The 259021-nt window shown below is 33.0% G+C and overlaps 14 protein-coding genes and 2 long non-coding RNA genes across 22 annotated transcripts; 9 read left to right on the plus strand and 7 right to left on the minus strand.

The window, feature by feature from the left end:
• Positions 1-4094: 4094 nt before the first annotated feature.
• LOC149895729 (uncharacterized) lies at positions 4095-14943 on the plus strand. Its single transcript, XM_090118633.1, has 6 exons — positions 4095-4447; positions 5590-5739; positions 12248-12410; positions 13183-13361; positions 14050-14125; positions 14412-14943. Exons 1-6 carry the CDS (start codon positions 4193-4195, stop codon positions 14672-14674), a joined length of 1086 nt encoding a protein of 361 aa, XP_089974759.1. The 5' UTR covers positions 4095-4192; the 3' UTR covers positions 14675-14943.
• LOC149895730 (uncharacterized) lies at positions 9745-10905 on the minus strand. The gene has a single exon (XM_090118443.1). It carries the CDS (start codon positions 10903-10905, stop codon positions 9745-9747), a length of 1161 nt encoding a protein of 386 aa, XP_089974569.1.
• An 896-nt stretch (positions 14944-15839) lies between the features above and the next one.
• Positions 15840-20967, plus strand: LOC149895731 (HMG box-containing protein 4). 3 transcript variants are annotated; one of them, XM_090118548.1, is made up of 8 exons: positions 15840-15939; positions 16015-16267; positions 16628-16776; positions 17069-17190; positions 17444-17546; positions 18614-18705; positions 19401-19538; positions 19939-20967. In XM_090118548.1, the coding sequence occupies exons 1-8, from the start codon at positions 15930-15932 to the stop codon at positions 20101-20103; spliced, it is 1032 nt and encodes a 343-aa protein (XP_089974674.1). In that variant the 5' UTR covers positions 15840-15929; the 3' UTR covers positions 20104-20967. The 3 variants fall into 3 exon arrangements, with proteins under 3 accessions (XP_089974674.1, XP_089974676.1, XP_089974675.1); XM_090118549.1 differs by having other exon boundaries at positions 15870-15939; positions 16024-16267; XM_090118550.1 differs by lacking the exon at positions 19939-20967 and having other exon boundaries at positions 19059-19437.
• Positions 20968-26275: 5308 nt separating this feature from the next.
• Positions 26276-66617, minus strand: egg (SET domain bifurcated histone lysine methyltransferase eggless). The gene is made up of 35 exons (XM_090118612.1): positions 64414-66617; positions 63541-63692; positions 63209-63271; positions 62621-62705; positions 61985-62062; positions 61544-61710; positions 60889-60924; positions 59840-59912; positions 52492-52691; positions 51891-52045; positions 50780-50895; positions 50449-50588; positions 50004-50036; positions 49275-49385; positions 48844-48876; positions 48061-48231; positions 47079-47193; positions 46671-46788; positions 46010-46209; positions 45232-45422; positions 44563-44649; positions 43928-44029; positions 42098-42246; positions 41352-41547; positions 37247-37414; positions 36532-36668; positions 33488-33551; positions 32899-33012; positions 32309-32425; positions 31201-31331; positions 30104-30231; positions 29637-29703; positions 28924-29008; positions 28073-28279; positions 26276-26418 (listed from the first exon to the last, which is right to left on the minus strand). Exons 1-34 carry the CDS (start codon positions 66416-66418, stop codon positions 28073-28075), a joined length of 5994 nt encoding a protein of 1997 aa, XP_089974738.1. The 5' UTR covers positions 66419-66617; the 3' UTR covers positions 26276-26418.
• An 8013-nt stretch (positions 66618-74630) lies between these two features.
• LOC149895733 (uncharacterized) lies at positions 74631-75586 on the minus strand. The gene is made up of 4 exons (XM_090118455.1): positions 75575-75586; positions 75003-75235; positions 74816-74877; positions 74631-74741 (listed from the first exon to the last, which is right to left on the minus strand). Exons 1-4 carry the CDS (start codon positions 75584-75586, stop codon positions 74701-74703), a joined length of 348 nt encoding a protein of 115 aa, XP_089974581.1. The 3' UTR covers positions 74631-74700.
• Positions 75587-75937: 351 nt separating this feature from the next.
• LOC149895734 (uncharacterized) lies at positions 75938-81789 on the plus strand. 3 transcript variants are annotated; one of them, XM_090118623.1, is made up of 7 exons: positions 75938-76352; positions 77258-77339; positions 78464-78496; positions 78935-79038; positions 80303-80418; positions 80675-80748; positions 81658-81789. In XM_090118623.1, exons 1-6 carry the CDS (start codon positions 76235-76237, stop codon positions 80723-80725), a joined length of 504 nt encoding a protein of 167 aa, XP_089974749.1. In that variant the 5' UTR covers positions 75938-76234; the 3' UTR covers positions 80726-80748; positions 81658-81789. The 3 variants fall into 3 exon arrangements, with proteins under 3 accessions (XP_089974749.1, XP_089974750.1, XP_089974751.1); XM_090118624.1 differs by having other exon boundaries at positions 78467-78496; XM_090118625.1 differs by lacking the exon at positions 78464-78496.
• Positions 81790-82295: 506 nt separating this feature from the next.
• Positions 82296-83288, plus strand: LOC149895735 (uncharacterized). The gene is made up of 2 exons (XR_016458453.1): positions 82296-82572; positions 83091-83288. It is a non-coding gene; the product is annotated as an uncharacterized LOC149895735 (long non-coding RNA).
• A 5837-nt stretch (positions 83289-89125) lies between these two features.
• Positions 89126-89849, minus strand: LOC149895736 (uncharacterized). The gene is made up of 2 exons (XR_016458424.1): positions 89614-89849; positions 89126-89310 (listed from the first exon to the last, which is right to left on the minus strand). It is a non-coding gene; the product is annotated as an uncharacterized LOC149895736 (long non-coding RNA).
• Positions 89850-100304: 10455 nt separating this feature from the next.
• LOC149895737 (transmembrane protein 145-like) lies at positions 100305-117076 on the minus strand. The gene is made up of 15 exons (XM_090118668.1): positions 116960-117076; positions 116192-116341; positions 115677-115813; positions 114963-115281; positions 114402-114587; positions 113618-113702; positions 113090-113311; positions 112349-112521; positions 112040-112171; positions 111824-111911; positions 111506-111579; positions 111276-111350; positions 101841-101932; positions 101152-101636; positions 100305-100808 (listed from the first exon to the last, which is right to left on the minus strand). Exons 1-15 carry the CDS (start codon positions 117053-117055, stop codon positions 100660-100662), a joined length of 2463 nt encoding a protein of 820 aa, XP_089974794.1. The 5' UTR covers positions 117056-117076; the 3' UTR covers positions 100305-100659.
• A 4965-nt stretch (positions 117077-122041) lies between these two features.
• Positions 122042-136211, minus strand: Snx6 (sorting nexin 6). Its single transcript, XM_090118636.1, has 11 exons — positions 136033-136211; positions 135530-135655; positions 134598-134768; positions 134004-134125; positions 132765-132933; positions 131364-131523; positions 129937-130052; positions 125373-125482; positions 124723-124795; positions 122294-122403; positions 122042-122157 (listed from the first exon to the last, which is right to left on the minus strand). The coding sequence occupies exons 1-11, from the start codon at positions 136036-136038 to the stop codon at positions 122064-122066; spliced, it is 1257 nt and encodes a 418-aa protein (XP_089974762.1). The 5' UTR covers positions 136039-136211; the 3' UTR covers positions 122042-122063.
• Positions 136212-136720: 509 nt separating this feature from the next.
• Positions 136721-205901, plus strand: Nf1 (neurofibromin 1). The gene is made up of 67 exons (XM_090118437.1): positions 136721-136851; positions 138432-138575; positions 139956-140142; positions 140995-141116; positions 141456-141555; positions 141785-141885; positions 143002-143151; positions 145807-145906; positions 147985-148127; positions 148708-148901; positions 149448-149556; positions 150062-150205; positions 150596-150789; positions 158792-158975; positions 159353-159539; positions 159860-159901; positions 160409-160508; positions 163053-163179; positions 163529-163628; positions 164111-164174; positions 165138-165309; positions 168571-168722; positions 169407-169515; positions 170311-170417; positions 171267-171383; positions 172124-172278; positions 172889-173046; positions 173400-173543; positions 174262-174428; positions 174766-174901; positions 175474-175564; positions 175674-175848; positions 176249-176432; positions 177103-177155; positions 177780-177980; positions 178463-178585; positions 179587-179725; positions 180075-180239; positions 180734-180835; positions 181747-181884; positions 182379-182562; positions 182902-183008; positions 183460-183536; positions 183780-183973; positions 185206-185309; positions 186104-186154; positions 186590-186676; positions 187560-187731; positions 188545-188683; positions 189354-189536; positions 190623-190702; positions 191281-191414; positions 191884-192024; positions 192615-192694; positions 193939-194114; positions 194755-194867; positions 195545-195641; positions 196008-196078; positions 198145-198225; positions 198598-198693; positions 200023-200146; positions 200478-200553; positions 200654-200741; positions 201878-201976; positions 203470-203599; positions 204838-204896; positions 205369-205901. Exons 1-66 carry the CDS (start codon positions 136792-136794, stop codon positions 204882-204884), a joined length of 8271 nt encoding a protein of 2756 aa, XP_089974563.1. The 5' UTR covers positions 136721-136791; the 3' UTR covers positions 204885-204896; positions 205369-205901.
• A 5026-nt stretch (positions 205902-210927) lies between these two features.
• On the minus strand, positions 210928-216300 carry Sgt1 (suppressor of G2 allele of skp1). Its single transcript, XM_090118580.1, has 6 exons — positions 216104-216300; positions 215100-215216; positions 214229-214430; positions 213812-213897; positions 213344-213448; positions 210928-211879 (listed from the first exon to the last, which is right to left on the minus strand). Exons 1-6 carry the CDS (start codon positions 216134-216136, stop codon positions 211772-211774), a joined length of 651 nt encoding a protein of 216 aa, XP_089974706.1. The 5' UTR covers positions 216137-216300; the 3' UTR covers positions 210928-211771.
• Positions 216301-217228: 928 nt separating this feature from the next.
• NitFhit (ntrilase and fragile histidine triad fusion protein NitFhit) lies at positions 217229-222410 on the plus strand. The gene is made up of 10 exons (XM_090118581.1): positions 217229-217392; positions 218002-218160; positions 218533-218728; positions 219065-219197; positions 219430-219642; positions 220016-220213; positions 220638-220752; positions 221155-221232; positions 221616-221701; positions 222261-222410. The coding sequence occupies exons 1-10, from the start codon at positions 217282-217284 to the stop codon at positions 222367-222369; spliced, it is 1398 nt and encodes a 465-aa protein (XP_089974707.1). The 5' UTR covers positions 217229-217281; the 3' UTR covers positions 222370-222410.
• Positions 222411-229105: 6695 nt separating this feature from the next.
• On the plus strand, positions 229106-245332 carry LOC149895742 (carcinine transporter-like). Its single transcript, XM_090118554.1, has 13 exons — positions 229106-229190; positions 233346-233502; positions 234394-234598; positions 235140-235323; positions 236143-236272; positions 236760-236888; positions 237448-237640; positions 237983-238088; positions 238532-238779; positions 239094-239173; positions 239487-239662; positions 240150-240322; positions 245235-245332. Exons 2-13 carry the CDS (start codon positions 233427-233429, stop codon positions 245269-245271), a joined length of 1737 nt encoding a protein of 578 aa, XP_089974680.1. The 5' UTR covers positions 229106-229190; positions 233346-233426; the 3' UTR covers positions 245272-245332.
• A 3911-nt stretch (positions 245333-249243) lies between these two features.
• On the plus strand, positions 249244-253227 carry LOC149895743 (uncharacterized). Its single transcript, XM_090118436.1, has 8 exons — positions 249244-249535; positions 249729-251396; positions 251471-251587; positions 252202-252297; positions 252396-252431; positions 252523-252603; positions 252868-252979; positions 253144-253227. The coding sequence occupies exons 1-8, from the start codon at positions 249244-249246 to the stop codon at positions 253178-253180; spliced, it is 2439 nt and encodes an 812-aa protein (XP_089974562.1). The 3' UTR covers positions 253181-253227.
• Positions 253228-254713: 1486 nt separating this feature from the next.
• Vsp37A (Vacuolar protein sorting 37A) lies at positions 254714-256913 on the plus strand. Of its 3 annotated transcripts, XM_090118535.1 has the most exons (5): positions 254714-254761; positions 254848-254942; positions 255102-255586; positions 256014-256320; positions 256404-256913. In XM_090118535.1, exons 3-5 carry the CDS (start codon positions 255113-255115, stop codon positions 256526-256528), a joined length of 906 nt encoding a protein of 301 aa, XP_089974661.1. In that variant the 5' UTR covers positions 254714-254761; positions 254848-254942; positions 255102-255112; the 3' UTR covers positions 256529-256913. The 3 variants fall into 3 exon arrangements, with proteins under 3 accessions (XP_089974661.1, XP_089974662.1, XP_089974659.1); XM_090118536.1 differs by lacking the exon at positions 254848-254942; XM_090118533.1 differs by having other exon boundaries at positions 254720-254942.
• The last annotated feature ends 2108 nt before the right edge of the window (positions 256914-259021 follow it).

The raw sequence follows: 259021 nt of genomic DNA on the forward strand, positions 1-259021 counted from the left end.
GTAATGAATAAGTACTTTTATTTTTTATGTAGTTTGGTGAACCATGGAAATATAAAAAAATAGATTAAAAAAAATATTATTAATTACTTACCTACTATCACAGACTAATAATAATATACTACGTATACAACTATGTACTATGTTTATTGTGGACCGCCTCCTTGGTACAGTGGTTAACGCATGAGCGTAACACCGAAGGGTCCTGGGTTCGATTCCCGGTGCAGACGAAGAAAAAAAAATGTCTCGGTCTGGCAGGATACACAAGGTTGATTACCTACTTGTTCCTAAAGAAAATCGATCAGTGAAACAGATGTATAATGCATCTGCCCCTTACCCCAATAGGGGACATGGGACTTCACACATGTTTATTGTACGTCAATGCTTTAGAAGCTTAATTCCATTTCCAGATAGTCTATTTTTTTTAAATCAATGACTAGCATTACCAATACAAAAATAATATTATAATATTAACTCTTATAACAAATCTGAATATTCTAGTTCTTTGTAATATATTTTTACATGTTTTTATTATTCAATTTATAAATGTATATAGGTTTGTGCACATCTCTATCGGTTTAAACTAGTTGATCATCAATCATCATAATTAATAATTATAATTTATCTATTTATGGGTCTACTCTATATCGTTAAAGTTGTAATAACTAATAACAATATTGATATACTTACGTCCATTCCTTGTCTTACAAAGTAATTTAGATACAATTAATTGATAAGTAAGTATGTACATATTTAAATATATAAAATAGTTGTGCATTGTATTTGTTTGTTGTAAGTACATAATATAATGTTTCAAATATTCTCTTCTTTCATTCTACTTATGTTTTTTTCAAGAATGATTTTATTTTAAAAATTGTGCCTGATCTACCATGCTTTAATAAAGTAAAATTTAATCTTATATATAAAAATGAATCGCAAAATGTGTTGGTAAGCGCATAACTCGAGAACGGCTGAACCGATTTCGATAATTCTTTTTTTATTATATTCCTTGAAGTACGAGGATGGTTCTTATGTAGAAAAAACGTAAATATTATGTACCACGGGCGAAGCCGGGGCGGACCGCTAGTGTCATATAATTTTGCGATGCTAGCGCCAATGTAGTTCAGTGGTTCATTCTTATACATTTACGGCTAACGTACAGTTTTCAAGAAGTCTCCATTAAATATTTTTAAGTTGTTCTACACTTACATTCTCCTTGATCGAGATAATTAATGGCGAAAATTCAAACCGAGACTATTTGAACCATAGAGTCATTCAGATAGGCCTCGAGGCAGTCAGTCGGATGCGACGTTACTTAAACTTGTATACGTGTAGTATATTTTTAAGTACGACTTCAAAAATGTGTGCGACGTTACTTAAACTTGTATACGTGTAGTATATTATTATTAGTCTGTGGTTAAACCGTACTTGGTCTTCGTCCTAAAATTCGCAAGTCAAATAAAGAATAAAACCATTTTTAGCTTAAACACAGATAAAATATTACGTTCTATAACTAATTTAATTAAATAATTTTAAATATTTATCCTCTTTTTATTTATTTTATCTTGACTTACCTTTTTTATTTCATTGAGTTGATAACCTTACCCCGTTTGTCTGGAAGAGATGACTACTAAGTGATAAGGTCGCCAAATACACTATACTGTTTTTAATTTATTTTGTTGTATATGCACACTCAAATGCTATGCCAAACACAGACTGATTCTAATTGTTATTTATATCTTTTTCTACTTTCAAAAATTCATATTTTTTTTTAAAGTTTTATTTTAATCAAATTATATTTTTGTTACGAAATAAGTAAGTAGTTAGGTACTTACTTGTATATTTTTTGAAAAATATAATCTAGGTAAGTATATAAATAATTACGTAATTAGTGTTAATTATCACACACTGCAGCTTATATTGTTATGTAATTTAAATAACATTATATAATTATGTTTCCAAATATAAGTAATAAAATATAAATAAATATATAATTGTTTTATGAAAGGATTCTGATTGAAATTGCTTCATTAATATTATGTATCATCATCACTACATAGTATAAAACAAAGTCGCTTTCTCTGTCCCTATGTCCCTATGTATGCTTAAATCTTTAAAACTACGCAACAGATTTTGATGCGGTTTTTTTTAATAGATAGAGTGATTCAAGAGGAAGGTTTTAGTATATAATTTATTATGTTTTAGACAAAGCGGGCAAAGCCGCGAGCGGAAAGTTAGTAGGTAATCATTTGGCCAAGCCACAGAATAATAACTATGTAGTAGCTATAGCCAAGCTTATACAATCACAGTATACAATATATTATTATTATATCTACCTAGTTACATACAAAAAAAACAATTAATCTATTTTAAACCTATGTATTATTTTAGGAACGAAATAATATAAAGCTGAATATGTATAGCTAATTGCTTGTTTGGTCGTGTTAATCTCACGAACATTTGAAAACCCGAATCATTTTCGATTTACGAACACAAGCACCCGGCTTTAAATGTTGCAATAGCATAATAAAGACAGTTATATAATATAATCTGTGGTGTAGATAATAAATTTCCAAGCAGAAACAAACTGCCAATAAATTGATAAAGTCTCTGTTAACAAACCCGTGATTAATATAATAAGCAGTTAAGCTCGGGGTTATCGAATATCAAGAAACAGCAGTATGTATTTATTACTGAATATAAGTGGTTGCGTTCATTCAAAGATCAATAGTGTATCTATATTAATAACTTCACGCTACGTAGGCCCTTGTCTGCAGTGGCATTCAATATAATAATATTATAATATGTTCGTATCAAATCGATAATATCACAAAGCCTAGTGTTTAATAAACTTATACAGACATAATATTAATTATCATGAGATTTTAATTGACGTCGAATGTCGATACATGTCGACTTGTATAGCTTTATGATAACATGATGATAATCACGATAATACCACATAATACTATCTTGCGTTTACTATACAAGAAAAACCTAACCTAAATTTAAGTATATTTCGGTAATATACTTAAATTTAACGAAGATAAAAGCCATTTTTCAAAAAATATTTATTAACTGTGCCGAAACAGCTCGCAGGTGTCATGGCGTAGGCGTGACGTCACTCTTTAGTAAATACGTAATTATTTGTACGCATTGCGAAGAAAATTAAAAAAAATATTTATTTAATATGTGTCATAGAAACGAATTTCAAAGTTTATAAGTGGTGTGCAGTATTGCAGTGTGAATCCACATAAAAATAATGCTCAAAAATGTGTTAGTAATTATTTCAAGCGAGAAAATAATGAGAAATGATTGTATAAAGTTGGCGCGGAGAACCCCGAACAAAGTATTCCTGAATTCGCAATTATATTTCTGTTCTGAGTCGATAAAGCATACGCGAAACAATAGAAAATAAATAAAAATGCGTATTCTCAACATATTTATAACAACAAAACACATCTGACGTGAGTTGTTTACTTAAGCGTGACGTCACGCGTGTTTTAGTCAAAACGACAAAATGTCAACTACAGTATTTCAATGTTTTATTTTATTGATAATCTCATTAATCTTATTGTTTTTAAGATTTCTAAGTCACTATACATATTTAATTTATTTATTATACATTTTCCCTTAAAAAGACTAATACGATCATATTTTATCGATACTTTCGTCATGCCTAATTGAATGGATAAAATGCAAAGTAAAGAAAACACATAAAGTAACAGTTGGTGTTGTGTTAAAATTTATTTTTATTTTCAAAGACTTTGTATGGGCCAATAATATTATAAAATTTATTAGGTTAGAGACGTAATAAAGTCATTGTACTGCAAAAATAACAAATGTGTAAACATACTTTCAAGTTTCTACTAACTACATTATAATAATTTGTAACCCTCTTTTCTTTAAAAATTTTTCAAAGTATCGAAAATGAGCTGTTTCCAACATTTACAACTAAGGCTAAGCTATGAGGCGTGAGGGAAAATGTTTTAAATTCCTTATAATTTCACGTTAATCCATGGGAAAAAAATTCATTGAATGCACCTAAAAATATCATGTCACAAAATGTGTCACAATGACAGATTCCTTTTTTGACATTGACAAAACCTAATCTAAATGATCAATGATGAAATCAAGTCCGTAAAAATAGAGATTTCCATATTTTATAAGTTAAAATAAGTACAAGAATGAAATCATGGCTGATCGGCTGCGGAAGATCGCACAACAAGTCAAAGACAAGGTTCAGTTTGCACAAGTAAACGTTAGTAGCCGTGAAAAAGTCGATCAATTAATAACTAAATATGCCCCGGCGGAACGCGTAGCAGCTATTGCCGAAAAATTCAAACAAGAAACTTTAATGTCCAAAGCGAGAGAGATTGTGTCTAAGTATGAGAAATTTACGGGTATTGAAGAAATTATGGCTATCCAGAACACAGTGGTCGAAGCGCAGGTTAGTTCTCTAATTAATCGATGTATGATCTCATCATAGTACATACTACATATAGCTGTTATAATGCCAAGTGGAAAATATAAAAGCAAATCTATAATACAGCCCATACATATATCAATACAATAATTATTATTACTTCATAAATGAGTTTAATATTTATTTATGAACATTAACTTAAGTTTAAAGATTATCCATTCAAAAAAAATTATGATCGCGTATTTATACAGATAGAAATATTAAAGACTAAAGGTAAACCTTTAACAGTGTTAAATATATTCTATTCAAAATGAATAGCATGCTTTTCTGATTGTGTTCTTGATAACATTGTTAGTGTCATATATTTAGTCAATTATTTACATGTTTAATTAATTACTTTGGCAAAATATTTGCAGTGTCAGTATATATTTATCCACAATAAAACATGTGTATAATTTGGCACTTGTAGCATGATCAATATTAAAATAATCAGAATAATTAGCTTTTTGCACTTTCATAGATCTTATTCAATAAATTAATATTGTAATGTCTGTTTTTATTCACATTTTTATTACTTAATTATAAAAAAAATTAATATATTAATTGCATCTCATTATTTTAAGTATAGATAGATAAGAAGATTAAGTATAGATAGATCCACTGAATTAATTTATGTTTAATATATACTTGGGAAATCTTAATTATTACAAACTAACTTTCCACCTGCAGCTTCGCCCGTGCAGTTAAAGAAAAACCCGCATAGTTCCCGTTCCCGTGGGATTTCTGGGATAAAACCTATCCTATTTCCCGGAAAAAAGTAGCCTATGTCCTTTCTCGGGTATCAAAATAGCCAAATTTCATGCAAATTGGTTCAGTAGTTTAGGCGTGATTGAGTAACAGACAGACAGACAGAGTTACTTTCGCATTTATAATATCAGTATGGATTAAACAAATTGTACCCTCAGCAAACATTGTTTCAAAAGAGGTCCCCTTCTACTTATCAATCTATTCAGTGAAAATCGTTTCCTATTAATTTCTATTGAATATAAACAAATAATAGAATTTCTATAGTTTTTGAAACAATATAGATCCACATGTTAGTAACAATAAGTTGATAAAAATCCGTCAAGTATTTTCTGAGTTTGGTTGCAAACTTTTTCTTCCAGGAGCGATTCATCGGAGCCCAAGACAGACGCAGGGAGCTCGGCCGAGAGCTAGCCACGATAGAAGCCAGGTTGAAAGAGCTACATGCTGAAATGCAAAACACTATGAAGGGGGACGAGAAATACTTACAATTGTGTACGGAAGAACATAAGGTGAATTAAGAATAATTATTTACTAATTTCAGGACAATTTTCACACACGGCACGATCTGATCCCATACTAAGCTTTCGCTTGTGTTATAGAAACCAGGTGGCTGATAAACATACATATATAATTTTAAATAAATACATATATAGATAATTAACACCCAGACACAGAGCAAATATATGTTCATCACAAAAATATTTGCCCTGGGTGGGAATCGAACCCACAACCTCTGGCTTGGAAGGCAGGGTCACTACCAACTAAGCCAACCAGTCAGTCAATGTGTATTGTATTAATTACAAGCTCTACAGCCGGAAGCCCCAAAAAAAGCAAATTAACTTTAAACTAATTTAATTAAGGATAAACTTATATGCCTATGTCCGTGTGACCGTTATGGAAATTATATAATGGAGAAAATTAAAATGACATCTACTTGGATGCTTGGACTCAGGGAAGTGATCCCACATTCTATTCCCATGCTAATGGCATCCTCAGCGTTTTAGTATGAAGGCAGGGCAATTAATGTAATGTTATGTTTATCAATATCAGTAATGTAATATCTTTGTATGCTATGTCGAGATTATGATCATGCCAGTTTAAATTATTGTAAAAAAGTTCTTTGCAATTTATTCATGGGTAACAAATTCTTGGCTAAAACATTAGTAACAACTATAATCTGTAGAACTTTAACGGTCTTACTAATAAAATGTTACCCATTCGCTTTGCAATGGATTAGTTATTTCAATATCCTGTCTTGTTTTTATGATTGACGTTTCATGTGAGCAAGAGCAGGACAAAGCTATGGTAGAAAATGGTAGAAATTTATCCATTGTTTAATGAAATGAAATGAAATGAAATGAAATGAAATGAAATGAAATGATTTATTTGTATGAATTGTGGTTACAAAGCAAAGTTATAATAAATTTCACGTCCGCACAATTCGCCAACAATTGGCATACAAATATTTAAATTTTATAATCTAAACTAATTCACGTGAGTTATTATTTAAGCAATATATTATTTACCTTAGTTCATTTTACATTATAAATTATAATATAGCAATTTGACAATTTGATTATTCCATTCTATTACATTATACATAATTGATTTCTTACGTCAATTTTGTCAAGCTAGGTTAACATTTTTATTGTTTCGGTAATTATAATCTAAAAAATTCGTTTAAGGAATATAAACAGTGATTTATAAGCCACGCTTTTAATTTTTTGTGCATTAAATTTTTTGGTAGTTCCCTTATATGTTTTGGTATATGGTTAAAAATCTTTACACACATTACACTTGCATTCTTTTGGTAGAGTGCTGAACGGCAGTTAGGCATCATTAAACGTGTGGGATCTCTTAGTCCCAGTATAGAATGGTCTTTCATGCTTTTAAAAAGTTCACTATGTTTTTTGACAAATATACAAATTTCCAAAACGTATAATCCCGTGAGTGTTAAAAGATGGTGCTTTTTGAATAATGGTCGACAAGATTCTAAGGGACCAATATTGCACATAGCCCTTATGCACCTCTTCTGTGCCAAGAATACATTTGCCACGTCCGTCGAGTTGCCCCAGAATATAATTCCATACCGTATCACAGATGTAACGTATCCGTAATATGCGGTAAGCGCAGCATTAAAGGAAACTGTTTTTCGTAGTCTTCTTAATGCGTAGACGAACTTATTTATTTTTCCGGTAATCATGTCACAATGTGCTTTCCAGTTGCAATTTTGATCTACATTTAACCCTAGGAACTTTATGTAATGTGTTTGTTCGATAGTATGGAATTTGTCCGTTACATTAAGAGGTGTATGTCGAGCTTTATAATTTGAAAATTGAATAAATTTTGTTTTAGTCATATTAGCCGATAGATTATTATCATTAAACCATGTCAATACTAATTCTAAATTTTTATTAATTGTCATGTTATAATTTATCTCTTTGTGATCGTCAGAATAAATTATTGAAATGTCATCTGCAAACAATATACACTTTTGGTCCATAATGTCAGGTAGGTCATTTATGTAAATTAAAAATAATAAAGGCCCCAATATGCTGCCCTGTGGCACACCGAAACTATTAGGTAAATAGGGGGACTTGTATGTAGTGAACTCTAGCTTGGTATTTATTTTATTTATTTCAACACTCTGTTGTCTCTGAAACAAATAATCATGAATCCATTCAAGAGCAGGACCTCTAATGCCATACTTCTCACATTTATATATAAGTAGTTTGTGGTCCACAAAGTCAAAAGCTTTTGACATGTCAAAGAAGATTGATGCAACAGGAATTTTATTATTAATGCATCTCGTTACTTCCTCAATTAAATAGAACGTAGCCAATGCAGTAGATTTATTTGCTTGAAACCCTGTTTGTTCTTTTTTAATTATATTATATTTGTTTAAAAAATTTATGAGTCTGGCACTCATAGCTTTTTCCAGAATTTTTGAAAAAATGGATATAAGTGTAATCGGGCGGTAATTTTTTATATCCGTTTTGCTGCCTTTTTTGTAGAATGGCTTAACAATAGATACCTTCAGGTTTTCAGGGAAGACGCCTTGCGAGAATGATTTATTAATTAAATTAGCCAATACATAAGAAATGCTGTGTTTACATTCTTTAAGTATGCTTGTATCTATTGAGTCATAACCTACAGCCTTTGTATTCCTAAGAGAATTTATGATTTTAATAATCTCTTGCTCTGTGCATGGTGAGAGAAATATGCTGCTATTTATTGAATTTATTTTATATTTGTAATTACTTGATTGATGAATGGAATTAGTTATTTTACTTGAATTATTATATGTCAAATTAGTAAAGAAATTATTAAATGTCATAGCAATTTCTAATGGATCTGTTATATCAACGTCATTGTGTGAGATTAGGTCAATACAGTTGCTATCAGACATATTATGCGTCCCTCTGTTCTTTATCAAGTCCCATGTAGCTTTTGTTTTGTTTTTGGAATTTAATATTAATCTATTATTTATTATTCTTTTTGAGCAGTCTATACAAGATCGGAGTATCTTATTGTATTTTTGAAATTCTAACTTTTTTTGAAAAGACTTTGATTTATAATGAATAAATCTTAGTTGTCTTTTCCTTGCACATGCTATTCTAATGCCTTTTGATATCCATTTCATGTGACTGAGAGTATTCGATATCTTTTTTCTGTACAAAGGGAAACATAAATTATATAGTAGGCAGAAAAACTCATGAAATATTTTGAAAGCTACGTTAGCATTTACTTCATTTAAAACATCGGTCCAATAAATAGAATTTAAATGCATGTCAAATTTCCTTATATTCTCCTGGCAATAATCTCTTCGTGTTACGAACCAATACGATGGTTTAGGGCTAGCTTGCTTTGGAAGATTTACTAGTTGACATGTTTCATGATCTGAGAGAAATACTTTCAGTACCTTACCTTCTACTCGCGGTATATTTGTTGCTATTATATCTAGACATGCCAGTTTACGAGTGGGTTGATTAATAATTATATTAATGTTGAAATTTTTAAGTAAGTTTTTAAACCATTTTGAAGACTGATTTTCTTTCATTATGTCAATATTAAAGTCTCCAGCCAATATGATATTTTTATTTTTGTTTGCGGTTAATTTATGGAGGAAAAGTTCAAATTTTTCGAAAAATTTTGATATGTTTGAGTTAGGTGTCCTATATATACAAACCACAAAGCAATTCATGCTTCGTATCTCAACAGCACAACATTCAAATATTTTTTCTACTGTATATTCGACACAGTAGTCAATAGTCTTGCAATCAAGGGACTTGTCTACTAAAATACAACAACCTCCACGCCTTTCTTGTGATCTACAGAAAGATGAAGCAAGATAAAAATTTCCTAGAATGAGATTGCATTCCTCTCCTTTTTTGATAAAAGTTTCGGTGAGACACAATATACTAATGTTTTCTTCAATTTCTGCCAAGCACAACTCAAGCCACTCTATTTTATTTAGTATGCCTGCAATGTTTTGGTGCAAAAGATATTTACCATCATATACTTTTTGCTCGAAAAAACCCAGTCTCTTTAACATAATTTTCTGCGTCAATGGTTTGCGTAGCTTTATCGCTAGTATTATTAACATATGGTAACGAATTGTCAGCTTGGGTAGATGTATCTTTAAAATATTTATTTTTAAAGTTGGTAACTGTACTATTGAATTGAATTTTATTAGTTGATTTTAATTTTTTTAACCAGTCTTTACAAACCAAAAATTCGTTACTGTAATGTTGGAATTCTAGTTCTGTATTAATTTTATAACAAATTCTATTAAGGTAATTACTATGAGAGTTACAATAATTGTCATTAAAGTTCAAGAATTTGCAGTTCGGGTATTTTAAACATATTTGTCTTAAATAATTGTTAATAAGATTTTCATTTAAATATCTGTTTTTAACAACATTAAGTATAATTACACTAGTGTCCTTTAAATATCGGAGTATAGCCGCAGTTTCGGCCATAAAGTGGAAAGGGTTCTCGTCGTGTTCTCCTAAACTTAAAATAAATTTATCCGTCGGTCTTGTTTTTATATTGTAACATGGTGCTGTTATGTTTTCCGTGTGGGCAAAAGGTTTAGTCATCGATGAAATTTCATATTTTGCTGTTAAGTTAAATGTGGAACGGTGAAGTCGAACAGCCATGCCTACACATTGTTGGCCGCCGAAAATAAAAAGACGTTCTTTAGATTTATTTTCCATTATTCTATTGTTAGTGCTCGTATCTGGTTTTTGCAAAGCTGTTAAATTTTTTGACTGATTGTTTAAGGTTAATTCTAAAGGGTTTTCTTTATCAAAATCGATTCTTCGTTTAACTTTTAAGATATTTAGCGATGAAAAAGTAGTGGTCCTCTTTTTAGTTTTTTGATCTGTGTATAACTTATTAAATACGGAAATTTTTCTTTCTAGCTCGTTTATTTTTTTCTTTAGGCTGTTATTTTCTAAAATAAGTTGGTCTATTTCGCTATTCGCGCTGTCTAATAAGGTCTGTAAACTAGTAATTTTTTCCTTTAATTCGTCTAATTCAAAGTTCATTGTAGAAAGATCCGGTAAACTTTTTGAATCATCGTTGTAGGTAGGTGAATTAGACTCTAAACAAATATCATTCAAACTCCGATTAATATTGCGTTTGCGAAATGTAACATATTGTGATTCCATGATTATTTTTTCTTATCAGAAAAATTGCAAATATAAAATTTTAAAATTAAAAATTATAATGATGTCTTGAGGAACTGGTAGGATTCGATCTCCAGACCTTACGGTTGCGAATATTTCAGTTGTTCACTTACTGTACAGAGCTATCAGTGCTTATTAGTTACTCTCGAATTGTTAGTATAGTTTATACTTTACGATGTTGATTCATGACATAAGTGAGTCATCTTCTTTTGTTCTGACAGCTGTTGATAGTTGATACACTTGAACACTGTTAACGGTTTTTATATTGACAAAACAAAAATAATACTTTTTTGCCACTTATTATCACTGCAATGATTAATTACTTAGATTCTATGTTTATTCACAATAGTTTATGTATATTTTGCCGATAGAAACTTCACTGGTATTTTGAATAATCTTTGTATCAAGGCACGATTTAAAATTTTTATATATTATCACAGGAACTGTTTTACTAATTATCGAGATAACATTTACACTGGTATTTTATACGTATAGATATATTTTGAAGCACTTTTCACTCGTATTATTTAACTAGAACTATTTTTAATTTAATTAATTACCGGAGCTCACTGATTTAACTTTTTATTATATATATATTTATGTAATTTGTTTTCCACACAATCTTGTTATCGCACAAATACAAATAATATTCTTTATTAAACTCATATCTTCCATATCACTGAATATACATACATAAATAAATATTGAAAGATTCGTCTTGATAACACAAATATTCTTAGATAGGTGACAAACAAATACATTTTGACAAATGTGTGATGCATTAATTTTTTTAGTACTAATGCAATATGGATATAATATTATAGGATGTACCCTAATGATTTAAAAATGGTATATCATGTTAATAAATACACAACATATTAAAATTATCCCTGCTCCTGCTGGTCTTTGATAAATGGGTTATATAACACCCAAAGAATTTTTCAAATCGGACCTGTAGTTCGTGAGATTAGCGCGTTCAAAGAAACAACCCGCGCGGCTTCGCCCACTATGTAGAAAACCTAAAAAAAATGATATTGTCTTCCTCTATCTAATAAAAGAAAAACTTCATCAATATCCGGTACATAGTTTTAAAGATTTAATTTACTTTTGTATGATATTAGGTTTTTAAACAGTCATATTGTATCTTATAAATTTATAAAGAATAGAAAAAATTCGATTACGAGGCGGGACTCGAACCCGCATACTTTCACGCCAATCCGGGACGGATGTTTGACCAACTCGGCCACTCGTGACCCGCCAGAGAGATCGACTTTATTCTATTCTTTCAGTTTTATGTGTCTAAGGGTATATTCAATTTTTTCAGCTTATAATCCAAGAGCGTGCAGCTCGAACTCTCTTCTCAGACGCGGAGAGAGAGGAGAGAGAGTTGTTCGCGACGATGTCAGCGGCTGTGAAACTGGGACATGAGAGAGAGAGGGCTCACGCTGAGAGAAATAAGTATTGGTACATTGTGGCGTCGATTTTCGGTGAGTTTCAGAGTTTGTGATGTTATGTATATTTAAATAGGCTAAACTGTACTTTATAGGGCTTCGAGTTCAGAGTCGTAAATTGTTTTGTGGTTAGCTATTGTCCTATGGAGCCTAAATGTGTAATTAAATTTGCGAGCGGAGCGTCTCGAATTGTTTTACGTGAAATGAATCGCCAAATTTGCCACACTCAAAACATTAAAATAATATGCGTAACAAAATAAAAATGGCGTAACTATCTATAGTAATTTTACGATTTTTAAAAATTCTTGAGTCAAAAACTAAAAGTTTCCGTCAAATGAAATTTAGGTTCCATAGGACAATATAGCTAACCACAAAATTTACGACTCTCAACTCGACGCCCTATAAAGCACAGTTTTACCTTTAAATGTTTTAAATATAAATAGCTGTAAGTATGTCCTTTTATTGTGTGATAGATAAAATTGAATTGACCTGAGATGAATTACTAAGCATTATTATGTTGTTATTTAGCAGTACTGTGTGATTAAACAAATCGTTGTTATCGTTAATTGATTTTATCGAGATTTTCGGTGACTTAATGACTAAATGTCGATTTCAATGAATAATAGATTTTAGTCTAGCTAAAAAATCATACAATACGGAAATATGCCTTCATCATGTTGCGTATTGACGAATAGGTGTTGAAAGTATGGATGCTAAATATCTACCATTTTTTTAATTTTTATTTCTAAAATAGATCTTTCACGTATCTACATGTGGATTTTTGACATTTCCTTTTTTTTCTCCACAGGCACAGTGCTCGGCATAGCCGGTTCGACCATCAACAACAGACTCAAAATGGCGGAATTCCGCGACATGATGGAACAACAAATGGCGCGCAGTGCGAGCGTGCTCTACACTATAGCGGGGGGAGGCACAGCTAGTAGAGCTGATATAAGCGAGGCTATGAAGACGGAGTTCGCTTATCAGGTGTGGATCTACGAAGATTATTGTGAAATAGTGCGGTTTAGTGTGAAAAAGTGGTTAAGACGGGTTTTTGCGTATTAGATGTGATCACATCTAAAGGAATCGAAGGATCCTTCGAGCTGGTTTTTGTGAAAAAGTGTGATTAAATCATTGAGTTACTATGTACTACGTACTAGAGAGGACATCGCTACTACACAATTTGTTACACGAGTTAGAGTCAATCGTTTCAAACCAATATTTATTGAAGTGAAACTTCTTTATCGGGGTTGGACAAAAATTTAGTGTAACATTTTTGCGTTACGTTACGCCGTACGCGTGACATTTTTGCGTTACGCCGTACGCGTGACATTTTTGCGTTACGCCGTACGCGTGACATTTTTAAGGTCATAAAGAAGTTTCACTTCTTACGTGTGTACTCTAGTACACGCATACATTTTTTTTGTTACATAGATTGGTTTTAATTTATAAGTAATAAGAGGCTGAATATCTACAAAATGTATGACTCACTCCCCCCCCCCCTTGCCGCCGCGCTTGTCGCACAGATTTTGTTCGTGGTGTCCTCTCTATAATAATACCTCAATGGATTAAATCAGGCTTTTGCGTATTAAGTGTGTTCCTCTGAGAAGAATTAAGTAATTAATTAGGGAATTAGGTAATTTTTACAATTTTGACATTCTTGTATTTGTTACAGGAACAACTCGCACACAATTTAACGTTAATGCAGGATAATATAAATAATCTAGTCAGCAAGCAATCTTCGTTAATAGGTGAGATATCTTACTTTAATTTTTAGTGTTAAAAAATTGTAAGATGCTTTCCAAAATTTTAATACATCATTAAATTATAACTTTTATTTTAATCCTTTACTTATAAATGCTCGTGATTCCACAAGAGGTTTAAAATCTAGCTTCTTATCTTAACTTCTAAGTTTTCTGAAAGTTCAAAATAAAACCTAACAAAAATTCATATGATAGGAGAAAAAAACCTTTATTATTGCTTATAAAGAAATGTTTACCTGTTAATTTTTTAATTATTTATTATCTTTCTACACAGATCACATAAACCATCAGGAGCACGTGTTCGAAACGCAAATACGCGATCTAAAAAGGTTGGTAGTGGCCTCCGCGCAAACTAGCGCGAAATCTGACGCGGAAATTGCGAAAGCATTATCTGTGGTACATCAAGATTTGGACGAAGCGGATAAAGAGCGGGAAAAACCACCGGTCGTTTTAGAATCGAATCAAATTCTAACCGCCATTGGTGTCATAATGTGCGTAGTTGTCATTTTCGGTAACATTTTTGGGCGCGTAAGTTGATTTTTTAATCGAGAAAAATCAAGGCGATCGTTTATTTTTATTGACAATTGGCGATTCGGAATTATATTGTATTACTTTGTGATATTCTTATTGGGCGTATTTTTAACGTAACTTGATAATTTATACCGATAAATGCAGTCTATACGTGGGATTATTGAAAAAATATTAACAAGACAATACATAGATAAAAATTGAAAATACATACTAAGTCTTAAGCCATGGGGATTTCTTGTACTTATATAATAATAATTATACCACCTTCAAATATTTTTTATGTGTTAAAAATTTACCGTTTCTTTTTCAATAACTCTTACAGACTGACTAAAGTAACAGTCCACTTTTTATGTTATCTGTACTCCACTAATATGTAAATAGGTAAAATATTTATACTTGCAACTTTATAAAATGGGTTATTTTTATATTTATGTGTAAGGATACGGCTTCTGTTTTTTTACTGATTTAGCACAATAAATTATTAATCGTTTTATGTGTGTTTCCTTTTATGATTAGCAACCTAACTTAATGTAGAATGTATTTTAAATAATTTGATGAATTTTAAGAACATGTAGCTAGTTAGGGGGTGTATTTTCATACTAATTGTGATATTATAGCAGTTCTATTTGTTTTTTCTGTTCTGTGTTTGTATAATATTTTTAATGTTGGTAGACTTGATAATCTTCAAGTCTACCAACATTAAAAATATAATCTTCGTGCAATTATTTTTAAAACTATCTATTGAAAACTAATTTAAGGGTAGCCACAGTTATTTCTCATGGGAGTTATATATTTCACGGTAGTATTATTCTATTTATAGCACCCTATCACTAGCCTCCTAAATATCTCCAGAGTCCAGTCATAAAAATCCTTGTCAGATAATCACATGTTGATATAAAATTGAATATTTTGTGCTTTAAATAATATCCTTTCTAACCACAGACTAACGATAGCCTAGATATTGTAATTTAAATACTTTTTAGTTTCAACCTTATTTTCTACTTTATTTTTTTATTACCATAATATTTAAAAAATATACATCTTGTCCACATCTTGTCCTTTGTTATTGACAGTTGACAGACGTCAGACACTATTAAAAAAAATTGACGCCGCCAAGATTGACATTTGCCGCGCAGCTTGGTTGAAAAATGAAAACTGAGGAAATCAAATAAAATCATAATAAAACGTGAATAACACCTAGTGTAGCGTAATTAAAAGTATTATTATAATTCTAGACCTTCACTGATCTTATATTACCATCATGCAAGACGGTATGTACACATTCAGTTAATAACAACGCTAATAACCAATGTTTATTTAATTAATAACAACTACGCATTTTAAAGATCTCGAAGTAACTGGTGTATCGCGAAGCGGGCGAGTAAGGAAGAAGAGTTCTAAATTAATGGACTTTGAGTCCCCTGATGATATCGAAACGCGGTTCCGTCGCCAGACACCAGTTAAATCGTACGCTGGTTTTCGACAAGAGGTCGAGCAGCCAGAGTATCAGGAACCGCCTCCAAAGCCGATGGAAGAAGCTGGTACCGCGTCAGGCAGCGAGTCTGATTACTATGAGAATACCGGCGAAAATGCGGACAGGTATTTTAACCTAGTTTGATGTTTTTCGACTTGTTTGGGGTGTAATTAGTATGTTAGCTTCTTATTTTCGTTGTGTCTTTGCCATTCATTATGAACTGTACTGTATTATCTATTTCTATGTATATTAATATGTACAATTCATAATTGAATTACTTCATGTTGACAACAATATGGTATTGAATGTTTTCTGTGATAGAAAATTCTTACAGTTATAAATTGTGATTTAATTTTCACATTTTTTTCAACTACTTGTTTATTATCTATAAATACCAACTCCAAATACAATTATAGATTGTCACACAATTATTTCTGCCAATACTACTAATTTAATTAATTAAATCACTCATTTTTTCGTTTCAGTATGGAAACAGACAGTTCAGGCTCTGAGGAAGGGTCTACTCGCACACCGGCCAACTCGCTATACATGATGGAGAAAAGCACTAAGAAAAAACTTATTGTTAAAGATGGCAAGGTGGTCGGTCGAGCTAAAGCACAGAGAAAGGATAAGGGTAAGATATTACTTTATTTTATAAACTGTGCCCCGCGGTTTCGCCCGTATTGCTCCGCTCCTGTTGGTATTAGGGTGATGATATATAGCCTGTAACCTTCCTCGATAAATGGGCTTTCTAACACCGAAAGAATTTTTCAAATCGGCCCAGTAGTTCCTGAGATAAGCGCGTTCAAACAAATAAACTCTTTAGGCGATTTATATAGGCTAAATCATCACACTAGACCAACAGGAGTGGAGCAATGCGGGTGAAACCGCAGAGCGCAGCTAGTTAATTATAAAATTATTTTCAGGCAAAACCCGTATAACTGCATACATGATGTGGGCAAAGGAAGCTAGAAATGAATTACTAAGAAAACACCCTGATATGGACTTTTCGGCTATATCTAAACGCTTGGGAGAAATGTGGGCTAATGTAAGTAACAAATTTAATAATGTTGTTCCGTTTTGTTTGTGTCTCAGTTGCATTTGGTAGTACTACATTCATGTTGATTTCTATGTAACGATGCAAACCTATTACGCATTATAGATTGATATTTCATTGATTCTTGTTATTATTGTACATGATTTTTATAATTTTCAATACTTTTAAAATCAATGAGAAGAATTTTTTATTCAAGGATTTATGAAAATATCCAATATATTATATAGAATTGTATTAATTTCAGGTAAATTACAATGAAAGATATTTATGGAAGCGCAAAGCCAAGAGATTTGCAATGCTAAAGGTACAAGAAACTCAAGGAACAAATAAAATTATTTCCAATCCTGGTATGTTTCCTTCAGATTATATTTTAAACTAAACATTTACCCAAATATGTTAAAAACTAAACTTTTTCTATTTTTTGACAAAAACAGATTATTTTAAAAACTAACATATTTCTATCTCCTATTAGCTTGTAAGTGTTGATTTTATTAAAATTAATTTGTTCTAAATATTCAATATATTAAATAATTTGAGTTTGACATTCACACCTTGACTTATAAACGCCACTTACATCTCCACTTTATACCCCCACTAACTTATATGTACTTACACTTTGAATTGTACCTACACTTACACCTTGGCCACGGACACCGGCGGCGCGACCGACGGCGCGACGGGCGGCGCGGCAATTCGCGCGGCGCGGTAAGCACGCCACGGGCAGTTGCGTTCGCCGCCGCGACCAGTGTAGACGAGGAGACGAGATGGCTTTATCAAAGGTAGCTCGACGTTGTTTGGAGAGTAGCAGCTTTTTTGCTCAAGATTTAATGTTTGGAAGATATAGTGGAGTACACGAATTAAATAGAAATCGTGTTACAGACGGAGAATTCCACCAAAAATATGAAAAATATAGGCATGATGAAAAACTATGTTGCGGGTGGCTAGACTTCCAAATAGCTGGTCTAGCTAGAATTTCTGCAATAAAAGCTTCCGTCTCCATTTTCGCGAAAAAAAAACAAACTATTTTAAATTAAGTTCGCTCCGGGAGTAGTCGCCGCGTCTGCCGCTCGACTCCGTGGCCTGCGCCGTAATAACTCATACATTTGTTTCGGTCGCTAGTCGTGCCGCGCGATTCGCTCGGGGAAATTCGCCGGTCGTCTCGCTGGTCGCCGCTGCGCGTGGCATGCCCAGTACATTTCCATACATTTGATTCATTCGCAAGACGCGCCGCCAGTCGCGCCGCGCGAATTTTCGCTATAGCGAATTGTCCGTGGCCAGCACGTTACACTTATACCTTCACTAACACTTAATTGTACCTAAACTTTTCCATCACTTAATTACTTTGACTTACACCACTAACTTACACTTTGTCTTTACTTATACTTACACTAACTTACGCTTACATGTTTCCCAGTGGTTCGTCCGTCCCCAAGTGCGGGCCCTGGTCGTCCTGCGGGAAGGCAGAAGCAAATAGTTGCTGTAACACCACCACAACAAGCTCTTGTGGTAAGTTAAATTGTATTATTGACGTGACAACGTCTTATAATTCGATAAAGCCGGCTGCACGCACGAAAAAACATGACTCATGCGGCGTTACCTCGTTCTGAGGCGTTCCATGTAAGGCTTGAAGTGCAAGCGAGAGCGCGGAACGAGTGACAAAGAAGCACAATCGGATGTTGTCACGTTCAACTATCGTCAGTAAACCGACTTTACAAACAAGCCATCTTTTTTTTAACATTTTTTGTGTTCCAACATAAAATACAAACAAAAAATAAAAGTTCCCATCGGGATACCGCTCTAGTTTGAATAGGCCATAAATGAATTAATGCGTGTTTTTTTAGTTATTTTTATTATTTTAGCCGGTAAGCGCAAACACGAATGTAACGAGCAGTGGCATGTACCGAGTGATCTTTTCAGGCGCTCTCGACCTAGCCTCTAGTTCTTTTACTAATACACCTACACTTTTATTGAAGTGAAACTTCTTTATGGGGGTTGGAAAAAAATTAGGTGTAACATTTTTTCGTTACGCGTGACATTTTTCCGTTACGCGTCATCTTTTTCTTATCCCTACCACTCGTGATTCGACGTATTTCTGTAAAGTTGCATATAGTAAATTATTTTTGAAAAATAAAGTCATAAAGAAGTTTCACTTCTTACGTGCGTACACTAGTACACGCACACATTTTTTTTTATTATTTTAGCCGGTAAGCGCAAACACGAATGTATCAAGTAGCGGCATGTACCGAGTGACTGGCTCAGGCGCTTTAGATGTAGCCGCGCATCTGCGGCTATTGGGAGAGAGCCTCGCTATCATCGGTGAACGGTTGAAGGAGCATGAGGTAGGAAAATAGGGGAAAAATTGAGGAAATTGGAGAAAATACAGTGTAAAAAGTGTTAATAATGAACCTAGTCCAAGTGTATTGCAATTTTTTTTTATTTTTTATTTGATTTGCCAACAGATGTACATCTTTTACATAATATACTTTGAGTATGTGACATAATTAGCATACATGCATATCAATTACAGTTAAATACAACATGCATACATTTGAGTTATTTCTAATTATAGTTAAATCAATCAATAAATGTGATGACAGTTGACTGGTAGTCAGTGGATCATTTATGCATTGATGATTTTATGTCCAATAAATATCATATATTTTTCATACCCCTCCCTACATGAGTAAGGCAGAACATGACTTGCCGGGACAGTTAATGTATAAATATGTTCTTCCATAGGGCCAGATAGCCGTCTCCGGGTCTGTATCCGTACTATTGGATACGTTACTATGTTCGCTGGCTCCATTGTTGGCGGTCACCCGCGCGGTGCCCGCCATAGCGCCCCCGGCCCGCCTGCTGCAGGACACGCTGCACAACATCGCGTACATCATGCCGGGCCTGTGAGCGGCCCGCCGGCCCGCCTGCTGCAGGACACGCTGCACAACATCGCGTACATCATGCCGGGCCTGTGAGCGGCCCGCCGGCCCGCCTGCTGCAGGACACGCTGCACAACATCGCGTACATCATGCCGGGCCTGTGAGCGGCCCGCCGGCCCGCCTGCTGCAGGACACGCTGCACAACATCGCGTACATCATGCCGGGCCTGTGAGCGGCCCGCCGGCCCGCCTGCTGCAGGACACGCTGCACAACATCGCGTACATCATGCCGGGCCTGTGAGCGGCCCGCCGGCCCGCCTGCTGCAGGACACGCTGCACAACATCGCGTACATCATGCCGGGCCTGTGAGCGGCCCGCCGGCCCGCCTGCTGCAGGACACGCTGCACAACATCGCGTACATCATGCCGGGCCTGTGAGCGGCCCGCCGGCCCGCCTGCTGCAGGACACGCTGCACAACATCGCGTACATCATGCCGGGCCTGTGAGCGGCCCGCCGGCCCGCCTGCTGCAGGACACGCTGCACAACATCGCGTACATCATGCCGGGCCTGTGAGCGGCCCGCCGGCCCGCCAAATGACCCCAAACCGCGTACCCTGCGCCAAGTGAAAAGTGATGTCTTTTCACCCCGCAACAAGTGAATACGCGTCATGTGACCACAATATTAGTGACCCTCTGCCAATGTTTGTGTTTTGTGACCCCACACCAAATGATACGTGTTACGTGACCCCTTTCCCTGTGCGTTTGACCCCCTGTAAAGTGACACGGACGTGTGATATTCTTGAGAAAGATTTCGTTCTGGTGCGTTGACGACGTGACAACTAGGCAAAGAATCATCTGATAATGTTGTAATAAATTTGTCAAAATTGTTGTTTATGTACTTTTATTTTGAATTCTATTCATCCCTCAATCATTAGATTAATATTATATTTAACAAAATGGTGTAAAAATACATACACCAATAAATGACTTAGAAATAAATTATTGAAGTCTACATACTACAATATCGAGCACCTGTGACATCATGATCTATTTGTGTACTTATGTCACATTTCTTTTGTTTGTTTTATATGACTACAATTTTTATAACTTATCCATAAAAAAAGTGGACACAGGATTAATTAATTACCTATAGGTACTTGTTGTGTTTATAATGAAATATGACAAAAAAACGTTTTTTATTTCACTAACAGCCTCCTTACATTTTTCCTTGAGTATTAACACATCCATTCTAAATCTAATTTGTTTTAAATTCAATGATAATTATCTTTAAAAGCAATCCTCAATCAAAAACTTCTCTAATCGCTATATGAAGCATTTGAAGACATATTAATTATTTATTTACTGAAATTGCTTATTTTACACATGCATTCATAATATTACTCATTGATAAATGTAGGTAAATAAATAACAGGTAAGGTAAGGACTAAGGAATAAAACACAATACTAAGTATATTTACAAAATTTATTCATTCATAATCCTTATTAATTAGGAGCCTTATTAAATACTAGCCGCTCCGCGCGGTTGCACCCCCGTGGATCCTCTCCCGTTGGTCGTAGCGTGATGGTATATTATAGCCTATAGCCTTCCTCGATAAATGAGCTATCTAACACCGAAAGAATTTTTCAAATCTGACCAGTAGTTCCCGAGATTAGCGCGTTCAAACAAACAAACAAATTCTTCAGCTTTATAATATTAGTATAGAATATAGATAATAAATAGCAAAAGATCCCACTGTTAGATTCTTCTGGTCACTATTGGTCACTATCTATACATCTACATTATATTTGATGAAAATACAGCCATTACAAATAACGATTTACAATCTGTCCATGTTCACAAGCATCTGATAACAAAAAAGTCATATTAAATCCTCATTACAAAAACATTTCTGTCTGATTAATAAAAATAACGTAAGAAAATACCTTTCAAGGCAGTATGGTTAAGACTGCATAGTTGCATCATGAGCGGCCAGAACAACAAGTTTCAGCATTTTGAACATCAAAGAAACATTGCAAACATATTGCAAACAACTTTCTTAATCAAATTCCTCACCTCTCATGACGTCAGACGTAAACATGATAAATCGATTCAAGTTTACGTCATGAGTATTTAATCGATTTGAATATGTATTTTTAAAGTAATATATTGTATTGTTTCTATGCATTGGATTAAAGTTTTGATTGAAATTAAACTTAAACCTTAAACTTAAACATTGTAGGTAGGTATTTTGAAATGATTTAAATTTCAATGTAGAAAGGCAAACTTTCTGTTACAATTTCATTCAACTTCAATAAAATCTAAAAAAGTGAATCTTCAGTCAATCATTTTCTTCACATGATGAGCCAAAATTTTCAGCCTCAGTAAAAAAAATATCTTGATCCCTAACCGATTATGAAGTTGATTAGTTTGAGGACAATATGAAAAAATCAATAAGAACAGCAATAAAGCCGAATGAGCGATATCCAATGTAATCAACTTCAGGTTAAGCTTATAATATTCTTCTAATATTTTATATGAGTTCAGACTTCAGAGTTGTGCTGCAAAATCGATAGTTGAATTTATTACTGGCTATGCTTTAGCATCCGTTTTCTTTTCACACAGACCGGATCGTATAAGCTTGGAGTCGGTCGAAGTCAGAGATTTTAACACAAACAGCTATAACCGCTCCTGTTTCACCGGTTAACCAGAAGCATCAATTAAAAAAATGAGATGTCATTTGACTTGCGACTTAGGTACCATAGCTTAGGTAAAAATTACGCTGGTGTAACACATTTTGCAGTCATTGTAAAGTTATAAACAGACGTTCGAATTTGGTACGGACCGCACCGTGACCTTGGTGCGCTCCGGACCATATTCGATCATGTGTACAGTGGTCCGCCGGACATAATTATTATTATTGACGGTACGGTTGGTTCGATGGCTTTTTCATCCGAACTTGGTGCGGACCGTACCAAATTCGCGCGTGTGGACGGGCGATCGCACCGGACAGCGCATTAATCATAGACTATATACTTATTACAGCTAGTCATAGTTCTACCGCCAAACAAAACGGACGTCGGTCGATCGTTATCAATGGCGATGGCGTCGGATGACGTGGCTAATAGTGAAAAAAGATTAATAATATAAATTTTAGAACTCTACAAAGATTTATGATATGACTGCATATGTCTGAATGAATCCCTGTCTTTTAAATATAATTTTGCCCATTCTTTTCTCTTCGTTTTCTTCTTTTCAATGGTTGTAACTTGTACTTGTACTTGTACCAAAAGAAGCCTTGAACTGAGGTCTACAGGTGAAAAAAATACAACATTCTAACCACGAATTTATTACGAGAAATAGATTTTCAAGGAATTCGGTTTGACTTTTAATGAGATTACTATGATCAATGCTCGAAATATTCACAAAAAAAGGAGATTAATTTGTATTAATTTGATATTATTGAATTGTCTTATAAATCTAAGATATTTTTTTTGTTCAGTTAATTTATTACATATAAAGATTATGTACCCACATATAATAATATATTGAAATATCGACTATAACTAACGACTAAAACATAAACAAAAACTTGGTAATAGATAGATGATATATATAATTTTGTTTACTAGGGACAACCCTGACATTGTTTGAAAATCTATATCTCGTAATAACTTCGTGGCTAGAATGTGGTATTTTTGTCACATGTAGAACTCAGTTCAAGGTTTCTTTTGGTACTAAACAGAGCTTCTACTAACGCCTGCATATAATATAAAAAAATAAAAACGAAAATCAGTAAAAATTACAATACTTTCGCCTCTATCGACAATATCGAAAATTTCAAAAAGGGATAATTTGCGCCTTTAATCACTTCATATATGTATTAGCAACGTAATAAATTATCTAGTCACTAGTGTATCTATTTTTTTATACGAATTTATTTAGCTCAGTCGGCCGCGAAAATTCCAATATTTTAAATGTTTTTTTAAAAATCGTAAATTTAATCATAATTTTTAAACAAAGAATATTTTCTTTGTGCGGCAATGCCTGGACGGATAGCCAGCCGAAACCAATTGAATATTGAAACTGTAAAGGCGAAGCTGCAAATTAATTAAATGTAATTTTAAATTATCGTGCAAAGATTTTTATACATTCGCTTTAGAAAATGAAGAGCTATTAATAGCTGTTTCTTCCAACAGCAAATATAAATGCCAAAAATAAATTTTCTCTATTTTACATTGCTGTTTTAATTATCTCCCGTAAAAAATAACTAAAACTCGTATTTTTGATGCTGTTAACCCTTAAATCCTGGCATCTTAAATACTGGCAACCCTAGGTGCGGTGCGGTCGTGTGGCGCACAGTGCGCATAGAAATGAATATTACGTACATAATTGCTGCTTGCGGTCAGCCGGACGGCTACCCGCATAGTGCGTATACGCTCTTACTGTTAATGTTAAAGGAGATTGCCCAAGTGACTATGGCACTTGGTATCGCAATCAAACTTATTGTGTCAAGATGAAATATAGCTCAATTTAAAGCTTGATGTTAGTACTTTTAGAAACGATTAAAGTTTTTGTGTAAATAAGCCGCAGTTCACGACAATAAAAATAAAACAATAGTTTTAGTCAACGCTTCAAAAAAATACTTTATCTTATCGAGTTTAAACTAACGATGAACGTTAAGTTTTACATTTATTACATAGGTAATATTTTAATTTACAAGACAAATGTGAAAAGTAAATCGTAATAAACATTATTTCATATTAAATAACGTCGAACAATGCGTCGAACACAGAGCAAGTAATATAGTAGTCGAACACATTCATTCAACTATGACATCAGACATATGACGCAGCCCGCAGGACGCTTGCAAGAGAGATAGATATATTATGTGTCAAAACAAAAACTTTTATTTCTATTTATTCGGTATAATTACGACTTAATAGTGATAAATATGATCATTATAAATACAAATAGGAATTAACAATATAACGAACACGTGACACAACTAGTATTTTACCGATTCCATACGTAGTCATACATGTTTCAAAAGAATAACTTTTACTATTATTTCAATTTATCCGCTATAATTAAGACTTAATATTGATACATATGATCATTATAAATACAAATAGGAATTAACAATATCACGAATACGTGGTACAACTAAAATTTTACCGATACCACCCGTGGTCATTCTCCTTTGACATTAATCTTAAATTTAACTAAATTCGGGTGCAACCAAGCCTTATGATTATTGCCTTGATATAATTCATAGAGATATTTCATGGGTATATTATGAACTGATATGTTGTAAAATAATTTAAAATGATAGGAAATGGCAAGGAATAAAACACAGACAATATTTTTAATTCGATTTATTCAAAAATTCGACTAAATGCTATTATGAGACACCAGTCCAGTAAATGTACAAATTTTAGTCTTATTAAATATTAAACTAATTCATATACATATTAACGTCAAGCTGTGGAATTTAAATAGACTGTAACAAGTTCTACATGAAAATAATAAAATTATTTTTATATTTATGAACGTAAGATCGTAAAACAAATGTATGAAAATAGGCTAAGAATTTCAATATTTTCCACAATAATTATTTTACTAGATTCGACAATAACGTATTCATTTCAAATACACTTTGACATGATATAAGATATATAACATAATAAATTATACTATGTTTTTGTTTATTTTTCAGAACTTTGTTTAACACACTTAATTAAAAAACATTACAATTATTAACTAATCGAGTTTTAAAAACGATAATGTTTAGAGTTATCGTTTTTATTACTATTTAATTGTATATGTTACCGGCCAAACCCGATTTTAGGACAAACTAGTTTGGCCTAGGCTAAACTAGTTTGTCCTGAAATCGGGTTGGGCCGGTAACATATAAAAAGGAAATCAATTGCCATAAATCATAATTTATCCATTCTTTTAATCAAGACACATGGTAGTTTGATTTGAAACGAGTATTCGTAGCAACTAAGGTGTAGGGCAACACTTTGAAAAAAGCATGAATACAATTTTTAAATTAAAATTACACTGTTACTGAACTATTTGACAAAAATTGGTTAAATTTAACAACAAATTAAATGTATGAGAATTCTTGATTTTAACTGTTTAAAAGGCTTTAATCAAGGTGATAATAAAATAATACAACAGATTTTTCAGAACCAAAACTTGAAATACAATTGAAAGCGTTTAACAATTTATATAATACAAGTGTAATAAACGAAAGAAAATTCGAGCTGTATCTGTATTATATTTCTATTTTCTATAACTAAATGAAGTAATAGTTTATGATGATTGACAGCTTCGAGATTCTGAAAAAGAAATATTTAAAATGAGTATTTCTTAGGCCGAGATTCACAGATCGCACTTTAACTTTACTTTGATGGAAAGATCTACTTTCACAGAAAAATATATTTCTTAGTCGTGTCAAGCTCATCTTTACTTTCCGAAAACTATACTTTACTTAGTAAAGGCTAAGGAGTCGATAATCATGACTTTGGTCTCAAAGTAAACTTTACATGACTATGCGTATAAATCATGTAGGCCTTCATTTTAAACTAATTTCCTAGAACAGAAACGCATTTTAATATGGTTGGGTTATAGCTCGAAACGTCATGTCGATTTGAGTGACATTTTTTTTGTTGATTTGTTGATCGTTGCATTGCTTCGTTTGTCTTTTATCATTATAATATTTTTCTGACGAATTTTGCTGTGGCTACCGGTTTTTGATATTTCTACAACAATCTTCCCGACCCTGGCTTGTTATAACGGATTTGAAACTGCTACCTGACTGACAATTATTATTGCAAATCCACGTAATACCTACATTGTGTTTTATTTTTTCTAATCAATTAATTTTTTATATAAAATAATAATGTTATTATTATATATGGAAATATAACTTAATTCAATTATATGTTCTCAAAAACATAAATTATGCGTATAATGTAACAGTCACACGTCTTTCCCTGTACTTTACTTTGAGGCCGTACTTTTCTAAGGAAAGTCAAGCAATTGTCTCTGAAATTAAATATGTTGAAAGTAAACTTCGGTCATACAAAGTTTACTTTGTGAAGACTCTTTTGCGGTAAAGTAAAGTCACGACTGTGAATCTGGGCCTTAGTAACAAAACAGTATATTATTGCAAACTTTCAATAAATGTTGACGCGTCGCCTGGTGTTAAGCGATACACGCCGCCCATAAGCATCCACTCCACTGGGAAGTGGATGTGTTGCTGTCCTCAAAGGGATTTGGAAGGAGTTAGGTAGAAAGGGCGAGGATGGGAGGGAATGAGGATAGGGAAGGAGAGGATGGGTAGGGGATGGGAAGGGATGTGGGCCTCCGTACCCTTCACTTACCGTACGGAACGCGACAGTAAACTGTCACTATGGCGCCGATATTCTATGAGGGTGTGGTACCTTCCCCGGTGCGAGCGTGGCCCAATTCGTGCCGAAGCATGCTCGACTCCCACTGGTTAAAAATACTTAACAGATTTTGATGTTTTTTTAAATAGTGATTCAAGAGGCAGGTTTTAGTATATAATTTATTAGGTATAATTGTGTTAATGATGATTTTAAATATGTATGTTGAATTTGAATTGTGTAATAGGGATGATATGTGTTCTTTCCGTCTGTTATTTGTTGTTGTGTGCTAGTGACATGTGTTGTTTCTGTTGAAATTGATATTTATTGATTTATGGCATTCAAATGCTTTATATGATGATCGAATTTTTTCTATTCTTTATAAATTTATATGTGTTGTTTTTGATGATGACATGTGTTGTTTACGGTTATGAAATGTGTTATTTCTGGTCATAATTTGTGTTGTTTCTTGTGATGAGGTGTTGTTTTTTGTGATAATGTGTTGTGTTGTTATTGGTTATGATTTGTGTTGTGTCTAATGACCATTTATGTTGTTTGTTGGTTTTTCTGTTTATGTCTTGTGTAGTGTCTCCTGTCAACTTACCTACAACAACCGTCCCCTACAGTTCGGCTCGCCACAATGACAGTACAACACTTTCCCGGGAACCGAACCCACGTCATAGTTGTAGTTCCAAGTCAGCTCCTTGCCGGCGCGTATGTGTGTTAGTGCAAAGAACGCGACCCACGGAAAGCGTGGATCGTGCGTGTCTACGAACACGTTTTGAACGAACACGTTCGGACAACAGGAGTGCTGTAATGAGAGAATATATGAAAATAATGGTGATTTATAACCGACTTCAAAAAAAAGGAGGAGGTTATCAATTCGGCCGGTATGTTTTTTATGTATGGACACCGTTTACACCGAGGTTTCTGAACCGATTTATGTGATTCTTTTTTTGTTTGATGCGGAATCGTTTCGAATTGATCCCATAAATATTTGATTCGGGTAGGCCCAGTATTTATTTTATGAGCATTTTTGTCTGATCTCGGAATGTGGCCATAGGAACTCAGTAAATAATTGACTCAACTTTATCGAGTTTGAGCTCGTTTGATTCGTGTTGGAAAAATACACTAATTTGTTGTAGTGAGTTCAGACTGCAGATAATAAAAAAGAAGACAGCAATATTTTTATTTAAAATAAAAAATGTAACCTTATTAAAAAAATCCTTTAAACAACCATCTACATTTATTGTAAAACAAAAATATCTGATTTATCCCTACTTGGATTGTTTGCGTTAATCTCAGGAACTACTGGTCCGATTTGAAAAATTCTTTCGGTGTTAGATAGCCCATTTATCGAGGAAGGTTATAGGCTATATATCATCACGCTACGGGCAACAGGAGCGGAGCAATGCGGGAAACCGCGCGGCACAGCTAGTATATTATAATACTTACATTAAGATACCGTCCAATATTGCCCTGCACCTTAGCGTCCATGATATAGCACGCTTCGTCTTCGCCGTATAAAGTGCGAACCGATCTGCGAAATTATTATATTGAAATTGATATTTTTGGTTTTATGGCATTCAAATGCTTTATAAATATAAATTTTATATTTATAATGAATAATATAAATTTTACAATATAAAACAAAGATATATTTACAATATTTATATTTATTTATTTATTTACTCTTTATTGTACAAGCGCCTTATAAAATAAAAGTACAACAAAACCGTTCAAAATGTACAAATGGCGGCCTTATGGCTCTAAGCCATCTCTGCCAGGCAACCTTCAGGTAAAGGACAGAGCATAATATACTAAAGGCTAGGAAGACAAGTAACTAATTAATTTAGGGCTGATTTTTCAATCCTTCGTTAATACTTATTCGTCGAATAATGTATAAAACTACCGTTTTAAAAACGTAAACTGTCAAATACGGGCAATTGCCCGTATTTGACAGTTTACGTGACATTTTAATATTATCGTGCAATACTTTATTGGACGGATAAGTTTTAACTAAGGATTGAAAAATCACCCCTTAAAATAATAAATTCGAAGAAAAAATAAATAAATAAAGCACAAAGTCACACATAATTTATAAATACAACAATAATATCATAGGGATAAGTTGAAAAATTACCAAATAATGTATGTAATATACTCACTTATATTTAGATAGAAATTCGTTCCCTCCCATACCAGCAGTGGCCGTGAACTGAGAAGGTTCGCGAACTAAAAATTTAATAATTATATTTTAGAAATTAAGTCTAGTTTTGCTTATTAATAAGGTTTTAATGTAAATTGTAATAGTCCTACTAATATTATAAATGCGAAAGTTTGTGAGGATGTATGTGTGTGTATATGCTACAGTCAAACCCCTGAACCAGTCAATATCCTTATTGACGGTAATTAAGACTGGTTTTATGGGCAAAATAAGTTAATAAGGTTATTGACCGACACCCTTAGTCAATAACCTTATTGACTGATTTAAAGAGCAGACATTCAGTCAATATAGGTTTTAAACAACGTACTGAATAGATTTTAACACTTAAATCTTTCTGTAATGGGCAAGTAAAACTCGCTATTGTTTTACTTGCCTTGAATTAAATCTTAAATCAAGAAATAACCTCACCATCTTCATCATCACTAATGGTGATACAATCATCACCGCTCTTCTTTTCTCTGTCTTTGTCCGCTTCTGTCTCTTGTTTCTCTTTCTCTTTCTCTTCTTTATTCTTTGTCCTTTTCCTTAAGCGCTTGCTGTAAAATTATATTTTATTAAAAAATATATGCATATAAAGTTAAGATAGCAACACAAAAAAATGCCTATTTGAACCAGTAATTTCTGAAATTAGAGCGCACTGCACTGAAAAAATATTTTTAATGGCAGAGCAACATGTCTCAACAAAAAAAAAAATAAAACTTATTCAGCATTATTCATAGTGAGAATAGAAAAAAATAAAGATGAATTAGGAGCCGCCTCTTTTTCAGATCAATTTAAAATTATCGCAAAAAACACACTATTAAATATTACAACACAATATTAGCACAGATAAAAAAAACTTGAAGAATTCTTTTTTCTTTCTTGAAGTCAAATTCAAATTACATTTATTTGTCAGTTTTATAATCAAAACTAGCTTTTGCCCGCAGCTTCGCCTGTGCGGCGTAGAAAAGACGAATTTTCATGATACTAACTTTCATCCCCTATTTTACCCCTTTAGGGGATGAATTTTCTAAAATCCTTTCTTACCTGCATGCCAAATTTCAGCCCGATACGTCCATTGGTTTGGGCTGTGCGTTGATAGATCACTATATCAGTCACCTTTTAGTTTTATATATATACTAGCGGCCCGCCCCGGCTTCGCCCGTGGTACATATGAAAAATAGATGTTGGCCGATTCTCAGACTTACCCGATATGCACAGAAAATTTCATGAGAATCGGTCCACCCGTTTCGGAGGAGTATGCAGACTAACATTGTGACACGAGAATTTTATATATAAGATAGACTAGAGGTCCGCCCCGGCTTCGCCCGTGGCACATATTTCGCAATAAAAGGTAGCCTATGTCCTTTCTCGGATATCAAAATATCTCCAAACCAAATTTCATGAAAATTGGTTCAGTAGTTTAGGCGTGATTGAGTAACAGACAGACAGATAAGAGTTACTTTCGCATTTATAATATTAAGTATGGATATATTGAATATATAGAAAAATAATATTATACTCACTTAAACTTCATAACCCCACTCCCAATATAACTCGGCACGAATTCATCGTCGTCTTTCTCAGTACCCTTTTCTTCTTCCGTCGTAGACGACTCTTCTGTCTCACTCTCGTCTGATGTCTTTTCACTCTCTTTCTGTTTAAATTCATTAAGAATACATGTATAAAATAATAATAGTTTAAAAAAAACTAAAAAACACGCTTTTTATAGAAAACCGAAGTAAAAAATAGAAATTTTTTTTATCAAATTAGTGTATTGTCATCGGTCCTCAATAAATCTACAAAGTTTGAACGAAATCTGGCCGTTTAAAGTGGGTCAAAATCGCGCCCAAAGAAGTCGGTTACAAACAAACATACAGGTGAAGCTAATATAAAGCGTGTAAAAATGTGTGCGTGTACTAGTGTACACACGTAAGAAGTGAAACTTCTTTATGACTTTATTTTTCAGAAAATAATTTACTATATGCAACTTTACAGAAATACGTTGAATCACGCGTGGTAGGGATAAGAAAAAGATGGCGCGTAACGCAAAAATGTCACGTGTAACGAAAAAATGTTACACTAAATTTTTTCCAACCCCGATAAAGAAGTTTCACTTCAAAAGTTTTTTTTTTAACAATATAACACACAATAAACAACTAGACTCACGATAACAAAAATTGTCTGTAGCAAAACTCTGCCTACGCGAATTAGGCAGAGTTTTCTAATGAGCGATACAATGAACTTTGAACATTACTACCACGAAATAAGGTGTTATTTTCAATAAATGTTTTGTACAACGACATTCTGGACGAGCTTTTAACCATTTTTCTAATGAGTGGTGATTTATTTCAAAGAATTTATGATATACAATTTTTGGTTAAAAGATATTATTAATTTGACTAAAAGATATTAATTTTTATTATAAACATGTCGCATAAATCTTTTAATAATTTCTCTTTTAGGTCAAACTCAAACTCAAAAAAAGGGCGAAATGATAATATTTAAAAGCTCGATTAATCTTAATTTTTTTTAACATTACATACGTTTTTATCTGACAATACATTTTTTTATCCTGGCTAAAACGAGGAAAGCCGGGGGTAAAACCGATTTAATTATAAATTATTATATTACCTTATCCAATTGTTTAATAGACTCCGGTATATCTTCTTCATATCCCTCCTTCATTTGTTCCACTACTTCTATATAGTCGAGTTCTGCCAAATATTCGTCACCTTCATTGAGACCGTCCTGTTTTTAAAAAAATATGTTAAAACGATATTAATATAAAATTTAATAAAGCGAAATAAATGACGTGTTGTAAATAACAAAATTATTAAAGCAATAATTTTTGTAAATAAAATTTATGCTCCTAAGATAAGACGGGAAAATTCTTTCGAATGTTCAAATATGATTCGAAATAACTCAACTCATTTTGAAAATTATTTTTTCAGCAGATAGTTATAGTGATCTTGAGTCACTTATTTTTGATAAGATTATCGTTTCTTAGAAAAAAATTAAATAAGTATATAGGTTACTCGAAAAAGCTTGATCGAAAGATAAATCACATTGTTATCAAAATAATGTTTAAAAAATCAATACCGAAAAAGTATAATGTGTAAAATCCCCAACAAAATATTATAACTCATTATAATTGACCAAAATCTTACATTAACATTAATAATAAGGTTTAAATTTAACTTCAGAATTATTTTTTTACTTACCAAATTAGCAGTAGCATCGGTGAGCAAATTTCCCGCGTAGATACACAAAAATGCCCCTTTGGGCACATCGTTTAGGGCACGAATGCCCCAACCTCTATTCATCGTCTTAAATACCTGGAAAATTATTAATTTAGTATTACATAATAGTAATCTAAAATAAATAAATAAATAATCTATACTAATATTATAAAGCTGAAGAGTTTGTTTGTTAGAACGCGCTAATCTCGGGAACTACTGGTACGATTTGAAAAATTCTTTCGGTGTTATATAGCCCATTTATCGAGGAAGGCTATATATCATCACGCTAAGACCAACAGGCGAAACCGCGAGGCGTAGCTAGTACTTAATAATATTCTTAAATACCTGTGAAAATATTGAAGTGAAACTTCTTTAGGCGCGTTGAGAGTAAAATTTCAAGGTCATGGCAATACCGTCACGTCATGTAGAAAGGCGACGACTTTGGTATCTTTGAATCTTGCCAACTAAGTTTCACTTCTAACACGTATGCTCGGTACACACGCTCTTTTTTAAAAATCTTCTATGTTTATTTATTATTATTATATTTTTTGTATAAAAAAATTATACCCACTTGTAATTTTAGTTGTAAAGGATGTTGTGCGACTCTGTTCAAACATGTAGACTTGCATTTGCACCTGGAAATAAAAAAGAAAAAGAAAAATTAATTTATAAGTACCATTAACAAAAATAATAAGGATTTTTTCATAAAATAATCTATACAAATAAAAATGTGTGCGTGTACAAATGTACACACGTAAGAAGTGAAACTTCTTTATGACCTTATTTTTCGAAAAATAATTTACTATATGCAACTTTACAGAAATACGTCGAATCACGGGTGGTAGGGATAAGAAAAAGATGGCGCGTAACGAAAAAATGTCACGCGTAACGAAAAAATGTTACACTAAATTTTTTTCCAACCCCGATAAAGAAGTTTCACTTCAATAAAATTGTAGTTTGTAATGTTAAAATAACCGCTTTGTACTAAATTCATAAGAATATCGGATACACGGTAGAGATAAAGTACGATAACATGGCGCGCCCCTCCAAATTATCGGTCAATTAGGGAAAGCTGGCATGTTCACAGTACTCACACTTATGCAATTTCACTTACAGTATGTTCAAAAATAAATGCGACTCTAGTTTCATTTTAGACTTGAATTGTAAAATGGGTGCGTTGTAGATATGTATATGCAAATATAATTACTTATGAAAGCTCTCATAATTTACCTGTAAAATTATAATTTAAAAGTAAATCAATTGATGAAGTTAATTATTTATTCTAATAATAATCAATTGGATAAAAGTATTAATAATCATTCAATTATCAAATAATAATTAAATTCCTGACTTTGGTCGAGTAAAGATATCTAAGAAATGTTATATTTGTAGTAAGTACGTAATACCTACCAATACGCGCTAACAAATATGTGTTACATGTTTATTGTATAATTTTCACACTATTGGTTTTAAACTCAAACTCAAACATTTATACAATTTTATTAGACTTCTTCTAGAAGCACTTTTGAATCGTCATAACAGTTTAACAGTTTTAACATTTACCACCAATTCAGAAAGCAGTATCTATAGAGAAGAAGAAGAATCTATTTAATCATAATCGTAATCTTCTACTTCACTGTAACTTTCATCGCTCGAAGAACTCGATGTTTCGTTGTCGGAATTTCTTAATGTTATTATAAATGAGTCAGTGTAATTATCTACTTTTGGTTCTAATTGAATATATTTTTCCTCATGTTCTCGCGTCTTTCTCCAAACTTCACTAAACATATCCAGACTAATAGCATTTGCTTCCTTTCTAAATAATTCTTACATAGTTTTCAAGTTAAAGTTCACATTTTGTGATGCTACTTTCCCGTTAATTATGCCCCATAGTAACTCTATTGGGTTGAGATCTTTGAGGATTGCATCAAGTAGGTAAAAATTGTGTATAGTTTGGCTTATTTTTTTTAATAATGTGATAACTCTGATTATTAATTATGTAGTTATTTAATTTTTGAAAAAAAAAATGCCGATTTTAGTCAAAATTTATATTTTTCTAACAAGATCCTTATCATCCAAATTTCCACCTTGGTGAGAAAAATTGACATTTCTAATGAAAATGAACAAAAAATTAAATGATTTTATTAAATACTGTAAAATAGTCTATAATTCTTCCATTTACTGTATCACAAAATTCTTCATAGATTTTTAGATATTCGTACTACACCAATTACATCACCCTGTATTTATAAACAATTGCAAAATATGACACATACATAGGCCGGGAGATACTGACACAAAATTTCGGGTCATTTGTAACAGAATGGCGGTTCTACAGAGGTCTTATTACGCAATGACTAAAAGAAAAATGATGGTCAGAACTCAGAACTCTGGTACCGGCGGACTAGTCGCGTGGGCGTTAGTCGAACTCGTCGGATAAATAGCGAAAGTCAAACGATTTACAAATCGTTTGACTTTTCCGCGGTATGGCGACCATTTGGAATCGTCCGAAAAGTATCGCATGGCAATTTTAGTAAATGGCTGCACGACGATGGTTACCTGTGCAAAAGTGAGCTCGGCACAAATGGTTGAATTGTTTTTTTTTTAAATCAACGCATTCACGTCGGTATGGCGGACTGTAAGTCACATCGTAACTGTATGGCATGACACTACCGCCTACATCTTTTTTAAGGGCTATCGGTAAATTCTAAAATTTTTGTGTTACAAATCGTTGGACTTTCGCTATTTATCCGACGAGTGTGACTAACGCCCACGCGACTAGTCCGCCGGCACCAGCGTTCTGACCATCATTTTTCTTTTTGTCATTGCGTACTAAGACCCCTCTAGACCGCCATCCTGTTACAAATGGCCCGAAATTTTGTGTCAGTATCTCCCGGCCTAACATGTGCAATGTGTAAATGTGTTGACGTTCCAGCTCTTCTTAATATACCTGTACTGTTTCAATGTGTGTAGTGACATCCTTACGAAGGAGTTTGTATGTAGTTGTACGTATTCGTCTTTAGTACTTTACGTCCAGATTTGTTGGTCAACTAATCATAAGTTGCCGAGCGCCCAAGACAACGCACGTATCGTTTTCATAGAATACGTCAGTGCAGCGCCATTACTAACAATAATGAGCGATTAGAGCGTGACTAGTCGAGCAACAAATCCGTGGATTTGTTTTTGTTTGACGGCCGTCTCATTACGCACACATGCGTTGTGAATCTTGGTGGTGCATTGTAAATACTTTCACAAATACTTTCAAACGTTTTGAATTTTGGAGGGGCGCGCCATGTTATCGTAGTTTATCTCTACATATATCAAAGTAGTAATTTTAACAATTTTTGTCTGTCTGTTTGTTCCGCATAATCTCTGGGATGGTTAGACATTGACAGATAGCTGATGTAATAAGTTGTAACTTAGGCTACTTTTGTTATTTCCACAGGGTCATTAGGGTTTAAAACGAAATAAATAAAATGAAATTGAGTACTTTATAGGTTGCAAACAAAATCAAATTTCGTTTTTACGTAATATAATTACCTATTTTTACATTCTTATTATTCAGAAATATAATTTTTCACAGTACAGCCAAACAAACAAACAAACAACCCTCACCTGGAGTTACACTCGTATATACCAGACGGCAATTGTTCCGGCAATCTCTTGTACACGTAGCCAACTTTTTTCACATCGAGGCCAATTGTTCTAGCACCTTCTAGAGTCATTTTCCAACACGCGCATTTGCTTTTATCCTGCAATTTATTAAATATTATATATTATACTAGCGGTTCGCCCCGGCTTCGCCCGTGGTACCTACATGTTTACGTTTTTTTTTATAAAAACTATCCTATCTCTCAAGTTGGATCGAACTGCACATGGTGTGCGAATTTTATTATAATCGGTTAAGTGGTTTAGGAGTCCATTGAGGACAAATATTGTGACACGAGTTTTATATAAATTAAAAGATAAAACAATAATGGGTAAAAAAAATAATAGTGCTACTAATCACTGCATAGTATTAAACAAAGTCGCTTTCTCTGTCCCTATATATGCTTAAATCTTTAAAACTACGCAACGGATTTTGATACGGTTTTTTTAATATATAGAGTGATTCAAAAGGAAGGGTTTAGTATATAATTTACAAGTGGTCCGCCCCGGCTTCGCCCGTGGTACCTACATGTTTAAACTATCCTATCTCTCAAGTTGGATCGAACTGCACATGGTGTGCGAATTTTATTATAATCGGTTAAGTGGTTTAGGAGTCCATTGAGGACAAACATTGTGACACGAGATTTATATGTATATACATTAAGATTATGTGTTGTCTCACCGCACAATCATCCTCACAGTCACATCCGCACAAGAACTCCGGGTCCAAATTCAGTGGGACCCCAGCGGTGGGGGTCCGCTCTGTATTGTACGAACAGAACTCCGGTAGTGACTCGTCGTAGTAGTTCACACACGGCACGGGTACGTTTTCTTTGCCGTGGGATAGATCCTGGAATAAGTGTTTTCCACTGTTTTACATTTACAGTCTTACTAATAAAAAGAGTGTGTGTAGTGTGTACGTATGTACACGCGTTAGAAGTTATACTTCTTTCTTTCTTTCTTTATTCTTTATTGTACATAATATACCAAACATAAATAAGCTATTCTATAATTACAATTAAGATACAATGAAAACACACGGCACATACGTACTAAAAGGCGGCCTTATTGCTTAAAAGCAATCTCTTCCAGGCAACCCTGATTGGTAAGGAATGTATGCTAGAACGCGACTTGGCGCAAATTCAATTAATAAATTAAGCATTAAAATATAATTAATAAAAACAATATATACAATAATAACAATAAAAATAAAATAAAATAAGTATATAAATTAACTAATATACTTACGTAAATATAATAAACTACTTACATATTTTATAAATATACATACACATAATAATACATAACCTACTAAATACACTACATACAACACGAAAAAAATAAACACTATAATATAATCTAAAATACTTCTTTTAGGCCAGTAGAAATCGACACTAAAAAACCCTAAATTCGCAAAGCACGATGTAGATTTGAATTTTTGGTATGTTGTTTGGATCAGTTAGGGTGATGTAAATCCCAATTTGCAACTTCGAAAAAGTTGTGCTCGCTGCGCACCACGTGATAAACTGCGAAAATTTTGGACTTTTTTCACTTTTTGCTCTAAAAGTCATAAACTATGCGTTTCCGACAAGTATGATTCAGTACATAAATTAAGGTTATTAAATTTGCAACAATTTAAGCCTAACCGCAGCTCTCTAAACCTTATAACGACTAAACTGTGGCCATTCGAAGATGGTTCATTTTTCCGGAAATATTGAAATTTTTAGTTTTGCTCCCGTTTGAACCAAAATATTGGCAAAAACCGCTCGTTCTATGAGAAAGTCGTATAATAAAGTTGTAGTGCATTTAATTTTCTTTCATTAGAGCATAGAACAAAGTCTGTGAGACAAAATAGTTCACTCACAATATCTGAAAAACAAAAAGAAGGTAGAAATAGATTTTTAAAGAATTGAAACTGAGGGCATATAAAATCATAAAAAGGATAATACTTTTTCATTTGCAGGATAGGTAATTAACAAAATTACAAAGATAATTAAATTTGCAACAATTTAAGCCTAACCGTAGCTCTCTAAACCTTATAACAACTAAGCTGTGGCCTTTCAAAGATAGTCAGTTTTTCCCGAAATTTTCAAATTTTTAGTTTTGCTCCCGTTTGAACCAAAATATTGGCAAAACCGCTCGTTCTATGAGAAGGTCATAAAATAAAGTTGTAGAAAATTTAATTTTGTTAATTACCTATCCTGCAAATGAAAAAGTATTATCCTTTTTATGATTTTATATGCCCTCAGTTTCAATTCTTTAAAAATCTATTTCTACCTTCTTTTTGTTTTTCAGATATTGTGAGTGAACTATTTGTCTCACAGTCTTTGTTCTATGCTCTAATGAAAGAAAATTAAATGCACTACAACTTTATTATACGACTTTCTCATAGAACGAGCGGTTTTTGCCAATATTTTGGTTCAAACGGGAGCAAAACTAAAAATTTGAAATTTTCGGGAAAAACTGACTATCTTTGAAAGGCCACAGCTTAGTTGTTATAAGGTTTAGAGAGCTGCGGTTTGGCTTAAATTGTTGCAAATTTAATTAGCTTTGTAATTTTGTTAATAACCTATACTGCAAATGAAAAAGTATTATCCTTTTTATGATTTTATATGCCCTCTGTTTCAATTCTTTAAAAATCTATTTCTACCTTCTTTTTGTTTTTCAGATATTGTGAGTGAACTATTTGTCTCACAGACTTTGTTCTATGCTCTAATGAAAGAAAATTAAATGCACTACAACTTTATTATACGACCTTCTCATAGAACGAGCGGTTTTTGCCAATATTTTGCTCAAACAGGAGCAAAACTAAAAATTTCAATATTTCGGGAAAAATGAACCATCTTCGAATGGCCACAGTTTAGTCGCTATAAGATTTAGAGAGCTTTAATTAGACTTAAATTGTTGCAAATTTAATAACCTTAATTTATGTACTGAATGATACTTGTCGGAAACGCATAGTTTATGACTTTTAGAGCAACAAGCAATTATTATTAAAAAAACAAAATACCCGACTGCACACGCATACATATTTTTTTAAAGGGAAATTTAGAAAAAATATTATTATGTCTTTATCCCGTGGGACTTTTAGGATAAAATGTATCCTATGACACTCCCGTAATCAAGACAAATCTAACGATACCTCATACATCAAAACCCATCAAGCCGTTTAGGCTACAGGTGGTCACAAAGGAAAAGACATACATACATACTTACATACACTCGAAAAACATTACCCTCCTTCTTTGGCAGACGGGTAAAAAGTGAAAAAAGTCCAAAATTTTCGCAGTTTATTATTTGCGTATAATCTTTTTTCCTACTTTCCCAAATTTTGTAATTTTGTTAATTACCTATCCTGCAAATGAAAAAGTATTATTCTTTTTATGATTTTATATGCTCTCAGTTTCAATTCTTTAAAAATCTATTTCTACCTTCTTTTTGTTTTTCAGATATTGTGTGTGAAATATTTGTCTCACAGACTTTGTTCTATGTTCTTATGAAAGAAAATTAAATGCACTACAACTTTATTATACGAACTTCTCATAGAACGAGCGGTTTTTGCCAATATTTTGCTTCAAACGGGAGCAAAACTAAAAATTTCAATATTTCGGGAAAAATGAACCATCTTCGAATGGCCACAGTTTAGTCGTTATAAGGTTTAGAGAGCTGCGGTTAGGCTTAAATTGTTGCAAATTTCATAACCTTAATTTATGTATTGAATCATACTTGTCGGAAACGCATAGTTTATGACTTTTAGACCAAAAAGTGAAAAAAGTCCAAAATTTTCGCAGTTTATCACGTGGTGCGCAGCGAGCACAACTTTTTCGAAGTTGCAAATTGGGATTTACATCACCCTAACTGATCCAAACAACATACCAAAAATTCAAATCTACATCGTGCTTTGCGAATTTAATGTTAATTTCCACTGGCCTATTTGGCGTATAGAAAAAATACAAGAATATACAACTTGAACATAGTTATCAATTTTCATTCCAACTAGAACTAACTTCATGCTGTTAAGTTTAGGTGCCGGTGTGCGCGCGCATCGTAAAAATTCACTCCTCATCATTTTTCTCCATCGCGCCAAAAGAAGTATAACTTCAATAAAATGTTACCCATTCGCTATGCAATGGATAAGTTATTGTAATAACTTGTCTTGTTTTTATGATTGACGTTTCATGTGAGCAAGAGCAGGACACAGCTATGGTAGAAAATGGTAGAAATTGATCCATTGTTTAACTTTTTATTAGTAAAGAGCTAGGCTACTAGGCTGTTAGAAATTAATAAGTCTTTTAAACGCGATTTATTCAATACTAGCTGTGCTCCGCGGTTTCACCCGCATTGCTCCGCTCCTGTTGGTCTTAGCATGATGATATATAGCTTATAGCCTTCCTCGATGAATGGGCTATCTAACACCGAAAGAATTTTTCAAATCGGACCAGTAGTTCCTGAGATTAGTGCGTTCAAACAAACAAACTCTTCAGCTTTATAATATTCACAATTTTTAAACTACCCACAATTTTTATTAATTAGTCATTTATAAATTTCCCAAACTACCCATCTTCGATATAAGACACTTATCTATCTCCAAAATTCACAAAATCTCAAACTACCCACTGTTTTCGTAATTAGACGTATATAAATTTCGCAATTTTCCCAAACTGCCCACCTGCTTCGATATACGACACTTATCTATCTCCAAAATTCACAATTTCCCAAACTACTCACATATTTTTCGAAAACATACCAAACTACCCACATTTTTTTCGAAAACATCCCCATCTCACCTTCTTCGATATAAGACACTTATTAATCACGAACTCCGCCAGGCAGTGCGTGTTCGGGTTGAAGTCGAACAGATCCACGCCCATATCGGAGCCGACCGCGCGCAGGTACTTGTGCAGCTCGCGCATGTTGCGGACGCGCCGCCCGCACGGGGCTCGGTACATTACAGACTTGTTGCCCTTCCAGCGGACTATTTGCCTGTGTATTTGGAGAATATTCATTAAAAGAAAGAATAAGAAAAAAAATTGGTTGTTTTTGAAGTAGGTTTACGATCGAGTTGTTTACGTGATAACGTCTTATTGGTGGCAGCGCTCGAGATGAGACGGGAGATCGGTCCGTCTCTCTCTCGTTATACCTGCGATCGCGCTCGTGAGGTTTTGGTGTGACACAAGTTTCTGAACATGTCACCCGACTAAAACGATTTTAAAAACGTTATCACGTCAAAAAAAATATTATGCCAAAAGCCAAAAAACAAACAAATATATAACAAAACGAAATACAAAGCCTTTGGTATTTTGCTGTGCCTTCACCAGCACAGCACTGATTTTCAGTGGGCCCGTAAAAGGTGAAACAAATTAAAACAGTAAAAAAGACGCTGTGAACTATGTTTATACTCTGGTTATATGTAAAAACGTTTAGATATTTTTCATCAGTTAACGATGTCGTGAGATGACGATTCAAAAGTGATTTTATAAGAAGTCTAATTGAATAAATAAATGTTTTTAGTTTGAGTTTATCGACAACAAACCTCTCCCAGCCGCTCAGCAGAGGTTTTGCCAGCGGGTTGTATGTGCGCAAATCTCGTAAGGCCAATACGTCACGGCGTTTGCACGACACACTGCATGTATGAGAGCTCGTTATGCGGTACGGACGGACCGCGTTCTTGGGTGTGTAGTACTGGAAAAAATATATTATAGAAAGTTAAAACTATGAAGATGTCGAAAAAAATATAAAATATTAGCTTTCCACCCGCGGCTTCGCCCGCGCAGTCAAAGAATACGCATAGTTCCCGTTCCCGTGGGATTTCCGGGATAAAACCTACCCTATGTGTTAATCCAAGTTACCTTCTATATGTGTGATAAATTTCATTGTAATCGGTTCAGTAGTATTTGCGTGAAAGAGTAACAAACATCCATACATCCATACTTACAAACTTTCGCCTTTATAATAGTAGTAGGATAGAAAGTTAAAACTATGAAGATGTCGAAAAAAATATAAAATACTAGCTATCCACCCGCGGCTTCGCCCACGCAGTCAAAGAAAAACCCGCATAGTTCCCGTTCCCATGGGATTTCCGGGATAAAACCTATCCTATGTCTCGGGGTAAAAAGTAGCCTATGTCCTTTCTCGGATATCAAAATATCTCTATACCAAATTTCATGCAAATTGGTTCAGTAGTTAAGGCGTGATTGAGTAACAGACAGACAGACAGAGTTACTTTCGCATTTATAATATTAAGTATGGACTAATGTGTGTTACAGAAGATACAAAATGGAAACTTTACATGTAATTTTTACGAAATACAGGATGTCCCAAATATGATCAATGGAACTAGTCCGGGATACATCGCCCATTTTTGCAAGTGATTACTATCAAGCTAATTTTTCGTGAGTAGCTTTATTTTGATGAGATGCCCAATAATTTCATGTACGAAACTCTCGATTGTGGTAGCTTACAGAGGTAACAAGGATAAAAATTTTTGAGTTCACGGTTCTCAAATATTTATTATGCAATTTGTAGGACAATATGTCTGTTGAATTCTATAAGTATTAAATAAGTGAAAATAAAAAAATCAGCTGGTTAGTAATCATTTATGATGACTTCGTTATCGATACACATTGGAAAGGGGGACTCTTTGATCAAACCATAGATTTTGTAGGACAAATATTTTTTCGAATAATTTAGATAATTATCTTGAGATTGAACAAAAAAAAACATTCAGTTAGTAATTAATATTTGAGAACCATCAAATCAAAATATTTTATCCTTGTTTCCTCTGCTAGCTACCACAATCGAGAGTTTCGTACATGAAAATATTGGGCATCTCATCAAAATAAAGCTACTCACGAAAAATTAGCTTGATAGTAATCACTTGCAAAAATGGGCGATGGATCCCGGACTAAACATATCTATACTAATATTATAAAGCTCGTTTTCGTTCGTCGCGCGTTGACGGCGCCGTGCCGTGTACATGTGGACACGCCCTTAGATAGTCCATTCATCGAGGAAGGCTATAGGCTATATATCATCACGCTAAGACCAACAGGAGTGGAGCAATGCGGGCGAAACCGCGGAGCACAGCTAGTTATAAAAAGAAATTCAGAAGATAATAAATGTCGAAAAGAATATAAAATACCCTTTATGTGTATCACGAAAGATAAAAAATCACGTTTAAAACTTTACATGTAATTTTTACGAAATACAATATGTCCCAAATATGATTAATGGAACATTTATAAGGCGCTGTTTACGTTAAAAATTATATTTCGATAACTTTCATTATTTATTTTAATGTGTATTTATATATCTAGCCTATAATATGTTTAGTTTTAGATAGAGCGAAGAAATAATAACTCACCACAACTCGACTTGTGAAATTGTCCAATTTCGAAGAAACAGGCGGTGCTTGTGAAGGTTGTGTTGTTGATTTCTTCGCTACGGCACGTTGGCGACGAATCTCCTATTTTAAGAAATGGTCAAGCGTGAGACATGTTTCTTTTTGTTTATCTCAATTCTAACGATGTATTATTTCAATTATCTATTGACATTATGCAGCATGCTACTTTTTGAATTTGATATTTTGGTTTAATGGCATTAAAATATAATTTTTTTAAGAAAATAATTAATGCCAAAGATCTACCATCGTTACAATATTGTTATCATTGAAATAATGTTTCATATTCGTTGAGATAGTTAATTTTTATATCAGTAGATGGCGCGGTGTGTCCCTTAGACACATACAACTGAAAGAATAGAATAAATTCGATCGCTCTGGCGGGATGAGGCGTCGCCCCAGCATGTCGGAATACGCGGGTTCGAATCCCGGCTAGTGATCAAAATTTATTCTATTTTTTTATTTATATGCTACTTTTTTATTGAAATTGACATTCAAACGTTGAAAACTGAATAATATATAGCTATTTAATTGTGAAAAGCTTTAAATAATTAAACATCGTTCAATAAACTCACAAATAAACAAACTCATATACATACCTCGTTAATAACTTCTTTTTGTTGCGCCAAATCATTTGACTTCATCTGTTCGTCTGACCTCGTGTACTCTACGTATGGTATGTTGGTCTGGAACAAAAAATAGTATTTAATTTATATACTACATACTAGGTATGTATACTTACGTAAAATTATAAACATCGTTAGATACTGCTTACGATTTATCGCTTGATTTTTCGGTAGATTATGACCTGTCGTAGGGAAAGAACAAAAAACGGCCTTATTTACACACTATTTTTACGTCCGGAGGCAGCTACCAGCCTAAAGAATTATATAAGCAGCTTTTGACCTCGATGAAAAGCCGCAAAATCAGCAAGCCCTTCAATTATTTCATGGCTAAACAGACTCTATAGGCATTTTTTCACCCTGTGGACTATTTTGTCAAAGAAATTGCAAAAAAGCAAATTTTTCCAAGAAAACTGACTTGGTAAGGTAAGACTAAGGTAGTGGCCATTTTTTAGTGCCATTTTTGTGTCCGGAGACAGTCAAAAGCCTAAAGAACTGTATAGGCTACTCTTCACTGCTGTGAAACTTCGCAAAATCAACAAATAACAACTCTATATACATTTTCTTACCCTGGGAGCAAACAACTTTGGCATAGAAACTGAGCAAATTTTTCCAAGAAAACTGACTTTTTAGTCATATTCTTACCCTAGAATGCGCCTGCGCTCGGGGCAAAGCCCTAGTCCTGTGCCTTTCAGCCGCTTGCTGCTCCAAGAACAGCGGCTCCAAACGATTCGACCCTCGATATATCCACTCCAACCTGTCCTGAAGGTCTTTACCGAATTGCACTAGGACAAGAGAAGCGTCCACTTTCAGCACTTTCGATGGACACCATTTACCTGAAATATTGTTAAAATTTATGAATATTTCGTTTCGTTGTTCGTATACACTGTTTGTTAGTTTTTTTTTTTCTTATTTTGAACAGTTCAGACATTTGTGCGCGTTTTCGCCTGATAAGAAACAAGTGTTTTTCCAATACGTCTAAGACGTTAAATTTGTAAAAAAAATATCGATTTTGTTGGGCAAAACACATGATGTAATATAATGTAAATAATGATTTCGTCGAGCTAGAGAACACTTTTGTCAAAAAAATATTGAAAAATACATATCTTTTAAATAGATAATTATTTATTACGTAATCTACACTTACACAACTTATAATTTGGTTATTTTAGTGATTATTTAAATTCAACGGAAAGCCTAACTTATTCTACGAAATTTGCTATGACTATATGTTATAACTCCTGGGTTCGATTCCCGGTGGAGACGAAGAAAACAAATGTCTCGGTCTGGCAGGACACAGAAGGCTGATCACCTACTTGTCCCTAAAGAAAATCGACCAGTGAAACAGATGTATAATATTATTATATCTGCCCCTTACCCCACTAGGGGACATGGGACTACACTTATATGCTAAAATAAATACCTCTCCACTCAGTCTTAATAGACTGTCCAGCGTGTAATCTGACCATCGGTCTTTCCGGATAATCCTTCAGATATTTCCGAACGAATTCCTTAGACGCGGTATACACTTCCTCCCAAACTAGGGACGAACATTCGCACACGAGCCGCGTGTTCGCGTGTTTAGCGTACTGGGCGTAACCGTGGTCGAAGAATATTAGATATCTGTGGAATAAGGGATAAAAACAACCAAATATAATAAAAAAGGAAAAATATCTAGTCATTTTTGGTAGGAAAAAACATTTTTTTTGCCAAAAAACGAAAAATATCTAGGTAACTGTGGGAAAATATAGGGAACCACTATTGCACTAAAAAATATAAAACTAAGGTGAGAGGTATCGCTAAAGCGGTAATAAGGCAACCCAGAATAAACATTAATTTATAAAGGATTAATTAAATATATTATGTGTCATATTTAGAACTGTAGATAAAATTTATATCAAAAATATTTTTACGGATTATTGAAGTGAAACTTCTTTAGGCGCGTTGAGAGTAAAATTTCAAGGTCTCCATACTCCATAGTGAGGCGACGATTTTGGTACCTTTGAATCTTGCAAAGGAAGTTTCACTTCTGACACGTGTGCTTGGCACACACGCTCTTTTTTGTTCTAATCCTTCTTACTTACCTATAATTATTAACAGGATTAGGTATTTCGGCGATCACGCCTGCATAGTAACAGTCGTTTTTCTTTTGCCGTTTCTGCTTTTGATTCGTGTCTTGGAACAGTGCTATTACTCGAGTACCTAAAAGATAAAATAAAATTAATAAAAAAAGTTTTTTTAAACAAAATTAAAAGCGATCAATAACGATTTGTTCTTTTTTACAATAATAGTTCAATTTATTTACATAATAGTAGAATATAATTTTTAAAGAGCAACTATGGAGTTTCTTGCCAGTTCTTCACCATAGAAACTGCTTTCTGAATCGGGGGTAAATGTTAACAATATGTAAGAACGATTCAAAAGTGCTTCTAGAAGAAGTCTAATTGAATAAATATATTTGAGTTTGAGTTGGATATATTATAATAACTTACCAATAGTCATTCTTGCATTAGCCGGTTCGTAATATGCTAAGCACTGAGCGGTGAGATTTTTGTATAAATTCCGCGGCGCTTCGAATTTCACACGACAGTTCGTGTATACGTTCGACTGGTAAAGAAAAAATAATAATATATAGAAATTAATATTATTTAATATCGAAAAGACTGTTAATCTTTTAATTTGGTATAAATATAAGTTTTAAATGTATTAATCTACATTCTAATTTCTACATCAATATTATAACAGAAGGGAATTAATGTTTGTAAATATTTACTTAAGACAAATATGAAATAATCCATAATATAATATTATAAATGCGAAAGTAACTCTGTCTGTCTGTCTGTTACTCAATCACGCCTAAACTACTAAACCAATTTGCATGAAATTTGGTATAGAGATATTTTGATACCCGAGAAAGGACATAGGCTACTTTTGATTGCGAAATATGTACCACGGGTGAAGCCGGGGCGGACCGCTAGTAATATGTATAATAAAGTGAATCGTTTTTACTTAAATCACCTTCGTAATTGAATGTCTTGCTATCAGCACGTCTTACCTCTTCCTAACACTATTTATTAGAAAACTTCTAACCTATTTTTCTTTCTAAGGGCTGATTTTTCAATTCGTGGATAAAATTTATTCGTCGAATAACGTTTTAAACTACCATTTCAAAAATGTATTCTTATTGCCCGTATATTTTGACAGTTTACGTGACATTTTAATATTATCGTGTAATACTTTATTGGACGGGTAAGTTTTATCCAAGGATTGAAAAATCGGCCCTAAAGAAACTTACAAAACAAAGTTTCTTGCTAATTTCACCTACAAAGTACCCCCTCTCCTATAAAATACACTATTTACTTAAAACATCCATTTGACGTAATTTTCTTAATAAACTTACTAACCATCGAGTTTTTACCCTTTACCTCGATAAATATCTATACAAACCCCCCTCTTTTACCCATAGTTACTTACCGAAGCGCACCCCACTTCAATAATAACCGCTTTGCCCCAAGAGCGCAATTCCTTCCTCTTCGCGTATACATCCATCCCGGGACGCAATACAGCTCGGACAATGTTCCCGGGCGGGGGCAAGTCTGCCGGGGCAACTTCCGCTGATAGTTTTACCACGGATATGTCCGTGTTCTGGAATGTTGAAAAGCTCCATTATGTTCATTGTGTTATAAAGGAAGAAAGGAAAAAATTATTCCTTTTTTCTTCTAATTAAGATTCATCCACCCACAACATTCATACGTAATATACATTCAAAACAAAACACACAATGGGCAGCGTTGGCCCAACAAATGATCGTCGATGTTTGCCGCCATTACGGCGATTATGAATAAACATACAATGACGGCCGATCATAGACATTTATGCCCTCTACACTATCGGGGTCCACTACTACTAACAGGGTCCATAAAATAATAATTTACGATAAAAATAATACAATACAAAAAAAAAATGTTCTAGAATCGACTTCCATAGGAAACTACACCAAAATATTTTATATTAAATTCGACACATTCCAACAATCAAAATCTATATTATTTTTTAAATGGCATATGCTATATTTATTGTTTTTTCTTTTGAATAAACTTAAGCAATATAAATGCGAGCGGCTAGTTAAATATTTCAGAATAAGTATTATATATCACAATTAAGTTATTTTTAAAAACAAACGCATGAAAGAAGTTTTCATTCATCAAGACAAACAAAAAATATTAAAGGTAAGTTATCATTTGAATTAATACTTACATCATCTTCAGATTTATCTGCTGAAGCATCATCCTGAAACGTTTAAATTTGTTGTTGATAAACTTTGAAACAAAATTCATAATTTCTCTTTAACAATATATTAGTGATCATATAAAGAAAATATTTTAGTTGTACACTATAATTTTTATTATTGAATCTTTATTGCTTAAGAAAACTTATTAGGTCACATTGAAGTGATCAATATAAATAAACCAATGTAGTACTATAAACACAGACTCACAATCTATGTCGTCCAAAATATCTAAACGCCGAATTTAGAACCTTATTTCGTGTCAGTAATGTTCAAAGTCTATTGTATTGCACATTAATAAACTCTGCCTAAAACAAGTAGGCAACGTGTGGCAGAGTTTAGCTGCGGACAATTTGATTGTGTGTATAGTTGTTTATTCTTAAATGAAATAAAAACTAACTTTCTGTCCTTGCGTTTCTCCAGTAATCGATGTATATCGAAGCGGTATGGCCGCGCGTTTCGACGACGATTCGCTACTTGAAGACATACGACGTTTTAAATTACGTGATACCTGATACAAAAAAATAAAAATATATTGGAGGTAAGTATATTGAAATATGATTTTTTTAAATCTGACGAAAAATAATCAGATAAAATTAAGCTTAGAATATAAATACATATAATAGACAGTTACAAAGACAAATATAAAAATAAAACTAGTTGGAATTCCAAATTTTTGCGGAATTTAGAAGATATGGTAGTATGAAGTCTATAAGTTGTATTTTCAGTTTTTATCATTATGTAAGTATAGGTAAATGTTAGCATGTCAAATATTTAAAACATTTTTTATGATCTATATTAGATAAAACACTGAAGATTGAGAACAACCATATTCAATTTTACAGTTTTAAAATAATATGTACATTATTAAATTAGTTTTATTTACGAACCACATATAGACACTTGTAAATTAAGGGCCGATTTTTCAATGCTGGGATAAAACTTATTCGTCGAATAATGTATAAAACTACCATTTTAAAAACGTATTCTAATTGCCCGTATTTGACAGTTTAGGTGACATTTTAATATTATCGTGTAATACTTTATTGGACGGATAAGTTTTATCCAAGCATTAAAAAATCGGCCCTAAAACATCTAACTTTAATTACATTAATAAAAAATAACATACCTCTTGATTAGGCAAAGTCTCCAAGGTAGCATACTGAAAGGAAAATATATCAAATATATTATATAAATGCTTTGGCTTTTTTTAAAGACATTTTTAAGTAATAGATATTATCTAGCTATCCTTAAAGTAGTAAAATAGGTTGGTAGGAGAGTAGAAAGTAGTTAGTAGGAGAAAGTAGTTAAAAGTAGTATTTTCCCTGAAACTGCGAAGTGTCTACATTAAACTGGGCAGGCAATTCCTGTATTTCCGGTTGGAATGTGGCGTATGATTCATTTTTTAATTTACGTTATGAAGTAGTAAGTTATGTAGGTAGTTAGTAGCTAAGTAGTATAAAAAACAGTAGGACAGTAGGATAGTAGGAAAATACGAGGTAGAAAGTAGTTAGGAAGAAATAGTTAGTAGGATGTAGTAAAGTAGTACTTTGGTAGTAAAGTAGTATACTCACGGTGCTCTGCGGAGTGTCGAATATACACAAAGCTGGTAATTCCTGTATTTCCGGTTGGAATGTGGTGTATAATTCATTTCTTAGCTTGTCTGTAGACGCTTGACATTCTTTTAGCATGGCGTCTACTTGCATGCCTTCGCCTGTGAAATAATTTTTAAAATTAAGTTAGGTTACTTATAAAACGATCCTCTGGATCGTATAATTGTTTATCTAAATCTACAAAGTGTAAAATTTTCATCAAAATTGGACCAGTCATTTACGACCAACATATAAACATACAGACGAACCTAAAAATATTTCTATTATAATAAATAATGTAGTATTTTCTTACTTTCCAAATCAGCCATTTGCTTCTTCAACTCATCGACGGTATCGAGCAAACGGGAATCCATTTTGAATTTATCCCACGTTGCGTTGATCATATCTGCTAATTGTTCTTCTAATAATCTGAAAAAAAAAACAAAATACGTGCGTGTACTAGTGTACACACGTAAGAAGTGAAACTTCTTTATGACCATATTTTTCAAAAAATAATTTACTATATGCACCTTTAAGTACAGAAATACGTCAATCACGCGTGGTAGGGATAAAAACAAGATGGCACGTAACGGAAAAATGTTACACTAAATTTTTTTCCAACCCCGATAAAGAAGTTTCACTTCAATTAATTGTCTGTAAAGTCGGTTTACTGACGATAGTTGAACGTGACAACGTCCGATTGTGCTTCTTTGTCGCTCGTTCCGCGCTCTCGCTTGCACTTCAAGCCTTACACGGAACGCCTCAGAGCGAGGTAACGCCGCATGAGTCATGTTTTTTCGTGCGTGCAGCCGGCTTTATCGAATTATAAGACGTTGTCACGTCAAAAAGCAAATGCCATCCTCGTGAACGGCTGAACCGATTCCGATATTTTTTAGTGTGAAGTGTTCGTTATTGTCAGGGGAAGGACTTATTCAAAGAAAAACTCAAGATTTTTTTTATATAAAATTAAGAAAATGCTTATTGCACCACCGAACCGATTTCGGTGAAATTTAGTAGATATATATACGTAGTTTGAAGAATGAAAAGCACATACGATAGGTTTTATCCCAGAAATCCCACAGGAACGGGAACTATGCGGGATTATCTTTGAAAACACGGGCGGAAACTTAAACTTAATTATATACATACTAGCTTTCCACCCGCGGCTTCGCCCGCACAATCAAAGAAAAACCCGCATAGTTCCCGATCCCGTGGGATTTCCGGGATAAAAACTATCCTATTTCCCGAGGTAAAAAGTAGCCTCGTATGTCCTTTCTCGGGTATCAAAATATCTCTATACCAAATTTCATGCAAATTGGTTCAGTAGTTAAGGCGTGATTGAGTAACAGTCAGACAGACAGAGTTACTTTCGCATTTATAATATTAGTATGGATTTATATTAGATAAACATAATTCATACTAACTTAGCGCCTTTTTCCCCCACCAGCTCGGTTTCCACACCCTCAGGGTCCACTTCATCATCAGAATCCGAGTCCAACACTTCGATAGGATCCTTGCAGTCTTTCCCCAAATCTAGGGATAGGAGGTCTTCGAAATTGCGTATGCCTTCGATTAGTTTCTGTAAAAAAATATGTTTGAATTCAGAAAAATAGTAATTTATTTATCATTTAGTGGAATTTTATGAGATCAGCATTTGAATTCATTTTTTTTGTTCCAAAAAAAATTGGTACATTCAAATACTATTCTTAAAAAAAATCTTCAAGTTTAATAACTTGCCTAGGCAAATTCTTAAATATCATAGCTGGATATCATTTAGGAAGTTAATTAACGGTGCCATTTAATAAAGTGCCCTGGCTATCAATGATTTAACCAATACTATCTATACATATAATATAAATCTGACGAGTTTGTTTGAACGCGCTTATCTCTGGAACTACTGAGCCGATTTCAAAAATTCTTTCACCATTGGATACGTTCGTGATCCCCGAGTGCTATAGGCTATGTATGTACCACGGGCAAAACCAAGACGAAATGCTAGTATTTAATATAAATACATATACTTACAGCATTTCGCATCACTACAACATCAGCACAAGTAGCACACACATAAAATCGATTCTTCTTTGCCTCATAGAAACTCATAGTGCTGTTATCAGCCACATAGTATACATTTGTATTGTTCGGACACGATTCGTTGACGCACTTCTTTTTGCGTGCGCAGTCGGTTATTTCGTCCGATACTACTTCTGTTTCTAGAGCAATGTCTGTGAAATTAATTGTTTTTGATTTAAACCCTCGTCTGTCGGAACACAGATCTGAGCCAAAAATTTTGTACCCGTTGTCTGTCGTGGCACAGATCTGTGCCAAATCATCGCCGGTTGGAAATTAGCTCATTGTAACGCAAATATAGTTCAAATCTGCATAAACGACTATTTATTTGATAGCTTATGAATTACTGAATATTTAAAGTCCATCACTTAATAATTTGACCGATAAATATTCGAAATATAACAGTAATTATGTCATACTTTAGTCGAGTAACTTTTAAATTTTAAAGTTTTAAAAAATGTAAAATTTTGCGGAAAGTTGATAAACGGTAAGTATTTATTGTTCTTTTTATTATTATTCACTATATATCCTAATGTTTATGTGCCGAAATAATGAAAATTACCAATAATTATACCACAAATAATGGCTCCAAATATGTATCTACCATTTCACTGTACGTTGCTTAGTTTTTGACCCCTGGTTAATCGTATTTTATTTTTAATATTTTATTTGTTTTTTACATCATTTTACAAGAAATTTTATGAAGATTTTTATAATATAATTCAAAATTTGATACTGTGTTCCATTTTAAAGATATTTCGTTTTCAATTCAGAACCGACAATAATTTCCCCGTAAAATTCGCGTACAGGATGTTCGCATATTGTATGAAATTGAAAAATTTAATTGTTCGTCTTCATACATATGTTTCGTTTATATTGATGGGTATCGTTTTTGTGGTATTTATTGTCCTCAGGTTTAATACGATATAATCAACTATACAAATTATAGTCCGTAACCTCTATGGAATTCCTTTAATTTTAGTATATTATGGTTAAAAGTGTATATTATATGCTGGAAAAATAGTAAAAAAAACCTACATCGGGAACAATGGTTTTCACTATGACCTATATATAGGACAAAGTGACTATGTTACTATGTAATTTGTGTAGGACAAACTGGAAAAGAAATTTAACACATTAATTGTACAACATATTCTTACCTTAATACAAATGCAACATATTATTTTTTATTGGGGAACCATATTATGTTTCTGAAAAAATAAAAAACCGGCCAAGTGCGAGTCGGACTCGCGCACCGAGGGCTTCGTACAAACTTATTTTTTTAATTATGCTGTAGGTATCTTTTAATTCATATTTTAGAATTCTTTATCTGTGCTATAAGACGTTGCTATTGTAAGTTTTTATAACCTTGCAAATGTCGAAAATTACGAAAATTTGCAGCATAAACGGTTGTATCTTTTGATTGCGTTGGCATATATTATGTTTGATTCTGTTTTTATTTTGTTTTTCTGTCGTCTCACAATTTCAAAATGAACGACAACACGGGAGTTGTCATTTTTGAAACCCAGATAGTCCAAAGATGTTTTTACACATATTTTGGGGTTATTTCTTTAAAACTGGAAGAATGTTTTTTTATAGTTTTGAACCTCAATACGATTCGCGCTTCAAGGACTCCGAACAAACCTACTTTTTATTATGTTTTAACTTCTAGTGTTTTTAGTGAATTTTTCTTTATCTGTGCTGTAAAACCTTGCTTTTAACCAAGTCCACTTAACTTTTGACCCGTAGGTTTTGATTCCCTTGCTAGTAGTTGCGGTTTTCAGAATATGCCGCATATGAATATTATTTCTTCTGATTGCGTCTTAAATCTTATATCTCCATACCAATTTGCATGAAATTTGGTATGGAGATATTTTGATACCCGAGAAAGGACATAGGCTACCTTTTATTGCGAAATATGTACCACGGGCGAAGCCGGGGCGGACCTCTAGTATGTATATAAAAATGAATCGCAAAATGTGTTGGTAAGCGCATAACTCGAGAACGGCTGAACCGATTTCGATAATTCTTTTTTTATTATATTCCTTGAAGTACGAGGATGGTTCTTATGTAGAGAAAACGTAAATATGTACCACGGGCGAAGCCGGGGCGGACCGCTAGTCTTAAATAAATTGTACATTTTGCTACTGAAAAAGGACTAATTTTTTCAAGCGTATAGATCTAATAAAAGGGGTTATAACATTGTTTAAATTTTTCAAGTATATATAACTTTGACTGTAGAAATGTAGTATAATAAATTATTTGTTGTAATAAATTTGCGCCTTCAATAATCTGTGGTCACTTTTCATGTAATGGCAACATTTTGTTTTGTACTTCCTCTTCTCTGCGGACATTGCTCGTGTAACACGTATATTTTTCATCTTAATAAAGTTTTTCTTGTAAAACGTGCACCTGGGTTTTTATTGACTATACCAACAAGATAACAACAGGTTATGGGCCCAGGCTACGAAACAAAATATAGTCAATCAGTATAAAAACCTACGAAGAAAAAGTAACAATAATTGTACCGGTCACGCCACGTGTTCTGAAGTGTAAAGATTCGTGGTAAAGTTCTTTCAACAACAATATCAGTATGTCGTCAAACACATTGGCATTAATTGAGAAATTAACAGGCCGCGATAATTACGCCACATGGCGTTTTGCTGTCCAAACATATCTTCAACACGAAGAACTGTGGGACTGCATTGTGGATGATCAGACATTGGACAAGAGAAAAGATACAAAAGCAAGATCAAAGATCATTCTTTTAGTTGATCCGGTAAATTATGTGCACATACAAGAAGCTAAAACTGCGAAAGAAGTCTGGGAAAATTTGTCTCGTGTCTTCGATGACTCCGGGCTGACACGGCGAGTTGGTCTTCTACGTGACTTATGTAACACAACGCTTGAGGGATGTCCGAACGTTGAGGAATACGTGAGTAAAATTATGACTACTGCTCATAAATTAAGAAATATTGGTTTTCAAGTAGATGATGAGTGGCTCGGCACCATGCTGCTTTCCGGTCTACCTGAAACTTATAAACCAATGATTATAGCTATAGAAAGTTCAGGCATGAAAATTTCATCAGACTCCGTCAAATCAAAATTATTACAGGATGTCAAACAATCAAATAGTGATAGAGCTTTTGCTTCAAGTCAGAGATTTAATAATAAATGTAAAAGAAATTCTAAAGGCCCCCGCAGCTATACATGCAACAAATATGGTCATAAAAGTCCTGAGTGTAAATCAAATACAGTAAATAATGATCGGAAGATTTCTTATAAACCGACTAGCAGGTCATCATATGCTGCTGTATTTATAGCATCTTCTGAGTGCTCTGATTACTGGTATATTGATTCTGGCGCTTCTGCACATATGACAAAACATAAAAACTTATTCATAGAGGAATATACTTCAAATATTAAATCAATTAAAGTTGCAAACAACAAAACACTACCTGTTCAAAGCTCAGGAAAAATTAGCTTGAGTGTTTTTAACGATAGAGGCCATGAAAATGAAATAATATTTACAAATGTTTTATATGTACCTGAACTCACTACAAACCTGCTTTCTGTCAGTCAAATTGTTAACAATGGTGGCCAAGTAAGATTTAATAAGAATGGTTGTGCTATACTGAACAATAAAAATGTTATCATAGCTACAGCAAATTTGATTAATAATATGTATCGCCTAAATATGCCTGGTGGCTATGCATGCATATCTGATGTAATCAAGCAAGATACTTACCTGTGGCACCAGAGAATGGGTCAGTTGAACTTTCAGACGATGAAAAATATATGTGTTGCACTGAGTAATGTCCGCAGACCAACAGCTGTCCGAAGATCAACAGCTGTCCGTAGACCAACAGCTGTCCGCAGACCAACATCTGTCCGAAGACCAACAGATGTCCGTAGATCAACAGCTGTCCGCAGACCAACAGCTGTCCGAAGATCAACAGCTGTCCGTAGACCAACAGCTGTCCGCAGACAAACATCTGTCCGAAGACCAACAGATGTCCGTAGATCAACAGCTGTCCGCAGATCAACAGCTGTCCGTAGACCAACAGCTGTCCGCAGATCAACAGCTGTCCGTAGACCAACAGCTGTCCGAAGACCAACAGCTGTCCGCAGATCAACAGCTGTCCGTAGACCAACAGCTGTCCGTAGACCAACAGCTGTCCGTAGACCAACAGCTGTCCGTAGACCAATTACAGCTGTCCGCAGACCAACAGTTGTCCAAACGTACACAGCTGAGTACCTGGTTAATCGCTCTCCGACAAGATCGCTATCTTATAAAACACCAGAAGAGATGTGTACTGGATACAGATTTATAGCGTCTAATACAAGAAAATCAATTAAAAGCAGAGACGCTATATTCTTAGAATCAACAGTGAAAAGAGATTATGTGCCTATTGAATCAGCCACAAATAAAAGTTTAAATAAAACTCAGAATGTAGAAGAAATTGAATATGACTCGTCGGATGATAATATATCTGTTTAAATATTAAAAATAAAAGTGAAAGCTCTTACCTGTGCTATGGAGATCAACCAGATTATGAAGTTCTTATAATTATGAAAAAGCAATTAATTCTGTTGATGCTGCTAAATGGATAAAGTCAATTAACGAAGAACTTTATTCTCATCAACAAAATAACACATGGACTTTAGTGGATAAAACCCCTGATATGAAAATAATTGGTTGTAAATGGGTATTTCGCATTAAAGAGGAAACTACAGGTCCACGACTTAAGTCAAGGCTTTGTGCCAAAGGATATTCACAGACAAAAGGTATCGATTACCAGGAAACATTCTCTCCGACAGTCAGGTATGATTCCATACGTATTTTACTTTCAGAATCTGTCCAACAGAATCTTCAGATAATACAGCTAGATGTTAAAACAGCATTCCTGTATGGTGAGCTTGAAGAAGACATATACATGACCATACCAGAGGGCTTAACCTATGATGCAAACAAGGTATGTAAGCTTAATAAATCTTTATATGGCTTAAAGCAGGCTTCCAGATGCTGGAACTCTAAATTTGATACTGTTTTAAAGAAATTTGGACTAGTAAATAGTAAAGCTGATCAATGTGTGTATATTGGCACTATCAATGGAGAAAAATGTTACCTATGTCTGTATGTTGATGATGGATTATTATTTTCAAAAGATGAATCAACATTAAAGGAGTTGATTAATGATTTACAATCAATATTTGAAATTAAAACTTGCTCACTCAGAAACTTTGTGGGTATGGAAATAGAGAAAAGTGACAAGTATATTTTCATACATCAGTCAAGTTATATTGAAAAGTTATTAAACAAATTTAATTTATATAATTGTAATCCCAACAGCATTCCAGTTGATCCACATTTAAAACTAGAAAAAGGAGAAGGGGAAAATGAAAAGAACATTCCATATCGAGAGGCGGTTGGTTCATTGATGCATCTAGCTACAGTAAGCCGACCTGACATTTCATATGCTGTGAGTTTGGTAAGCCGTTTTTTAAATTCTTATGACAAAGACCATTGGAGCGCTGTTAAGAAAATCTTTAAATATTTAAAAGAGACTAAAGATTACGGTCTATGTTACACTCCAATGTCTGAACCTAACACAATCATTGGCTATAGTGATGCCGATTATGCAAACGACCCCAGCACTAGACGTTCAGTCACGGGATATGTCTTTATGAGGAATGGAGGAGCAGTCACATGGGCTTCTCAAAGGCAGCAGACAGTTGCCCTCTCCACTACCGAGGCTGAATTCATGGCAGCCTGCGCTGCGACCAAAGAGGCTATGTGGGTTAAGCAATTGTTATGTGATATAGGTGAATTTAATCAAAAATCAGTATGTTTGAACTTAGACAACCAAAGCGCCATAAGTGTAATAAAAAACATAAACTTTCATAAAAGATGTAAGCATATAGATATTAAATTTCATTTTATTAAAGAGAAATATTATAGTAAAGTTATAGATTTAAACTATGTATGTAGCGATGAGCAACTTGCTGATATCTTTACCAAACCACTGTCTAAAGTAAAATTTAGTTATCTGAGAGACAAAATTGGAATTCAATATTGTAACCAGTAACACTTGATTATTTATATTGTATAAGCCAATGTAAACTTTGTTTATTTTTATTAATTTCATGTATTTCTGTGTATAAAAGGTAAAACTGTTTCTGTAAACTGTCTGTTAGAATTCTAACAAATATCAAGTGTTAAGTTATTAGTTTTCTTTTTGAAAATGTTAAGTTGTTTCTTTTATTTGTTTTGTATGAAGTTAAGATTGTTGAGTATTGTAGCAAACGTTAAATGAGAGCTATGCAGTAAATGTAAACTTTTGTGTACCGTGTAATAATTATAATGTGTTTGTTTTTAACAGTAAAAGTTAAATTTCTGTAAAATTGTAAAATTGTTGCATTCTGAAGGCATTAATTTAGGAGGAGTGTTGTAATAAATTTGCGCCTTCAATAATCTGTGGTCACTTTTCATGTAATGGCAACATTTTGTTTTGTACTTCCTCTTCTCTGCGGACATTGCTCGTGTAACACGTATATTTTTCATCTTAATAAAGTTTTTCTTGTAAAACGTGCACCTGGGTTTTTATTGACTATACCAACAAGATAACAACATTATTTATTATTTTATACAACAGAAAAAAATAAAGGCCATTACGCTATTTACTTTTTCAAGAATAGTTTATTTATTTATTTTAGTTACACATAGTTTTACAAGATAAAAAGTTATCTGCTTTAAAAGGTTTCTTTAGAATAAATAAGATGTATTTCACATTTTCTGTTTATTCAAAAATTATTACAATATTTCTATAAATTATTAAAATAATAGATTATTCTACTTTCAATAACCTAACTTTCAATTTAAAAAAAAAAGACGGGTTGGACTGGGGGAGTGCCGGCAGAAGTGAAAACTTGATTATTAACGTTGAGCATGTTTGATATCCATCCGTCTTACGCTTTTTCGATCAGGTCACGTGTCCTGACGCGAGTTTAAGATTTTATACCCAACGCCGCTATAGAAGTTTTCACTTCAAAAATCTTCTACGCCTACTTGTACACTCATTCGCACGCACGCACACATACGTCTTCCTACAAACACACGCACGCATGATATTGTTCATTCATTCGTTATTTATTGTTAAACAATATAGATCGCTACCTAGCGATAAGGCCACCGTTTTTATATATTTTCCTGTTATTCTATGTATATTTATTTCTTTTGTGTGCAATAAAGTATTAAATAAATAAATAAAACTTATTGTCAGCAATTTATTTTTCTACTTACCTTGATCTTCCAAACCGATAGGTTCTTCATCATCGGAATCCAAGTTGAAAACTTCGAGGCTTGGCATTTTTGTCTAAGAACAATATAACAAAATACAGTACATACATACATTATTAGAAAACACACATTTAATAAAAAAATACATTTATTAGAAAATTTAAGTCACGTGTCTGTATGGGGCGGATCTACTTCTTTATTAGAAAATATACTATTAGACTACAGGCCCATGTTGAAAAAGTTATGGGTCATTTGAACCACCAGGTGACCTACCTAGAACAATAGAAGAGCATAAAATAATAATATTCAGCACTCACTTGTAAACTGTCCAACTGAGTGTAGATGAGAATTCGAAAGTAGATTTTTTCCCCTTGTCTCCATGATTTTTGTACGGCGTTGCGGAATAATGGATTAAAAGCAGTACATATTGAAATAGTATGACACAGATGTCGTACAAAATCAAATGACCAAATTTACCCCAGCAATTGTCGGAAAATAAAAATAAATTCCGACTTTGTGGACCACCATTTTTGTAGGTACGGCACTATGCGTTTTCTTATTATTTTTAATGGATCTATCGGTGGTAAAGAGTGCCGTACAAAAATTTATGACCAAAATTTACCGAGTCTACCTGTACTTTCGAATTCTCATCTGCACTCAGTTGGACAGTTTACAAGTGACGTCATAGTGCTGAATCTTATTATTTTATGCTCTTATATCGTTCTAGATAGGTCACCTGGTGGTTCAAATGACCCAAAACTTTTTCAACATAGGCCTGTAGTCTATATATCTTTTAACATTACACCTTTTTTTAATTGACTTTTCACTAAAGACCAGAACTACCTTTTAGAACGCTATAAATTTTCAATCGAGAGAAACTAGCTAAACAAATTTCTTTGGCTTTTTTTTTACGATAAAATTATCGGAGCCTCTATAAAAGTTATAGCCCTGTATAAAATAATTGTGACTGGCTAACATTGCAACTGGCAACTGAACTTGAGACTTACGAAATAAGCAGTGATAAATTAATATTTCTATAAGAAAATACTCACTGTTTTTATAGAAACTTCACTGGTATTAAGTCGAGCCTGTAAAGACAAAAAAAATACTATGGAAAACTGCATTTTTATATTATTATTTTTAAACTAATAATTAAAGATATCTAACAAAAATAAAGCGGAAATATTCATCAATGTGTTGATTTTATGTAATAAATAATCTATACTTATTCTTATAATCACTACATAGTATAAAACAAAGTCGCTTTCTCTGTCCCTATGTCCCTTTGTATGCTTAAATCTTTAAAACTACGCAACGGATTTTAGCCGCGGGCGGTAAGCTAGTGTTCTATATAATAAAAATGAAACTCTGGTAAGCGCAAAACTCGAGAACAGTTGAACCGATTTCGTTAATTCTTTTTTCCTTGAAGTACGAGGATGGTTCTTATGGAGAGAAAATGTAAACATGTACCACAGGCGAAGCCGGGGCGGACCGCTAGTGTACAATAAAAATAAAATTATTTTAGGGCTGATTTTTCAATCCTTGGTTAAAACTTATTCGTCGAATAATGTATAAAACTACCCTTTTAAAAACGTATTCTAATTACCCGTATTTGACAGTTTACGTGACATTTTGATATTATCGTGTAATACTTTATTGGACGGATAAGTTTTATCCAAGCATTGAAAAATCGGCCCTTATACTCACAGGTTTTGCAGGTGGCATCTTCGGTATCCCACTAATAACGACTTCCCCCTCTTTACTAGTAATTGCAACACTGGTGGCCGAACTAGTCATGGAGATCACGTCAATGTTACCAGGTATGTTCACTGATGTCACGTTTTGTGTGTCCGTCTGTTTGGTTTTGGGGGTATCTGAAAATGGGTATTTTATATTTCTTCTGCATGCATGTGAAAAGTAATATTTGATAGATTTTTTATTATTAGGAAGAATTTGTTATTCAGAATTTCATGGTTTAGGAATTACTTTTAATGAATAATTATATTTTAATTTTTGAATTTGTAAACAGACATTTTTTGTCAAAATTTATTATTACTTTTCTTTTGTTTTATTCATAAACTAGTTCCGAGTTTATATTTAATTCAAACCTTAATTACTAAACTTCTTGTAAATGACAAAATTACGTACCATCTTCCGACGAACTACCCTCTAAATCGACAAGGGTCACTGATTCTAAATTTTCTGTCTTTTCATCAGTTTTAGACTCTGAAAAAATAAATCCAGTTAATTAATATGTATACGTAACTTATAAAAGAAATAGAGCGTGTAAGCCGAGCGCACGTGTCAGAAGTGAAACTTCTTTGGCCAGATTCAAAGATAACAAAACCATCGCGTTACTCCATGACGTAACGGTATTGACATTAATTTATTTATAACACTTTATTGCACAAACTAAATTATGACAAAAATAACATTAATACAAAACGAAAGGCATCGATTGTACAAGAGCCGGCCTTATTGCTAAGCAACAATCTCTATCAGGCAACCTGATGGGAAAGGAAACAAAAAATACTTTTTCGTGCGTTTTGGAGGAGTATGGTAACTAACATTGTGACACGGGAATTTTATACATTAGTTTTTTAAAAAGCCGTGTGTCACTCGTGGACTGCCGCGGTAAAGCTATTGCATGCTATGCCTTCAAGCCACACCTCCGCGCCCGTCCCCGTGGGGAGCGTGAGGTTTTTTCGTTACGGAATTTCTCTATTCGGTCCCCGCGCTCAAGGCCCGCGACAGAAGCTATGCAATAGCTTAAAAAAGCCATACCTGTATTAGTTTTACTATCATCATCTGTATCAGTGTCTGATAGTTTGAATATTTCGATATCTGCATTCTCTTGGACTGTGACATCCTAAAAAAAATTATATATTAACACAAAATTAATGTGTTTATTAGAATCTAGCACGGATTTTAACATGATCAAGTGAATAAAACTGAAAAAAATTTGGTATTCATGTTACGGTAGTGCGTTACCCGCGTGGCTCCACTCCTGTTGGTCGTAGCGTGATGATATAAAGCCTATAGCCTTCCTCGATAAATGGGCTATATAAATGGGCGAAATAATTTTGCAAATCGGAGCAGTAGTTTCTGAGATTAGCGCGTTCAAACAAACAAACTTTTCAGCTTTATAATATGTATTAGTAGTATAGATAATGTTTTAAAAATGCTGTAGCCTGCTTGTGAATAATAAACAATTGTTAAATTCACCAATTACAAACAAAATTGAACATACGAACATATTTCTATGTTTTTAATATTATTGAATAATAGTCAAATAATTCATAGTCAAGAAGAATAAAGAAATCACAAAATAGCACTATTTCAAGAAAAATATGCTAATGTCGACTTTCTTACCATTTTAGTACTATCATCAGGCTGATTCTTATCAGTTTCATCATTTTGTTCAATTTCTTGGGTCTGAAAGAAAAAAATAAGTTCAATATAATACATATAAGTTATAATTATAACTAATCTTGAAACTGGAGCTATACACTTACACACATATATTTTTGAAGTGAAACTACTTTAGGCGCGTCATGGCAATAACGTCACATCATGGATTAAGGCGACGATTTTGGTATCTTTGAATCTTGTCAAAGAAGTTTCACTTCTGACACGTGTGTTTAGCGCACACACTCTTTTTTTAAAACAACTAAATAGAAAAAGGTACATTATATAAATCTAACCTGGTCTGTACATTCTCCTGTTTCCTTGTTCAATTCAAATGTATTTTCTTCCTCATCATTATTTTCTTCCGTTATTGTATCTTTTTGTCCGTCACTTTCAAATTTGGTATTGGAATCTTCAGACTGCTCCGCTGTCATTTGATTACTACTTTCTGAAAGGTTAATTAAATTATTATTAAAATACTAGCGGTCCGCCCCGGCTTCGCCCGTGGTACATAAAAATAGATGTTGGCCGATTCTCAGACTTACCCGATATGCACAGAAAATTTCATGAGAATCGGTCCACCCGTTTCGGAGGAGTGTGCAGACTAACATTGTGACACGAGAATTTTATATATGTATAAGATTAAGTTTATAATCTAAACGAAAAAGTATGCCCTGCAGTTCATTAGCTTACTGCTTATGTACTTTTTGAGAAAAAAATAACAATTACAACTATTTTAGCAGAACCACAAGGGAATGTATGATATCAAAAAGGAATATTTGCATGCTGCTGGCAAAAATATTCCGTTTCGTAACAGGTTGAAGAGTAGTTCTATGCTAAATAGAGTATAGAACTCAAAAATATTTTTTTAATTCAAATCTTGCATCTGTTGAATCAAACAAACAAATAAACTGTATTTCTAGGGCCGATTTTTCAATGCTTGGATAAAACTTATCCGTCCAATAAAGTATTACATGATAATATTAAAATGTCACGTAAACTGTCAAATACGGGCAATTAAAATACGTTTTTAAAAAGGTAGTTTTATGCATTATTTGACAAATAAGTTTTATCCAAGCATTGAAAAATCGGCCCTAATGCACTAAGTTCACACATTCACATACTATATGCAGGTTAAATTTTTAAACAAAAAATTACAAAGAACATACCATCATCAGGATCAAACTCGTCTTCATCATCACCATCATCATCATCTTCACCGTCTTCATCATCATCCATCGTTCTAGAAGATTCCGCTAGCAGTCCAAGGCTATCTGACGTGTCCTGTACATTATTTTGTCCATCATCTGTTTGTATAGGATCTTGTTTAGATGTTGACGGTTGACATTCTTCTAGTAGAGATTTAGACTCCGGAACTGTATTTTCATTATTTGTTTTATGTTCTTTTGTTGGTTCTTCTAGTAAAGGTTTAGAAGGTTCCGGAACTGTATTTTCATTATTTGTTTTATGTTCTTTTGTTGGTTCTTCTACTAAAGGCTTAGAATGTTCCGGAGCATCTACATTTTCAACATTTGTTACATGTTCTTTTGATGTTGATGGCAAACATTCTTCCATGTGTGAAGATGTTTTGGATAATTGTTCAGTATTGCTTAGTTTCTCTATATCAGGTATTTTATTTTCTGGATCTTGTAGGAGTATGTCACTATTTGAATTGGATTCCATATTTTCGACTTTTTTAGTATCTTGCTGTGGAGATATTGTATTTTTGAAACCATCAGATACAATTTCAAGTTCTTTTGGTTTCTCTTCATCTATAGTTTTAGGTTCATTAATATCATCATCCTCAGTTTTTAATACGGTCTCATTATTTAGCAATTCCTCATTTACAGGTGATTTAGATACTAATTCACTATCTATTGGTTCAACAATCATTTCTTTGTCTTCAATAACACTTTCTATTTGATTAGTTTCTTTTTCTGCTTCTACGGTAATTGCATCTTCTGCTTTTTCCTGTGGTAAATTATCAAGTTCTTTTTCTATACTATCCTCATTTAAATCATTAACTTTTTCCTCGCAAACTACTTCTTTTACATCAATTTTTTCATCTACATTTAGCTGTTCCGTTTCTATTTCTTCAATAAGTTCAGTTTCCATTATAGTAGGTATATTATCATCATTTTTAACTGTAGCATCTTGTTCAAGACCTTTATCATCTTGAGCAGGTTCTATTTCTTCGATAATTTTATCAATATCAGTTGTTTCACCCTCAAAATCTTTTAACGTCTGCTCTATACCACTTATGGCATTTTGCAATTCTTCTTCTTCAGTTAGTTTAGCTTCCTCAAGAGCTGATGGAGTGGGAACATCTTCCAGTTCACTGCCATCATCTAAATCAATAACATCATCTGCTTCTGTCTCCGAGTCCACATTAAAAGGAATCATATTGACTAGTTCTTTATCTAACTGCTTTTCCTCATCATCCAGTGATTTTAATAGCAAATCACCTAGATTATCTTTATTTGAAATAGTTTCACTTTCCGTCTTAGGATCAGTGTCTGGAACTTTAGGCCCAACATCAACTTCATTTTTATCTGTTGTTGTTTTAATGTCTTTTATTTCCTCTGTTGGTTCATCACTCGTTGAAATAGTATCTTTTTCTAGTATTTCATCATCCAGATCATCGGGCATCATTTTCCAGCTTTCAGTAAATTCTTCATCATCACTGAATTCAATTATTTCTTGTGTAGGTATTTCTAACATAGCATTTGGGTCTTTCAAACTCTGTTTGTTTGTTGGCGATGAATTTAAACTATCCTCCAAGAGTTCCTCCTCTTTATTACTTAATTCCGCGATTTCATGGTCAATATCTTTTAATAGTTCATTCTCATCTACTTCACCATCTACCAATGTTTTATCTTTTTCTTCATCTTCATCATCCCATTTTAACACAATGTCATCATCAACATCACTACTTACAGATGATTTACTTTTCTCATCACATAATTGATCTTTTAACACGTCTGATTTGTCGGTTTGTTTAGCTTCATCACCCGGATTATTGGCTCTATCACTAGTGGCTGCTATTGCCGGCGTAACATTTGTGACTGGCTGGTTTGAAACTTTTTCTGCTTTATTCTCTTCACCAGCGTCTCCAGATGGTGATAGACCTTCTTTATCACAAGAATGAGAGTCTATTTTATCTGTAGAACTCATTATTGTAGTACTATACGATTTGTTATTATTAAATTTTGTTCTATTATTGAAGTACAACGGTTTATTTCAGTTAAAAACGTTACGGTTATCAGGCATTATGAAGAAAACAGTCACATATAGTGAATTTAGAGATATTTGCTTTAACAAAGTTACCGATAAAATAATTTAAAGTTATTATTTGGAACAAATGCTGAAGCTGCAAGCTGCACTCGTTTTTGCAAATGACATACGACAATTGACAATAAACAGTTGACAGAAACGCCTATCAAAACTGACTTATTTTGATAAACGTAGTATTGCCATTTTAGTTATTTTAGTAAAAAATATGAATTCAATTTGTTTTAATTCTTTGAAAAAGGAATTAATAAAAAGACCCTTAGATCATTAAGTTACTTAATGATCTAAGAAAAGACCACATTTAAATGAGTACCGCATATTGCATAAAGCGCAAATGAACTACGTACGAAGTGGACATCAACATTTTTTGTTCAATGTGAGGCATATAATAATTCTATGATTATAATATTATATATTATATAATATTATATATTATATAATATTATAATCATAGAAATCTAAATAACAAGACACTAGAAGTCGTAAGCGTGCGTGACCTTGTCGCCACTCAGGTGATTTTCACATCACCAGTGCATTCGTCACTGTTCAGTTGCTCTGGAGACGTATGAGTGTATACATGGTGTGTTTCAGCAATTCCCATTGCGGAAATTCTTCCACAAGTTGTAATTATACTTATAAAGGAATAATATTTTATCGGAAAATATTTTTTTTTAGAAATAATGCCGTTTTTCCATAAAATTGTAGAATATTTACAAGTATTACGAGTGTCACCATAGTAATCGAAATAACAATGAATGACACAGTCGACCATTCTTATTATCACGTTTGGGAGTATTCAGAGAGAAAGCTTGAAACTTATAAGCGCTTATCGGCGCTTGTCATGTTCATATATTTTCCTGCGCGGGTTGACAGCACTGACAGGAAAATATATGAACATGACAAGCGCCGATAAGCGCTTATAAGTTTCAAGCTTTCTTTCTGAATACGCCCTTTGTTCGTATTTGAGCAAAAAGTCTCATATACTTAGGGATGTTATTCTAAAATAAACCGTACATTCGTGCGTTAGGATACATATTCAAAAGCTTAATTTAATAGATAAGTTAGTTTTCACTAAAATCAAGCTGTCCAATAAAAGGCATAGTTTACTTGTGTGTACTGTTTAGCTTTCGGTTTGAATGTGTTGATTTTGGCGACAGCGGTTTTCATACGAATTATGACATTATAGCACTTCTATGTGTCTTGTTATTTAGATTTCTATGATTATAATTCTTCTTCTTCTTCTTCTTCTTCTTTTTAGCAAATGGCAACTCCCGATCCCAGTGAGGACGGATTCTGCCAATGTCAAGTTTTGAACGGATGGCCGAGACGGATGGTCAGTTTAAGTTAAGACGATACACAAAAAAAAATCCACTGGTTGGCGGGCGGAGTCTAATAGCTCGCTATCGCGAACGCGGGTGTGCGCGAAGTCATTCTTGCATACTCGCCGCGCTGCCGCTGGCCGACTCGGGACAAACATCTATGGAGTCGTCATACAGTTATAATATTGTTATACATATATTTAATTGTTGATTTATTGGTTTTATTTTCTTGCTTATAAACACAAAATTATCTTCTTTTTAACAACTACTTAGACATTATTAATAATTATTAATTATTATTATTTCGTAATGTTTACTTTATTACAAAATAATACAGGTTATAAATAATCTTTAAAATAACAAAAAATATTGTTACTCTGAAAAAATGAAATGGTACCTAATTACGCGGACTACTGAATTGATTTAGATAGAATTTGATGCTGACGTAGATATTACATCATGCCCAGAAATGAAAGGTACTATTTCTGAAAGAAGTTATAAACCCTAATTCTTCTCAGTCAAAGTCAAGAGTGGAAGATATCGCTAATACAGTAAAACTGATGCGAAACTTTGGATGTTAATTTGTATATTTTTTTGTTAGTTGTTACTTAATCACGTCAAGACTACATTACCAATTTTGATAAAATATAGCTAATTGCCTGGATTTACACATAGGATACTTTTTATCCGAACTGAACACTTCTGTGGGATAAAACAGGATTCACGATATAACCTAATTCCACGCGGGCAAAGCCGCGGTCGGAATGATATTTTTTTAAATAAAAAAATTGTTTAAAAAAAACACAAAATATATTGACGCATGTATTTATTTTTTGCACTCTATTACATATAATTGTAATTATTCATTACAAATAATCAAAATAAAATAGCTAGAACAAAGTTAGGCCCTGGTAGGATAGGTAGGCAGGTACAGCAATGTGAGACGAACACTGGCTTATTTATATCAATAATAATGTATTATAAACATTAAATTAAGTTTACTTTCTTACAACAAAAATACATAATATTAGCTAATGTGAAAACGAATCAACCAATCATCCCACAACAATGAAATGTGCACACAAATATTCATCCAAATCTGTTCATGTGATTAGGAGGAGTGACTGCAGCGCCATCCTCCGGGCCCAATTGTGTTTCCAGATCACCCAGGAACTCAATTTAATATACTTACACAAAATTTTTCGAAATGAAAACTCACATTACTATGTAAATATGAATATAAACCGGTTTTAGTACTAAGCAATTTCCAATAAATTTGAAATAAATATCAACATCAAATTCTTTATAGGGTCAACCGGGGCAAATGCAACTAAAAAATAACAAGTTTCAAGTTTGATCGGTTGCAGTTATCTCCTTTTATATTTGGTCATTTATTTGACCCATTTATTGTTTTTTGTATTTATTCAAGATTATTTTAAACCCATCAAGCAATACAGTAGTCTTATAAATAACTGGTAGTGAGAATATTTCCTAAAATTGGTAGAAAAAGTTACATTAACCCCTAGTTGGGGGTAAATGCAACTAACTGCCATAGCTCTTCTTCTATTTCATATAAAACAACGAATATAGAATATATTTATGAGATTTCATGTTATTCATAGGATTTTGAACTGGATTACCGTGTAGCAAGGACGAGTTTTCAGGAAAAATCTTATTTTTCTAAATGTGGGGCAAATGCAACTATTTGTTAGAGAATTAGTGTGGGGAATGCAAAAAACTTATTCATCGATATATATATATATATATATATATATATACAATAACGTTATCTATACAATAACGTTGCGATCGTAGATGGCGCCGCATTATTTAGAGGAAAATCTCATGTACCTACTTTGATTTACCACTTTAAATCGCAACAAAAAAAAATTACAGTGTACTACCTACTAAGTCAATTTTAGTTTTTGGTCAGAACAAATAATATTCTTTGTGTTAAATATTGTTAAAAACGTAAACCAAACAAAATACGTTTATTAGTTAATCAACCGTTAACTAAAAATTACTTGAACAATCACAGAACTATCTGGTTAGGGAGCCAGGTGCAAATTTGGTTAACTATTTCCTCTCAAGAGATAATTCGTCAGACGCATCAGAGTATAGTATTATAAAGCCTCGTGAACGTCAGCTGGCGCTCGGTTGGGGGGGTGAGTGGTTGTAGCCTCCCACGCACATAGGAAAAAAAATACATTCATTCATTCATTTCCTCTCAGCTAAAAATTTGTCAAATTGTAGCTAACCCAATATCTCAACGAAAAAAAATAGTCAGCTGGTTACAACATGGTGTATTATACGTCAGCTGGTGTCTCGAACATGAAAGTTAAATTTAAAGAAAAATTTATTTTCCGTTATTTCCTCTCAAACAAAAATTTACCTGATGATAGCTTATATGTAACTGTGGATAAATATATATGTCAGCTGGCTGTATCTTGGTGGAAAAACCGTCAGCTGATACGGGAGGCTACAACCGCTCTTCCCCCCAACCGAGCTCCAGCTGACGTTCACGAGGCTTCATAATACTATACTTTGATGCATTTTACTAATTACCGCTTGAGAGGAACTTGGTCGTAAAATCTGCTGCTGGCTCCCGGACCAATCCTACCTATCGTTTTTAGTTACTTATAGTCTTTAACCACGCTTTATCTAATTTTAATTTTACTTATGAACCCGTCTCTGGGTCGATATCGAAGAAATAATCGATGGTTCTTCTTTAATTAATCATAAAGAAAGTATATTTTGACTACCAAGAAGGATACATAATAAAAATATCGACACTGTCACATCACTAGTGTTTTTAGTTTCATACAAAAATATAAGGGGCTATTGTAACTAACCTCACAGTTGCAATAACCCCACAGTGAAATTTTCATGAGGCAATTGTAACTGCATCAATAACACAAAATAGAGTCAACTAACGCATTAAAAATATAAATGAAATATGCTTAACGGCTTGTGATAATCGTGTCCAATCAAAAACACCTGCAAAAAATCACTCCTAAACAATTTTTTTGTCTGTAAAACTCGACACCTGTTTTTACGCACACCAACTTCAAAATAGCGGTTTGACAAAATGGCCTATAAATCAAATAGTTTTCATCGTAGTGGCACCATCTATTACTTGTAAGATTTATTAGTCGTTGAGTTATTGAATCATAGGTGGCGATATATTACAACAACTCTAATAAATTAGTTATGATAACTAGTTGCCATAGCCCCATAGTTGCATTTGCCCCGGTTGACTACAACATACTTATCTACCACCTACTAAGAAATTCTTGAAATTTTTTCGTTTTTTTTTTTAAATATGTAGGAGCTTGTTATGTGCGGGTGTAATAAAAGATGAAATAACTACGCAAAGGTTATATTTCTTTAACTACATATATTTATTCGGTATGTAATTAATATTCGACCTATGCGACCAACCCGCGTCCCGACAAGCCCTTAACTAACTGTGCATAACGCACAAACTGTTTATATACGAGTTACCGTGTGAACCTATGGTGTGAACTTTCTTAGTAGGTATTACACTTGAAATTCGGTAACTCGTAAATTGGCTTGTCGTCGCTACATCATTCCCCCCTTAAATGTTTTGTTGTCAATAAATGTTTTTATTATTTATTATTATTATTAAAATAAAAAAGGTATACAGGTAAAAAAATCTTACAATAAAATTAAACAATAAACAAAGGGGTAAGTATATATAAAGTGTCGCTATATAAGATTACAAAATGTTTACAATATAAAGTATAAAAAATGTTCACAATATAAATCAATCATAACGTATACAAGTGGTTACAGTTAACACCTAATTTCGTTAAACTATTTATGTTATTACAAAAACTTGGTTGGGTCTTCTAAGTGGCGTGCGATAATTGTAACACGTCATCTAACACTTAGTAACATTAACATTTCAAATCCCAATACGTTCTTTACACTTGTATCGTTTAATATTGCAAAGGCTACTACTAAACACTCAAAAGCCATAAATCAAAAGTACTTAAATTTCTAAGTAGTAAACATTTCAATCAAAACTCAACACAAACATAAATTTGAAATACCATACTTAAAACGTTAAACAATGAACTCGTTTCAAAATTACTTAAGTTTATTATTTATTAAATACGATGTGTTGATTACTAAGTATTTATTATACATTTCTATTAAGTCTTATGAATACTTATAATCATCGTAATTCTAATAAATTTAAAATAGTTGAAACAATTAGAAATACAATACTATTACCTAAATCGTACTGGTAATCGTATAGCTCTTCCACTACGCGTGGTATGTGTATTAGGCAATTCGCTACTTGGAAATTGTAATGGAACCTCAGTATCTGCCCCAGATGTCGTATCACTATCATCATTCAAATAATATGCAGGTTTTAGACGGTCTACTGATATTCTAACTTTCCTGCCAGTCATTTGAATGTAAAATACCTTTTCCTCTCGACTCAACACACGATAAGGACCGTCGTATGTTGGTTGTAAAGGCTTACGTACTGCGTCGTTTCTTACAAAAACATAATCGCACTTTTCTAAATCGGGGTGTATAAATATGTTCCGTCTTTCATTCTGCCTAATAGCTACTGACTGATATTTCCTAATAGAGTCTCGTAATTTACTTACATACTCAAGACTGCTATCTATTTCTAAACTCGATTTTTTATCGTAATAATCACCTGGTAATCGTAAAGTTGTTCCGTACGTAATTTCTGCTGCGCTTATGCCGGTATCACTTCTTACTGCTGTTCTAAGTCCTAGCAACACAGTTGGTAATTCCGTAACCCAAGATGATGATATATTGCATAAACGAGCCGTTAATGCCGCTTTAAGCGACCTATGCCAACGCTCTACCGCCCCGTTACTCTGTGGGTGGTAAGGTGTCGTACGCAACTTATTAATACCTAATAACTTCATTAGTGTAGCAAATAATTGACTTTCGAATTGGCGTCCTTGATCGCTTGTTAGCTTTTTCGGACAACCGAAACGAGAGATCCATCCTTCATATATTACACGCGAAATCGTTTCAGCAGTTATATATCTCGTAGGAAAACATTCTGGCCATCGCGTCCCCCTATCACTATGGTTAGGCAATACGTCCTAAAACCTTCGGGTGAAGTGGGGAAAGGTCCAATTAAATCAACATGAATATGTTCAAACCTATCGCACTGCGGAAACGATCCTTAACCTGACATTGTATGTCGATTAACCTTTGATCGTTGACATTCAATGCATGTTTTAACTTTTAACCCATTGGCCAACGTGACGAATCATATTTGGCCAATAAAAACGATTTTCAATCAATCTGCGTGTAGTCCTTATTCAGGGATGACTTAAATTATGTACACTATCAAAAGCAATACGTCGAAATTTATCAGTCAAATAGGGTCTAATTTTATCATTATCTAAATTACAATAAATAAATATACCGCTTTCAGGTAACATAATTTTCTTTAACCTATTATTAGCGTCTTTCGAATTAGATAATTGTAACATATAAGAATCTTGTTGTTGATTCTAAGCAAGTTCTGCGTAATCTATTACAGTGGGACAACTTATTGTTGCGACTCGTGATAACGAATCCGCAACGACATTATCTTTCCCACTTACGTGCCTCAAATCCGTTGTGAACTCACTAATGAATATCAAGTGTCATGTACGTCTGGGTAACTCTTTCTCGCTATTTAATTTAGAAAACGCGTAAATTAACGGTTTGTGATCCGTATATACACCGTTAACTGTCGTCCTTCGACCATATTCCGAAAATGACGAATAGCCAAGTAAATTGCTAATAACTCCCTATATACGTACTATACTTGCGTTCAATCTTAGATAGATTCTTAGAAAAATAACCTACATGAGTATCCGATGCGTCCGTCATAAGTGCGAGCGATGCATCGGCCCTAGGGTGCTAAAAAAATCTGCACTTTATAAACAAAAACATAAGTTGAGTTACCTTGGCGATAATAAATAACCATTTATACGGTCGCCGTAAACTAAGATCTAAAGTCATTAACTTAGTACCAAATGTCTTAATTACACTAAACTACACTTTATAATCACTACACAGTACACTCACTCGCGGATTGGTTATTTTTCGACACTGGTAAAATTATTAAAAGTCGGCTCTCCTGCTGCTTCTGCCACGCACAAGGTTGACGATAGTATAATCTGGCGATATGCTTAAAGCAGTAATGAAAAAGCATAGCCAATTGGGATTTTTCTGTTTTGATATCCCTGCACGATCGCGACTTCGGGATGCGGAGCGATGCGTGCGATTTCCGTACTTTCGACCGCTAAACGATTTGTCTCTCGAGCCTGCACATTCCAGCTGGTTTACCCGCTGCTTTAATTGTGCTAACTGCTCGAGAAGGTTTAATTGTACCGACGAAACTGCTCTAACTGGAACTGCCGGATTCATTTTGAATTAAATTTTAAACAAACGATATCTATACAATTCACTATATGTTCACTAAACGTCGGGAGTCACCAATGTAGGGGCTTGTTATGTGCGGGTGTAATAAAAGATGAAATAACTACGCAAAGGTTATATTTCTTTAACTACATATATTTATTCGGTATGTAATTAATATTCGACCTATGCGACCAACCCGCGTCCCGACAAGCCCTTAACTAACTGTGCATAACGCACAAACTGTTTATATACGAGTTACCGTGTGAACCTATGGTGTGAACTTTCTTAGTAGGTATTACACTTGAAATTCGGTAACTCGTAAATTGGCTTGTCGTCGCTACAAATATAATACTACTCCAACGAGCTCTTGTTCCATAATTCCATATTACGTCCACCATACTTCCACTAAGTTCACCATGATTTTTTATTTCTTTGCACTTTGTTGCTTTTTGCTAAAAATGGAATCATGCGATAAAACCAGTAGAGCGTTGATAACATACATTTTTGACTGAATAAAGGTACTTACGAAGGAGTGGGTTCACATTGTGAACAATCAGTGGGTTTATTTTCCTTCTGGATTCCGGATTTCTGAAAAGATTATTTATGCTATAAATGAAAAATCTTACACATTCGTTATGTACTTAAAACAGGGGTACATATCAAACAACGTCTATAATAAAATTATCATCAAATTTAAAATAAAACTAACTTACTTCATTAATTTGTTCCAATTGTAAGCATTCTTTTTCCTCCAACCTTTAAGTTTCTTCTTCTTATTTTCTTTATTGTCCCCATTTGTCTCATTTTGTCTTATCGTGTTGTCACCCTTTTTTACGATTGCGCAAGCGACACAAGTTCCCCGTGTGACGGCCGTAGCGGGAATGACTCGTGCAGCGATCGGGTAGGAAGGTGCAGGGCGGCTCTCGCTATATTGGCTGGTCAGGCGCTAATTTCAAGTATTTCTTGTTTATTTCAAAACCATCGCATATTTCAAAATTCTAACACGGTAGACGTATAGGTTGTATATTTTATAGTTAATATCCAAAAAGTCGTAACTTTACGTTTGTTATTTTGAAGATGCCAGAGATTTAAAAAAAATAACAATGAGAACTTTGTATTTTTTTTCTATCGAGAAAATATCATGGAATCATGTTTCTAAAACGGTAGACGTATTGTGTTACTATTGAACTTTCTTGTCAAGAATTTTCATCACGACAACTTTAATAATATAAAAATTACGAAGGTTTAAAAAGGGCCGTAAATGTTAGAAAAATTAATTCATCACCTTAATGCTCATGTTAAGCATACTCTGTGCTAAGGAAAAATCACGATTGAGATGGTTCAGTTTTGTTTACTCATAGATTTCTTACATGGAGCTGTATAACCTGACAAAGAACAAATATTAGTTATATACAACACAACACATCACAAAAGCATAACATAAAATAGATATAGGTACTTGGATGGGTTTCAAAATTTTAGATTGTTAAAATTGATAAATTTTGATAGGATATTGACAAATGAGGTAGGGACAAGACAAAGTAAACACTTAAAATTAGTAGGGAGGGGAACATCTGGGGGGAGGAGATTATAATCCTATGTGCTTTGATTTCGTTGTCAGTTTGACTTTTGTCTTTTGAACTTTTGAGTTTTGACACATGTAATATTTTGTTTGAAGAAACGAGACCGATTTCACTTTTAAAAAGTTCAAAATTAATAGAAAATTCATATCCACGATATTGTAGTGAACGTAGTTTGCAACCAAGCTCGATTGAATAGTTCTCCCTAGTGCATTTACGCCTTAATATTTTATTTGCTTCAATGTGAATTGTCGAACGTACAACGTTTTATGGTTTTGCAGTAAAATTTGCTTACCAAGTGTAATAACATACGTTGCATAATAATTATTAGAGAATATAGACTAGTGTGCTTAGTAACTCGTAAAATGAACAGCTATTTGTCGCCCCGGTGGATGGTAGGCGCCGCAGTTGTCGGTCTTGTCGGAGCAGCAGGCATGTTTTTATATGAACAGGTCTACGCAGAGAAAAGGAGAGCTATGTTAGGTAAGTGTTAGAAAACATTAATTTATTAGATTACAATTGGTGTTGTTTATCTCCAGAGTATATAACTTATTGTGTTTGTATTTAAAATATTGTTTATGTGAATGTTTTAGAAATATTATAGGAAATAAAGTGTTAAGGTTTAATTATTATAAAGAGAATCATACTAGTATTTGTGATAACTATTTCATTAACACATATATTTTTTTGTGCTTGTTCTTTAATTGTTTTTATGTGAAGTTATCATCTTGTATCTACAACTAGCTTACCGCCCGCGGCTTCGCCCGCTTTGTCTAAAACCTAATAAATTATATACTAAAACCTTCCTCTTGAATCACTCTATCTATTAAAAAAAACCGCATCAAAATCCGTTGCGTAGTTTTAAAGATTTAAAAAGGGACATAGGGACAGAGAAAGCGACTTTGTTTTATACTGTGTAGTGATAGTGATTACAATTTACATTACAAAGATGTTAGTAAATTTTAATGATTAAGGATGAGACAGCATTTAACACAAAGGATAATATATGTAATCTCTTTCTGTAAATACTGCTTTGTCTATTAGTAACAAATTATGCACACTTTTTTTTAAACTTTGGGAAGTGCATTTACACATCCCCCTCTACAGTTTTACTGCTTGAGGGGATATGTGGGACTCGCAGGATTATACACACCTAATCTATATGTGTTTGTTTTGATTTTATAAGTTTATAGTGTGTGTTTATCGTGTACAAAACTAATTTTACAATTTGAACCATTAGTTCCTAGGATTAGCATGTTCAAACAAAATCAAAAAATTCCTCAGCTTAATAAAGAATAGATTGTAACGTTACAGTAACCACCAAGTAACCTGATATATCTTCTACATTTTTCTGTAATAAATTAATTGTATTGGCATTTCTTTTTCAGTCAGTGAAGTAGCAAGATTGGATAAACAAGTATCAAGCATGAGGGCTGAATTGGAAGCACTTAGGGAACTACAGAAAGAGACGTAAGTACTTGAATTAAATGATTTATTTTATTTGTGCAAGTGTACCCATGAACGAACATGCATGCAGATTGACTATGTCTATAGCTCATTTGTTATTTGGACCACTGATGACCTATATTACTGTAAAGTTTCATCCAAATCCGTCCAGTAGTTATTGATGAATTAACTATTAACAAATATACATATGTGCATCCATTCTCACAAACTTTTGCATTTATGATATACATATAGGATGTATTTCTCAATTATTATTGATAATGGTAAATACATAAGAATAGTTTTATTTATTTACCTCTACATGGACATGTTTAAAGATGAGTTTTTAAGAATCAAGAAATAATTATGTATGCTATTTCATATATCGTAATAAAATAATTAATCAATAATTGGAAAAAAACACTCAAAATCCTTAATATGATTATATGATATACCTACCTGTAGTAAAGCAAATAATCCATACTAATATTATAAATGCGAAAGTAACTCTGTCTGTCTGTCTGTTACTCAATCACGCCTTAACTACTGAACCAATTTGCATGAAATTTGGTATAGAGATATTTTGATACCCGAGAAAGGACATAGGCTACTTTTTACCCCGGGAAATAGGATAGGTTTTATCCCGGAAATCGCACGGGAACGGGAACTATGCGGGTTTTTCTTTGACTGCGCGGGCGAAGCTGCGGGTGGAAAGCTAGTATATGATATGTTTGACCTTCAGTATCAGTTTTTATTATTGTATTTCCAAGTTACTTATATATATTTTTATCACCATTTTGAATTTATTACATTATTGCGTTTGTATTTGAAAAATTATAAAGAGTGAAAAATTGTTAATGTGGCCAGATTCAAACCTTTTTTTCAAATATTTTAATTTTAATGCAATCCATATTTTGTTAAAGTCTTTTAAACTGTGTAAGTATCTTTAAAAGTAGATTAAAAATATTCCTTGCTAGTAATAATTGACCTGTAACACTTAGTATCCTTATTACAGACTTTAATATTGCACTTTAAAAATTTCTCGACATTTTTGTTGCTAGTAATTATATGGTATAAATCAAAGCAATATTTATTTCATTGTCTATTAAAAAATATATTAAATGAATAAAAAACTCCTGTTGTTAAAGAAGGAACAAAAATTTAGAAGCTATGCCAGCTAGGTAATTTTATTTTGTTGATAATACAGAAATATTATATGGAAATTGTAATGATTGTGATACTTCAAAACAGTGTCTTAAACATGTTAAAATATATATCTGCTTAAGAAAAATAATTTTAGATTGTCGTAAATAACAGTAGTTCTCAAATTAAAATAATTTCCAAATTTATTGTACTGCTAAAAGTAGACATATTCAAGTTTCTGTACTTTTATAATTGGAACGGGATTTGAATATAAAACAATAAACAATTATGAAATTCCTTCCAACATAAAAAAATAAATTATAACATCTCACTACTCAACAGTGAAATATATTTTACAATAAACAAGAAATAGTAGATAGCAATTTTAATAGCAAAGAATTTACATATGATTAAAAATACACAAAAACTAGCGATTTTTGTCCTTCTTGTACGGCGGGAGTTTTACACTATTCCAGGCAAGCGCGCCGCGCGAAACTAAAAGCGCGCGTACGGCGCGAAGTGACGCCGGCCGGTGACGTCACCGATTCGGAATATTTCACCGATTGTCACTCTTTGGCAGGTTTGTTTTATCTTTTCTAACAATGAAAACTCGAAAAGTGGTAAGTTACTATTAGGTGGGTGCTATAAGCTATTAGTCATATTTACTTCTGGGGTCGTATTATGACCTCTTATTTCCAGATAGACTACGCCATGAATTGAACTGACTTGCAAAATCATATTATGATCGCAATAACCAGCCAGGGTTAATTATGGTATTATATGAATTTGCCAGTCAGTTCAATTCACGACGTAAACTGACTGGGAATAAGAGGTCATAATACGGCCCGATTTGTCTTTTTTACTAACGTTACTTGAATCATGCCATCTCACTTTGACGTCTAATCGTGTGTGCCACAGTGCCGTTTTTTAATGTCGAATGTTGTGATGGTAACCAATCTACTTATAATCCTTTTTAATTTTACTAAATGCTTATAATATCCTTGGTTTTATACAAATTTAAAAGGTAGTTGAATTGTGTGTTGATTGTTGGTGATGTATGTGCATTGTGCATACTAGGTACGCATCCGACTAAAAAAATATCTCACTATCCGAATTCCGATCAACTGTTTTTGCGTGAATGAGTGGAAATTATACATCATTACATACTTGAAAACGTTCATGTTAATAATATACTAGCATTCCTCCCGCGGCTTCGCCTGCTTTATCAAAAACTAGCTGTGCCGCGCTGTTTCACCCGCATTACTCCGCTCCTGTTGGTCTTAGCATGATGATATATAGCCTATATTACTCGTGGATAATGTAGCTTTCGAATGGTGAAAGAATTTTTAAAATCGGCCCAGTAGTTTATGAGCCTATTCATTATAATCAAACAAACAAACAAAGTTTTCCTCTTTATAATATTAGTGTAGACTAATAAATTATATTATGTATACTAAAACGTATAGTACCTATTGGATTATCTGTGCTAAAAACTTCCTTGAAAATCACTATCTATATAAAAAAAACGCATCATAATCCGTTGCGTAGTCAAAGATCTAAGTATACAAGACGGAAAACGATCTTGTTTTTTTTCTAAATTATTAGTGACTAGCGGTCCGCCCCGGCTTCGCCCGTGGTACATATTTATGTTTTCTCTACATAAGAACCATCCTCGTACTTCAAGGAATATAATAAAAAAAGAACTATCGAAATCGGTCCACCCGTTCACACGTGATGCTGTGACAATGCGAAACGGGTTTCATTTTTAATTTTTATATGTATTACATATATAGAATATAGATAGTAGGAAATAAATTAAGATATGCTTTTAATTGATATTCTAGGTACTGATATCGAATTTGACAGCGAAGAATTCTACGACGTGCCTTCAGATGAAGAAGACACATTGAAAGAGTCGCTTAAGAACGGTCACCTTACTTCATCCGAAAGCTTGGAACAGGTATTTACATATATAGATTTTTATCATTATAAATAACCAGTTTCATATAAGTTAAATTATTAAAAATACATGGAAATAATAACAGCTAAACAAAGATTCTGTTCCGTTTACGTTTTCTGTCAGTTAAAGCGACAAAAACTTGTAAAAATTTTAAAAATTTCGAAAGAATTTTGTCCCACTGTTTTTTTTTTTTCATTTTAAAATACTGGTCTAAGTCTAGTTTATAGAACGTTAATGTTATGATATTATTTTCCAGGATCCAACGCTGACCGCACCAGTGAAACTACCGAGAAATGAGAGTACATAGCTGATATAGGGATTATTTTAATGGTAAGATTATATTATTTACCCAGCAATCATCTATACTAATATTATAAAACTGAAGAGTTTGTTTGTTTGTTTGAACACGCTAATCTAAAGAAATACTGGTCCGATTTGAAAAATTCTTTCGGTGTTTGATAGCCCATTCATCGAGGAAGGCTATAGGCTATATATCATAACTCTAAGACCAACAGGAGCGAGGCAATGCGGGTGAAACCGCGGAGCGCAGCTAGCATGTTATAGGATTAGATAATGTTTTGTACTAGCTGTGCCCCACGGATTTACCCGCATTTCTCCGCTCCCGTTGGTCTTGCTCGATAAATGGGCTATCTAACACCGAAATAATTTTTCAAATCGGGCCAGTATTTCCTGAGATTAGCGTGTTCAAACAAACAAACAAACTCTTCAGCTTTATAATTAGTATAGATTATAGATTTGTGTCCAAGGATTAATTTCAATGTAATGAAATAAGAAAAAAATTAAGAAGGTTAAACTAAATTTAAATCAATAGGTATTTTCCCACAGGTCACTTCTATAAAAAATAATCAGTTTGAATCTCTCGTTTAAAGGTTATTTTATAAATACAGTACAGTTTAATCAAATTTAATGTTACCTTATACAAACGGAATAAATCTAATGCTTTGATGAAGTTTTTGCAGCAAGTAACGCTACTTACATTATTGACATTTATCTCTTCTCTTTCTATGTCTTTTTGAAGTGAAACTTCTTTAGGCGTGTCGAGAGTAAAAATTTCAAATACCGACACGTCATGAAGAAAGGCGACGATTTTGATATCTTTCAATGTTATAAAATTTTAATATCTTAATTTTTTTTTTCAATCTCACAAAAGAAGTTTCACTTCTGACACGTGTGCTCGGTTCACACGCTCTTTTTTATAACTAAATCTCTTTGTTTCAGATATGTTAGTCATCTGTAGTTATATTGGGAAGGTGTAGACTAGGTATTCGTGTCGAATGGAATATTGAAAAAATAATGACGAAAATAATGGCTTTAAACATGTACTTGTATATTATGTTACTAGATTTCCTATTCGACGACGACGACGCGGTTGGCGCAGTGGTAAAGTAACTGCCTACTGAGCCGACGGTCCCGGGTTCGATCCCCGGTCAGGGCAAATATTTGTGTGATGAACTCAATTATTTGTTCTTGGGTCTGGGTATTATCTATATATGTATTTATTAAATATATTTATCGTCGCCTAGTACTCACAACACAAGCCTTAATTGAGCTTACTGTGGGACTAGGTCGATTTGTGTAATAATGTCCTATAATATTTATTTATTTAAATCTTGCATAGAACCCACGGCCTCCGGGGAAGAGGCCGTGGGTTATGTCGGATTTCTAACGACCAAAACCCGTTGTTCCGTCAACCCGCATCAAAGACAGGGCCACGGGTATAGGTAAATTAGGGAAAGCTGGCATGTTCACAGTACTCACACTTATGCAATTTCACTTACAGTATGTTCAAAAATAAATGCGACTCTAGTTTCATTTTAGACTTGAATTGTTAAATGGGTGCGTTGTAGATATAATATATATAAGGTCAGGTGGGGTAAGTGAAACTCAGGGGGAACTGAAACGCTCATTCATAACTATAAAACTAATAAGTGTATCGATACTTCGCTCTTAGTTGGTAAAACAGAATGGCGATGTGGTTTTATTGATAAAACATAGATGTCGCTATCATCATTTTCTACACCAATACACAAAAAAGAATTTTTTCAACTGTCAGTTGTCAAAACACGAGTTGGAGGAGTGATGTTTTCGGTTTTCGTAAAAGTTTTAAAAGAAGTGTTTTAAATGTACCTAATGGTAAGTACTGAGTAAAAAGTATGTACTTTCTAGTCCAATGATTATATTTCGATAAATCCTACGGATAATTGAGTTTTGGCTTTGGTAAAAACTAAACCTAAAAAAGTGTCAAGTGGGGTAAGTGAAACCTAATACACGGGGAAAGAGAAACGTATGTTTCACTTCCCCCGTATCAGAAATCACAAACATTTTTACGTGATTAAAAATGTTGGTGATCATAAATTTACTGTTTGTGTCTAAATGATATTTTTATTTGTTATTAATTGCTTTAATTGCTTAATAACGTAAACCTTAAAATTGGCTTGCATTTTAGTATAAAATTGGGTAACAAATTTGGTGATCATTTAATATTTTTGAACAAAATTTTTTCTTAATTTGGTGATCAGTTAAAAATTATGCCTTTTTGATAAATTTTGATAGATCAAAAATAGGAAGGTATTTTTTGGCAAATTGTAAAAATTACGCTTAACAATCGGAGATCGGTTTTATTGTACTCACATTATATTATCTTTTTTCAGGTTACTAAAAGATGCCTCGAAATTATATACGTAAAACGAACAAAGCTGCCTACTCTACAGAGCAACTTCAAGAGGCATTTTAACTTCTATGTGAAAAACATGCAACAACTGAATTATTTCATAGCTTTATTAATGTGCCTGATGCTTGTTTCCGTAATTGTAAGCAAACTTTTAAGTCAGTAAAGAAATTTATTTTTATTTTGTTTTTCATTTCACTACCTATAATTTCTGTTTTAAATTTTATACAAATGTTTGAGACATCTGACCATGGTAACTATGTTTCACTTACCCCAAAATACCTTTTTTGTTTTCTTTTCTAAAACTAAGCCTTATATTGATTGTAGAATATAGACATTAGAGAAACAAACTCTGAATTGTTGCCTTAGTCAGGTAATCGTTGCATAAATACAACATTTAAGTATATTTCTGACGTTTGTTTCACTTACCCCTTTCCAGGGGCAAGTGAAACAAAACCATAGTCTGTAGATATTGATTGTTTTCTCGCTTATGGTAAGACTAAAGAGCTGTTTGTCATAACTCCATGAATCATTGGCTAACGGAGAGTACTGTGCAAGAAATGCTACTGAAATTGATTGTCGCATTACTGCGTCAGATGCCGTTACGTTAAAATACAAGTAAAGTATGTTTCACTTCCCCCACTTGACCTTATATGCAAATATAATTACTTATGAAAGCTCTCATAATTTACCTGTAAAATTATAATTTAAAAGTAAATCAATTGATGAAGTTAATTATTTATTCTAATAATAATCAATTGGATAAAAGTATTAATAATCATTCAATTATCAAATAATAATTAAATTCCTGACTTTGGTCGAGTAAAGATAATATCTAAGAAATATTATATTTGTAGTAAGTACGTAATACCTACCAATACGCGCTAACAAATATGTGTTACATGTTTATTGTATAATTTTCACACTATTGGTTTTAAACTCAAACTCAAACATTTATACAATAAACAATTAGACTTCTTCTAGAAGCACTTTTGAATCGTCATAACAGTTTAACAGTTTTAACAATTAGGTACCACCAATTCAGAAAGCAGTATCTATAGAGAAGAAGAAGAATCTATTTAATCATAATCGTAATCTTCTACTTCACTGTAACTTTCATCGCTCGAAGAACTCGATGTTTCGTTGTCGGAATTTCTTAATGTTATTATAAATGAGTCAGTGTAATTATTATCTACTTTTGGTTCTAATTGAATATATTTTTCCTCATGTTCTCGCGTCTTTCTCCAAACGTCACTAAACATATCCAGACTAATAGCATTTGCTTCCTTTCTAAATAATTCTTCCACAGTTTTCAAGTTAAAGTTCACATTTTGTGATGCTACTTTCCCTTTAATTATGCCCCATAGTAACTCTATTGGGTTGAGTTCTGGATGGTATGGGGGAAGGCGCAATACACTATGTCCATGATCTTTGAGGATTGCATCAAGTAGGTAAAAATTGTGTATAGTTTGGCTTATTTTTTTTAATAATGTGATAACTCTGATTATTAATTAGTAATTTGATTTTTGAAAAAAAAAATGCCGATTTTAGTCAAAATTTATATTTTTCTAACAAGATCCTTATCATCCAAATTTCCACCTTGGTGAGAAAAATTGACATTTCTAATGAAAATGAACAAAAAATTAAATGATTTTATTAAATACTGTAAAATAGTCTATAATTCTTCCATTTACTGTATCACAAAATTCTTCATAGATTTTTAGATATTCGTACTACACCAATTACATCACCCTGTATTTATAAACAATTGCAAAATATGACACATACATAGGCCGGGAGATACTGACACAAAATTTCGGGTCATTTGTAACAGAATGGCGGTTCTACAGAGGTCTTATTACGCAATGACTAAAAGAAAAATGATGGTCAGAACTCAGAACGCTGGTACCGGCGGACTAGTCGCGTGGGCGTTAGTCGAACTCGTCGGATAAATAGCGAAAGTCAAACGATTTGTAACACAAAAATTTTAGAATTCACCGATAGCCCATAAAAAAGATGTAGGCGGTAGTGTCATGCCATACTTTTCCGGTGTAACTTACAGCCCCCCATACCGACGCGATGCGTTGATTAAAAAAAAAACAATTCAAACATTTGTACCAGGCTAACTTTTGCACAGGTAATCATCATCGTGCAGACATTTACGAAAATCACCATGCCATACTTTTCGGACGATTCCAAATGGCCACCATACCGCCGAAAATCTGCAATAAAAATTTTTTTTCGCCAAACAATTTGTACCAGTATTGCATTTGGATTTTTGGAGAGTATTTGATAAAATGTGACCATTATTATATTTGCCATACTTCTAGTAGGGGGAAAAAGTGCTGCCATACTTGAAAATTAATTTATTCGTCACGTTTCAAAAATACGATATATATATAATAAAAATATTTTTTTACAGTATGGGATCATTATATTCTGTTTGTTTGTATACAATTCTACCTAGAAAAAAATATCGCAGATTGCAAACATGGGGCGGATGATTGTAAGACTTAAGCCAAGACGTAAAAAAAAAATGAAAAGAATTGGCGATTTGTACCAGTACGGCATTTTTGGAAAGTATATGATGCAACGTGACCATTATTATATTTGCCATACTTTTAATAGAGGGAAAAATTAGTGCCATACTGCTACAAATCGTTCAAACTACGAATAAAATCTTACAATAAGAAAAAAATCTTATACACATTCGCCACCTCCCACAGGTATGGCATTATCACACTTCTATTTATAATCATTCAGGAGTTGTTGAAAAAAAAAATGTAGGGTGGTACAAATCGTTTGGCGAGAAAAAAAAATTCAAAAATTTGCAGATTTTCCGCGGTATGTCGACCATTTGGAATAAAAGTATGGCATGGCGATTTTAGTAAATGGCTGCACGACGATGGTTACCTGTGCAAAAGTGAGCCCGGTACAAATGGTTGAATTGTTTTTTTTTTAATCAACGCATTCACGTCGGTATGGCGGACTGTAAGTCACATCGTAACTGTATGGCATGACACTACCGCCTACATCTTTTTTAAGGGCTATCGGTAAATTCTAAAATTTTTGTGTTACAAATCGTTGGACTTTCGCTATTTATCCGACGAGTGTGACTAACGCCCACGCGACTAGTCCGCCGGTACCAGCGTTCTGACCATCATTTTTCTTTTTGTCATTGCGTACTAAGACCCCTCTAGACCGCCATCCTGTTACAAATGACCCGAAATTTTGTGTCAGTATCTCCCGGCCTAACATGTGCAATGTGTAAATGTGTTGACGTTCCAGCTCTTCTTAATATACCTATATAGGTAGAATTCGTCCGTGACCACTAGATTTCCTACCTTACTTTATCTTATCTGGATAAATATAATTTTTACTTTAATAAATACTTTGTCTGGATGAAAATACTGGACCAGGCCAAGACCCACTCGCGGCTATAGAGCCTCAGATGATGATGAGAAATGGTTTCGTAAATATATCTTCTAATATTAACGATTTATACTAGCCTTTCGTATAAAAACGTAATATGTAGATGCCCGCGGCTTTGTCTACGATTTAGATAAATCTCATATGAGAAAAAAGTATTTATATAATTTCAATCTTGAATAAACAGAATGACGGACATGCCGGGAATAAAAAAAAGTTAAATAAATCTTGGTATTAATTAAAATCATTTGAAAAAATACAATTCCCTTGTAATCCACACTTCGTGTACTTATTTTTATAGGTTATCTTTGTAAGGCTTGTTGTATGAATTGGGATATTAAAAAAATTGGTGCCATTTTGAAAATATTTATTTCTAATACTAGTTACTTGTGTCTTTTTTTAGTATACATTTTTAATGAACTATATTGTAATTCTATGATTTCATATGCCTATGCCTGAAATGTCAGTTTGACAGTTAAGAAACACTTATAGATATCTTCCTTATTTATGTATTTTCACCATAAATAGTCAAGTACAGTAGGCGCGCGATAATCCGGCGCTCGCCAATCCGGCACGCTCAGTAGTCCGGTACTTCGGGACTCAGAGAGCCCGCTCTATAATCCGGCATTTTACATAGCTGAACGCCGGATTACTGAACGAAAACGTCACAAATGATGAACCTAATATGTAATTTTAATACTTATTTAATTAATATTTTAATTAATTTATGTATTTTTTTTATAATAAATTCAACTTACGTATTTTAAACTGAACTTAAATATGAAGTCTTATTTCCTATACTAATTCGATAATCCGGCATTTCCGACAATCCGGCATAGAGGAAAAATTGCCGGTGCCGGATTAGCAAGCGCCTACTGTATTGTTCCTCTCTTTAGTTTTTATATACAATTATAATTATTGTTATCTCCAAATAAATCTTTATTCTTATAATAATTACAGTTGAATTACTATAAATGTTCTGAATATATCAGACAGAAGCATACATTTCTCTCGCATTCCAAACTAGCATTTTTAAGGTATCTTCACTTAAATAATGTTAAATTTAATCACAAAGCCTGATTTGCTAACAAATCCATTTTACGTTAGAAACATTAACTATTATAAATATTTTTTAAATAATACCCATAGTGTACCATTATGGTTTTCATTTTATTGTACACTATGTGAAATTGCAATGAAAGAAAATCTAATAGGGCAATAGGCTATCCACACGTCTGCCGAACGACGTGACAAACAACGAACACATAGGGACGGCGCTATACAGAAAAGCGAGAAGGAAATAAGTACATCTCTTTTCTTCGTTTAGTGCTGTCCGTATGTGTTCGTTGTTTGTCACGTTGTTCGGCAGACGTGTGGATGGCCTATAAAGAAAGAAAGAAAGAAAAATTGCCAATAACATGCAATGGCATTTAAAAATACCTCTAAATATGCGAACATCTTCTTTTATTTCTTAAAAATAACACCATTATATGCATAATTCTATATTCTATACTTATTGGTATATACTAAACCAATTTTATAATAATCATCCAAAGATGTAGTGTTTTTATCTAATACAATTTATATGTATGTTCATCGCCTTTATGATAAAATGATGAGGCTCAAAAACATTAAATCTTACAGTTTTATTAATTTATCAAATTCTGAAGATTAGCAAAATATGAACTTGGGAATGTCCGACGAATTTTCGTAGGTAGTATAACTATTAGTTTTTACTATTTTTTTAACTTTAGTAGTAGCTCTCTAGGTTCTTTAAATATTATTGGAATAAACCATAAATTCTTATCCTTTTAATAACATGGATATAATTGTATAATATTCTAAATTACCCTTAAGTTATGCTCAAAATTAAATATGTACGCTCAAATTGTAAATTCCATGATATTCATGTCGGAAAAGATTCCATCATTTATAATAACTAGGTACACAATCCTATAAAAAAACTTAAAACTGTCAAGTTTGTTTGTTAAATTCACAGAACAATAAAAACAAATAGAAGTGCGATAATGTCATAATTAGTATGAAAACCAGTGTCGCCAAACCCACACATTTAAACCGATAGTTATACAGTACACTACAAGTAAACTATGCCTTTGATTGGACAGCTTAATTTGAGTAAAAACTGACTTAGGTTATAAATTCAGCATTTCAATATGTACCCTAACGCACCATGTTACGGTTTATTTTAGTATAACATCTCTAGGTATATTAGCTGTTTTGTTTCTCATTGCACAGAAATTCCAAATTCGAAAAACATTCAGCTACTCCACAACAGAGGGCGTTAGTTTTCGATAGATATAACTTTGAACCTCAACACATAGAGATAAGGTTGAAATTTGTGTCACTCAACATTAATGACATTAACTTGATATTTATCTGATGCTATGCCCTGAGGGATGTCAGCCTTGTTATCGATATCCAGATATCGATAATTCACAAATAAATATTTTTTGTGTATTTTTTTTCTTTCTTATTATACGAGTATAGTATAATGTGTCACATTTTGGAGTATGTTTATTACTACTAAGTACGTCTTTTTATATTATTATTATTAAATAAAAAACGGAATAGAATAGTATTAATCTATATTTACAAAATACAAACAGAAAATATGCATTATTTTAAATCTTGGAACTGCCGTAGGTTTGCTGTATCGATGGCCTTTGTTAGACTGCTTAGTGCTGTTCGGCATTCAGTTAACTCGTCACGTTGCATTTATCCATTTCTCTTTTAAATTAGCCTCTTTGGGAAATCTGTAAATAAATTGGACTAATGAAAGCTAAGGAAAAATAAAATAAAATTTAATATTTATAATGTTTGTCTTTTCTAAAGTATCGATACTGTCGATATGCGCCACAAGCATCACTAAAGCGACATTCGTTTGTTTATTGCAATAATATTCCAGAAATTCTTGTTTGCTGTTCATTCTATAATAGTACTAATTTCTTACGGATTAAGGTTCATTTTGACTAGATATTTGTATACAATTTTGACAAATTACAAGCGAAGATATAACATAAAATATTATATGTAAAATAAATAAAAATAAGACTTACCGATGGTATGAAATGCCTCCATTGCTGATATTATTTCGTCTGCTATCATTTTTGCACTCTTATACCGAACAACACGTCCTAATTAATGAATAAATACGGAAAAAAGGTTTGACAGCTGACAACCGACTCGAATATTTTTCTGCGCACAACTGAGAGCAAGTTAGGTGATCTTACCTTACAAGTGACACGTGGGCCACGCCCACATCACACTTCTATCTACTTTACTGTTCTGTGGTTAAATTCTTGTCGAAAAAACGTTACAGCAAAATCAACCTTATTATTTTAGCATTACTTATATTGTAGAGCCATTTTTATAGGCAACATTTGACAGTTCAACAAAATTCAACAACGTAACCTAGTAACCACGACATAGAATAACATGATATTTCGTTTTGTTAGAACTGCACATTTGTTTAACTTTTTTCAATTACGATTACATATTTATAATAATAATGACCGATAGAAGTAATTTTAGGACTTGATTTTACTGATAAACCATTCTAAACATAATGAACAATTTCTGATTTAAAGAACTGACGTCGCTACAATTTTGTGTCAATAAACCTTTTTTCTTTTTAAATACCAGAGACGTTACTCTAAAAATCGAAATCTGACATCTAGAATCGAATGCATTGATTACTTGGGAATAAAAATTATCATAAATTATTGACATGTGTTTCAAGTTCGATTGACAAATGTTTCAAGTCCGTATCGATTAATTCACTTTAATCGATGTTTTTAAGCAGGTTACCACCCTATGAAGATAAAATTGATAGACGTCAAATGTTGCCTATTAAATTGGCTCTACTATAAGTGCATTCACAAAATTTTATATTCACCTAAACTGGTCAATGCAATCCAAAATAAATTCAACCTTATTCCCACGAATTAAAGTTGGATTTCCAATTTTTTGTTGCTTATAGTGTATCTTATGTTATTATTAATGATGGACGACGAAAAGAAACAAAAATATTCCATGTATAGTTATGTCTATTGAGCCGATTTTTCAATTCTTGGTTAAAATTTATCCGTCCAATAAAGTATTACACGAACATATTAAAATGTCACCTGTAAACTGTCAAATACGGACACTTACAATACATTTTTGAGTTGGTTGTTTTTATACGTTATTCGATGAATAAGTTTTAACCAAGGATTGAAAAATCAGCCCTTACTCGAATATTATTAGTGTGTAGCCATGGTTAAAAATCATGTAATTTTTTCATCCTATATTTATGACTCGTCCAGAAAAATTTTCTATTCCCATACTTTAAAAAGTACAATTTATAAAATGATTTTAATTAATCTTTTCATTAATTTACTTTCAATTGTATATCTCCGAAATTGTAAGACAATCTAATAATTATAAACATAATTTATTAATTTATTAAATGTGTATGAAATTCAATCGAGATCCAATATTTTTATTTATTATATAACACACTAGCTTTCTGCCCGCGGCTGCGCCCGCTTTGTGTAAAACCAAATAAATTTTATACTAAAACCTTCCTTCGAGAATCACTCTATCTATTAAACAAACCGCATCAAAATCCGTTGCATAGTTTTAAAGATCTCAGCATACAGATGGCGGAAAAAGATACAACGTAGTTTTATACTATGTAGTGATTTATTAACACCTTTGGTGCGATATTGTCTTACGATCTGCGATTAAAGACTGACATGGACGCAGGACCATTCGGCATACGTAGTATTAACGAATAATACTTAATAATATTTCATATGGGATCGACCACAGACATAGATAGACTACGCAAGTACCGCGATCTGTATGAAAACCAAGCGTGTCATATTTTTTGTACTGACCTTGACGCGTTATGACGTCACGAGCGCTTTTTAGTGATGGATGTAGTGTATGTGAGTGAAAGAGACGGAAGTATTATGTCATCTCTTGCGCACGTGCAACGGTGACACCGCTTACACAGCGCAGTTGGCTGCAGGCGGTCGGAGTGAGAGGTCGTGTGCGTCTAAGAGCCGATAATAGGGAAGAACATTCACTACATTTTTGGCGACGAGGTAAATCGGGAATAAATGTAAGTAATTTTTTTTTGATAATAAAAAAAAAATTACAAAACAAAAAAAAAAAGGGAGGAAATAGGTGTGCTGTGATAACTATTGAACTAATTATATCCACAGTCAAGTTACATCGAAGGGAATATTAAAGTTAATAATAATATACACACATACCTATTTTCATTATGATATTTTGTGCCGCTTACATAAAAAAAAAATATCCGCACAAAGTAGATAAATAACATGTGCGTGCCTTTCGAGAGGCCTCCGGCCTCCGCGCCGTAGAAAACGAAGGTTTCGTTTACATAAAGATTTAGCAAAACCTCTTAAATAATTGTAGCCAGAAGGATAAAGTAGGTGTTGTAAATTGTTTCTCGTATATATAACTACACTGATACCAATGCATACGCGGGCTGTCTTTATTGCTCGAGCGTATGGTGCCTGTTTGATAAATACACTGTACAGTGTACGGGTATACAGCTAGCGTCGTCCAGTATATGTACTCACGTAGTCATGCATAGGACTGTAACTGCGTTATGCGAGACTAAATGTGATATTTTGTTTAGTCGAGGCTGTAGATTATTATTTTGGGACATTTGTTTACATATAAATTTATTGATACTGATATGTAAAAACCTGCTTAAAGGATTGGTTAAACATGATTAAATGAGCTAAGAAGGTTCGATTCCCGATCAGCTCAGAATAGATTTGTCTGGTTACAAAAATATAATTATACCAAATACCCACTTATATCTTATTTAATTACTCGATGTGAAGTTGCATGAGTATTATTTAAGATTATTCATTATTGCATAAAGAAGTAATTAATGGTTATCATGCAAGGAACGTAAGTTTCCTGGACAGGCTAATACAGTAACATTATGGAAGTTCATGTAAGTTGATGTATGTGTTTCGATGGTGATGTGGACCACGACAAGGGATTTCTAAAGTTGCTTGTTGTTAAGCTATAATGTTACAAGATGAAGCCTGACAAAAAAAAATGTTGTGTGGTTTTATGAAACCACGGTAAAAGTGAAACTGTTCGAACGGTTCCGAACACTGCTTTATACCTACTCGGCAGCCGACCGTCACGCGACATGCGCTACACAGACCAAAAGTTTGAGACGATGTAATAAAAGTTTCACTTTAAAAAGGGTAACGCCCGTGTACGTTATTTGAAATGTGTTACCAGATGATGCCTGGTAGTACAGGAAAAAAAAACGGGTGATGCCTGTGTGTACTTTGTACTGTGTTACCAGATAATGCCTGGTGGTCAAGAAAAATCGGGTGACGCCCGTGTGTATTTTATAATGTTATACCAGATGATGCCTGGTGGTACAAAAACAAAAATCGGGTGACACCCGTGTGTATTTTATAATGTTATACCAGATGATGCCTGGTGGTACAAAAACAAAAATCGGGTGAAGCCCATGTGTATTTTGTAATGTTATACCAGATGATGATGCCCGGTAGTGCAAAATCAAAAATCGGGTGACGCCCGTGTGTACTTTGTAATTTTATACCAAATGATGCCTGGTAGTCGTAATATAATTACAATACAGGTGATGCCTGTAGTGATGTGATACGGGTGATGCTCGTATAAAATGTTTATATTTTGGGTGATGCCCATATTGCGAATTCATGCACTTAAATACGCTATCTTAAAAAAAAAAAAGTGATAGTTCGTCACCATTTCACAGTGAAGTATTGTTCGTAAGATAGATTGTATCTTCGAAAATACTTACGGTTAGTATTGATATCCAAATAAAAAATGGAATAATACAATTTTTAAGAGCATACAGTAAATACTAAAATATTTACAGTAGCTTTTATTATTCTTATCTAAAAGTGACTTAATATTTTCATAATTTCATAGCAGATTTTGTTAAACAACGAAAGAATAATCATAATGATAACAATACCTAAAATATCTGCGATAGGTATTGCACATTTAACCGACAACTATAAAGTTAGACAGTGATAATATAATAATCATAAACAGGGTAAGGTAATAAAACAATGAATATTCGAAAACAAAAATAAATGGAATGAGAGACATACAGAGTAGTCTCAATATTCATTATTTCAAACTACCCACCTGGCAGACGTTGTTATGCTCTTTCGCCTTTTATCGGTTCTTTAAACGAATTGGAACATGAATATTATCCGAATTGGTCGAGCCGATACGCCGCGCGCCGAGGTTTGAGTTTTACACTTAGCAACATATTTGGCTATTCATTTTTAATGTATATACTATGTGGCGTTGTAGGTGAGGTGGAAACAAAAAAATAATAATAAGAACTAGATACTCACCATACAGTCGACAATTAATTAAGTTAATTAATAAAATAAAATATAAATATCAGTAACAATAAGGGTCGTGGTGTGCCTAGGTCCAAACCCTCCGGTAGGGCTCTTACTGATATAGGTGGACGTAAGATGGAGTGCGCGTCTCGTTGCGAAGGCTAGGCGGTAGGGTGTCTTAGGGGTTGGTCGCTGAATTCCTTCAACAGGAATTAAGGAGCCGAAGCAAGCAAGACGTAGAAGGATTTCCTCAGCGGCAATCGTAGCAATGTCGTAGTACTACTGAAGATGGGTCTTAAGCGGTATGTAGCAGCGTATGAGGTTCCTTATCGGAACGTGGCAAGGACGCGACAATTCCCTGCGCGGGAACGTTGCGGGTATGTAGAAGCTTTCTAAACGGAACGTAGCAGTAGCATAACACCACTCCCTCAGCGGAAATGTAGCACCCCGGTTTGGGGTTAGGTATAACACACTGTTAATCATTACATGTTGGAACGTTGAAAACGACTTTTACGTAATTTATACAATAATATACCGTGAAAGACAATAGTTGGACAATAGACAGTTGGCATAAAATATGAATCGTTAATTGTTAATAACTAGCAAACCTGGCGAAGTCCGTTTCGCACCAGAGACACCTTTACTTGTTATAAACCTCACGGAGCCCGAGACCTTTCCAACGAGTGCAAAGCCGTGGAAATCGGTTCGTGCGTTCTGGAGTTGTAGCGTCAGGAAGGAAAACCCGACTTATTTTTATATAGTAGATGTAGATTACTTTGATAGATAGTGTATAGTGACAAACAACCTGTCAAATATACACTTAAAATTTTTAGATAGATAATAAAGGTCAATTTCAAGACGAACATTTAATGTAAAATAAAAATGGATCATAACCACATCATACCGCAAATATTGGTAAATGTAAGAACCATGGTAAAATCATACACCATGTGCATCTAGTTATTACTATATTAATAACGACTGTTTTTAATTTAAAAACACCAATTTTATAATAGACGAGAAAACACTAGAAACACCAATTACTACTAAAACTTAACGCTTTATGTGTTTTAAAGTGAAAAACATCACTTCTACTAGAGATAAATACTAAATAAATTCTGCGCGATGTTATTGCGCACGAATTCATAAACGCTATGAGCTTGGCAGATGACAGCACTTCAAAGGCGATGTCAAATTGGCGATGACAGATGACATACTAGGGACGCGCTCTTGCTAGTGAGGTGAAAGATCCATCGATATTCGGTAAGGTGACCCTATTTTATAGAGATATATAGGATTCATAGACAGCTTTCTTCATCCAACGCTGTGTGTTTTAGAAAGACACATAATACATCTTTTAAGAGCTCATCTTTTGAACATTAAATATCGCACCTAATGCATTAACACCGCTGCGAAAAAATAATGGATATCGTACTAGATTGAATAAAAGATTATCAATTAAGAAATACGTTAAAGATTTCTTGTCAAAGCAAAAAAAAAAAAAAAAAAAAATGTATTATCGCGAAAAGGTCACCATTCGTGCCTTAGTCAGAATATAAATTCCAAGTATCAATCTCTACAATATTGAGGTGGTATAGTGGTATTGATTTCGAAATGCAAAATTGAATATTGTAAATTCAAGTTAATTAATTTATGCAAATACTTATATAGTTATAGGTAACAAAGTTTTTATTGATTGTTACAGTTAAATTTGTATTACTGATTGTTACAGTTAACATTGTACAGTTAAAAAAAAATATGTATCCAACTACTTATTTTCAGACCATTAATGTGTGATTAATGTCTAGCCATTATTATTGTCATTAAGTTATCTTTTTCTTTTTCAAGTGGCTATTAAGTTGTCAGTAATACAAATACAAATGTTATCATAAGTAACAAATAAAAAAAGTCATCAACAAAATGATACATTTTGATTCGTTTTAGGTTCGTTACACTAATTGAATTTTAAATACCTATGTGTTATTAATGTAATAATCATACAATGAACAACACCGCGTGTGTGTTGAGGTTACAATAAGAAGTATAAAAAAAAAAGTAATACATTATTAATCACGCTTTACTAAATATTCATTATTGTATTGTCAATAAATTGTTGTAATATTGTCACTGAAGTTAAATCTGTACGGTTTGGGTAGGTCATAAGCGAATCGAAAAGAATCGGTTGCATACAGTCATACGAACATACAGGTGAAGCTAAAAGCGGTTCAACAGAAGTCAATGGCACAGTATAGTATGATATTGTACTGTTGCAGAGCAAGCTCCACTAAGACTATAATTCTGTCAGAGTGGTTTATACCCGAAAGTTGGTATTTAAATAATTGATAACTATGAACCTTAACATTGTAATACTATGTATCTGTATGAATTAAATATTTTTAATGCGCTATAAAAAAGGCTGCCACTTTCTAGCCTCTAAACTATCACCCAAAAATATATCATAAATCGCTTTATTGCGATATGAAAGAGAGACGGACAAACGAATAATTAATAAACAAATCTTCCCTGTGCCTAAGGATCATATGATAAGTTGTTGTTGCTTAAATAAGAATAAATAATGAACCAATTAATGTTTGGTTAAAATTTTGCCGTATAATATTTATTATATTATTTAGGGTACAGATATATACATATTATATTACATTCCGATTTTATTAGGTATATTGAATTAAAATCGGAACATATATTGTTTTAGTAACGAAGTACATATACAGAATATAGATATTAAATAATAACCGAGCATTTAAGTATGTACCCAGTCTATAGGCATTGGTAATAATTGGTAAATTGGTAATAATTCGGTTTGCAGCTATCGTTTATTAATAATTTTAATATGTGGGAAAACAGTGGTTACTTAGATGGTGCAGATGCCGGTGCAGGTAAAGTGAATTAAATTATGCGTCAGAAGAAGCAGCATTCACCTCTTCTAAATGACCTGGAGTGCAGGTCATGATAAATAGTGAGTGAAACATATCAACAAGGTAGTGCAATAGTCATGTAAGGAAAAAATAAAACAGGTTAAGTACAGTACAGGTACAGTACAGGTACAGTACAGGTACAGTACAGGTACAGTACAGGTACAGTTAGTCAAAAGTATAGTTAAGTTACAGAAGGAACATAGTTTAAACATTATACCTTACATATACATTAAGTTACTGAAAACGATTTCGTCCCATTGGTCAATAAATAAATAATGACTTAATAAACTTAAATATAAGTATACAACTTATTCATGATAGATTGTCGTATACTTAAATAAATTGTCATTATTGTTATTATAAATACCTATGTAAGATGTTACATTTATATGATTTTGAAGGAGCGACTATATGCCTATATATTCTTGCCGGCTCTTCTCTGTTGAGGCGGCTTTCCGAACCAGTGGTAAATTCATATTTTGTCCTTATACTGACGATTTTAAAACGTTTCTGGACGAGGTCTGGTTGATGAATGAAGGTTTGAGTTTGAAAAAATTATTAATTAATATCGATTTGAATACATATATTGTAAAAATTATTATAATTTTGAATATACATATACTTAATGGAAAAAAAAAAGAAAAAAAATGAGAAGGAGAGATGTTGCATATATAGATAGAATTATATTACTAGGCCAGGTGACACATTCTACTCTATCGCTGGTATGGAGCGGACGTGTCCCTGAGTTGTGTTTACTAACTGATACTGGTGCTTAGGTATAGACTAGAATAGAAGCATACATATAACATACCCGAATAGAACATAATATTTTATTTAATAAAATTAATTGAAAAAATTAAAAATTTCTAAAATAAAGGAGGGATGTAGTGTATGTGAGTGAAAGAGACGGAAGTATTATGTCATCTCTTGCGCACGTGCAACGGTGACACCGCTTACACGGCGCAGTTGGCTGCAGGCGGTCGGAGTGAGAGGTCGTGTGCGTCTAAGAGCCGATAATAGGGAAGAACATTCACTACAATGGTAATTTCATTTTACGCTAAATCGATTAGGACGCCTCTCGCGCGGCGATTCTAGTATCTGGTCTATGTGTGGGCGTCCTATCCCATCGAAGTAAATCGAAAGAAATCAGATCAAACTAGATCTATGTCTAAGAGGTAATTAAATAAATGAATCGTAATCGATTACTAAATCGATTCAAGACAGAAAAATGATAATTACCATAGACAGAGGAATGATAAAATAAATTTATAAACCTTTTAATATTCTAACAAGTAAACTAATGTGTTTTAGCTTTTTCTTACATATGCCCATTGAGTTACCGTGTACTACGTACTAGAGAGGCCATCGAAAGAAAGTAATGAAACTGTCAATCAATCAATCTTTATGTCCCGTTGCATCAATCCATTTTTCTTTTATGTTCGGGTTACTTGGAAAACTGAAAAAACAAACATAGTCTAAGCAATAAGGAGTTTTCTTAAAAAACTCCCAAGATGACACTTTAACTAATGGCGTCCATGTCATAATATTTATTTTTAGTACCTTTGTATTAAAATACTTAAAAGTTCTAGGTCAAGTCGTATTAAATGACAAAAAAAATCTATGCCTTTTTTTCTGAAAAATTGCTCCTTCAAATTATCATTTTTCTGTTCGATTATAAAATCGATTAGAATCGAGAACTGTTGCATCAAATGAACATCACTAACCACAAAATTGGACAGAAAAATGAGAAGACGCTATTCATTGCTTGTTATCATACGACTCGATCTTTACCGTGCCAAGTAAAAGCCGCAATGTATTCCGAATCATTTCGTATGATTTGGTATCCGTGTTTGTCACGATCGTTTTCCACAAATATTCTTTATTTGATTTTAAAATAAATAGTGCATATTCTGATTAGAAAATTACTTACCGGTGGAAGGAAACATCTCTGCTAACTCGGCCACTCACAGCTGTGGAGTTTCTACAGTTTATAACGGCGTAATTCGGCATTTTACTTTATTCAGCTTCACGTCTTTCCTTGGCGAACTGCAAGCGCGGACTGAGTGTAGGCCAGCGTCAAGTAAGTTTCATAATCTTAGTTTGGACACGGGAAGTACATACACTCGCTTAGTCTATCTTGATACATGTCTGTGGGATCGACACTCTGAATTGTCTATAGAACATAAAATTTGATAGTTGATTGTATGAAAAGATGTCTGGGGGTAATTTTAAAATATTCCATACTCTCTTGAAGAATATAAACCTATATGAATTACAATAGCTTGACGTAATATATTAAGCATTAGAGTGGGCTAGATAATAATAATTAATAATAACCAGAATTTACTTTGTAAATGATGAATTAATGCGCATATATGCGTCTCTTTCTAATACTAATCAATGACGTATCTACATTGTAAACAAATTTGTTTACTACAGTGTCAAAACTTTATTATGTAAAGGCTATGATGTAATTAATACACAAGAAACACGGAAACTAATAGTAAAACAATGATACTGTTTTCTCTTTCTATCGCTTAGAAATAATATTCATAAGAGCGAGAAAGTATGCTTGCTTTGACTATTTTATAAGAACTAACAAATTATCTTCCATATGTTTTCTCGCTCTTGTGAATATATTTTATAAGTATTAGAAAGAGACAGATATACGAAATGGTATCCAGCTTACTCGAAGCTATAATAAAATATCGACATTCCTAAATTGAACTTAATATATGGGCTTAAAGCCACCATGTAATCTGTATTGATAATAATAATAATACATAATATATGAATATATTTTTGTTTGAATAGATTTGTACAATGTATACTTTATTAATTCACTGTATGTTTTAAATAAACTTTAAATTACAATTACTTTTTACAACCAAAAAACTCCTTTGATAAAAATATTAGAAAAATAATTTAAATACTGGCAAATAAAAGTGGTCAAATGTTGCCATATTGAGAAATGGATAACAACTTTTGGGGAAATAATTGAAATTTGAAGTTTATTTAAAACATTAATATTATGTTAAATATGACAATGTAGTGGGGATATAATGTGTTTTTTGATTGTAAATTATTTGGGACATCATGGTTTTATTTTTGTTGAAATAGAAAACAAATAAGAAATAAATGTTTTGCGAAAATTTATGTTGTTTCTTTTTATAGATAGGCTCATTAACTTACGTTATTTAAATACTTACTACTTATTACTTATATCTAAAAGTATCGATCATATTTTCGCTGGCAACTCTATTGATATATTATTATGTTCAGACACATTTTCATTGATAAAATATCTATTTAATGGGGTTGGTTTGCGAGTGAAGGTAGGTAGGAAAATTAAATAAAACAAACATCTCATCAGACATCAAGTTATTATTTATTGCCATGACTAGAATATCACACGTGTTAAACTTAAAATTAACATTAAAAACAATTAGCATAATGTACAAAATTATACTACAAGACTAGTAGTTAGTTATAATTTAAAATCATTCAATAAACTTATGCTATTAACATTGACTTTCACTTAACAAAATACATATTTGATTTGAGACTCCATTTATTATTCCATTAATTATTTACTTTACTTAAAAGAAAACCATCTTATAAAACCGTGAAAATTAATATTCGATCACAGAAAAATATTTCAATAAAAACTAAAACTACCAATAACATAAGATAAAAGAATTCTGAGGTACAGTCTTTTAATTGTGACTTAAATTATTACAATAATTAATTTAACTAAAAACCAAACATGGCAACACTATCCCTTGGACACGGTAAACAAATCTTCAGGCCTATTGTATGTTTGTTTGCGGCCTTCATGTATCGTACTGATGAGACCAGCAGTTGATTGCATTGTCCGTACTGATTTCTTACCGTTTGGTAGGGAAATTGGCGGTAAGTGTTGTTCTGAAATAATAAAACAAATATTTGTTAATTTTTAATATTATTATTTATTTTTACTAAACAGTAAGTAGAACAGGTAATAATTGGCTTAATTAAGCAGCACAATTTTACTACAGTAAAAGCAATGATGAAAATTCAAGATGGTGTTTTCTTGTGTATGATTTTGGATGAGTATTTTTACATTCACCGGACTTTAATCGCGATTAATACATTTTGTAGGTATCAATTTTGTCATGCCAAGTGGCCGAATCAACGTGATAAATAATAATATAAGAAATAAATCCGTTATAAAAATTTTAATTTCTGAATAATCATGTCTATTTTCAGGAGTTAGTAACAAAAATACCTTCATTATTTTTCAATTGCATAGCAACAACACTCGGCCCCTTAGCCAACGACCAAGATGGTACATCCCGTTTTATAGGTTCCAAAATATTCCTCTTAGACCTCATAACATTGGGCAAATCTCCCAAACCATTTACCCCATTACTGGGTAAATCGCTATCAGGCAACACCGAGCTGTCATTAATTGACAGTTCATTTTCCCGCGCTTGTAAGCTGTCATCTTTTATGTTGCCATTCTGTCGACCATTTTGTATTTTTGACATTTGATTTTCGACCGTAAATATTTCTTTTTCGTCCCTTATTTGTGGATTAATATCGTCTGAATTGTTTGTTTCCGTGCTTGCTTGTTGGATGATTCCATTGCGGGATTTAATTGAATTTATTCGTTTAGGAATGCCATTTAGTTTTGGTGTTCCGTTTTCTGACAGAGACGGTGCGGTTGCCATGTACTGGTTGTACATATTGCCTATTAACTCTTCTGTTCTTCTGAAAAATATTTATAGTGAATTAATTGCTTCATTTTGTTAAAAATTAAAGTCGCAATTTTTTTAAAAAGACATTGTTGTTACAAAAATAATCTATTGCAAAATTCTAAATGTGATTTTATGATGGATTTGTTGTAACTTTTTTGTGCACAAAAGAATAGATTAAAATTACACTCAAGTAAATGTTTTTTTTTCGTAATATTACCTTGTTAGTGGAATAATAACAGTCTGAGCAGCCCCTGTACTAGGGTGGTAGGCATTTGGACCGAATCCATCCAATGCTGGATTGCCAGTTACCTGTCAAAAAATACTTAAAATTAACATTCCTAAAATTATTGCTTATTTTTTCAGATTTTTTGTGTATAGTGAGATTTTAATTTCAGTTTTCAGTTAGTAGGTACATATTGATTTGTTACATAATATTCTAAACGTAAGTAGGTAAACCACAGAACAGTAAAGTAGATAGAAGTGTGATGTGGGCGTGGCCCACGTGTCACTGGTAAGGTAAGATCACCTAACTTGCTCTCAGTTGTGCGCAGAAAAATATTCGAGTCGGTTGTCAGCTGTCAAACCTTTTTTCCATATTTATTCATTAATTAGGACGTGTTGTTCGGTATTAGCATAGACTAATACACTCAAGAAGACTTACAATCGCCATAGTAAAAAACGTAACTCGTTTCTCAGTTCCCAATTTTGTCGATAGATGTCACTCACAGTAGCATTTGGCATTTTTATAAGCTTTTTTATACGTTTAAGAACTAGATGTCTCCTTAGAGCATTAAGTCGGTTTAATGAAGCTAAGAGATGTCGCTACAAAAAAAATCAATGTGCCAAATAGTATCTTGACGTAAAATATAATACGCAAAAAACGTAAACTATAACGTAAAATATAATACGTAAAATATAATACGCAAAAAAATATTTTTATTTAAATGTTATTTTTTGCTCTGAATCGCACAAGCGAAATGTTTTCGCTACAGAGCATATATACAACTTTCCGCCATCAATAATCGGGGCCTTTACGGCCGGCCGGTCGAGTAGACTAGTCTCTCCCTTTTTCGATTGAGGAAATCCACCTCCCTACCTCCACATCATTTTGTTTTAGTTTTAAAGCTTCGATATTGTATACAATTCATATTCAAATTGTTGTAAAATAGTCACACTTTTTTAAGTTGGTTGAATACACTAAAATACTTATAAGGATCGTACCTACTAATAAAAGTAACAAAATGAATTTTTAAAGTTATCTTCTGGAATCAATTTCAATAAAAATATAAAAAAATAATACTATCAAGTATAAAGATGATCTATAAAATGGATTGCGCTATGTTTACGTGATCTTTTGTTTCGCGAAGGACTGAAAATTTCTCTTAACCTCTTATTGGATTCCGTATTTAGGCATTTGATATTCGTATTGGAGTTTAGGTATACGATAAATTTAATTTAAAATTAAAGATATATTAATTGTTAAATGAATGAGCACAACTTTATTATAATTATTTATGGGAGTTCACTGCACCAGCGCTCCTTAGGATGGACCGCCTATTTTTGTCACTTCGTTCATCGCTGTTCGAGAGTGACTTCGTGACCACCATGGACTTAGATCATTAAGTAATCGATAACACTCGCAGGTGTTTCCCCTTTTGTCGAGGTATAAGATTATTCGAATCGAAAAATCTTATGCTTATGATTACAAACACTCTGCGTTTTCCTAGGCTAAAACATCGAAAGGACGTCTGCGAGTGCTCCGCTAAAAATGCCGTTTTGCACTGTCAAGCCTTGCAGAAGCAATTCAAACATGTCGAATATTAAAAAAGATGGAATAACCTTTCATTTGTGTATATTTTTTTAACGTACATTTTGTAATTAAATGCAATTTCTAATAATCGTCGATGTATCGATTAGCGATATGATCAAGACAAATAATCGAGTCGTTTACTCGATCATTGATGCGGCCCCACGAGACTATCATGGAAAGAAAATATACAAATTTAATCTTTATGAACTAAGAGATAAAGTTGAATTTAAAACCCGATAATGAACCGCATTCCTTACGAGTCTATCTTTTAGCCCCTTGACCACCGAGCGGCCCGATCGGACCACGGCCCACGACACAATAGATTTTCTATTGTGTCTGTGATTCCGGGGGCTGAGGCATTAAAGAAATACAAATTTAATCTTTATGATCTAAGTTATAAAGTTGAATTTAGAACGCGATATTGAACCGCACTCCCCACGAGACAACTTGAAATGAAATACAAATTTAATCTTTATGAACTTAGGGATAGAGTTGAATTTAAAAACTCGTCGCTTAAAAGGTCATAAATTTTTACGACTTTCGTGACACAAATTATTTTTGTGAATGTGTGATTGTGTTTCAATAGTGTGAGTTACCTTCCCCGCACCAAAATCAGCAGAAAGTTTAGTTAGAACATTTGCCAGCGTACTCCATCCATTACTTAATGATCTAAGACCATGGACCACGTTGCTATGAACTGTTTTTGTCAAAGAATTACTCGAACAATTAGAGCATAAATTTCAACGTAAGATGTATAGGTGCCCGTAGCTGTATTGATGAGTCTCGTACTTAAAAACCGATAGATGCTGGTTCAAATCATTGCCGTACATCTTTTTTTTTTCTTTTCCCGTATTTTATGGTCATATAAATAATACTTTTTACAAGGGAATAATTAAGAAGAAAAAAGATATAGACATTTTTTTAACAGAAAATAAAGAATTTAAATAATATATATTACTAGCGGTCCGCCCCGGCTTCGCCCGTGGTACATATTTACGTTTTCTCTACATAAAAACCATCCTCGTACTTCAAGGAATATACTTAATAAAAAAAGAATTATCGAAATCGGTTCAGCCGTTCTCGAGTTATGCGCTTACCAACACATTTTGCGATTCATTTTTATATATAAGAAGACTTGCAGTCCGCCACGGCTTCGCCCGTGGTACATATTCACGTTTTCTCTACATAAGAACCATCCTCGAACTTCAAGGAATATTATAAAAAAAGAATTAACGAAATCGGTTAATCCGTTCTCAAGTTATGCGCTTACCAACACATTTTGGGATTCATTTTTATATTATAAAGATATACACTACTCTGATCACTATGTCGAATGTTTGTAGTGGGTGTCGAAATCTTATTAAAGGTACTCTCTTCCTTAAGATGCTCCACAATCCTATATAAGTTACCTACTCTATGATGCTCCACCACCGCGTTGCTATGAACTGTATTTATCAAAGAAATACTCGAACAATTAGGAGAATGACCACGGGTGGTATCGGTAAAATTTTAGTTGTGCCACGTATTCGTGATATTGTTAATTCCTATTTGTATTTATAATGATCATATGTATCAATATTAAGTCTTAACCTCCTGAGACCCAGGATTTTTTTTTCTTTCTTTTTTAATAAAAATTAGCTGTATCTGTTCTAATGCAATTATAGATATTAAAAAAAATGTAAAAAAAAATCTTTCGTGGAAAACTTGGATTTTCCTTATGTCATATATATAGTACAGGGGGTCCCAGTTCCAAGTGTAATAAGTTTATGAAAATGAAGAAAAACTACATGTTTTTTTAGTTATTATATATTTTTAAACTTGAATCTAAATATTTATTATTCTATCCATTGTTCTGTGTCTATTTTTTGTACCTTTGTTCAAAGATAGGTATTTTTAAGGGTGAGAAACGACCAGTTCAAGTATTTTGCACCTGCGTGGCGGTGTACTTATATTGCCACGTCCACCCCTAGGTCTTATTTCTAATCCATCCTCTCGGTCAGCCTCCTCTAATGCTTGGTCCACGTCATGTGCGTCCCCGAGATGGTCTGCCAACAACTGAAGATGACATAACATAGTGACGATTCTGTTCTGACATGACTCATACTCATTGGACGAATGGAAGAAGAATCATTTTCTGGTATTTGGGCGGCTTCATCGGTATCATTTGGGGCATTATCTTCATCTCTAACATTTATTTATTCAATTAGATTTCTTCTAAAAGCACTTTTGAATCGTCATAACAGTATTAACATTTACCACCGATTCGGAAAGCAGTATATATGTAGAAGAACCGGCAAGAAACTCCATAGGTCCATCATATAGGTCAATATTTTACTCATCTAGGTGTTGGTAGATCTCAGTATCTTATAATTCTTGAAAATTATAATAAAATCTGTAACATAAACTAAAGAATGTCATATAGGTAATACATGGGGCCCTTGTAACCAATACCAATTTGGCAAGAATTGAGACCAAATGTCTTACCAGTATGACATAAAAGAAAACATTCATTTTTTTCACAAGTTTTAGATTTATCTTACAAAATAACTATTGCGGTTGCAGAAATAATATCTATTGTATTTAGATATACAAAGTTATACTGCAATATACTAATGGTTCCACTAGAAATGTAAGATTACTGACCACGTGTTTGCCGTCGCACAGCCATCGTCAACTTCGAAATGAGAATACTTCAAATCACTGTCACTTATAAAACCAAAAACCGTTTAGTATAGTGGATGACATACCACTACATCGATTTGAGGTATTATTCCCGCTTATACGCAAAAGATGGCGTTGAAATATTATTTTGTTGTTTATGTAATATATATATGACCGCAGGCCCCAGGAGGTTAATTATACCGGATAAATTGAAATAATAGTAAAAGTTATTCTTTTGAAACATGTATGACCACGTATGGAATCGGTAAAATACTAGTTGTGTCACGTGTTCGTGATATTGTTAATTCCTATTTGTATTTATAATGATCATCATTTATCACTATTAAGTCGTAATTATACCGAATAAATAGAAATAAAAGTAAAAGTTTCTGTTTTGACACATATATCTATCTCTCTTGCAAGCGTCCTGCGTCATATGTCATAGTTGAATGAATGTGTTCGACGCATTGTTCGCAATGATTGTTCGACGTTATTTATTGCACGCCTCATAAGCGAAGCGTTGAGGTGGGTACTACTGTCGCTTCGCGCAAAACATCTGATTTTTCAAACTTAAAATGTCTTTATGTATCATACATTGCACTTGTAAGATAATACATACACACACATATTAAGAAAAAACACTATTTTTAACGTTCATGATATTTTTGATGTCATTTTTGTTATTTAAACTAGTTAAAAAACAGTTTAAAAAAGTTCTGTCTTGGACGTCCGTGTGTCTGTATGTGCGGATCCTTTTTCTTGTTAACACGATAGCGACCGAAATACTTTACTAATCGAATCTTTTTTTTTCTCTTACGCTTGAGTATGCTCAGGAATAGAACCCTTTCATTTTTCAGGGTCTGATTCGATGTGGTTTAATTGTTATTAAATAAACAAAAAAAAACTCGGCTGTTTTTTTTTTTTTTTTTTTGAAGTGAATTTTTATATTTTTATTGAAATTGATTCCAGAAGATTACTGGGAACTTTAAAAATTCATTTTGTTACTTTTATTAGTAGGTACGATCCTTATAAGTATTTTAGTGTATTCAACCAACTTAAAAAAGTGTGACTATTTTACAACAATTTGAATATGAATTGTATTATTGTATACAATATCGAAGCTTTTTAAGAAATGTATAAAATACTTTTTTAAGAATTATTATCATACATAATATTATGTTACCGGCAATATATTAAAACCGGCATTGTATGCAATTCTTAGTAAATGTATGTTATTCCGAGAAACAGTCGGAATGAAATAAATTAAATTCGTCACATTACCTACTTATATCTTTAAATCTGAACTTTTCCTAAGTAGCAAACACATTTGCAAATGTGGGTGGTTTTTGGGGTAGCTATTAACCAATATGAGGTCAAAACTAAAATCCAAGATGGCGCCGACGAAAATTTGAAATCTTTTCGTCATGGGTGTCATTTTCATGGTTTTTGGGGTAGCTATTAACGAATATGAGGTCAAAACTATAATCCAAGATGGCGCTGATGAAAATTTGACTTTTTTTCGTGATGGGTGTCATTTTCATGGTTTTTGGGGTAGCTATTAACGAATATGAGGTCAAAACTAAAATCCAAGATGGCGCCGACAAAAAATTTACATCTTTTCGTCATGGGTGTCATTTTCATGGTTTTTGGGGTAGCTATTAAACAATATGAGGTCAAAATTAAAATTCAAGATGGCGCCGACGAAAATTTTACACATTTTCGTCATGGGTGTCATTTTCATGGTTATTGGGGTAGCTATTAACCAATATGAGGTCAAAACTAAAATCCAAGATGGCGCCGACGAAAATTTTACATATTTTCGTCATGGGTGTCATTTTCATGGTTATTGGGGTATCTATTAACCAATATGAGGTCAAAACTAAAATTCAATATGGCGCCGACGAAAATTTTACATCTTTTTTCTCTTACGCTTGAGTATGCTCAGGAATAGAACCCTTTCATTTTTCAGGGTCTGATTCGATGTGGTTTAATTGTTATTAAATAAACAAAAATAATAATTAATAAATAATTATTAAAAAAAAATTATGAGGCGTGCACTTTTGGATTTTCCAAACTATTTTGAATTATAATGTTTATTACGATTTACTTTTCACATTTGTCTTGTAAATTAAAATATTACCTATGTAATAAATGTAAAACTTAACGTTCATCGTTAGTATAAACTCGATAAAGTATTTTTTTGAAGCGTTGAATAAAACTATTGTTTTATTTTTATTGTTGTGAACTGCGGCTTATTTACATAAAAACTTTAATCGTTTCTAAAAGTACTAACATCAAGCTTTAAATTGAGCTATATTTCATCTTGACACAATAAGTTTGATTGCGATACCAAGTGCCATAGTCACTTGGGCAATCTCCTTTCAATGTAAGACGTATAAGTGCCTGTAGCTGTGTTGACTGAGTCTCGTACTTTAAAATCGATAGATGCTGGTTCAAATCATCGCTGTTCATGCACATTTTTTTTTCTTTTCCCGTATTTTAAGGGTCATATAAATAATACTGTTTACAAGAGAATACTTAAGAAGAAAAAAGATAAGACATTTTTTTTAACAGAAAATAAAGAATATATATAACTAATATATATTATATACACTACTCTGATCACTATGTTGAATGTTTGTAGTGGGTGTCGAAATCTCATTAAAGGTACTCACTTCCTTAAGATGCTCCACCACCGCGTTGCTATGAACTGTATTTAGCAAAGAAATACTCGAACAATTAGAGCATAAATTTCAATGTAAGACGTATAAGTGCCTGTAGCTGTGTTGACTGAGTCTCGTACTTTAAAATCGATAGATGCTGGTTCAAATCATCGCTGTACATCCACATTTTTTTTTCTTTTCCCGTATTTTATGGTCATATAAATAATACTGTTTACAAGGGAATACTTAAGAAGAAAAAAGATATAGACATTTTTTTAACAGAAAATAAAGAATATATATAATATAATTATATTATATACACTACTCTGATCACTATGTCGAATGTTTGTAGTGGGTGTCGAAATCGTAATAGAGGTACTCACTTCCTTAGATGCTCCCTAAAAACTAAAATAATAATTCAAAAACACCGGAGTTTTTAAAACAACGCCCTCTAGATGTAATAATTGAAAATCGATAGTTTGCTATTTCCTTAGTTCTAAAATTGGTCACTAGGTGGCGCTTTTAAAACTGCAAATTAAATAATAAGCTCAAATGAGAGCGCCATCTAGCAATAAGCTGAAATTACGGGGTACGATCTCTAGTATGACAATCATCAGTCCTCTTTAGATTCTATTAGTCCATGGTATTAGAGTGCAAAAATGATAGCAGACGAAATAATATCAGCAATGGAGGCATTTCATACCATCGGTAAGTCTTATTTTTATTTATTTTAATTATATTTTATGTTATAACTTCGCTTGTCGTAATTTGTCAAAATTGTATACAAATATCTAGTCAAAATGAACCTTATTCCGTAAGAAATTAGTACTATTATAGATTGAACAGCAAACAAGACTTTCTGGAATATTATTGCAATAAACAAACGAATGTGGCTTTAGTGATGCTTGTGGCGCATATCGACAGTATCGATACTTTAGAAAAGACAAACGTTATAAATATTAAATTTTATTTTATTTTTCCTTAGCTTTCATTTGTCCAATTTATTTATAGATTTCCCAAAGAGGCTAATTTAAAATAGAAATGGATAAATGCAACGTGACGAGTTAACTGGATGCCGAACAGCAAGCACTAAGCGGTCTAACAAAGGCCACCGATACAGCAAACCTACGGCAGTTCCAAGATTTAAAATAATGCATATTTTCTGTTTGTATTTTGTAAATATAGATTAATACTATTCTATTCCGTTTTTTATTTAATAACTAGCGACCCGCCCCGGCTTCGCACGGGTGCAATGCTGATACTAAATACACTACAGAAAAACTTTTAACGTTGTAGGTATATAAAAACATAGCGGCCCGGCCGGCCGGTACCGCCGCAAACGGTACGTCCCGCAATTTTTAAATCTGTAATATCTTCGTAAATATTCACTTAAATCATACGGTGTAAAGGGCCATATAGATCTATATTAAATGAACAATGTATTCAAGGTATTTAATTGGTTAAGGATTAATGCTGTATTGGTTAAAATCGCTTCGAAAATTAGCCATTATTTGTCGTAAAAAGTAAATGACAAAAAAAAGTTATTGTGGGTTATCCATAAGAGATAGACATATGCCATCGCGGACTTTTCTGTAGACCTTTTCAATGTGTACAATACTTAGTACATTATTTTGATAAAACTCGTAGGGTTCAGCCTGCGTTTGCAATGTAAGCGGAAGAAATGTAATTATTTACGACATCACATTAGAAACCTCAAAAATAACAGTACTTCTCCACTATTTAATGGATGTTATTATACATATAAACCTTCCTCTTGAATCACTCTATCTATTAAAAAAGACCGCATCAAAATCCGTTGCGTAGTTTCAAAGATCTAAGCGTACAAAGGGACATAGGGACATAGGGAAATAGGGACAGAGAATGCGACTTTGTTTTATACTATGTAGTGATAATAATATAAAAAGACGTACTTAGTAGTAATAAACATACTCCAAAATGTGACACATTATACTATACTCATATAAAAGAAAGAAAATAAAAATACACAAAAAATATTTATTTGTGAATTATCGATAACAAGGCTGACATCCCTCAGGGCATAGCATCAGATAAATATCAAGTTAATGTCATTAATGTTGAGTGACACAAATTTCAACCTTATCTCTATGTGTTGAGGTTCAAAGTTATATTTATCGAAAACTAACGCCCTCTGTTGTGGAGTAGCTGAATGTTTTCGAATTTGGAATTTCTGTGCAATGAGAAACAAAACAGCTAATATACCTAGGGATGTTATACTAAAATAAACCGTAACATGGTGCGTTAGGGTACATATTGAAATGCTGAATTTATAACCTAAGTCAGTTTTTACTCAAATTAAGCTGTCCAATCAAAGGCATAGTTTACTTGTAGTGTACTGTATAACTCTCGGTTTAAATGTGTGGGTTTGGCGACACTGGTTTTCATACTAATTATGACATTATCGCACTTCTATATGTTTTTACTGTTCTGTGAGGTAAACAAAGGTTCCAAAAGCAATTAAAATTTATACATCAATTACCTCCATTACTCCTATTTGAGTCGTTCGCACGTGATACGGAAAGTTCTTATTCGCAAATACTGGTAAGGTGAGCAGCTAAAAAGTAAAATAAAATTTGAGAATAAAAAATATTATCGAAGTAAAAAAATATTGAGTACCTACAACGCCATCTAGTTTCTAACTTAGGAAATAAAAGTAAGTTGAAAAGTTTCGAAAGAGATAATAATTTAATCTTCTTTATACGTACTTACCAAAAACATAACGTGGCCACAAAACGTAATAAATAAAAGCACAGCAGTTACCACACTTTCCCGAACCCATTTGTCTGAAAATTAGATAGATTGACAGAATATTCAAGGAATATGTAAAAAAAATTAATTACCTACCAATAAACCATGATTCATAGCAATATCAAATAAAATACAGCATAAGCAATAATATTGATATAGCTAGTTATTCTAACTCAACTTTAGCCATTTTCTATAGAAATTTGACTTGATAAGTTACTTAATCTAAGTTTCAATTTCCTTGTCAGTATAATATATTATTGGAGTATATTTTGTACATACCTATATAAGAATTAGCCGTTAGAATAAACAGCGGTCCTGCATAAAACCACAACGTGCCACAGATGAAAAATGGACAGTAGAACATATTCTGAAATATATAATATTTTATACTTATAAATAGTCAATTTAAATATAATATTAATAACTATGTCCTAGGCGAGAATAAGATGTATATATATTTGGAAGGCTTAAAAAATAACTGTTAAATATTTTTACCTTCTCTGGGTATTTCCGAACAGTGAAATATGTAGAGTAGGCGAAAGCACACCAGCCTGATATACGAAGAACTATTAAACCATAACCCGCCGGACTTTCGTAAAGATATAAAACCTCACCCGGGTCAAACGCCTGAAAATGAAAAATTATGAAATATGGTGCATGTAATGATGTATTCGTGAAGATTTAAAACACCTAAGTATAAAAGTTAAAAATGGACACATAAAAAATTAAAGGCTACGCGATTTTTACCAAACGAATGTCAAAAATTAATGGTAAACCCTCCTTAGTCTATGAACCAACACTTACCTTAGCCTGATATATAAACAACACAACATATGTGAGTATATAACAACACATAAATACTGTGAGTTTTACAGTAAAACCCACTTTGAGTCGACCACGAGTTATTGTATATCCTTTTGCTAATAATATCAGAAGAAGGAGGTATGTCATCTCTGATATTCCACATAGGAATTGACCTGAAATATACGAGATAATATTTTAGCAGCATAGTTGTACGATAAATAAACTCACAATTATTGCGCTCAAAAATAGTTCCAAGCAAAAACTCTGCCTATGCGTGTTAGGTAGAGTTTTGTAATGAGGGATACGATAGACTTTGAACTTTATTGCCACGAAATAAGGTGTTAAATTGAATGAAAGTTTAATACAACGCCTCTCAGACATTACGACCTTTTAATAGACTTTTGTGAGTTGAGTTGTTTATAGTAAGTCAATGCTTCTGAATACTAAGTCAATTCAAAATAAGTACATAAATTGGTGGATTTTACAACCGATTCCATGTCAGACAAAAACTAATAGTAACCTAACACATTTTTTATGAGACTCATTGAATAAAGTTGTTACACAAAATTTTATTTAATAGAACTATGATTATGATATACATAGTTATATGGAGCATATGGCGGATAAGTTTAGTGCAGGTGCCACATAATCTAAAAGGAGTGAATAGAAGCGAACTTAATAGTACTCTACACTCTACTACACTAGTATCTAAAAAATACTCATCTACTCAATTCAACTCACCAAAAATCTTAGCATTAGGCGCCCCCACACCATTACTAGCGTATCGTATATTAGCCAACGCTTGCATCAACACACCACAGTGTTGTGCCACTATCGATATCAAGAACAGCTTGTACGTCGAGTGCAGCAGGTGTCGAGATCGCAGCTCGACACTGCACATCACTACTGCGATCATCACTATTATGTACGCGAAGGTGTACGATAGAAGGATTGGGAGGACGTCTGTTTTGGAAATGATAGTAAATATAATTATAATGAAGCAAACAAAAAATTGTTTGGTCGAAACAGTAATTGCTCAAATTAAATAAATATTTTAGTATCATGTCGTATCATATAATTATTAGTATTATTTGTATACGAAGTATATTATTATTAGTCTGTGGTATTATGTAAGAATAAATTTGTGCCAAATGAAGATATTTTTGGGATTTAAACCACGCAACAACAGAAATAATGTTAATTTTACCGAAGTAATATTATTACTTAAATACAAGAGGTAAGTAAGTATTGAATAGATTTCATACTCACAAAACTCATCAGCTGAAAAATGTTTGTGCCAGAAATCACCGTCCGGTCCGTTGGTCATTAGAAATTTGTATCTTACATCCAAACCCTGGAAGGTTCATTTTTTTTACATTAATTGTTTGTTTGTCTTTCTGTCATGGCGTAACTGAATTATCTACTATATAAAAATAAGTCGGGTTTTCCTTCCTGACGATAACTACAGAACGCACCAACCGATTTCCACAGTTTTGCATTCGTTGGAAAGGTCTCGGGCTCCGTGAGGTTTATAGCAAAGAAAAGGTGTCTCTGATGGCGAAACGGAGTTCGCCCGGTTTGCTAGTTTTATAATTATGATAATATTGATTTTTATGTTGTGATCGTTAGGCTTAGGAGGCTCTAGAGATCTAGAAGTCTATGGGCATTTCCATTGACTATGGACATTAGTGGGCGATGCTGCGGACTGACTGCGGAGAAATATTTCATACAAATATTTATGTGTAAGAGATACCTACGAACTTCACCAGATAATATTATAGGATAATCTAGTAACCCAAAATTATTTATCCGTAGTACCTTACATAACCACACAAATTTTTTAAAGAAATATTTGCATACAATACAATACAAATATTCTTTATTTAACACACACACATGTACAGAAGATAAGAAAAAGAAAAGAGAAAACATATAAGATAGGTAAGGCGGCCTTATCGCTTTCAAACGATCTCTGCCAGGCAACCTTTATAGATGAATAGAATGAGATACGTGGTGTTTAAATTAAATAAAATTCATACATTTTTAAGTTTACCTTAGGACTATCACAATTACTTATAGCGATAAACCACCATCTTTCTCTAGCGGAGCGAAATCGTCTAGAGTTGTGACATGACACTATCATCCTCTCCGTCTCGCTGAACCCATTTTGATAGGACTCTGAATTTAGCCGACGACGCCGGTAGCGCTCATATAACTCTATGGATCGTTTTATTTTGTGCTGCAATTAAATAAATATATAGCATTTTAGAATTATAGCGTATAATTACCTTGGCAAGAGTGATTCAAAGTATTTCAACAAATTGTTGTAGGTAACTAACTAAGTATGTAAAAGTAAATTACAAAAAGAATTCTCTGTTCGCTGAGTAATCTGTCTTCTAATTCCTTATAACTTCTTAATTTTAATAACCAAATTTCTGCCTTTACAAAAAGTTCGCAGAAATCGTTCCAGACAAAATATTTTATTTTCGAAAAATATTAAAAAAAAACGAATAAAAATGATGTGCGTATAATTTTTTTAATTATTTTCATACAGATAATAGCAACACTGAAACACAATGTTACCCTATGAATAATAATTTATTTAAATACTTACACCGCTATGATTATAATTATTATCAAACAGAATCTCCACATCTTTCAAGTTCTCTGAAAGGCTACTATTTTTTTCAGGACCTATATTCTCCCATAATTCCTTTTCTGGTATTTCTGTAGTAGAATTAAAGTAATCTGGTATCAATTCGTACCATGTGGTAGAATTAGTAGATTTAGTGGTAGCTTCCATGGTTGTTTTTGTTGGTGTTATGGTAGTTTTTAGAAACTGGTCGTAGTACGCTGGATCAGATGGTAGATCGTTTTTATTTGGATTTGTTTTTGGTTTTGCTGTAGTTTTTGCTTTGGGTTTGGGAGAAGTACTGAAAACAATAGGATTTACCAATTATTTAAAATTAACTAACTAAGTACATATTGTTTGCAAAATCTGAAGAAAAAAATACCAATTCGTACAGGCATGAAAACTATTCAACTAAACTATTAAGTATTAACTATAACACTAGCCACTATAGCCACTAGCCAGTAGCCAGTCTAGTAGCTACTAGCCAGCTAGTTAGCTTAGATAGTAGGTAACGAGGTACTTGAATTTGATATTTTAGTTCTATAGTATTCAAATGCTTTTACATACATAGTTAAATATAATTTTTTAAAGAATAAAAAATATGTATCTAATTATATAGGTATTTTGTTTAAAAATTTATAGTACACCTACTTACCTAAGGTACTTTACTTTTTTCTTCTTACCTAAGGTACTTACCTTTTTGCTGCTGGCAGTTCCTTATTAGCTCTAGTGACTATACAGCCAGAATATTCAGTATCTGGATACCAGTGGGATAACTTGACCATCTGGTTTTGTCCCCCCTTGTTGAGTATTGCTTCGCGGTCTTTGCAAGTCTGTGAATTTTTTTATTAGAATAACATTATTTTTGAAATATTTGGATTTGAAATAAAATATTGCATATAAATACACAAGCAATTGAAACTAAATATTTCCAAGGTACGTCTAGACATAAAGTACTTATATATAGACAAAGCAGAATAAACCAAATGAGAAGAAATTTTTGTTACAACTAATGCAGATCGTAACTACTATAAATATAATAGATATCAGAATATCAATAATCAGAATAATATCAGATACTTGATAAGCTTTTCTGCGATTAAGAACCAAACAGATACTTTTTGTAATGCTTTACAAAATTAAAAACACAATATCTAATAATTACATTTACTTCCTTTATCCTAATAATATAATGCATAATAAATACACACCATGCTACTATGATACACAGCGGGCCACTGCGTCTCGTCGTCATAATACAGCAGCAAGTTTGGAGTCCCCATGTCCCTCTCAAACTCTATGAGATATTCGAACTGGCCCTCTAGTGAGAGAAAACAGAAACGGGCTAGGAACGCCCAGTTCTGGAAAACAATATTTTGTCTATGTTTACTTAAAAAAATTTCAAGAATAGAAAAAATCGAGGCGGGTTTCGAATACGCGCCTTTCGCCAAACCGGGGCGACGATATTATAATAGAGCGGTTGCTTTAGTCGCCCTAAACGCAAAATTTTCAGCAAAATACAAATTGTAAGTGTTGTAAACTTCTTTATTAAACGAGTTTTATTTTACTGACTCATTAATAATTTTTTTTTATTTTGTAATTATCATAACGCCGAAGTAGAGTCCATGGAAAATTAAGTACAGCGCTGACTAATCTGTAATCTCGCTCTATCAAGATCAAAAAGAGTTGGTACTGAGTTCATACTACAATTTTCTATAATATATATTAAATTACTAGCTTTCCTCGCGTCCTTGCTAGCTTTGTAGAAAACGTGAGTAGGTAAAACCTATGTTACTCTATAGTTTCATCCAAATCGGTGGTAAATGTTAAAATATTATGTTATTACGATTCAAAAGTGCTTCTAGAAGAAGTCTAATTGAATAAATAAATATTTGAGTTTGAATGCATCTTTCGTTAAACGGTCACACACATCCTCATAAACTGTCGTATTTATAATATTAGTAGGATAGGATGTTTACCTCTTTTGTGTTGATTCTTCCCTCCACCCACTTCCCGACAACGCTCCCTAGCGACGCAATCAGGATATTTATAAATAAGCATTTCTTTAGCGTCATATTGATCTAATAATTCCCTGGTTTCTGTAATGGGTGATATTAAAATGAAAGAGAATAATTTGGGAAAACTTAGCTGTATTCAAAAATTATATTTACTTACTACATATTTTATTAGTTAAATAGGAAGTTAATTCAATAATTTTGTGTTAACATTTTTTCTGTCAACTATGTATGAGTACATATAATAATCGAATACTTTTCTAGACAAGAAATATAATATCCTAATACCTACTGTATACGTAGTATATTATTATTAGTCTGTGCTACTACCTTATATTATGTTTGGTCTTTGGTGCTATTTTTCTACCAAATGTTGTCTGGAAGAAACGATATTACGCTTTAATGTTATTCCCTAAGGTTATTCCGTCTACATGATATGAAAATACATAATATATTGTACATCTATTAGAGCTCGTTAAGCAGTTATCATTAAAAATCTTAATCTAAGTAACTTAAGTAGCTTATACTGTCGCAGTATATATTTTAGAATAAATTAATTCAACTTTTAGATACTCACAAGATGCAGGATTATTATACCTTTATAGATATTTATGAAAACAAAACTTATCCATCACTCATTTTAACTATAAAATCGAACAAAGGAGGTCCCATATTCACAAATATTTTAATATTTCGCGTTCGGCTTATTTTGATTCGTATTTGTTTGGGCGCACCGTTGCCTAGGTTACGGGTAGCGTGCATGCTATCTTTATATTTAGTTGCGTTCAATCGTTCAATGCACTCTTTCTACGTTTTATATTTTATAAGAAAGACTATTGACATGGTTTTGTAAATTATATTTATTTTTTGGTTAGAAATTGTAATGTCGTGGAATTGTAATGTTAGATTATTTCATCTATACGCACGCACATTCACACACATTTTGCACACACACACAATCTGTCTGAACTTTTGCATTTCAAAATTCATTTGAAGACTTACGGGTACCTACTTAATATTGTATGAAACACACTTTCATTGTCGTAAGATTTCAAATAGTGATCGTATCTTACTCAATGTTTAAAATTTATTATCATATCAATATTATGATAATTAAATTAAAAACGAAATAACCATTCTACATGTTACCTATATTATGATAACAATAGACTACAAGCCCGCATAGGACAAAAATATGGGTCAAATGAACCACCAGGGGACATATCTAGAACGATAGCAGAGCAAAAAATAATAAGATTCATCACTATGCCGTCACTTGTAAGCTGTCCAACTGAGTGCAGATGAGAATTGAAAAGTACAGGTAGACTCGGTAAATTTTGGTCATATATTTTTGTACGGCATTGTTAACCATCGATAGATCCATTAAAAATAATAAGAAACCGCTCAGTGCCGTACAAAAATGGTGGTCCACCAAGTCGGAATTTTTATTTAATTTCCGAGAGTTACCGGGGGTAAATTTGGTCATTTGACCATGGACGGCATCTGTGTCATACTATTGCTATACTGCTTTTAATCCATTATTCCGCAACGCCGTACAAAAATCATGGGGACAAGGGGAAAAAATCGAGAGTTGCAATCCCCTCTCTTTCCCCACTCCAGGGGGTCATTTGACTAAGTACGGCTTCGGTTCCAAAACATTATCTAGCACTCAAAAGTACTATTCAAAGCAATGCCGTCAAAAAATAATTGTTCTTTTAAATGTATACCAATAATCATCTTAATTTCATCGAATTCTTAATATAAAGAGCTGTAAGGTCATTTGACCTTGTACGGGAACTTATTTTTTAACATGATATTGTAAAATTCAATTGTTGTATAGTATTGCCGTTCAAAAGAAACCGTTCTAAAAAAAGTTATAGAGAAATGCAAAACCAGAAATTTTGTTAAAGTTTAAACATCGTAGATTAATGAAATATAATAGTTTTCTACACTTTATTCGTTGTTTTAAATAGTATTAACATAGATAAATTAGGAAAAAACGATGCCGTACATTTTTGTGCAGACCACATCTTTTAGGCTGATGAAAGCGACGAAAGCTACAATTTTAAGGGTGCTTTATGGCCATTTGATACAGTACGGCATTAACATATTTTTACCCAACTACGGCAAAGCAAAAGGAGGGTTATGGTTGTTTACAGGTCATGTATGTATGTTCATCTATTCCCTCGTAACTTCTAAACTACTTATCAGAATTCGACAAATGACATATCATTAGAAGCGTCTGAATTGTTCACTGGATAACCAGCGACTAGCTAGCTAAAGGCTATATGGGGTTTCACAAAATCTAATGTGGCGCCCTCTAGCGGACAAAACATACAGAGTAAAAAAATAAAGTTAAGATAAATATGCAGTGTTTGGTATCATTTGAAAGCGCTTTACTTGTACATTTTGAATATGTATATATTACTAGCATTTGCTTGTGACTTTACCTGTATTCATGGACTGATTGCATATAATTCACATCTTTTCGTTCATAGCATTTTTAATTAGTTCAATTTAACGGAGTCCATTCCACCTGACTGTCAATTTCCAAGGTGATAATTAACCACCTCGAGCTTCTTAATATTAATGTTTATTTATATTTTATTATAAAAATATAAAGCAAACATTTCGTTATATGGATTTTTTTCTTTTTCAGATTTTGCCTTTGAACCAACGAAAATGTACGGCACATGAAAAAATATTATCTATGCATAAAATACTTTAAAAATAAATTTATTTCGTGTTGTGTCAAATGACCCCCTGGAGTGGGAAAAGAGAGGGGATTACAACTCTCGATTTTTTCCCCTTGTCCCCATGATTTTTGTACGGCGTTGCGGAATAATGGATTAAAAGCAGTATAGCAATAGTATGACACAGTTGCCGTACATGGTCAAATGACCAAATTTACCCCCGGTAACTCTCGGAAATTAAATAAAAATTCCGACTTGGTGGACCACCATTTTTGTACGGCACTGAGCGGTTTCTTATTATTTTTAATGGATCTATCGATGGTTAAGAATGCCGTACAAAAATATATGACCAAAATTTACCGAGTCTACCTGTACTTTTCAATTCTCATCTGCACTCAGTTGGACAGCTTACAAGTGACGGCATAGTGATGAATCTTATTATTTTTTGCTCTGCTATCGTTCTAGATATGTCCCCTGGTGGTTCATTTGACCCATATTTTTGTCCTATGCGGGCTTGTAGTCTACAACAATTAATGTGACTTTTTACTTTTTCGGTACTATAGAGTGTTCAACAACAATCACACATAAAAATATAAGGATAAGTAGAAATAAAACAAGGCATATACAAGTATAATTCGTATATTTTAAATACATTTAAAATAATAACTATTAACAATACTTTTGATTTGGCCAAAACAAGTGGAATATAATTTATATAATTAAAAAAAACACGTCCATCGACATACTTATATTAATAATAATTATATTATATTCTTAAGCTATGATCATGCTATACAAAAACATGAAAAAATCGACTTAAATATATATTTGCTTCAGTATAATATGTGCCAATCTATACTTAATATTATAAAGCTGAAGAGTTTGTTTGTTTGTTTGAACGCGCTAATCTCGGGAACTACTAGTCCGATTTGAAAAATTCTTTCGGTGTTAGCTAGCCCATTTATCGAGGAAGGTTATAGGCTATATATCATCACGCTACGGCCAACAGGAGTGGACCTACGGGAGTGAAACCGCGCGGAGCAGCTAGTTTATGATAAAATTACTTTGGAAGATAGTTCGTGCTAATGAAGAATCGAATCAATTTATTACACTGGTATGAAAAAATATAAAAATCATAATTTTATAACGTAAAAAAAACAATTATTGGATATGTTTTTTAATCATAATAAATAATTTTATGCAAAATTTTATCGTGAAACAAAATTAAAGTATGTACTTTAAACGCCAAACCAACCTTTGACATCGACATAAAAGAAAGAAAAAATAGAGCTAAATAATTATTTAGTTCTATTTTTTTTTAATTAATTAATTTATCTATGTGTGGAAATTGGTTTTATTTATACAAATATATCTACTAAATCAAGGACAATACATAATTAATCTAAAAAATCGGAATGTAAATATATTACAACTCGCCTCATTAAAATTTTATTTATTTTTATTAATTATTTATTTAATAAAATCAATTAATTCAACAATTTAAAAAAAAGCTCATAGTACATATAAGATCCCACCGCAGGATTAGTGCGTTCATAGTTTTTTTTTTGCTAAAACCAAAATTTTATATATATTTAATATTTATAATTAGGAGAAATGCTTGCGGCCAAATTTTGACTGGCAACCTAGTCGATATATATTATCCTAATTATAAATATACATAAAAGCATGGACGTATAAAAAAAGACATGCATAAAAGTTTATTTTAACAAAAAAACTGTGAACGCAATAATCCTGCAGTGGGATCTTAGACTATCAGTGGCTACTCCATAGCTTTTTACATTTCTCTTCCACATGAACATACATTTTTTTAACGACCCTATATATTTATTTCTAAATAAGCCAAAATAACAGTCATTTAAGATGTAATGATCAGCTAAAAAATTGAAACCAATAAACATTTATATAAAAGCGTCTCCATAGTTTTTAATGCTTACAACTTATTTTGTAAGACATTTTTTGTGTCTGTTTTCCAATATTATTTGTTATTTTTCATTTTAACCTAAATAAAAATAAAATGATGAGAGACTTTAAACAAGTAGCCTTATTACGAATAAAATTTTATTTTCACTGGTTTATTTCAAATTATATTATTTGTATCAAATTAAAAAAAAAAATCGTTGCTTTACATTGCACAATTAAAATACATTACAATAAAAATAATTACTTAATAAACATTTATCGAAGTGAAACTTCTTTAAGCGCGTTGAGAGTAAAATTTGAAGTTCGCGTAATGGCAATACCGTCACGTCATGGAGTACGGCGACGATTTTGGTATCTTTGAATCTCGCCAAAGAAGTTTCACTTCTGACACGTGTGGTCGGCACACACGCTCTTTATAAATTATAAATAAATATCTATTGACATTCCTTCAACATTTGCAGAGATTTCCTGAACAACTCTTGTTGCGCACGCGCGTGTTTAATCTCAAGTTCGGCCAATTCTATCAAACTGTAAAAGAAATAATTGATATATTAGTTATTTACAGAAGTAAAATAAAAATCTATAGTTTTATTATAATGCTCGAAGGTTTGTTTGCTTGAACGCACTAATCTCAGGAAATAATGTTATAATGAAATAATCTCACCTCTTTCTAAACGCAGCGACCCGTCTCGTTCTGAAATCGATCAACTCTTCTCTCGCTCGAGCGGACAGTTGTTCGAATCGTGCGCAAGCTTCCGATTGCGCTTGTTCCGCCTGTATTAATTAATAAATAATGAATGAATGGATGAATAAATGAATAAATATATGTGTAAGTGTGTGCTTGGTGTGAATTGTAAAAGTAAACATTAGATTGGTGTTTTATGAGTGTGAAAGTTGCCAGTAAAGTTGGTTTTTAAAACTTTGCTGACAGTTTTAGAATTTCTGTATATGTTCTGTTTAGCTTATTGCCTAGTTATAATATAAAATATGGTTCTAAAAATGTAAAGTGTCGTGAAATAAAGTTCTGAGGCTTCCTGATATATTAAGTTAAGCTTATCTATCAGTTAAGATGACTAATTATCTCACTAATATCATAAGTGTTTGTGAGGATGGATGTATGGATGTTTGTTACTCTTTTACGTAATTACTACTGAACCGATTACAATCTAATTGGAATGTAGGTAGCTGAAGACCCAGAATAAGAAATAGGCTACTTTTTATCCCGGAAATCCCACAGGAACGGGAACTATGCGGGTTTTTTTAAACGCGGGCGAAGCCGCGGTCGGAAATCTAATCTATGAAAATAAACTTCAAGTGAATAAGGGACATTATTAATAATAAGTAGTTAGACCTTTCTTATATCTTTAGATGTCTAAGAGATATAGAAGTCTATTTTGTTATAGGCCATCCACAGGTCTGCCGAACAACGTGACAAACAACGAACACATAGGGACGGCGCTATACAGAGAAGCGAGAAGGAAATAAGTACATCACTTTTCTTCATATAGGGCTGTCCCTACTCCCTATGTGTTCGTTGTTCGGCAGACGTGTGGATGGCCTATTAAATCGTCTATGTGTGCTATTTTTTCTGTGTATATATTTTTTGTGTTTGTGTGCAATAAAGTGCCTTTAAACATATTGTTGTTTTTATTTATATATCCTGTATCACCCTGATACTTATATTGATTCGTGCTATATATGAGACAAGTTATATTGAGAAAGATTCTACTATTAGCGTCGTAAATACTAAATATTATCTCTTACTTTATTTAAAAAACAAGTCATTATTTATTTATTTATTTATTTGATAATTTTGAATAGTTTTTTATGATCACCCAAAAGTTTTTAAATGTAACTACCCCTACCAATATTTCGCCTTTTTTCTTATATTCGATTATATTTCTTTATTAGTTTTTTATGATAAGGGATGATATGGTATTTATGGTATTTATGATATGGCCCTACGAATACGAATTTTTCCCCTTTTTTCTTATATTTTTGACCTAGTGTAGAATTTATGACAAAATATATAGTGTCAAGCGTGCATTTACCTCTTGTACTTCCATTGGCTTGCAAGAAAATAATGTGCTTGTGAATAATTGACATTTTATATAAAAAATTATGAAAAAGGATTATACAGCGTGTTTTTTGATAAATATAATTACTAAATTCATTTCTTATTACTTATCATTAAAAGAGCAACTATGGAGTTTCTCGCCGGTTCTTCTCCATAGATACTGCTTTCCGAATCGGTGGTAAATGTTAAAAATATGTAATGACGATTCAAAAGTGCTTCTAGAAGAAGTCTAATTGAATAAATAAATGTTTGAGTTTGAGTTTGAAATTTAATTATTGTTCAAAATCTATATCCATTGAGCTAATTTGACGAAAGCTATTCATAATATAAATTGTGCGTAAAATAGACGGATAATAATAGTGTTTTTGTATTTATAAAGAACATGCTGTATAAAACGTTGATGCAGTATTTTATAAGGTGAATTACAAACAACAGTAATACAGTCAAAAACATAGAAGTAATGTCAATTTTACCATAAATACGAAATAAGTGAACCAATTTTGAGAAATTTTGTAGTAGAAATTGAATTAATATCAAATTGAAAATTGAAAGTGCACATACGTATCAGAAGTGAAACTTCTTTGGCAAGATTCAAAGATAAAAAAATCGTCGCCGTACTCAATGACGTGACGATATTGTCATGACGCGATCTTGAAATTTTACTCTCAACGCGCCTAGAGATGTTTCACTTCAATAAACATTGTTGTGTCTTTACTATTTCTTTTTATAATGATGTACAAATATATTTATCATAATGTCATATCGTTATTATAAAGATATTTTTTGAAGTGAAACTTCTTTATCGGGGTTGGTTAAAAATTTTGTGTAACATTTTTTCGTTACGCGTGACATTTTTCCGTTACGCGCCATCTTTTTCTTATCCCTACCACGCGTGATTCGACGTATTTCTATAAAGTTGCATATAGTAAATTATTTTTTGAAAAATGAGGTCATAAAGAAGTTCCACTTGTTACGTGTGTACACTAGTACACGCACACATTTTTTTTTAAACTTACGGCATGCACATCCTTGTTCTTAGCTCTCGCGCGTTCTAAATTTCTGTTAGCAGCTTCGTACGCAGCCAGACATCTACAAAAAAACATGTTTTTTAGTTCAACGGTTTATTTTCCCTGAGTCTTTGATCATATTTTAATAATTTACTTATTGGATAACATAGATAATTACTTCATTTGAATGAAGTCTGAAAATGTCGCTGATTCGATCCTATTCTTATTTGGATCGCATAGTACAATATTAACGTCGTCATTGTGTCAGCTATTGACAGACATACTGAATCAGGAATTTTTGATAAATTTTCAAATAGATAAATTTCAATCACGAGGCAAGATTCGAACCCGCGGCTTTCGCCAATCCGGGGCGAGGCCCGGACAGGACTCGGCCATCCATGATATCAAGGTATATTTAGTTTATTAAGTATATAATATTATGCCATAAAACAAAAAAATAAATTTTATTTGCCCATAACTTAGCAAGTTTTGAGTTACAGATGTCGTGGGCAGTATTAAATTTATTTTCTAAACTATTTTTCAATTTATTCATTGGGTTTAAGCGTGAAGTTACAGATAGATAGACAAAAAAAAACGAATGTTATTTGTAATCAATAACCTTTACAATTTATGATAATTAATAAATAAATAATAATTACCTGAGTCGTCTAACAAGTACTGCTTTAGCTGCGTGTGTGTCGCGCATGTAGTAGCGGAGTGTGTCCGCCAGTTTCAGATCTTGATCTGATGCCATGCGACCTTCGATTTTCTGTTGAAAATATTATATTATTGTTATCTATACTAATATTATAAAGAGGAAAGGTTTGTATGTATGTATGTATGTATGGTTTTTACGCATAAACTACTGGACCGATTTTGATGAAATTCGGCACAGAAAAGGGTCTAAAGACCCTGAGAAAGTACATAGGCTACCTTTTATTGCGAAATATGTACCACGGGCGAAGCCGGGGCGGACCGTTAGTAGGTAATAATATAATAGACAAGTTTTATAAAAATATGCAACTGGTACGTTATACTTAAATTAGTACTTGGAAGTAGTAAAATACATTTTTTTGTTAATTTGTGAAATATTTTTAAATCACTACATAGTATAAAACAAAATCGCTTTCTCTGTCCCTATATCCCTATGTATACTTAAATCTTTAAAACATCCCAACTGATTCTGATGCAGTTTTTTTAAAAGATACGAGTGATTACAGAGGTAGGTTTTAGTATATATTTTAGACAACGCGGGCAAAGCTAGTTAAAAATATAAAATTAATACAAATAAATAAAAAAAAAAATAAAAAATAAAAATAGTTTATTTCCTTTCTAAATTTTACACAATTTGGAGTAGTAGGGCCCTCCTAGTAAGTTTAAGATAAAACCTGTGTCAGGAGGACCCGCTCTTCCTTAACTTAAAATAGGTTATCTACATGAAAAAAATAAACTGTTAATAACTAAATACATATTAATAGTTAAGTGTGGAGTGTATGATTGTGTGTGTGTGATGTGTTTGTGTATTGTGTGTTGTGTGTGTGTGTGTGTGTGTGTGTGTGTGTGTGTGTGTGTTTGGATTTGTCGGTTTATGTATGAGCACGAGTTTGTGAGTGAACGAATTTAAATAGCAATTAATATTTACCAGCTAATGATTACACGTGGTTATAGTTAAATAAATAATATAAAAGTAATAATTACACAGTGCATGACGTAGCAAGAAGGTTTTCTGTGTCATCATAATTTAGTGTTTTTAGCCAATTCATTATTTTATTTTTTAAATCACAACAAGTTAGTCTATTAATGTTAAATAATTTATTTAGATGATTATATATATAAGCTGAGTTAGCCGAGTACTGGCGTCTGGCAAAAACAGTTTTGGTACAACGAGTTTTAATTACCTCCTTCCTTCTTCTTCCCTCCACTGTGGTATAAATAAATGGTGTTTTTTTGTGTGTTTTTATTGTAATAAGTAAGATGTATAGTTGTCTGACTGATAGAATATCACATAGTTTATACAGATCTGTCGTTGGAAACCGGCGAGGTTTTCGATACATGACTTTCAGAAGACACCTATGCACACGCTCCATTTCTATGAATTTAGATTTGTTAGCTCCCCCCCAGATAGGAATACAATATGCTAAGATTGATTGAACTAAGGACTTGTATATTTGATTCCTAAGCTTATGTGAAGTTACATGTCTCAAAGATTTAAAAATCCAGATTAGTTTCCGTGCTCTTTCGTTCATATAATCAATGTGTGAATGCCAAGATAAGCGGTGATCAAGTATGATCCCAAGATATTTTGTAGTAAAAACTTTTTCAATAGTGTCGCAAGTACAATTTAAATTATTAGTTCCATCACATTCGTGGAGCTTAATGTTAAGATTAGGATTAGGTTGTGTTTTATTATTAATGGAGAAGCATATGTAATTAGTTTTTTTAATGTTTAAAGTGAGGAGATTACTTATTAACCAATCAGAAATTTTAGAAATACCTATCTGTGCCGCGTTAAATACAGAAAGCCATGAATTCCCACTAAACACTATCGCCGTATCATCTGCGTAAGAGAAGATTTTTCCATTTAATATACTTAAATTAGTGAGATCATTGATATAGACTAAAAAGAGCGTTGGTCCGAGAACGCTTCCCTGTGGCACACCACAGATAACGCCTCTATCGCAGCTAATATAATTTTCTATTTTTACACATTGAGTCCGCTCTGTTAAATAACTTTCCATTAGATTAAGGGGTGTACCACGAATGCCTGCATGCTCCAGCTTACGGATAAGAATAGGGATGGAAACAGTGTCAAAGGCCTTTTTCAAGTCTAGAAAAACAGCCAAACATTTTTTGCCTTCATCCAGTCTGTCAGATATAAGAGATGTTAATTTCAACACAGCATCTTCGGTTGAAAGACCGCGCCTGAACCCAAACTGTGAGTCAGAGAAGATGTTATATTTTTCAAAGTAATTAAGGAGTCTACTATTAATGAGCTTTTCGATAACTTTAGAGATTGCTGGCAGAACTGAGATGGGGCGATAATTATTGACATCGGATCCATCCCCACCCTTATACACCGGAACAACTACTGACTTTTTCAGCTGAGCAGGGAATATACCTGTACTAAAACATAAGTTCGCTAAGTGACAAATAGCAGGAGCTACAATAGAAGAGCAAATTTTAAGAAATTTTGTAGGTATTTTGTCCCACCCTGGGGCACTATCAGATTTTAACGTCGTGATTATTGTTTTAACTTCACTGACATCGGTTTTTAGAAGAACGAAAGAAGAGCTGTTTAGGTTAGTCGTGTTTGGAGCAGGGTTCCTTACCAAATTAGAATTTTTAGTCAAAAGTTGATTTGCCAACTCTTTACCGACATCAGCGAAAAAATCATTAACCAAATTTACCGAATTGCAAGGAGAAGAATCCGACTTGAGAAGATCTTTACTGTGTAATTTAGCTGGTTTAAAGTTGGTAATTTGTCTTATCGATTTCCATAATTCTTTTGAGTTTTTAGCTGCTTTACTTAACATTTCTCTGTCATAATTTCGTTTTAATTTTTTAATCAAGTTATTACAATGGTTTCTGTAACGTCTATATGTAAGTTTTAAAATATCGTTTAGAGGGTCCGCTTTAACTTTAAGTTGCATTTGATTTCTATTTCGGATACACCTGAGAATACCTGCTGTTATCCACGGTTTAATAGTTCGGTGTTTTTTGGTCGTTCTTCTTATTGTTTTACTCTCATCTAATGCCTCAGATAAATATAACTGTAGGCACTCAGTGACTAAATTAGGATCATCGCACAATAACAGAGACTCTAAATTCTTTTGAAGAAGCCTATCATAGGCTTCATCATAATTCACATATTCAATAATTTTTGTATTTACGGTATGAATTTTAAGTTTTGATATACTTAAGAAAATTGTTAGATGATCAGTGATACTGGTATTTAATACAGCAGAATTTGCCGAAAATTTTGAATTGTTTAGCTTCACCATAAAGTGGTCTAAGCAACTAGACTCTCTCGTTGGCAGCGTGTGTGCAGCAAGAAAACCATGATCAGCCAGCATATTTAAATAAGTAACTCTATTATTACGTTCGTAAGATTGTTCGTTCATACTATTTAGAATGTCAATATTTATATCTCCTGTTATAATTATGTTACGATGTGATTTTATATTTACAAGGTGGTTATTAAGAGATTCTATATATTCGGACGCATTTTGTTTAGAGGGTGATCGGTAGATGCCCAAAATGGTAAGGTCAAGGATTTCCAGCTGCACACAAGATGCATGTACCAATTTAATTTCTTTTAGGTTAGGTCTGAGATAGGATTTAGCATAGATAATAACTCCATCGTTTTGATTTTGATTAAATACCGATTCTAGTGCAGTATAATCTGGTATTTGTGGGATAGGTTTAAATTTATTTAATCTACATTCTGTAAAAATTAGTACGTCCACATCAGATTTTAGTACCGATACAGTTGTTAGGAAGTCATTTAGGTTACGGTAGATACTTCTTATATTTTGGCACATTATAGTAAGATCTGCATTTGAAATATTTATGGATTTAGTAAGGTCCTGTATATCACAACTTATTTGTGGAAATGGCCTTGTTTGGTCTAAGTCTCTTATTGCATAAAGTTGATTAACTGCTGCCATTTTTTAAGTAAGTGTACACATGATGTATCAGTGAGGCTTTTATTAAAAAGCAGAAATATTTTATTGGTTCAGAGAGAAATTGACAATGGATAATAATGTCATAATCAAAACAGGCTATGTATGAGATGCTAAAGTATACGGTAGTTAGTATAGATTCCCCCAATAAAAGGTCATGTTTTATGAACTCGTAAGACTGTTTGAATGATAGCAATATGTGTGCGGATTTTGTGTATGTGTGTGTAGTGTAATTTATGATAATAGTTAAATTAAGTGTGGTGTGAGTTGAAATATGAGTAGTTAGGTGAGTAGAATAGTGTACTGAGATACATCGAGAATTCATACTAGTTGAGGCATCAAACATTTCAAACTCCTGTATATGCTTAGATACAATGCAAAAATTAAAAGTAAAGTAAAGTGAAAAAAAAAATAACATGATTGAACTAAATAAATAGCATAAAGTCACTAAATTACTTTAAAATTTTCATTACCTTTTCAAATGTACCTTTCAATAAATAAGTCGATATCAAAAATTAACTTTAAATAACCAAATACTCACTCTACACTTATCAAATGTATCAGCGGCTCTAGTTAGGAACCGTTCAGTGGGCGGCTGTTCCCGAGACCCCAGTTGTGTGATACACGACGACAGCTTTATATGTGCGTCCGCTACTTCTGCAAATTTATTTATTTGTTTATTATTTGAAAACATAATTGATATTTATTATTTAGTTTTATAATGAATCTATACTTTACTACATAGTATAAAACAAAGTCGCTTTCTCTGTCCCTATGTCCCTTTGTATGCTTAAATCTTTAAAACTACGCAACGGATTTGGATGCGGTTTTTTTTAATAGATAGAGTGATTCAAGAGGAAGGTTTTAGTATATAATTTATTCGGTTTTAGACAAAGCGGACGAAGCCGCGGGCGGTAAGCTAGTAATATTATAAAGCTGAAGAGTTTGTTTGAACGCTCTAATCTATATCGACTGTTTCCTTTTCTAATAGCTAGGTTAGGCGGGTAGGATGCCGTGACAAAAACATAACATGAAACTGCGCCGCGAGCTGAAAAAGATTGGGAACCCCTGCTATAGGCCTTACCCCAGTTGGGGACACGGGACTTCACTTTTTTATAGATAATCCTTGTAATTACGATAATAGCTATAGGAAAATGTTAGGGTCGGGATATTCTGATTATACGGATAGGTATTTATTATTTTGTTTGATTGTTTGAACGCGCTAATCTCAAGAACTACTGGTCCGATTTGAAAAATTCTTTGGGTGTTAGATAGCCCATTCATCGAAGAAGGCTATATGCTATATATCATCACGCTAAGACCAACAGGAGCGGAGCAACGCAGGTGAAACCGCGGAGCGCAGCTAGTGATTTATAAAAGAGACTTTTTTAAATAGAAAATATTCGATCGTTCAGCGATATTCGAACCCGCGTCTTTCGTCTTTCCTGACCTCATCTTATTTGCTTTTAATAACTCAGGCCCCGGAATCACAGACACAATAGAAAATTTATTGTGTCGTGGACCGATCGGGCCTTTCGGGGCTCAATGGGTTAATGTTAAACTGTTATATATTTTGAGTAACTCCATATATTATAAATATAAAAAGAGCGTGTGTGACGAGTACACGTGTGAAAGTGAAACTTCATGACCTCGAAATTTTACACTCAATGCACCTAAAGAAGTTTCACTTCAGCAATAATTTATTTTTAAAAATTTTGATATCTACTTTATACAATTCTCTATTCTTAACCTATTTATTATTAAGGGCCGATTTTTCAATGCTTTGATAAAACTTATCAGTCCAAATAAAGTATTACAAGATAAAATTAAAATGTCACATAAACTGTCAAATATGGGCAATTAGAATACATTTTTAAAATGGTAGTTTTATACATTAATCGACGAATAAGTTTCATCCAAGCATTGAAAAATCGGCCCTAAAACTTATAATATTAATATTTTATTCACCTTTATGTTTAGACGTCATCCGATCAACTTTAGTGACAGCTTCCTTCAGATGCGAGTAATACTCTTGTAAGAACGCAGTCTCTTGCTCAAAGAAATCGTTCACATCTCGAACCGTAGCGCCCAAGTATATTTCGTCGGTTGTTGTTGTCATTGAACGGACCTGGGAAAAAAGAAAAATAAATACTTATGTATGTGAATGTGAATTTAATTGCAATTGTTGTTGGTAGCTTTAATTTGAGAAAAAAAGATACTGTATATAAATGTTTTTCTCTTTTTATTTCGTTAAAATATAGTAAATACCAGGTTGCCTGGCAGAGATTGCTGTGTAGCAATAAGGCCGCCTATAGTGCAAATTGTTTGTACCTTATTAGGTTGTACTAGATTTCCTTACATTGTTTTGTAGAATAAAGTATAATAAATAAATAATTATATAGTAGTTGGTAGTTTTGAATGAAAAATAAAGGTTACCTTTACTATTATGAATGTGGTTTTATTTTTTATTCGGTGTAACTTTGTGCTTAAAATAAGGAATGAATAAAAAAATTTTCTTTGTAATTGCCGTTTTACTTTTTAACTAGCATCAACAAAACACATTAGCCAAAATCAAACCGCAAATAACAAATAACGCACAATTTTCATCGATCCTAACCTAGATACTAATAAGATTCAATATACCACCCACCTAACTTCACAAACAACAGGCAATAGCCAAACAAAATCAACCCTTACCTACATACCAATAAGATTCAATTTTCCCCACACATCACTTCACAAATAACACATTTGCCAATCAAAAACAAACCTTAACAGATCGCCAGTAAGGTAAATACCTATACATTTTAGTTTCGCGAAATAAAACCTTACCAGTTAGGAAATAAGGTCCATTTTCATAACATGACATCTACAGAACATACATTATTATTACAAAATCGACTCTTACCTGTTCATGAATAAGATTTATTTTCCCTCCACCTCACACAGATGACAGAAGCCAAACAAAATTAAACCTTACCAGTCCACGTCACTTCATAATAATACAGACAACAAAATCGAACTTTATTCAAACAACAATAAGGTTCAATTTTCTTTTCACCTCACTTCACAAATCCATCTTCTTTATTCAGCCATATAAAATCAGCTCTTAACAGTGTACTAATAAGGTCTATATTCCCTTTACTTGCATCCTATACACAAAATGTTTAGGGGCTGATTTTTCAATGCTAGGATAAAACTTATCCGTCCAATAAAGTATTACACGATAATATTAAAATGTCACGTAAACTGTCAAATACGGGCAATAAGAATACGTTTTTAAAATGGTAGTTTTATACATTATTCGACGAATAAGTTTTATCCAAACATTGAAAAATCGGCCCTTAGCCAAACAAAATGAAACCTTACCAGTCCACCAATAAGGTCCATTTTCCCTCTCGGCTTCGCACACAGATCTTGCTCATATTCGAGGAACACACGTAAATGTGCGTCCTTCCTAAATACAGGGTGCGCTGCCAAACGTTGTAAGAAAACTTCGTGCATGGCTACCGTTTTCTTGAATGTCGCTAGGTATTCACTGAAATAGACAATTTAGTGACTTTTAATTTCCAAATTTTTCAAGAATATAAAAAAAAACATCTAATTGAATTAATACTGATATGATTTAAAAGAGCAACTATGTAGTTTCTTGCCGGTTCTTCTCCGTAGATACTGCTTTCAAAATCAGTGGTAAATGTTAAAAATATGTAATGACATTTCAAAAGTGCTTCTAGAAGAAGTTAATTGAATAAATAAATGTTTGAGTTTGAGTTTGTTTGAGTTTTAATAATTGTTTTGAGTTGAATGTGCATGATTTTGGTGAAAAGTTGATGAATTTTCCTATTTTCCATTGAAGTGGTCGAAAAATTATTATATCTACTAGGAAATTGTTAAAATTGGACATTATAATCCATACTAATATTATAAATGCGAAAGTAACTCTGTCTGTCTGTCTGTTACTCAATCACGCCTTAACTACTGAACCAATTTGCATGAAATTTGGTATAGAGATATTTTGATACCCGAGAAAGGACACAGGATAAGTTTTATCCCGGAGATCCCACGGGAACGGGAACTATGCGGGTTTTTCTTTGACTGCGCGGGCGATGCCGCGGGTGGAAAGCTAGTATGTAATACTTTGAGTTGCACAATGCACATATCGCGATTATGCAACATTGATGAATACGGGAAAACAAATCCATAATTTAGGTATGAAAAGATTAATAAGGCTCAAAGTTCTATTATCTAAAATGTTCAAAGTTTCATTACTTACTAGCTTACCGCCCGCGGCTTCGCCCGCTTTGTCTAAAACCTAATAAATTATATACTAAAACCTTCCTCTTGAATCGCTCTATCAATTAAAAAAAACCGCATCAAAATTCATTGCGTAGTTTTAAAGATTTAAGCATACAAAGGGACATAGGGACAGAGAAAGCGACTTTGTTTTATACTATGTAGTGATAATTAAATCCGAGCTCTACATTATTTCAAAAGGTTAAAAGTTTCATAACTTATACAATAACAACACTATCTTAACTAAAGTCTCGAAAATCAAAATATAAACACCCCTATTTCAAAGCAATAAAAAAAATTGAAAATTAAACTTACTCTTCCAACTCCTCTTTCATTTTAAGGAACTCCTCTCTAGTTAAAGCTCCCTCACCTTCGCCGAGGCGTTGTAACTTTTCGCGGGACGCGTCGAAATCCGGCCGCGGGGGAGCGGGCGGTATCTATAAAAGATGAAAGAATGCTAGCAATTAATAATAAATTATTGTTTTTAGTTATTGTTTTGGAACAAAATAAGCACAAATAGAACAACAAAATTGAGAAATGTTTAAAAATTCGATCACAATGTACGCTTCCTGAGGTCTGTCGTTGCTATTGTACTTCAAAATACGGGTGGGGGAGGGGGTTAGTTATTTGCGCATTACGTTTGAATGAGGAATACCTTGTATATCTTTACTGAAAAAATTGATGCGTTAAAACGCAAGTATAATTGAAAAATGGAAACTATATAAACTTACACTACTTGCACTAAAATTGTATTTTAGTATTCATCGTTTTTTAACAAAATCCACCATGATTGGCAGCAGTATGCAACTGTATCTTTCTTTTTTCCAGAAATATTCTTTCAGATAAAGCGGATATCAATCAAAAGCAAAATTACTGTATTTATTTATTTAAAACCATCTGAATACTTACAATATACCCAGCGTATTCTTCATTCTCTTCGTACCTATCGTGCAACCAAACAAACTCCTCATGTTGCCGCACAACAAGGAATTCCGACTTTTGAAACTCTGGTAGCGTTGTTTTAGTGTGCACCGTGAACTTGACTTTTTCTTTCTCACTTAATGCGTCTGATATGTCCACCTGTGAAACATACATCACTATAGGGGCCGATTTTTCAATGCTTGGATAAAACTTATTCGTCAAATAATGTATAAAACTACCATTTTAAAAACCTATTCGAATTGCCCGTATTTGACAGTTTACGTGACATTTTAATCTAATATTATCGCATAATACTTTATTGGACGGATAAGTTTTATCCAAGCATTGAAAAATCGTCCCTAAGACAACAATGCTTTTGCTGTCTGTCTTCATATGTATGCTTAAATCTTTAAAACTACACAAAGGATTTTGATTTGGATATTGGAGGACGGAAGTCAGGAGGGGAAAACTAGTATTATAATAAATTAATTTGTACTGATATTTTGAAAACAGCTGCATAAAGATAAATAAAATTGTGTAAAGAGTCCTTAGAAATTTTAAGAATGTTGGTTGAAAATAAATGAATTTTGCAATTAGTATTTAATTTAATTTGCCTTGTTTAAAATAGAGGAAAGAACCAATGCAAATTGTAGTTATGTAAAATTAACATTTTGAATAATTCTTTCCTTGGTTGGGACTTTTGAACCTAAAATTATTTTATTGAAATTTGCAATATTATTATTGCATTATTTTTTCCTAGACATGATGCTACTGCTTTGCTCCTATTTGTCTTAGCTTGATGCTATACAGCTTATAGCCTTTCAAAATACATGAACTATGTATCTAACTCAAAAATAATTCTTGGGTTAACACTTTGAAACAAAAATCAAAATCTAATATTAGTATAGCTTGAGACATACCAATAAACTGTTATCTGCCAATGATACATTTTCACTTGGCTTTTTCTTCTCTACAGTGGAGTCTCCAGACGATGGGCTGGATACAGGCACTGTGAGGGGATCGTTGTTGCTTTCTTCCACACAGTCCTGTATAAAAAATAAAAAATACATTTTGTATAAATCCTTTTTTTATAGACAGATTGACAATTTTAATGATATTGTGTTGAGTGGTGTATATCTTAATCTATCTTAATAGAAAGCCACAATAATTATGTATGAGTCAACGTATCATAATAAATGATATGTTATTTTTCGATAGCGGTACACTCACCTCTAAAAAGTGCTATCCACGTCATTATTTTTAATCACGCTAAGAACAAAGTTTTAAGAAGCATTTTGTACTAGCAATTAAGAACATGATAATTCTCTATTGAAGATTGTAAAAAGTTTTATAATTCCAATTGGTATTATTTGGAAACGCCCCCCGGTTTTTTTGCACCGCAACAAAAAGATATTTGACTTACCATCATAGTTCGAAATTTGATTTGTGGTGGCCTGTAAGTTGAATCCAAAGATTTCAATATGAGCTGTGGCGTGCAAAAAAGTGGTTTTCTTACAATAATTACAAGTTATTTACACTTTACGATCGTACAATGATTTCTAACAAGACAAAATCAGAGGAAGCTAAAATCTGTCAAATAGCAACAAAATTTTAATTATTTAATGCTGTCATTGTCATCACAGATTGTCATTGTCACCACATCTGTGGTAACTGGTATTACTATTCACAGTCCGTCTCGCTTTGGAATAAATTTGGGAATACCGATGATAATTGTTATTTTTTATGTAATATGTATAAAATTCACACTATAATTATATCATATATTACACTATAATCCACGGTAAAGTTATCCGAGTTTACTTTTAAATGCATAATACTAAGAAAACAAAGGTTTTAATGAACAGAAACACTTGCGTAGCCGCTGTTCAACAAAATTCTGTGATTTAAGATTATTTCTTTATGCGTTTCCCCCATAAATTCAATGATTTAAGGTGTTCTAAAAAATCTATATAATTAAAATCTCACTGTAATATAAACTTACTACTCTGGTTGCGACTAATTTTGGGTTGCCTTAATGTACAATACTTGCAACCCTAAAGTCTTGTCCTACATCAATAATGAAAATAAAAAAAATGTAACAAAATCGGTAATGGAATTAATCGGGTTTGACGAGTTTGTTTATATTTTATATTAATGAAGAAATACGTTGTAATTTGTGAAAATGGGTACACAAAAGCCGGGAGAATGGGCCAACACTCTAATATCAAGATTTGAAGAACAAGTAAGTACTGAAAATACGCATAAATTTAATGTAGGTGGACCCACCCTTCTATTATTTACATATTTTTTAAATAGAGCTTAAATTACTTTATTATGAATAAAAACAATTGTTTTTCCTGTACACTATGGTTAAAATATGCAGTCATAACATCAAATAAATATAATAAAACATAAGAATAAAAAAATATAAATTATATATGTAGTTACATACAAAAATAATTTTATTCTATTGAATATCACATAATAAAATCGGGGTATGTGCGATCACTCTCATATTTTTCTGCTTCTTAGGGATACATGTATATGAGTTAAACCATAGCGTGTAAGTCCCAATACAGAAAAAAAAATCAATTAAGTACTTCATCTAACATCTGTAATTGCTCCACATTTTATCATAGAAAAAATCAAAGCGAATCTACAAAATGTGACAGCTTCTTTAATGCGACACAGACAAGATCCTATACTTTAGTTAATTTTACAAAAAAATCCTTCTTTATTTGCTTAGGATCAACTTCTTCATCTTTGCATTCTCACATTAAACATAGGACTTATTTCTAAATTCTTTAACGTGTAGTACATGTAAGGATTGTAATATTAAATTTGCTACGGCTATTTGTACCAACGCACTGCTGATGATTAAGTAATATGATTCAACAGCCATCTGACAATATTTTACACATTGATTCAAATTACAATGTTTACCATAAATTTAAGAAGAATCCATTATTCAACATATGCCACTTTTTTTTCATTTGGCTCTAAGGGAATTATCTTCATCATTCTTTCTTTAAGAACTAACAGTCCATTTACATCAAGGAATATATAATTTTTCCCATGTCAGCAAGATCTTTCAATTTCTTTATGCTTTATGCTTTTTTTTTTCACCTATTTTGACTTACCTGTATACACCTGCTTTCCAGGTAGTTATACACTGAAATGAGTAGGCAAGCATACCTAGGCATATTCTGTGTATCAAAAACTATCAGTGAGATAACTTTCATTTGGTTATCAAAAGTATGAAGGTGATGAAAAAAAATCGATAAAAGTTAATTTAATTAAAAATAGCCATGACCACTTTTCGATAGGCAAGCAATTATAGGCATATTTGTTTATAAAAAATATGTCTCATCTGATTATCAGATCGGTGAAGGACGATCTCCCACGGGCTCTTAGACCATAATGCTTTAAAATTGTAAGCCATATGTTAAGGATCAAAATTTTTCGACAGATTACAGTCTTGTGAGAAGGTGTTTACAATGTAATGGTGTCACAGATAATATAATAATTTTCAAACCATTTTCACAACTACCCCACAAATAAAAATACAAATATTCCGCTGCTAGGTACCCTACAATTTATAGTAAAAATATCATAATTTTCAAACCGCTTTCTACATAGTACAACTATCATAAACTTCAAACCATTTCTACAACTACCCTACAAATTAAATAACAAATATTAAAAATAATAATTTTCACAGCTACCCTACAAATTAAAGTACAAATGTCATAATTTTTAAAACATTTCTACAACTACCCTACAATAAAAAAAAACAAATTTTAAAAACAATAATTTTCACAGCTACCCTACAAGACCGGCGCCCAAAATCTACACTCGCGTATAAATGAAGAGCAGTGTAAGGCATGCCTTGTGCAAATCAGCAGGCACAGGTTTTCCCTTGTTATTTCTGGCCTTACGAAGATCTTGCAGAGAGTTAATGAATTGGTAAGTTATTTTGTAATAAAATTTTTGTTGAAAATACTTGTTTGTTGTCTTTTCGTCTACTTGATATTAATAGGGAGTATAAAAAAATTACCAATCTTCTATTAGATGATACATGTAATATTCAAGGCCAAATCTAAAAAAATATAATATATGTATATGTCGTGGCCATATCGTAAATTTGCTCATTTCATGATATGACTGGCCATTTCACGAAATGGTCGCATTTCGTGAAATGGCCAATTTAGTTTGGCCACATCATGATGTGGCTTGAGCAGATCAATGATAAGAAATCGTTTCACGATATGGCCAACTAAACGCGCGGTTTTTTCATGAAATGATCAAAATTATTTGATCATATCGTAAAATAGTTACATTAATCATTGGTAGAGGCGCTGCAAGCTCTGTGTTTATGTGACAAGATGGCGGCCGCTGGCGAAAATTTAATTATTCGCAGTTAAAAACTTCATAATTCGTTTAATAACAATATGAAGAAAGTCCTAGCAAAGAATTTACGACTGTTCGAGTACTATGGAAAATGTGGATATCTTATATTATGTATTTTTTAGGATATATATGTATATATCCTACTATAGTATTATAATTGTTTGTTTTTTAAAAAGCGATCCGCTTCTGGCACTCGCCGGCCGCTGCCGCGGCACGCTCGCTTTGCTCGCTCGGCTCGTGCGTTGTTTATCAAAGTCTAACCTAACCTAACCTAACTGTTTTTTATTGCAAAAATGATTCGCATGGACTCTTTATATTTTATACGATCTGGCCAAATGTGGATGGCCAAATCGTGAAACGTTGACGATTTAACGATCTGATCAAACTATGTTGGCCATTTCACGAAATGCGACCATTTCGTGAAATGGCCAGTCATATCATGAAATGAGCAAATCTACGATATGGCCACGACATATATATAAAACCGGATGATATTTTCGAGGATTCTGTTGGATCAAAAAACATAAAATATTAAAATTGACTAGATAAAAAAAATCACGAAGTTACCTCTAATTTTCACACGTACGATTTCTACTTGACATGGTAATACCTATTATATTTTTTTTTTCATAAACAATTACCTATATTAAAACATTTGCGAAGACTGTCAAATTCATGTTGTGTAATTACTTTTAGTTTTGATTTTATCACGAGAAAACACTTTTATGGAGATAAAACTAAACGTTTTAACATGCGAAAAAAAGAAAGCCAAACTGCATGATGCAGACCGGAGTTCTAATTTAACTTATTTACCCGACATGTTAGATGATATGATGATACAATATATTTAAATCATGTCTATCATCTAACATGTTGGGTCATTCTTCTTTATATAATTACTAATTAGCTGTATATTATATTTTTCTCTTCTTCCAGTACCAACCGACCCTCACAACATGCGTGACTCGACCGCTAACAGAAATAGAGAAAGGCTACCACGATAGTCTGGTCATTGTGCTCGATACTTTGGAGATATGTTTGAGCTCACAGCCGAAGGACACGGCTAAGTATGAAGAGGCTATGAACGTTAAGATACTGTTGAGGGAGGTCTGCCAGTTTATTGGTGAGTTTGTTTGTGTGTAGGTACGAAAATGATGTGGGGATTTTAAGTGGGTTTTTGTATGGAAAAAGTTTATTTTTAATACTCAATGTGAACAACATATTATCTATTCTTTTTATAATGATTTTGAATTGTTTTGGTTTTTATGGAAATAATGGCAACGTACTTGGTTTTGTTTAAGAGAGGTTAAAATAATAGTTGTTTTCTACTATTTTCCATTTTATCTCTCACAGAAATGAAGCAAACAAAACTTAAATACAATATTTATTAGTTTGTGTTTGTATGTCACCATTACATACATATAGCGCCCGGCAAACTTCTTGGCTAAAAAGTAGCGTGGTGGGGGAAGCTTGCGCATATAAAAATGTACTAAAACTTGATGCACAAACTTCCCCCACCACGCTCCTTTTTAGCCAAGAAGTTTGCCGGGTGCTATATGTATGTAATGGTGACATACAAATACAAACTAATAAGAGAATACAATGGACAATAGTAGAAAATAACTATTATTAAAGTGAAACTTTTATTACATCGTCTCAAACTTTTTGGTCTGTGTAGCGCATGTCGCGTGTATCGCGGCTGCCGAGTAGGTATACCTACTCGGCAGCCGACCGTCACGCGACATGCGCTACACAAAGCAGTGTTCGGAACCGTTCGAACAGTTTCACTTTTACCGTGGTTTCATAAAACCACACAACATTTTTTTTAACCTTTCTTAAACAAAAGCAAATACATTGCCATAGCAAATAGGATAAATCCTTAAAAAGTAACTCAATCTACATATTTTGATGAAATATACACTCACGTTTCCAAACTAAGCATATGAAAGATTAAAAAATTATGTATTTTTTCCAGATATAAGATGTGAAGCGAACATACATAATACGTTACTACGACAGCTGGCTAGTAAAGTTTTATTTGCGCTAAGTTTGAACTTTTTTAATGCAGTCTTTAATAGGATAAGCGCTAGGTTACAGGTATGTATTGAAATACTAGAAAATTAATAATTAAAACATGAATTTTTGATTTAATATTCACAATTGCGACTTATTCGTCATCATGTCAATAATTCTTTAAGCATAAATTGAAATCAATTTAAAATTCGTAATTCTTTATTTTACAAAAATTTCATCGTAATCGGTTCAGCAGTTTTCCAGATCATTTTCTTAATTGCGACTATATACGTGTGAAAATTAGCACTAACAAAATAGACTCGATTAAAATTAGTAATATGTCGTTTTTTAAACTTAAAAGTTTTATCGAAATCGATTCAGCAATTTTCCAGATTATCGCGATAAATAAACGTACATTTTCAGGAACTCGCGGCTAGCTCAGATGAAAACCCCGACTACATAGATATAGAATTGATTCAACACATTAATATCGATGTATTGAGGCTTATACGGCTTTTTACAGGTAAATGTTATTTTAAATTTTACACCTTAGAAGGTAGTTTTGTATTTATTTTTACAGCATGGAAAACATTTTTTGGAAGGTGTAAAATCATAGTCGGTTTAGCCGCTAATATGTTTGATATCTTAATTTTTTTATAGTTACTTAAAAACGCAATTTTTTACAAAAATTTTTGGAAACTTTTTCGGTTATAATATTAATTAAAAAAAAAAACAAAAATATTTTTTTTCAGAATGTATTCAAAAGTTTAAGTTATTACGGAAATATACGCCTATAGTTTTAGTTATGTCCCTCGAGAAAGCTGTTTGGAATTGGATGGATACTTATCCACAGGTAAGAAAGATTTATTTTCATAGATCTTATTGCACGCCTCATAAGCGAAGCGTTGAGGTGGGTTCTACTGTCACTTCGCGCAAAACATCTGATTTTTCAAACTTAAAATGTCTTTATGTATCATACATTGCACTTGTAAGATAATACATACACACACATATTAAGAAAAAACACTATTTTTAACGTTCATGATATTTGTGATGTCATTTTTGTTATTTAAACTAGTTAAAAAACAGTTTAAAAAAGTTCTGTCTTGGACGTCCGTGTGTCTGTATGTGCGGATCCTTTTTCTTGTTAACACGATAGCGACCGAAATACTTTACTAATCGAGTCTTTTTTTTTCTCTTACGCTTGAGTATGCTCAGGAATAGAACCCTTTCATTTTTCAGGGTCTGATTCGATGTGGTTTAATTGTTATTAAATAAACAAAAATAATAATTAATAAATATTTATTAAAAAAAAAATATGAGGCGTGCACTTTTGGATTTTCCAAATTATTTTATTCTTCAAAATTTTAAAATTCCAAACCTTGAAAAAACATAAGTCTACAGTAAGTTGATAATAATCGATTCAGATGTCATACTCATAATCATGCAAAAAAATTGTCCAATGCAAAACTCTTCCTACGCGTTTATTAGGCAGAGTTTTTGTAATGATCGATACAATAGATTTTGAACATTACTGCCACGAAATAAGGTGTTAATTACAAATATTTTTCTATACAATCCTCCTTAGATATTTTTGACGACCTTTTAATAGGCGATTATGAGTCTAGTGTTGTATGTTTGTTCATTCACGAAAAAACGACTACACAGAATTTGATGAAACTTCACAGTATAGTAATACATCAGAATAACACATGAGCTATAGAAATACTTGAATTTATTAAACTAGTTGTTTATAAAAAAATGAATGAAGTCCCGTGTCCCCTAGTGGGGTAAGGGCCAGATGCATTATACATCTGTTTCACTGATCGATTTTCTTTAGGGACAAGTATTTTCTTTAGGACAACCTTCTGTGTCCTGCCAGACTGAGACATTTTTTTTTCTTCGTCTCCACCGGGAATCGAACCCAGGGCCCCGTTGTTTATAACTTATATACAATGCTTGTTTCCAGGAATTCCTCGAAGTCCAGTCTCGGCCTAACGACGAACTAAGCAAATGTTGTGACACATTGTTCGACATTTTACAAGACAGCTATTCTGAAAACAAGAAAACTAGAGTCGCTATGTGGCCGTTGCAAATTATGCTGCTTATATTGAACCCTGTTAGTATTGTTTTTGAAGTGAAACTTCTTTATCGGGGACGGAAAAAAATTTAGTGTAACATTTTTTCGTTACGCGTGACATTTTTCCGTTACGCGCCATCTTTTTCTTATCCCTACCACGCGTGATTCGACGTATTTCTGTAAAGTTGCATAGAGTAAATTATTTTTTGAAAACTAAGGTCATAAAGAAGTTTCACTTCTTACGTGTTTACACTAGTACACACACACATTTTATTTATTTTAATTGACTGTGGTTGAAGGTTTTTTTTTGTATGGGGATGATGTTTTTTATAAGTGTGTGTGTGTGTCTGAGATTATTATTAAGAACAACTAGATATACAATTCTATGCAAAAATGATTGTGTGTATTATTGTTATTGAAAAAAACAAACACTTGGGAAATTCAACCTTATTAACATTATTAAAAGGTGAATCCACAAAATGCACTAAAAGAAATAAGTCTTATGATCAAAGATATCTTGTCAATGTACCTTAAATAAAATCAACCTTATTCCGATAAATTAAAGTCGAATTTAAAAGGAATATGCAAAGGACGGTTTTAATCGTTGTTTGTGTATTTAGTTCTTATTAATGATAGGTGTGTGTGCTAATGATACAAGGTATGCGCGTGTGTGTGTGTGTATGCTTTAATATATCTTTGTGTATAAATGTAACAAAACTATTAATTTATATGTTTCCTTTCATGCGTGTATGCGTGCGTGCGTATACATACTTATGTGCATGAGTGGAGAGTTTTTTTTTCAATTTTTATTACTATTAGTATTGGTTTATTATACACTAGCTGTGCTCCTCGGTTTTACCGGCAGTGCTCGGCTCCTGTTGGTCTTAGCGAGATGATATACAGGGTGTAATCGTTAAGTGTGCACAAGCGATTATTCCGTAACTATTGCAGATATCAAAAAACTTTAAACTGATATCGAAAGTACTTAACCTAATGAGTAAAATGGCCATAATAAATTTTTAAAAATAAAACGAGAAATAACCAAAAATGTTACATTAAACGCTCCCATACAATTTATTTCCCATACATTTTGTATTCATAGTAGATTTTCGAAGTGACGTCCTGATTGTGCAATACAATGAGGAGGTCTATTTACAGTTTCTAAATGAACTTCCCTCCAAATTTGCGAAGTAATTAAAGCAGAAAACCAAAAAAACAAAAAAAAGCTAAAATCTTTCATATTAAATGTATAGGTTGATCCAAAAATAATGATAATTGGGTATTTCCTGTGCACATAAAAATATAAAATAAATGTTTTATGCTTGCTCATGTAATCACTAAGTTATCACAAAAAAATTATATGTACAGGCCACGTTTCCAAGTATTAACATTAATTTTAATGTGAACAGTGCGAGCCAGAATGTTTCCCGACGAAAAGAAGAAACAACGATTCGACATTTAGAGGGTGAATTTCTAAATTTTTAATGAGATCAGGAAAATTTTTTGTCACGATTTGTGACCATGGGCGTTACCTGGGTTCACCATGTTTATGCTGAAACCAAGAAACAAGCAATGGCCTGGATGCGAGCTTCCAAAGTGACGGTGAAGATTTTCAAAGTGAAAATTAGTGGGATAGATTAAAGCCGTAGTTTTTTGAGACGCTGAAGAAATGTGGAATATTTTAAGAAGGTAGCCACTACTACACAGGGCTCTTACTACACAGACCAAATTAAAAGATTGCGGGTAGGTTAGTAAGAAAAAGAGACATGGCAAACTTCAGTCTTGAATGTTGGTTCACCAAGACAACGCACCAGATCACAAAGCGTCAGTTGCGATGGCTGCCAATCAAAAATCGGCATTGAAAATGCTTAAACACCCACCCTGTTTGTAAGATCTAGCTCCTAGTTAATTCTATCTCTTACCTCGGCACAAGAAATACCGTCGATACAAGAAATTTTTTAGACGACAGCGAAGTGATGGCCGATTTTGAGGGGTTTTTGTAGATGAAGTCAAAGTTTTTTTTTTTCTAAGTTAAGGAAAAAAAATATCGAAGTATATTATCTAGTTAGAAGACTATCTAGAGAAATACATAATTATTTTAACTGTAATGACCTTGTTTAATATTGATTATCATTACTTTTGGATCAACCCATGTACATGGGATATTCATATCTCATACTAAATGTATGGGAGGGTTTAAAGTTAATTTTTTAGATATTTCTCGTATTATTTTTTAAAATTTATTATGGCCATTTTACTCATTAGGTTAAGTACTTTCGATATCAGTTTAAAGTTTTTTGATATCTGTAATAGTTACGGAATAATCGCCTGTGCACACTTAACGATTACACCCTGTATAGCTTATAGCCTTCCTCGATAAATGACCTAAAGAATTTTTCAATTGACCATTAGTTCCGGAGATTAGCGCGTTCAAACAAACAAACAAACTCTTCACTTTTATTATATTAACCAGCAAACCGGGCGAACTCCGTTTCGCCACCAGAGACACCTTTTCTTTGCTATAAACCTCACGGAGCCCGAGACCTTTCCAACGAATGCAAAACCGTGGAAATCGGTTCGTGCATTTTGTAGTTATAGCGTCAGGAAGGAAAACCCGACTTATTTTTATATAGTAGATAGTATAGATATGTTATTTTACTTACCTTACACGCTATTGTATATTTTGATTAACAGAAGGTATTAGAGGAAATAGTGAACGCGGACAGCGGTGCGCCGTGCAGTCCGAGACATTCGAAGAAAAAAAATTTTATAGATGCTGTTAAACGAGGTTTAAGTAAGTATATAGTTGATGGAAATAAATAAGTTGCTTGATAAATGTATATTAACATAATATGTTTGGAAATCAATAAATTGTAAAAATAATACACTTTAAAATAAGCCTTTTACTTTGTTAATTATAATAAAATACATATGTATACTAGCGATCCGCCCCGGCTTCGTCCGTGGTACCTACATGTTTAAACTATCCTGTCTCTGAAGTTGGATCGAACTGCACATGGTGTGCGAATTTTATTATAATCGGTTAAGTGGTTTAGGAGTCCATTGAGGACAAACATTGTGACACGAGATTTATATACAGGGTGGAAGGTTAAGATGGGGCATGAAGGGCAGGTACCTTAACCGTTGTAGCTACATGAAAACGTTCTTAGGAGACTATCCTTAATAACTCAGGCCCCGGAATCACAGACACAATAGAAAATCTATTGTGTCGTGGACCGATCGGGCCGTTCGGGGCTCAATGGGTTAAATTCTTGAGAAATTTTAATCTGCATTCACAGATTTTTGAAAAAATGTACGGTCAGCAAGGAAATCGGCAGTTTTCAAAAAAATTTTTTTGATGCCAATCGATCCAGTTTCTCATGGGGATCAAAACACTCTAAAAGACCAACTGAGGTATGAGTACTAGAAAAGTCAGAAATCGCGAAAAACTATTTTCATTCATGAACAAGTAAAAAGACAAAGGCACAGCAGCATAACATGCCAGCGACGCGGGGCATGAGCGGGCGGTGGCTGGCAGCTCGTGCACGAGATGAAAAATTATTTAAATTTGAATATCGAACGAACACGTCACATTTTTATGGCTTATGTAAACAATAAAACATAGAAAACAAAAGTTACCAAAACTTAGTCACTCTGTCTTCACTAAAAATGTCCTTAAATAATTTGGAACGTTTAGATCTGTTAGAGGCTTACTTTTTAAATAATAAAAACCCAACAGTTGCATTGGAATGGTACAGGAATAAATACCCAATGCGACATGTACCAACGCGAAAGGTAATTGTGAATCTTGTAAAAAATCTAGCAGAAAGTGGCTCATTTTAGAAAAGCTTGACACGTCCGCGTCGTTCAAAACGAACAAACCTATGTTTACGTCAAAACGGTGACCACTTTGAGCATCTCATATCATAAGTTTCATGTAAATTATTTTAGAAATTCTGGAATTATCACCACTTTAAATGTTGTTTTTTGTTATTATTTTGTTATTTTTTATTTCCTTTGACAACCGTTTAATTAATTATGTTATGTTTCTTCTTAATCAGTGTGTTTTAATAATCAGAAACAAAAAATATTGAAGCCTGAAAATCTCTTTGGAGTTTTCTATTAGCGCATCTTTTGTTGAATCACTTATTTTCTTAGTGAATGTGTGGAAATAGTTTTTCGCGATTTCTGACTTTTCTAGTACTCATACCTCAGTTTGTCTTTTAGAGTGTTTTGATCCTCATGAGAAACTGGATCGATTGGCATCAAAAAAATTTTTTTTGAAAACTGCCGATTTCCTTGCTGACCGTACATTTTTTCAAAAATCTGTGAATGCAGATTAAAATTTCTCAAGAATTTAAGGATAGTCTCCTAAGAACGTTTTCATGTAGCTACAACGGTTCAGGTACCTGCCCTTCATGCCCCATCTTAACCTTCCACCCTGTATATTAAGATTGCACTCATCAAGTAAGTTACATGATTTATAATAGGCCATCCACACGTCATCCACACATTAGGTGAAATTGAATAAACCGTTATAACAAGAATAAATAGACAAAATGATTTCGGCGAAAGACGCGGGTTTAAATCCCACAGAGTTATCGATTTTTACTTTCTTTAAAAATTTCAAATCATAATCTTACTAAAAAAATTACACTATTTTTCTATTTATTATCTAATCTAATCTAATCTAATGTAATGTATCTAATGAAAAATGTATTTGCATGCCGTTGAATAACGGCTAAACATGCTGAAATAATGTATCTTATTCTTAACACCTATGTATACCATGTTTACTTGCAAATAAATGATTTATTTATTTATTTATTTACACTTAAAAACCTTAAAATCTATAAAATATATTCTTTTTAGGTCCACAAAACAACTCGAAGCAAATGACAGAAGCCGCTGTTATAACTTGTGTGAAATTGTGTAAAGCATCTACTTATATAAATATATCCGACTCTGGGAACGTCACTTTCGTACTGGTCAAGTCGGTTATTAATGATTTGAAGGTGAGTTGAAATAAATAAAAAAAATGAGGGTAAAGTTATATTAAAAATATGTTTGATTTTTTAATGTGTTAAATTTTGTCTAAATCTCTGCTTTACAAACTAGGGAAAATTTTCTGCGATTTTTCTGTGGAAATATCAAGGATTGCTAGTTAAATTCTCTTGCATATTAACATATTTTTAATAAGAATAAGGAATCTTGTTGTTTTTATTCCTACCTAAAACGCAAATGTTCGAATATTAATCTTCACTACACGAATAATCATGTTTTATGAACATTTTTATGTTCTAGTCTTCAAAATGATACGTACATACCATTTTTTTTAAATACAATTATAACAATTTTTTTTACAAATTTAATTATTTAAGGGCTGATTTTTCAATCCTTGGTTAAAACTTATTCATCGAATAACGTATTAAACTATTATTTCAAAACTGTATTGTAATTGTCCGTATTTGACAGTTTACAGGTGACATTTTTATATGTTCGTGTAATACTTTATTGGACGAATAAATTTTAACCAAGAATTGAAAAATCGGCTCATAATCACTTTTTTATATATATTAATTTATTTATTTCCAGGCATTACTCTTCAACCCATCCAAAGCCTTCTTCCGCAGTAACTACAACCTAGGCTATTCAGATCTCGATCTAATGACGGACTGTTTCGTATCGCTGTTCAGAATTATGCCACATACTAATGATGCCATGAAGGTTTGCTTGAATCTCAACAGCAATACGTTCTATCATTCCGTGATTGTTAATTCGTTGTTGAGGTTTGTATGTTTGTGCGTTTATTATAAGGTTTTAGTAGTATTAACTATTAGTATTGACAGTAATTGTAGTAGTTTAACTTGTAACTTAAAAATACATGGTAATTGGGTAATTTTTTTGTGTATTAGGTTTTATGTGTGGTTTAAAATAGTTAAATAGGTTAAACAGCTTGTGCTTAAAGCAATTAAGCGAATGCCTCGAGATGAAAGAGAGCACAAGAGTGAGAAAGAAGAATAATATCTCTCAAAAATATAGTGTGTGTGTCAAGCACACGTGTCAGAAGTGAAACTTCTTTGACAAGATTCAAAGATACCAAAATCGTCGAATTACTCCGTGACGGTATTGCTATGACGCGACCCTGAAATTTTACTCTCAACGCGCCTGAAGAAGTTTCACTTTAAATAAATTCGATTGATTAATTTTGCTCAATTACCGAAATAGTGTTTCTTGAATAATTGAAATTTTTAAGTATATCTCATTTTTTCGTGAAATATATATAAAGTTTTTTTAATTGTAATAAAATTATATATATAATAACATTTTTATAGGATAATAAACCAACCTCGTTTACCGTGGTGGCCACAAATAGAGTTGCTATACCCTCGTGCCGCGGAGTTGCGCGCTATGTTCACGGATACTTTGAATAAGGCAACCCAGGTGAGAATATTGTGTAATAAAACTTAGGAGTAGTGTTTTTATTGATTTTTCGAGTCAGCATTAACTCGGTAATGTGTCTCCAAAATAACAAAAGTTAAGAGACAATATACTTGATATATTATTACACTTTTAATTACTTTAATTAAAGTCCTTTTTATCGAAATTTAAGAATATATAACAGAATTAAAATATGGTTCTTTGTTCATGTAATTTATGTTAAAATCTAGTATTTTTTAAATCAACATTGATGTGGTCAGTCAGTCTAGTATTCAAGTGACTTTGAAATAACAAAAAAATCTTAAGAAAAAATAAAATTATTTTTTATTGATTCTTAGCGTGATGATAATATCATATATTATAATATAGCCTTCCACGATAAATGGGCTATCTAACACCGAAATAATTTTTCAAATCGGACCAGTAGTTCCTGAGATTAACGCGTTCAAACAAACGAACTTCAGCTTTATAATATTAGTATACATTAATACGGTAATATATCTTACAGGGCTACATAGCACACACACCATTACGAATGATATCTCTATCTCTAAAACCGAAAGAGAGTAAAGTTGAAGAAATGCCAGTTTATAAGACGTTACTGTTGTATCTGGTGAAGCTAATACACGCGGACCCGATGCTGATGTTAAGCGTAAGTGTACTGTAAAGTGTAAAGTTTAAGTGTAGGTGTAAGTGTAAAATTAGTCTGTGATATGTAGTGGGAAGTGTGTAGTTTGTGCGTAAAAGTCGGGATCGTGATCAATGTTCTACGCTATTGTGCTTTTAAACATACATATTTTACCTTTGACAAATTTCAAAATAGTTTAATTTCAGTATTGTTTCTTTAATGTCAGTGAGTCCAAAGGGAATGTAAATTAATTTTAGAATATGTGTAGAATTTGAAGAATTCATGAAATTTACATGACAAAACCCAATAAAGGAATCACTATATTACGCTAATTTGAGCACAGGTTATATAATAAAACTATATTTTTACAATTTTTTTTCCGACATGAATATTTCGCTTTATATTTGCTTATAGAACCCAGGCCGTTCAGGTGTCGAAATCCAATCAGCAACTACTGAACTAATAAACGGTCTAGTATCTCTAGTACATCATACAGATATGGGAGAAGTGTCACAGGAAGCGATGGATGCGTTACTCGCGTTACACAAACCAGATATGGTCCAAATGTGGAACCCTGAAGCACCCCTGAACACTTTTTGGGATATAAGGTGAGAATTTGTATGAAATTTGTCCTATTTTTGATGTAAAAGTATACTTATGTAATTAAGGTTTATAAATAAATGTGTAAGATATATGTAAATTATGCAAGTTTATATTTAAATCAATCAATGCTTATTGTCAACTGTATGAAAAGCTTGATTGAAGTCTATTTTACGTATTATTCCTAGTTTGATATTCCTTTGCGAGCAATATTAGTCCATTGAATGAGTCCCTCCAAGGGGGGTCTAGAGTGCGTGAGTTAGTAACGTAAGATGTTTCTTCGGAAACATGTCAAGAGTCCCTAGGTAATAAACATACTAAAACCCCGGGACACTAGGAGGCGCCCCGGAGTGGGGAGAGGGGGGAAATGGGTCCATTTTTTCATTCTTCGCTTAAACCTCAAAAACGGTACATGTTAGAGAAAAACTTTCAAGGAAAAGTTGAAAGGCCATAAAATTATCTACAAGTTGTAACTGAATCATTTTTTCCTATATCCTACCGTTTCTGAGTTATACGCAGTAAAAAATGATTTTGGCTCAAACAATTTCCCCATACTACACATCAATCGATCAAAAAATATTTCATTCTTCCAAAAAACTCAAATGTGCAACTTGTGACCGGTACTGATAGATTGCTCATAATTAGGTCTATAATTGGTAAAATAAACATATTCATCCAAGGAAGCCTTTAGGAGGAATCGATTGTCAAAATATTATATTAGGGTAGTTTGAGTTACTGAACTTGATCTTTTTATTTTTTTCTTCCAAAAAACTCAAAAGTGCAACTTGTGACCGGTACAGATAAATTGCTCATAATTAGGTCTATCATTGATAAAAATACTAGATTCCACCACGGAGGCGTTTACGGGGAATTGAATTTTATTAGGGTAGTTACGATACTTGAACTTTTTATTTTTTTTTCTTCCAAAAAACTCAAAAGTGCAACTTGTGACCGGTACCGATAGATTGCTCATAATTAGGTCTATCATTGATAAAAAAACCAGATTCCTCCATGGAGGCGTTTACGGGGAATTGAATTTTATTAGTGTAGTTAGTTAAAAAGTTCAAGTATCGTAACTACCCTAATAAAATTCAATACCTCCTAAACGCCTCCATGGTGGAATCTGGTTTTTTTATCAATGATAGACCTAATTATGAGCAATCTATCGGTACCGGTCACAAGTTGCACTTTTGAGTTTTTTGGAAGAAAAAAAATAAAAAGTTCAAGTATCGTAACTACCCTAATAAAATTCAATTCCCCGTAAACGCCTCCGTGGTGGAATCTAGTATTTTTATAAATGATAGACCTAATTATGAGCAATCTATCTGTAACGGTCACAAGTTGCACTTTTGAGGTTTTTGGAAGAAAAAAATAAAATGATCAAGTTCAGTAACTCAAACTGCCCTAATATAATATTTTGACAATCGATTCCTCCTAAAACTGTCAACTGTCATTAATCAGAAGAGGTTCGATCTATTTTCAAAAAATCTTTAAAAATAGTAATAGTGTGAATCGAGTTAAAAATATTTAATAAACATCATCGTTGAGTCTAAATACGACTGTGAAAATGAAGACAAGACAAACTACAGTGAATTAAGTGATCAAACGGAATATTAAACTACGAGGTAACGGTGCTTTAATTAAACTTTAAACAACTTTGTGTATGTTACGCTGACAAACTTATTTTGTTTATACTGGAATACAATTTCGATACCGCAAGATATTTTTCACAAATTTACACATACAGAACTAGATTACAACAATTTCATAAAAAGAATTTATATATTTAAATTAACGTTTGACGCTGAGACAAGTAATTGTGACAACTGACAAGTGACATCTGGAGTGAACGACAGATTATCTATGACTCGACCTTGGACTCGACCAAGGACTCGACTAATAATTATAAGTGTTGTCATAAAGAAATATTGAAATAAAATCAAATAATTATAAAAATAAATATATATATAATTATAAATTAATACCCAAACAGAAAAAATATATATTTATCTATAAAGAACAGATTACAGTCTCTTGAATTCAACACGCACTTTCGATAATTATAACTTTGCTGAAAACGAATACAAATAATAAAATATGTGTGTGTATATATTACAATAAAATAAAAAGATATTTATACATAATATTTAAATACATACTTACAATGGATACTGAAAATATAACATACAGAAAAAAGAACAAAAGCAGGTCGTTGGAAAATATTAATTCACTACAAAACATGTATGATAGTGAGGAGATGTTATCATTCAGTGACAAATCAGACGATAGTCTAAAATCCTTACCTAACCTAAATGTGGAGTCGGAATTAATACAAAACCTGAAACTTGATATAGAAAACCTGCGTGTGCAACTACTATCAGCTCACACAGAAGTAGAAAACCTAAATCTTGAAAATATAAAACTTAAAAGAGAAGTTGAAAAATATAAAAATAAAATTTCTTTATTTGACAAACTCAGTTTTACAAACACACATACACCTAAAAATTCATCTGAAACTATAAGAAGTAGAACTTCTCTAAAAAAATATACTAAAAGAGTGTCAATTAAAACATTATCAGAAAGTAAGTGCAATAAAACCCTAAGTTACGGAGACGAAGATACCATTAAAAACAACAATAACAATACAACTTCAACACAAATATTAACGTCAGAAAGAAAAAATATACCGGAAGGCCATAGCAACAAAGGTGACGACGAAACTGGAAAAAAAGGAATTAACTCTAAAATAACACAACAAAATAATTATCCTAACACAAATAGAAGAGCAAAAATTTTTATATTTGGGGACCAACAAATAATTGGTTTATCAACAAAAATTATAAAATCTAGGGAGGGACAATGGAATGATAATTATAGCGTAGTATCTTTTGTAAAGCCTTATGCACTATCAAATGAAAGCCTTAAAATGTCTAATACAATATATGAAATAAAAGAACATGATATAGTCATTTTGGCCGCTGGTGCCAATGATCGTAATCCATTTGCTCTGTTAACTGAACTCGGATATGCTTTAAAAATTCTAGATCACGTTAAAACTTACGTCTTGCAAGTATCCAGGAATGATTACCTGAACACGACTCTATTAAACAACCACATATCGAGTCTGGTAAAACTTTTTAAAAATTGCTCCTTTCTTAGATTAGGGAATGAATGCGGAAATTTAAGGGAATATATACATGAAATGACAAATATAATCAATTTTAATATAGACAGCGAAGATTATAAAAACATTTACTTAAATTTTAAAACAGCGATGCAACTAAGAAAGCCGTGTCACATAAAACCAAATCAAATAAAAACAACTGATAATAATAAAAACAAAATTACGTACTACTTTAAAATAATTAAAAAAAATATGGTACACAGTGCTTCACCTGAACATTTAACTGATATGAAAGAATCAAATGACCATAAAGACCTGCCAATTAGTAATAATACGGAAAAGCTTTTTCGATCATAAATTTACAATATTTCACCAAAATATTGCTGGTGCGATTAATAAAGCAGAAGAAATATATGCATCGATAACTGATTTACGTCATAATGTAAATATTGATATAATTTGCCTAACGGAAACATTTATAAAAAGAGGTTGTGAAAGTTTATTAAAAATTCCAGGTTACAAAATGGCTTCATCATACTCAAGGACAAAAAATAGGGGTGGCTCTTGTATATTAGTTTATAAAAATATAGTATTTAAAGAAATTACTTGGCTACACAAAATAGCTACGGTAGATGTCTTTGAATGTTGTGGGATCGAAATTCAACGGTTAAAATTAGTAATTATCTGTATATATAGAACTCCAAATAGCGATCCTTACATATTTATTAATAAATTAGATTCTATCTTAAATACTCTCTATAAGAAAAGTAAAAATAACAGTAAACTGGTACTATGCGGTGACTGGAATATAGATCTCCTTAAACAAAGTAAAATAGTATGTGAAATAAATAGTCTACTTAATAATTATAACTTGCAATCTCACATCAACGTTCCCACAAGGAAATCTTCTTGTTTGGACCTAATAATTAGTAATATCAGAAATGCAAATGCTCAGACACATTTACTTTCACTCTCTGACCATGAAACCGGACAAAGCTTGACATTTCAAACAAAAATGACAAAGATAGCGATACCCTTCTTTGAATTCAAACGAGATTATAATAAAGATAATATTAGAAAATTTCTACAAGCTGTAGCATCGCTTTCATTCACTGAAACATACGAACATGCTCAAGATGTTAATGAGGCATATAATGCATTCCATAGTATTTTTAAGTTATTTTACGACTTATGTTTTCCAATTATTAAAATAAAATCACAGAATAGATCCAAAAGGGAATGCTGGCTTACTAAAGGAATTAGAAGATCATGTCTGACTAAAAGAAGATTATTCATAATTAACATGCTATCGCGGAGTAATAGATCAAATCATGACAAACAGTTAAAAAAATACACAAAACTACTTAGAAAATGCATACACACTTCAAAACGAATCAATAATTTAAAATATATTCATAATCATAATAACAAGTGCAAAGCTGCGTGGAATCTTATAAAAGAGAATATAAATGAGTGTGAACACAAAAACGATATTAATGTCATTGAAACGAACACATTAACAACTGACCAACCAAATATCATTTGCGAATTATTCAATAATTATTTTATAAATAATATAAATTTACAGCCAGAAGATGACATTAATATTCATAAACAGATTTTTAACAATAATACTAATAATATAATGAATTCAATTTACTTAACGCCCACAGACTCATGTGAAATATGTAAGATAATTATGTCACTAAATAATACAAACGCCGTTGGATATGATGGGTTAAGAACCGGTATTTTAAAGAAATGTGCTGAAATAATAAGCCATCCAATCTCATTCTTAATAAATCTTTCATTTGAAACAGGTATATATCCTACTATGTTGAAATACTCGGTAGTAAAACCAATGTTTAAAAAAGATAATCCCCGAGATTTAAATAACTATAGACCCATAACACTGATACCTATCATAGCTAAAATATTTGAAAAGGCTATAATTAAAAGATTAAACAGCTTTTTTGAAAAAAACAAAATTCTCTCAAATATGCAATTTGGATTTCGAAACGGTAGTTCCACGACATTAGCTTGCTTTAATATGACGAAACTTATAATGGACAGTCTTAATGACAAAATACCCATTAATGCCCTATTGCTTGATATGTCTAAGGCATTTGACAACGTAAATCATAGCAAGTTACTCTATAAACTTTATAATTATGGTATAAGAGGAAAAGCATATGACTTAATGGATTCGTACCTGAGTGATAGACAACAATGCACTGAAATTACGAAAATTGATGGAAATTTGAAACGCACTTACTGCTCTAAGTACAGAAACATTGAACGAGGTGTGCCTCAAGGCAGTATAATAGGTCCATTTTTATTTTTGACGTATATCAATGACCTGCCAATGTATCTCGACTGTCCATGTGTTTTGTATGCGGACGATACGACTATTTTTGTGCAGTGTACCAATGTTAATACATACGAAACAGAAATAAACAATATACTTCAAAAAACAATACATTGGTTACAATCCAATAATCTTCAAGTAAATTTACAAAAAACAAATTTTATTCAGTTCTGCCCGTATAATGGAATAACTCATAACCTAACAGTAAAATACAAAGAACATATAATACAAGAAGTCGAAACAGCTAAATTTCTTGGGGTAATTTATGATAAACACTGTAACTGGAAGTCGCATATTGATATGGTCTGCACGAAGCTTGATAGATTTGTTTATGTAATAAGGCGGTTAAGACAGACGATATCAAGGGAAGCAGCGATAACGGCCTACTACGGCTATGTATCATCAGTCTTGTCATATGGTATTATAATTTGGGGCAATTCGGTTGAGTTTGACAGAGCATTTAAATTACAAAAAAAGTGCATAAGAGCTATTTGTAATGTTGGGCCTACTGTGAGTTGTAGGGAACTTTTTAAAAACTTGAGAATCCTGCCTCTTGCATGTATATATATCAAAGAAATTTGTATTTTCATAAAAAAAAATCCTCAATATTTTAAACTTAATAAAGAAATTGGAAAATTAACAAGATATCCAAACAAATTGTTTTTACCGAGGCCTAAATTAACTTTGTACAAAAAAAATGTTCCTTACATAGGTATTCAGATATTTAATAAAATTCCAAAAGACCTGCAAGGGGTTCCTCTTCCAGGATTTAAAAATAAATTAATTAAATACTTGTTAGAGAATTGTTTTTACAACTTAAATGAATTTCTGTATAATATGAAAAATGTATAAATAATATAAAATAATGATTTTGATATTTGATTGACTGTATGACTATGATTTATGTATAAAACTAATTTTAACTGACAATACTCCTGACTCGTCTTATTAAATTGTAACTAACTAATCATTCTCATTCATTTTGTGAATTAATAATAATTATTGTATGCTATGTAACTATAGTAAAAACATGAATGTTCCTTAATTTTCATCTTAATATCTTTGTATGTACCATGTTTTTATGCAATAAATGATTTATTTATTTATTTATTTATTTATAAAGGCTTCCATGGAGGAACGTGTTTATTTTACCAATTATAGACCTAATTAAGAGCAATCTATCAGTACCGGTCACAAGTTGCACTTTTGAGTTTTTTGGAAGATAAAAATAAAAAGATCAAGTTCAGTAACTCAAACTACCCTAATATAATATTTTAACAATCGATTCCTCCTAAAGGCTTCCATGGAGGAATGTGTTTATTTTACCAATTATAGACCTAATTAAGAGTAATCTATCAGTACCGGTCACAAGATGCACTTTTGAGTTTTTTCGAAGAAAAAAATAAAAAGATCAAGTTCAGTAACTACCTTAATCAAAATTCAATTCCCCGTAAACGCCTCCGTCGTGGAATCTGGTATTTTTATCAATGATAGACCTAATTATGAGCAATCTATCTGTACCGGTCACAAGTTGCACTTTTAAGTTTTTTGGAGGAAAAAAATAAAAAGATCAAGTTCAGTAACTCAAACTACCCTAATATAATATTTTGACAATCGATTCCTCCTAAAGGCTTCCATGGAGGAATGTGTTTATTTTACCAATTATAGACCTAATTAAGAGAATCTATCAGTACCGGTCACAAGTTGCACATTTGAGTTTTTTGGAAGAAAGAAATATTTTTTGATCGATTGATGTGTAGTATGGGGAAATTGTTTGAGCCAAAATCATTTTTTACTGCGTATAACTCAGAAACGGTAGGATATAGGAAAAAAATGATTGAGGTACAACTTGTAGATAATTTTATGGCCTTTCAACTTTTCCTTGAAAGTTTTTCTCTAACATGTACCGTTTTTGAGATTTAAGCGAAAAATGAAAAAATGGTCCCATTTCCCCCCTCCCCCCACTCCGGGGCTCCTCCTAGTGTACCGGGGTTTTAGTATGTTTATTACCTAGGGACTCTTGACATGTTTCCGAAAAAACATCTTACGTTACTAACTCACGCACTCTAGAACTTTTTATTCAATGGACTATATTTATAGATCGTCTGATAAATGTTTCTTTCTATTTTTCTAAACATACAAAGGCCTTTAAAAGCCTTTTTATGTTTTTCTTGTCGTCGTTTATGTAGTATACTGTATACTATACCTTACTTTTCAAGTACAAATGTAGGTACGATCAAAAATTTACAAACATCATTTATAACATTTTTTTTTTATTCTACGCTTTATTTTTCCCACATTTAGGGCCGATTTTTCAATCGTTGGTTAAAATTTATCCGTTCAATAAAGTATAACACGAACATTTTAAAATGTCACCTGTAAACTGTCAAATACGGACAATTAGAATACATTTTTGAAATGGTAGTTTAGTACGTTATTCGATGAATAAGTTTTAACCAAGGATTGAAATATCAGCCCTTACACTATTTTATTAATGACACTATTTTATTAATTGCAGTTCACAAGTAGTATACAGTATAAGCCAAAAGCTAATACAACGACAGATAAGCAACTACAGAGAAGTGTTACGTTGGTTGCGCGACGTTCTAATATGTAGAAACGAATTCTTAGCAAAGCATAAGGAATACGCTAATGTGGGATCGCAAATACCTATTTGTAAACAGGCGCATATTAAATTGGAGGTAAGTTTCATAACTTGCTGATATGTTATTATTAGATTATCTAACAAATTTTTATCCAACAGTTAAAATGATGAATAATTTAAGAAATGTTAGGTTTCAATTAACATTTATTTGAAATGGATATCTTTCATTTGATTGTTTTCATGTTTGTGATATTTTATCTACACAACGCTATTCAGATGATTTTTGACGAACTTCCAACAGGTGATTGTTTGTCTACTTGTTTAATGCTGATTTTTTTCGGTCAAAAGAATTAATTTCTTCAAGAAGTAAAATTTATTCTGTTTTAACTTATTTCTGTCTCGCTCTGGCGCATATGTACTATCATCTAATACTTTTATTACGATGTTTATCATCTTTTTTTTTTCCTCTACCAGGTGGTATTCCTAATGTGCCTCTGGTCGATCGACACGGAAGCGGTTCTCGTTGCTATGTCATGTTTCGCGCTATTATGTCGCGAGGCGGATATCCGGTGCGGTGCTGACGAGCCTTCAACCCACTGCCTGCTGCCCAACTACGCGGTGTTCCAGGACATCGCGCACACGTCCACCGCGCTGGCCACCGGTAAGTGACACGTGTGACACGTGCGACATGTGTGACATGTGTGACATGTGTGTCATGTATGACACGTGTTAAATGTGTGATATGTATGACACGTGTGACATGTGTGACACGTGTAACATGTATGACACGTGCTACATGTGTGACATGTATGACATGTGTTACATGTTTTTTTCTAAGAATGTGAACCCAACCGATTTAATTAATTTCCAATAGGCCTGTGTAGATTGCTACACAAAAACAATTATTTCTGTAAAAAAAAACTTAGGTATTCAGAAGCTTCTTGACTATGAATAATATAAAAAAAATCTTATTACTTACAGCATCCAAGGATACGGGCACACGATATCCGAATAATATACAAAGTAAGTATAATTCTTGATAACATATTTTGTAAGCTTTAAAACTCACTGAATAAACAAAATCACTGAAAATATTTTTGAAAACCAATATAAATAATTTCGTATTTAAGTTTCTAGAGTCTATCGCCTGTGACGTCATTTGACCTATTCGTGTAATGCAAAGTTCCATAATTGTTACATTGCTTGATATATTTTACTTATTCTTTCATTTTTTTGTTTTATTTTACTTGTAAAAGCTGGTTTTGTCATCAAATCTTAATATCAAGCTATTCACGGAAAATTAATGATGATTTTTTTGAAGTGAAACTTCTTTAGGCGCGTTGAGAGTAAAATTTCAAGGTTGCATCATGGCAATACCGACACACAATACAATACAGTTTGAATGTTGCCAAAGAAGTTTCACTTCTAACACGAGTGCTCGGCATACACGCTCTTTTTTAAATAAAAATCGACCCTAGTGTCCTAGGCATAGAGTATAAATTAACTTGTCTCACAAAAAACATTTTGTAGACACTGCAGCTCTACAAAAACGGATAATGGCCTTACTAAGGAAGATAGAACATTGTGTTAACGGTATACAACCTGTTTGGGAAGAGACCTTCCGATGCTGGTAAGTAATAACTTAATAAGTATAGCTTTTCAGATTTTGTGTTGTTTTTTTTCAGATATTCTGCGATTCTAGTACTAATAGATTGGATAGACTATATTGAATGTGTTTTTGAAGTGAAAACTTCTTTAGCGGCGTTGAGCACTTTTTCTGTAATGGGTATAAAATCTTAAACTCGCGTCAGGACACGTGACCTGATCGAAAAAGTGTAAGACGGATACCATTCCAAAATATCAAACATTCTCAACGTTAATAAAATCAAGTTTTCACTTCTGCCGGCACTCCCGGAGTGCAACCCGTCTTTTTTTTAATTTGACTATTCAAATTTTCCTTTGACCTGACTTATTAATTTTGTTGTAAATTGTAATCGATTTTCTATTCTAATACGAAAGTCATAAGGTCGAATTTTGATCTTTCTACGACATTACTAGTACATGTAGTCCATTGAATAAAAAGTTCTAGAGTGCGTGAGTTAGTAACGTAAGATGTTTCTTCGGAAACATGTCAAGAGTCCCTAGGTAATAAACATACTAAATCCCCGGGCCACTAGGAGGAGCCCCGGAGTGGGGGGAGGGGGAAAATGGGTCCATTTTTTCATTTTTCGCTTAAATCTCAAAAACGGTACATGTTAGAGAAAAACTTTCAAGGAAAAGTTGAAAGGCCATAAAATTATCTACAAGTTGTACCTGAATCATTTTTTCCTATATCCTACCGTTTCTGAGTTATACGCAGTAAAACATGATTTTGGCTCAAACAATTTCCACATCAATCGATCAAAAAATATTTCTTTCTTCCAAAATACTCAAAAGTGCAACTTGTGACCGGTACTGATAGATTGCTCTTAATTAGGTCTATAATTGGTAAAATAAACACATTCCTCCATGGAAGCCTTTAGGAGGAATCGATTGTCAAAATATTATATTATGGTAGTTTGAGTTACTGAACTTGATCTTTTTATTTTTTTCTTCCAAAAAACTCATAAGTGCAACTTGTGACCGGTACAGATAGATTTCTCATAATTGGGTCTATCATTGATAAAAATACCAGATTCCAACACGGAGGCGTTTACGGGGAATTGAATTTTATTAGGGTAGTTACGATACTTGAACTTTTTATTTTTTCTCTCCAAAAAAACTCAAAAGTGCAACTTGTGACCGATACTGATAGATTGCTCTTAATTAGGTCTATAATTAGTAAAATAAACACATTCCTCCATGGAAGCCTTTAGGAGGAATCGATTGTCAAAATACTATATTAGGGTAGTTTGAGTTACTGAACTTGAACTGAACTGAACTGAACGATACATGAACTTTTTAACTAACTACCCTAATAAAATTCAATTCCCCGTAAACGCCTCCATGGTGGAATCTGGTATTTTTATCAATGATGGACCTAATTATGAGCAATCTATCTGTACCGGTCACAAGTTGCACTTTTGAGCTTTTTGGAAGAAAAAAATAAAAAGTTCATGTATCGTAACTACCCTGATAAAATTCAATTCCCCGTAAACGCCTCCGTGGTGGAATCTGGTATTTTTAGCAATGATAGACCTAATTATGAGCAATCTATCTGTACCGGTCACAAGTTGCACTTTTGAGTTTTTTGGAAGAAAAAAATAAAAAGATCAAGTTCAGTAACTCAAACTGCCCTAATATAATATTTTGACAATCGATTCCTCCTAAAGGCTTCCATGGAGGAATGTGTTTATTTTACCAATTATAGAACTAATTAAGAGCAATCTATCAGTACTGGTCACAAGTTGCACATTTGAGTTTTTTGGAAGAAAGAAATATTTTTTGATCGATTGATGTTGAAATTGTTTGAGCCAAAATCATGTTTTACTGCGTATAACTCAGAAACGGTAGGATATAGGAAAAAATGATTCAGGTACAACTTGTAGATAATTTTATGGCCTTTCAATTTTTCCTTGAAAGTTTTTCTCTAACATGTACCGTTTTTGAGATTTAAGCGAAAAATGAAAAAATGGACCCATTTCCCCCCTCCCCCCACTCCGGGGCTCCTCCTAGTGTCCCGGGGTTTTAGTATGTTTATTACCTAGGGACTCTTGACATGTTTCCGAAGAAACATCTTACGTTACTAACTCACGCACTCTAGACCCCCCTTGGAGGGACTCATTCAATGGACTAATGTTTTGTTTAAATTGACGTTGGTACTTCTGTCGATATGTATTTCTGCTTATTATTCAGAAGAAGAATATTCATTAATTTATTCATAATCATTGCAAACTATAAACAACTAGACTCGCAATCGCCTATTAAAAGGTCGTCAACAAATGCCCGAGGACGTTGTATAAAACATTCATTGAAATCACCATCTTATTACATCGCAGTAATGTTCAAAGTCCATTGTATTGCTCATTATAAAACTCTGCCTAATACATACGTGGGCAGAGTTTTGTTTCGGGCGATTTTTGAGCACGAATGTGAATGTAGTTGTTAATTGATATAATATAATATCATACTCATCAGTTTATTATCTTCGTGATCATGTTTTATGCAATAAATGAAATTATCAATTTATTTCTAGGGATTCTCTATGCAAATTGCTGCAAAAATACCCGAAAGGTTTCGGTATGATTGAAGATGGTACGGAACCGTTGCATCGAGCGAAGCGACGTGTATCCCATCATACAAGTGCCGAACATGATTTTGAGGTTGGTTTTTTTGTTTGTTTGTTTTGTAGGTTGTGTAGTGTGACTTTTTTTATCATAAATACTTGATTTTTAGTAAAAAAAGGTTTTAAAATTTTCTGTTTTTCATAATTGTCTAAAAATTGAACGATCTAGCTAATTTATCAAAATCTATTATAACGGTATACAAATCGAATCCAGCATAATTTACAGCAATATAGACACGTAAAAATTGAACTAAAATAACTAAAATCTAGAAATTTATTATTCTGCTTGTAATTAATTTCGGCTACTTCACAAATTTTTGTTCAAATTGGTTTTTTTTGTAACTACACGAAATACAATGTTTTTCTTTACCGATTCATTATTTCAGATGCAAATCCAAGAATGGGCGAATATAACATCATTTCTGTGTGCGTTGGGAGGCGTGTGTTTACAACGAAAACCGACCACTGTATGGGCTTTGGGACATGGTAAATATATGTACTAATATTATTAATCTATACTAATATTATAAAGCTGTAGAGTTTGTTTGTTTGAACGCGCTAATCTTTGGAACTACTGGTCCGATTTGAAAAATTCTTTCGGTGTATCTAGCCCAATTATCGAGGAAGGCTATAGGCTATATTTCATCACGCTACGGGCAACAGGAGTGGAGCCACGGGGGTGAAACCGCGCGGAGCATCTAGTAATATTATAAAACTGAAGAGTTTGTTTGTTTGAACGCGCTAATCATGGGAACTACTGGTCCGATTTGAAAAATTATTTCTGTGTTAGATAGCCCATTCATCGAGGAAGGCTATAGGCTATATATCATCACGCTACAACCAACAGGAGCGGAGCAATGCGGGTGAAACCGCGGAGCGCAGCTAGTATGATATAACGATAGTTATTTTTGCATTGTTAACATTCTGGAATACAGTTTTTTTTATTGTAAAATAATTTTATATTACAGATACCAGAAAATATCACGTTTTGGCAAACAGTACACAAGAAGTACAATATTGTCCTGTGACTCAGTAAGTTTTGTGACATCCTTTTTATACTTATCATTTGAACATGCATATTAATAACAATTTATAATTAAAGTACATATTAAAGTAATATACATAATATGTTTCACAGAACTTTATTTTTCAACTAGATGACCACTTATGGCCGTTCCCAATGTTCAAACTACATAGATAGACAGCTATCTCTGATAGCCAGTAATAGAACCTTACTATCTATCTTTTGTTGTCGTCCCAATAACGCAAGTAGCTTGCATCTATCTATGGTTGGGAGTAAGAAGAGGTAGCAAAATTTACTGGCTGACAGCCAATGACCTATTATACTAGTAGATGCGGCATACGCCAACATCATTGCACTAAAAAACAGCGTAATTAATACATACCTACTTACTAACGCATTATAACCAATACAGTTGTTCTCTCTTTCACTCTCACGCACGAGACATAATACATGCCTCACTCATGTACTTCGTAATAACAACTGCCGATTAAAATATAAAAAGAACGTCCAGCCACGACGCTGAATGGTGCGTGACTCGGTGAAACTCGGGCACTTAGCCGAGTTTTTTCTTGCCAAAATAGAGAGCGGGTAACGTATCTAGCTTTTTTATATATCATAGCTGACATCTGTCAAAACGTTATTGGGACGCTCAAATAGACAAATTCATAGAGAAATCTACCTCTAGTAAGCAGTTAGTCCTCCAGACGATAGATAGCGATCAGAGATAGGTTATCTTATCGCTAGTAAGGTTATTGGGGCCCCAAATCAAAAGATAGATAGCATTTTCTATCTTTAGTAAGGTCGAACCGAAGATAGGTAGGATTGGGAACGGCCATTAGAAATTTCTTGGATCATAATATGAAAAAAAAATGTAATGATGTTATTTTTTAAACCATTAAAAATGTAATTTATATTTTTTTATCAAGATTTTTTTTGCTGTTTTTACGTCAAACCTAATTACTCCAAAACAGGTTCATAGGCCAATTGCTACGACTCCTACTATGTAACAACGAACGCTTCGCGGCGCACATACAGTGCCACGTGAAAGAACTAGTCGGAAAGGAAATGTCCCCAGCGCTATATCCTATACTCTTCGATCAAATTAAAGCGATCGTGGATAAGTTCTTCGATCAGCAGCAGCAGGTAATTTTTAAGAGGAAATGTATTTTTAAAGGCCTATTTTTCAATGCTTGGATAAAACTTATTCGTCGAATAATGTATAAAACTACCATTTAAAAACGTATTCTAATTGCCCGTATTTGACAGTTTACGTGACATTTTAATATTATCGTGTAATACTTTATTGGACGGATAAGTTTTATCCAAGCATTGAAAAATTGGCCCTAAGTGTAATAAAAAAATGCTCTAGTTCTAAACCTAAAGTTAGGAAAAGAGGAGTAAAACCATGTCTTGTTTTTAACTCCACGAAGCGAATATATTTTTCTTTATGAAAAAAACAATATATATTCTTATTACTAGATCTTTTGCAAGTTTTATGATAAATCCCATTGGTATTTTTTTATAAAAAGTGGGAAACAACTCGGTTCTGGTTCGAATGGTTTTATATTCAAGTATTTATTTATTCAACTTAAATTTTTACAAATCAAATTTAAATCCTCAAATTATACATTATTTTATGAAACTCCGTTTCGGAAAAAAACTTATTACAGAGAAGAACCGACAAGAAACTTTGTAGTTCCTCTTTAACCATTTCTTTTTGCTTGTTTGAAAGGCAGAAATTGGTTGTTCAACATTGAAACAGTTAATAAATTCACAACGGTCAATAAAAACAACCAATTACATAGGTACGTAAAGCTGGCGATGAAAAATTAGCGAAATTAAAAAAAAACAACACCAGAATTTGTTGCTTATTTGTTGCTAATTAGTTGCTCTAATGACGATTTTGTTGCTCAACCCGTTCGCTGAAAATCAGCAACAGTTCTAGCTTAACGTTAAGGTAGCGTGAAGAAATCGGAAAAAGGGATGGATCGTTGCAAAAATGCAGGTGAATTTGTTGCTAATTTGTTGCTGCACAAATACAGTGAAAATTTTGAATTTTTTTTTCATTGGCGCCAAAAATAACACAGGCCACGTCAACTTAATTGTCGATTTTCGGTAGTGAAACATAAAAAAAAATTTGTTGCTTCTCACATCGTTCACTGGCACAGTGTACAGAGCCAGCAACAAAATAGAAACCGGAAGTAGAGTTAATTTTGAAACCAGTTTGCTAGAAAATCGTCCACGCCAGCTTAACTGTCGATTTTCGGTAGTGAAACATAAAAAAAAAATTTGTTGCTCCTCACATCGTTCACTGGCACAGTGTACAGAGCCAGCAACAAAATAGAAACCGGAAGTAGAGTTAATTTTGAAACCGGTTTGCTAGAAAATCGTCCACGCCAGCTTAACTGTCGATTTTCGGTAGTGAAACATAAAAAAAAAATTTGTTGCTCCTCACATCGTTCACTGGCACAGTGTACAGAGACAGCAACAAAATAGAAACCGGAAGTAGAGTTAATTTTGAAACCGGTTTGCTAAAAAATTCGTCCACGCCAGCTTAACTGTTGATTTTCGGTAGTGAAACATAAAAAAAAAATTTGTTGCTCCTCACATCGTTCACTAGCACAGTGTACAGAGCCAGCAACAAAATAGAAACCGGAAGTAGAGTTAATTTTGAAACCGGTTTGCTAGAAAATCGTCCACGCCAGCTTAACTGTCGATTTTCGGTAGTGAAACATAAAAAAAAATTTGTTGCTCCTCACATCGTTCACCGGCACAGTGTACAGAGCCAGCAACAAAATAGAAACCGGAAGTAGAGTTAATTTTGAAACCGGTTTGCTAGAATATCGTCCACGCCAGCTTAACTGTCGATTTTCGGTAGTGAAACATAAAAAAAAAATTTGTTGCTCCTCACATCGTTCACTGGCACAGTGTACAGAGCCAGCAACAAAATAGAAACCGGAAGTAGAGTTAATTTTGAAACCGGTTTGCTAGAAAATCGTCCACGCCAGCTTAACTGTCGATTTTCGGTAGTGAAACATAAAAAAAAATTTGTTGCTGCTCACATCGTTCACTGGCACAGTGTACAGAGCCAGCAACAAAATAGAAACCGGAAGTAGAGTTAATTTTGAAACCGGTTTGCTAGAAATTCGTCAATTTATTAACTCTACTTCCGGTTTTTATTTTGTGGCTGGCTCTGTACACTTTGTCAGTGAACGATGTGAGGAGCAACAATTTTTTTTATGTTTCACTGCCGAAAATCGACAGTTAAGCTGGCGTGGACGATTTTCTAGCAAACCGGTTTCAAAATTAACTCTACTTCCGGTTTCTATTTTGTTGCTGGCTCTGTACACTGTGCTAGTGAACGATGTGAGAAGCAACAAATTTTTTTTTTATGTTTCACTACAGAAAATCGACAGTTAAGCTGGCGTGGACGATATTCTAGCAAACCGGTTTCAAAATTAACTCTACTTCCGGTTTCTATTTTGTTGCTGGCTCTGTACACTGTGCCGGTGAACGATGTGAGGAGCAACAAATTTTTTTTTATGTTTCACTACCGAAAATCGACAGTTAAGCTGGCGTGGACGATATTCTAGCAAACCGGTTTCAAAATTAACTCTACTTCCGGTTTCTATTTTGTTGCTGGCTCTGTACACTGTGCCAGTGAACGATGTGAGGAGCAACAATTTTTTTTTTTATGTTTCACTACCAAAAATGGACAGTTAAGCTGGCGTGGACGAATTTTTTACCAAACCGGTTTCAAAATTAACTCTACTTCCGGTTTCTATTTTGTTGCTGGCTCTGTACACTGTGCCAGTGAACGATGTGAGGAGCAACAAATTTTTTTTTTTATGTTTCACTACCGACAATCGACAGTTAAGCTGGCGTGGACGATTTTCTAGCAAACCGGTTTCAAAATTAACTCTACTTCCGGTTTCTATTTTGTTGCTGGCTCTGTACACTGTGCCAGTGAACGATGTGAGAAGCAACAAATTTTTTTTTATGTTTCACTACCGAAAATCGACAATTAAGTTGACGTGGCCTGTGTTATTTTTGGCGCCAATGAAAAAAAATTCAAAATTTTCACTGTATTTGTGCAGCAACAAATTAGCAACAAATTCACCTGCATTTTTGCAACGATCCATCCCTTTTTCCGATTTCTTCACGCTACCTTAACGTTAAGCTAGAACTGTTGCTGATTTTCAGCGAACGGGTTGAGCAACAAAATCGTCATTATAGCAACTAATTAGCAACAAATAAGCAACAAATTCTGGTGTTGTTTTTTTTTAATTTCGCTAATTTTTCATCGCCAGCTTTACGTACCTCAATTACATAGTAATAGTACTAATACAAAATACTTAAGTTTTAAAAATTGTTTCTTCTTAAAATTTTGCTAATTTTTTTCAGGTTATGTTAACAGAAATGAACACACAATTCGTAGAACATACTATATTTATAATGAAAAGTATTTTGGATAATAATAATACTAACAAAGGCGTGGGCCAGCCGGAGCATCTTAGCAGCACATCTATAGAGGGACTCATGTTGGCTATAGTTAGGTAAATATTAGTGTATCACATCTAGTAAAACGTGCATAGAAAAAACATTGGGTTCGATTCCCACCCGGGGCAAATATTTGTGTGATGAACATAGCTGTTTGCTCTGTGTCTGGGTGTTAATTATCCATATAAGTAATTATTAAAAAATTATATATGTATGTTTATCAGCCATCTGGATATCATAACACAAGCGAAAGCTTAGTATGGGATCAGATTGTGCCGTGTGTGAAAATTGTCCTGAAATATTTATTTATTTATTTATTTATTTATTGACGCATTATAAATAACTAGACTCACAAAAAGATCGTTAAAATGTCATTCATTGAAATTAACACCTTATTTCGTCGCTGTAATGTTCAAAATCCAATGTATCGCTTGTTAGAAAACTCTGCCAAATACACGCGTAGGCAGAGTTGTGTTTCGGACAAACTGAACGAGATTCTGAGTCTAGTTGTTTACTATATGTCAAGTTTTGCAGTTTTTTTATTAAAATTAATTCTCTTATGTATATGGTACTTTAAAAACATATATACAGGGTGTAATCGTTAAGTGTGCACAGGCGATTATTCCGTAACTATTACAGATATCAAAAAACTTTAAACTGATATTGAAAGTACTATACCTAATGAGTAAAATGACAATAATCACTTTTTAATAATAAAACGAGAAATATTGTCCTTACAGATACGTCCGTCACTTGGACATGACAGTACTATCGGTACACATAAAGACGAAATTATGTCAAGTGGTCGAAGCGATGATGCGCCGGAGGGATGACTTGTCGTTTAGACAGGTGAGTGAGCGTTCTGGAACATTCTGGAATATTCTAGAATGTTCTTTAGTGTTCTAGAGTGTTCTAGAATGTTGTTTAGTGTAGTCGAATGTTCTAGAAGAGTCACGCAAAATTTTGAGAGATGAAAGTGTGTATTTTTGTTAGACAGGTAAGTTTTAACGTTATGGAACATTCTGGAATATTCTAGAATGTTCTTTAGTGTTCTAGAGTGTTCTAGAATGTTGTTTAGTGTAGTCGAATGTTCTAGAAGAGTCACGCAAAATTTTGAGAGATGAAAGTGTGTATTTTTGTTAGACAGGTAAGTTTTAACGTTATGGAACATTCTGGAATATTCTAGAATGTTCTTTAGGGTTCTGCAGTCGAATGTTCTAGAAGAGTCGAGCAAAAATTTTAGAGGCGAAAGTTTATGTAGTTTGTTAGGGTGTATGACCATCACACGAATGAATCTTTATCTTCAATCTAGTATGTAGGTAGGCTTGAAATAAAGGGTTTAATATTTTATAAGATTTTATTAACCGTGTAATCTAGCTACTCTAATAAAGAAAATGAAATTTTTAAAGAACCGAAAAAATTCTTTCCAAATTTCTCATTTGAAGGCTTTATTTATACAATGAAAGATTTATTTATAAAACTAAATATCAAACATAAACAAGTTTTTTTAATTATAAAGATATTCTTTTGTCTTTGGTAATACATAATTTCGGATGTCACAATTTTTGAATCAAATAAATTAAGTTTAATATTAAGAAATTACAAATGAATACTATTAAGGGCTCATATAAAATGTTTTCCCAGGAAATGAAATTCCGCAACAAAATGGTTGAATACGTTACTGACTGGGTTTTGGGAACGAGTCACCAGATTGCACCACCGTTGAGAGCTGATGCTTCTTCTATAACCAGGTAAATATAAACTAGCTTTCCGCCAGCGGCTTCGCTCGCGTAGTCGAAGAAAAACCCGCATAGTTCCCGTTCCCGTGGGATTCCGGGATAAAACCTATCCTATGTCCTTTCTCAGGTCTCAAGCTATCTGTGTACCAAATTTGAAGTAAATCCATGCAGTACTTTTTGAGATTAGCCCGGACATACATACAGAAGAACAGACAAAAATTCTAAAAAATATATTTTGGCTTCTATTGTAGATCACGCCCATAGTATTCTTTAAAAAATATATTCAATGTACAGTTTTGACTCTCCTACGATTTATTATATGTATGATCATCATCATCATCCTATTTCCTACTAATATTATAAATGCAAAAGTTTGTGATGGATGTTTGTTACTCTTTTACGCTAATACTACTGAACCGATTACAATGAAATTTGGTATGTAGGTAGCCGAAGACCCAGAATAATACATAGGCGGAAATCTAGTCAGCCCGTGTCCCAGCAGTGGGAACGGACTGACTAGATTTCCGCCTATAAGGGTTCGGCCATCATCCACCACGCTGGCCAAGTGCGGGTTGGCGGATGACACATGTAGTCGATCTTTTGATTCTTCGGCATGTTTATTAGGTATTTTCACAAATTGAAATAGGAATGTAAATAAGTGTAAAAAGAATACTTTTTAAGCACATAATCGATACCAGTTAGATGACTAGCTATGTCGGTTAGTTTTATTACAATAAAATAATGGTTCGACCTGAACGCGTTTACGATAGTTTTTAAAGAAAAGTCGATTATAAACGCGTTCGGGTACACGCAACGTGCCGTGAGACGCCTGCCCGTTGACAGGCATGTGATGTGTCCCAGAGAGCTGGACCAGGCGTGTATGGAGGCTGTGGCCGCTCTGCTCAAGGGCCTGCCGCTGCAGCCCGAGGAGTCCGACCGGGGGGATCTCATGGAGGCCAAGAGCCAGCTGTTCCTCAAGTTAGTTATACTCACACACACCGACGCACGCATAGACACACGCACACACGGAAAAAATACAAGGAAAAAAAATTCATAACTTGCATACATTTTTATTGGAATAAAAAATTAGTTGTGTATCCTATTAATATTGTGAACATAATATTTTCATTCTTTCTTTCTTTAATATTGTAAACACGTGAATGTTAAATACATTCATTTCCTAAAATAGTTGTTTGTTCGTCACGCGAAAACTACACTAAAAAGATTTTCATTGAGGATGGCAGTGATGTAGCTATAGAAATACTTACCATTTACTTTTACCAATTTATACCCTATCAATATAGAAATCTCTGCCTGAAACATTAGCGATCATATTTATTTTTACAATTTATAAACGACTAGCTGCTCTGCGCGGTTTCACCCCCGTGGCTCCACTGCTGTTGCCCGTAGCGTGTAGCCTTTAACCTTCCTCGATAAGTGGGCTATCTAACACCAAAAGAATTTTTCAAATCGGACCAGTAGTTCCCGAGATTAGTGCGTTCAAACAAACAAACAAACAAACAAACTCTTCAGCTTTATAATATTAGTGTAGATTACAAAACAAACAATTTCTTCCCTTGTGCTTAAATAATTAAATTTATTTGTTTTCTCATCACAAATGAACAATCAACACACACATAGTCACACACAAATATTGATGACATGTCCAAATTGTTTTAATTTTTATTATTTAAATAAAAAATAATAAATACTTCCAGGTATTTCACATTATTCATGAACCTCCTAAACGATTGTAACGAAGTAGAAATAACAGAGGGTCCCGGGCGTTTGGAAACGTTACGAAAAGCGACCATACAAGCCATGTCGAATTTGCTCAGCGCTAACATTGATTCGGGATTGATGCATAGTATTGGTAAGTTGGTATTTTGTATAGACGTACAAACAGACCATATTATTTCTTATGTCTTGGTAGCTTTTTGAAGTGAAACTTCTTTAAAAAGTTAAAAAAAAACAGGCAATAATTCATTTTTAAATAAATAAATATTATAGGACATTATTACACAAATCGACCTAGTCCCACAGTAAGCTCAATTAAGGCTTGTGTTGTGGGTACTAGGCGACGATAAATATAATATTTAATAAATACATATATAGATAATAACACCCGGACTCAAGAACAAATAATTGAGTTCATCACACAAATATTTGCCCTGACCGAGGATCGAACCCGGGACCGTCGGCTCAGTAGGCAGTTACTTTACCACTGCGCCAACCGCGTCGTCAATTGTTATATTATCCTTTAGTTTGTTCAGCAAAAATAATATTATGATGAAAAAAAACGTGCGTGCCGAGCACACGTGTCAGAAGTGAAACTTCTTTGTCAAGATTTAAAGATACCAAAGTCGTTGCCTTACTTCATGACGTGAAGGTATTGCCATTACGCTACCTTGAAATTTTAATCTCAACGCGTCTTAAAGAAGTTTCACTTCAAAATGTATGCATCATAATTATATTTTTTACAGACCTAGGCTACCACCGTGACTTACAAACGCGTGCGGCGTTTATGGAAGTTTTGACCAAAATACTGCAGCAAGGTACAGAGTTCGACACCCTGGCTGAAACTGTGCTTGCAGATAGATTCGAGCAGTTGGTACAATTGGTTACTATGATTTCTGATAAGGTTGGTACTACTGTGGTTTCATGTGTTAAAATAATAAAAGTGTCTGTTTTTTGTTTATTTACATGGTTTTTGTGTGAATGCAAGATATTTATAGGTATTTATTATTGCAAAGAGGAGAATCATATTATTAGATAAGCTTTTTTTGTGTGAATGTCTAAAGAAATTGTTATCCAATTACACGTTGAAATTTTTTGCTTTCATAAATACCACTTGATGAATAATAATTACCAGAACATAATAATTGCCATAATAAACAACAACTATATAAATGAGATTTTTTTGGAAAGAATATAAATTTTTTTTTTAAATCTCATGCACAAATATATTATATATTGTCACAAAAACATTTACAGGGTGAGCTACCAATAGCCATGGCGCTCGCGAGCGTTGTAAGCACATCACAAATGGACGAGCTAGCGAGGGTGTTCGTCACACTGTTCGACGCTAAACATTTGTTAGCACCGTTGTTGTGGAATATATTCTATAGGGAAGTTGAGGTGGGTGAAAATAATTAAAATAATATGTTAAGAGGAGGATTTAGATTTACATAGTTACGTCATAATACATACATATACACAGTTCTACAATTACACATAAACATTATTACACAGTTACACATTGAAAAGGTTACAAAATAATTCAGGATTAGAATAATATACATAGTTCTAAAATGTCATATTATTACAGTTACACAGTTCTACAATTACACATACCCAGTTACTTCACGTTGAAAAGGTTACAAAATACTGAATTAGAATTATATACATAGTTCTAAAATGTCATATTATTATAGTTACACAGTTCTACAATAACCAAATTACATACATATTTAAAAACAGAGTTCCACATAATAATATAACATATTGTCCAGGTCTACAATCTTAATATAATATATAAATCTCGTGTCACAATGTTTGTCCTCAATGGTCTCCTAAACCACTTAACCGATTATAATAAAATTCGCACACCATGTGCAGTTCGATCCAACTTGAGAGATAGGGTAGGTTTTATCCCGGAAACCCCAGGAAATGGAACTATGCGGGGTTTTCTCTGAAAGCTAGTAACATATTAAAACCGTTACACAGTTCTACAATTACACTTATACACAATTATACAGTTAGATAATTACACACTTTACTAAATACATATAAACAATACATTGCAATTTAAATTTCTACTTTTAAATCTTCTATTAAACTATTTTTAAATTCTCAGGTATCAGATTGTATGCAAACTCTCTTCCGCGGTAACTCCCTAGGCAGTAAGATAATGGCCTACTGCTTTAAGATATACGGACACACATACTTACAAAGTCTTCTGGAACCAATAATAAATACTCTGTTGGAACAACCGGAGTTGAGCTTTGAAGTCGATCCAGCCAGGTAAGAAAATTATTTGTTTGTAAAAATTAGAAATAATGCATATTATTAAAAGTACGATAAAATATGTAATTAGTTGTTTTTAATAAAAATCTCTTCTGACTTTATATTGTCAGTACTAAACTAAATTAAAATGGGGAGGCACGGAAGGTCTAATCAAGAAGTGTCATCAAAATCGATTCACACATTTGAAAGTACTGATGTAACAAACACAAAGAACATAGTAGAAATTTCAACCCGCCTTTTTTTAATTTTTAATAGTATTAAACAGTCTGTTTAAATTTTTAAACAGTATGTTAAATTTTTTTACGTTCTTATACAAATATTTATTTAATTAAAGGTTAGACCCAAGCGAAGACATCGAAGTGAATCGCGCAAATCTCATAGAACTTACCAAAGAAGTGTTTGAACGTATAGTGACATGTGCTGATATGTTCCCGCCGCAGTTGAGGAGCATGTGCCATTGTTTGTATCAGGTATGTCGTCATCATCACCACCACCGTCATCATCATCATCATCATCATCACCAACAGGATAATCCATACTAATATTATAAATGCGAACGTAACTCTGTCTGTCTGTCTGTTACTCAATCACGCCTAAACTACTGAACCAATTTTCATGAAATTTGGTATGGAGATATTGTGATACCCGAGAAAGGACATAGGCTACTTTGTATCCCGTGAAAATGACGCAATCCCGGAAATCCCACGGGAACGGGAACTATGCGGGTTTTTCTTTGACTGGGCGGGCGAAGCCGCGGGCGAAAACCTAGTTATCCATATTTAAGCCATCACTAGCACAGCCGATATCGTCGTCAACATAATTTATACCATTTTTAACACGATTGTCATAATTTCTGTAATGTATAGGGTAGAAATACGTGAATATATTTTAGTGTAGGGTACTTTGAATTAGTGACTAGTACTCAAAGTCAAGTGCACTTGACCAACGTGGTTGATGATGGCCTGTACCACAGGAGGCCCGTGTCCCAGCAGTGGGAACTATAGTAAATGAAATGTTACAAAAATATTGCTTTTATTAACAGGTACTAAACAAGAGATTCGCACAGTTTCCACACACAAGCGTAGGAGCCGTCGGCACGGTGTTATTCCTGCGTTTTATCAACCCGGCTATTGGTTAGTATTTATTCATTCGTGTATTATTCATTCGAAACTTTAGGATACATTGTGATTTGAAAATAAATTTTATTTTTATATATTTTTCAATTCTATGAATGTATTTCAGTGTCCCCACAAGAGATGGGCATAGTGAATCGACCAATCCCATCTCAAATAAAACGCGGTCTAATGTTGATGTCTAAAATACTGCAAAACATAGCGAATCACGTGGAATTCTCTAAGGAACAACATATGTTGCCTTTTAACGACTTCCTGAGGGCACACTTTGAGACTGGGAGAAAGTAAGTAATGATATATAATTAAAAGTACAAATATTTAATTACCATCTGTGCTCCGCGGTTTCATCCGCGTGGCTCCGCTCCTGTTGGTCTTAGTGGGATGATATATAACCTAGCCTATAACCTTCCTCGATAAATGTGCTATCTAACACTGAAAAAAATTTTCAAATCGGACCAGTAGTTCCTGAGATTAGCGCGTTCAAACAAACAAACTCTTCAGGGGTGTTACTGGATCGATACCAAACCCAAATATGTGATTAATTTTTTTTATAAGATGTCATTGTCAGAGTTACTCAAAATGGAGAAATAAACCATCCACGCGAAGACCGACATACGCGCGGATGGAGTCGCGGGCGGAAATTAGTATTAATTATTTTTAAAACTTATAGTAATTTTTTTTCAGGTTTTTCATACAAATAGCATCAGACTGTGAAAGCGTAGAGCAAGCGGCCCACAGCCTATCATTTATAAGTGATGCCAATGTATTGGCTTTACATAGATTGTTGTGGACGCACCAAGAGAGGATTGGTGATTATTTGTCCAGCAGTAGAGATCATAAGGCGGTTGGGAGACGGCCTTTTGATAAAGTGAGTACTTGATTTATTTATTTAATAAGCTTTCAGGCCAAGGTGAAAGTTTTTTTATAAGGTACTAGCTTACCGCCCGCGGCTTCGCCCGCTTTCTCTAAAACCTAATAAATAATATACTAAAACCTTTCTCTTGAATCACTCTATCTATTAAAAAAAACGCATTAAAATCCGTTGCGTAGTTTTAAAGATTTAAGCATACAAAGCGACATAGGGACAGAGAAAGCGACTTTGTTTTATACTATGTAGTGATTCAAATTTTTTTAAAGTGGGTTGGTTTCCTAATGATAACTTTCATTTTTTTTAAGTGAAAGTTCTTTAGGCGCTAAACGTCTTAATTTCAATGTCGTGTCGTGGCAATAACGTCACGTCATGGCGTAATACGACGATGTTGGATATTTTATAAATCTTGCTTGAAGTTTCACTTCTGACAAGTGTGCTCAGCACACACACTCTTTTATACCAATGAAATTAATGGAAATATTTAAAGCTATCACGCGATAATACTATTCTATATTTCTATGCAATTTTCTTAATGTCCCATCCTGTAAGAATATAAAAACAACGTACGATACGCACTTTGTAGACTTAAAATAACGATCGAACGAAATATATATGAATGAATGAAATCGGCAAACTTGTTCACAAATTTGTATTTATTTATTTATAGATGGCAACGCTGCTAGCTTATTTGGGACCACCGGAACACAAACCTGTGGAATCGTAAGTATTTTAGAAATTAAAAGTTCTCAGAAAAAGAAATAGCAGTTTTATTTCATTCAATCTTATTTATACTACTGCTATCTTGCAAAACTATTCACAATGTTAAAATTCGTTGAAATATTTTATTGTTTTTCAAAAATACCGTCATTTTAAAATTCATAGGGTATGGATGAGCAAAACTTTGTAAGAGCTCCTGTTTTTGTTCTATACAAAATTGTATTTATTTCCATAGATAATTTGATTTTCTTTTTACCTATTTCTGCATCAATCCAGGTTGTCTGGAAGAGATCGCTGTCTGAGCGATAAGACCGTCTGTTGTGCTCTTTTATTAATTAATGTTTTGTGTCCTTACTTGTACTTCTCTCTGTGGTGCACAATAAAGTATTTTTGTTGTTGTTGTTGTTGTTGCTAATCATCCATACTAATATTATAAATGCGAAAGTAACTCTGTCTGTCTGTTTGTTACTCATTCACGCCTAAACTACAGAACCAATTTGCATGAAATTTGGTATGGAGATATTTTGATACCCGAGAAAGGACATAGGCTACCTTTTCTTGCGAAATATGTATCACGGGCCAAGCCGGGGCGGACCTCTAGTATAGAATAAAAACTATCTCTTCCAGCACATCAAGTCTTCTTTTCTCTTCCTACGCCCGATGGTCGTCAATAGATATGAGTTCGACAAATTTCGAGGAGTTCATAGTGAAACATAACATGCACCAAAAGGAAGAGTTTAAGAGCATAAAGAGTTTGAACATATTCTACCAGGCGGGGACCAGTAAACTGGCGAACCCGGTGTTTTATTTCATTTCCAGGAGATATAAGTAAGTGCTTTTTGGTTTAAGTGACCTTTTTTGTACTGGTTAAGGTATTTCAAAACATTAGAAAATAGTCCCTTTTGCTTATTAAAGTATGTTATGAATGAAGTATGTTAACCAATGAATTAAATGTAAAAAAATAAAAAGTTGCTTAAAAGAGATAGTTACCTCTTTTGTGGAAGGACTGTATAATAAACTAACGCTATTAATAATCTTATACCTCTAATAATTTGTATACTACAAAAATGTAATATTTCAAAAACCTGGAAAATTTTCACGCAACTATTTTTCAAGCTCCCTCAAAACAATCCAACTAAACCTACCACAAGTACCTTAAAATATTATTAAAATTAAAAAAAATCCATCGCTTAAAGCTATGCCAATAAACAATAAATATCTTGAACTTGATATTTTGGTTCTTTTCTGGTATGGCATTCAAATGCTTTATAAATATAAATTTTTAAAGAAATAATAATTTTCTTTTCCAGGATCGGCGAAGTAAACGCAGACCTCCTAATATACCACGTGATTTTAACATTGAAGCCATTCTGCCAACAACCCTTCGAGCTGATCATAGACTTCACGCACACCAACTCAGATAATAGGTTTAGGTATATGCATTTATTGGCTAGGAATCGGACGGTTTGTCTGTCCGTTTGTGGGGTGCCCTGGACCTTTTTGAAGTGAAAACTTCTTTAGCGGCGTTGGGTTTAAAATCTTAAACTCGCGTCAGGACACGTGGCCTGATCGAAAAAGCGTAAGACGGATTTTTTTAGCCCTTATATTCCATGCGTAAGACGGATACCATTCCAAAATATCAAACATGCTGAACGTTAATAATCAAGTTTTCACTTCTGCCGGCACTCCCCCAGTGCAACCCGTCTTTTTTTATTTTATTTAGTTTAGGTATGGTAATGTATTGGCTAGGAAACGGACGGTGTGTCTGTCCGTTTGTCGGGTGCTCTGGAACATTTTTTAAATGGGAATTAGAGGCAATTTTATGTACGATCTTGCGATACAAACATTATCACGCAAATAATCAGTATTTGAAAATACTTTGGGCATATATAATACTTTTTGAGGGTATTTCATTATTATTTATTTTGCCATAAAAATTACGAATTACGCTTTGGAACGAAGAAGTTTTTGTTATATCATTTCTTAAGTTTTAATTTTAAAACAGGCGAGCGGAAAGTTAGTAAGGTAGGTACATGCTTAGAAATCTAGACAACATTATATTCGAGTCTGGGTGTTAATTATCTATATAAGAAAGAAAGAAGAAAGAAAGAAAGAATGAAAAAACGTTTATTTAATGACACATAGCCTCACACGTACATAATGAAAAACAATTTATACAATACTTACTTACTACAATACTTAAAAATACACATTGAAGTGTGTAGCCTGTGAAGCCATTAAAAGGGGAAATCATAGTAATAATCATCATAAGTACATATTGATTTTAAATTATATATGTATGTTTATCAACCATCTGGTTTCCATAACACAAGCGAAAGCTTAGTATGGGATCAGATCGTGCCGTGTGTGAAAATTATCCTGAAATATTTATTTATTTTATTTATTATGTCTGACAACATTATTCATATTGCAGAACGGATTTTCTACAAAAGTGGTTTACAGTGCTCCCCGAAGTTGCGTACACAAACATACAAGCGTGCTATATATATAACTGCAACGGCTGGGTGCGCGAGTATACAAAGTTCCATGAGACAATACTGGCGCCACTACGAGTGAGTTTATTTGTTTGTTGATTATGTGGGAAAGGGTGGATTGATTTTGATGTGATTTGTGATATATGTGAGCATGATCAAGTAATTTATAATATTTAAGAATTTGACTTGCCTTCTTTATGTCAATGATATGATATTTCTTTATTTTAAATCAAAGTGTTCTAAGTAATTAGTTTTTTACTAAGATACTTATTAAGATAGATACTATCTATTGATTACAATCGACTATCATAAAAAAAATGAAGTAAATACGAAATCACGTTCCGTTTTTCACAAACACTTAATAATATCAACTTAAACCTCACAAAACGACCCAAAAATAATTTCAAATAATTCAAATTTATTACAGGGCAACAGAAAACTAATATTCATCGACAACCACGCTCGTCTATGCGATTACATAGAACCTGAACAACAGAAACTGCCAGGAGCGACTCTGGCTTTAGAGGAAGATCTCAAAGTGTTCAATAACGCACTTAAACTGTCACATAAGGACACTAAAGTGGCTATAAAGGTAAATGTTAGTGTTATACAGGGCTAGCTGTGCGGTTCTACCTGCATTGCTCCGCTCTTGTTGGTCATAGCGTGATGATATATAGCCTATAGCCTTCCTCGATAAAGGGGCTATCTAACACCGAAAGAATTTTTCAAATCGGACCAGTAGTTCCTGAGATTAGCGCGTTCAAACAAACAAACTCTTGAGCTTTATATTAGTATAGATAAATAATAAGTGTTCTATCTATTTGACGCTTGAATAATTTTAGCTTAACATAATACATATTACCTAAAACGAATTTTACCTTCTTCAAACATAAGAAATAAATAAATCTTTATTGAAAAGGTTTTAAAATAATAATACATAAATATACATTATATAATATTTGGAAATTAAAGCCTGTATTAGTTTAAAGTTTGACTATAAACTTCGATTTATACTCACTGAAATGACAGATTTCTGTAAATTTTTGCATGAAATATGTATAATAATTATTGTTTCCCTATTTTCAGGTTGGACCTACAGCATTGCAAATAACATCAGTGGAGAAGACTAAAGTACTAGGATTCCCAGTGCTTCTAAATGATGTTTATTACGCGTCTGAAATAGATGAGGTATGTAATTGTATTTTATTTATTTGGGTTGTATGTAGTTAATATTGTTTCATTTTTCCGTGATTTGATATAGAAAATAGGATTGTCATTTAATATGTCTTTTATTTTATTTATTCACATATTTTAATTATAAATTTACATATTATAAACAAATATATTCACAAAAAAAGTTAAAAGGTCCTTAAAAATGTCAGAGCAGAGTTGTATAAAACATTAATTGAAATTAACACCTTATCTTGTAGCAGTAATGTTCAAAGTCTGTTGTATCGCTCATTAGAAAACACTGCCTAATACATGCATAGGCAGAGTTTTGCTTTGGACAAATTTTGAGCGTTATTGTGAATTTATTTGTTATTGTACGTCAATGCATTTAATAGTTACTTTTATTAAGCATTATTCTGTCACCGTTTGTATTCATATGTATTTTATCTTTAACCGATTTCAAAAAGGTGGAGGTTCTCATATAGACTGTATTTTTTTTAGCTTTATTACCTCAGAACTTTTTTCTGGGTGAACCGATATTGATTATTCTTTTATTATTCGAAAGCTCGTGCTTGCCATGCATGTAGTCCCAATTAAATTCGGTTCAGTTCTGATAATTTTAAGCTTTTTAGTTGTTTTGTTAGAAGTAAAATTATCTTACTCAACTCTAAAATTATACTTTAAATATGAATTTCAGAACTTTTGACTGGGTGAATCAATTTTGATTCATTTTTTTTTATTTGAAAGCTAGTGCCAGCAGGCAATGTGATCCCATTTAAATTTCTTACTGCTGACAATTTAAACAGGATGGCGGTTTTTAGGTTATCTTACTCAACTCTAAAATTATATTTAAAATGTATTATTTTGTATATTTCGTGTCCTATCCAAGAAAACCTAGATAATGCTATATATAGGTGTTCCTTCCGCAGGTGTGTCTTGTTGACGACAATCAATTTTCTCTATCGATAGTGAACGAAGCGACGCCATTGAGTTTTATACATAACGACTGCGATAATATAGTACAGAGTATCATACATATACGGAATAGATGGGAACTGAGTCAGCCGGTAAGTGAATTATTGAATAATAAGTTAAATGAATGAATGAATAAAATTTTGAAGGGTAGTGAATCATAAAACTTATTGGGCAAGTGAATATTTGCGCTTTTTGGTCAATATTTGTGCATTGTCAATCTGTAGAAATAAGTTATTATCAAATACGTGAATGTATGTGTTTCGAGGATTGCCCGATGGCTTTTGCCAAACCTAAGATTAACCAGTCCTTCCGCGAAGAGGTGTTGTTTCGCGATTTGACTGTAACATATAGATGTATATTTGTTAAACTTAAAGTTTTACTTTAAGTAAGTTTGGAGTAGTAAATTAAATTTGAATAAAATGAATTAAGTTTTAAATATTTTACTTATTTTGATGTGGTACTGTATAAATCGATGGGCTAGTAATGATAAATTATTATTAGTTTCTTTACTAAAAACTACGAGAAATGTATAAGTGGACTTCTACTAATTTTTCTTAATTATCTGATTCAAAATATAAAATTCCAGCAAGACTCAGTCACAGTACATCAAAAAATCCGACCAAAAGATGTACCAGGAACGCTATTAAACATGGCATTACTCAACCTGGGATCATGCGACCCGAACCTACGTACCGCGGCGTACAACCAGCTGTGCGCTTTGACGGCCACCTTCCATTTGAAGATTGAGGGACAATTGCTTGAGACTTCAGGTAGAATTGCAAAAAATGACAAAAAATTGACAAAAACTGACATTAAATTGGCAAAAAAACAACAAAAAATAGGGTCCGTCATTAGAGACTTTAGATATACTTCAAAAAATCACAAAATCATAAGAGGAAAAGAACACGAAAGAAGCGAAAAATAAATTAGTGTCAGTCGCTAGACGTGTTGTTTAAAAAAACATACAAAATGCATTCTATAAAACAGGGCAAGTAATTTGACTTGAGGAAATTGTTTCTAAAAATACAAAAATATAATTATAACGTAGAAATAATTTAAACACACTCACAATTTCTATAAAATTAATTAATAAAGACGTTTATTTACAGGTCTATGCATACCCTCGAATAACACGATATTCATCAAATCTGTAAGCGAAAAACTGGCGCACAACGAGCCACATTTAACGTTAGAATTTTTAGAAGAATGTATACAGGTAATAAAATTTATACTTACATTTACCATTTTATAAAGGTTTTATTCCAATTAAAAAGCATGTGTGCCGAGCACAGGTGTCAGATGTGAAACTTCTTTGGCAAGATTCAAAGATACCAAAATAGTCGCTTTACTCCATGACGTGACGGTATTGCCATGACGCGACCTTGAAATTTTACTCCCAACGCGCCAAAATAAGTTTCACTTCAAAACTACTATCAGGTCGAACTTTACAATAGAGAATAACCTACAATAATCTCGCACTCATATTCAAAATTTGTTTGAACGAAACTCTGCCTACGCATATACACTACGCAGGCAGAGTTTTCTAATGAACATTATTATTATAAAAAAGGTGTTAAATTCATCATTTCTTGACAATACTCTTGAGTAACATTGGGTTGCAAATTCAAAAATATTGTAGTCAATAAATTATTTAATATTGTTTCTAGGGATTTCGTGGATCCACAATAGAGTTGAAGCATTTATGCCTTGAATACATGACTCCATGGCTCGCTAATTTGGTCAAGTAAGTATTGTAAATAAATTGAGTAAGATTATTTTTATAAATAAGACTAGGAATAACTTTTATATAATTTTTTAAAACTGCTAATAGAAGACCTTTTTTTGTTACAATTCATTACGTGTTAGATAGTGTAAGATTTTTTTAAGCCGTTAAGTTTTGTAAGAATAATTAGTACAATAAATAATAATTAGCCATATAAGGTGAAAATTAAAATTCGTTTATTCTTTACACATCAACAAATTACAGATTCGTCAAACCGACAGAAGAATCTCGACGTCAAAAACAAGTTGCACAAATTCTGGAAAAATTAATAGAATTAACTATAGAAGAGACAGAAATGTATCCATCGGTGCAAGCCAAGATCTGGGGTTCGATTGGTCATGTGCCAGAACTTATAGATATGGTGTTGGACAGCTTTATACAGCGGAGCGTGGATTCAGGTCAGTTGGTAACGTCTGTAATGTGGGAAATTGGGATGAGGTACTTGGGTCGTTTGTGCGCATCTGTAGTGGATTGTCATAGGAATATATTCGCAAATAGGGCATAGAGAAATAACTTAGTAGAATTAACTAAAGAAACGTAGAAATATATTGTTATGGTGCATTAAAATATATAGAGTTAACAATAGATGGCATATTATAGATATGGTGTTGGACAGCTTTATACAAAGGAGCTTGGACTCAGGTCAGTTGTGAGCGTCTGTAGTGTGGGAAATGGGGATCATGGACTTGGTTCGTTTATGCGCGTCTGTAGTGGATTGTCATAGGAATATATTCGCAAATAGGGCATAGAGAAATTACGTAATAGCATTTACTTTAGAACCGTAGAAATATATTAGTTATGGTGCATTAAAATAACTATATAGAATTAACAATAGATGACATATTATAGATATGGTGTTGGACAGCTTTACACTGAGAAGCGTTGAATCCGTGTGAGAGAATCATAACAGAGTACATGTTATGTGGCTATACCTTCCTATTATAATGTACTCTATTGTGTACAACATAATGTCGATATTGAATTGATATGAAATGCATGGGCTTACGGGCCATGCTATGGTTTATATTCCTTGAGTCAGTAGCTCGATGATATAGTCTCGGTACTACCATCGACCGCGCAAGGTGTGCGCACTGAGTCATTATTTAATATTATTTCACATATCTACCTAATTATAATTAATTATGGAGAGTTATTTAAATTCTCCGACAGTCACTTTGTAACGTCTATAGTAGGATGGCAGCCTTTGAGTCATTTGTGTACATCTGTAATAGAATTTTGTAGGATTCGTCATTAGGGTATAGAGAAATTGCCTGGCAACAAAAGCCAAGATTTGGGGTTCATAAATATTTATAACACCTGATATAGTGCCTACTTACCATAACATCGTGTATAAGAAACTTGCAATACATATAATATACGAGTATATTTATAATTTTTTGAAGTGAAAACTTCTTTAGCGGCGTTGAGCACTTTTTCTGTAATGGGTATAAAATCTAAAACTCGCGTCAGGACACGTGACCTGATCGAAAAAGCGTAAGATGGATACCATTCCAAAATATCAAACATGCTCAACGTTAATAATCAAGTTTTCACTTCTGCCGGCACTCCCGGAGTGCAAGCCGTCTTTTTTTTTATTTCACAGTAATCATATGATTAATATCTTATTCAGGTCTCGGCTCGCCAATGATAGAAATAATGGCGGACACGGCTGTTGCGTTAGCATCTGCTAACGTACAGCTAGTTTCTAAAAAAGTTATTGGCAGGATGTGTAGAGTAAGTATCCTATCCTACTAATATTATAAATGCGAAAGTTTGTGAGGATGGATGTGTGTGCGTATGTTTGTAACACTTTCACGCAAATACTACTGAATCGATTACAATGAAATTTAGAACAGATATAGAGGGTAACTTGGATTAACACATGGGATAGGTTTTATCCCGGAAATCACACGGGAACAGGAACTATACGGGTTTTTCGTTGAAAACGTGGGCGGAAAGCTTGTATTACAATAAATACAAAAACATAAACAATATTTATCCTTCTTCTTCCTTTTTAAAGTGAAACTTCTTTAGACGCGTTGAGAGTAAAATTTCAAGGTCGTGTGGCAATACCGTCACGTCATGGAGTAAGGCGACGATTTTAATATCTTTCAATCTCGCTAAAGAAGTTTCACTTCTGACACGTGTGCTCCGCACATACGCTCTTCTTTTTCCCTCTTTCTTTCTTTTTCAGCACAATACACACACAATTAAACAATACAACTAAACTCACAATTTCAAAATTGTCCGATTGAAAACTCTGCCTACGCGTGAAAGGCAGAGTTTTCTAATGAGCGATACAATAGACTTTGAATGTTACTGCCACGAAATAAGGTGCTAATTTCCATGAATGTTTTATACAACTCGGACGTTTTTGACGACCTTTTAATAAGCGATTGTGAGTCCATTTGTTAAATGATGTATTTATTTATTTTAAAAAATAACTTCCAAAATTTGTTTATTTTGTTTTCGTTTATTTTTGTTGTAATAATTTGCTTATGTTTTGCTTTTTTTTATTTTTTGTACAGGCGTTATCGAAATTGCCGAATAATATATTGGGTCCAGTTACCCCTGCTACTGTAAGTTTGCTTTTTCTGTTTTGTTTTTTTATTTATTTCACTTATAGGTACAATTTATACACGGTATTTTCGTCATTACAATTTAATATCAAAGATACTTGACTAATATTATTAGTGCGTGTGTATGTCTGTTTTTGTGCTCTGAAACAGCTGCACTTGAATGATACATTTGATAGATTATAATTAAAGTTGATGTTTTAATCAATAATTGAACGATTTTTATTATAAATAAATGCAAATTATTTTAAACATTAGATACAATGAAACTTCATTAGGCGCGTTGAGAGTAAATTTTCAAGGTCGCGTCATGGCAATACCGTCACGTCATGGAATAAAGCGACGATTTTGGTAACTTTGAATCTTGCCAAAGAAGTTTTACTTCTGACACACACATGCGCTCTGTTACCATTATAATGTTTGTTATTTATTCTTCAGGTGGTAGACAAAACATGTCATTCACCGACCGCTATGTTGGAACAGCACATGATGTGGGACGACATCGCGATACTTGCCCGATATTTGGTAAGGAAATATTGGAATATGTATGGAAATCAGTAGTTTTAATATAGGTGCCTTTGAGGTTATAAAACAAAATTATCCATATGTACTACTAGCGGTCCGCCCCGGCTTCGCCCGTGGTACCTACATGTTTAAACTATCCTATCTCTCAAGTTGGATAGAACTGCACATGGTGTGCGAATTTTATTATAATCGGTTAAGTGGTTTAGGAGTCCATTGAGGACAAACATTGTGACACGAGATTTATATATATTAAGATATTCTTATTAAAGTGTCATAAGTATGTAAAGTCATTTTAATTAAAAATGGTATTTTTTGCGAAAAAGTATTGGTTAATTGCTTTCTAATGTGATATAATTGAGTTGGATTATGGCCTGTACCCTCATAGGAGGCCCGTGTCCCAGAAGTTGGAACATATATGGGCTGATGATGATGTTATAGTTTAGTAGTCATAGTAGTAGTAAATGGAATAGTGCAGTAAAGCGCTTTAACGGTGATGCCGCAAGCAACAGCTTTTTTATAGTAAACTAGCTTACCGCTGGCGGCTTCGCCCACTTTGTCTAAAACCTAATAAATTATATACTAAAACTTTCCTCTTGAATCACTTTATCTATTAACAAAAACCGCATACGTTGCATACTTTTAAAGATTTAAGCATACAAAGGGACATAGGGAGAGAAAGCGACTTTGTTTTATACTATGTAGTGATTGTAAATATGATCCTCATCAATATTACGTTATAGATTGACATACTTTTGACTAAATATGAGATGATATTATCACCGCTTGGATCAGATTATTTCAGAACTACCCACAATATTTTACTTTTATAATCTTCATACATCACAACTATTCCTTATTACATTATAATTATATTTTTTTACAGTTGATGCTTTCGTTCAACAACTGCCTAGACGTGGCCCGTCATCTCCCCTACCTATTCCACACGGTCACGTTCCTGGTTTGCTCCGGTACGGTCTCCATGCGGGCAGCAACACATGGACTAGTGATTAATATCATACACTCGCTGTGTACTTGCAACTCGCCTACTTTCTCTGGTTAGTATGGAGATAGTGGGGAAAATACGGAAAAAGTTTTTCCGAAGTCTGGTTTTTAAGGGGAAAATGGTGGGAGCAAGGGAAAGTGTGTCTTTAGGTGTGCGGGGAGTTGGGTAACTTTGTTTTGTTCAGGCAGTATTTTTTGAAGTGAAAACTTCTTTAGCGGCGTTGAGCACTTTTTCTGTAATGGGTATAAAATCTGAAACTCGCGTCAGGACACGTGACCTGATCGAAAAAGCGTAAGACGGATAACATTCCAAAATATCAAATATGCTCAACGTTAATAATCAAGTTTTCACTTCTGCCGGCACTCCCCCAGTGCAACCCGTCTTTTTTTGTTTGTCTGATGATGATGATGATGATGATAAAGCATCATAAAGATAATATTTTCATATATTTTATAATGTGACTAGTAAAAATAAATAAGTTATTTATTATTACTTGTAAGGTTTCTAGCATGTTTTCGAAGATTAGCGCATTAAAGTAAACAAACTCTTTATAATATCAGTATAGATTAATAGTACTTTTGCAATGATATAGAATTCATTTTGTTATTGCTTAGTTTTAGCTATAAAGTATAAACTAAAAAAAAAAAATAATGTCTTACTCATAAAATGTTACCCAGTCGCTTTGCAATGTATTAGTTATTGCAATAACCTGTCTTGTTTTTATGATTGACGTTTCATGTGAGCAAGAGCAGGACACAGCTATGGTAGAAAATGGTAGAAATTTATCCATTGTTTAACTTTTTATTAGTAAGGCCGTAATATTATATTTATGTATGATAATAACAAAAGAAATAACACTTTTCAGAGGAAACCCAGCGCGTACTAATGCTATCTTTGGACGAATTCGCTCTACCAAAGTTCTACCAAATGTTCGGTATATCTAAAGTGAAGTCGGCTGCAGTTACGGCGTTTAGAAGTCCATACCATAGACATACGGGCGATTGGTAAGTTAAATAAAGGTTTGTAGGGTAGTTTGATAAATTATTAAATCGTTTTGTTTTATTCATGATTAAGGTCAAACAGTTAAGGTTTAATTTTTGAAGCGTCGAGATTAATAAAACAATGCGTTTTTAATACTGTCAAACTTATTATTTCTATATTATTTAATAAATAAGGAAAATAAAACATGGTGTCTATAATTTTCTAAATTTTGAAATAATTTTAAATGAAATCAATATTCCCAGAGAGGAATTTTGCTTGTATGAAAATTGCTTGCTATTAGAATTATAATTAAGAATTTTTATAAATTATAAATAATTTGTAATCCTACTATAATAATATTATAAATGCGAAAGTTTGTGAGGATGTGTGTGTGTGTGTGTTTGTTACTCTTTCACGCAAATTCTACTGAACCGATTACAATGAAATTTAGCACACATATAGAGGGTTGCTTGGATTAACACATAGGATAGGTCCCGGAACTCCCCCGGGAACGGGAACTATGCGGGTTTTCCTTTTAAAACGCGGGCGAAAATCTTGTATTATATTAATCTATACTGTAATTCATAAATAATTATACGTTTATTAGTCTGTAAGGTTTATTATCTGTACAATTACAATTTATTATCTGTACAATTAATTATCTGTTTCCTCAAAAAATTAAATAATTTTCAGGTATTCCGAACACTCGTACGGTTGCAGCCAGTCCTCTTGCATCATGGGCCCAGTAATTACAACCTCTGTTACGGATAGAGAAAGATTACCGCTTCAATCCTTAGAGACTATAACTGATGCACTCTTGGAAATTATGGAAGCCTGTATGCGGGATATACCCGACTGTGATTGGTTGAAAACTTGGTAAGTATACTTTTTTTTGAAGTGAAAACTTCTTTAGCGGCGTTGACCACTTTTTCTGTAATGGGTATAAAATCTTAAACTCGCGTCAGGACACGTGACCTGATCGAAAAAGCGTAAGACGGATGGATATCAAACATGCTCAACGTTAATAATCAAGTTTTCACTTCTGCCGGCACTCCCCCAGTGCAACCCGTCTTTTTTTTGGTAACGGGGAGGAAATCTTCAAAAGATACTCTCTTTTGGGGGAAAAAGAGAGATTGTGGGATTCTTACCCTTTAAACTCGATGACCAAACCCTAAGCATGGTAGCGGGGACTCTGGGATCTCTTGTAGAACGCAGAGCTTGATAACTATACTAAGAGTGAAAATGATTGAAATAAAAATGAAAAATTTGTTATAGAAATATGTTATAGTCATACCACAGAATACATAATAGTAGCTAAACGCTACAGAATGGACACTCTCCGCCTCCCGCCAAAATTAAACACTTACCTCACCCCCGCGCGATCAGCCTATAAATGGTCCACATTTTTCTGCAAGGACGATACGCAACGAAGATTGACAACATTAATCAAATTGACTTAAAGTAATTTTATTATTTTGGATTTGCGATTATCGTTTTTCGTAGAAAATGGTTAGATATTGTGCTGTTTACGGATGTATTTCATCAGAAAAACGCGAATTTTTTTTACGCTAGTCAAAAATGTGCCAACCATAAAGCGTTAACACACACATTTGCAGTCTCTACAGTGTGACTGTCAAAACGATAATTTTGTATGGAGTGTCCGGGGTGTGGTCATAAATAAAATTGATTTAAAATTTGCAATTTCATTATTTATGGGAATGTGTTAGAATTACAAAATCGAGCTTTGAAATTATTAAGTTAAAATTAGTAATTAAATTGTTTTTTTTTTTATAAATCTGTAATTACAGGTACTATATCTGTAATTTCATATTTATATAAAAGACAATTGTTTTATATGTTCGGCTTAAAAACAGTTTTGCTTAGAAAATAAATTAATAATATTGAAAATTTTAAAGTAACCGATAACTTAACTGATAATTAAAATGATTTTTGACTTTTCAGGACATCACTAGCAAGAAGTTTTGCGATTTGCTTTAATCCTGCCTTACAACCGCGTGCGCTTATCGTCTTTGGTTGTATAAGTGAGTATTCATTCATTTATTCATAAACTAGCGGTCCGCCCCGGCTTCGCCCGTGGTACATATTTACGTTTTCTCTACATAAGAACCATCCTCGTACTTCAAGGAATATAATAAAAAAAGAATTATCGAAATCGGTTCAGCCGTTCTCAAGTTATGAGCTTACCAATACATTTTGGGATTCATTTTTATATTATAGATAAAAATAAAGAATACTATATAAGTTTTGTGAAAAAATAAACAAATAAATTTGTTTAATTATTAGTATTGCAGTCATTAAAATCAACAGTCAATCAAAATCATCAATTAATTTTGTTAAAATATTTTGTTTTGTAGATTCCTAGAAAGGACAAAAATATTGTTGTTTTATGGATGTAATAACTCAGGCCCCGGAATCACAGACACAATAGAAATTCTATTGTGTCGTGGACAGATCGGGCCGTTCGGGGCTCAATGGGGGTATAAATTGTTTATACCCTACAAAATTTGTATTCACAATACTATAATTTTAACACTTTATGTATCAAATGTTTAAAAATATCATCCAAAACTATGAAAATTCTCAAATAATAATTTTACAGGTAAACACGTAACAGACGACGACATGAAACAACTATTACGTATATTAGTGAAAGCGTTAGAATCATTCAATGATATGGCTCTTCTAGAAGCTATAATTATGTGTCTCACGAGGTTACAGCCGCTTTTGGATGCGGTAAGTTTTATTTTCTAGTTAAAAGTTAATATAAATATAATAATGACATTAAATAGGTGTTATTGTTTTTTTTTATATCGTAGAATACGATAATATTAAAAAAATAAAACAAAACAATAACACGCAAGGCCTTAAATTATATTTAATGTCCGTGATAAAAATGCATTATAAAAGTTGCAACAATAAGTTTTTTCATATAAAATAATGTTTGAATTTGAGTATTTAAAAGATTATTTAAAAGATTCATTGAAATATAAACCTTATGTCTTCGCAATAATGTTCAAACTCTATTGTTGTTTGAAATTCATTCGAAAGCTCATTAGATAACTCTACCTTAAAAAACGCGTAGGCAGAGTTTTGTTTCGGACACTTTATAAGCGTAATTATATATGTCTATGTCAATTATTTAGAAATAAGAATTGATGGTATATTATTATTATACGACATTTTTATAAAGGTTTATTTGTAGGAATCACCAATCCACAAAGCATTATTCTGGGTGTCTGTGTCCGTATTACAATTGGATGAGCCGACTTTATACGCGGCGGGTTTGGCTTTACTAGAGCAGAATTTACATACACTGGACTCGCAGGGGCATTTTGAGACTAAGGTATGGTAAAAGAAAGAAAAACGTAAAAAGGGGCGTGTCAGAAGTGAAACTTCTTTGTCAAGATACCAAAAATCGTCACCTTACTCCATGACGTGACGGTATTGCCATGACGCGACCTTGAAATTTCACTCTCAACGCGCCTTAAGAAGTTTCTATAAAATGTAACTTCGAAGAAAATAACAAGTATTATTTAAAATATCTATTTAAAACATAGTTCCGTTGACACATAATAGAATGAGCACCTTATATTTAATTTAATCATTATCTACTTAACGTTATTTTAGCTTATATTGTCATCAACGTTCATGAAAAATAATTATTAAAAAAAAATAATGTTGCATCGATACGTCCTTTATGTCAATATAAAAAAAAGATGTTTTATTAAGCTATTGCATAGCTTCTATCGCGGGCCTTGAGCGCGGGGACCGAATCGAGAAATTCCGTAACGAAAAACCTCACGCTCCCCACTCCGACGGGCTCGGAGGTGTGGCTTGAAGGCATAGCATGCAATAGCTTTACCGCGGCAGTCCCCGAGTGACACACGTCTTTTTATGATGATGAAGATACAATTTAAATAATAATCATTCCAGACTTTAGAACAAGTAATGATGGAGACGAGAGAACCTTTGGAGTGGCATTTCAAACAGTTGGACCACGCAGTTGGATTGAGGTAAGTACATTTATTTTATTAATGTATTATTAAAAAAAATAAAGTATTATTAGAGCCCCCGCAGACCACAGACTTTTTATCGGCCGATAGTTTAGTCGGGTTGGCCTGCTAGTACGCACACCGAGCCAACTAAACAGTTCAGTCGGTTGTGAGTGCGCAAACTATCCAACAGTCTGCCGACTATTTGCTAGTTTCTAACCAACTGTTGAAAAGAGTGGTCACACCGCACAATGAAAATTAATAAAACATTGTATAGAATTGTTATTATTGCTCTCATACACCGGAGGAGGAAAATTAAAAAGAGAGCCCGAGAGTATTGGGTGCATCCTATCTTTAGTGATAGATTAAAATGGAAAATTTTACACTATGCATTCCAAATTACTCCATTACCCGAAAAAATTTTCGCCTTTTATCGAATGAGCATAACTAGCTTCAACCAACTTGTCAAATACAGAGTACCTACTCTTTTAAGTCTTTCTTATAAAGTGGAGGGCGTTTTTCGACTTCCTCGATCAAAGTTACGATCGAAAATTCCGAAATAAGCGACTGAGAATTGAGCGACGCCATTTTACAAAACATGCGCGGCCGACCATTCGCTGTCAAAGCTCGGAGCGAACTGAACTATTGGCCTAGTCGGCCGACTAAAAAATCGTCGTGTTTGCGCGTGTGGTAGGGAGCCAATACTGATTATACAGTCGGCCGATAGTTTGCCGACAGTATAGTTTGAATTGAATCGGGAAGCCCATCAAACTTGTTTATCGGCCGATACCTAATCGTCATAGTGTGCGCATTTGCTTATATCTGCGTACTGATTAAGAGCCCGACCAAACTATCTGCCGATAAAAAGTCTGTGGTCTGCGGGGGCTCTTAAACTTGAATTTAATTTTGACGCTTTTATTATTACTTTTTCAACTATAAAATTTCGCTGTTTCACTAACGTATAAGCAAATTTTCTTTTAATCTTTATTTTGTAAAATAAAGTTTTAAAAAATTTCCACTCACGAATACGAATACAATCTCGTTCAATTTTAATCTGTGTTTTTGAAGTGAAACTTCTTTAGGCGCGTTGAGAGTAAAATTTCAAGGTCGCGTCATGGCAATACCATCACGTCATGGAGTGGCGATGATTTTGGTATCTTTGAATCTTGTCAAAGAAGTTTCACTTATGACAAGTCTGCTCGGCACACACGCTCTTTTTAAAATGTTACTGTGATAGCTACAACTGGGTATTATTCCTATTCCAGTTTCCGATCAAACTTCCACTTCGCGCTAGTAGGTCATCTAGTGAAGGGCTATCGCCACCCACTGGCCGGTACTGGCTCGCGGACCGCGCGAGTACTCACTGCACTACTGGCGCTAGCCGCTAAACCGGACCGCGATAAGTTTAGAGTCACCAAACATACTGTCGCGTATTTGACGGGTGAGTAAATCAAACGAATGGTGTTTTGTGTTTTGGGTCACTCAGAATGCCGCTGAGTTCGGGCCGGTAAGTTTTTTTTTTCAATACTGGACTGTGAATTAATTTGGGTCTCTCTGAATGCTGTGGAAATTCTGGCTGGTAGGAAAGAAGGAGCATTTTTAAATTTGGGTCTCTCAGAATACTGCTGATGTACTGGCTGGTAAGTTTTTCTTTTTTGAAATACTGGATTGTGAATTAATTTGGGTCTCTCTGAATGCCATGGAAATACTGGCTGGTAGGAAAAAAGGATCTTTTTATTTTGGGTTACCCAGAAAACTGCTGAATTACTGGCTGGTAAGAGAACGGTGGTAATTTTATTTTAGGTCTCTCAGAATACCATTGAATTGCTGGCTGAAAAACATATTTTTTTTCATTTAATGGTAACTAAAAAAAAATCTGGTTGAATTTAATTTTTTATTATTCACTTTAAAATCTTTTCTTATGAAAGAAAATAACGGTGGTTTTGTAACACGAATACCGATATCAATCAGAAATATTGGTATGTATGTAAATAATATAAATTAGTTTTAATTTAACATTTAAAAAGTGCATTTTTTATTTATTATATTAATTATTAAAAAATAATAAAATATTTTTTCAGCTCTAGTATGTGTGAGCGAGGAAGTAAGATCGAGGTGTCCTGTAAAACATTCGCTGCCAAAATGGCTGCCAGATAATTGTGATCACTATTGTCCTGCTGCTGATCATTTGCAGGTATGTTTTATGCTTAAGTTTAAATATTTATTTTTTAAGGGAAAAAAGAAAAATGAAGTGCAGCAAACATTAATTGATATTTTTACTGTAAAAGGAAAAATGAGGGTAGTTATTTTTTCTCTTTTTACCAGTGACTTCAAATGTGATAATTTATCTAAAAAACAATTCTTCTAGAGATTATTTTACTAAAATCACTACTACTTTCTCAATCTGATACTTTTTTATAACTTTCCAGGAAATCTTATATTTTAAGTTGTTTGTGCGTATAAAAATTAGATACATTTATATTTATGTGTATTTCTAAGATCGAGATGAGATATGCAAAGTTTACTATATTCAGATACTAGCTTTCCTCCCGCTGCTTCGCCCGCGTTTTCAAAGAAAAACCCGCATAGTTCCCGTTCCCGTGGGATTTCCGGGATAAAACCTATCCTATGTGTTAATCCAAGGTACCCTCTATATGTGTGCTAAATTTCATTGTAATCGGTCCAGTAGTTTATGCGTGAAAACCATACATACATACATACATAATTACAAACCTTTCCTCTTTATAATATTAGTATAGATTAAAGACTTCTTACCAGATTTTAAACACGAATTATCCCCTGTATACTTAGACAATTCTAAACTTTTTTATTATTCGCCACTTTACCTAAGGAGCTTAATTATTGTTACAGTCAACAATGTTAATACAAGGTCGTGTTACATCAAACACATGTCAGAATAGAAGGCAGAAATCGTGGGACATGCTGGACCAATCTGTTACACATGGTGGTAAGATATTAACTAGTTGATACACGCGACATCGTCTACTATAAAAAGTATTATTAAAAAAGTATTATTTTTGCAACTTTTCAACCGACTTTAAATAAAAGGTTCTCAAGTCAACTGTTTTTTTTGTCTCCTCCTATTGATCGTAGCGTGATGTCACTGAAACTAAGCTTACTGAGCCGATTTGGATATAATTTGTTGTTTAGATAGATTAAAAAAACTTGCTTTTAAATTAGGTACATACATGTAAAATTTCAGAATATAGTGAATATATTTTAACAACGCACAATAGAGGTAACAATTAGAAAATTTACCCTACGTATGTCTTAAACAATTTTTTATGTTTGTCTGTCTTAATCTATCCAACAGGTAAGTCGCCAACAATAACACAGTCAAGTAGCGGCGGTCAAAGCCCGCACCCATCGAACATATCGCACCAGGTATCGTTATCTATCGTTATTAATACCGTTATTCGATAACGATTCGTTATGTCATGAAATGATTTCGTTGCCCGTAATTTGAATAACTGTGCTTGATAATATCTTCTATCTATTTTTATTTGTAACTATTAAAATATATTTGTATATCATTACATATCTTGTTTTGGACAGACAGACAGACAACTAAATTGACTATATTAATTATTAAGTGATATATTGTTTGAAATCATTATAATATTTTATTGTATTGTTGAGGCGCTGTTTAAAAGTAGAAAGTGTTTGCATTGTGATGGTCTTTCTTTTACTTATGGCACATGGAATATAAAGAAATAGATTTATAATCTAAACTACTAAAATTTAATATCTTTAATTGTTCATGTTGTATTTATTATCTTTACATTATTAATTAAAAACTTCATTTGCCATAAAACGACTTCTAAAACTCTATATTTAATCATTCTTCAATACATTATCTTTTCATGCAACTTGGATTTACTGTATCGTTTGTATCGTTTACGTTGCTATTCGTAAATAACTATCATTATAACGGTATACGTTATTTCACATTTAATGATACCGGTATTCCTGTACGATATCGATATAATATGATACCGTTTGATAACTATACTGATATATCTGGTATCGGTATTCGTCTTTACAAATACCGTTATTTATAACGATTATTAATACCGGTATCCGATAAAAATACCGATGCTGACTGATATCGGCATCTGTCTTTTCAAATATCGTTATTCACAACGATTTTCGGTACCGGTATCCGTTATAACGATAACCGTTAAATGTCACTGCATGCTATAGGCGGCTAGAATGCGCTTCAAAACTCAAAGATCTTTCTCTGTGCCCACAGCTAAAGAAACCATAAAACCACCCCGTGTATGTACCGCTTTTTCCTGTTTTTTAGATATTTTTTTATTTCCAGAAAGATATAATAAAACTGTTAGGTATATATTTTTACCTGAAACTTTATTTTCATATTGTGATATCCAAAAAGGTATTCAGCATTGTTTTAGAGAGAGAAGGAATTGTAATGTATTCTGACAAAATTGGTATTTATTAATCAGAAATATGTGGAAATAGTATTGGTTAAATTTCGAATATTATTAAGGATGAATTTGGATTTTGATCGCATAAAAAGTAAAAAAATACATATTGAAAAAATGTGAAAGTGAAATATACAAAAATATGTGGAATTTTAACCGAATTAAAATACCGATATGGTAAATTGTTTTATTTGAAATTAATTTTGACTGTATAAACTGTATAAATTATAATTTTAAATCACTATTCAGTCCTCTATTATTAAATGGCGACGAAAAAATACCCTAATTTAGAATTGTAGTATATTAGGATTTCCAATTTAGCACTTAGGTCCCACCCTAACACCTAATGTTTAAACACTAGCTTATACCCTCAAAAAATAAAAATCACAATAATGCAATGACCCGCTTCAAACCTTTTATTATTAATATTATGACCTAAATAAACGCTTTTTACCCTTATAAAAAAACCTAAGCTTATAAAATACCTTTGCCCTTTACATTTTTCTTATTTATAGAATATAAAAGAACATTTTTAAAGGTCGGAATTCATCGTCTAATCATTGTAAGTAACAAATTTGATATAGCCTATGTAGAAAGTAAAATGAAACACCAAAAAAACTTATATCGAATCCACATACATATATATTTTTTCTAATAAAAAATAATCTTTAGAACATAGTGCTATTACACTTTCCAAAACAAAAGGAAGAGACCGTCTGAATATTTAGTAAACAAAGATCTTTTTACGATTTTAATTTACTCGACTTGGATTTGTATCTATTATGTATTATTTTGTACATATAAGTATAGTATTACATTTCCTATACATCTTTATGGTTATTACAAAATACGAGAACTTATTATAACAAAAATAATAAAACACGTATAAGTAAACAAAATACACTACTATTTATTATCCCTAACTTAAACACCAATAAATAAACACTCAAACACTGACCAAAAACAAATTATTTACCCACATTAAAAGCCATTTTCACAATATAGGACAGTGAAGGCAGAGCGCACAGCGTTCAACATGGCTCTACGGGTGACGCGGCCAGAGAACATACAGACGACACCACTGATGTGAGTATTGAGTGTGTGTATGGTAGGGATATACTCAAACTTGGATTTTCGATTTTTGTTTAAAATCTTATTAACAACTAGACTCACAATCCTATTAAATGTCGACAAAAATGAGTTGTATAAAGCATTAATTGAAATTAACACCTTATTTCATGGCAGTAATGTTCAAAGTCTATTGTATCGCTCATTAGAAAACTCTGCCTTATACACAAAGGCAGAGTTTTGTTTATTGAGTTACTGTTTATTTATAAATCTAGAAAAATATTCATGTATACCTTTTCATGGAAAGGAATCATCAAATCTATTCATTATTTCGTCAAATTTCATTGAAATTTTTAGACCGCTAATGATGAAGTTTCTTCTATAAAACAGGTGGATGAAGATGGCCGTGATTCTCAAGGCAGTATCGATGAGACTGAACGACCAGCCTCTACTAAATCTGGTGATAGCTTTCCAGCTGATGATAAGGTTTGTGAAATCCTTACTTACTCATTATTTTTATTAATATTATAATTCGAAAGTTACTCTGTCCGTCAGTCTGTCTGTTTCCTTAGCGTTTGTATTTTTGTTTATCACGACACAACGGCGCAATTATTTTATTCAGATGATGATTTATAGCCGTATTATATTTTATACTGTGGTCACACCCCGGACACTCCATACAAAATTATCGTTTTGACAGTCACACGGTAGAGACTGCAAATGTGTGTGTTAACGCTTTATGGTTGGCACATTTTTGACTAGCGTAAAAAAAATTCGCGTTTTTCTGATGAAATACATCCGTAAACAGCACAGTATCTAACCATTTTCTACGAAAAACGATAATCACAAATCCAAAATAATAAAATTACTTTAAGTCAATTTGATTAATGTTGTCAATCTTCGTTACGTATCGTCCTTGCAGAAAAATGCGGGCCATTTATAGCCTGATCGTGCGGGGTGAGGTAAATGTTTAATTTTGGCGGGAGGCGGAGTGTCCGTTCTGTAGCGTTTAGCTACTATTATGTATTCTGTGCTGTGGTGGAAAATTTCACGGGTCAAGAAGATCATTTTCACGAGATTTTCCTTCAAGTTACAATATGGGGGTCTTCAAGCGTAGAGTGAACAGGTACCTTCTAGGGAAGCGCGTTCCATCTTAGACCACATCTCAGCTTAACATCAGGCGAGATTGTGGTCAAGAGCTTCCTTAATACCAATAAAAAAAAAAACAAATACGCGAGCGATGCTACAAACTAAATAGAAGGAAGAAATAACTCAAACTCAAACATTTATTTATTCAATTAGACTTCTTCAAGAAGCACTTTTGAAACGTCATTACATATTTTTAACATTTACCACCGATTCGGAAAGCAGTAGCAGTATGGAGAAGAACCGGCAAGAAACTCCATAGTTGCTCTAAAGTTGTAAATAAAGATAGCATTGCAAACACAGAATACAATACACACTACTAAAAATTATCAAATAATAAGGAATTATGTAATTATTATTTTAATATGCGGTTGCGTGCGCCAAAGAAACATTTTTGCATTTATAACATTACTAAGCATTTATAATCGGACAAAATATACTTTTAAGCACCTCTCAATTCTTCATTTTTAAGCTATTGCACAGCTTCTATCGCGGGCCTTGAGCGCGGGGACTGAATCGAGAAATTCCGTAACGAAAAAACCTCACGCTCCCCACTCCGACGGGTTCTTGAAGGCATAGCATGCAATAGCTTTACCGCGGCAGTCCCCGAGTGACACACGTCTTTATTATTTTATTCAAAAATGTTTAAAATGAAATCTTTATTTACAGCAATCATCGTCAGAGAAGAACGGTACAGATTGCAACAGTCTATTAGACCCGGCTGTACTCTCTGATTTCACGACACAAGCGTTAGTGCTCACAGTTTTAGCCACTTTGGTTAAATATACTTCGGGTAAGTGAAAATTATTAATGTAGGTACATTAATATATTACTTTTGATTTTTTTATATCAAAAATGCAATATCCATACTAATATTATAAATGCGAAAGTAACTCTGTCTGCCTGTCTGTTACTCAATCACGTCTTAACTACTGAACCAATTTGTATGAAATTTGGTATAGAGATATTTTGATACCCGAGAAAGGACATAGGTTTTATCCCGGAAATCCTACGGGAACGGGTTTTTCTTTGAAAACGCGGGCGAAGCCGCGGGCGGAAAGCTAGTTTAGATATAAATTTAGATAAATTTAGATATAGATAACTTCAACATTTTATTATTTCAGATGAAGATGAAATTAGAGTGCTCTACCAATACCTAGCTGAAGGGTCGGTTGTGTTTCCAAAAGTGTTCCCTGTTATGTAAGTTTTATCTTAATAATAAGTTAAATTAAATTTAAAATGATATTTTTTAGGCTAAATACATACGTGAAATAAAAATATTTTTATTTTGTTTTTACAGTCACAGCCTCCTGGACATGAAGATAAATCACATCTTGATGCATTGCAGCGATCAAATTATATTAAGTGCTGTACAATGTATTATACAGGTAAGATAAATTAAGGTAATTTGGAAAATCCAAAAGTGCACGCCTCATAATTTTTTTTAAATAAATATTTATTAATTATTATTTTTGTTTATTTAATAACAATTAAACCACATCGAATCAGACCCTGAAAAATGAAAGGGTTCTATTCCTGAGCATACTCAAGCGTAAGAGAAAAAAAAAGACTCGATTAGTAAAGTATTTCGGTCGCTATCGTGTTAACAAGAAAAAGGATCCGCACATACAGACACACGGACGTCCAAGACAGAACTTTTTTAAACTGTTTTCTAACTAGTTTAAATAACAAAAATGACATCAAAAATATCATGAACGTTAAAAATAGTGTTTTTTCTTAATATGTGTGTGTATGTATTATCTTACAAGTGCAATGTATGATACATAAAGACGTTTTAAGTTTGAAAAATCAGATGTTTTGCGCGAAGTGACAGTAGTACCCACCTCAACGCTTCGCTTATAAGTTAAGCTAAAACCTCTAATGATGAAGAAAAAAAATAATGTCTCGGTCTGGCAGGACACAGAAGGCTGATCACCTACTTGTCCCTAAAGAAAATCGATCAGTGAAACAGATGTACAATGCATCTGCCCCCTTACCCCACTTGGGGACACGGGACTTCACTTTAATGATGAATAGATAAATCTTTTTTCGATCATGCCACAATATTATCTATAATTTTTTTTGAAGTGAGACTTCTTTAGGCGCGTTGAGAGTAAAATTTCAAGGTCGTGTCATGGCAATACCGTCACGTACATAAAAAATACTTGTACTTGACTGTATGTGAGTGAATGTGTTTTTATTTAGGGCCGATTTTTCAATGCTTGGATAAAACTTATCCGTCCAATAAAGTATTACACGATAATATTAAAATGTCACGTAAACTGGCAAATACGGGCAATTAGAATACGTTTTTAAAATGGTAGTTTTATACATTATTCGACGAATAAGTTTCAACCAAGGATTGAAAAATCAGCCCTTAAATAACTTAAATTTTAACTTAACTTTGCTTATATGTGTGGTTTTGTATTGTTTTTTTTCTCAAAGATAAAAATAAAGTCATAATATTAATAATTTTATCAACAAATAACTTATTTTTCCGTTGTTTTTTATTCGTTTATTTCAGAATATGATAGCGTCAGAGGATGCGAGTCAACAACAGTTGCATTACATGCAAAGTTGTGGTTTCGGCGGACTGTGGCGGTTCGCTGGACCATTTACTAAGGTAATCTATACTAATATTATAAAGCTGAAGAGTTTGTTTGTTTGAATGCGCTAATCTCGGGAACAATCGGTCCGATTTGAAAAATTCTTTCGGTGTTAGATAGCTCATTCATCGAGGAATGCTATAGGCTATATATCATCTCGCTAAGACCAATAGGAGCAGAGTAAAACCGCGGAACACAGCTACTTTGTTATATATTTTGTGTATATATTCTTGTTATTATGGTAACTAGCAAACCATAGTTTTATAAAGAACTAAAAACTGTAGTAAGCTCGAATATTTTTAATGTAAAATTTGCAAGTCAATAACTACAAGCGTTTGATTTCGTTAACCGTATCATTTTTGTTTCTATACTTGAAGTTTACGGAATACTGTGAAATATTATTTGTGTTATTAAGTTACTCCTGAAGGTTTACAAGCAATTTATAGACGTAAGGACAGTTTGTGATCATGTATAGTCATGTTTTACAATTTATAAGAAGTCGTGTATCTTACGGTGTCCCCCAGGGAAGTATCTTCGGGCCGTTGTTAATCTTATTGTGTAATAATAACTTACTAAAAAAATATTAGCTCGTGGTTCTTTTTGTTGACTATAAAACATTTTACATTAGAGGTGATTATTGCAACTCGTTAAAAAGTGAATAATATAAATATAAATTTATAATGAATAGAAAAAAATCGATCACGAGGCGGGACTCGAACCCGCATCATTTCGCGCCATTCCGGGGCGGATGCCTGACCAACTCAGCCACTCGTGACCCGCCAGAGCGATCGAATTTATTCTATTCTTTCAGTTTTATGTGTCTAAGGGACACACCGCCTCGTGATCGAATTTTTTCTTTTCTTTATAAATTTATATTTATAAGGCATTTCAATGCCATATTAAAACCAAAAATATCAATTTCAAGTGAATAATATAGTTAAAAACAGCTTAAAAAACACGTTTAGTATTATTGTATTGTCACTGATCCTCGATAGGTTACAAAGTTTAATTGAAATCAGTCTGCTTAAGGTAGATCAAAATCTTGTCTTATGGGTAGCGTAGGCCGGGTAGAGTGTAGAGAACCTAAATGTCTATGATCGGCCATCATTGTAGATGTTTATTCATAATCGCCGTAATGGCGGCAAACATCGACCATCATTTGTTGGGCCAACGCTGCCCATTGTGATGAGGGCTCATTATAGTGTCGGTTACATACAAACATACAGGCTTATATGACTGACCGGTTGGCTTGGTTGGTAGTGACTCTGTCTTCCAAGCCAGAGGTCGTGGATTCGATTCCCACCCGGGGCAAATATTTGTGTGATGAACATAATTGTTTGCCTGGGTGTTAATTATCTATTTAATAATTTATTTAAAATTATACATGTATGTTTATCAGCCATCTGGTTTCCATAACACAAGCGAAAACTTAGTATGGGATCAGATCATAATTCAAAAATTGTCCTGAAAAATATTTATTTATTTATTTATATTATCGTGTTTGGCACAGAACCAATACACGGCGGAAAGCAGTGAACTATTCGTAAATTGCCTAGAAGCGATGGTGGAAACGTGTCTGCCGGGCTGCGGCCCGCCGCCGCGCCGCCCGCCGCCCGACCCCGACCGGGATGATGCCGCTTGTGAGAGACATACATACATACATACACACCAACATGCATTCAAACATTGACGTACATTGATGTACATACAGAAAATACATACATACTAAAAATACATACAAATTAACATATACAAACACATTCACATTGACGTATACTCACACAAATGGGAAGCCCCCGACCTAGATGATGCCACCTGTGAAAGACACTACTCACGTACTGACGTGTAAACATGCTGACGTGCACACACATACACTGACAACTCATATTTTACTATAACAATACATTTTTGAAAGCATAAAACAATAAATAGGGTCCCGTTGTACCCTTTGGGTACGGAACCCTAAAAATGACATCTCTATTTTAAGGCAGTTATGTCACTTTTATTTAATTCTTGATTTTTCATTGTTTCACATTTAACAACTAGATTCAAAATCACACTTAATATTTGTCCGAAGCGAAACTCTGCCTAATAGCCGCGTCCAGACCGGCTGAGCAGTCTGAGCGCGGCTCGCGAGCCGTGGCTCCAGAGCTATTTGTGAAAAGTTCCGAGCCGCGCTCGCGAGCCAAGGTGAGCCGGTTTGAGCATTCAGTTTATCTCCGTATAAAGATGGAAAACCACGTTTTATTAGCTGCTGCGGCGCTTGTGTTGTCTGGATATATCATAAAAAAAAAGAAAAAAGAAACAAAAAATCTGGATTAAAAAATTGTACCAAAACCGAAACCAATACGGTAACAGTCTGTTAAAGGAACAGGAACTCGCTTGTTTTTATTTAAATGATCTGGATCTTTCGAATCCCATAACATTTTGAAGCTTCCGTAAAGTTGTATTAAGCGAATACTGTCTTCTTTATCCATTTTTGATTCTGGCTCGCGAGCGTCGTTACGTCCGTCCACACCGGGCGAGCAGCTCAGGCTGAGCCGCCTTTGAGCATCGCCAAAAACCGACAACGCATGGCTCGGGGCTGAGCGGCGCTCGGCCGAGCCAACGTGCGCCCGAGGAAGCCCGAGCGCCGTCCACACCGGCCGAATTATTGGCTCGCGAGCGGGACTCGCGAGCCGCGCTCGGTCGGTCTGGACGCGGCTAATGAGCGATACAATAGACTTTGAACATTACTACCACGAAATAAGGTGTCAATTTCAATGAATGTTTTATACAACACCGCTCGGACATTTTAAACAACATTTTAATAGGCGATTGTGAGTCTGGTTGTTTATACTATATGTATACTTAAATTTGTTTTTTGTACAATTTTTAGGTGGCCATCGCCCATCGACGATATATTGCCCTGGTCAGGAACCATAGCATTCAAAGATAGTGAGTATTTAAAATATTTTTTGTCTCGTACATAAAATAAAATATTTCTGTATGAACAAATTTTATATTTTAACCGACTTCAGAAAAAAAGGAGAAGGTTCTCAATTGGTATATTTTTTATCTTAAACTGGTTCTGTTTTAAATATTACATTTGGAAAAGTTATGTGTTGTTGTAAAAATTGTTTGTTGTTCGATGTTTTTTTTGCTTTACTAATGTTATAGACGTGAAGGTTTATGAGGGCGGATGTATGTTCGTTGCTCTGTCAATAAGAAAATTACTGAACGGATTTTGATCATACTTGGTAGTTTTGTGGCTTATGTTGGTACATAACACATAATCTATACTCCATACAAAATAGCCTAGGCCTTTACGTATACGCCTTTTCCCGCGTGTAAAATTTATAAAAATAAAATCCTCTTTTCGATTTTTTTTTTAAATATTGTTATTTTAATAAAATGTTATTTCTTTCAGAGAGACCAATTACAGAATTGTAATTGGATAGCGGAGAAACGTCGCAAGCCTCCGTACAAAATAATATCGAATAGACTTTATTATTTTCTGCCGAAATTCAAATTTCGACGGCAACACAGTCATAAATATTGTAATTGTTGAAAATTCGATCTTATGTCAAGGCGTTAAAGTTCAAATTTGTTTATCAAATGTAAAGGATTAAAAAAGATCAAATTCAATCGTATGTCATGGGTATGAAAGTTCAAAATCGTTTAACAAAATTAAGGGAAAAAATCATTGGTTTTGCACATTGCTAATGTATTTTCCTACTTATTTTGATGATAGTAAAGTTCATTATTGTTTAGCAAATTCTTGTTATTTATAAGTTATGAAAAGTGAAATGAAAATATCTACAGTTACTGGATGTTCGACTTTATTACGTTTGTATTGAAGTTCATTTTTGTATGATTTGACAAAGGTTTTTAAAGGCTATCGGATATTCGACCTTTTTACTATAGTAATAAGGTTTAATTTCTACCAATTTGTTTTATAATTTGCTTATAATAGAAATCATGGTCTTTGTAGTGTATTTTATACTTTAATTGTCTAAGTCAAAGGAGTTATTGCGATTATTTTAATAAAAAAAAATAAGTCGTATAAAAAACATTATTTTCTATGTGTATAAATACACATGTTAAAGTTATGTATGAAAAAGAAGAATATGAAGCTATGTGTTAAATGCCGATACGCGCACAAAATGCATTTTTATATTATTGGGACGCACAAATTTTGATGCTACTCGTAGAAAAGATAGAGTAGATAAATTATTATAATAAATAATAACTCTTCCTGTCTTTATCAAGTGGAGTAATTCAAATTTTAGAGAATTATAGATAACCCATTTTTTTGCTCTTATGAAGTGAAACTGAGAGTAAAACTTTAATGTCGCGTCATGGCAGTACCGTCACGTCATGGAGTAAGGCGACGATTTTGGCATCTTTGAATCTTGCCAGAAAAGTTTCAGTTCTGACGCGTGTGATCGGCACACATTTTGTTTTTTATTTTTTAAGTCGGTAGTAAATTGGTTTTATTTATTGAAAAAAATCGTGCATTTATTTTAAATTTGGCATTATAGATCTTTTTAAGTTTACAACTAAGTTTTGACCGTTTTAAATCGGTTTTTTTTTGTAGATGGTAAGTAGATAAGGTCTAATAGATCTCGCTATTTATTATTAATGCTATTGATGTTTTATGTCGTGTATATTCAATGTTTTTAAAGTTTTTTAATGCTCAGAATAATATAATAAGAGTGTAGCCATTAAGCTTTTTTTAATTGTTTATTTGTTAATAGTCCGGGATACATCGCCCATTTTTGCAAGTGATTACTATCAAGCTAATTTTTCGTGAGTAGCTTTATTTTGATGAGATGCCCAATAATTTCATGTATGAAACTCTCGATTGTGGTAGCTACCAGAGGAAACAAGGATAAAATATTTTGATTTGATGGTTCTCAAATATTAATTACTAACTGAATGTTTTTTTTTTGTTCAATCTCAAGATAATTATCTAAATTATTCGAAAAAATATTTGTCCTACAAAATCTATGGTTTGATCAAAGAGTCCCCCTTTCCAATGTGTATCGATAACGAAGTCATCATAAATGATTACTAACAAGCTGATTTTTTTATTTTCACTTATTTAATACTTATATAATTCAACAGACATATTGTCCTACAAATTGCGTAATAAATATTTGAGAACCGTCAAATAAAAAATTTTTATCCTTGTTACCTCTGTAAGCTACCACAATCGAGAGTTTTGTACATGAAATTATTGGGCATCTCATCAAAATAAAGCTACTCACGAAAAATTAGCTTGATAGTAATCACTTGCAAAAATGGGCGATGTATCCCGGACTATAATGTTGTAGAGAAAAAGGCTTTGAGATATACACACCTTACTTCAAAATATATTGTTAGTGGGTAGATAAATACAATTATGAAGTTTTATTATTTTAACTTTTTTTTACAATTCATAATTATTTTCGTCATACATAACTATACATATTAATTTAAACTGAGCATTAAAAACTAATGTCAATGTCTAAAAATATTAGTGATAAAGGCCTATAGTTGTAATAAATAAATGTTTTATTGTAATGTTATGTGAATGAATGAATAATTGTGAAATATTTACCGTACAAATAGTTTGTGGTACAAAATATTATATTTTATAGTGAAATTTATGTTTTAAGGATGAATAAAAATAATTTAGAACTGCTGTAAGAAATTTTTTATTCATTTACATCAAACGAACATAGAGCTAGAGCAAGAGCAGTCTTTCGTGATCTTTTAGTGTAAACGAAAACTCGTATTCAGTGTTGTTCAGTATTAGAACATTGCATAGAATCTTTTCGAACGCACTGAACAACGAAAGAATGCTCTACGACTGTTTAAACTTAACATTGACATAGTGGGCTTAGAATGAGCATTCGCTTGTTTGATGCAAATGCACCGTTAATCTTTTAATTATTTTTTTGTATTTTTGTTAATTAGGTTTGTATAGAATAAATTTTTGCTGATAAAAGGTTTTGTTAATGAAAAACTATTGGAAAATCGTTATCATCGATTTTTTGTTGAGAGTAATTTCAAGTTCGCGTCATGGCAATCACGTCATGGAGTAAGACGACGATTTTGGTATCTTTGAATCTTTCCAAAGAAGTTTCACTTCTGACACACACGCTCTCTTTTATTTTATCTATGTTTAATTGTAAAATGTTTTTTTCAATAGTTCTGCGTCAATATCTTTCGTTATGTAGGTAGACTAATTTAATGTGTGCTATAATTTTATAAATATAAAGGCGTATTTGAATAAATTCTATTTTTCGTTGGAAATACACAAAAACAGCGTGTTCATTTATCCAATACTACCTATTTATCAAAAAAAAATTTTTATGCTATTGCATAGCTTCTATCGCGGGCTTTGAGCGCGGGGACCGAATCCAGAAATTGCGTAACGAAAAACCTCACGCTCCCCACGGGGACGGGCGCGGAGGTGTGTGGCTTGAAGGCATAGCATTTTTTCTAAGTTTACTTTCACTACAGAAAAAATAATTATCGTACGCCTTTTTTTATTATTTTTTAAAATATTAACTCGAACCAAAATAAAATGTATTTACAGCTTTGTATGTAAAATTAAATATGTATTACTTATACATTTGTAATGTCCTTAATTGTGAAAATATACATAATATTATATACCTACTTTCCAAACGGCGAAGATACAAAATTATTTACATGAGATTTATATTTATTATACCGTATTATTTAACTGTAAGATTTTATTTAAATGTTATAAATGTGAACGTGTAATTTATTGTGAAATAAAAATTTAGATATTGATGCCGTTTTTTTATTTTTCCTTCCACCCCTAATACCTATATTAAACACTATATTTAATACGAGAAAGTATTTAATATGATTTGTATTTTGTAAGTAACAACAACTGATCCGATTAAAATCAACCTATCCTGAATACACACTTTCTAAAAAGTATATATATGTCACGGCTAAAGGTAGGTGAGAACATAAACTTAAGATTAGCCGGCTAAACTTAGGTTTATTTTCGACGAGGTGTTAATGTTAGTTTGTTCTTAGCCGGCTAAACTTAAGTGTAACCGCAGGCCCGTGGCTAAAAATGTCGGGGTGGGTAGATTTGGTTAGCGCCGGGCCGGTGGAGGGCTTGAGGGGCCCGCACAGTGCCAGAAAACACTCGCCCTGTTCCTTACATGTATTATAGTAACCAAATCTACCCACCCCGACTCAGGGCAGAAAGCTGGTGGCTAGGTTAGGTTAGGTTAGAACTCTTAAGACCCGCACGAGCCGAGCGAGCGCAGCGAGCGTGCTGCGGCAGCAGCCGGCGAAGTGCCAGAAAACACTCGCCCTGTTCCTTACATGTATTATAGTAACCAAATCTACCCACCCCGACATTTTTAGCCACGGGCCTGCGGTTACACTTAAGTTTAGCCGGCTAAAGATAGAACAAACTAACATTAACACCTCGTCGAAAATAAACCTAAGTTTAGCCGGCTAATCTTAAGTTTATGTTCTCACCTACCTTTAGCCGTAACATATATATATATTAAATTGATGATAGCAGTATTTACATTCTGAAAACACTGTTTAGTTGCACCATATTTTAGTTAAAGTTAAGATAAATGGCAAATTTAACAGTTAAGCGCGTCACACACGGTGAACCCGAAACACTGACACAAAATTTCGGGTCATTTGTAACAGGATGGCGGTTCTACAGGGGTCTTAGTACGCAATGACAAAAAAAAAATGATGGTCAGAACGCTGAAACCGGATACCTTAGGCGCGGGTCTAATGTCTCCTCTACACTACTCGCGAAGTTCCTCGGCGAAGTACTCGGCCGAAGTCCGCGGTGCTACACTACACACTCGTTCAACTTCGCGAGAGCGCATACATTCATATTCAGAACGAACTTCAGGTAACTTCGTGCCCTTTGACTCGGGCGCAAAAACCGACAACAAACGGAAGTCGGCCGAGGCGAGGTGAAGTTGGACGAAGTAAGCCGAACTGTCTCTCTACATTATTCTATTCGTCTAACCTCGTTCAACTTCGCGAGTAGTGTAGAGGGGGTGTAACACAATTTACACAAGCGGCGCGGGCGCGGGCGTGCCATAAGCGCACCTCTTCAACCTGTTTTGCACCACGTCCTTCTTCTACATTTTGTATGAAAGAACTTTGGAAATAGCCAATAGCGCACCGGATGCGCCGGCAGTGCACCCGATGTGCGCCGCGCCGCTTGTGTCTGTCTCGCGCCTTAAGATACTGTAATATTTTATATTAGAGAATATTAAAATAAAATAATTTGGCAAATCCAAAAGTGCACGCCTCATAATTTTTTTTTAATAAATATTTATTAATTATTATTTTTGTTTATTTAATAACAATAATTAAACCACATCGAATCAGACCCTGAAAAATGAAAGGGTTCTATTCCTGAGCATACTCAAGCGTAAGAGAAAAAAAAAGACTCGATTAGTAAAGTATTTCGGTCGCTATCGTGTTAACAAGAAAAAGGATCCGCACATACAGACACACGGACGTCCAAGACAGAACTTTTTTAAACTGTTTTTTAACAAAAATGACATCAAAAATATCATGAACGTTAAAAATAGAGTTTTTTCTTAATATGTGTGTGTATGTATTATCTTACAAGTGCAATGTATGATACATAAAGACATTTTAAGTTTGAAAAATCAGATGTTTTGCGCGAAGTGACAGTAGTACCCACCTCAACGCTTCGCTTATGAGGCGTGCAATATTATAGTATCTTCACGCACTAATCTCAGGAACTACTTGTCCGATTTGAAAAAATATTTCGATGTTAGATATAGCTCATTTATCGAGGAAGGCTATAGGCTATATATCATCACGGTAAGACCAACAGGAGCGGAGCAATGCGGGTAGAACCGCACAGCACAGCTAGTAGAAAATATTCCCCAAACATATTTTCAAAATGGATTATGATAGGTTGTAAAATAAAACACACATATGACTTAAAAGTATTATATTAAGTATTAAATACATTAAAATTAACTTTGCGCAGTATACACAACTACATACAAAGACGTTTCAGGCATAGGTAGTTTGCAGATTTCACAAATTTGCATCAAATAAAACAAATGACATTTTTTTCAATTAATATGTTGATAGAAGATTTTGAAATATTTTATGTATTATATAGTCTAGTAAAAAATATGTTTCTTCATTTTTCATATAAAATAAATTAAAATTAGATACATAAGAATAGTTTATATGAATAATAGAAAGATATTATAATAGAAGTAAAATTTAGGACAAAATCACGCGTCCAGCACCACAGATAAAAAAATTAAAAATATATAGCTCTCTTTTTTTCTTGCTATTTCATATCTTCCATGTCTCTCTCATATAACGAAATGTGAATTCCCAAAAGCTATTCACAAAATGAATTATTTTTAATTTCAATAGATAGTTACAACTTCTGGATAAATTCCATCTTACTTCTGATAGTTAATATGTACGAAAATATACGTCAAAAAGTTTTTTCTTTTTATTTTAAACTAGCGGTCCGCCCCGGCTTCGCCCGTGGTACATATTTACGTTTTCTCTACATAAGAACCATCCTCGTACTTCAAGGAAAATAAGAAATAACCCGTTCACGCGTGATGCCGTGACAACGCGAAACGGGTTTCATTTTTATATAATATGTATACAGATAAATTTTTGGAAAAACAGTGATCAAAATCAATGTACAAATTGAATTATATTATGTTTATCATAAAGTAGTTATTTTTTTTTTATATACTTCAAATAACTTCAATCAAAATATTAATCTTTAATAGACAATTATATATTTATTCATCCCACTTCTTAAACTCAAGTCCGTCTGGCGGTTTAACTTCGACTTTCTCTTTGGCCACTTGATTCCAGTTTGTGCTTAGAACAGTTCCACCGGATTCCACCTGGAACATAGAAAAATATGGAATTTGATACATTTATTTATTTAATTAGCTTAATTAATCATAATTATATTATAAATGCGGAAACAGGAACGGGAACTATGCGGATTTTTTCTTTGAAAACGCGGACGAGGCTGCGGGTAAAAGAGTAGAGGTAATAATTATAGTATAGAGGGTCTAAATATCTATGATCGGCCATCATTGTAGATGTTTATTCATAATCGCTGTAATGGCGGCAAACATCGACCATCATTTGTTGAGCCAACACTGCCTATTGTGAAGAGGGACAGATTGGCTTGGTTAGTAGTGACCCTGCCTTTCAAGCCAGATCGTGGGTTCGATTCCCATCCGGGGCAAATATTTGTGTGATGAACATAGATGTTTGCTCTGTGTCTGGGTGATAATTATCTATATAAGTATATATTTAAAATTATATATGTATGTTTATCAGCCATCTGGTTTCCATAACACAAGCGAAAGCTTACTATGGGATCAGATCGTGCCATGTGTGAAAATTGTCCTGAAAATAGTTCTCAGAGCCAATGAAACAATTTTTCAAACTAGATGTCGCCACGTGTCTCCTACATCGCACTATCGTTTTGTATGGACTGACTAATATAGAATATTTTGCAAAGATCGACAAATCAGAGTGTTAACAAAATTAAACAATTTTTGATGGGCCCACCACATTTAAACAAATGTTGGATAAGGCCTATATTTCTTACTAGAGGTCCGCCCCGGCTTCGCCCGTGGTACATATTTCGCAATAAAAGGTAGCCTTTCTCGGGTATCAAAATATCTCCATACCAAATTTCATGCAAATTGGTGCAGTAGATTAGGCGTGATTGAGTAACAGACAGACAGACAGAGTTACTTTCGCATTTATAATATTAGTATGGACTAGCTTTCCGCCAGCGGCTTCGCCCGCGTTTTCAAAGAAAAACCCGCATAGTTCCCGTTCCCGTGGGATTTCCGGGATAAAAATTTAAACCTATGTGTTAATCCAAGTACATACACATACATTTATCCGCACAAACTTTCGCATTTAAAATATTAATATGATTCTTCTTTAAATCTATTTTATATATACTAGCTTTCCGCCCGCAGCTTCGCCCGCTTCGTCCGAAACTTAATAAATTATATACCAAAATCTCTGTCGAGACCACCCATCTATAAAAAAAATTACATTTTTAAATCAGGATTTTTAACTAACAATATTTATTTGTAAATCCTACTACTATTATAAAGGCGAAAGTTTGTATGGATGTATGGATGTTTGTTACTCTTTCACGTAAAAACTACTGAATGGATTTGAATGAAACTTTACCACAATATAGCTTATACATCAGAATAACACATAGGATAGCTTTTATCCCGGAAATCCCACGGGAACGGGAACTATGCGGGTTTTCCTTTGAAAACGCGGACGAAGCCGCGGGCGGAAATCTAGTAAATAAATATACTCACAAAACTCTTATTCATGGCTCGTCTAACTTCATCGGATCCTTCACCGTATATTTTCTGAAATAACGCGTTGAGGGCCGCTTCTCCTTCGGGTTTTTCTTCTTCCTCCTGTAAATATAATATTTATATCATGTACTTGTGGAATTATTAAGGTTACAGAGGGAAAACTTCACCAAAAACTGTTCAAGTGTTTGGTTTTTAGATAATGTGAAATTTGTATAAAAATAAATAATGAATTGGATAGTTGATATTTTTACGAATATAATACATATATATTATATATGTATATGAAATAATATACTCAATATTCGCCCATGTTTTAAAATTGTCTAAAATGCTGAACAGGTTTTGAAATTAATAATGCAGGTAAAACAGAAATTGTTAATTATTATTATTGCTTCTTAATTTAATCATACTATAACGTTAGTAGTTTTATAGGGCGCCTAGACAAAAAACATACAAGTATCTTACCATTTTCTTAATATCCTTTTCTATTTTGTCCCAGTCTTTTCTGAATATTTTCGGCGGCTGCTGCGGCCCGGACGCGTCGATAACAGCTTCAATAAAATAATATTTATTAAATTATTTACATTTCATAGTATCATATTTCAATTCTCATATTCTAATGAGAAAATATTTGAAGTAGGTAAGTAAGGTTGTACCATTTGAAAAATGCATTCTATTGCCCAACTTAAAGTTTTCCATGACATTCTTATATAATGTAATACTTTGACGGATAATTCTTAACCACAGATTGAAAAATAGCCCCTAAATCTTGAAAACTATTGATGCATTTCACATATTGATGCATTTCTTTGAATATATCTTTAATTGTTTTAGACAAAGTGGGCAACATTATATACATATTATATATTATATAATAGATACCTTGAGGTATAGCCTTAACTTTCTCCTCATTTCCCTCCCCCTCGAGCACGGTCCACCGAATCCCCTCTTTTTTCCTCAATTTGACCTCAACTTTTGAGGGACTAACTACATATGTGCACATAGATGGTATAATTTCATGCGCTAGCTCTAATTCGAGGCTGTATTCTGAATCTGTGTTTGGTAGTGGACTTGATATTGAGAGCTGTGGAGATCAAATTATTATATCACTACATAATTGAACTCAAAAACATTTATTTATTCTGAGCTGGTTACTAAAATAACAAATATATTGCCAATAATAATTAAGTGAATATGTTATGATCAGACAGTGAATGTCTTGTGGCATTCTTTTATTGCCACAAAGTGTTGCACATGTTTTCATTAGAACCACAATACAATTATTGCTTGACGACAAACAATCATTATCATGGGAACAGTTAGACATGACAGTTGTCCAATCCATACTAATATTATAAATGCGAAAGTAACTCTGTCTGTCTGTCTGTTACTCAATCGCGCCTAAACTACTGAACCAATTTTCATGAAAATTGGTATGGATATATTTTGATACCCGAGAAAAGACACAGGCTACTTTTTATCCCGGGAAAATGACGCAATCCCGGAAATCCCACGGGAACAGAAACTATGCGGGTTTTTCTTTGACTGCGCGGCCAGGCCGCGGGCGGAAAGCTAGTGATAAATAATTAATTGATACAACATAGTGGGAATGCGCCTTAACGTAAGTATTTCTTAAACTGCATTGAATTATCATTTTTTATACTTAATTTATTAACTTTTGACGGCAATAATGTAATTTCCATTAATTATTAACTAAGAGTAGAAAGTTGGATTTGCAATTTAATATACTTACACTCCGTTCCCCATAATGAACTTTAATTTTGTTACTTGGCGCATTCTTTATAAGTATTGTTACAACTACAAATGCATCTGTTTGGTACCAGTCATGTTTGATCTTTGGTTTCGCTGCCTGAAATCGAAATGTTCAAAAGTTAGTACATGATAATAAATGTATACTAATATTATAAAGCTGAAAAGTTTGTTTGTTTTAACGAGCTAATCTCAGGAACTACTGGTCCAATTTGAAAAATTCTTTCAGTGTTAGATAGCTTATTTATCGAGGAAGGCTATAGGCTATATAACATCACGCTAAGACCACGCGGGTGAAACCGCGGGACGCAGCTAGTATTGTTATAAAACTTACTTTAATAAGTGAGTCAAAAATAATGTCTTATGAAATTGTTGTAGTCACTGATCATAGATAAGTGTACAAAGTTTTAATTTAAATTATTACTATGTTAAACGGGTCAAAATCGAGTCTAAATGAAACATTAACATGTATAGCTAAAAAGATTGTATAAAAAATTATTATCAAATTATTCTCAGCAATCCATAAAATTTGAGACCAAGTTTTTTTTTTTAGGAGCAGATGCTACACTTAATTTTAGGCCAACACAGCCATTAAGCAATTGCAACATTAGAGTCATTGTGATACTTATACTGAATAGATAATTTGCTATGCTATGGACATACTACAAAGGATTTATGATCAAATTTTTATTTATAAAATAATTAGATGTATTGCTACAAAATTTTCAATTTACTTTCCTTATTCACTTGCAATTATCATATTTAACATCTGAATGCTTAACTGTGTGTGACTGAATTCCTCTATGGCATTTAAAGAACCCAATTTTTATAAATTTAAAAGTTGAAGTTTAATCAACAGGTAAAATAATTTAAATTAGGGGGAGGATCGTACATAGTTGTGATAGTTTAACTTTTATTCAAGTTAGATTTTTTAAGTTCAATATTGATAAACCAAATTTTCAAGACAAGATAAATAAAATTGTTTACCTCAACAACGGGATTTTCTTTCGAATCTCCCATTCTTCAAGCGTTTGTTTTCTTAATTCGTTAACTCTTAATAGCAGTCAGCAAGCAAAAGCTTTCTCTGAACCAAAAATAGAATCAACGAGAGGCTCTTTTTCACAACAAAATGACAATAAATATTTTTTCAGTTTTCACCCGGCTACGACTTTTCTAGATATGTCAAATGTCAAATATCAAAATCTTCTCGATTATTCCACAGATTATTCAAAACGTTTATACAGATAATAAATGTATATTTTATACTGTTTATTGAACTGTACGTACTAGAATTAATAGATATTACTTGCTACAATGCTTTCCGTACGTACCTACACATTTTAGAATATATATCAATGCTTATTCTAAAGCAATATGTACAATAAATATGAGTACAGTGTGGTATGGCTGTGAATCTTACTGTGAATAGCAACTCTATTTGACACAAAATACCATAATTGACAGCTGTGGGCTGTGATTGACATTGACGTTATCAGCTGTTTATTGAAGGGTGTCTGCTGTCCGGTGTCGTATTTTGATTTTGCTTTCGGCAATCGGCGTACATAAAGAATTATAAAAAATAAATAACAGTGAGTCTTTAGCTATTTAATTTATATCATATATTTAATTGCATTAAGTTATCAGGGTCGCATCATGCGGGTAAGTGAGAAAAAAATACAAAGTAGAACGTTTATAACTTTCATTATTTTGAAGGGATCTCCATTTATTTACATTGTTTATTTGATGATTACACAAAGGAACTCAATTGTATCTATTTATGTTTAGATAAAGGTAATTTGTTCTTGTCTCGTCCGTATAGTTATCAATACAATATTTTAATTTTGATTTACCTTAGAGGAAAGAGTTGGTTGAATTTATTCAATACCTTTTTAAAATATTATGTGTTTATTTAAAATTTATTCTTTTTCATGTTTATTGTGTATACATATTTAATATATCACATAGTACATTTATTAATGTCTCAGGCCCCGGAATCACAGACACAATAGAAAATCTATTGTGTTGTGGCCTGATCGGGCTGTTCGGGGCTCAATGGGTTAATAACTACGACTTGATAAATGAACTCAGTATCCATGCTATTTTTTCAGCATTGCGTTCCACTCCTAAAAAGAATTACTAATATAGAGCAAAGATTCTATAGCAAAATGGCTGATAAAAGAATTGCCGTCTGCCAAATGACATCTGTTGCTGATAAATCAAAGAATTTAGAAGTTGTAACTCAGTTGGTCAGTGATGCTGCAAAAGATGATGCTAAGGTAACTATAATATTATATTTATTTTATTGTTTTAGTAATTTTTCTGGTAAAAGGACAATAAAACTTAATATAAATATAGCCTTTTACGAGATTTATAGCTTATGGTCATGTACCTAGTATATAGTTTTTTTATTATTGACTAGCGGTCCGCCCTAGCTTCGCTCGTGGTACATATTTACATCTTCCGGGATAAAATATAGCCTGTACGGATTCGAAAGTCTCTAAGTAATGGTAAAAGAAATTTTGAAATCGGTCCAGTAGTTTTTGAGCCTATGCAATACAAACACACAAAAATACAAAAGTTTCCTCTTTATAATATTAGTATAGATATAGATAATAGGTAGTAGCGAAAATTACTTTTAAACTTTAATATTATGAAATGAATGAATCCTAATCAAGTAATCACTATATAGTATACTATCACATTTTTTTAATGATAAGTAACAAAATAAATAAGCTTAAAAATATATAATTTAAATTTATCATACCGTTAACTCTTGCATTTTTTCCTATCCAACAAGATTTATATCTTTTTTTCAATACTTCATGAGCTGCAAATACTTTTTAGTTGCTGAAGAAAATTGATTAAATTTATTATGTTTTTTGCAGATGATATTTTTCCCAGAAGCCTGTGATTTTATTTGTGACAATAAAAAGGATACCCTAACTTCTGCAGAACCAATTCTAACTGGTAATACTGTCAAGCAGTATAGAGATTTGGCGGCAAAACATAATGTCTGGTTGTCTATGGGTGGTGTACATGAAAAGGTAATTTTTGAGTAACATAGATTTCATAGTCTATGGCTTATTTAAGTTTTGAATTCTCTATCGAATATTAGTATAAGATGACGTAATAGTTTAGTACTAAGGATTTCTAATTATTTAGTAAACTCTCAATTTTTTGAAGTGAAACTTCTTTAGGTGCGTTGAGAGTAAAATTTTCGAGGTCGCGTCATGGCAATGCCGTCACACCATGGTGTAAAGCGACGATTTTTTATCTTTTAATTGATATTGTTTGAAAATGTTTTGTATCTTTGAATCTTGTCAAAGAAGTTTCACTTCTGACACCTGTGCTCGGTGCTAAAATAAAAAACACACTCTTGTGTGTGCTTTTTTTAAATAAAAATAACATCTTTTCAGGATGAATCCAACCCAAACAAAATGTTCAACACACACATTATAATCAATAACAATGGTGAAATAGTTCAAACATATAGGAAATTGCATTTATTCGACGTAGAAATACCGGAGAAGAATATACGCCTTAAAGAGAGTGATTTTTGCACGCCTGGCAAACATATTGTGACGCCTGTTGACAGCCCTGTGGGAAAAATAGGTAAAAATTTAACAAAAGTAGCTTTTTCCCCTTGGCTTTTTTTGATTCTTAAATTTTAGCGCTTTTAAGTTATTCTCCATAAGAAATGCCTTCGATTCAAGCCTTTCACGTTTTATTTTGGCAACAAAATCTAGTGTATGCCCTCAATATTGTGTATGCAAAAATTAACGAAATTTTTCCAAATTAAGCCTACAATTTTAAACACGTTTGACTTTAGCATGTGCTCTTTGTGTGTATGTGTGTGATGATGGTGTGCACTGTATGAGCATTTATGTGTATCTGCGATTATTTGCGCATATGTGTGTGTGCTACAAAATATTCTTTATTCTTTTTCAGGTCTAGCAATATGTTACGATATGCGATTTCCGGAATTAAGCACAACATTGGGTACTTTCAACGCGGATATATTAACTTACCCATCTGCATTTACTTATGCTACGGGAGAAGCGCATTGGCATGTGCTTTTGAGGTTAGTTTTTTTAATATTTTTTTGACTGATTTTAACTTATGTACCTTCTAGAATCTAGATTATTATGTTTGTTCTTATTTTGATATTTACTATGTATTTTTAATAGATAAATAGCAATTGATAAGTTGTTACATTTTAAATACTCTTTTTTTTTTCAAACAATATTACATATCGATCAATTTTTTTAAGCGCGCTAATTTTTTCCTTCTTTTTAAGTTGTTTTTTTTTTCAGAGCGCGCGCAATAGAAAACCAATGTTACGTTATAGCTGCCGCGCAGACCGGACAGCACAATGCAAAGCGCCGTTCCTACGGTCACGCGTTATGTATAAGCCCCTGGGGCGAAGTCCTAGCGGACTGTGGGGAATCCGCCCCGCGCTATGCGCTAGCGGAGTTGGGCGCGGGGCTCGCGGTGCGGAGGGATATGCCCGTGTGGAGGCATCGACGGTGATTGTGATTTTTCTGAAAAAAAAAAATTTTTTTTTGTGATTTTTAGTGCTTTTTTTGATGTTATTGAAGGAAAATGTTGTGATTTTTGTTTATAGCAGTAACGTTGTGACCTTTTTTCATATTTTTATGTTTATTTCATTAGATTTATTAATTTGTATGATTAGTTCACAAATAATTTTAATGTTAGAAGGAACAATCCCGTGTTTCCGTATAATTAATGACAGAGTATAAAAATGGAACAGTGATATTTTATAAAATATAACAGTAACAAAAAATATTGTTTGTGTTAAGCGTGTTTAATTGAAAAATTATCGTATTCGTTTTTATAAGCACTCATAATATTTTCTATTATAACCTAACTTTTTTTCAGACCAGACGTATATTCACTCTACGCGTTAAGCCTCCGAAAAGACCTCTTACCAGAACACACAGAAAAAATTACACCCACAGAGAATCGAACCCCCGAACCCAATAATGAAGAACCTATGAATGTATTTGGTCATGTCAAAGTACCTGAGAGCTGTGTGTTTTATAAGTCTAAGTTGACGTATGCTTTTGTTAACTTGAGGTAAGTTTTATAATTATTTTTTGTCTATAGGTATGAAAAGATATCTGCCATATTATTCATTTGCAATATGCAGTCTTGTTTTCTTGATAAAAAGAAGTTATTTCCAAGGTTTAATGGACTATTCTATATACTCTATTACAAATTTCAAAATTGATTCATTCGTTACGTTTTCTACTAGTGAAATAATTTTTAAAATATATTACAAGCACAGAGACAACATACGGACGCTTAAATTCCCAAGATCTAGTCTATTTAGTTCCGAATTTCATCAAAATTGGTGCAGTAGCTTAGTTTTCAATTGGTAAATAATTTTTTTAAATCAGTAAAAAACAAACATCTATTATAATAAGTAATATTATTCTAACACGCATATCAAAACAACAAAAAATTAGTATTTTTTATATATATTTCTCCTAATATAAAGGTGTGTAATTCCGGGTCACGTGCTTATAGCACCAATACGACTGGCCGAGAGAAATAAAGATTTGACAGATGAAGAGGCTGAAGATTTCTTTAAAACCATTCGGTTTGTACAAAAGGTCAGTATTTAGCATTATAACATAACAAATATTATCTTTATAAAAATAATGAGAGTATGAGTTTGTGTTTGTCGGAAACAAAACTCTGCCTACGCGCCTAGGCAGGCAGTTATCTAATAAGCGTATACAGTAGACTTTAAACATTACTGCCACGAAATAAGGTGTTAATTTCAATGAATGTTTTATACAATCCCGCTCGTACATTTTTTTCGACCATTTAATATTATATTACCAAATTCCAACAATCCATAAATCTACATTTTATTAAGCCAGTAATTAATCCTTTCAACCAACAAAACTGTTCCCACTACTCAACAATCAATCAGTCACCAAACAAACAAACAATCAATCAATCCATCAATCACCAATCATACAATCAATCAATCGATTTTTCGTTTTCAGTTAATGGAAAAAGTACACAAAACAGAATCATGTACAGTCACAATACAAGATGGGCCAGATGCAGGACAGACTGTTAGAGTAAGTTTATTTTTTTAATGGCTAGCGTTCCGCCCCGTCTTCGTCCATGGTGCATAAATATAGGGTAGAAATTTTCATATGACCCTGGAGGAACAGTAGGTACTTGAAATACTGGAGATTGTAAATTTTGTTGAAAGGAAACATTCCTTAAAATTTGAAAAGAAATAGAACTGCAATGAAAGATTTTCGAAAATTCATTTGTCACGACCGGAAAAATATTTAAATGAATTTCCATAAATATTATGTTACAAAAAAATAAAAATATTAAAAAAAAACTCTAAGAAAAATATATTTTTGTAACTTCTGTTTAATCGGTTTCTATAGTGTTGTGATACAAATTATGTTTATATTTATTTATTTATTTATTTTTACACAACTTGCAGCATTTACACTGTCACATATTACCAAGAAGAAAAGGGGATTTCATAGAGAACGATCACATTTATTTGGAACTTGCAAAACATGATCAGTAAGTTTATTCTATTTTGATTTTATGTGATTTTGACATTGAGTTACTATATACTACATACTAGAGAGGACATAGCTACTACACTATTTGTAACACGAAGGCACTATATGTAAGAGGCAGAATATCTACAAAGTGTATGACTCACTATAGCCGCCCCGCGCCGCCGCGGCCGCGCTTGTCGTACAGATTTTGTTTGTGGTGTCCTCTCTATACGTAGTAATAATACCTCAATTTATTTTGAACCATATTTTATCTATAGACGTAGGTGTATACAACGATAAATTTTTAACAAATTCATACGAAATTATATTCATAATATGGTATAAGAAAAACTTGTCACAAAAGTACCTACAATGCTTTTAAAAAGTGTACGTACACATGTATTTTTTTTCGGCTAATCGTCTAAACGTCTTAACCGAATGTGATGGTACTTTCACTAACAGATAGCTCATATTATAAAGAGCCGTAATAAAAAGAATATTCTATAGTAAAAATAATTTCCAATTAAGTAGATACCCACTAATTTTGGTAAATATATTAATAATAAAATTATTTTTAGATTCACACCCAAATATCCCGGAAAACCAGCTAGAAGTTTAGAAGAAATGCGAACAGAAGCAAATATGTTGAGAGAAGAGATAAAGAAGATGGCGGAAAAAGACAGATAGAAAGAGATAGATAGATGTTTATGTAAAAATTGTAATATAAGGAGAGATAATAAATTATAAGTTTTATGCGTTGTTTTATTTTTTTTAATTTTCACCATTTGCTAATGCCCCTGATTAACTATTTAATAGTTTTGAAGTGAAACTTCTTTAGGTGCGTTGTGAGTAAACTTTCAAAGTCGCGTCACGGCAATACCGTCACGTCATGGAATAATGCGACGATTTTGGTATCTTTGATTCTTGCCAAAGAAGTTTAATTTCTGACAAGTGTGCTCAGCACACACGCTCTTTTTTATGTAAATTTGTAAATAGATTTCCGCCCGCGTAGTAAAAGGAAATGCAGTAAAAAGTTTTTTTTTTTTTTTTTTTTTATTAATTTACCATTTAGTAACACTATATAACCTTTACAAATTTTCGCCAAACTGTAAAACAGTTTGTTGGCGTTGCGCTCCTACTTATTATAGATTAACCTAGGTTATATAGTAGTAGTAATAGTAGCCTATGTCTCTCTCTAGCCTCCTAACTATTCAGACGCAAATCATATAAAATCGATCCAGTGTGATGTGAAACGGATACAAACAAACATTCTTTTGCATTTATAATAATAGTACGATTATTACTGACAGATAAGTTAAATAGAACATAACAGAGACCTATAAATAATAAACGAACGGAGTATTTCTAGATTATTTTAATTGTCTACATAGTATAAAACAAAGTTGCTTCCTGCTGTTTATCTGTTTAGATCTTTGAAACTACACAACGGATTATGATACCAGTTCCTAATACATAGAGTGGTTTCAGAGGAAGGTTTTAAATTTTAATGCACAATATTAAATAGGTATAGCGTAGTATATTGAGTACCTACTGGCTTTTCGCCCGCGGCTTCGCCCGCTTTGTCTAATAAATTATATACCTTCCTCTTGAATCACTCTACTCAAAAAACCGCATCAAAAGCCGTTGCTTAGTTTTTAAGATTTAAGCATACATAGGGATATAGGGACAGAGAAAGCGACATTGTACTATCACAGATATTATAAAACTATATAAATTTATATTTATAAAGCATTTGAATGCCATAAAAGCAAAAATATCAATCATTATAATACTATACTAATTACTAGTAGTATAAACATTGCACCCATTCGAAGCCGGGGCGCATCGCTAGTGTTAGATAATCTCAGATATAATCCAGAAAACAATTTATTAAAACAAGGTCTTCCATTAAAACAGAAGCTGAATATCTGTCGGCACTTTTGTATCGTGATAGATACAATTAAAAAATGACGTTATTTAAGTGGTTCATACAAGTGCGGTTTTATTGTGTCTATTGATTTTATTGCAACTATGGTGTGGTACAGAATATACTTTAGATTTAAGAATAGAACAAGTGTAGTGTAAATGTACTATGGTATTCAATTATCTCTACATATTCTAATTTGCCTTTTTTATAAAATTCGCCTTTTTATCACGCTTTTAGTACATTCATTATGTTTGTATGGGGGCTGACAACACCAAATTTGAGCAGTTTTTTAAGAAAATATATTTATTCTAGCCCATCAAAAAAAAATATATGTTAAGGCTGCAGTCTAGCAAAATTGCGTTTTCAACAAGTTATTTGACAATTTTTTCCCGGCTAATGAAATGATAAACTGAATTTTTTTTTCTTGTTTATCAATTAGTGTTATATACGCAATGCGCGTGAATTTTTTCACATTTGTAAAGTTACTTTATGTTACCTTAATCAGGCCTTCAAGATAAGTCTCTTTCCCCCAAAGACATTTCGAGCTAAGTTTGTGCACTCACTACGTTGCAACCGATTACAATTTACACAATCTGATCAGCGCATTATTATCCTTATATAGTCTTTATTAAAAACTGCTGAATACAATTGCCGAAAAACTTATGATTTTCTTAATTAGAATGTTATAAATTCATTAAATTTCCCATTTTTTGCCGTACAAAATCTATTGATAAATACTGCTAAAAGTTATTTTTTCCATTAATTTATTCGAGTTGGTTGAAGACCAATGAGTATTAATCCTTTAAAAAAAATTTTTTTTTAATTTTGATAATTCTTTAAATATTAAAAAAATATTTAAAATAATAAGGAAAAATCCTAGCGAATTTCTTTAGTCGCGCTCCATGGGCCGGAGCGTTCTGACGTGTGCTCTACGCTCGATTTTCCTTCATACCGAAGTGAAAGTTGCTCTACTTCATTAAATTTAATATTTTTGTTAATTGATTATTTTTTTCTTAGTTTTGTGCAAATATTCGTATTTTTAAACATTTGATTTCGATATGGAAAATAAACGAAAAAAATACGCGTGTAACTACTAGAAAAAAAATTATCTTCGAACATAAATTAATGAAACCAAATAGATTGCAAAGGTGATTGGCAACAATTTCTTTATTTTACGGGGTGTCAGTAAAGGGATGTATATTTCTTTAAAACTCATAAAGTAAGCTCATAAATTTTCTTATAATATAATTTTTTTGAAGTTCCAAAAATGTTTATTTTTCGTTTGAGAAATACGAAATATAATATAAACTTGTATTGAGAACTTGAACTTCCCAAGTTCATCCGGGGAAATCCCCATACGGGGAAAATGATTTGTTTACTCCAAAATTGATCCGAGGTGTTTTAATTTTTTCTTCTAGTCATTTTCAACGTAGCGGCATGTTGTTTGATTATTAATTTTGTAACTTAAATACAGGATGTTGGTTTTATATTCTGATCTTACAGACGCGCTGACAAATTTAGTCCACCATTTCTAGTTTAGTCTACCAACTCTAAGTACCAATATTAAAACGAATGGATTATCATCACATCATCAAAACTCAGATGTAATGGAAGATCACAATAACATAGAAAATTCAGTGGGTGTTGAGAACTAAACAAACAGAAGTAACAGAGACGCGAATAATAAAAAAAGAAGACGAAAACGATAATTCGTTGATGCTTTCCCTTTTCGACGTATTGTTAGGGTACATCACCAATCTGCAAAAAACAAAACTGATGATTCCCAATTGCTGATTAAAAATGAAAAACAAATAATCGACAACAGTGGTGAAAATTTGCTGATCACAATGAAACATCCTTCAGTGGTAGCAGATTTACTCATTTAAAATGTATCGGTGAACAGCGTAAAGGAGAGGAGGACAGGAAAACATTATGAATGTGGATGGTGGATTGTATACAGGGTGTAATCGATAAGTATGTGCAGGCGATTATGACGTTATTATTGCAGGTAACAAAAAACTTAAAACTGATATCGAAATTACTTTACCTAATGAGCAAAATGACAATAATAACTTTTTAAAAGTATGACGAGAAATATCTAAAAAATTTACTTTATACACTCCCATATCAAAAAGGGAAAATGGGACTAGTAGAAGTTAAATGTCTAATTCCGGCAAAAGACATGAATGCGGAAGATGCGGTTAAAAAAAAATTTAATATTTGAAATACAATGCAAAAAATAACACTTTTGTCATAGATAAGAATCATGACTATTTTTTCTAAATTCAGGGACAACTAAACGTTGCAGAAGCAGAAGTCTGCTTATTTGCTGTTTGGACTAGAGCGAATCATTCGTTAAAAATAGAATATATAAAAAAGTATGTAACGTTTAGGCAAAATAAAATGATGGACCATTATCAAAATTTTACATAAATTGCCTACTGTCAGAATTGATTGATTCGAGACTTCAGCATTCGATGCCCATCAAGGACCCATCCTATATCATTCAAGCGATTGAAAAAAAGAGATAAATCCAGTGCAACCGATAAAGCATCAGAATGCTAGCAAAAGATTTATTAGGTTTATCAATATAAATCTATATATTATACATAATATAATAAATCTGTAGAAGACGCGAAGACTGACATCCGCGCGGACGGAGTCGCGGGCGGAAGCTAGTCAGAAATAAATATCTTTAGTTTTCATTTGCGTATTTTTCTATTTTATAATTTTTTAACACAAACATTACATTTTTTTTATTAAATACAAAATTTGTTTATCCGTTTTATTAGTTAAACTGAACAACTTTCACTAAGAAACTTAGGTCGAAAAAAATGTATAGAGTTATGCATTTTGTATGGAAAGCTTATTTTTTTTTATATTTCGTCCAAATTTCTTTGTAAAAGTTGATCAGTTATATAAACATGAAGTTGAAGATATCAATAGAAAGTATTCGCAAATTTTGTGTACTGATAAAAAAAAATCACCCGGTGTAATTTTCACGAAAATTGTTTCAAATTGTCATTTTTGGTACTTATTACGAATATTAAATTATACGAATGATTTAATTTTTAAAAATTAAGTGGAGCAACTTTCCCTTGGTACATTTGTATTATTTACATATAGGATGACAGGATGCATTTGTTTGCACTACTAGACCAAGCCCTTAATATTCATCATATTTCGAAGACCGTGAACGGACTCGATACATAATTGGACGAAATCGGCTCGATAGAAAATAATTGAAAAAAAGCAAAGATATGTCTTTATTTTTTTGACGTACGGATCTGCAATTTAAAACACGAAGTCAACATATTCATACCTGAAACTAACGAGTCATATTTCGCATATGACCCACACTTTTCCTTAAATCACATATTTTCTTATTATTTTCTTCTACGACCTGGCCCCGCCAAGTAACAGTGATATTGCGCTCTCGTTTGCTCACACTGTCCAATTGTATGGGAGTAAACGAGAGCGCAATCACTGTTAAATTTGGTCTTGTCAGCCCCATAACGGTCAGATATAATTCAAACTTTGTACACTTCTAAAGAATCGATGACAATAAAATAACTTCATGAGATCATGGCACTGCTTCAAACGCTAAATGAAGAGATGATTGGTTCTATACAAACGCATCCCTCCCTAGTCCCTACGCATCCTCGCACATCTCTGGTGGAAAAGCACCCTTATACGGAACCCTACTAACCTATATAATGGAAGTCATAAATGCAATCTAGTAAATAGCATACCATATACTATTTAATTAGTAACAAACACCGCATGAAACTAGTATCCCCATAATCCTGTATAAACAAAGAGCAGCTGATATTAAAATAAAAGCATAACAGAATACATGTTCAAATATAATTTCATGTTACAATTGAGCTATTTTAATCTTATTTTATACCTAAAAGACGTCATGGTTTAGATAAATAAGAGGTGGCGTAAATTGTGTCAATTTTTGTTTTTACCTACTCGTTTATATTGTTATTGTGTATGGAAAATACGTAAGTTGCGCCACAGGTGCGCCTAATGAAGAATGACATGCGTCTCTCATAAATATAGTCAAAATAGGCATCTTGAATTTGAAATTTTAATGAAAATAGTAATGTATGGTCTAGTAACTAGACTAGTTTTTTTCGTATGTTTTTCGTGTGGTTTTCGCGAGATTAACAATATAATTATTATGTTTGAAAACTGACGATGTTAACGAATATAATGATAAATTATTATTATCTTCTAGGTATCTACCTAAACATCGTACTTACTGCAGAAACCAGACAATTGCTTATTTACATAATAATAATCTATGAATTGCAAAATGTGTTGGTAAGCGCATAACTCGAGAACGGCTGAACCGATTTTGTTAGCAGGGACGGATCGTTAGCTGTGAATAAATATTCTCATATTATAAGTGCAATGTCCCTTACACTATTATATATTATTGCAAGATCCATAACATTTATGCGAGTCTCTATGTTTTTTACACTAAAAGAGCACTATCTAACTACCTAAGCAGACGCTTATCATCAACGTGCTAAAAAAGCTAGAATGGTCGACTTTGAGTCACTCGATGTGCAAAATTGGTCAAAATTTTGTGCTAATTTACTAAAGCACTAAATGAGCACTAAATTTTGACCTAACCAACGAGTGATTCTGCTCACTTGACCATTCTAGCTTTACAGACGTTCATCATCATGTTTCTAATTTATTTTAATTAATATCGTCTATAACAAATCAACAGTAACTGGCTCTTCTCTGTATAAACTGCTTTCCGAACCGGTGGTAACTAATTGCGATGTAATAAGATGATTCAAGTCACTTAGAGAGGTTTTATTAAATGAATAATATTGGAGATTTATTATCATGTATCTATAATAGTCAAATAATTGTGGAGGAAGGAAGATGGATAATTGCCACAATATTATAATACTAGCTTTCCACCCGCGGCATCGCCCGCGCAGTCAAAGAAAAACCCGCACAGTTCCCGTTCCCGTGGGATTTCCGGCATAAAACCTATCCTATCACCTATGTCCTTTCTCGGGCAAAATATCTCTATACCAAATTTCATGCAAATTGGTTCAGTAGTTAAGGCGTGATTGAGTAACAGACAGACAGATAGAGTTACTACCGCATTTATAATAATTAAATTAATTAATAAAGTATGGATTAGAGTATGGAGTATTATTTTTTGTTTGAACGTGCTTATTTAAGGAACCAGTAATGAGTAATGTTTACCTAAATCTTATATAAAATAATTATTTTCTAGTATCAAGGAAATCTAATGTATATAAATTTAAATTTATATACACACAGACAGGTACAATTATAAAGCCTCCTAGGATGTTAAAATGAAATCTAAAAATAAACAAGTCTTATCAGCCATCGATATCATCTCAAATTGTTCTATTAATAGCGATGGTAACATTAATTTCGAACTATTTAGTTTTTACAGTGCATCAGACTCGTATTCATTAAATTCATTCTCCCGCCAGCGCTCTTAGAAATTGCGCGCGTTTTTTGTTTTTTATTTTATTTTTTTTTCTGTCGTCTTTGGTGGCTAACCAGTAACTGTGTGGTAAGATAATTTTTTTTAAATTTAAACTTTTTAAAATAAACTTTTAAAAATATTTATCAATAACTTGGTAACTAGTCATGCAATGAAAACTTTTATTTGTGAAAGCTGTATGTATTTCTAAGGTATTTCTGAATGTTTTTTGAAACTGCTAGTTTCAATTTAATCGGAATATCCTTCGTCCATCGATTATTAGTTACAACTTAAAATAAATTATTTAAAGCGAATTAATTTGAAAAAATATAATGTGTAACTTTAGTTAGTAAGTAGGAACCTGCCTAGTGCCTATCTATGTCAAGCATATCATGTTTTTCTTTTTCATGTTAAAAAAGTATAATATGTACCTAGGTGCCTAAAAGAAAACACAACCTTTAACAATTACGACAGTATCACTGGGAATTTTAATTAGGTTTATTATCTATTAAAAATGAAAACAATAACCTACTTACTTAAATAATATTATCTAACTAACAAGTTTAATTTTTATCACTCTGAAGAAATGTATTGTCACCGATCCTTGATACGTGTACAAAGTTTGAATAAAACCGGACCGTTTAGTGGGTCAAAATTATTTTGCCCGAGTCGTAAAGGAGGTGGTTAGGTACATATTGAAACATTAAAACATACAGAGACCAGTTGCCAGTCAGTTCAATTCACGGCGTAAACTGTCTGGAAATAAGAAGTTATAATACGGCCCCAAGTGATGCTAATAAAAAGCTGCATTAAATTTTATATGTAGCCTAGTTACTTTATTTAAATCTAATATGTATTATGTTTGACTAAATATTGCAATCCCAAAACATGATCCTACGATTTTTACCGCCAAAATCTCCGTAGACATTATTTTTTTCCTCTCGACTACAACTCCATCCTGCCTTTACATTTTTATCAGATAATACATATTTACATCAGAATTAAAAACATTATATTACATATTAGGTAATATATCTCTTATCAACAAAATCCCTTCATTACATAATATAATGGAATAGTACGTCCATATTTGCGTCACTCAACGTATATAGTCTTGTTAGCACAGTTAAAATCAATGTGCCTTGTAGATTGATCATTAAACATGCGATACATATAATAAATATATTAACAATACATTGATGCTTCCTCCTAATATATAAATGCGAAACTTTGTGAGGATGGATGTTTGTTACTCTCTCACGCAAATACTACAGAACCGATTACAATGAAATTTAGCACACATATGGAGGGTTACTTGGATTAACACATAAGATCAGCTTTAACCCGGAAATCCCACGGGAACCTACATATGCGGGTATTTCTTTGAAAATGCAGGGCAAAGCCGCGGGCGGAAAGCTAGTATTGTATAATATGTATTTATGTACTTAAGTTATGTATTTTCGTAACATTGCAATGTTAAAAAACAAAGTCTAGACTACAGAGATAGTTTTAAATTTTAATGACAACGAATAAATTATTTGCCTACCGTTGTCTAAAATGAAACTGTTTTTGTTATATTATAGGTAGGTACATGAATAATTTCGAAGCAATTAATAGGACGCCTTTGCATATAACGTGAACATTTCAAAATAGAACTTTCAATTTGTTTTAAAAATAGCTGTTTCTGATACCTAAAGGTTATACTTATACATATTATTGTAAGAAGTACCTACTAGCTGTCTGGCGCGGTTTCACTCGCGGACAAACCCGTGAGCAAAATCAAGTATTTCTGTATCATGTGTTATTCTAGTATATTAATTACTATATTACGGTAAAGTTTCATCTAAATCAGTTTTGTAGATTTTTCGTGAAAGAGTAACAAACATATTATATTCATCCATACATAAGGGGATCTTCACAAACTTCCGCATAATCACATTTATAATATGAGTAAGTTTTATGCCCTAATTCAATACAAGAATCAAATACAAACATAGGTAACGTAACGGCACCAGTCTTGTACAGATTAAGGAAAAAATTGAAGTTTTTTGCAAATTTCTCGTAGGTTTTTTAACTTTATTGGATATTGTTTAGTTATACCATTAGTTCAATGTTAGTTTAACGTAACCAATGTTAGAAAAAAGATTAAAGTGCATAAATAATGAAGTTATTTATAAATTAAAAAACCACTTTTTTGCACCAGTGATGGACAGTGAAAATCTAATGATGGACACCCAGTTTTGGACAACATCCAGTTATGAACACCCATTTATGGACTGTACCTAATGTTGTTTCTCCAGTTATTTACACTTGGAGAAGACTTATAGTTATCAATAGAATCTTGAAAATGATGATTGGAATATAATAAATCGGGGATGTATTTATAAAAAATAGTACTTATTAATTATTTTGCATACTTATAATATTTAAAACAGTCTTAATTTCCATTTTCTAGGCAAAAATTGGACAAATGCATCGATAAATACGAGTTATGTCCGTTAAGAAACACCAATATGGGTTTTTTTTCTCAATAAGTCAGGGATGAAAAATATAACTAAAAAAAGTACTGCCATTCCATCCATTTTGGGACTTCTTCTTCTTCGTCATATCACTCTCGTCAGAGCGAACGTGGTCAACATGAGGTTTGGGGGGTAGATGTTACCCGCTTCACGATGTTCCGCCATATCTCTCTGTTTCCTGGCATTCCGTTACACTCGTGAAGTGAATCGCCAATCTGAATACAGCCTTAATCTGATTGGTCCATCGATATAGATTCCAAATTGTAGCACGAGGCAAAACGCTTTTTTTAAACTGTTGTCAAGATGGTGTGGATGAAATTTAAGCGTGTGTGCTATATGGTGGTGGAATTTAGCAGCAGACAGCGATCCAAACAGTTCATCAGAGAACTCTCTATGATAGATGCGTTACAATACGCATAAGTATGCGACTTCTCTACGCAGTGATAGAGAATGAAGCCGAGAACGAGTCGCACAGCACATAATGACCCATTGTTCTAAAATATATTCTTCATGTTTAGATAGATATTATATTGTTGGACCCATTAGTGTAATTTTCACAAAAAACATCAATGTCCATTATAGGAACCAAAGCAAATCCAGTCATGGACAATTGTTGTACAATATTGGAACCCTTTGTTTGAAATAGTCGTGATAGGTATATTATTAATCAGAATGAAAAGACAATACAGAAAAGCGCATGTAATTAATACCTTTAAAAAAAGTTTATTTTCGACATATGTCCATAAATGGATATATCCATAGAATTAAATCCAGTTATGGACACTGAAGAATTTTATTTAAACAACATAACCTATCATGATACTAAATCGTGTAATATTTCGTACAATTAACTACTATAAATAAAAGTAATATCAAATTTTGCTAACATTTATACAAAAATTCTTATAACCAAAATTGTGTCCTCACTTCCTTAAGGATTTCCTTAGTAAAAACGGATTTCTTCGAAACGAGTCGCAGCAACTAAACATAACGTTCTGCCATCTTCAAACATTTTGGCCGAATAACATGAAATGTCGTATTTTGATAGCTTATGAACCAAACTTTTATTTTAAGTATTGCCAAATTATGTAACGTTAATTTTGGTCTTAATATTTAAATTTAATATTTATTTTGTCCATTACTGGATGCTTGTCCACCACTGGTGCCGTTACCTTACATGTGTCGACTGTCGTCTGTATAGTCATCTCATTAAGATAATGCCATATTATAGTAAATAGAAATAGATGAGCCTTATCAAATATTGCATGAATAATACAAAAGTCAGCTGAGCGAATAAAATAGACCAATATTATAAAGAGTCGTATTTATTATGCGATTCAACTAGGAATAGGATTGAGTTAGCGCCATCTTGTGACGTCATAGCTATTAATTCAAACTAATTATTATTGTATGTAAGCAATAACGTCTTTATTTCAATTTGATGCAAGAGTCAGGTAAAATTATTGACTTGTTTCTTTATTTATTATTCTTCAAATCAGGTAGGTACTATACTACCGATTAATATATTTTTTTAAATTTATTTAAGACAATAATTACAGTCTAAATAGGTAATACTATGTATAAACGAGTTAGGTAATTGATGTTTCTTGTATGGAAGGAAGACTGATAATTTCAAATAAGTAATTACTAAGTAACTACTTACTTACTTTTTTAATCTTCAATCTTCATTAACTTTTTATAATTATTTAAATTTCTATTTTTACAGCCATTCTTTCCCCAATTCGTCTTCAAGTAACAAGAAAGACGTCCGAAAAAGTGTCTTTTAAGGCAAAAACCGACTTCGAAAATGGAATCACATGAAAAGATGGCGGCCGTCGCGGGCACGCCCCGTGAGCGAGAGAATATTGAAATGCAAGCTAATGGTAAGATTATTTTTTCAGCCACATACTCACATACTAAAATGTTTTTTTATTCATATGAAAAGACAAAAATATTGCACTATTTGAATTTTGTGATGTGAACCCTATGGGATTTGTAACAGAGGTCATAATCGCCTGTATACAAATAGTTTATAATTTACGAAAATCGTATATATACAGTACGAGCTATCTACAAACCCCCAACAAACATTCTAAATATTTAGTTGCAATGTGGTTACAAGTATTAATAAATTCTGTATGATTAGAGTCGGCCATACGCTAGGTATTCGTAATTCGGTCTGCCCGACTGCCCATTCCTTTTATTTATCTCTGCCAATTATGATGCCAATATTCAAAATTCTTATCCATTGTATCCAGAAGAAGACAATCCAACAAAACTTATTTCGCTATTCCTAGGTTTTAATAAGTGGTGCAACTCAATATATTCAGGAAAAAAAGGAATAATATAGCGTTATATTGTTTGCACCGTAGGTATATATCTTCTTCTTTTCTCTATCTAAATCTTATATATAAAATTCTCGTGTCACAATGTTAGTCTGCATACTCCTCCGAAACGGGTGGACCGATTCTCATGAAATTTTCTGTGCATATCGGGTAAGTCTGAGAATCGGCTAACATCTGTTTTTCATATGTACCACGGGCGAAGCCGGGGCGGGCCGCTAGTATTATATAAAATTCTCTATTAGTTACCTAGTTGAACGATTCTCATGAATTTTTGTTTGCTTATTGGGTAGATCTGAAATTAGATGTTAGCCGATTGCGGATTGGCTAATATCTATCTTTCATCCCCCAATTGATAAGAGTAGCAGAACAACGTTTGCCGAGACAGCTAGTATACCGAATTTATAATGCCATGTACCATGCTTTCACCAGGAACGTCAAAGCAGCTCAAAGACCTGGACGATCTGTTCCCCTACATCGGCGACTTTGGCTGGTACCAACGTATGCTGTTCATGCTGATGATACCGTATTCATTCTTCTTCGCGTTTGTGTACTTCTCTCAGATCTTCATGACGGTCGTACCGGAGGAACATTGGTGTGATGTACCGGAATTAGCGAATTTGAGTGTGGAAGCGCGGTAAATAACTTTTTTTTTTGTTTTTTTGAAGTGAAAACTTCTTTAGCGGCGTTGAGCACTTTTTCTGTAATGGGTATAAAATCTTAAACTCGCGTCATTACACGTGACCTGATCGAAAAAGCGTAAGACGGATGGAGAGTAGACCGCTATCCCCTCTCTACTACGCGCGTTTTCACTTCTGCCGGCACTCCCGGAGTGCAACCCGTCTATTTTTTTGTATAGTTGGCAAAGGTGCATGTGATAAGCGACTTTCTTTACTTTTGAAGTATCGCTCATGAACTAATCAATTTTATTAGAATTTTATATCGTGATTCGTAACATATTTTTGTTTGACGATGTAGCTAAAGAAAAGATCAAAATATACATATTTGTTCTTTCATAAATTATATCGGGTAAAGTTCGATAAAAAATAGCTTTTGTTATTGTGGAATATTAGCTTTAAACTAATGTATCTTTTGCGTGAATCTTTATCATACAAAAAATAAAAAAATCTTCTTTCTTATTTACAATGTTTTTAATAAATATTGTGTCAACATTTCAGTCGTCATCTGGCAATACCAAAGCTAGGGGAGAAATATGAAAAGTGCCTAATGTATGATGTTGATTGGAATACAGTTTTATCAAGTGGCAACCTTGAACCAAATACAACATGGCCGACGAAGAAATGTGGAAATAAGTGGGAATTTAATTTTACTGATGTACCCTATGAAACTATTGCTACGCAGGTAATTACAAAACAAAACAAATTCTTAATTTATAGAAAAACTAGCGGTCCGCCCCGGCTTCGCCCGTGGTACATATTTCGCAATAAAAGGTAGCCTATGTTCTTTCTCAGGGGCTAAAGATGGTTTGTGCCAAATTTCATCAAAATCGGTTGAGAGGTTTATGCGTGAAAACCATACATACATACATACAAACCTTTCCTCTTTATAATATACTAGCGGTCCGCCCCGGCTTCGCCCGTGGTACATATTTCGCAATAAAAGGTAGCCTTTGTTCTTTCTCAGGGTCAGGGTAAAGATTATCTGTGCCAAATTTCATCAAAATTGGTCCAGTAGTTTATGCGTGAAAACAATACATACATACATAATTACAAACCTTTCCTCTTTATAACATTAGTATAGATGTGATGTTGTTTAATATAACGGAATTTTCTCAATTACTTTACCTAATACCACAGTCTAACTACCATTTATATATACTGTTCTAATACCACTGATTACAACAAACGACTAGACTCAATTGTCATATTTTTCGTATATAAATAATTGATATTGCACCTTATTTCATCGCAATATTGTTCAAAGTCGCTCATTAGAAAACTCTGCCTAACACACGCATGTGCAGAGTTTTGCTTGGGAGATTTTTGAAGTGTGGTGAAAATTCTTGCAAAATATATGCTTGGAGTTAATAAAATTGAAAAATTTCTTGGTTATTAATTATTTGATATATATTAGTTTTAAAGGGTGAAGGAACACTTCATTCATGTTTTTTAAAGAACTTTACACGCGATATTATATAACTTTCCCTTTTCTTCCATCTAGTTGGGTTGGGTGTGCGAGCGAGACAACTATCCAGCGACAGCTCAGTCTATCTTCTTTTGTGGTTCTATAGTAGGTGGTTTAATTTTTGGATGGATGGCTGATAAATACGGACGAGTACCAGCTATACTTGGTAACTATTATTATTTATGAAATATTAAAACTAACAATATTATTGTCAATTATTAAAAAAAGCGTGGGTGCCGAGCACACGCGTCAGAAGTGAAACTTCTTTGGCAAGATTCGAAGATACCAAAACCGTCGCCTTACTCCATGAAGTGACGGTGTTGCTATGACGTGACCTTGAAATTTTACTCTCAACGCACCTAAAGAAGTTTCAATTTAAAATGATGACGATTTTTTGGTGTTGGCAAAAATGGCAAATAGTAAGGTAATAAATAGCGATAATCGTCAGCCGATGATATTTTTTTTTTTTTTGATTAACAGCTCTTCTGTTAATAAAATTAATCGATATAGACTAAACTAAACACCTGAATCTTGCCTATGTTTTTTATCAACACACACATTTTCAAAACATTTTCAAAAATACCCTCAAATGACGATAACGTATTTCAGATATATATTTACTTATTTTACAATATTTTTTATATTATTTTCAGGTACGAACATGACAGGATTTCTAGCGGGTGTAGGAACTGCATTTTCCAATAGTTTCTGGTCATTCTGTCTCTGCAGATTCCTCGTTGGTCTCGCGTATGATAACTGCTTTATGATTATGTATATAGTTGGTAAGTTTGTATATGTACCTATGTTTATTTTGTACTAGCTGTGCCCCGCGGTTTCACCCGCATTGATCCGTTCCTATTGGTCTTAGCGTGATGATATATAGCCTAGATAATTGGGCTATCTAACACCGATATAATTTTTCAAATCGGACCTGTAGTTTCTGAGATTAGCGCGTTCAAACAAACAAACAAACTCTTCAGCCTTATAATATAGTGTAGATTAAATTATACAATACTTTCGAATCTCTTTGGCTGGACTGAAGTTAGGCGCTAGTCGATGCGTAGAACATAAAATAGTGACTTGAACCATAGTCATTTTAACAATCTACATGAGTAATTGTGCCAATTTCAGCTACGGCATTAAGTTTGGAAATTACTCTTAGATCTTTTAAAAGTTACACATACATTGAACTCGCTCTAGAGTAACAACACGGGTCGGGTAATTGCCCTAATGTGTTTTATGTATGAGATTGAAAGAGCGCGAATTATAATCAGTCTGTCCTTTCCTTATCATGGATGGTAAATACAAATATTCATACGATTTACTCTTTCTTCTTTTTAGTGGTCGAGTACGTTGGTCCAAAATGGCGGACGTTCGTCGCCAACATGTCTATAGCTGTATATTTCACATTTGCGGCTTGTCTCTTACCCTGGATTGCGTTAGCCGTGGCTGATTGGAAAATATATACACTGATAACTAGTATACCTTTGGTGTTGTCTATATTCACGCCTTGTGTAGTTCCGGAGAGTGCTAGGTAAGATATTATTACCTACTATTTAATATTACTAATAGTTTTCCATCTGCGGCTTAGCCTATGTATTCAAAGGATATGAATGGGATATGAATGGGATGTTTTACCCGCAAAAGTAAATTATATGTGAAGATTTTGTATTATAAGGATAATTTTTCATTTACTTCGTTTACTGTTTACTAAATCTATTCTCCAGAAGTTTACAATTTGAAATTGTGAGCAGTTTTTTTATGTTTATGTTGTATTATGTACAAAAAAATAAGCGTTGTATTCGTGCTGATACGTTTTTCCAAAAAATATCTCGTTGGTGACTAACAAAGTCTTTTATTAGCATTAAATTTTCAGATGGTTGATATCGCAAGGTCGTATTGAAGAAGCATTAAAGATAATACAGAAATGTGAACGAGTGAACAATAAAAAGATACCGGATGAGGTTTTAAAGGAATTTAGGGTAAGTTGTTACTTAGTAGAAACAATACTAATTTATATGGGCTTAACAAGTATTCAATGTCGGTATAAAGGTACAAACTAACCGTTGACGTACTATAAACAACTAGACTCACAATCGCCAGTTGTCTGTCACCTAAATTAAATATAAAAAATAAATAAAAGGTCGTGAAAGATGTCCGAGCGGCGTTGTACACGACATTCATTCAAATTAACATCTTATTTCGTTGCAGTAATGTTCAAAATCTATTGTAGTACTCATTAAAAAACTCTGCCTAATAGATGCGTAGGCAGAGTTTGCTTCAGACAATTTTTGAACGTGATTATAAATAATGTTACAATCTATATTATAAAATATAAATATTTTTTTGTAAATAACAGAATATTCATAGCCCAATTGATGTTGTTTATATGTATTATGTGTTTATACTTAAATGATATTTACAGGAGACAGCAACAGAAATAGCAATAGCCGAACAAGACCTAAAAAACTATTCTTTCATGGACTTATTTAAAACGCCTCGGCTCCGACGTCACAGTATATTATTACTAATAATATGGATGTCAATAGCCATGGTGTTCGACGGCCATGTCAGAAATGTGGGCTCTTTGGGTTTGGACATGTTCGTCACTTTCACTATAGCAACCGCTACGGAGTTCCCGGCTGATATTCTGCTCATTTTGACGTTGGATATGTAAGTTTATGACGAGGGAATAAGGTTGTTTTTTGCTTGCGCGGTTGTGTATGTTTTTTTAGACAAAAACTAAATCAATTGACGTACATATATAATATGTATTTTTTCTCACTGCATGTGTGTTTATGTTTGTGTGTGGTGTGATTTATCATAGAATACAATATACTGTCTCACCACAAAAAGCTTTAGACGGGGTTTAACTTTAAGCGCGGGTTCTCTTTAATCTGGTTTTGTCGTATTTCACATGGACAACTATTAAAGTGACAGATTTAGATTTTAAGTGCCTCTATGTATAATTTTTTTTTTGTTTTCAGTGTCGGTCGTCGCTGGCTAGCCTTTGGTTCAATGGTGATAAGTGGTTTATTCAGCTTTGCTGCAACTACAGTACCTTTTGGTAAGTACATCCTTCCTACTAATATTATAAATGCAAAAGTTTGTGAGGATGGATGTATGTGTATGTATAGGTATGTATGTTTGTTACTCTTTTACTCAAATACTACTGAAGCGATTACAATGAAATATAGAATATAGAATAGAGACTAACTTGGATTAATACATAGGATAAGACTTATCCCGGAAATCCCACGGGATTAGGAACTATGCTGGTTTTTCTTTGAAAACGTGGGTGAAGAAAGCTAGGGGTATTATTAATTTGTTTGGCATACATATGAATTGAAATCTAAATTCCCTATAATAATTAATTACAGGTCTACCATCAGCATCACTAGCGATAGTTGGTCGATTCGCGGTCAACATATCGTTCAACATCGGTATGCAATACGCTGCAGAATTGTTGCCTACTGTAGTAAGGGCGCAAGGGCTGGCCCTTATTCATATTACGGGGTATATTGCTACTATATTGGTGCCTTATATTGTTTATATGGTAAGTTTCTTAAAGTATGTACATTAAAATCAATTGCTGTCCGTTATTTTCGTTACTCTAGAAGGGTTAGGCCTGTTTTTAACCGATTATGATAGTCAGGGGAAGGTTTAAACTTATAAAACGGGTGATGGTCATTTAGTTTGTGTGAAACAATCTTTATTTCATCATACATAAATGTCGACGTACAAAAAGCAACTAGCTAACTCACAATCACGCTCAAAAATTGCCTGAAGCATAACTCTGCATTATTTTTCTATTGGCAGAGTTTTCTAATGAGCGATAGATACAATAGACATTGAACATTATTGCCAGGTAATAAGGTGTTAATTTGAGTGAATGCTTAAAAGGGCGTTTGGATTTTATTATTAGTCATCATTGTTTATGCTTAAAATATATAAAAACAATATGTAAAAGCTTTCCTTGATAAGAATTTATAAAACTGTACCAACTTTACTTAAAATATATTTACATATTTCTATGTTTTCAGGCAACCATAGCCAAAGAGATCCCGCTCTTAATCTTAGGCACCATAGGCGTAGCAGGCGGTTGTCTATGCCTGTGCCTACCAGAGTCTATGGGCAAGGACATGCCACAGACAATACAAGATGGCGAACAGTATGGGAAAGAGCAGACGTTTTGGGACTTCCCGTGTTTGAATAAGTATGTTTAAATATAATTTTTGTCTTTATTATCTACTAGCTGTTGCCCGCGACTTCGTCCGCGATTACGTCGTTTTTCGTCATTCGTCGTTTAAAAAAAATACGTGACACTTTATTTTTGAATGTTCTTAATTGTCTCTTATAAAAATAAACTACATTAAAATTGAATACTCTGATAAGAAAATCTTAAAATCGGAGGACATCGAAAATCTGAGGAAAACATGAGTGAATTTGATTTAAATTCTACATTACTTAGTAATTCAAATAATAATCTAAATTAAATGTAGATTAACAGTTTGAGCGCATCATTATATAATATGTACCTAAGTATTAAATTACGTTAGTTTACATAGTAATTTTACTAAAAACACTATGACTTTCTTTCGCGCTCGGTACAACAAACTGTTTGCATGTTTGTGGTACGTGGCCCGCGTCACTTGACCCCCTGCGAGTTCCCCTCCGTTACTATGCGAAAATACATTCGTCGCCCTACTGTAGGAAAAATTTTAATATTTTAAATTCGAGAAATATTGATTTCTTGTATTCGACTATTTATAAAATATATTTGAAGAAACTTAGGTTGGCCTTCAGGCAAAAGGGATCCTATCAAATGATAAACTTGACCTTGTATCTTAAAAGTAAGCATGAAAGGATCCTCTGATAATTGTTGAGCACCAAAGGATCATTTAAAACGCACTACTATAAGAGCGAATATTGTCTAAGAACTGTTTAGATTGCACATGTTCCTCTAAAAGTAGTGATTTCAAAGGTTCTGGTGTATCTTCAAACGAAAGCCGACTCCTTACTCCTCTTTAAAGCATTACAAAAAGAACATACTACGTTAATATCGCCTATACAGAAGACGATCTGTAATCAATTGTGAGGTTATAAGCAAACCCACTTTTATATTTGTCGGACCACACCACCGAATTCGTAGATTGATCTTCTATGTTTACCTCTTAAGTCATTAAGACTGTCGAAATCTGTCTACAGTAAGACAGGCCTCTCGCTATTCGTCCGTTTCAAGAGACCAAATAGTTTCAATTCTTAATCTTTCATTAAACAAACTTATTAATCGTACTTGTCTCAAATAATCTTGTCTCAAATAATGGTAATATTCGCGTCCCTACTCTAGTCATTGCTTATGCTCATGTTCATCTTCAAGAGATCGAATAATATTATGGTGCACCCTATCATTTGTCAATCGGTCTTCATATTGAGTAAAAGTTTCAGATTATCGAGATAAAATATGCCATTTGCGATCAGCTGTGAGACGTTATACCCTCTCAGTGAAGGTTTCGGTCTCACAGGATAGTACATGCCGTTCGCGGTCAGCTGTGAGCCGCAATTCTCGTTGTGAAGCGGTTTCAGGTTCTCGGCATAACACAATATGTTGTTTTCGGTCAATAGTAAGCCTCTTACCTCTAACGATCCTTGAGAACTCTTATTTCTCATTTTCTTAGCTTTGCTCGAATTTCGATATAAAGATTTTTTAGGTGGCACTGATGCGAGTAAATAAAAATTAAGTTAAAACGGACTGAGAGTGTTATTATATAATCATCAATCATCATCATCATCAATACATATAATAAAATTGTGGAAAAGCGATGTCTGTACAATGAAAATATGTAGAAAAAAATTAGCAGGTGTTATTATTAAATCGATCTTGAACCCAAAACTGTAGTTAAAATTTTTTTTGTCTGTTTGTCTGTATGTTTGTGCACGCTAATCTCAGAAACGGCTTATTCGATTTAGATGCGGATTTCACTAATGTATTGTGGTAATGTTCATTTAACAGTTAGTGTTTATTTCATGTCAATCGGTTCATAAATAAAAAAGTTATGACAATTTATAAGTAATCACGGCGAACATTTGCTAAGGCATTCTATTGTACACTGTACAGTGTACGATAAAACGTAATTTATCTGTTATACGCTACAGTTATTCCTTTACATGTCCAGATGATCATATCAAAATTCCCCAAGGGTTTGGGGGTAAGCTGAGGTAGTAGGGGGGGCGGGGTCAAATTAACATTATGGTTACTTCTAATAGGTAAATTTGCCACACAAAATGTCCTTTAAATTATGTCGTATTATATTTTTAACCCCCGACGCAAAAAGACGGGTGTTATGTGTTTGACTGCTATGTATTTCTGTGTGTGTGTGTGTGTGTCTGTCTATGGCACCGTAGCTGGCTAACAGGTAAACCGAATTAGATGCGGCTTTTTTTTGTTAGGCAGCATATTTTCCGACGCTGGTTCTTAGATAAATTGTATCGAAATCGGTTCATCCACTTATTATACTTACATAGGGGTAAAAGTGGGAATGAAAAAAATGATATAATAATTTATTTTTAAAGATCGTTGGGAAGTTTATGAAATTATTTATTCCTTTTTGTATACACTTTTCTTCGTCTAAACGGTTAAGTTACGTCTCTCTCTCTTCAGCCTTTAGTAACGTGCGTGAGACAGGAAACATCTAATTTGGATTTGTTGCTGGATTTGATAAAAATTGAGTATCGATTAAGCTGATCAGTGGCTACACCATACATTATTAAAAACATCCATTTAAGAAAGGAAGGAAATAGAATTCGCTCCTCTCCCCCCCTGGTTCCTAAAAAATAATATGACATAATTTAAAAGAAATTTTACGTAGAATTAGTTAGGCATTTCTTTTTTGATTTTCGATATTATATACTAATCATAATTTTTAATTACAATATTATGTAGTAACTATTTGGTATAGGTTAGGCATTTCATTTCTTGATTTTCTTTAATAAGTTGGTACGTAAGTTTTTTAGCTCAGTTTAGTAAGAAATTTTAATAACAATTCTTTTAATTATTTATGGTAGTACGTATTTCTCAATAATTGTATGTTAAGTAGTAATTCAGCATGGGCGTAGCCACGGTAGGGCTGGGTGGGGCGCTTACCCTGGCTTTGATCTGGTAGGTACCAATTGTGAAGGGGAGTGGGCGTGGGCGTTGGCGTGGGCCTGGGAGTGGGCGTGGGAGTGGAAGCATGAAAATAAAAACAATTATTGTTGCCCCACCCTGAGCCCATGGTCATAGGTCCCATAGTCACTATTCCACGCGGACGAAGTCGCGGGCACAGCTAGTAGACAAATATAATCAGAAAGCTTTGAACTCCTAAGCTCAACCATAAAAGATAGACATTAATTATGATGTCGGGAGATATTTTTTATATAATATGGAGAACATTTCTTTCATACTTGATTTCTGTGTAGCTTTAACCCTTAAGGTTGCACACGCGACGAAAGCTTAAAAATGGAGTTACTGCTCTGCTCACGAATATGAAAAATAATTGTACCAAGTTTCGTTTAAATCCGTCGAGTAGTTTTTGTTTCTATAACGGTTATACAGACAGACAGACGGACAAAAATTTTTGGCGTCAGTGTCGATCCCTAATCACCTCGTGATAGTTATTTAGGAAATATATTTCTTGTACAGAATTGACCTCTACAGATTTAATATAAGTATTATACATATAATTAGATGCCAATTTCCATGTAACGTTAAATTCGACTATACAATAACTAACAGACAACGCAGGTTACTCTCGTTTCCGTAAGTTGAGGCGGCTACATATTCGGTCCTCATAACTTCACTTTTTGTGAACGAAACGACAGCGCGGTTTAATTCGATGCCAACACCATCAAAAAAAGGAAATATTTTTAATTGTGAAAAAATATTATGATTTACACTATTAATACTATTTTAACATTAACACAAAATATAAGACTGTGAGTGTGTAAAAATAAATCCAGCTAGTTTCACATCAAACTTATGTTTTTAATTAGGTATACGACATGAAAATATATTAATTATCAAGCAATAATCATACAGGTAAATACTGAACAAAAGTATTAACAGTCAAAGTATATTTTTACTTACAACATGTAAATGATGAAGGAATAATAATTATCAACGAACTAACCTTTTTGTATTATTGTTTATAAATATAAATTCATAAACAATAAATTTATAAAGAATAGAAAAAATTCGACCACTAAAGAATGCTGGTTCGAGTCCCGCCTCGTTATCGAATTTTTAAAACACGAAGATTTTTAAAAATGTAACCAATGAACACAATCAATATTAGATTAACTGTGGTGTCTAGTTTGACTTAAAATAATAAACATCTACCCTCACTTTTAAAAATGTAGTATATTCACACGAATTATAAGCGCACCTTATAGGGAAGGGAAGATATGGGTTAAAGAGTTAAATAAATAAATAACATAATTATATTTAAATTATTAATTTTTAACAGTTGTTCAGTAGTGTTAACATGTAAATTGATTTGATTTTTACGAAATCTCATAGATGGCGCTGTTTCAAATTTGACTAATAAATTCATTAAACTGATTCTCTGCCCAAATTACGTAAATGACATAGTTTTTATTTTGTAAAGCTAGATAATAGCATGGCTTACCCGAAACCAACATTTAAACATGAGTCTTTAAATTGTACGCTGTCGTAATACACGGAATACGTAAGAAAAAAAAAGGTTCATAGCTCCTCCCCCGGAGGTGATAGCATGATAATATGTTTAAAAAAGCCTCACCCGACCTGTTAGTAATATTCATGCAAAATTTGAAGTCAATCTATGCAGTACTTTTCGAGATTAGCCTGGACAAACATACAGACAAACAGACAAACAGACAAACAGACAAACAGACAAAAATTCTAAAAACTATGTTTTTGGCTTCTATATCGATTATAGATCATGGATTATGTATTCTTTAAAAAAAATATTCAATGTACAGTTTTGACTTTCCTACGATTTTATTATATGTATAGATTATATTATTTAATTGAGTACCAAATAAGATATCAAAACCATGCTTTGTGGAATTTATGAGTAAGAAAAATAATAAATGTTTTGTTGTTACAGAAAACTTCGTAGTCCATCAGCCGCTGGGAAGGTTTAAGTGTTAATTACAGTCAATAAAGTTATTCTGTTAATTACAGTTATTAAAGTACTTAAAATAGCATTTATAGTTTTACTAGAGGTCCGCCCCGGCTTCGCCGTTGGTACATATTTCGCAATAAAAAGTGGCCTATGTCCTTTCTCGGGTATTTTGATACCCGAGAAAGGACATAGGCTACCTCTATACTAAATTTCATGCAAATTGGTTCAGTAGTTAAGGCGTGATTGAGTAACAGACAGACAGACAGAGTTACTTTCGCATTAATAATATTAGTATGGATGTGCTATTTATTAAATACGTTTGAAGTTGGTGCCGAACATTAAGCACTTAGTATTAAGCCCGTGCACCGACATCAAACCTTTTTAATAAATAGCACATATAAATAATATGTAGTTAGAAAATAATAATGTCAAATCTTTTTTATTTCTTACTTTTCCGTTTTTGAAGTCGGTTGTTTTTAACGCAGTTATTTTTATTAGTGAATATTAAGCTTTCCGTGCGATTAGAGCTTTTAATGAAAATTAAGCTCTCCGTGCGATTAGAGCCTTTAATGAAAATTAAGCTCTCCGTGCGATTAGAGATTTTTGTGAAAATTAAGCTCTCCGTGCGATTAGAGCTTTTTGTGAAAATTTAGCTTTCCGTTCGATTATAGCTTTTTGTGAAAATTAAGCCTCCATGCGATTAGAGCTTTTTGTGAAAATTAAGCTCTCCATGCGATTAGAGCTTTTTGTGAAAATTAAGCTCTCCGTGCGATTAGAGCTTTTTGTGAAAATTAAACTCTCCGTGCGATTAGAGCTTTTGTGAAAATTAAGCTCTCCGTGCGATTAGAGCTTTTTTGTGAAAATTTAGCTTTCCGTGCGATGAGTTTTTTGTGAAAATTAAGCTCTCCGTGCGATTAGAGCTTTTTTGTGAAAATTTAGCTTTCCGTGCGAATAGAGCTTTTTGTGAAAATTAAGCTCTCCATGCGATTAGAGCTTTTTGTGAAAATTAAGCTCTCTGTGCGATTAGAGCTTTTTGTGAAAATTAAGCTTTCCGTGCGATTAGAGCTTTTTGTGAAAATAAAGCTCTCTGTGCGAGAGCCTTAAATGAAAATTAAGCTCTCCATGTGATAAGAGCTTTTTGTGAAAATTAAGCTTTCCGTGCGATGAGAGTTTCTTGTGAAAATTAAGCTCTCCGTGCGATTAGAGCTTTTTGTGAAAATTAAGCTGTCCGTGCGATTAGAGCTTTTTGTGAAAATTAAGCTCTCCATGCGATGAGAGCTTTTTGTGAAAATTAAGCTCTCCGTGCGATTAGAGCTTTTTGTGAAAATTAAGCTTTCCGTGCGATTAGAGCTTTTTGTGAAAATAAAGCTCTCCGTGCGAGAGCCTTAAATGAAAATTAAGCTCTCCATGTGATAAGAGCTTTTTGTGAAAATTAATTCTCCATGGGATTAGAGCTTTTTGTGAAAATTAAGCTCTCCGTGCGATTAGAGCTTTTTGTGAAAATTAAGCTTTCCGTGCGATAAGAGCTTTTTGTGAAAAGTAAGCTCTCCATGCGATTAGAGCTTTTTGTGAAAATTTAGCTCTCCGTGCGATTTGAGCTTTTTGTGGAAATTAAGCTCTCCGTGTGATTAGAGCTTCTTGTGAAAATTAAGCTCTCTGTGTGGTTAGAGCTTCTTGTGAAAATTAAGCTTTCCGTGTGATTTGAGCTTTTTGTGGAAATTAAGCTCTCCGTGTGATTAGAGCTTCTTGTGAAAATTAAGCTCTCTGTGTGGTTAGAGCTTCTTGTGAAAATTAAGCTTTCCGTGTGATTAGAGCTTTTTGTGAAAATTAAGCTCTCCATGCGATTAGAGCTTTTTTGTGAAAATTAAGCTTTCCGTGCGAATAGAGCTTTTTGTGAATATTAAGCTTTCCGTGCGATTAGAGCTTTTTATGAAAATTAAGCTCTCCATGTGATTAGAGCTTTTTTGTGAAAATTTAGCTTTCCGTGCGATTAGAGCCTTTAATGAAAATTAAGCTCTCCATACGATTATATGCGGTTATCAATTCGGCCGGTATATTTTTTTTTTACGTATGTACACCGATTACTCCGAGGTTTCTGAACCGATTTACGTGATTCTTTTTTTGTTCGATGCGGGATGGTGTCGAATTGGGCCCATAATTTTTTTTTTTCGGATAGGCCCAGTAGTTTTTATTTTATGAGCATTTTTGTCTGTACTCGATGACTAAATTGATATGTAGCAAGTAACTTTGATTCACTTCCCGGTAACCGATTGAGCTGAAATTTTGTATACGTATGTAAATTTGATAGCGATGAAACATTATCATGACATGAAGCTGATTTGATGATGGAATCGGAAGGTGGCCATAGGAACTCAGTAATATATTGACTCAACTTTATCGAGTTTGGGCTCGTTTGATTCGTGTTGAAAAATACACTAAAAAGTATTAAATAAAAACAACTGCGTTAAAAACAACCGACTTCAAAAACGGAAAAGTAAGAAATAAAAAAGATTTGATATTATTAACTACTACATAATATTATTGTTCATATTTCGCAATAAAAAGTGGCCTATGTCCTTTCTCGGGTATCAAAATATCTCTATACCAAATTTCATGCAAATTGGTTCAGTAGTTAAGGCGTGATTGAGTAACAGACAGACAGACAGAGTTACTTTCGCATTTATAATATTAGTATGGATTTTCATCATTTAAATCCCAATACTATCAATACATATTATAACTACATGGACTAGGTAATACCACAGATATTATTAGAAAAATATAATACTTTACTAGTAATACTATGGTATCTAAGTTGAGATTATTGATTTCTAATACAACCAATACAATAGGAGGTATTTTGCTATGGACTAAAAACAAAATAATATATTTTTAACGTGGCTTAGTTATTTTTCTATAGCCGGCTACTCACGTATATGCAGGGGCAATATTGGAACAATCTCGGTTGCTCGGCGATCCAGAGCAATTTCAGTTGTTCTATAAATTGCCCCTGCTTGCCTATACACGTAATGGTGATACGGAGCCAATTGGGTGCAATTCCAATATTGCCCCTGCCGCAGGTACGTGAGGAGCCGGTCTTAAGCTAACTTATAAAGCACGAATTTTTAGTTCAGGGACCATTATTATTAAACATTGTCAATCGAATAGCGGAAATAGTATTCTTATCATACCAAAAAGATCAAATAAACATAAAACATCGATACATTTAGCTGTTATTGTAAAAAACAATCAAAATCAATCGTGACGCTCAAAACAGTATGAATGAAATGCAATTAAACATTGTAAACAATGTAGTGATGTTGGATATTTTATCGATAATAATTTACGACTTTGAAGCAGTCGGAATACTAAGCTTTTAACGTGCAACTTCTTTAGGCACGTTGGGAGTAAAATTTCATGGTCGCGTCATGGCAATACCGTCACGTCATGAAGTAAGACGACGATTTTGGTATCTATGAATCTTGTCAAAGAAGTTTCGCTTTTGACATGTGTGCTCGGTCGGCACACGCGCTCATATTTTTAAAATATAATAATATTTAAACTATAATTTCAATATCAGGGGATTTAATCAGTGTGACTTATTTTTCAATACATAGAAATAATACGAACATAAATAGAAAGTAATTTTTATTGTGAAATAATTATAAGTACTTCATAAAATCAGGCTTTTCTTTACCTACCAGACAATTTTCTTAATCGTAGAACTATTTTATGAATATAAGATATTATAATTATTTACAATAGAATAGTCAGTAAATGTAGTAAATGTCAGAAACGCTTTCTATACGATAAATGAAAACACGTCAGATCTATTAACAGAAAATTTCATCGATATCGACATTACGCACACACCTCTAAACTTTTTATTTACAAATAAACTTACAACTCTGATTACTATCAAAACTGAAACAAAATTCCATGCATTATTAACAGCACATTCACCGAACGAGGTTTAAAGAAATAACTAGTGATGTTTTGTTTATCGATAATTTTAAATTTATGCGGTTTAATATCGACTTCGTTTTTGGAAGTTGAGTCGAATTTTATGAAGCCGAAATTGGAACGAAATAATATCCTCAATAAAGGCTTATGGGTCAGGAATAAAATTCCGAAGCCTAGTGCCAATTCTTTTATATTTAGAGCGAATTCATTAGACGCTGATAACATGCTTCAGAGTAATTATGATTTGTTTAATGATAATTTTATGCAAAACGGGCCTGTTCTATCAAGCTATGTTGAGAGAAATAAACGATCTGCGTACAGTGAGTATTTCTTTTTATCATTTCTATTAAGTAGGTAGGTGTGTTGTTTGATACGTTAAAAGTTTTAAGTCAGATCGATACATTTTTATGCAATCTTTTAATGCTGCTTTCTTTCATTTCAAAGATAAATATCCTATGGTACCTACTATTAACTAATCGCTTTTTTAAATACTTATTTCCCATGCAATTTTAGATAAGAAACAAAAAAGACGTAGAGACAATGTTAAAAAATGCAACGACGCAAAATGTGCGAAAGATCACACCGAAGAAGGCATTCATAAACCTGATGTGATAATAAATAAACTAAAACCCTCCGTTTTTAATGACTATCCATATGACGTATCTGATATATTGAATAGCGAACATAAATATGACGATAATAATGAAATAAACCAAGATTTAAATAAAATGGATATAAACGAAGTGTTGAAAACAAGGTCTGATGGTCTAAAACAAAAGAAACTAGATAACCAGGAACTAACAACTATATTGTCAAATACAACGAACCATACTTCGATTAATGCTAAAAGAAGCATGTCAGAAACAAAAGATTACGAAACGAGGCTAATTAAAAAACTTGAATTCGTCGAACCAATTAATAAAACAGACAATGATATAAATAAATTAGATCGTAGTGTATTTGACAGAGAAAAGGACGTTGTTTGGCATCAAACAGCGCCTATTGATGTTAATGTTTATAAAGTAATGCCAAAAACGGACGATTCGATACGATATAAGCCCATATCTGAGAGAGGTTTGATCAAGGTTCTATCCATGCTAACAAAAACGTTCAAGAAAATTATGAAACAACATAATGATATTAAGGACATACACAAACAACTCCGCTCTATGAACGAAGACTTTATGAAAAACGTAAATGCTTTGAATAAACAATTTACTGATTTCGATGCAAAATACTCAGAAATTCTAAAAGTCAATACTGAGTTAAAGAAAATGGAAGAGAAACTTAAATCAAAAGAACAATATTTCAATGAAAAGGAAAAAGAGTTTTCAAAGAATTTAATTGATTTCGAAAACCAGCAAAGGAAGTTCTTAGCACAACAGAAACAATTTTACAGTGTACAAAAGTTGATGCTTGAACAGAATGAAAAAATAAACCTAAAACAGAACATTATCGCTAAAACACAGAGTGAAATTTCTCATAGGCAGAACAATTTTGCACGCATTTTGAAGAAAGCTAAGCAGATATATTCTAATATGAAAGTCCCACAGGGAGTCACATTGAATTCAGGTATTAAACCAAAAATTTTCAAACCGAAACAAGAATCAAATGAATCACCTACTTCAACTGTAAGACCTACCGCCAAACCAGTTAAAATTAATTTATTAAACATACCCGAAGACACACCAATACAAAACTATGATAGACTAATATTAGACGAAAAAGATTATCAAAATATCGATGAGTTAATATACAAATATTACTTTAACAATACATTCATTGATGATATTATGCGAACCAAAATATTAGCTAGCTTTGGAAATTCCGAAAAGCGAAACGCATTGATTAAAAAGAATAAACGAAATGAAGCCACAGATAAAAAAACAACAATTCTTTTGCCTGTTAACAAAAATGAAATGAACAAAGATTTAAAAAATCTGCAAAGAGAGAGACGATGGATCAAACATTCTAAGAAAATTTTGAAGAGAAAATTATCAACAACCACTACAATTAAACCTGATCTAAAAAACAAAGAAATTAAAGGAAAAATGGACGCTTTGAAGCCAAATCCTTTTATTGTTATGGCAACTAGCTTTTGCAATGAATTAGGACACAATTCAAATACGCAAATTTTAAGTTGGTGCATCGAAAAAGCTTTACGTAGACTTCAAATTATGGGTAAATATTTTTCTGATAACTAATTGGAAATAACTCATTCAACCATATTTTTAATAAAGAATAACTATTTTCAGATACACAATTTTTAAATCAAATGAAAACATCTACAGTTGCAAATAAATCTAAAGATGTCATGAAAAAGCTAATAAAAAATGAAGTTGCACAACCAACGACTCCGTCAATAAAAATTGGTAAGACTTATTATGTTACTAGCTTTCCGCCCGCGGCTTCGCCCGCGCAGTCAAAGAAAAATCCGCATAGTTCCCGTCCCCGTGGGATATCCGGGATAAAACCTATCCTATGTCCCAGGGTAAAAAGTAGCCTATGTCCTTTCTCGGGTATCAAAATATCTCTATACCAAATTTCACTCAAATTGGTTAAGTAGTTAAGGCGTGATTGAGTAACAGACAGACAGACAGAGTTACTTTCGCATTTATAATTTTAGTATGGATTGGTGAAAATTTTGCTTTGTAAGTACAAAGTCCAGTATCTATAGGTATTGCTTTAGGACTTCTTCGCGGGCTTCTACTATTCAAATGTTATTTCTTTTTATAAGTATAACTAGTGGTCTGCCCAGGCTTCGCCCGTGGTACATATTTAGTATCCTATGTCCTTCTCCTGGCTCTAAACTACCTCCCTGCCAATTTTCAGCTAAATCGGTTCAGCCGTTCTTGAGTTATAAGTGGAGTAACTAACACGACTTTCTTTTATATATTTTATAAGATATTATTTCAAATAGATATGCATAATTTCTTTAAATTTATAGTAATAAACAACTTTATAGAGACAGTTGATAAAATTACAGATTTGCAAACACATACTCCTATAGAAGAGACATCAAAACCACAAACTCCGAAAACGGTTATAACTGAAAATTCAAATATTGTCATGTTCTTTCCCGGTAAGAAACAATACAGCTATGTTTATAACATAAATGATTAACTAGTAGATATTTTTAATTAAATAAATTGTAATATTATAATACAACATTTTTTACAGATAATGAAGAATTGGAGTCTAATTTGAAACAATACGGTAATTTTTTTTTTGGGTTTTTATGAGTTATAAAATACATACATACTATATAATGAATTTCATGATAGAAAAATATTGTGTTTTATTACAGAATTGATACCCGACAACGAAGGAACTGTGTACTTTGATCGAAGTTTGCATTCAAGTGACATCGCAAAACTTACTAATTTTGGTACGTTTATTAGTTAGTTATTTATTACCTATTCTAATTAAATGTATATTAAAGTTTAACTCCATAAAGAATTATTTCTTCAACTTTCTTTTACTGATTTCAAGAGCGATTTATTCATCCCGTTGTGTTGTCCCGTGACCACGCTCCCTGTAAAGTATTCGAAACGTCGCGTCAGCATAAATAAAAAAAAAAAACATTGCCTTTAAAATCTCAAAAATAATTTAAATGTTTCCACCCTGTATACATTTTTTATTTTTATAATAGGCGACAGCGAAGGCTTTTCAGACATAATGCCAGGTCTAGACAGTAACTCCAGAGTAGAAGTGGACCCAAGGGCCTTTGATTTCCAAGCAAGAAGACGAGCTAATGTACAGAGGTATAGCTTGGACATTTTTTTCCTTTTTATAGCAATAAGAAAAGCGTTTACAATCGTAATCGAGTGTCGATTTGCCTTTTTCTTCATCTGTGTCTATAAAATATTCACATTTTAACAATTATTTAAGGAGCAAAATCAAGTTAAAGGTCAATTTTATTTTTCAGGATCAACGAAAGAATTATGAAAATGGTTAGAAGATAATTTAATTTTTGATATACCTAAGTTTTTTAACTGTACAAATTACAATAATATAGTTTTATTCCAATTGCAATATAATATAGGAAATAAATTACTTCGTTCTGTGAAAAAAATGTTATATTGGAATGGTAAGATAGTAGTAGAAAGTAGTAATGAATTCTTACCTACATTTAATATTAAGTATGTAATGAAAGGAGAACAATGTGATTAAATAGTAAATAAATTAATAAAATGTGCTAATAAGATTTTTGTTTTATTTAATCCTATTAATGAAATAATGTGTGAAATTGTGGTGTTATAATAATTAGAAGACTTGTTTGCTCTAATTGCTAACCGATTTAAGATGAAAACAAGAAACAACAACATCTATGTCTACTTAATTTCAATCTATCGGTAGGCAAAGTATTTTTTTTTTAATAAAATAAACAGCTTAAATTGTTTCGTGGAACAAATTCAAAATCAAATTACATTTATTCGCAAGAATGTAGTTACAAAAAAAGGTGTTATTACAATGTTAAGGCGCTAATACATTCTACCCACTATCTGGGTGTGCAAATATTTAAATGGAAATACGTTAAATTACACTACACTAATTCTTCACGTCACAATAGTTAAATTAGTGTCAATAATTCTTCCTTGTCACAGATTCCGCAATGTGTGTACTGTGTACCTACAATATGGTAAAAGTCGCGCCTTGCGTGGTATTTTTTTATGGGGAATAATAAAACGAGCGACTGAAAATAAAGTGAGCGACTGATTATGAGATACTGATTTAATAACTTGAGCGGTATGAATTTGAGTAATCGACAAATAAACTAAACAAGCAACGAATATTGGTTGATAATAAAATACAGATTGAGTGTACTAAAGGAGGGTTGTGATTAATCCATTTGATATATTAGAATTCTAACTGTGTGATTACATTACTATATGAGCGACTAAATGACTAGTTGAGCGAATAGATTTCTAAGTGAGCGACTAAATTACGCTCATCTAGAGCGACTAAAAACACTAGAATAAATTGTTCAAATAGATAATTGATAAGACTTTCAAAAACAAATTGAACTGATAGTACCTACTCTGTCCATTATAGTATTTTTCAAAGTGATTTTTCTATTCGAAATACCTCGATTAAGATAAAATGCCACTCAGTATAAATAAATCATATGCCAAATAATGAAAATAATACAAGACGAAGACGTAATTTTGTCACTCAAACGATTAATATTAGGTCGCTCAAATATTATGAAGCTGTTCATTTTGTATTTTATGTAACGCAAATTAATGTTTGTTAGTAGCTGATCTATTAATTTTTCATCGCTCGCAGTCAGTCGCTCACTTAGTAATTCTGTTACCCCAATTAATTATTTTTGATATCTAAAACTTTAATTTACAGTCACTCGTTTATATACTAGGTACCCTTTTTTTATATTATTAGCGCTAGCAGCCCAATTTCTTGTGTCTATGATCGACTGTCACTCACATGTCAACTGTCATTTTTGACTTCGAGGTTCGAGTCAAATTTGCACAAAATTAAAAATACCTATTGATTTGTTGTGGTGTTTCAAAATAAGAAAATTATTGGTATGTAATTTGATGGTTTCGTATTTATTTGATTGCAATTTAATGCTAAGTATTATGGAGAGTTACGTATGATTTGTAAATTCCAGTATTTAGATACCTAGTCAAGTAAACCTTCATGCTAATTATTCATGAAATTTTTACATTGAATTGTGAATTGTAATCGAAAAATAAAAGAAAGAAGGTAAGGATATAACTTTATTAGCATTACATAAATCATATCATCAATTATTATATAAGTATTGATGAACATTAATTATTAAAGACGTACGAACTTATTGTTCCTAGTGAATACATTTTTTTTACTAAGAAAAGTTTATGTAATCGTTTATTATTCTTCCAGTCATACCAACCATGTTACCACGAACGTATTACACCGATCACGACATCAGAAAGCGACAAATCGACACGTTAAAAATATTCAATGCTAACGTCGCAGAAATCAAGGAATTTAGCGAGTACAAAGTTGAATTCACAGCAAACAACAGGAACATGGTGTTAAATATCGTGCTGCCACCTGAATTCCCAAATGAGAAGCCAGCTATATTCATAAACCCTGTTTTTCCCCATCCATGGTTAGCCGATAATTCTAACCAGGTTATAGGTGCTCCAGGGCTGCTAAATTACACATTACACTCTGATTTGGGGCGTGTAGTGCAAGCTATTATAAGGGAATTCCAAAGATCGGCGCCAAGTCTAGCTAGCGAGGATAAATCGACAGACACAAGCCCGCAGTCTCATATAAGTGTGAATTCAATGATGTTTCCGGAGCTTAGTGAACTAACGATAGAAGAGTTGCAGGAGATACTGGAAAATCCAGATTTGCAGGTAAATTATTTATAGTTAAAGATGTGCGCGCACGTAGCGACGCAACTCCCCATACAAATTGATGGGAGAGACAAAAAAGTTGCGGAGACAAAGTTGCTCGTGCGCGCTAGCTCAAAGAGAAAAATAACGCAATTTATGATCATGCACAATAAGCATTTTAAATTAAAGTAGGTATAAGTAAGATGTTAACTTTAGTCTCATAATTTTGCTTATTGTATTCAAACATTATAGTAATTTGTCTTTCACTCAATTCTGTAAAGTATTTTGAATGTAAATTGTTTTAATTTTAATTATTGCATTCTAAATAACTCATTGAATAACATGCAATGCATTGTAATTAAATAATTATAATAATAATTTAATTATTAATATTGTAATGCATTGGGTAAACTTTAAATTAATTACCTTATCACAAAACCACTTCCAGGACAAACTACTAGAAAACAATCCACAATTAACAGAAATCGACTTAGAAACGGAAGAACTGATGAACAGCATAGAGGAAATAGCGCAAGACAACCTCGCCAAACAACAAATGTTAGACGAGATGAAGTCCAAAGTACTAGATCGGATATCCACCATCGTCCAACTGAAGATGAACTACGAGGAACTAAATAGAAAGTATCAAAAGATGTCGGAGATGTACCATCCTCATAAAATAAGGGATTGCTTGAAGAATGCAGCAATGCAAGCTGATGAAGACGCGGAGGCGATCGCTGAACAGTTTTTGTTAGGTAAGTAATTTAATGCAATGGAATAAGTATTGAGTAATTAAGAATTTTATTTAAAACACATACATTTTATTTTATTTTTTCAGGTACAATATCAGTAGAGACGTTTATCCTAAAGTTTGCGGAAAAACGGGCTCTCGGTCAAGCAAGACGCGCCCGTGAAGAGAGGTTGGCGCATCAACTAGCGCAATTGGATAAAGCTACCACATAAAATGCGTGTTTTTTTTTCTTTTCTTAGTGCCTCGAGAAGCTAGAATTCAAAGTAAGAAGTGTTTCATACATTTTAACCTGCCTTTCTGGTTGCGACTTATGATGTTTAACTAGTAGACTAGATAATAAATGAACTGATTGAATCTACTAAATTGAAAGATTGAATGATGAAACACAACACATAAAACCGTATCCAAATTGGTTAAGCAGTTTCTCAGATTTGGGTGAATAAACAACAGTAACAATGTGATTGTAAATGTACCGAATTATAATCTCTGATGCAATATCTATATGCAGTTTTAAAAGTTCATATTTTATTAAAATGGACTATAATAATACAGAGTGTAATCGTTAAGTGGGATAAATAATGGGAGTGTTTCATAATTCATATTACATTTTTGGGTATTTCTCGTTTTATTTTTAAAAAGTTATTATTGTCATTTTACTCATTAAGTATAGTACTTTCAATATCAGTTTAAAGTTTTTTGATATCTGTAATAGTTACGGAATAATCTCACACACTTATCGATTACACCCGGTATACAATTTTACTCATACACATATAAGGGCCAAAGTATAGCAGGCAATATGTACTAGTATAAAGTTAGGACTCCTAAAAATCCATACTAATATTATAAATGCGAAAGTAACTCAGTCTGTCTGTCTGTTACTCAATCACGCCTAAACTACTGAACCAATTTTCATGAAATTTGGTATGGAGATATTTTGATACCCGAGAAAGGACATAGGCTACTTTTTATCCCGGTAAAATGACGCGATCCCGGAAATCCCACGGGAACGGGAACTATGCGGGTTTTTCTTTGACTGCGCGGGCGAAGCCGCGGGCGGAAACCTAGTGATGATATAGATCATTCTGTTACATAAGTTGCCACATTTTATAAAATGAAGTCCTCAAATTATCATCTATATCCATATGATTAGAAGGTAATTATAAAGTACTTATAAATTATTGGAAAAGTATGAAATAAGGGCCTTTTATACAGTCAGAAATAAATAACATTCCAATACCTCTTTATAATACATTAAGATTTTAGATGTTACATTGTATTTTGTGTGTTTGTCTCCTGGTGCTAAGACTAGTTTTATATGCGAAAGTTTGTATGTCTGTATGTTTGTTACCCTTTCACGCAAAATCTGCTGATCCCATCTGTATGAAATTTGGTAGACAGATAGCTTATTGTCTAGATTAGCATAAAAGCTACCTGAGATATTTTTAAAGAACTTGCGTCTTTCGCCTTTCGAAATCTTTAAAAATTTCCCATTTAAAAAGCATTTGAATGCTATAAAACTAAATATCAAATAACGGCTACATTTTAAACCAGTACCTACCTACCTTGCGAGTGAAGCCGTGGGCTGCAGCTAGTAAATAATATTGTAATTTAGCACCAGGCTACATATGTAAAAAAATATTTATTCTAGTTATAAGTCCCACATTAATAAGGGAAATGTTGCAATAATTACATACCTTTGTAAATTGATATTTAATGGTTTCATTAATAAAATAATGTTCCCTAAAACGGTGTTGTTTTTTCATATAGGTATATTAAGAAGAGCTGGAACGTCAACACATTTACACATTGCACATGTTAGGCCGGGAGATACTGACACAAAATTTCGGGTCATTTGTAACAGGATGGCGGTCTAGAGGGGTCTTAGTACGCAATGACAAAAAGAAAAATGATGGTCAGAACGCTGGTACCGGCGGACTAGTCGCGTGGGCGTTAGTCACACTCGTCGGATAAATAGCGAAAGTCCACCGATTTGTAACACAAAAATTTTAGAATTTACCGATAGCCCTTAAAAAAGGTGTAGGCGGTAGTGTCATGCCATACAGTTACGATGTGACTTACAGTCCGCCATACCGACGTGAATGCGTTGATTTAAAAAAAACAATTCAACCATTTGTACCGGGCTCACTTTTGCACAGGTAACCATCGTCGTGCAGCCATTTACTAAAATCGCCATGCCATACTTTTCGGACGATTCCAAATGGTCGCCATACCGCGGAAAATCTGCAAATTTTTGAATTTTTTTTTTCTCGCCAAACGATTTGTACCACCCTACATTTTTTTTTCAACAACTCCTGAATGATTATAAATAGAAGTGTGATAATGCCATACCTGTGGGAGGTGGCGAATGTGTATAAGATTTTTTTCTTATTGTAAGATTTTATTCGTAGTTTGAACGATTTGTAGCAGTATGGCACTAATTTTTCCCTCTATTAAAAGTATGGCAAATATAATAATGGTCACGTTGCATCATATACTTTCCAAAAATGCCGTACTGGTACAAATCGCCAATTCTTTTCATTTTTTTTTACGTCTTGGCTTTTAAGTCTTACAATCATCCGCCCCATGTTTGCAATCTGCGATATTTTTTTCTAGGTAGAATTGTATACAAACAAACAGAATATAATGATCCCATACTGTAAAAAATTATTTTACGTATTGTACAGTCGTATTTTTGAAACGTG

Source organism: Colias eurytheme, chromosome 30 (assembly GCF_061535395.1).
Source record: "Colias eurytheme isolate Ceu_HAF_F1 chromosome 30, ilColEury1 Martin Lab GWU primary, whole genome shotgun sequence".
Lineage (NCBI taxonomy): Eukaryota > Metazoa > Arthropoda > Insecta > Lepidoptera > Pieridae > Colias > Colias eurytheme.

What these genes read in the sequence shown, in the direction of transcription:
- LOC149895729 (XM_090118633.1), top strand. Translation starts at nt 4,193, where the DNA reads ATGGCTGATCGGCTGCGGAAGATCGCACAACAAGTCAAAGACAAGGTT. An exon ending in ACACAGTGGTCGAAGCGCAG is followed by an intron (nt 4,448 to 5,589) that starts GTTAGTTCTCTA and finishes TTTTTCTTCCAG; the next exon opens with GAGCGATTCATCGGAGCCCA. An exon ending in CAAGCAATCTTCGTTAATAG is followed by an intron (nt 14,126 to 14,411) that starts GTGAGATATCTT and finishes CTTTCTACACAG; the next exon opens with ATCACATAAACCATCAGGAG.
- LOC149895730 (XM_090118443.1), bottom strand. Translation starts at nt 10,905, where the DNA reads ATGGAATCACAATATGTTACATTTCGCAAACGCAATATTAATCGGAGT.
- LOC149895731 (XM_090118548.1), top strand. An exon ending in ACCGGCGAAAATGCGGACAG is followed by an intron (nt 16,268 to 16,627) that starts GTATTTTAACCT and finishes TTTTCGTTTCAG; the next exon opens with TATGGAAACAGACAGTTCAG. An exon ending in TGGGAGAAATGTGGGCTAAT is followed by an intron (nt 17,191 to 17,443) that starts GTAAGTAACAAA and finishes TATTAATTTCAG; the next exon opens with GTAAATTACAATGAAAGATA.
- egg (XM_090118612.1), bottom strand. Translation starts at nt 66,418, where the DNA reads ATGAGTTCTACAGATAAAATAGACTCTCATTCTTGTGATAAAGAAGGT. An exon ending in TGATAGTAAAACTAATACAG is followed by an intron (nt 62,063 to 62,620) that starts GTATGGCTTTTT and finishes TTATTTTTTCAG; the next exon opens with AGTCTAAAACTGATGAAAAG. An exon ending in AAAAAGAAGTTATTAACGAG is followed by an intron (nt 44,030 to 44,562) that starts GTATGTATATGA and finishes TTCTTAAAATAG; the next exon opens with GAGATTCGTCGCCAACGTGC.
- LOC149895733 (XM_090118455.1), bottom strand. An exon ending in AATTGGAACAAATTAATGAA is followed by an intron (nt 74,878 to 75,002) that starts GTAAGTTAGTTT and finishes TAATCTTTTCAG; the next exon opens with AAATCCGGAATCCAGAAGGA. An exon ending in CAATGTGAACCCACTCCTTC is followed by an intron (nt 74,742 to 74,815) that starts GTAAGTACCTTT and finishes TTCCATTTTTAG; the next exon opens with CAAAAAGCAACAAAGTGCAA.
- LOC149895734 (XM_090118623.1), top strand. Translation starts at nt 76,235, where the DNA reads ATGAACAGCTATTTGTCGCCCCGGTGGATGGTAGGCGCCGCAGTTGTC. An exon ending in CGATTGTCACTCTTTGGCAG is followed by an intron (nt 79,039 to 80,302) that starts GTTTGTTTTATC and finishes TTGATATTCTAG; the next exon opens with GTACTGATATCGAATTTGAC. An exon ending in CATCCGAAAGCTTGGAACAG is followed by an intron (nt 80,419 to 80,674) that starts GTATTTACATAT and finishes ATTATTTTCCAG; the next exon opens with GATCCAACGCTGACCGCACC.
- LOC149895737 (XM_090118668.1), bottom strand. Translation starts at nt 117,055, where the DNA reads ATGACGCTAAAGAAATGCTTATTTATAAATATCCTGATTGCGTCGCTA. An exon ending in TTCGGAAATACCCAGAGAAG is followed by an intron (nt 111,912 to 112,039) that starts GTAAAAATATTT and finishes TATATATTTCAG; the next exon opens with AATATGTTCTACTGTCCATT. An exon ending in GTGGCCACGTTATGTTTTTG is followed by an intron (nt 111,351 to 111,505) that starts GTAAGTACGTAT and finishes TTTACTTTTTAG; the next exon opens with CTGCTCACCTTACCAGTATT.
- Snx6 (XM_090118636.1), bottom strand. An exon ending in TGGACCTTATTGGTGGACTG is followed by an intron (nt 131,524 to 132,764) that starts GTAAGGTTTCAT and finishes CTTTTTTCCCAG; the next exon opens with GTCCGTTCAATGACAACAAC. An exon ending in GATGACGTCTAAACATAAAG is followed by an intron (nt 130,053 to 131,363) that starts GTGAATAAAATA and finishes ATAAATTTGCAG; the next exon opens with AAGTAGCGGACGCACATATA.
- Nf1 (XM_090118437.1), top strand. Translation starts at nt 136,792, where the DNA reads ATGGGTACACAAAAGCCGGGAGAATGGGCCAACACTCTAATATCAAGA. An exon ending in GAAGAGACCTTCCGATGCTG is followed by an intron (nt 160,509 to 163,052) that starts GTAAGTAATAAC and finishes ATTTATTTCTAG; the next exon opens with GGATTCTCTATGCAAATTGC. An exon ending in AGGGGCATTTTGAGACTAAG is followed by an intron (nt 192,025 to 192,614) that starts GTATGGTAAAAG and finishes TAATCATTCCAG; the next exon opens with ACTTTAGAACAAGTAATGAT.
- Sgt1 (XM_090118580.1), bottom strand. Translation starts at nt 216,136, where the DNA reads ATGGGAGATTCGAAAGAAAATCCCGTTGTTGAG. An exon ending in AGTTAAGGCTATACCTCAAG is followed by an intron (nt 213,898 to 214,228) that starts GTATCTATTATA and finishes ATTTTATTGAAG; the next exon opens with CTGTTATCGACGCGTCCGGG. An exon ending in AAAAGGATATTAAGAAAATG is followed by an intron (nt 213,449 to 213,811) that starts GTAAGATACTTG and finishes TTATATTTACAG; the next exon opens with GAGGAAGAAGAAAAACCCGA.
- NitFhit (XM_090118581.1), top strand. Translation starts at nt 217,282, where the DNA reads ATGGCTGATAAAAGAATTGCCGTCTGCCAAATGACATCTGTTGCTGAT. An exon ending in CATTGGCATGTGCTTTTGAG is followed by an intron (nt 219,198 to 219,429) that starts GTTAGTTTTTTT and finishes TTTTTTTTTCAG; the next exon opens with AGCGCGCGCAATAGAAAACC. An exon ending in CCATTCGGTTTGTACAAAAG is followed by an intron (nt 220,753 to 221,154) that starts GTCAGTATTTAG and finishes TTTCGTTTTCAG; the next exon opens with TTAATGGAAAAAGTACACAA.
- LOC149895742 (XM_090118554.1), top strand. Translation starts at nt 233,427, where the DNA reads ATGGAATCACATGAAAAGATGGCGGCCGTCGCGGGCACGCCCCGTGAG. An exon ending in AATTTGAGTGTGGAAGCGCG is followed by an intron (nt 234,599 to 235,139) that starts GTAAATAACTTT and finishes TCAACATTTCAG; the next exon opens with TCGTCATCTGGCAATACCAA. An exon ending in GTAGTTCCGGAGAGTGCTAG is followed by an intron (nt 237,641 to 237,982) that starts GTAAGATATTAT and finishes TTAAATTTTCAG; the next exon opens with ATGGTTGATATCGCAAGGTC.
- LOC149895743 (XM_090118436.1), top strand. Translation starts at nt 249,244, where the DNA reads ATGTTTTGTTTATCGATAATTTTAAATTTATGCGGTTTAATATCGACT. An exon ending in ACGTAGACTTCAAATTATGG is followed by an intron (nt 251,397 to 251,470) that starts GTAAATATTTTT and finishes AACTATTTTCAG; the next exon opens with ATACACAATTTTTAAATCAA. An exon ending in TATTGTCATGTTCTTTCCCG is followed by an intron (nt 252,298 to 252,395) that starts GTAAGAAACAAT and finishes CATTTTTTACAG; the next exon opens with ATAATGAAGAATTGGAGTCT.
- Vsp37A (XM_090118535.1), top strand. Translation starts at nt 255,113, where the DNA reads ATGTTACCACGAACGTATTACACCGATCACGACATCAGAAAGCGACAA. An exon ending in TGGAAAATCCAGATTTGCAG is followed by an intron (nt 255,587 to 256,013) that starts GTAAATTATTTA and finishes AACCACTTCCAG; the next exon opens with GACAAACTACTAGAAAACAA. An exon ending in CGCTGAACAGTTTTTGTTAG is followed by an intron (nt 256,321 to 256,403) that starts GTAAGTAATTTA and finishes TTATTTTTTCAG; the next exon opens with GTACAATATCAGTAGAGACG.